At 41.8% G+C, this 229677-nt stretch overlaps 1 protein-coding gene across 4 annotated transcripts; it reads right to left on the reverse strand.

Annotated features, from left to right (window-relative positions):
- Positions 1-4458: 4458 nt before the first annotated feature.
- Positions 4459-213161, reverse strand: Drd1 (dopamine receptor D1). Of its 4 annotated transcripts, XM_074058659.1 has the most exons (4): positions 212139-212996; positions 210788-212021; positions 110492-110600; positions 4459-4752 (listed from the first exon to the last, which is right to left on the reverse strand). In XM_074058659.1, the coding sequence occupies exons 2-4, from the start codon at positions 211518-211520 to the stop codon at positions 4722-4724; spliced, it is 873 nt and encodes a 290-aa protein (XP_073914760.1). In that variant the 5' UTR covers positions 211521-212021; positions 212139-212996; the 3' UTR covers positions 4459-4721. The 4 variants fall into 4 exon arrangements, with proteins under 4 accessions (XP_073914760.1, XP_073914759.1, XP_073914758.1 ...); XM_074058660.1 differs by lacking the exons at positions 4459-4752; positions 110492-110600 and adding an exon at positions 210212-210405 and having other exon boundaries at positions 212139-212992; XM_074058658.1 differs by lacking the exons at positions 4459-4752; positions 110492-110600; positions 212139-212996 and adding an exon at positions 213036-213161 and having other exon boundaries at positions 208479-212021.
- Between the last annotated feature and the right edge of the window lie 16516 nt (positions 213162-229677).

Genomic DNA, 229677 nt, shown 5'->3' on the forward strand with positions numbered 1-229677 from the left:
TCAGCTCAGAAGAACTTTGCAAAGGAACACAGGGGCAGGAGTCACTTTGGTGAACTACAGAAGTACTGGGATGTTTCATGTCTGCTTGTCTGTATAGCACACAGCGAGTGGGAGTCCTCACTTGACATGTGTAAGGTGACCTAGCAAATAAATGCTGTAGCCCAGGACTGACAGCCTAATTGTTAGGGGAGATGAAGAGCCTCCTAGGAAATAAGTCAGACTGCACCCAGGAACCTGGGTGTGTGGACCCAAAGCATGTACCTGGACAGGTTTGGCACATGAGAAGGAAGACCAACAATTCCAACAATTTGCAGGAGAACCTTGAAGCCTCCAGGACAGAGCCTTTATTGGCAGGGGCAAGGAATGGTTTCAAGGACAATGAAGTGCTTACTATACCTTACATTTGTGAGGGTTAAACAGTGAGTGAATAAATCCATTCCCAGCCCACGCAACAGAGCCACTGTTAAGTGACAACCTCCATTAGTCCCTCCCTAGGATGGACCACTTAGACTTGACTAATTTGTCTCTTATCATGTAAAATAGCACTGACAAAGAATGACAGCCCTCTGTTGTTCCTAAGTGAGTCACTATAATCTGTATTCCTCTCTCTCAGAAGATGGGCCATGCTGAGCTTATGGTGTGATATGAAACATCCCCCACAGGTTCATGTGTTGAATGCTTGGTCCCCAACTGGTGGTCCTATTTTGGGAGATGTGGAAACTTTAGGAGGTGTGGCCTGGTTGGAGGAAGTAGTTCACTAGAGGCTTGCCTTTGAAGGTTGTTATACCTGATCCCTTTCTTTCTCTCTCTCTTTCTCTCTGTCTCTCTCTCTCTCCGTCTCTCTCTCTCTCTCTCTCTCTCTCTTTCTCTCTCTCTGTGTCTCTGTCTCTCTCTCTGTCTCTGTCTCTCTGTCTCTCTCTGTCTCTCTCTGTCTCTCTCTCTGTCTCTCTCTGTCTCTCTCTCTGTCTCTCTCTCTGTCTCTCTCTCTCTCTCTCTCTCTCTCTCTCTCTGCTTCCTGTCCGCTCTGAGGTGAGGTGATCAGCCTCTGACACATACTCCTGCCACCATGATGTTTGGCTTTACCACAGACCCAGAATCAACAGAGCCAAGAGCCAGGGACTGTGGACTGAACCCTCTGAAACCCTCCTCTCTTGGAGTTGTTTATGTCAAACATTTTGCCACAGCAACAAAAAGTCTGAGTAAAGCACAGAGGGAAGAAAAAAGTGTATGATTGGCAGATTCCCTTCTGCAAAGCTAAAGGGTTTTGCAAGACAGAGAAAAGAAACAGAATAGAAAAGGTATTGTCAATCCCTCAGTTTCTCAGAAAAGGTAAAGAAGTGAGGCTGGGATGTCATCGCTGACCTGTGCTTTTGTTTTAGGGGAGCAAACATGTCAGCAAAGACCCCTCTTTCCAAACTCAGCTCATCAGTTTCCCCAGGATTGGTCCTGTCTATGGAGGGAACACCCCTGTGTCCCTATGAAAGCTCTGCCACCTTATCTTCAGCGGGGAGCTGGAGGCAAGGTAAGCTGGTTAAGAAGGTCATTGAGTGTCTCAGCTCTGAACCTTCCATGGCCATTGCAGGGAATGAATCAGAGAAGGGGCTCCTTCTACAACACCTGCTGGGCCTTCATGGATCCCTGGCAATCACCACTGGGAAACGCTGTGCCTGGTGGCTGTAGTGGTCCACCGTGTAGAGCCTGGCAGGACAGTAGGTGCTGTCCTGCTGAAGCAGGAACATAGGGTCAACAGCACCAGGCTCAGTGTGAGTTTCTGCCAAGGGCCATGAAGCATCAGGAACCCTCTTGGGGCTGTGGCTCATTTCTGTGTAAGAAATTGTGAGCAGTTGGGGCAGCTGCCAGCAGAGTCTAATCCTATGATCACTTCTGCAACCATAGTTAACAGGGACCTGGCAACATGGAGGACAGCTTTGCCCAGCAGTTTGGAAACTGACATGATGCTTCAGGATAGAATTCAGCTCTGGGAGAAGAAACCTGCAAGCACTCACCAGCTTGGAGTTTTAGGACAGCTATGACGCCTCCAAGCTCCACACTTCTCCTCTCTATTGTGGGTGACCTTATATCTCCCGTGTAAAAGTGTTTGGAGCATCAACCATAATAGAGGTAACCCTATGTAAGCTGATAACCAGGCAACTTTTATTTTCCTCCTAACTAAATGTGACATAGGACTGGGTCCTGCTTTCTGCTTGCCCATTATTCCAAAGCAATAAATAGTGAACTGTGTGCATTTTCCTGAAGAGTCTGTAGAGGAAGGCAAGGACAGCTTCATATCACACACCACACAGTTGATGACCTCACATTTCTCTGTTCATTAGCTCTGACAACAGAGTCTTCTCCCAGACACCTTACCTTCCCCATGCTCAACCCATTTCTCCATCTCTCCTCCCAAGTTCCTTCTTTTTACATGAATCTCATCCAAGCTTGTCTCCACTCCACGATGAACTTTTTTAAAATTTTTAAGGGACACATAATTATTGTACCTCTTCATGGGGTACAGTATGATAATTTGAAACATATGTGCTCTGTGTTATGATGAGATCAGGGTAATTAGTATTTCTGCTCTCCTTAAACAATTATCATTTCTTTGTGTTGGGAACTTTCAATCCCTCCTCTTCTAGTTCTTTATAAAACATAGAATAAATTCTTGAAAGCTATAGTCATCCTACTGTGCTGTGGGAAACTACAACACCTTCCTCCCATCTAACTGCATTTTGGTTCCTGTTATCCAATCTCCCCCTTCCCTTCCTAGGCTCTAGTGACTACTCTTCTACTCCTCACTTTTATGAGACTGACTTTTTAACCTTCCACAGTGAACTCACTAAACCTCTTTTTGTCAAAGCTAGGCTAATGTTCTTCTTATAAGAGAATTTTAGGCTTGTTGCTAAATTTTCTCAAAATGCTACACAGATGCAAAGCCCCTGGTATATGGTAAGTACACAATAATGGGGTCTTCTTTCCCTTCTCCCCCTAAATTCTTTTCATATGTGGAGTCAGAAGGGTACAGTCATCAGATGTGATGTAGCAGTATAGAAAATGTTGCTATTAACTGCCTTCCTGCACAGAAGTCAGCTCCCAAAATCTGTGAAAATGCCCATCCAAAGACCCCAAAAGCAGCAGAGAAAACACCAGAATGGTTGCCAGTTCTAGCTCCGTCACACTCCCACTGGATGAGCTTGGGGAACTGTGTTTATCACCCAGGACATCAGTTTTCTCATCAGAAATTGGTCAGGATAAGGGCTAAGGGTCCTTAGCAATGGTGTGAGGCTTAAAAGTAATAATAGGTGAAAGAGAGGCCTCATTATTTCACGTGTTCCATCAAGAATTACAATGCTGCATTTCACAGTTGAATTCTTCTAGAGAGAGCTGAGCTTAATACCTGGTTCTGCCAAGTATGAACCTCAGAACTTTGGAAGAATGAGCTCACGTCTCTCAGCCTAGTCTCCTTATAACTACAATGGCAGTGGAGGAAAAGGTGGGGGATTTCTCCCTCTAAGAATATTACAAGGATTGAGATAGAAATTAAACATAAGCCCCGAGCATATGTCTTCTTCCTTTTAGGCACAATGGTTTGTTTTTAATACATTCGTCTAAGTAGCTGCTATATTTCCTCTTTATCAGACTAAAACTAAAAAGGCATTGCACACTGTAAACTTATTGTACAACCAAAGAATTTGCCCTGCATGATTCTCTCTCTCTCTCTCTCTCTCTCTCCATGTCTGTCTCTCTCAGTTAATTTAAAAATTTATTCTATTATTATAAAATAATGTAAACTCAAATCATCTGTTATTCTCCAATGCAACAGTTTAATTCTGCCAAGTGTAGCCACTGCCTTTCATGACTCCAGCTCTTTGCCCTGTAGGAGTATGCAAGACAGACAGGTCCCTACTGTCCTCAGCTGACATTCAAGCAGGGAGAAACAGCCAATGAGCAAACAAATCAAGCAAATGTCAAGTATTATCAGTGCTGTGATGAAAATAAAACCAAGCAATGGGACACAAAGACCCAGCCACACTAGATGAAGTAGGTAGGAAAGACTCATCTGCTGCCCCCAGAAAACATTTCATCCAAGATCCGGATGAAAAGAAAGCAATTCTACAGAGATCTGGGCACAGAGTATTTGAGGCAGAGGGTACAGCCAAGGCTGGAATCCTGAAAGGGAAAGAGCACATTATGATAGAGAAACAAGAAGAAAGTCCACATGTGTGGACTGTAATGAGCATGGGGACAATGATGCCAGGAGAAGTTGTTGACAAGAGAAAGGGTGAAACAGGAGTTTTTGTTCCAGGCCCAAACTCCAGTGTTCCATATGTCTAGTTGGGCCACTTGCCCCAGTACACCAAATAAAGAGGCCAGCAATGGTGAAGGTCAGAGAAAAGGGATTTAATTAATCTATGGAAGAGAAAATGCATGCATTTCAACCCATCTTCTTTACACAGACATTTGCTTTGGGTTTAAATAGAGGAGGGAGAATTGGGGAAAGGCGTGAGAGGCATGCATAATTATAAAACATTCCCAGTTGCAAATGTGTTTCAGTGGTCTTAGGTGGCAGTCACAAATGGTCAGATTGCTCATTGTCTCAGGATAAGTCATGCAGAGTCTTGTTATAATAAGAGAGTCTGTGCTTCTTGGCCTGTGGTCTGTCCAGTGGGGGCTCTGTTGTGCCTTTCCGTGGGAATCATTTCCATTGTAAAAATATTATCAGATCAGTCCTGTCCTTCCCAGATTCCAAGGTGGCTGCAGGGGAAAGAGATTCAAAACATAATACATGAGTATAAACATGGAGACCAAGATACCACACTTTCTTCTTGCTTTCAGCTAATTAATGGGCCCAAGTAGGGAGTCAGTGCCTTTTAGCAAAAGGAGCTTTTAAGTACCTGTTATGAGGGCTGGATAACAGCAGGCCTTCAGGGCTTTAGTGAGGGATGTGGGTTTTGTTAAGTTATAAAGGATGGTCACAGGAAGGGTCACCATTTTATAAGAACCAGCGTTAAGGAAAGACTACGAGCAGAAGCAGGGGGCCTAGTAGACAAGCAACTAGGATAAATTGAAGAGGAGAGGAACGGGCAGGTTGAGATGTGTCTCCGAGGAAGAGTTATCAGGGCTGGAGGGATTAGATGTGGGAATCCAGGGGACATGGGGAATCTGCAGTGACTCCTAGCTTTGACCTAATTAACTGACCAATGGGGAAGACTGGAAGAAGCCTGGGTTTAGAGGGGTGGAAAGAATGAGGAGAATTTGGAGGAATCAGAGGTCGATTTTGGCAATGTGACATCATCTGAAATGCCCATGAGACATCTAAGTGGAGATGAATGTCTAAGTACCACACCCAAGGACAAGAGGAGAGCAGATCTATGTGACTGAAAGTGGGTAACATGTGATTGGTTGAGCTCACCAAGAAAGAGAAGGTGCATGAAGAAGGGACCCACCACAGAGCTGTGTGACCTCCAACTTAGAGAGATTCAGAACAAAAGAAGGAGGAGCCAAAAAATAGAAAGCATCCACAGGGAGGTGACCACTGCATGAAGCAACATGAATGTCACCTATGATGTGGACAAGTGGAAGTACTGACTATATCACCTGCCTCTGGAGAAAAGTATTTGAGATCATAGGACAGTCATGGATGTCCAGTACTTTTCCTGCTGAACCACTGGAGAAACAAGTAATCTCAAGAGAAGCCCATAAGCCCTGTCACAGAGGCTGCCACTGATCACATGACTTTCTCTCCAACTTCCACCCACACAAACCTGGCCCTGTGGGACTTGCCAGAGTTTTCCCAGCCTGGTGGGCTCAAGCAGGCTGACTCAGACTGAAAAGATTACATCTTTCTGGCTTAAGTTCTATATTGTACAGAATTATAAGAGGCTTTCCTAATCATTGTTCATTTATTTTTAAGAGCAATGTATCATGGGTATTTCCCAGAAAATAAACAATCCAGGCATCTTATGTTCGTGTTTTATGATCTGTCATCCACATCAAACAGTTTTTCAAAGCTATTAGTAGTACTGGGAAGTTAATTCTAGGAAATTTTTAACTTTGAGAAGCATGTGAGCTAAACTTCTTGGAAGCATTGAATATATAAATGCTGATCTCAAAGTTAGATTTTTTTGTTGATAAAGAGTTCATTTGCTCTTTTCTTATGTGATTTTGAGAAACCCCAAGTGAAAGCTATTTGCATTAATTAAAATTATTAATATCACAAATTTGACCCTAAGTGCTTTCTCTTTGAGAATTAAAAAAAAAGATTCTCACAAAATTGTAGAAAGAGATATGGCTCTGTCACCATGGTAGCAAATAGACGGGAGCAGGTTTTAAACTCATACAATTGGTCTACCACAACTTGCCTTGGTGAAGCTACTTTTGGAAGCCAGCTAGCCATTGTCAGCCCCTCACTTCTGAAAGCCAGTCAAACAGGGACAAACCACTCCCAGAAAACAGAACCCTTGAGAAAAAACACAACCAATCAAACTCAAATACTGCACTTCTACAAGTGACATTGACCTCATCTGGTACCTAAAAGTCCATTGATCCCTGAACTCCTGCTTCCCAAAGGCCCTGGAGAAAATAATCAGACTGAGAGAAAATCATCTAAGATGGCTGACCCTTACTCTGAGAAGTAGATTCAACTTTTTCTTTTGAAGTTAGGTACTGCATGATGGCCTCATCATCTCGTGAATTCTCAGCATCTGTGTATGTTTAAGTGGTGGGAGGATCCACTAATACATGGATTCATCACACTTATTTCTGTATTTGATGCTAGGAACACAAAGGAAAACAGGATACAACCCAGAGGAAGCCCTAGAACAGCAAACGCTTGACTAGACCATGGCCTGATAACCACAATACCAGAAGAACATGGCAAGGGCTACAGCGGTCCACAGGAGGACTATTAAACTTGGTCTTGGAGAGGAAGGCCAAGGAAGAATAACAAAGACGATGTTTAGGTTGAAGTTTCTATAATAAATATGAGTTTTTCAGACAAAGACAAATGGGAGGGAGAACTCTAGGCTGAGAGGCAGTATGAATACAAACATGGGACCAAGAAAAAGCATGCCAGGTTCAAAGACATAGAGAAGTTCCACGAACAAGAGCTCTCTAGAGAGGGTGAGATGGGAAGGAGCAGCCAGGTCTACGAGGGCCCCCAGGCCACTTCTGGAAGCTGAGTTCAATTTCCTAAAGATTCGCCCTTCTCGTGATAACAAAGCATTAATAGTATCCTGGATTATGGTGAGGATTAAATGAAACAATGTATATAAATGTAAAACTTTGACACACATGATACATCAAGCAAGAATATGTATGATTTTTATTGGAATTTTACCAGATTTTGTCCTGAAGATTTTGAGGTGCAGGGGAATGAGTTCATTGAATTTGTGTTTTAGAAAGGGCTTCTTCAGGCATCCTGGGAAGGCTGCAAAATGCCTGAATCATTTCTTTTTGAAAAATTCAGGAATAATACAGGTTGAGCATCCCTATCCCCCAAATTGAGAGTCTGAAATGCTCCAAAATCCAAAATTCTTTGAATAATAATGTGATACCACAATTGGAAAATTCCATACCATAAAATCTTCTTTAATGTGCAAAATTTTTAAAAATATTATGTAAAATTATCTTCAGGCTATGTGTATATGAAACATAAATGAATGTTTTGTTTTGATTTAGTTCCCATCCTCAAAATATCTCATTATGTCCCTGCAAATATACCAATATCTGACAAAATCAGAAATCTGAAACACTCTGGTCCCAAGCATCTCTGATAAGGGACACTCAGTCTGTAGTAACAATAGCACAAGCTAAGTACATCTGTTAACATGTATTCACTCATTAATCACAGCAATCCTGAGACACGAAGATAAATACCTGTGGACAGGTATTTATTATCCCTGTTGAAGAGACCAAGAAAGGAAAATAGAGTAACCCAAGGAAGCAGAAGTTTCTGGGCTGTATAAAAATAACTGAAGCATTCACCCAGGTAGACACCAGGCAATAATCTGAAGGTGGAGTAGCTTGTGTTTTGGTAGGTGGGAGCCAGGGAAGCACTCGTGCTCTCATTTGTTTCTTGGATGACACGAGCTGAGCATCTCTGACTTGGCAGGCATGCCAGCAATGTTGGTCCTGCTCTTACAGCACTTCCAACAATAACAGCTAGTTTGTACGAAGCACCTGCTAGCTGCTGGGTTCTGTTCTACTCACTTCACTCCTAAGAACTGCTTCTTGTTGTATGGGGGAAGGAGAGAATGTAGAAATGAAGTTTCATTTAATTTTTATTTTATAATGTTTTTATTAGCATATATTAGTTGTACGGGGGGATTAGTTTGACATTTCCATCTATGTGTACAATGTACCCTGGTCTGGTTCATGCCCTCAATTATTCTCCTTCTTCCCCCTCCCCTTTTTTTTATTATATTATTGTTGTGCTGGGGTTCACTATGACATTTACAAAAGTGCTTACAATATACCTTAGTCCAGTTCACCCCTCCATCATTCTCCTTTATCCCTACTTTCCCCATTCCTGGAATAGTTTCAACAGGTCTCATTTTTCCATTTTCACACAAGTACATAATATTCCCACCATATTCACCCTCCTACACCTTTTCCTTCTCTCTCCCCCCCCCACTCGTATCAACCCCCCACTAAGAACTGCTTTAATACTCCCAAAACAAACCTATGGGGAAGGTAATGTTATTTGCCATTTTACGAAAAGGATCGGGGTAACCGGAAGCCCTGCCCATGCTCAAAGCGGTAGTAATGTGGAGACCTGTGGGATGAAGACGACTGGAGGGGTGATGAAAGCACTTCAGGCGCAAGGGAGGCCACTTGTAGACACTGTAAGTGGGAAAGACCCTGCACGTCTGGGAACCAGAGAAAAGATGCATGAGCAGAAGGGAACACTTTCCAGGAAAGACTCCACGTGGATTCCACGGTGCATCTCTCTGCAAGACAAAAAGAGCACATTGCTGCCCAGCACCTGTGCTGTGGCTTTCTGTCCAGGGCCCTGTGTCAAGCGCTTGCCAGGTTTCTGGAGGACCCCGACCGCATCCAGCCCAGGGCCAAACTGGACAGTGTGGTGTGAAGCAGAGCTACCACTCTGTGTCTGTTCTGCTGTGGCTGTGGCTCTGGTCAGGGGCTGCATTATCTGAGCACAGTTCACAGGAAATTCTGGAGCACAGGAATTAAGGTCACTGGCCAAAGCTGGGAGAAAGAAGAGAGGACCGGAGGCAGGAGTGAGCAGTTATATTTAAAGTGTGGCATGCACTTTGCACATATGATTGGCCCTTCAGCTGCTTTAAGCATCCCTGTGTGGAAAGAACTGTGAGCCCCTCATCACCATTGAGTGAAAGAGACTTAGCCAGGCTGTGACTCACCAAAATGACTAGGAAGTAAACATGGCTTCCTGCATGGAAGTGCTTCCTTACAAAAGCTGATGCTTAGAGCCCAGAGATGGTTCTGCCCCAAACACAGAGACCCACCCTGATCCATGACTGTCCACTCAAAGCACTGTAATGAAATGCAAGGGTGACACAGGAAATGGAAAAGGCAGAGCATGGTGGGAAAGGCAACCAAACTGAACTAGAGGGCAAAGGGTCTGGTTTCTATTCTCGCTCTGCCTTTTTTACCAGAAAAACGGCCTTGAAAATGTACCTCGGATCTTGTGTCCAGCAGAAGAAGAATTTAAGCAAGATGCAAAGATTCAGTATTGCCAACAAAAAGTAACAGTAAAATTTTATTAGGAAAGCCTCACTGTCAACAGACCAAAAGCAGGTTGTCGGGAGGTAAAGAGATATTTCCTGTTTCCCACGCAGGAAACGGGACAAAAGCTCAAAATGGTGGCTCTCTTCTCCTCGTTTTACACTAGAGAGCTGGGGGAACACCCGTGGTCAAAGGTGTAAGGAAATATAGGCCCCAAAGTGACCACGTGGAGAGGAGTGATCTGGCCAAGAGATTCTTTATTGCCGGGTGGGAGAGGGAGAGAGCAGAGAGCCAAGAGAGAGAGGGAGAGAGGGGCAGGGGCTTAAATACCCCTCAGTGGGACTCAGCATGATCTGATTGGTTAGGATCTTATGGCTCATGCTGATTGGAGGTTGGGGCAGAAGGAGAATTCAAGCTGGACTTGAGGCAGGACCGTGACCCAGGAAAACAGAAGCTTAAGGGTGCAGTAAGAACTGAAACCCATCGGCGCCATTATTGCCAACATTCCTCCCTTTTTTGTTTGTTAAGGAAGGGGGGCGTTGTGTTCACTCTGGCTTCTTCGAGCTGGCAAGGGGCAGCATAGGGGAAGGGAGGGTTAGTTGGCAAACAATGTTGGGGTGCTGAGCCTCATGATGGTGTACACCCAGGTTCCAAAAATGAAGATTTCCTCTTCCCTGAAGTTGATGAAGGTCCCTTACAGCCACAGGTCATAAAGAGTCTCAAGCCAATCCTCCGACCTCCGCATGGTGGGTATCAGCCAACTATCCTCGCGATTTGGAGAGGTTGGTATCCCTGGAGGTACAACTGGTTAAATTTTTGATTAGCAGGAGCAGACATGTAGTATGATACAAGGAAGGAAGCTTAAGAATAGGAGAGCAAGGACACAGGCATTAGGATGGGCATTGGCCAGGAGAACCACTGTGAAATGTTGTTCTCTAGACAATTTCAGGAGTCCTCCAATGCCCTTCTCCATTTTCTAATTGTTTCTTGAGAGGTGCCACCATTGGGGGATCCCATTGAGCTTGACAGCAGTGGGTGTTGTGAGAATGACCAGATGAGGGCTGGTCCATCTCTCCCAATGGAGAGAGTAGAAGATCCTTTTGGAGAACAAAATGCCCTGGTTTAACAGAAATTGTTACAGGGTGGGGCAGGATCTGTTCTGCATGCTCTCTGAGAAGTTCACTGAGAAGGCAGGTAGTCAGCCAGAGGAGCAGAGTCTGTTGGAGGCAAGTTTTTCTAAGAGAAAGGGGTGGCCACACATTATCTAAGACCCAAATAGGAATATTAGGAGGAGCATAAAAAGGTGTCTGTTCAGGGACTACATACCTAGGGATCTAAATTCTGCAAAATCCTATAACTGCCAGGAAAGCTGTAAGCTGTCTTATGGTATGGGGGTTGGGAAATGGAAGATTAGGTTGATGCATTTATGACTCAGGGAGTGAGTCTGTCCCTTTTAGGCCACACCTAGGTAGATGACCTGTGGGAGGCAGGGACTGTCAGGATTTAAATGTAATACTCTTGAATAAAAGAGAGCTTTAGCTCATTATTTTATATAAATTGACACTTTTAACCTTTTAAATGTTTGTACCATATTTAGATAAAGTATAACATAACACTGTTACAAGGTGGTCATTTAAGACACATAAGCAAATATGTAAATGAACCCTGATTTAGTAGTACTTAAAGCTTGACAAGATCAGCAGAAAACACAAATAATTTCTTTGATAAACTCCTTCTCTGTAGTGTTTTTTTGTAGATGTTACTCAGAGCAGAACAATATTAAGATAACCTTGTTATTTCATAGACAGAGGATTTGATTTAGTTTGACATGACCCTAAAAATCTTTTAGGCAACTCTTAGATTATATTCAACTTTAACTTTATCACACATCGAAGTTTTTTATTATACACTTTTAAACTTACTCAGACCTTCATACAACATACTAAACCCTTTGATGGTTTGTCCTCAGCTTTCCAATTTGAAACAATCTTTAGGACAAACCCTTCTTTACAAAATCCTTTCTCATCCAAAAAACCATTCCTTTTCTCTTTAACTTCCCAAAAAATACATTTATTACCTTTTCAGTTGTTTACTTTGTAACTTGTATTTTAAAATTAACTTTTATAAGAATTTTAAATTGATGATAGGCATGAGGCCTCATGTCCCTCAGGCTTGAGGGGATATTGTTTTGGGTGTGGAAACTGTGAGGGATTTTTGAGTTTTATTTGAATAGGGAGGGCTGTCCTGGCTCACCCTACACTCATCTCATCAGTCCACACTGTGGATTCTTCTTTGTTCCTGAAGGAGGGGGCAGCAGAGATAGCTGCCTGGGGGAGGAGAATTTGAGCTTTTAATTGAGACAGTAAATCCTGTCCCAGCAGGGACTCTGGAGTTTCAGGTACTATGGGGAAAGAGTGGCAGAAGAGGAGGTCTCCCCAAGAGCAGGCCAGAGGCCAGGTAAACTAGCGCTCTAGGGGCTGGCCAGATTTGCCCCGAATGATAACTTTTGTCATTGGACTGGAGACCAGGAGAAAAAGGTAAAATAGAGAAACAGGCTCCACTGTCTAGGAGGAAAATGACCTTTGGTTTTTCTGCCATTTTGGCTCCTCAACACTGATGCCAAGAAGTGAAGTGTGGACAGGAGGCTGGGACCCATCACCCATCAATCCATAGGAGGTGGCACCTCGCCTTCCATCTGGTGACGGGGGCACTTAGACCTCCAGTGGTTACCCTTGCAGAGGGCAGGGTCCCGGCTGGGGACGGGGCTGTCTCCTGGGCTGTCCCCCCTTAAGCATTCTCTGCAGAAGTGCCCCTCCTGTCCACCATGGTAGCAAGTTCAGTATACAGGCCCCAGTGGGGTGGGGTCCTCTCTGAGAGCAGCAATGAGGCCATGGTGTCTCTTATCTTTTTCTCTCCTGTTAGTAAGGTCCCGGACATACAGACATAGCCATAAATACAGACATGGCTAGCTGTATTACTTGGTTCATTGACTTTTCCCTTCAGCCACAGTCTGAGTTTTTATGAATATCTGGGGCTGACTGTTAGAAATTTATCTTTGAGGAGAACCTCTCTCACCTGTGACTCTGAGTCCATCGTGGCATGCTTTCTGATAGGTTGTTGCTGTAAAGTAAAGTTGTTATTTTACATTGACACCTGACACTCTGGAAAGCAAGTCTCTGAACTGTTCTGGGCCTCAGTTTCCTTGCTTAAAGAATGAGGGATCTGTTCCAGGTTAAACTACGTTTTTCCACTATGAGATGGCTGAAGTGACATTAATGCCACTTATCTTCTTCACTTTTTTTTTTTTTTTAGTAATGCTGGGGAATTGAACCCAGGGCTTTGCACATGCTGGGCAGACATTCTCCCATTGAGCTACTTCCTCAGCCCCAAATATTATTATTTTTACTTTGGCTGTACTGGACTTGAACTCAGGACTTTATGCTTGTAAAGTGGCACTCTACTGCTTGAGCCATATAATCATTTCCAACCTGAGTGGCCTGGACCCGAACTCATTCCTTTTCCAATGAGATAAGAGTCTGGTCTAGTAGAAGCAAAATATCCTTTCATGTCAGTTGAAAGGTTTGGATCATAGAGTTAAAGGCTTGAATGTATTTGGGCATCAGTACAGCTGTTTAGATGTTTTTAAATTTCCCTTAGATCTGATAACTGGAAGGGGACATACGATTTGTCTTCTTCCTACCATTGCCTGTTGGAGAGGGAAGCACTCATTAAGAGGTTCTGAGTACTGGGGTGGCTTAGAAGGTAGAAATTTGTATAGGGGACCTCAGTTTACTTTTTTACTTTTATAGAAAAGGTCTAATTGGAGTATGGTATTGTAATTTAAGGAACCCTGTGAAGGCCACTTCTCTTGGTCACCCAAGGCATACTGAGGCCAACCTCAGTACAAAGCTCCCAACATCTACCAGCCAGAAGACTGGAAGACGCAGGTCCCATCTAGAAAGAACAAAACGTTAAGATCCTGTCTTTTAGCTAACAGCAGGCAGCCTCTTCACCAAATGTAAGGAAATATAGGCCCCAAAGTGACCACATGGAGAGGAGTGATCTGGCCAAGAGATTCTTTACTGCCGGTGGGAGAGGGAGAGAGCAGAGAGCCAAGAGAGAGAGGGAGAGAGGGGCAGGGCCTTAAATACCCCTCAGTGGGACTCAGCATGATCTGATTGGTTAGCATCTTATGGTTCATGCTGATTGGAGGTTGGGGCAGAAGGAGGGTTCAAGCTAGACTTGAGGCAGGACCGTGACCCAGGAAAACAGAAGCTTAAGAACGGTGCCATTATTGCCAACAAAAGGTCATGGGTCTGGGTGGCTGAGATGGCATTAAAACAGGGAGGGGTCATTTTGGCCCCTGGGGTGATTTCCTGGACTTGGGTCATTGTCTTGTTAAGAGAGACATTGAGTAATCTACTCGGTCCTGCTCTAATTGATGGAGAACTTCTGTTTGAAAGTCCTAGCCTTGCTTTATCTAGCTCCTAGGTCTTGATGTTAGGCTTCAGGGGAGTAGCTAACTTCCAGGCATCCTGTGACAGCCCCTGACCACCAGATCTTAAACAGAGATTGGTGGAGTTGGGAAGGTGAATTACAATTTTTCCTTTCTTCCTCTTGTGGCCACTGTTATGCTACCCGCCACCTCTCACAAGGTTTTCAACCCAGGGCTTTTCTCTATGCCTCTGGGCCTTGACCTACCTGTCTGTGAAACTGGGGAGTGGTGTTGTGATTATGTTCCTGGGGTGCTGTGAGGATCCTGTGAAACAAAGCCTATTAATTCCTAAACTGTGTTTGCTGGCTTCATGGCCTTAGGAGGGTGATCAAATCCTTGGTGCCTCCTCATTCTCCTCTGTAAAATGGGCACAATAGTAGTTCCTTCTTTGTGGAGCTATTTAAGATTAAAGTAATAGAGAAATAATGTCGCCATTTTGTGAATCGGTGGCCAAAATGGCAGCCCCACCCTTAACAGAAATTCCCGAGCTCCAAGACAGCCTCACCCCTACCTGAGACTACTGCGCACGCGCTAACTTCCTCACGCTCCTTCTAGAAAAGCCACGCCCAGCCCAGGGTCTGTGCTGCGTCACCTTTCCCCGGCCAGCCTGGCAGTTCAGCCTGCCATTAAACCTTGCTCTTGGACGTGGTGAGCTTTCTTTGTGAGCGGCGTTTTTCCTAACATAAAGGACATGATGTCATAAAGTGTTTGAGCAGTGCTCCTCCCCCTCGTTATGGTTGCTCTAACTTCCATCATTATTATAAAGAGTGAGTCCAGGGTTAATGCATGATGGGTGCTTGAAAAATACTTACATGGTTCAGATTTGGCAAAGAAGAAAAGAGAGATTAGGGCAAGGGTGAGGAAAGTTGGAAATGAGAGAGAGAGAGGAAGGATGGGGTAGGGGCTTTGCTTCCTCCTCTCAACAAGGGTGCAAGCCTGAATGAAAATGAAGGACACACCTGCCCTTCCCCCACAACCCTGCCTCTTCCCCCACTTCCCCGCTCCACACACTCTCAGGGGTTTTATTCTCTGATCTTTCCCTTGTTCCAGTGAATTCTTCATTGACATCCCCAGCAGGGAGCCCGGCTCTGTGGAAGTGCCATGATTTTAGAAGGCAATGATTTTAACAAGGTAATGGAACAAAACTCTCTGGCAGCAATTTGCCAAGCTATGGTAAGTGTTTCTGAAGAAAAATGGCATCCTAGGAGCTGTGAGAGGCACTAACCCTCCATGCAGCCAGCCAGAAAAATAAAGAGACATCTTACATCGCTTAGCCCCTCTGTAATTGCGTCCCTGCCTATAACTCTCTTGTTCTGACTTCTCAGGCACATGGAAGAGGGACTAAAATATCCCGAATCTATAGGGAACTCAAAAAACTCAACCCCCAAATAATCAACATCCCAATGAAGAAACGGGCACATGAAGTAAACAGAGAATTTTCAAAGGAAGAGGTACAAATGCCAGTAAATATAGGAAAAATACTCAACTCCCCTGGCTATAAAAGAGATGCAAATAAAAAATACACTCAGATTTCATCTCACCCTGGTTAAAATGGCCAGAATCACGGATAATAACAACAACAAATGCTGGCAAGGATGCAGTGAAACAGGAACCCATACACTGCTGATGCGAATGCAAATTAGTACAACCATTATGGAAAGCAGTATGGAGATTCCTCAAAAAGCTAAAGATAGAACTGCCATATGAGCCAGTGATACCGCTCCTGGGCATCCACCCAAAGGAACTTAAGTCAGGATACAATAGAGACACTTGCACACTGGTGTTCATCACAGCACTCCGTAAACAACCCAGATGCCCTACAATTTATGAATGTGCTTTGAAATCATATAGACAGATTAGTATCAAGGATCTAACATGAAGTTCACTGTGTGAGTGTGGGTGAGTGGGTTCACCCCTCAACTGAGGCAGGCTAGAAGTAGAAAATTTTGGGGCTCATCTAGGTAGCCTGGAGATGGGCTAGACCACACTGACCTGGCTGGGAAGCACCCATGGCTCTCCCCACTCAGTTCATTATTGGGTGGGAAACTTCTGGGCCTGCCCTCCCATGGGGTAGTGTGAGTTTTAAAGCACCTGATAAAGAAAAGCACGGACTCTCTCTGCCAACGAACTCCACCTGGCCACCATGCCCTCTTCTTCTTCCCTTTTCTCACCTGGCAGACTAGGTGACTCCCCTTTTCCCAATAAAGCTACCCTACCTCACCCCATCCATGTGCTCTGCTTGGATTTTTCCATTTGGAGCACAAAAACCAGGATCTTCTGATCACAACCTCCATTCCCCTATCTGTAAAATGAGAATATGGATTCTTGTGAGGCTTAAGTAAGACAAAGGAAAGGAAGATGAATCAGTCCAACCTCACAACCTGGTACTTGTGAATCCAAATCCTGATCAGGGAGGAGGGGACAACTTTGGAACCCATCTGCTTAGAGCTCAGGAGTTCCTGTTTATGTGCAAAGCAGCGTGCATGACTGTGAGCTTTGATCCACAGGAAGATCTGACAGTCTTTACAATGCTCCAAAAGATTCACGACACTCCCTCTTCCCAAATGCTATAAGGATCCTTGTTGTCTTTGTGTGGTTTGGGATCTCTTGCTTGGTTGCACTGATAAGCATCCCACGGTCACATAAAATTTATAGGGAACCATTGGTATAAGCAGAGCCCCCTAAACCAACGGAGCAAACCAAAATGGAGCTACTTTCACTTGTCTGGTCCTAATTGGGCCTTGAGTTCCTCATGGCAACATTTATGGGTGCTTTGGAAGGCCTGCAATTCCCAATGAGCAGGTGAATGCATTTTCCTGCTGCTCTTCATGGTTCCTTACTTGTTTCTGATCAGTGTTCCACCCTCAGCCACCTTTGACTTAGTTCACTTTGACCTTGCTGATGACTCCATAAGGCAGAGTCTAGGGCACCCTCACCCCTGTTCATTTGCCAACATTCAGTGCTCTGGCAGCACACACATTTGGTCTGCCCAGTGAGGAGCATAGACCCTCTTCCACTGCCCCAAACCCTTCAGCCAGCCTCTCACCCTTCAGGCATCTTTAACTGGCATGCCCCAAATGCTTTCAATCTCTGATGGACATGAAGGGTTTCAAAGGCAGAATTGGGTTTTGACCTCCTCGTTTGCGAATGCTGCAGGGTGCTCTTGTACTTCACCTTAGCATACAATATCTCATTGTTGTGGTTCGAATGTGTCCTCCAAAGTTTGTATGCTGGAAACTTCAATCCCAAATTCATACATTGATGACATTTGCAGATGAGGCCTTTGAAAGGTAATTACAGTTAGATGAATACATGAGGTAGTGTCCCCATGATGGCATTTGTTTTTGTTTTTAATTTTTATATCTCTTTTGATTCATTTATTCTTATGTGCATGCAAAATGATGGCATTTGTGACTTTATAAGAGAGACCAGAGCACAGACACTCCTCCCATGCATATTTCTCTGTCCTTCTGCCTTTTGACATGGGATGACAAAAGAAAACCATGTTACATATCAGTGTCAAGCTTGTGGGCTTCCCAGCTTCCAGAACCATGAGCCAAATAAATATTTGTTCTTTATAAATTACACGGACTCAGGTATTCTGTTATAGTCACACACACCAAAAAAAAAAAAAAAAAAACCAGGCTAAGACACTTGTCTTGAGGCCTTGGCAGAATATAAGGTCAGACTATGTCTGTTTTTAAAAGAAAACTTAAACAAAAAACCACGAGAATTTACTACCAGAAGGGGTAGGGGAAGAGACAGGGAGGCATCAGAAATAGCTTCCTAGAGACAGTGATACTGGAGATGAAATCTGAAGGTTAAACAGGAATTTAGCAAGTGGACAGTGAGAGAGAGATAAGCCATTCACAGCAACAGAAAGTACATGTGTGCAGACCCAAAGGCATGAAGAAAGCCTGACATGTTTGGTCCACGTGGAATGCAAACACCAGATAGAGCAAAGATAGGACTTAGGCCAACCATACTCAATTCACATCCAGTCTCCATCCGCTCGCTTGGGTGACCATTGGTAAGTCAGTCAACTTGGGCTCCTCCACTGTACTGCATGCCTGAAGCTTTAGTAAGTCCAAAATCCCAGAGAACATTTTAGAGCCTCACTAGAGAAACCTGTGACTCAGTAAGTCTAGACTGAGACTCAGGATTCTGATGCAAGAGTCTCAGGAGCAACCTTTGCTGACCTCAAGAGCTCCTCATCTAGGACAAGCTAGTACTCCACAGGGTTGGAGCATGAACGAATCAATTTCAATACTGCTTGTCCTGGAAGAAGCCTCCAGTCTCTACTCATGTCACACCATGGAGGCAGTGCCTACCCAGAGCATCACAGAGACGAGGGGCTTAGACGCACCCTCCCAGCCTGGTGACGGTGCATTAGTCAGACCTGGTGACGGTGGTGAAGGCAGGAAGCCTCTCCAAGGCCAAATGCTGTGGTTATTTTCAACTTCTCTGTCTTGTCACTGGGGAGATGAGAGGAAGCTGGGGAAAGCTGGAACTTGTGATTGTTTGCCAAAAAAAACAACCTGGGATGAAAACTGTAGAGAAAGCAGGCGGAAGAACACAGGGTTCTGGAAACCCTGGGGTTTTGTCCTGGCAAGTCATTTCATTTCATTGAGTCTCAGTTTCATGACCTGTAAAATGGAACAAATATTCCTTGCCTGGGAGGAGTGTTGTGGGAACTTGGTAAAGGCCACTGTTTGGGAACACGAGGGGGGTAAATGCTATTCCTGAAGTGGAAATTCATGACAACCACTCAAATGAGAACACAGAGAGGCTATTTTTTTTTCTCCAAGCTTGTTCTAGCAATAAGTAAGCTGTCATCATTCCAGTTTGGCAGAGGCTCCAAATCAGACAGGGAAAGCTTTAGAAAGGAAAAAAATGGGACACTGTTTGATTGAAGGCTGTGGGCATGGGAAAGCTGGAACTGGCTAGCTAGAAGCAGGACATCTTGCTGATTGGTTGGATACTGTAGTAGGCCCTGTCTGATTCATCTGAGCTGGATGATGGAGTCTCCCTATTTTGAGCCCAATGCTGACTGTGGGTTGGCTTCCTAGACTGGTTGCCGTCAGGGTTATGGGTCAGAGTTTCAGCCTGGCCATTGTCCATCTACATGTTCAGACTCTCACTGTGCTCTTCCTCACCAGATAGTAATTGGAGTGCTGTTCCCGTGTTCTAGGTACTGAGGACACTGCTGTGAGCAGAACAGACCAGGCTCCTCACCTTCTGGAACTCCCCCAGACTGTACCCAGTATTCAGCGGAGGGCTTCCTCCTTCTGTGTCCATGAACCACTTGGTCCCTCATGGCTGTGGGTGCTGCTGTCGTGAAGTTTCTATGTACTCACATTTCACATTTCTCAAGATTCTAGGCATTCTTCCTGGAGCCCATAGGCCACTTTTAGCCCCATGGCCAAGCCTCAGCCAGAAGCCGGATTTCCTCACCCTCTCCAACCCAGACTGTGCAGCAGGAATTCCTACCATCCCATTGTTCTGGACCACTTGCTTCTAGTTGAACACTGGATTAGAGCCAGGAAAAACCTGTTTGGTTCCTATAGGCCCCAGAGGACCTGGGTGCTCCTGGCTGCAGGGTTAGTACCCTAGAGGGAAGGGACCATGAGCCAAAGCCTAAGCCCTGCTCTGTGGCTGTGCTCAGCTAAGCCCAAAGCAAGCTTTTCCTCTTCTTCTCTATCTTTCCTGCTCGCCTTCCTGTCTTATTTTTTTCCTGCAGCGTATTTTAATAATGGCAGTAGTCAAAATAACTACCCTTAATTGAGGGTTACCAGGTGCCAGGCATTTTAAAAAGCACATAACACACAATAAATCCTTTAATCTTCACAGCAACTCTGTGAGGTGGGCACTTTATCATTAACCTACTGTAAGAAAAGGAAGCGGTTATGAGGCGAGTTATATCCCCCTAAAAAAATTTGTTAGAACTCTAACCCATAGTGACCTTATTTTGAGTTAATCAAGTTAAAATGAGGTCCAGGGTGGGTCCTAACGCAATATGACTTCTGACCTTTGTAAAACGTGGGAAACTACAGACAGGGACATGCCTAGAAAAAAGAGGATGGGAGGATACCCTGGGAGAAGACAACCACCAAGGAGAGAGGCCTCACAGCACTCAGCAGGATGCAATCCTGAGATACCTTTATCTAAGACTTCTGGTTTCTAGAATGGCCTCCTGCTGCTTCAGCCACCAAGTTTGTGGTACTTGTTACAACAGTCACAAGAAACCAACCCAGAAATTGATGTTCCAAGAGTAACCAGCAATGGAGCCACAGAGCGCAAATGGACAACAGAGAGCAGACACCTTAAGTCAAAGTGGTGGCCATCCTTGTGCTCCTTGGTTTTCTGTCTCATTAGTGAATGTCCACCCAACTTATTTCTCCTCTATTTCTGTGCCTGTCCCTATCCCTGGGTCTCTGTTTCTGTCTTCATCTCAGAAAGATTCTATTCTTCTCCCCACCCCACTCCTGCTTTCCTCCATCTCCTTAAAGTCTGTGCCCAAGGCCTCTCAGAGAATCCCTTTCCCAAGTCCATTCCTGCAGGACCACAGGGCAACACCACCCTTTTGTCCAACACAGAAACCCATGAGTTATTGTGGGGGAGCAAACAGAAGGATGAGAATAAGTGTTAATTTGAGACATCTGCAAGCATGAAAAAGAAAATATCTACTTTCTACTAATGACAGAGTCACAGGTACACCATATGCATCATGGAAGGGATGCCAAATTTCAGACAGAAGGCAGGGACCATAAAGATGCACTTTTCCCACCCACCTTCCTAAATACCCTGAATTCTACTTGGAGACTAAAGACCCCTGCAAGCCTATCATAATAGGACCCGTGTTATAAGGTAATACTTTGGTTTTGTGTCTTTTTTGACTTATGAATACTTAGAATACAGTCAGTGCATCCTGATCGTGTTTGAAGCAACAAAATCAATATTGCTGGAAAGAAAAAAAGGAAGCTAACAGACAAGGAGTGAAAGGGAAGGAGGAAGGGAAGCTGGTAGAATGATCCTCCTTCACATCCACACACACTGAAGTAGGCCACAGCAACTTTTCCCAGCCCTGATAGACTGCTATGAACTGGGTCCTGTGCACTCTAGATTCGTGTCCATTTTCTGTCCCTTTAATATTGAGGTGTTAAGTAGCAAAGCAGGATAGAAAGAAAGAAACGAAGGAAAGAAGAAAGGAAGTAAGTGTAGCTTCTATAGTCTCTGATCAGATTTCCAAATTCATTGTGTCCCACATGGCAGCACCCAGGCAGGACACGTGGATAAAGTAAGGGAGGTAATGGAGTTTATTAAAGATAAGGAAAGGAGTTACCAAAGGCCATGGTGGGCCAGGTAGAAGCTGGAAGCAAAGATTGTGTCTTTCTTTTTCCACATGTTTTTAAAACCTATGTTAGCCTACAGGAAGGGATAAAACCTGGTGATTTCTGACCACCAATAATCAGTAAGTGGGGAGAGGCATGAGTGGCTAGAAGAGGGGTGGTTTGAGTTGTCCCTCAACTAGGGTATGAATAATCTGCACATATTTCCAACTGAAAAGAAGGCTCAGGGGAAGAGAAGAATGTTCAACCTGAAATACAATATTAAGTAAAGTATGTTCTGAGAGTCCCAAACTTTTCCTATCTTAGCGGGCCTCAGAAGGAAGGAAGGGAGGGAGGGAGAGTAGGAGGAAAGGAGGAGGGAGGACGAAGGGAGGGAGGGAGGGAGGAAGGAAATTTTGACTGCCTGTAAGCATAAAAAGAAAAGTGGAGATTTTGTCAGCATTTTTATTTTAATGAATTTGACTCAGGGATTACCCTGATAGACCCATCTATTCAATTTTGACAAGACTAGTGTCCTAGTCAACTTTCTGCTGCTGTAACAGAATGCATGAGATGTGTAATTTATTAAGAAAAGAGGTTTATTTTTCATGGTTCTGGAAGCTAGGAAGTCCAAAATAGGGCAGTTGTATATGCTGAGGGCCTCATGCTGCTTTAACTCATGATGTAAGGCAGAAGGGATCACATGGTGAGAGAAGCAGCAGAGGACAGGAGAGGAAGCCCAACTTGCTTTATTAACAACCAGTTCTCATGGTAACTAATCCATTCTCATTAAAACAAGAACTCACTCACTTCAAGGAAAGTATTATTCCATTCATGACAACCCCACCCCCACAACCCATCATCTCCCACTAGACCCCACCTCCCAACTCTACCTCATTGAAGATTCAGTTTACAGCATATAAACTTTGGTGGGAAGGGGGGCACACTCAAACCACACCAGATGGCAATACGAAGAAGCCATCAATAGAATACTTCTGTCCTCTTTCCTTTCCTGTTCAACTCAATGAGCATTCCCTGGGGACCCTTCTCACCCAGTGCCTGGCCAGATCCAGAGGTCAAGCAGCCCTATGTGTGGCTGGGTCCAGACCATCATTGTAAACGCTGCCCCTCCAGGTCTGGAGTGGTGAGACTGGGTTAAAACTAGCAAGAATTCAGTAAGGATGAGAAGAACCAGCTCAAGCCCCAGTCTTGCCCCAAATCCCATGCAGCTCCACGAGGACAGAGCCAAGTAAGGTCATCTCTTCCCTGTAGAATCTCTGGGAACTGTAAGACAGGAAGGAAAAAGAAGCAGGCCACTGCTGCCTAAATCCTTCCCCCATCTGAGCCCTCCTTATTAGCACTTTGGAGGACTGGCTGCTTAGTGCCCCACTCTGTGTCAAGGTCAACCTTCAACAGTCCCTTGCCTAATGACCTGTCCCATCCATGGCCTTGGGACTTCCAACCAGAAGTGCCACCTCCAGCTGTATCACAGGAGTCCCTTCACTCCCATCTCCCACTTCTCAGAGAGGAAAACTAGCATCACTACATTTTACTGCTGGTTTATAACAACTGCACCACCCAGTCCAGTGCCAACCCAGGCCCTGGCACACTTTGTGTTGGATGCTTTCTCCAGGCCTTGCTTTAGGACTGGCTGTGACTTTTCTTAATTAAACACTGACCCATATGCCTAGTAAAGCTCCTCTGCTATTACTCTCCAGATGGATGAGAATCATCCCAAATTAAACACAGAGGCCTTTCAAAATCAAAAGCTTTCATCTTTTCTCATTTCAAGCTTCTCTAAATAGCCAGAAATGGTACCAACAGGATCCAGGAAATGGACTCTCTGACTCAGGGGCTCAGACACTGCCTGGTATCAGAGGTGACAAATAACTCCTTCTTTAGCTGCATCAAGTAGAAGAGTGGCCAAGGGCAAAGACCCCAGGTCCAGACACTTATATGCCTGTGCTGTCATGTCCCCATAGGTGACTTTGGGAACACAGTAGTCCCACTTCAGTGAGGGATACCCTCTAAGATACCCCTAGTAGACTCTTGAAATCCTGATGAGCACCAAAAACCGTGCATGTTATATTGTTTGTTATACATGCATACCTAAGATATGTTTTATTTTTAAATTGTTCACAGTATGAGATTAATGGTAATTCTTAATAAAATAGAACAATTAGAGCAATACACAATAATAAGATTTGGGTGGATGTGATCTCTCTTATTACAGTACTGTACTTGCCCTTCATGTGAGATGGTGTGATCCTGTGTGATGAGATGAAGTGGAGTAAATGATGTAGACTAATTGTGGTGTACCATTGTGCTGCCCTGTAGGGGCTGCTTGAGCACAGGCACTGTGATGCCTCAACAGTCCATCTGATAACTCAGATGGCTACGGATAACTAACAGACGGGTAGCATATATAGCATGGATGTGCTAGACAGAGATGACTCAAGTCCCAGGGCATCTTAAGATTTCATTGCACTACTCAAAATAGCACACAATTTAAAACTTATGAATTCTTTCTGGAATTTTCTGATTAATATTTTCAGACTGCGGTCAGATACAAGTAACTGAATTATAGAAAGTAAAACCAAGAAGCCAGGCTCACATATGTAATCTCAGCTACTTGGAAAGCAGACATTGGGAGGATTGTGGTTCAAGGCCAGTCTAGACAAAAAGTTTGTGAGACTCTATCTCAGTCAATAAAAGCTTGGTGTTGTGGTGTGTGCCTGTCATTCCAGCTACGAGTGAAGAATAACTGTCCAGGCCAGCTCAGGCATAAATGTGAGACCTTATTCAAAAAATAACTAAAGCACAAAGATGGCTGGTAGAGTGGCTCAAGTGGTACAGCACCTGACTAGTAAGCACAAGGCCCTGAGTTCAAATCTCAGTACCACCAAAAAAAAAAAAAGTGACACCAAGAATAAGAGGAAGCTATTATATAACATAACCTCACTTAGCCTTATTACCCTCATCTGGAATGTGGATAACTACAGTGGATATTATCCAGCGTCAATACAATATCCAGGTTAATGAATTAAAGCATGTAAAACTCTTAGCACAAGTTATGAATATTTTACCACAATTTAAAATTTTTCAAAAAAAAAAATCTCTTAGCACGATGCTTGACCAGTGATAGGTGGTAAACCTGCCTTCCATTCACACAGTGTTATCAGGCGGTGATATCTTACAAAGATGTCCACTTTGTTCCTATGTTGGAGTTTTCTCCTCTTAACCTGGGAAATATGTTCTAAGACCCCAATTGAATTCCTGAAACTACAGAGAGTACCAAATCTTATATACATATTATTTTTCCTGTACATATACTTGTTACTGGAAAAAATGGCCTTGAAAATTGCCTCAGTTTTTGAGTCCGGCAGAAGAATTCAAGCAAGACACAAAGATTCATTGAAAGTGACAGGGAAGTTTATTAGGAAGGGAATACACTTTCAGCAGACAAGCAGGTGTCTCTAGAGTGAGAGCAACCGGGTGGGTAGAGAGAAAGAAAGAGACATTTCCTGTTCCTCATGCAGGAAATGGGAGCAAAAACACAAAATGGTGGAACTCATCTCCTCCTCTTATACTGGAGAGTTGGCAGAACACACGTGGTCAAAGGTCATGGATCTGGGTGGCTAAGATGGCTGTTAAAACAAGGAGGGGTCATTTTGGCCCCTTGGGTGACCTCCTAGATTTGGGTCATTTGACCCTGCTCTAATTGGTAGAGAATTTCTGTTTGAAATTCCTAACCTTTGCTTTATCTAGCTCTTAGGTCCTGATGTCTAGGGTGTGGATTATTCTTGGGTAAAGAGTGAATTAGGCTTCTGGGGAGTGGTTAACTTCAAAGCATCCTGTGATAGCCCCTGGGCTCTGGCCTTAAACAGAGATTAGTGGAGTTAGGAAGTTTAATTATAACAATTTTTTAATTTCTTCCTCTTGAGGCAGGCTAGGTAGGGAGAGTCTGGGACTGCTCCCTCTCTTGACTCAAGAGTTCCTCCTCCTAGCCTATAGGTAAGAGGAGCCAGGTGATGACATATTGTCTCCCCACCTCCAAGTTCAAGGTGATATAAAAATGACACCAAAAGACCCTGGCCCTTCTTCTCTTCCCTCACCTGGCAAAATGGGTGACTCTCTTTTCCTCAATAAAGCTATTCTACCTCAATAAAGCTATTCTACCTCACCTCCACTGCTTGGATTCTTCCACCCGGAACACAAGGACCAAGATCTTCTGGAAACACCATTTGCCAATAACACTTGTATGGCCACAGCTATTTTTATGGCCACTGCTTATGTCTGTTACCTATCATACTCCTAAGGCAAAGTTTAATTTCTAAATTAAGTGCAGTAAGAGATTAAAGAGATTAACAACAACAAAAAAAGTAGAACATTAATTGTAAGGAACTGCCAAACAAAGACCATGCCACATGTAGAAAAGAAAGATTTATTGAAAGCACAGGCTGCTGGGCCTGCCCCTCTTGGGTTCAGAGTGCAGCAGCTAGGCTGCAATGGGTAGGGGGCTTTATAGGAGGGGCCACACCATGAGGGAGGGTGTATGTTCCTCCCAGAGAACAGCCAGGCTCCTGGCCTCCATTTATCTGTGATCACCAGATGGAATGGGTCGACGTGCATAGCTAGTTGAGAAACGAGAAGTTTCTGCAATTTTGCAAGCAGGGAAACAAGCAGGAGAGTTTTGCAAGTGGTCATAAATCAGGGGGGTCTGGTTTCAGTATTAGCCTCAGGACACTCCAACGGCCCCAAGAATGCCAGGGACCTAACAATAATAAAGTAGAACAACTTGAAGGTTTGTTTGGAAGCCATTATTAAGTAAAATAAGAGCTACTTAAGCACAAGTATTTTGATACCACAAGTCAATCTGATAACTGAGACAGCTACTAAGTGACTAATGGGTGGGTAGTGTATAAAGCAGGGATACACTGGATGAACACATGATTCTTATCTGGCACAGGGTTGAACAGGATGGCATGAGATTTCATCACAGTACTTAGAATGCTGTGCAATTTAAAACTTATGAATTGATTGTTTCTGGAATAAGTGATTAAGAAAGAATCGTTTAAAATACAGTCATGTTTATTGTTCAGATGAGAGTATAAATTCTTCAAACACAAGGACTGTTGCCTAACATATATTCAACACAATTTAAGCTTAGTAAACAGAAGAAAAGCTTGATTAACCATAAGAATTATTTTCAAGTCTTATAATTTATCTTTAATATGTTATTCACAACTTTTTGGGCTAATGACAGAAAAAAGTTTCAGCAAAAAAAGAGAATATATTATTTCTTATCACTGAAAACTGGTAAGTCCAGGGATAGTACCGGTTGTAGGCATGGGGCCCATGAAGCCTTGGGCTGGCTGTTTGCTTATGTGATGGGAAAAGCAATCACTGGCAGACAGAGCAATCCTTCTGGAAATTCACTTCTGGAATTTTTACTTAATATTCTCAGATTATGGTTGGCCGCAGGTAACAAACCAGAGAGGAAAACTAGAGATAAAAACCAACCACTGTAGTACCTCTGCAGGAACCACCTGCTGGCCTCTGTTTTCCAGAATAGGAGCCCAGGAGGGGGATCAGAAAGAGAGGAGGGGGAGAGGACAGTGCCTGGGGGGCAGTTTGGAAGCTGAGGAAGGGCACATCTCAGGGAAGTCCTGGATGCTGGCACCATCCTGGGGAAGGGAGTAAGGAGGTGGACAGGACCTTCAAGAGCAATAATGGCAGCCTAGAGTGACCCTGACCCGAGTGACTGAGGTTTAATTTCCCACCTACCAGATGGGCAAAGGTTCCAAGACTAAATTTAGATTAAAGAAAATAAAGAAATGTTCCATTTTTTATTTATGACTTTGTGGAGTAGGAGGAGGAAGAGCAGAGCGGTAGTACCAGTGGTGGTACAGTAGACAGCAGGAAACTGTTACCTTCCATTTTCAGGAAAAGCTCCAAAGGAGACCTGAAAAGTGTGGCCCTGTGAAAGGAGAGGAGGAGAGAAGTGAAAGTCAATGTAACAAAAGGGGGGAAAGAGCATAAATTAAGAAATTGCATTTCTGGAACTTTGCTTGTGCCAGGGTCCTGACAACTGGAGTGCTGCTTGGATCAGGAATTGCTTGCAAGGAACAAACCACATAAAACAAAACAAAACACTACAAGCAGGGACAGGTAATCCCTCCTGTAATTCTAGCAACTCGGGAGGCAGAAATCAGGACTGCAGTTGGAAGCCAGCCAGGGCAAATAGTTCAAGAGACCCTATCTCTAAAAAAAAAAAAAGGGCTGTTGGAGTGGCTCAAGATGTAGGCTCTGAGTTCAAGCCCCCAGTACCACAAAAACAAAAAACAAAGAAACAGGATCTCTCACTTTGCCTTTCTCTTTCATCAGCAGGTTTCTCTGCCATCCTCCAATTTCTCTTTAGGCATCAATATAGGAGGTCCCAAATAGCTGCCTCTCCCTAGCAGCCTCAATCCCAAATTAACACAACCTCCAGTGGTCAGCACTTGATCCTGGCTGACACACACACAAGCTGCCAACGGCAAATTCCTAAGAAGAAAAATCTGATTGGCCAGTTTCAGCCAATGGAGTATGTCTCCTGGGTCAGCTGACCAACTGCGTCCAATCAGCTATGAGCAGGGACACATGGAGTCATGTAGTGTGAAACATGGCTATGAAGTGCCTGTTCGCACAAGGAGGGCTTTTAGCTGAACTGGGTAGACACCTGTCCCAGGAGTCTGTCTCCTGCCCCCCCCTTCACATGGTAAGTACCCATGTTTTTGTCACCCTGCCGCTTTGTGAGTCAGCTTTTCCAGCAGGGGAATCAGCTCCCCACTGTTCAGGGCCCTCCACCTCCCCCAGGCTACAGACCCCTGCTAACACCCCTACACAACCTCATAGCATCTTTTCATTTCCAAAACTATTTCTGGCCATTTAACTCTAGAGCCAGGGCACATAAATACTGACTAAATGCGCTGTCACTGAGTGACATTTTTAGAACGTATTGTAACCCTTGTTATTATTGCTCACATTATTGTTCAAAAGGAGATTGTCTGTGCCACCCAGGCTACTAGAGGTGAAATGAAGCTTTGAACCCAGGTTTTATAACTCCAGATCTCTTAACAAAACCATTAAGACCAGTGATATACTCTGGTGTAGACGTTGTCACACTTTCCTGTTTTCTAATCTCTCAGAGAATTGTTTAAGCAACACTTTCCTTTTATGGGTTTGTGGGAGAAATAATTAGTACTTATCTGTTGTCAGGCAATGGCAGGTTAGAAAATGTAGCAATCTGACTCATTTTTAGATCTTTTGTAGAACATGAAACTCTACTCTGCAATCATAGTAGAAAGACTTTTCTTCATCTGTTTATTTCATGGTTTATTGAGCCTTGAGTTTGAAATCTGAAGAGTCAAACACTTTCCATCCTGGTGAAGGTCAGCCTGAGTCTGGGCTTTTGATAGCCCAGAGTTTCTGTGCAAAACCATCTCTGACCATCTCTAAGTCAGTTTCAGTGTGGGTGTGGGTGAGGGAAAGAGAAGTTGGGTCGATCCCTGGCACCAGGTACAGATATTTAAGCCAACTCTGACCAAAGTGACACTGTGTCGCCTGGCTAACATGGTGGATTTAGGAGAAGGCAGGTGGCTAGGACAGACCAATGGGAGTCAATGAGATTTTGCTAGAACCTCTAGGAGAGAATTGTTCTCTGTCTGCTTTGGTGGCTGAGCTTACAGCCACCAGAAGTCACTTTGCCAACATCTAGAAAAGAGCCTGTCTAAATTTCAGTAAGATAAACAATAGGGTTTATTTATTTTATTTTGATAGTACTGGGGTTTGAACTCAGGACCTCAGGCATACTAGGCAGATACTGTACCACTTGAGCCATTCTGCCAGCAAGGTCATTACAATGGAAACCTTCAGCAGGGTGCTTTGTTGAGCATCAACCAGGTAGCACGTACATAGCTAAGGTGCTAAGGAAGGACACAGTGGGGAACAAAACAGAACCCCTGATCTCCTGGAATGTATGTGTGTGAATAACAAATAGTAAACTAGTATGTATAAGTGTAGATAAATGAAGGAAAAATAAAGCAGACCAAAGCAGAAAGCACACCAAAGAAATGGAAGTACCAATGACAATGAGGACCCCGAGACTAAAGGCAGTGCCACCCCTGAAGTTAGTCAATTATAAGAAGTAGTAATAAATCCTCTTTTTGCTGAAACTTGTTCTATCATTTGCAACAAAAACTCTGTGTAAGATACTAATGAGAGTAATCACAATAATTGAAACTATTAATAATATGTTAAGCCAAGCCTTTCCCTTCTCTTTGTTAAAGCCCCATTAACCACTCAAGATCCATGCCATTTGCCACCTTCTCCATGAAGCCTTGACTGTCCCCAGGCAAAAAGTTGTTTCTCCTCCCCCTGTTCCCAAGAAGTTCTGAAAGTCTCCTCTTCATACATTCTGTGCGGTAGATCCTGTGTGTGCCTCCATTTCATACACCAGACTGTGAACACCCTGAGGGCAGGGTCACTAATCAGACCCCTCCATATGTCTAATGACCAGTTGTTGGGATAAAGTAGCCACTCAGTAAATATTAAATCATGTTGGAAATGAAAAGGAGCAAATGAATTCTCCCATTTGGGTTTCTTACTTTTAACACATGTTTACGAAATTGTATTTGTCTTAATAACCACAAGAAGAAAAGCTGGAGATGAATGTCTTTTGCTTGCTGGGCACCAGTGGCTCACACCTATAATCCGAGCTACTTGGGAGGCTGAGATGGGGAGGATGGAGATTCAAGGCCAACCTAGGCAAATAGTTCTAAAGACCTCATCTCCAAAATAACCAGAGCAAAATGGACTGGAGGCATGGTTCAAGTGGTAGAACACCTGCACTGCAAGTATAAAGCCCTGAGTTCAAACCCCAGTCCTACCAAAAAAAAAAAAAAAAAGTCTTTCTCTGGATGTCTTGAATAGTTAGTGGCATTTAATTTTACAATTAATTCTTTGCATTCCAAAAGCATATTTCAAGAATCCAACAGTTTTAGGTTAAAATGGTTGAAATTAAATTGTACATCATTATTCCCTCTGTTACATTTTGCTAGATATTCAAGACATGGACAATAGAAATCTAGGCAGATTTGAAATTTTCATTGTTGCCTGCATCCATTCATTCATTCACTCATCCATCCATTCTTCCTAACAGCATCTACTCTGCGAAATGTTTTGTAAAACAAGCCGTCGAATTCCCACGTCTCTAAATTTCTCTGGTGATCAATTTTTGAAACAGTGTTCCAGAGAACAGGTGACATGTGGAAGCCTGTTTTGATAAAATCGTCACTATCACTGCTCCAGCAACATCTCTCTCTCTGCCCGGAGCCATTTCAAATGCTCAGTTCCTTATTTCGGGGTTTGGAGTTAATGGCTGTGCTGCCTGATGAAGCAATATTGAAAATTTAACAGTTTACAATCACTTCATGAACTTACTGCTCAAACAGACACATTTCTGTGATTGTTTCAGTTAATTGTTCAAATCCCCAGATATGTCTTAGTGCCCAGCCCAGTATCTCTGCCTGGGGTCTCTCTACCTCTCTCAAACTGCCTAAAAATCTCATAGACTCCTTCTTCTGCTCATTCTCCTCCTCCTTTCAAAAGCCAGATAGAACAGGGCACAAGTAAGCCAGAAACAGAGAACTGGACAGCCTGACCAATCCAGCTGTAGTTGGACCTAAATATAAAAGGTAAACTTCAAATTTGCAAAATTTTGAAGGATATCTGTGTACACCTATGTTCACAGCAGTATTTTTCACAGCAAGTAACCAAAAGGTGGAAGTACCCACGCATTCACTGATGGATCCGAATGGATGGAACAAACACGGTATATACATACAATGGGATGTGCTATTGTTAGGATGTGCAATATCCCCCAAATGGCTCCTGTGTTGAAGGCTTAGTCCCCTGTTCATGGCTCTATAGAGAGGTGAGTGGATCATAAGAACACTAACTTCATTGATGAGTTCATGACTGAATGTGCTATTAGGAAACAGAGCCTGACCAGAGGAAGCAGGTCACTGAAGACATGTCCCTAGCCCCTTTGTGTCCATCTCCCTATCTCAGGTCTGCTATGAAGTAAGTCACTTTGCTCCACCAAGTTCTCCCTGCCATGCTGGTCTGTCTCAGCATTCCCAGATCGAGAAGTCACAGAACCAAGTGACCATAGACTGAAACCATGAGCCAAAATAAATCCTTCCACCCTCATTGTCTCAGGTATTTTGTCAGTGGTGCAAACAGACTAACACAGATTATTATTCATCTTTAAAAAAAGAAGGATGCCGGGCACTGGCGGCTCACACCTGTAATCTTAGCTACTCAGGCGGCAGAGATGAGGAAGACTGAGGTTCAAAGCCAGCCCAGGCAAATAGTTCTGCGAGATCCTATCTCAAAAAAACACCCTTCACAAAAAAGGGCTGGTGGAGTGGCTCAAGTTGTAGGCCCTGAGTTCAAACCCCTGTTACCCAACCCCCAAAGAAGAAAGAAAGAAAGAAATTCTGACATATGCTTACAATATGGATTACCTTGAGGATATTATGCTAAGTGAAATAAGCTACTCACAAAAAAAAAAAGGAACACTATCTGATTCTATTTTGTGGTGGTTAATTTGGATTGTCAATTTGACTGGGTTAAGAAACACCTAGATTAGGGAAGCACACCTCTGAGTGAAATGACAGTGATGGAAGAGGGTATCCTTTTTAGCCCTCAGATTTGATCCTCCCACTTGTGCTTCCCAAGTAGTTGGAATTACATATGTGCACTATCTTGCCCAGCTTGTTTGCTCAGATGAGATTTTGCTAACTTTTTGCCTCGGCTGGCATCAAACCACAATCCTCCCAATCTCTGCCTGCCACATAGCTGGGATTGGAGGCGTGATTCACCACACCCAGTTAGACTGGTCCTTTTCTGGCCCTGGACACAAGTGACAGCCTAGGACTTCCCTGGGTTGAAAACATTGTCTAATATCCATGTCTTCCTCGGTTTGAGTTTGAACCCTTTGGTTCTGAGCCACATAGGATCTGTGGGTGTCTTAACTTTGTACTGAATCCTGTAGGAAATTTTGGTGTGTGGGGAGCTTAGTTTGTATGAACTGTTGCAATGCCTCTCACTTTTAATGAGTGCAAAAGAATCCTATGAAGTGGATTTTTATACCTATTTTATAAAGAAGTAAATTGAGTTGAAAAGCAGTTAAGTAACTTGCCCCAAGTCCCACTTCCTAGATAGTAGGGTTAGGGACTGAACTCAGGACTGCTTAGCTTCAAAGTCTAATGCGCTAACATCTATTGAGAGCTTACTGCATACCAGGCACCAAGATAACATTATCTTATCCCATGTCATCTATCAAGAGGGTGTTGACATGAAAGCTGTCATCAAATATCAAACGGCTATCACAGAGAATAAGGACCTAATCTTACCAAAATGACTACAGAGAACATAGGTCAGTAAGAACAAGTCACAGGGAGACGGATGTTGGCTCAGAATAAGAGTTCTGAACCATCTAAGCTGACCCAAACCAGAATGAGTCGGTCTGTAAAATAGTGAGCTCATCCCTGGAGATATACAAGGAGCATCTATCTGCTTAGAGAGACTGCACCATCTTTGTTTTGTGAACTGATGAGGTAGCAAGAAGAAAGTAAAAGGATGCTATGGTTTGACTGCTTTTGTCACTTCCAAAATTCATGTCAGAACTTAATTCTCAATGCAAAAGAATTGGGAAATTTTACCTTTGAGAGGTGATGAGGTGCCCGTGTAAAAGGATGGAGGAGTATCTCTTTTCACCCCTTCTGTGGGAGGACACGGTGTTCCTCCCCAGAGAATGCTGCAAAGAGCCACCCTCTTGGAGCAGAAAGCAGCCCCACCAGACAAGTGAACCTGCCAGCACCTTGATCTTTGACTTCCCAGCCTCTGGGACTATGACAAATAAACTTTTGTATTTTTAAAAGCAGCACGAATGGACTAAGACACAGGCTGAGCTCACTAGGACCAGGAGCAGTGCTTTGTCTGCAGGCTCTCGTAGAAAAATATGATGTGTCTATTCTAAATTATTTGAGCAGTAAGGAAACTAAGCTCAGGAAAATGAAATGATTAACTTGAGGTCACACAGCTAATGTGAAATTTCAAATCCATCTGACCGCAAATCCCACAAGGTAACTCCCACTGGGTGCAATTCATAAGCCTTCAGCACCAAGATTTCCTTTGAGACTCCTCTCATCCCCACAGACTTCTTCAAAAGATCCCATCTGCTCACCCCACTGCTTCTATGAAGCATAAGCTGTTAATCAAAGACTTAGTACCCTGTCAACCAGAGAGAAAGAGCTGATAGAAGTCCACACCAAAGCAAAGGCACACGGCCCTTCTGAAAACCTTTTCAGACACATGACTGATGTATGCTAATATTAAAAGCAGCTTATACACCCTCCCCTACTGACAACCTTCAGGATTCCTCCTGAATTAAGAACCCCCATATGGGATTAATTTATACAACTCTTATTGGTGTTATTGTTTAAGTAGAAGATTATTTGGGGCTGAACAATTTCCCGTTATTGTTCAGTGAGCTCTTTTCTCTCTGCCTCCCCTCTCCGTTTGGCAACCCAAATTTGAACTTCATTCAAGATCCAGTTAAAATCTCACCTCCTTTGGGTTTAGAATTCCCATCACACTTGCACTAAAGCAACAGTCTCTAGTAACATTCCTGGCCTTGCCTTCCTTGTCTCCCTACAAAATCTATCCTGTGGGCTCCTGGGAGAAAGTTTTAGCCTCAATCTTGATGCTGTGAATTAACCAGAATCCTCTCAATCACAAGTGATAGAAACCAAGTCAACCTGGCTTAAGTAGAAAAGGAAGTATCTTGACTTAAGTAACAGAAGAGCACATGTAACATTCATATCAGACATAGGTCAATCTGCAGAGCTCAATAATGGCACGAGACTTGCTCTCTCTCCCTCTCTTCACTACCAGCTCCTGATTGGATGGATAAGAGGCTTCCAATGCTAATTGGGAAAGAACTGGCCAACCAGGACAAGCCAGCCATCCTACTATCCACCTTGTGAGTGTCTTTCCTCTGTGCGAGTCCCATTGTTAGCCAAATCCTCTCTCTGTGGTCCGGTATCTGAAAGCTGATAGTGTCTTTAAAACCAGCAATTCCAATGACAAAAGAATTTCTCTTTTGCACTGGCTCTAACAAAACTTCAGAATTGTTTTATTGAGTTGGCCAGGATCATAAGGTAATCCTTGAACTAATTTCCAAGTACAACTGAAATGAAATGTGAGACACTGACAGGCCAGTGGCACATGCCCATGTTTAGTGCTAAGTCAACAAACTTGAGGATGAGGGAGTCATGGTTCCTCAGAGGAAAGTCAAACTGCTACTATCAGAAGAAAAGAGAGTGGATTGCAGGGAAGCAAGGGCAATGTCTACAAAATAAGCAGTCACAACAAATGAGAGGATCTTCATGTTACATGGACCTGGGTTCCAATCCCAAATCCATCATCATTTCCAGGATGGGAGATCCCACCAAATTATCCAAGAGTAATGAAAAACTCCCAGGAAACCCAGCATGGTAGTACCCACCTGTAATTAATCTAGCACTCAGGAGGCTGAGGCAGGTGGATCACAAGTTCCAGGCCAGCCTGGGCTACATAGTGAGACCCTGTATCAAACTAAAAGGCTCTTATGGCTATTGTGAGGATTAAAGGCATGCAGTATTGAAGGTAGCTGACAAAGAGCAGGTGTTTATTCAAAGCTCATCATATTTGCCTGGAGATAAACAGCTGTAACCAGGCAGCCCCAAGTGGCAGAACCCAAGGGCATCCCCCATGATGTGTAACTGAATAATAAATGGTTTTCCTGCCTTAAAGCAAGTATGACTCTGGAGTTATTTTGAAAGTACTAGCATTCCACTAGGGCTAAATGAATAATCTCATTTAAAGAAGAAAACAGGATATGAAGACATCAATTTTGCAGAAAAGTATTTTACTTCCTCTGTGATGCTTACTCAGACCAGTCCTCTATAGATCCTACATTGGTTGGTCTTTCACATGAGCTTTTCAATCTCACAATCTGACAAAGGTGTCTGGAGCCAGCCCCATGACAACTTCATAAAAATATTAGTAGAGGATAAAGATTAAACATCCAGTTTTTTACAACCCACTTTTTATTTGAGATATAAGTTCTTATTAAGGATCAAGGTATAAGAAATAGTGCATCCATCAAAACAGAACTTCTAGAGGGTCTTGAACATTATATGATTTGCTCTTCACTTTTCTTTGGGGAAATCAACGCCATGTTTAGCTGCAAGGACTTCAAAGTTGGTCCTTTGAAGTAGTTTGCTCTTTGGTGTCATCTAGTGTCCTCTCATTTGCTGTTCTTTCTTTTCATATACTCAGGGATTTCTCTTCCTCCAATCCTCTATGATGCATCTTGCCCACCCAGAGTTGCATGGGTGGACCACTGCTGTGTTCTCTAAACCACAGTGGGTGGCATTCATTGATTTTCTTGGCTCCCTCTGACAGTTCTTCCTACCACCCCACACCAATCACTGGCTGTTGTCGAAAAACCAATGTGACACTTGATTGGATCCATTTTGTAAATCTTAGCATTCTCAATTCTCAATTCTCTCTTAGCATTTTTCCTATAAAGGACACATTTGAACCAATAACAGGGAGACAACTGTGCTCAGCCACAAAAGGAGAATGTGGCATTTGTATTTATCTAATATTTGCTGGGTGCAGACCGCAGGACTTGGCAAGGGACATGGTGGTTACTTTCAAGGAACAGTCAGATGGGTGACTGAAGAAGCATGTGGTCATAAGAAAAAAGAGAGAAAAGTGACTTAAGAAAGGGACAGAAGAGGTTCAGAAAAAGGCAGGTGTCTTCTGCCTGGGTAGTGTTTCAACAGACAGTGGAAAATGTGAGAGAATATGAGCCAAAGACCAGAGGCAGGAAAGTGGGTGGGTAGCAGAGGTGAGAGAAGAATGTTGAGGCAGTCTAAAATTAGGGAAAGTTCAGGACTCATAGAAAAATACTACATTTCAAATTGACCATGCCCTGGCTCAGGAACTGCCCTCACCTGGCTGGGAACCACCTATGCCCTTCCCCACTCATTCCTGGTTCTTCCCTTCCAATAGGTCAGCTAAGTTTTAAAAGTACCTGGGAAGGAGAAGCTCACTCTCTTGGCCTGAAGATTCCACCAGGGCCCCACCATGCTCCCTTTTGTATTTCCCTTCCCTAACTTTTAATAAACTCCCTTTACGCCCACGTGTCCTGCTATGGATTCTTCCCGTTGGGACACAAAGAATTTGAAAGCCTTCTGATCACAGACTGCACCCGTGCTGTTAAAAGTGTGAGGGACAAAAAAAAAAATCAAGACAAAAGAAGAGGGTGGGCACCCACACGTGAGCTTTGTAAGAGTGTGATATATGAAGTGGGTGTAGAGGACGAGAGGGGACGATGGCTTTTGCTACCAGGTGGACCAGGCACGGTCACACTGTACAGACCAGGCTACATATAGATAAACTTAAGTGGGACACCAATTATTGTGAAGCTAAACAATACTGTGTCATCCCCCACACCTCACATGCAGTAGTCCCTTCTTACCTATTTCCCAAGACCTTCAGAAGTAGTCCCTTCTTACCTATGTTCCAAGACCTTCAGTGATGCTTAACACTACAGGTAGTACCAAACCAAACATATACCCTAAATACCCAGAGTGCTGAAAAGAGCCCTAGAATGGGATGAGGCATGCTTGTATCCAAATCTCAGGTCTACCACTGGCCAGCTATGTGACCTTGGGTACAGGTGAGACTTTCCTAATCTGTAACAATGATTCCTATCTCTCTCGGGTTATCCTGGACTATATAATAAATTATGTAAGAGGGTTCTTGGCACAAAGCAGCTGGCAGAGGAGTTCCTCCTCCCCCCATCATCTCTCCATCATTACCTAATGTCACATTATCCAACATAAGACTCATGGTCAAGTTATTTCTCCTTTCCCAGGGCCTACATAAATGCAGAGCTCAAAAGTCTTTACTGAATGACTATTTGACTCCTTATACCTACTGATGGAGGGGATGAAGTCAAGTACGATATATTTGATATATTGTAAGAATTTTTGTAAATGCTACAATGTACCCCCACCCAGCACAACAATAAGAAAAATTTTAAATATAAATAAATAAAAATAAAAGTTGGGTAAGCAGTGAATCCTGAGGGTCATAAATGCAATGTCCTGACATCAAAAACTCCAATAAATGAATTTGATCATTCAAATGGCCACATTAACTGACTTCAAAAATACAGTGTGTCTGCAAGGATTATCCTGACCAGCATGGTCTTAGTGGGTGAAATGCTAGACATTTTACCTGCATTCCTCTGCAACAGTTTCCAAAGTAAACATCATTCATATTTTATAGATTAGCTCAAGTGAAATCAACTGCCCAAGGAAGAAAGCAAGTGGTAGATCCAGGACTTGAACTTATGTTTGACTGCTTCTAAGACAATACGCCCTTTCCTTGCCATTTAGTACCTATTTCTGGGCCTGCAGTTATTAGTGTAGTGAAAAGACAACACCAAGCGGAACCCTTGGGAAAGGTGTATTTCCCTTCATGGTCAGAGAACCCAGAGTCATGAATGGGCGTGGCTCAGCAGTGCTACATTAAGTCACTCTTCCCTTTTCTGTCCTTTTGAAAAATGGCACTGTACCTATGTCCTTTCCATTTAAATTACAGCTGAGACTATGCAGAGATGTTAATTTTGCTTCACATCCATGCATTCATGAACTCTGGTTTGCCACTCAAGGAGGAACATGGCTACAGGCCAGATCTGAAGGCAAGCTGGTACCAGCAGTTCAAATCCCAGCTTTGCCACTTACAAGCTTTGTAACCTTAGGCATTTTGTTTTCTTTGGACCTCATAGGTCTCACCTTCCAAAATGGCAACCATAACACCTACTTCATTGCTACATGCCGAGCATGGGGTGGAGGCATAGAGAATGGCCAGCTGGGGCACTCACCTTGGCTCTGGAGGTAGTAGGGACCATGACAGGGGTTAGTGAACTGAAGAGTGATTTGAGAAAAGTATGTAGGGCTGCAGATGGGAAGTGTCTCAGGAAGTAAGAGTGGGGACTTTGAACACTAGAAGACCAACGATTAAAAGGTAATTTTCCTTCTTCCTGGCCTAAGTAAGGGATAGGAAGGCAGATTTGGACTTATGAGTGAAGTTGGAAGCCCCCAGTTCCTTCTCTGGTCTGTTCATGAGTCCCCTCTTATGAGCAGGAGATGCATTTCCCAGGCCTTTATTGGATGCCCGAGACCAGGGAGAGTACTGAGTCCTGCAGAATGATGTCTTGGCATCGTAACTAAGCACTCACCAAGGACCATGGCTGTACCTTTTGCAGTTTAAGGTGCAGAGCAAAACTCCAGCGCTTGGTGAGCTGAGCACACAATTTGTGCTCTTTCAAGTCAAGAACTTGCATCTTTTCATCTATGGGAAGAACTTAATGGCCTTCCCTTTGTGTAGCTGAATTGCCTGCACCACCACTCTTACATTTGGGGGTCACTATTAGTAAAATGAGTTACTTGAGCATAGCCACTGTGACACCAAGACAGTCAATCTGATAACCCCAACAGCTACTAGTGTCTAAAGGAATTGCTTACATGCCAGTAGGGTGGAGCAGACAGCATGAGATTTCAGCATGCTTTTTTGGACAGCATTCAATTTCAAAAGAACAAATTGTTTATTTCTGGAATTTATTATTTAATATTTCTGAGCTATGATGGGCCATTGCTAAGTAAAATTGTGGAAAATCAAACTATAAAGTCCCCTTGGACTTTCCCACCATAGATTCTGAGAGCAGGTTGATGAAAGTCAAACAGCAGTCCCATCACACCTTGTTATGCAGACTGGGGAAAAACTGTCTACCATGTCAAAGCTCAGTTTTATTCATCTGTAAAATGGGGGACAAAAACACCCGCCTTGGAATGTAGTTAAAAGGACAAGGCACATTATTCAAAAAAGCACCAAGCCATGGGCCTGGCAAGTAGCAGAAATCCCATCTACACCATGATTATTTCCAGCCAGGAGCATGCTAATAGCTAGTGTGAGAACCATATGGACAAGTCAAAGCAAATTAATTAAATTAAATTAATATATATTGAATCTCTTCCAGTTTTCCTCCCTTGGGTAATAGTAGTAACAAATGTGCATACTTTTATAGAATCTTGCATTTTCCAAAATATCTTTTTGGCTTATCTAAATAATAAATGACTTTCAAAATAACTACAGTGGGTTTAGTTGAGATTTTCAGAGCCAAGTTGTAAACAGCTTGGAATCTTTCAGTGGGTTGCAGAGGGGCTCCAGCAGGGGCTGTTCTCATTGTTCACAAAATAAAATCTCCATCAACCTTTAGCAGCTGAGCTCTTGTGAGAATCAGGCCTCTTGGGTCTTTATTATCAATGAAGAGGAGCCAGGTGACCTGATGGCCTGTCTACAGTTCTTGTCCCAACTGGAGGCTGATGGCTACAACTCAGTTCTAAGATGCTGATTAACTTAAAAGAAAATACTGTGCAAGAAGGACGGCATGCATTTGACTGCAAAGAAAATCTTTGTGAAAGTTCGTTTTTCATTTTTAAAAAATCATATTATTGTTGTACTGGGGGTACATTGTGACATTTACAAAAGTTCTTACAATGTATCATAGTTGAATTCACCCCTCCATCATTCTCCTTTATCCCCATCCCCTCAATTCCTGGAATAGTTTCAGCAGGTCCCATTTTTCCATTTTCATACATGTGTACATAATATATCTGCCATATTCACCCTCCTACATCCTTTCCTTATATCCTCCCCCCTTCCACTGGCATGTACCCCTAGACGGGACCTGTTTTACCTCCCTGTTCTCCACTTTTGAAAAAAGACATTTTTGTTTGTTTAAGATAGCTACACAGGGAGTTTCCTTGTGACATTTCCATGTATATATGTATTATAACCCAAATTGGTTCATGCTCTGTGTTTTTCCCCTTTCTACCTTAGTTTCCTTCTTATGGTGATTTCAATAAGTTTAAAAATTCTATATTCTTTTTTTTTTTTTTTTTTGCAGTACTAGGGCTTGAACTCAGGGCCTCACACTTGCTAGGCAGGTGCTCTACCACTTGAACCACTCCTCCAGCCCTCTATATTATATAGAAAGTACATTAACCATATTCACCATCTTAACTTTTGGAAGTTCTTTATCAATGCCAAGTCCATTGTCAAATTTTCTTTCTATATTATTGCCACAAAGACTGGACATCTCAGTGCCACCAAAGACAGATGTTAGTATCACATTATCCTCCTTCCATCCCCTTCCTGCAGCCTGTGAAATATGAAACATGACTGCACTCCAAAGAAAATCTATTTGCATTCCAATTTTCTAGATATGCTCTCTAGGCTGTGCAAATATTGTAAAGTTTTCTTCCTCAAATTTATCTGGTGACCGTGACCTTGTTTTTCTAGAAAAAATTTTAAGAAATTCTCCTTCATACTGGTAGTCTTCAGTTACTTCTACCAAGGAAAAACAAAGTTGAAGGATAAAAGTAAGTACAGGATGACTCAGGTAATAATATTAGGAAAAGATGGATCTAGATCAGCTACATTTTCTGTAGAAAATGGTCTACATTTTCCCAATTCCTTCAGAAATTTTTCAGTTCTCTTTTCTACTTGGAGATGTGTAAATGAAGCTTAAAATGAAACAGCCTAAAGAGGCCCAGGATCTCAAATGGGGTTGCTTCAAAGTCACCATTTAACAGTGCTATTCAGGAAGGAAAATAAAGATGAAGTTGCCATGGGAACCCCTGCAACACCTGACATAACACCTCTGACTCATACAGCTGTATCTTAAAGAAACAGACATAAGCTGACAGTTTTATTCAAAGCCCAGGGCCAACTTTTATTCAAAGCCTTCCCAAACACAGGGAGAGGACATTTACTGAAATGCTCCAATCTATTGATATGGGAGAAATTATGAGAAAAATGAAGACTTTCATGGCACAAACACATTTTTATTCTATCCTAATTTTGGTTCATTTGGGAAATCTATTTTCTCCTCCACAGATATTTCTGTTTCTGCCCACTAAATTCAGTGTTTGCAGCTTGCATGTACGAGAAATGGGTGATGAGTTTAAATACATGGAAGGTCAAGTTTGTTAGCACAAATTGCACAGAACTGATGCATGGAAAGGAACCCCCATTTCACTCAGAAATCCGGGTGTGACTCCTGGCTTTACTGTTATCCTGTTACTTGTTCCTCCTCTCTGACTTTCAGCATCCTCATCAATGACACTTCATGCTTACATGACTGTGAGAATTCCATTAGATCACTGGAAGAGAAAAGTCTGTTTGTAACTCATAGAAGGAGAGCTGCAATTTAGTGGTGTCCGGGATGCACTAGGCACTCATAAGCAACTTCATATTTTTAAGTGCAAGGCAAACACAAGCCATAGGTGAGATTGTTTAGAGCAGAAGGACATATCCTGCTCACTACGGAGTGAATTTCATGATGAAAGTAACTGAAAGCCCTTGGTGGATTTTGAGAACCAAGTTACATGATCAAATTTGGGTCTTAGAAAAGTCCTTTGGATTAATGAAGAGGCTATATAGAGACAGAGGATATAAGAGAGGAGCAGCAGGGAAGCCGTTACAATAAATAATCCAGGAGAGTGATGGCAGGGGTGGAGATGTCATTTTTAATGACACCTCTGTGAACCAGCTGGATGATGTGGTCTGGGTGATGGATGGTCCAGGGGATGAATAATCACAGTACTGTTGTGGGTTGAATTGAATCCTCCAAAAAGTGTGTTTTAAAGTCTTAACCCCAGAACCTGGGCATGTGACTTTATTTGTGAATAAGTTCTCTGCATATGTGATTAAATTAATATGAGGTCATACTAGATTGTGGTGCACCTGAATCCAGGGACTGGGGTCCTCATTAAAAGAGGGAAGCTAGGACACAGAGGACATGGGGAGGTATGTGGTGACAGAGGCAGAGGTTGGTAGGATGCATCTACAAGCCACCCTCCATTCGGCAATCACCAGAAACAAGAAAGAGACAAGGAAGGTCCGCCTAAAGACTTCACAGCAAGCCTGGCTCTGCTGCCACTTCAGTTTTGGACTGCTGGCTCCCAGAACTATGAAAGAATAAATTTCTGTTGTTTTATATCACCAAGTTTGTGTACTTTCTTCCGAGAAAATGAACAGGATTGCATAAAAAGAAAAAATGCGGTCAACATTTTCTAGTAGTCCTAATAATTTTATAGATCACTTATTTATTTTCATAAGAACCCTATGATTTGGGCTTTATTATTAAATGACCCATATAGGCAGTACTGGGGTGGACTATCCTGGTCCCCTCTTCATGGCAAAGTCACTCATTGCCTCACTACCTCCACTTGCGAGTGCTGGCTGCTGAGGGACTAGTCTTAGTAGAAAAGAATTGACTCAACCAATAGCTTGTCCTCTTCTCCCAAACATCCCATATCTATACTGGACATATGGATACAGAGATCCCTCAGTTCAGTTCATCTCTCTGCCTGGCTGCCCCAACTCCCACATATCCCACAGGACAATCTGAAGCCTCTGTTATAACTACATCACATCCCAAATTTCCCACTCAGCCGCAGCCCAGCCTCCCTCACTTCTGAGAGCAATGTACTCCTGCAGACAAAACTCCATCTCAGAATCGCCTCCAGGGACCTCAATCTAACATGGCCCACAAAATCATTTCCGCCCCGCAAGCAAAATGCTGCTTTGGAGCCATTGTCTCAGGCTTGCGTCTCTAGGAACTTGGAAGGCATTTTTGAGCAAAAATATATAACCATATAAAATATAATATATATTATATATAAATAATATAATATATGTAACCATATAAAAATAAAATATAACTGAACGAAGAAGCCACTGCACATACACAAAGGTAAATTCCAAAACAATTTTTAAAGAGTTTAATGTGAAAATAAGTCTGATTCCACCCTATTAAGGGCAAACTTAGAAAGTGCATGCTACAATCCAGTTAAGACAGAGGGCGAGAGCTAATTCCTACCAGTCATAATGCTTTATCATGTGAACCACCTCCATTTGCAAATGTCATTGTCGTCATCGATTGCAGACCCAAGGAAAGAAAATGACCCATGCCACTCTGAGGAGGTTAAAGGAGCTAGAATGTATAATAATAATCACCTTAGTGAGAATGAAGATAATAAAAAGTTTATTAAAGTTCCCAAGACAAGTAGAGTTTGAGAGGGGCTAGAGGCAGAAAGACATGAAGGAATGTATTAGCTCTATGCATCCAGACTGAGCCATCAAATCTCTTCACCAACAGGGATCTGATTTCTGGAACAAGAGAAAAAAAAAGATAAAGGATGAGTTGAAGTCAGAACTTAGTCTTTTAATATTAATAAGCCCAAATATCCTCATACATTCAAGCAAATTGGTTGTAATTTTTACATGCAAAGCTACAATGGTCAAAACTGTTTAGGACTTACTCTGTCAGGAACCATACTGAATGCTTTCCATGGATCACGCATTATGGATCACTTTCATACAAGAAGACTGTGGTTTGGTTTTTATTTTCGTTCCCATTTTGTAGAGGTGATGAAGGAAGCAGGCAGAGGTAGATTTCCCAAGGTCTCGCTTCACCCCAGCTCCCGCTGATAAGGAAGGGGTTGGGATTGGATCCTGGGGTAGTCTGAGTCCTGAGATCCTCCTCTTAACCCCCACATTCGACTCACTTAGAAATACATGGAGCCCACTTACTTGTGGAGGAAATGTCCAAAGACTCCCAACAGATGTCTGAGACCACAGACAGTACTGAACCTTGTATGTACTATGATTTTTCCTATTCACGCGTGCCTATGACAAAGTTTAATTTATAAATGAGGCATAATAAGAGTTGAACAGCAATAGCTAATAATAAACAGAACTACAGCAATAAAAGTTACATAAATATTGTCTCTCTCTCGCCCCCTACCCCCATATCTTGCTGTACTGTACTCACTTCTCTAAGTGCTGGTGTGAGATGATAGCATGCCACAGGATGAGCTGGGAAGATGACACTGGCTGACCACAAACAATTGAAACTACAAAAAGTAAAACCTCAGATCTCTCTTTAATTCTTTTTTCTCTACACTATTTGTACCTTTGTTTCAGTCCAGTTTCTGTGCACATCTCCTTGCAGATCTACCTTTCTCCTTCTCTCCTTCCTTCCAAGCCAGCTGGACCTTGAAAGATTCTGTATAGAACCATTCTTCCCCATTAAGTTAGGAACAATTAGTTGAGAGATTCAGAAAATGAACATTTCAGCTTCATTCCTGAAATACATTAGGCTGGAGGTCAAGGTTTAGACCTGAGCCAAGGAGGTTAACAAGAATCCTCTGACTGGCATTTATTCTCAGCACTGCAGGGTAAATGTGAGGCGGGGGAGTTTTTCCATTAAATCCCCTCCCCCAAAGCAGAGACCAGACAAAGATTGTGCCTTCTCTATTAACAGACAGAGCAGAAAGAGAGAGAAGAGCTCCACCAGGCAAAAAATAATAAGTGTTCTCCACCTCTTTGTAACCTCTGTTCTAACTATATCTCTCTAACTTCCAAACTTTGTCTGGTCCTCTTATCCCTTCAAGGTCAAATTCAAGCTCCCTATTGAGATATTGAAAGGCCCTTCCCCCAAGTGTTTCCAGTTCCTCTCTTTCTGTGTGTATGGGAGAATTGTGCTTCAAGACAGGCATGTCCATGTGGCTGGCTAAGTGACGTGTCACTTCCATGTGGAAGCCTACAAAAGCCAATTCATTTTGCTGTCCCTTTGCAACAGTGAATAAGGATAATCCAGATGATAAGGGGTCCATCACTCTGAGTTAGGACAACACAGAACAGAGACCCCAAATGATTCATGATGGATGTGCAGCACAAGTGAGAAACAGACAAGTATGTTTTAAGCTACCATGATATGAAAGCTATTTGTTACTGCAGGATGACCTAACTCATTCTGACCCCTGCACTAGTGGCCTCCCAATCCACTTTCCTCATAATGGTTTTCTAAATATGCAATGTGACGTCTCACTTCTGTGCTTTTAGTCACTCTGTTTGCCTTCATTCATATGTCCTCCATCACCCAACAAACCTGTAATAGCTCCTCCAACCCATGGCAAATACTGCCTTCCCCATGAAGGCTCCTTGGTCTCCTACTGGCAGAAGCAAATGTCTTCTCCTTTGGACTCAGCTAAGAACACATTTTCTGAATGACTGAGCGGAGGCCTATGGCCAGGTATGACTTGTCTGCTACCAGATATTATTATAAGAATCCTGAAGCTGTGTAAGGTCCATAGATCTACAGCCCTGGCTTTCGCATTCCCAGTGATGCCGCTTCTCGCTATACAGTAAGCACGATCTCTCTACACTGTAGGATGCCAGGCTTGGCTTTAGCCCAAGGGAGGGGCTTGGTATTTTCCTCGAGGCATAGTGCACGTGCCAAGCAAGAGCTCAGAGAGAAGCTGTGGAGACAGCACCAAGGGGAAAGAAATCACATGACCACATGCCACAGCATATGGTGGCAGTGGTTCCTTGCCAGTGATGGCAGCACTTACACTGGCCATGGGAATAGCTTGGAAAACAAATTACACTCCTACAGGGGAGAAGACAAAATGAGACGGGGGTGTTGTGCCAAGACTGTGGTGGAATGCTGAGGATGGGGGGCCACTCTGTCGAGCACCGGGGTCCTCAGTCCTGACTTCATATTGAAATTGTGTGAAGAGCTCTAAGAAATTCTGAAATCTAGGTAGCAGCCCAGACTAGTTAGAGAGAATCTCTGGGGGTGGGGCCCAGGCATTGGCATTTCTTCAAAAACCTGGGTGTGATTCACGTGCTGCCAGGACTTACACCCACCCTTCCTGAGCACAGCCTCTCTCTGTGACCCAGGCGGATGACGGGAAGTGTGAAAATTTGCTTGATTTAGGTTTCACAACACTTACATTCTATAAAATTGGGATTTTAAAAAGTCAGGAGAGATGAGTTTGTATTTACTGGGTGAGAGACCTTGGTGGTACATACCTTACACACATTGCTTCGTTTCATTGTTCTGTTGACCCCATGAACTGGCCAGCTCCTTTGAGAAATGAGAAAACTGAGTTTTAAAGACATAAATCATATGGAAACAATTGAGTGGCCCAAGACTCTGTTCAAGAGCCCCCTTCTCCACAACAGTGATTTTCAAACTCCAGGGTGTCGGTGGTGCTGCAAACATCTGGCTCAAATATTATTTTTAAGTATACATCTGCAAACTCCAAAGTCATAACCCAGAAGAGCACACACCCAAGGGTCTCACACATCACACTTTAGTACATTGGAGTCTTCCAAGGCACTGTCAGGGACTTTTGTTTTAACTCAAGTCAGTGCAGACCTCCAAGAAAGGATTCTTCCACCACCTCTGTTGAGCATCTGGAAATGGGTTCACGGAATAGTATGATTTTTTTAAGTGCATATAGCTGTATGGAGACAGAATAATGAAACCCATCACATATTGTTTTTAAAAGGGAAGGAGGTGCGGAGGAGAGGTAGGTAAATATAATAGGGTGACTTTGCTCAAAATACTCTGTATGCAAATGTGGAATTTTCACATGAAAACTTGCACTATTAATGAGTTCCAAATTAAAATAAATAAATAAGTCAGGCACAAGCATGTGTCCACTCACACAGAATTGTTCCAGTTAGTGTCTTAGGGGAAAATATGTGCCTGGCATTTAAGGTAGACATTGAGGAAACTTGCTCAGTGTAAGCTGTTCAAGACTCTGAGCCAGCTGTACACTCACCAGGTACAGTGCAGTGATGTCCTACAATCAGTAAATTTTAGGCTTCTTTAATGTCGCCGAGCTCTGATGGACAGGTCACACACAGCGTTACTGCTCCCTTCCAATCTATACAAAGTGTCCACATGACCCTGGTCCGATACCCAATGTGCAAGAATTTTGGAAATTCAGAAATTCACAGAGATAGACATCCCTTTAGTAATTACATCATGTTATAAAACACTAAATAATGGTGATTCTAAGTTAACCAAAGAATGTATGGATTTCACATCTTCCAAGTTGTACACTAGCAGTACAGAAATGCCAATTTATTGCCAAAGCTTCAATGTTGAAACACATTTTGTACTCTATTTTCAGGCCACTTTTCAAATTTGGTAAATGTTCTGAAATTATTCAATGATATGTTTTAAAAAAATTAAAGTCTTTGGCAGCTGGGACGATGGCAACTCAACTGGGAGTCAGCGGGAGCCTGCGGAGGCTGAGACTGTGTCCTCATGTGCAGTTAATAAGCTGCAGGACCCGTGTCCTTAAAGCAAGTTGGATGGCCTCAGGCAGTGGGTGGGTCAGTCAGAGGTCCATGTTGTTCATCTCGTCTTCCTCTCATGCAGAAACTGAGGCCATGATCAGATGTTTCGGGGACACTATCATTGGTGATGAGTTCCAGATGTTTCAGAGAAATTTCATGGTCAGATACAACCACAAGTTTGAAGACAGAGAAGGGATCTAACATACCTGATTTAAGGAATATAGCTCATTGGTACAGAAGTGTATTGAAGATCCGGTCCTGGAGTGATTCCCAATTCAACATGGTGGCCTTCACAGCGACATTACAGTATCATAAAGATAAAAGGGCTCATGACATGTTTCATACATCATTCACATTTACCAACTTTCTGGCTTTTAGAAATATTTCTAGGTGGCAGAGCAGAAAAACGAAGGCCAGAGAGTAGACGTCTTTTGCAAATCACCTTCTGTTTTAACTTCCCAGAGCAATCTTTAGCACTTGGTCCCTGCTGCAGACAATGGGACCATTCTGGATGTTGGCCCAGTGGATAGAGCACCAATTGGAAAGACTGAGTCTGTCCTACAACTCTTCCTTCATGTTAATTATTGAAAGACAGAGAGAAAGTGACATGGCTTTCTCAGGACTTCTGTTTCTCCTGAAACAATTCTTATATTGAGTATTTGGAGGGAGATACATCTCGCCTCTCAGCTGTATCTGAGTCAGACTTCTCTGGACAAGCTGATGTTGAGCAATGGGGGTCCCTCTTCCCAGGGTGGATTATGTCAAAAATGTAGACTAATCCATCATTATAAACTGTTTAGCCCTAAATGCCACAGCAGGCTTTGCACTGCTCCTTCTCTTGGGTCACAGCTTCTGTCCACCAGCCCAATGGCCCAGCTATTAAGGGGTGTTCTGTTTAACTAGCTGTCACTCAAACCAGCTGTCCCTGTCTTGAGACTTCTGCAACTCCTGTTATCATAGCTCATGTTGGCTGTGGGAATGAACTGAAAGAGGTGTCTTTTGCCTAAAAACTGTATGTGAAAATCAGTTCTTAGTGCCACAGATGCAGTCCACCATCACTGTCTTCTACTAGATTTAATAGAGTTTCTAGAAGCCCCTGCTAAACATTATTTTTGAAAACAGAATTTGTAGGTGAATATTCAGCCTAACCTAGGGGCTCTAACCTTGGGATTTTCTTAATTACTGCTTTACAGCCATCCCTTGGTATCCACAAGGGATTGGTTCTTGGACCCCTGAAGAATTTCCAAAACCATAGATACTCAAGTCCCTTATATAAAATGGTATAGTATATTTTTTGTGTGTGTGGTACTGGGGTTTGAACCCAGGGCCTCATGCTTGCTAGGCAGGAACTCTACCACATGAGCCACTCTGCCAGCTCTGTTTTGTGTTGCTATTTTCAAGATAAGGTCTTGAGAACTGTTTTCTCAGGCTGGCTTTGAACTTTGATCCTCCTGATCTCTGCCTCCTGAATAGCTAGGATTACAGGCATGAGCCACTGATGCCTGGCTAAAATGGTATAGTATTTGCGTAAAACCCCCATACCTCCTTCCGTATCCTTCACATCACCCCAAGACTACTTGCAATATCTAATCCAGTGACTATACCCCATTTCTCTCATGTGCACTCAGCAAATTCAAATTTTGCTGTTTGGAACATTTAAAAATTTTTTTATTCTTTTAAACACGTTTACCCCTCAGCTGAACCCAGGGATACAGAAGACCCACTGTATTATTATATATTGGGGATTTTTCAGTTATTACTGCTGTGAAGGCAAAAATGCTTTCTACATTGGCTTTCCTATTCTACCAGGCACCAATAAATGTGTGCTGTGTGCTGGAAGCAGGCTAAAAGGTATCCTTTCCTTACAGTGTACTAGGTGTGTTTTACAGGTTTATTTAGAATCCTTTCTGTATAAACTAGTGTTGGGTTGATTTTTTTGTTTTGTTTTGTTTTTTGAAACAGGAGGCTGTTGAGTTTGATGTAAAACAAAAGAGATGACTGCAATTTCTTCTCCCTGTCAAAATCTCTCCACCAAGATGGTGTCCCATTGGCCTGGTCCAGTGAGTGTAGAACATAACCTGCTTTAACACTCATCATCTTGCTTTGGTTACAGTGAGAAGATGGCCACCTATAAACTGGAAGGGAGGTCCTCATGAGACACTAAATCTGCCAGCATTTTGATCCTAGATTTCCAAGACTCCTCAACTATGAGAAATAAATTACTTTTTAAAAATAAACCCCTCAGTCTATACTGTTCTGCCTTACCAGTCTGAATGAACTAAGACATACCCTATGAAAAGAAAACAATTTGTCTAACAATTTGTTAGACAGTTAAAGAGAGTGTGTGTGTGTGTGTGTGTGTGTGTGTGTACTCATGGGTATGCATGTGTTTGTTTATGCACACATATGTATTGCACACACACATGTTGCAAATTCTGCTTAAATATAACCGAACCCATTCAATGGGGCATTGATGACATGGAGCAGGAGGATCTGGGGTAATGTCAGAACCTAGCTCTGACCTCTTTTCTTTACCTGACTCTGACTTCCTCTGATCCACTTACTCTACTCTGCACCACACCTCACATCCACCCATCCCAGACGGATCATTCCTTGTGTGGAGCTGATCTATCGATTGCTCAGGAATCTTGACGCATGCTTTAAAGCTCCTTACAGATTCTTCATCTGCCTTGAATCATAACACATTCCTTCCATAACAGTCATGTTGTTCTACTTATGTTTTCCCCCATATGTTTTTGCTCAGGTCTGTGGGAATGAGGGATCCTGGGTGCAGCTGTCCTCCATCCTGTCTTATTCTGATAATGCAATCACAAAGCCCATCCTACGAGCTCAAAGCTAATAGTTAAGACTCTTCCATGTAGCCTATGAGACTTTTAACCCATACTGACAGTGTAGTCCAGGAGAAATGCTTTCTACATCAGCTTTTGTGTTCAGCCAGGCACCAATAAATGCATACTGTGTGATGGAAGCAGACTACAAGACGTCTTTTGATCAGGCTCTACCTCTTATTTCAAATGCTGATCCTACTTCTTATTAACCACGTATCCTTAGACAAGTCACATCACAACTCTGTCCAATGTCCTTGCTTTACAGTGGAGACAAGAATCCCTACTTTGCATGGATGTTGTGGACAGTGGATAAGCTATAGAGGCAGTAAGCTGTCATACAGATATTCTGTACTTAAATACATATTGTGTTTTTAATCTAAGCTCTTTTTTTTCTCAAGCATTGCCAAACAAGTTAGGAATTTTCATGTCCTTTTGAAAGTTTTCACTTTCTACCTAAAAAAAATAAGCAAAAACATTTCATGATTACTTGCTAAAAGTTTTCTAATGTCTTTCTTGACAGATAGCATTTTCTAATGCCTGCTGTTTTTGATTCAATCGAGAAAGCATGTGGTATTTTTTCTACCTAAAAGTAAATATGAGGCAGTTTTCAGCCTCTTATCATCCATTCTTCCTCTTACAATCTTTAATAAACCCTTTAAAATAAGTTTGTTTTTCATCTTTTCTCCATGGTGCTGAATTCCAACTTAAACGCGTGTTTATGCATCTTCCTAGTTCTATGTCATTTCATAAGAGAGAAATTACAAAGGAAAGTAGCCCTTTTGGTTAGACGTCCACATCACCACTGACTAGTTGGATGACGTGGTCAATCCTCCTAACCCTTTGCTGCTACAAAATGAGTAAAACACTCTACATCTCAGGGTTGGTGTGAGGAGCCAGTGACATTCTGGAAGAGAAGTTGAAATTAGGAAATTGTTCTATATGTTCTACTCTGTTTCCCAATCTCCCCAGGAGGCCAGAGTCCTAGGCAGAGAGAAGCAGGGGTTTTCTCAGAAGCATCATGAAGCGAATACAGGGCTCGCACAGCCTATAGTTATTTTTCATTGACACACAGCAACTGTATTCTTATGGGGTACAGTGTGACAATTCAATACATGTAGACATGATAAGGATCAAATCAGGGTAATTAATATTTCCATCACCTTAAACATTTATCATTTCTTTGTTAGAAACCACCAAACTCTTCTATTTTAGGTCTTTCAGTTATTTTTTTTTTTGCACTGTTAAGGACCTAACCCAGGGTCTCTGACATGCTAAGCAAATGAATGCTGTACCACTGAGCTGTATCTCCAAACCCAATCATAGAACCAGAAAAAAATTTTAAAATTTACCAGGAAGCACAAAAAATCCTAAATAGCCAAAGTATTTTTGAGCAAAAAGAGCAACTCTGTAGGTATTATAATACTTGATTTCAAATTATACTACAGAACCATAATAACAAAAACAGTACATTGGTACCATTGGAACCAAAACAGACACACAGACCAATGGAACAGAATAGAGAACCAGAAATAAACCCACACAGCTACAGCCACCAAAATGTGCCAAAAACACACTTTGGAGATGAAAGTACCTCTTGAAGAAATGGTGCTAGGAGAACAGGACATCTAACTAGACCCGTATCTCTCACTCTGTACGAAAACCAACTCAAAGTGGATAAAGACATTAATGTTAGAAGTAACACATTGGAACTGCTAGAGAAAAAACATAGAAGAAACACTTCAAGATATAGTCATAGTAATGACTTCCTGAAGAGGACTCCAATAGCTAAAGGAACAATGGCAAGAACTGACTAATGGGATTGCATCAAATTAAAAAGCTTCTTACAGCAAAGAAACAATTACCAGAGTCAAAAGACAGCCTACAGAAAATCTTTGCCAGCTATTCATCAAAGAATTAATATCCAGAATATATAAAGAACCAAAAATATTAAACACCAAAAGAACAAATAACTCAATCAATAAATGGGCAAACAAACTGAACAGACATTTCTCAAAAGAAATATAAATGGCCAATAATTATATGAAAAAAATATTCACTATCTTTAGCCATTAGAGAAATGCAAATCAAAATTACGTTCATTGAGATTCCATCTTGCCCCAGACAAAATATCTATCACAAACCCAAAAACAAAACAAAATGTTTACAAGGATGTGAGAGAAAAGCAACCCTTATATACTAGACCAACAACTGTGGAAATCAGTATGTAGATTCCTGAAAAAGCTAAGCCACCACGTGATCCAACTGTACCAATTCCTGGGTATATTCCTGAAGCGATCGAAGTCAGCATGCAATAGGAACACCTGCACACCCATGTTTATCACACATGACTACTCACAATGGCCAAGTCGTGGAATTAGTGTATATTCCTACCAATGAATAAAGAAAATGTGGTATGCGTATACATAATGGAATACTATTCAGCCATAAAAATGAAATCATGTCACTTGCAGGAAAAATGGATGGAGCTGGAGAGCATGATACTAATGGAAATAAGACAGATCCAGAAGGACAACAATGGTGTGTTTTTCTCTCACATGTAGAATCTAGGAGGGAAAGGTGCCATGAAAGTAGAAGGAAAACTAGTGGACAAGGGGAAGGGAATAGAGAGAAAAAAGAGGGGAATACTAAAGAGGATGATGGGGGAATCAATGTGATCAAGATATATACATATATCAAAATATCACAGTGAAACCAATTATTCTGTATAATTTGTATGCACTAATAAAAACAGAATCAAACATATAATTGTTGTGACATGTAATAGCCCCCATGTTCTGTAGAACCCTAGAACTTATTCCTCCCCTCTAACTGCATGTTGGTACCTGTTCTCCAACACTTGCTAATCTCCCCTCCTCCCACCCGTCCTGTGCTCTAGGGATCACTATGCTACTCTATGACTTGCACAAAATGACGACTGCCTGTGTGCTGAATATTTTTAACTAGACTGACTATGAACAAAAGAAAGAAGCAGAAATGACCAAAGTCCGGAATGAAGAAAGAGCCATCATTACAAATCTACAAATTCTGAAAAGATTATAAGGAATCGTTGTATACAACTTTCTGCCAACAAGTTAGACAAGTTAGGTGGGATGGAAAACTCTCAGACAGGCATAAATTACCAAAATTAACTCAAGAAGGAATAGAAAATCTGAATAGCCATCCATCAAGTACAGAAACTGAATTAGTAGTTTAAAATCTTCCCAAATAGAAAATCCCAGGCCCAGATGGCTTCACTGGTGAATTCTATCAAACATCTAAAGAAGAAATTACTACACAAATGCTTTCTGAAAATACTCAAGAAGGACACCCCAAGTCATTTTATGAAGCTGGTGTTACCTAGATACCAAGGCAAGAGAAAGACATCACAATAAAGGAAAACTAGAGATTGATATTCTTCACAAACACAAATACAGAATGAAACATTATCATTAGCAAACCAAATCCAACAGGTTAAAAAGTGAGCTCTGGAAGTTGGTAAGTCCTTCCAGACAAAGACCTAGCAGGAGCCAGTACTGGGAGCTCATGCCTGTAACCCTATCTATTAGGGAGGCTGAGATCCAGAAGATCATGGCTAAAGCACAGTCCAGGCAAAAAATTCACGAGACCCCATGTCAAAGGAAAAAAACTGGGTGTGGAGGGATGTGCCCATCATCCCAGTGAGGGCAGGAAAGTGTAAACTAGGAGGATCATGGTCCAGGCTGGCCTGGGTATAAAAGCAACACCCTATGCCCAAAGAAACCAGAGCAGAAAGGTTAGGAGGCGTGGCTCAATTGGTAGAGCACCTGCCTAGCAAGCATGAAGCTGAGTTCAAACCCCAATGCTGCCAAAAACAACCAAAAAAACCCTAGTAGGACTTTCAGTGTAATCAATTGAGACTCTTTTAACAGATGTCATTAATGTCCACTGTACCCCATAGTGCTCCCTTTCCCCTGTATTCACTCTTGGCCTCTGACTTTGGTCCTGAAGCCACAACTGCAGTCCTCTGGCCAGCCCTACGCATGTGTGGGCCACAGCATCACAGAAAATGAGTCCCTTAGGGGCTCCCTCAAGAACAATGTAGAAGAATTGGCCAGGGATGAGAAGTGGTGGTAAGCATCCCTACTCTCTTGCCCTTTGATTGAGATGACCCTGAGGCACATTTTAGTCTCTCGGTGTCTCCAGTGGGATTGTGTCTCAGTGTGTATGGTGGTGAGCAATTCATCAACACACACCCATGACCACCCTTCCCTGTCCCACTTCCCCACTGGTGCCTCCTGGGACCACCTCCCCAAAATTAGGATACTCTAATACTTGTCCCTGGTTCTGCTTCCAAGACTTCCCTTTCTGCCAACTCGTTTCTGTCTGCTATGGCACAGGCTCAGAAGAGTGTAAGAGAAAGTCTCCCACAATTTTTAATGAAATCATTTGGCTTAAAGCCAGAAAGACAGATGGCATCTCCGATTATAACTGACTTTCCCAGGAAAAGCCTAAAAAAAGAAAAATTCATTTGGGTAGAGAAGGAGAAAATTCAGCACAGAAGGAATTGGGTCGCCCTTGGCATTGGCCTTTCAGATTTCAATAGGCAGAGCTGATGTGGTGATTATGGAAATCTGATCTGATTACCATCCTCGTTACAGTACCAGTGCTGACTTCACAGAGGAAACACCATGCTATTTAGGGGGCCTTCCCACATTGTCTTGGCAATGACCTGGATGTAACACCACTTTGCAAGGCAGTTTGCTCAATTATATACATGACCATCCTATAGACAGGGAAAGGCCCAAGATAAGAATTAGAATCCAAAAACAGTAAGGGCCCATGTGAATGAATGCTGGGAGGTATGTGAACCAAAGTCCTGTCAGGGGAGTGTTCATTCCTAGACCCCATCCCACCAGATTCACCCTTTCGCATTCCTTCTGCATTCCACTGCTCTGACAGAGTATACCAGAAAAATCCACCAGGGACTACTCTCAGTGAGACACACTCTCCCCTCAAGTACAGCAGAACCAACAGGAAATGGCAGTGGTAATTGGCCATCACCCCCTTTGACTATATAAGACTTCATCTTGGCATACTGGGAAGGAGAGACTCCATTGATGGCTATAAGAAATAAGCTGCTATGTTGTGAAAGGGAGTCACATGGGAAGAACCTGAATGAAACCTAGAGGAACCTGCATGGCTTTTAGGAGATGGGAGTAACCACCAGCCAACAGTCAACAAGGAAACAGACTTTCATCCTATGGCCATAGGACACTGATTGTGCCAACAAACTGAAGGAATTTGCAAGTGAATTTTCCCCCAATCAAGCTTCCAAACAAGAATACAGCCCAGCCAACACCTTGGCCTCAGCCTTATGAAACTGAGTGCAGGAGCCAGTTAAGTGGTGCTCAGACCTGCCAGTGGAAAATCTGGATGGTAGATGTAGGTTGCCCAAAGCCACCAAATTTCTGGTACTTTGCTACACAGCATGAACACTAACACAGAGAACTAGGGATACTTCTTGGTTCTCTAATACCTCTGTCTTTGGATCTAGTTCCTCCATATTCAACATCAGTCATGTTTCTTCACGCCCCACATAGAACATATAACTCAAGTTCCAGCGCTGCAGGATTTGGGTACCTGAACAGACAGACATCTGGTAAAAAGCAATCCAATCCATGGTCTAGAACAACCAAGCTGATTTGTAGCTGAGCTGCACCAAGGGAAGGAGGAGAGGCCAGCACTCTTGCACTCTTTTGAGGGACTGGCAAACATCACCAGTGCCCCCCAGTATGTGATCAGTGTTATACCACAGTTCCCAGACCCTTTTCTGGGAGAGCTCCTGGTTCTGACCAGTGGAATATCAATTTCCAGAAGTATTGCTGTCCTTTCTAGGATTAGAATTTATAATGAAGGTGATTTTTCTGTGTTTTATTCTCTTCTCTCACCCATCAAATGGAAAATTCTGAGGCCCTAGAAAATGGTGGAAATGTGATTGAAGGGGCTTAGGTCCCTGAAGGACTGCATGAAGCTGAATTCTAACTCTTCCCTACCAATCAATTTCAACCAGAAAAACAGCATCAGTAGGAGACATATTACTTCATTGTAATGAATTGGCTTACCTGATTAGGCAAGTCTGAAATCTGAATTGCAGGACAGAACTCAGCATAACAAGCTGAAGTTTCAGGTCACAGGTGGAATTTCTTCTCAGCTCTTCTCCTGAGGCCTTCAGGCTAACCCAGATTACCTAGGATAATGCCCCTTAGATAAAGTTAATTGGTCACGGACTTTAATTACATTTAAAAACTACCTGCAAACAATGCCTACATTCGTGTTCATCTAAATGGGAACTGTAGCCTAGCCAAGATAACACAAAACCCTGGTCACCACCTCAGTGATGGCACCTAGTAAACAACTGTTGTTAAACTACTGATGTTTGGAGTTACAAACACCAACAGTTATAGTTATTACAATAGTTAAGGCTCCACCCAAGCCATTGCCCTTCAAAGCCTCAGTTTTCACTTCTGAAGAATAAGACTAACAATATCTAATTCCACAGGGCTGTCTATATGGCTAATCAGTAAAGATTGGAGCCCCCAAAGACCTCTGTGGCCCTTTAAGGACCCAAGTGGATTTTCACATCGTCAGTCTTTCACTTCACAGTGAACTACTCAGCTCAACCCATTTCATCTCCCACCTGGTGTCCTCCTGATTCCAGGTACCTCTGCTCAGTTTACCCACCACTGTGCTCAGAATGAGATTTCCATGAACAAATTTGACCATGTTGTGTTTCTTGTCCTTTGTTTCTACCATTCTTATCTGCTTTTATGTAATTCCAAAACTCTGACATCACAAGACACTTCAAGACTTTACAATTGCACATTTAGCTTTGGTTTTTAAAATTTGTGTCTCCCAACTCTGGGTGCTTATGTCTTGAAGTCATTATACTCATACAAATCTAACAAACCAGGTGTTTCTTAATAGCATGTTACTCGATTTTGTTTCTAGGCCCTTGTAGAAAGTGATCTGGGTAATTTATTTTGATATTCCTAATAAAACTGCTGTGGGGAGGAGTTTCCAAGATGGCAGCTAGAGGGAGGAAGCAGAAAGTGTGTCTCCTAAAGAGAAATCTTGGAGAGATGCTGGAGACACACCTTGCAGGCAAGGCCACCGAGAAGAGGCAAAACTTTGACCCCTCCACACCTCCAGCCTGCATAGAGCATCTCTACTTCATGTTGACCGGAGAAGCCAGGAAGGCCCCCAGGCTGCCGCCAGATGCCAGTGCCCAGACGGCTTGGGAAGACATGGACCACAAGGTGAGCTGAGTGGTACATGGTACTTCCACAGACAATCCTGGCCAGATCAGCATAGCCCCCCGGACAGATCAACCCCCACCCAGGGAAAAAGGAGAAATTGGGTAATAAGCAATAAGAACAATAAAGACATGTAGCAAAGAGTGTGGAGTGCCCTGAGCACTGAAGTGGGGGAGGGGAATCCCTCCTAGAACTGTAAATAAATATGTTCTCCCTCATATGTGGACATTAGATCGAGGGCAAACACAACAAGGGGATTGAACTTTGATCACAAGATAAAAGCTTTAGCACACAAGGAAGATATGAGGATAGGTAAGACACCTAAAACATTAGCTAGCATTTGTTGCCCTTAACGCAGAGAAACTAAAGTAGATACCTTAAAAGCAACTGAGGCCAATAGGAGAAGGGGACCAGAAACTAGAGAAAAGGTTAGATCAAAAAGAATTAACCTAGAAGGTAACACACATGCATAGGAAATTAATGTGAGTCAACTCCCTGTACAGCTATCCTTATCTCAACCAGCAAAAACCCTTGTTCCTTCCTATTATTGCTTATACTCTCTCTTCAACACAATTAGAGATAAGGGCAAAATAGTTTCTCCTGGGTATTGAGAGGGTGGAGGGGAGAGGGAGAGGGCCGTGTGGGTGGTAAGGGAGGGGGTGGGGGTAGGGGGGAGAAATGACCCAAGTGTTGTATGCACATATGAATAATAAAAAAAATAAAATTAAAAAAAACTGCTCTGGGGTATGGGGGGAGGGGTTCTTACCTTTGCTGGGCTTAGGAATAAGCTCAAAAGACATAGACAGTGCACACACTGGTAGATTTATTAGAAAAAGAAAAGGTTGCCACTGGAGCAGTGCAGCAGTGCCCAGAAACTGGTGGCTCCCTGCTGAGGTGAAGGCTGGGGCTTTTACGGATGCTTTAACTCTGGGTTAGGGTGAGAGTTCTTTTCATTGGTCATGGATTTACATGCACAGACTCTCTTCAATGAACTGGTCTGTTTGACCCTTATGGGGGTCCGGGGAAACAACCTTGAGAGCACCCTATCTATCAGCAGATTTATGAGACTATGTGTCTCCTCCTCAGGGTGTAGGAATGCAGAGTTACGAACTCAGGGTGCAGGGCCCATAGTGCTCTCCATGGGGGATGGGATACTGAGTCACTCATCTGTCCCTTGTGTTCCCAGACGCAACAAAACTAAAATGTATTATCTATTTTAATTCTCACAATACCCCTTTGAGGTTGGACTATCATTCCCACCAGCTTACAGAAGAGGCTTTTACCACTAGAATGGCTTGTCCAAGGCTTTTCAGTTTGTAAGTATCAGATCTGGCATTCACATCCAAGCCAGTCTGACTCTAAAGCCTAAACTTTAATCACCACACTATGTAGCTTCTCAAGCTTTCATACATGCTGATCTCTGCTTGGAGCTTCCAATATCACCTCCCTAGTTCTTGTTTCTTTTACCTGGAAAACTTGTCCTCCTCTTTCAAAGCTCAGTTCAAATATCACAATGTACTAATGCTAGGTGTACCCATCCCTAAACACCTCTATTTCATCTCTCACAGTCAGTGGTGCTTTCCAATATAAGGGCAACTAGCACCCTCCTGAGTTTCCTCTCGTCATGGCTGAAACTGACTGAACATGTAGTCAATCAATCATCATAGCAATCTAGGGTAATTACAGCCCTGACATCTCCCTATGGGCCCTTGCAAAGTTGATCTACAGAATTTTCAACTAGCATATAGATGCTCTGAAAACAGCCAAGCTCTTGTAACATTTTGGCACCCAAATTCTCACTCTTATTCAAAAACAACAGGTTTTGTGAATGCAAAAAGTACTTTCGTATAAACCAAAGATAAACATTATAAGGCAAGGAGTGAAGGCCATTACTGTGCAACTGTGCTTTATTCAGAAGTGAGAGACTTTTAACAGTGCCTGGACCAAAGGGCAGAGAAAGTTAAGGAATGATAGCCCAATGGATAATTTTATCCCTCCATTATAGGTTTCTCAGTTCTGCTTTCCAAGTTTCAAAAGCATATTGTTTGTCAGGAGATTACAGGGAGGGAAACCAGGTAGGAAGCTAGAATCTCAGTTTTATGAGGGATGAAATGCCTTCTGATAAAGCAATGGGAATATTTAATTGTAGTTCTGTTCACCCGATATCCTCATTTGTCTCCCCATGCTCCCCATTTCCACAGTAAGACTACACGTCTCTCTCCTGGTGAACAAAGGGATGTCTGTTTATCTTACTTTTAACAATAAAATGTGGTTAGAAGAAATGTTTGTCACTTCAGGCAGGTATTTGAGTAGACAGACGTGTCTCTTTTCCCCTCTGTCACAGAACTGGCACTGTGCTGTCTAGTAGCTACTGCATCAGTCTGGGTATTGGACTGAACATGTAACTGACCCAGAATAGACATGAAGTAAAAGGCAGGCAATAAAACTTTCCTATTCAAGCCTACTGAGATTTTGAAGTCATCTGTTATACTGCAGTACATTCAGCCTATTCTAACCAAATACAGAAATCGATTCTAAAAATGTTTTCAGTACTGGAAAACAGAAAGATGGTGGTCACTATAATGCAGTGGGAAAATATTTAGTAAAACTCATCTGACATAATTGTCCTGATGAGTGTGTGACGCGGGGCTAAAAAAGACAGAAAACAGAATGTCAGCAATGGACTTTGGTTGCTATTTTTAGCATGGGACAAAAAAATACAAGAAAGAGATGAAGTCAGAAAGAGTTAGACAATTTTTAAATCAAGTCTAAAATATGACAAAGTGCAGAAACTCAAGATTTTGTATATTTTGAAGAGCTATTTCTTGTCAAACACAAAACAGAGAAAGATAAAGCTAAGAAGCAAAAATGGATAATTAAAACTTAGGACAGTGGGAAGGAATGACTCAAGGTTGCAATCATCACGTTTTTTAAGTCCTTTGAGTTTAGTTGGCATCTGTGTTTTCTGATCAAGTTGGCATGCGTGTACACCTTGTGTAATGGCCTCTCCAGTGAATGAGCAGAGACTGTAGAGATTGTGGGATACCACTTCTATGAATAAGAACTTTTGAAAAATGCACTAGAGGACTTTGAGTGTATCAAAAAGCAGATTTTTCTTGGTGGTCCAGGTAACCAGATTTGCCCTTCAAAAGAGGTTTGAGAGATTCAAAGAAAGAAATTCAGTTGACAGATTTGGAGAAGGACAGCTTCTAGGAGTTAAAAGTGGTCCTTTGATGGCAACCAGAAAGAAAATAGAGTCCTCAGTTCAAACTGTGGAGAACTGGATTCTTCCAACATCTATGTGACCGTGAAAGAGGACCTTGAGTCCCCAGAAAGGTGCACAGTCCAGCTGACACCTGATATCAGTCTTGTGAGACCCTAACCAGTGGATCCAGCCATACTATGCCTAGACAGAACCAAGAGATAATTAATGTTCATTGTTGTAAGTTAATAAGATTGAAGTCATTTGTGAAGCAGTAGAAAATATTTTCTATGGGGCCACATGGCTCAGAGGAAAGGATATGGGTCACTCAGGAAACTGAAAAACTGAAGATTAAATTCTGAGAGAAAGTCATGTCTCAGAAAGAATTGTGGGTGTAGCTACTACCATATGTTGTTGACTAAAGGATACCAGCTAAATTTTTGAGGTTTTTTTTTTTTTGGTTGCATCTAAGAAAGATCATGGAAAGGGTAGGATATCTCCTCAAAGGGTGAAGGAGAGCTGTAGATAAAAAACGTCCACCCTCAGGTAGGAGTCTCATATCTACCAAATATGATTAGAGAATTGCTATCCAGTGACCAACTGTTGTGTGCCTTATATTCTTTCCCTTTCCAAAGGGAACCATTATTAAGATCATCCTATCCACTTCTGATCCTACATTTTGAGTTGATAACAGAGAACTTGTGTTTTGGCCTCATTGGCGTAGTGAAATTTTGTGTTCCATTCCTATCTTCCTACCACAACTTCTCAGTATACAACTACTTCCAAATATATCACCTGAGTTTTTTGTTTTTGTTTTTGTTTTTTTGGTAGATATGACTAGGGTTTGAACTCAGAACCTTACACTTGCTGGACAGGTGCTTTACCATTTGAGCCATAACTCCAAGTCCTCAACTGAATTTCTTTGCATGAGGGTTTTCTCTGTCAACATGGAAGTCTGTGGGGAATTAATCTAGAAGCATCCCTCAACTAATGACTTATGGGAATTAATTGAGATCCTTTCTGTCTTGATGGGACAACCCTGGGCTGGGAGTCATTGCTGGTTCTGTCATTTCTCCTGTGGGATTTAGCTCTTGTTGCCTATAGCTTTTCCTGGCTACCTTCTGTTCCTGCCTCACTTCTCCAATCCTGAGCAGTACTGTTTCACTTCCCAGATAAATCTTTATAGGGAAACCCTACTACAATTACTCTCTGGATTCAGGTGTTCCTGGATGGCTGGTAGAGATCTTGCAGAAATTACCATACATCCTGTGGAGATGAAAAACCTTGATCTTAAAGCAGAGACTGGGGTGACCAGGGAGGGAAGGGGGGCTCTGGAGTTGTCTCCCACAGGGAGTGGAAGAAGTTGAGTATTTCTAATTGAGGTAAGGAAAAGAACTCAGTATCTTATGATTAGAAAAAAAATGGATTTTTTCTTCTTTGTTTCCCTTCCCTTTACTGAATTGAGGAGTAAGCCATGTGACTTCTTTGGCCCTTGACAGCAGGAAGGAAGTAATGATTCATTTCCTGGCAAAAGCTTTTAGAGTCAGTACATGACTTGCAACATTTTTTCCTTTTTGCTATGCATCTGACAGTGTTCCAGAAAGTAGCCTTTTTTTTTTTATTAGCTGAGTCTCAGAATGCAGACTTAAAAGGGAAACCTGGCTGACTCAGGATAGATAATAATAAACTTTCCTTATCATAAAACCTCCAGATTTTAGGATTGTTTGTTACTATGAAATAACCTAACTTGTCTTGACTGATACAGTGTTCCCAAACAAGGATTTGAGAAAAACAAAGCCACAATTATTTAATGAAAAAACAAGACTGAAACTATGTAACCATTCATATTTCTGAAAATGAGTCAGCAGAAAGTTGACTTTGGCTCCTGTGATCTGGAAAGAGAGACAATCACTGTGGCTATTTAGAGGATCAGTAATCATAAGCACAAGAGAGCAAAGCAAAATTATTTCAAAGCCATCACTCAAAAAATTCGGGAGGATTTTTATTCTCCTCACAGATGGAGTTGTAAATAGCCAGAATATATTATCACTGGCAATCAGGAAACCGTTGTCAGTAATTTCAAATGGAACTTTGGCAAATGAAGTGATGAAACAAGAAAACGCACCATGCAAAGCTCTCAGTCATCTCTTTATATTTTTTCTCATCATTTTTAGGGTTTCAGGATCAGAGAACCAGTATTAGATACTGGCGACCAGTATCTAATTGAAGCAGAAAATGACTTGTTTTAGCTCTTGCTTCTCAGAGAGGGTGGAGACATGGATTGAGGTGTTGTATAGCCAAAGATAGTGTTCTTCAATCACTGGGCATTATTAGCCAGTATAGACATCAATACATGGCTGCCACTGGTAGGGACAGATCCAGCAGTGTGCACTGCCAATACAATGGGGGATGACACGTGGATGAAGTTGGCACCATCACTACAACCCATCACCACAAAAGATTTGAAATGGTCTGCCTTTTTGGTATTCTAGCCTGTCATTTGAAGTCTAGGGTAGGTGGACCTGAAAGAAAAACCCAGTGCCATGTCCAGGGGAGTCTAGAAAAAGATCTGGCACCTTCATTTTTCATAGTGAAAGGTGGAATTCTGTTTGACTCAAAGATAGGGGAGTCTTCATACAAAGTAAGAGGCTTCAGATGTTGAGTGAATAAGATTAGCATGCACTCACTCTAACACCACACCTCCCACATGGACAGGCAATGGAGGGGAGACAATGAAAAGAACACAGACTTGGGTGAAATCCCTGTTCTTCCCTTTTAATTGTATAAGCCTGCGTGTCTTTGGGTCTCAGCTTGTCATTCATAAAACGAGTGATCCTGTCCCTATCATTGCTATTTACCTATGCACCCATCAACTATCCAACCATCTATCTATTTACCTACCTATGAATTTATTGATTGGTCTTTCTGTCTATCTATGTATAATAGACCCATCCTAAAGCCATACACGCTAGTGTTCATGGGCTAGGGATGTGTCACGGATAAATTTGAATTGGTCCACTATGATCCTGAAATGTTTAACTGACAATCCTTAAAACATTAAACAAATGCCCTGGAATTATACTTGTCTTGTAAGTTGAGATCAGGTACTGAATGATTCTTCTTCTTATATATAGAAATGGTGGTACCGATCTTCCCCCCATATGCCCTTCATCCAGCTTTCTGAAAACCATCCCCCCACTTTTTCTAGCTGCCAGTATGACTTTCCCATCAACTACATACAAGGAAGCACCCTGTACTTGAAGCATGAGTATTTGAGTTTGATTTGCCATGCTCCCACTTTTCAGATGTGTAACTGTGGCAGTGATGACTATTTTTTGTGTTAATTTCCCCATCTTTCAGAATGACTGTGAATCCCCCTTGGGCATAGACACAAGGAAGGGGCACCAGAAACAGTTGTCTTCCTAGTTTCACCTCCTGCCATGATTATCCTCTCCGAGTTTGTTTTAGCAACACTGAACTACCTATTCTCTCTCTCTCTCTCTCTCCATCCTCCTCTTTCCATCCTCTTTCTCCATCCTCCTCTTTCCCCTCACTCCTCTCTCACCCCTCCACCCCCCTTCCTTCTCTGTCCCCCTCTGCCATACCTTTACACATGTTGTTCCTGCCTTCTGGCTTGTCCTCTCACTTCTTTCCTCAACCTATTTCAAGTGGCACCTCCTCCAAAAAACCTTACAAGACACTCTGGGGTAGCTTGTTTGCTCTGGGGTCCTCCGAGCTCTCCAGCTCCTCATCTACCATTTATTTCACAATCTTGTAAGTCATCTTTCTACGTTGCCGTTACACAGAGTGTCTTCCCAGGTGGAGTCCTGTGGTGAGATCATGGAGGAAATGAATAAATCTGAGCTACATGGCAGAATCTTAATATTGAGTGAAAAGTTATGCTACAGAATACATATAGAACAGATAAAATTTATAGTAAAGTCTTCTAGAATGCAAGAATATTATGTATGTTTTAGAAACACACACATATGTCATTCATAGGAAAAACATGCATAAAAGGTAACTAGCAGTTTTATGGGGAAGAAAGATAGGGTGAACAATGGGGTGGAGGAGGGGAGGGAGACTTCTTTACCCCAGAGGCTTCATCTTTATTTGTAAAATCCTGTTTCTTAAAGCTGGATGTGTATATGTTCAATATTTTAAAATATAATTTTAAAGAAAAGAGCATGAGATTTCAAATAAAAAAAGATCTTGTCTAGATCACAAATAAGTTATCTTTTAAGTCTCAGTTTCCTCATCCATGAAATGAGAATAAAGAATTGTTTAAGCAGGATGCCAGTGGCTCAGGCATGTAATCCTAGCTACTCAGGAGGCAAAGATCAGGAAGATCACAGTTTGAAGCCAGCCCAGGAAAATAGTCTGCGAGACCCTATCTCAAAAAAACCTAACATAAAAAAAGACTGGTGGAGTGGTTCAAGTGGTAGAGCATCTGCCCAGCATTCTTGAGGCCCTGAGTTCAAGCCCCAATATTGCCCCCTAAAAATAACTGTTCTCAGTGGAGAGAGACTGATGGGTGCAAAGCCACACTTCAATAAGAATATATTCTGGTGTGCTCTTGCACAGTAGGGTGACTACACTTAAGAATTAGGCATTACATATTTTGAAATAGCTAGGAAAAAGATTATTAAAGTTTTTACCACAAAGAAATAATAAATCTTAAGGAGATGGATATACTAATTATCTGATTTGATCATTATACAATGTATACTTGCAACAAAATATTACAGCCCTTTATTATGTTCCAATTCAAAGTGAAAATCTTTTTAAAAAGAATTATTTCAAGGAGTTTGTAGAAATGAGTGGTTACATCTGTGAAGTGAATGCCCAGTGTGGGGTCTGGCATAGATGAAGAGCTCAAGAAATGTGTGTTGAACAAATTAACAAATCAGCCCGGGAAAACAGTTCATGAGACCCTAACTCAAAGAAAACAAAAAGGGCTGATGGAGTGGCTCAAGTGGTAGAGCACCTGCCTAGCAAGTGTGAGGCCCTGAGTTCAAATCCCAGTGCCCATCCCTGCCAAAAAAAGATGCTTTAAAGTGCTTCCAGTGCAGATTATTATTTCCACCTTGATGTCTGAAAAGTAAAAGCATCAGAACTGGGTGTTGGAAGCAGAACAGATGTCAAGAACTTGATAGGCTCTTTCTCCCTCTAGAAAGCATCTTGAATATTTGAATATCCACTCTGAAAATAAAACATGAACTTCAGAAGAAGGATAACAGAGTGAGGGAAGGGACTTCAAACAGGAGGTGCTGCCTCCCTGGAGTGGACTCTTGCTGCAATCACCTCATTTGGCTGGAAAACTTCAGAAACCTGCAGATCTGCAGGGAGTCAGTATCCACCTTTTCTACCAGTGAGAACTGAGAAAATCCACACTGCTCCCTCTTCCATCCCATGCTGGTTAGCTTGTCCATTTCAGCACCGAAGACAGCTCTCAATCCACCTCTCCTCTGTTACCAGGGGATCCTGAGCACTTTTACCCGTTTGGTCAGAAAAGCAAGGTGATGCTAACTTAAGTAGGTACTCACCTCTGCACTTCTCTGTTAGCTCAGTATTCTTAGTGAACCTGCTAGTAGCTAGAGGCCATTTCTCTACAGTTTGGAAAAACCATAATTCCAACCCTACTGAACAGATCATTAAAAAAACAAAATTCTCATGAAGGCTATGTTCTACTGGGAAAGGAAAATGTTAAAAGCAAACATCTAAGTATGTAGATACACACTTTTAAGTGAGAAACAAGAAAGAAAGAGCCTTTTCTTCAAAGAGGATTTTAACAGATGACAAATACTTGCACACCTAACTTTAATTTTCTTGTTCTGAGGTGTATGTGCACCTCCCCAAAAATCCTTTCTCCCCAGACTCCCATCTCTGAGCTCCCCAGTATCCTCTGAAGACCTTTTTGTGACATATTTTTATATTGAAATCAACACAGACAGATTAAACTAATGAGGGAGCAGGAGTTCATTTTGAGCATGTGAAATTTGAGACAACCGATAAAAGTCCAAGTGGAAGTGGTAAGTAATTAGCTGGCTGTGTAAACTAGGAGATGTTGGGGCTGGAAATTCACTCGGGTATCATTTATAAGTATTTTATATATGAAAGTTGTTCTTACTCTGGAGGGGCTTTTGTGTCCCACAGGACATCTGCCAAAGGAGACATTTTGGGTTCTCATGACTGGGAGAAAATGGGATAAAATTAGCATCTAGTAGGTATAATCCAAGAATATTGCTGTATACCCTATAATGCACAGAATAGCACCCAAAACACAGAATTACCCACCAAAAATGACAGTGGTGCTAAGGTTGAGAATCCCTGTTTTAGAGCCTGGACTTATCCTGTATTCCCAGGAGATAGTATTGATAGATTTAAAAAAAAAAAAAGACAACTGAGATCTGCTGAAGAGTCCCATAGAGACTACTTGCTTTTCTGCTCCTGTTGGAATGTCTGCTTCCTCACCTCCAGCAATCAAAAAGGCTCTCAAGCCTTTGGTGAACAAAGCTCTACCACTAATTGTAACTTCACCTCTAAGAGCTTCAGAGAATAGTAACCTCACTCCCTGGGCTTGTGGCAAGGGAGATGAGATGATTGTAAGGTGTTAGGACCCATCTTGATCCAGCAGAAATTTAACAGGTGATTACTTCTCACATCCATAGCTTCAATTTTGCTGTTCTGAGATCCCTGTGTACACACCCCCAAACATCCTTACTCTCTAGACATCCTTCTCCCCTAGACTCCATCTCTGAGCTCCTCATTGCTCTCTGAAGATTGTTTTCATGGCATATTTTACATCAGAAGCATCTGGCTCATTTTAGCCTGTCCACCTATGCTAGTCAGCAAGCTCAAAAAAGATTCTATGCACAATTAGTGAGAATCTGTGATTTGCATAGACACAAGGTCATGCCCTTGACATCCAGTAGCTCCTTTCACTCTCATACAGCTTAGGGTTACAACTTCAGTCAGCAGGGGTTGAGTTATACAGTGCGTGAACACAGCCCCAAACACTTCCCTCCTCACTAAGCCAAATCAAAATACCATTGCTACTCAAATAGCTTTAAAAATTACTTGATACCAACCCTGGAGACCAATCAAACGTGCAGGCTTCCACTCTTTGCCAGCTTTGAGATTCTGGAGTTTCACTGGGCCACAGCAGGTCAGCTCTGGGCTGCCCCTGCTTGGACCCTCCCACCTGCCCAGCCTCAGGCAGCGGTACTTGGAAAGTCAAGTGCCTCTGTGCTCACAGGACTTCATGCCTGGACTGCTTTCACTGAGACAGCTGCAGTCAAGTGCCAGCAAGCCTTAGTGATGTCGCTCAGAACAGAGTCCAGGCTATCACAGAAACCTCTTCCCAGGGTGGAGAGGGACAGAGAGACTGAGAGGGAGGGGGGCGGGGGAGGGGCACAGGGGAAGGGGGTGGGGGAGAGGATGGCTTTTCATGGCTGCTTAACAAGGAAGACAGGGATGGAGAATTTATCATTTCAGTCTTTAAAGAAAAATCTACAAGGAGTCATTGAAGAACTCTGAATTTTGGAAAAGACCTTTTGGGGCAAATAATTAATGACCTAAACTCCAGTCTTTCTAAGTCTCTGTTCCTTTTTAAACTTGTAGACATGAAAATCTCTCCCTTATAGGAATAGCTGTGGAGCATTAAGGGCTAGCGTATGTAAAAAGGATATCATATACTGTCCAGCACAAAAAGGAAGGGAGTTTAGCAAAGAATACCACTTTATGACCCACTCTTAATGCCTCTCCATTTTGTGTGCCACCTCCCTGCCCACCCAACTTAATATTTTTACTGTCAGTTGCCTTTATGGTTCTGATACATGTACGTTTTGTGAAGCTTCGGGATTTTGCTGACATCAAAAATGACCTGTCAGATCCTAGGACCTTCCATCTTTCCTGTATTAACCCGTGTGAGCAGCTGTCTACTTATTAAGCAAAAAAAATGGCTAGAAACTTGAAACATATCAAATCACAACATTTAGCAGGTTGTGACGGTGTACTCCTGTAAACACACTGAGCCTTCTGTCCAAACAACAACTGTTTACTTATTTATTTTTATACAAGTATCTCACTTAATCAAAAAGACTCCAATAAAATATTTTAAAGCAAAAAATACTATTGTATTTTAATTTCACCTTATTAAATATGAATTCATTGAAGAAAATTTTGATAATGCAGATAAATCAACGAAGAAGTCCACCACCAGCCCAGCATCTTAAAACAATCACCATTAGCACTTTTGAGGGGAACACGCAAACTTTTGTTCAACACAAGAGTATGTGCACACAGTCACAGAAATGAGATCACAGCATTGTCAGAGACCATCACCATAAGAGCAGAAAGTCCACAAATCCAGTACCTGGGCCCACACGTGTACATGAGCTTCTCTTTGTCCTCTGCCCCTAGGGACCTGACATTAATCAAAACCAGGTCTGCATCCTCTAGACAGACACAATGTCCTGAAGGTGAGTCTACCTGAACTGCGAGGTTCAGCCCATGTGAGCAGCACTTAGAACGACCCTGGAAAACTTACTGAGATGGAGACACCGAGTTCCTTGGAAAGCAGTGACTTCACAGAGCAAGTTCACTTTAGCTTGATGCCAGGCGGCGGGGCTTTGGGGTCCCCTGGGAATGGACTTTACACATCAGGAGCCATGAGCAGGAGTAACCAGGAAGGCTCACATTTCCTAAGCTTGCTATGTGGGATGTCCGTCCCTGAGTGTTCTAAGTGGTATTTGTTTATTACTCTTCACATCTTTATGAGGCTGGTAGAACTACTGTCCACGTTTTACAGATGGAAAAACTGAGGCACAGAGAGTAAAGGGAATCCCAAGATTTGTATCCTCCAAGATCTACCCATGGGACCATGAGCTGCTCATTTTACCTCTCTAGGCCTCTGCTTGAGTATCTCCCAAAGAGAATTACAATGTTACGCCATTCTCAGCACAGAGAGGAAGTGTCTAAATATATTAGACACTTACTTTCTTTTTCAAAAAACAACCTTGGCACAATTTTAACTCTGCTTCCCCTCTTCCAGCCTCCAGGACTAAAAATACTATTTAATCCATTTAATCAAGCCCATAATTACTTCTTCGCCTGGCCAGATGTGTGTACCCATCTCCTGGAGCCTCATTAGCTGGTCTCTGGTGCCTGGGCTGGGGCCGTGCCCAGAACTGTCAAGTGCAATGGGCCTTGGAGTGAAGCATTTCCTGTTTAATTTTCAGGGTCTGTTAAGTGCTGGGGAAACAAACAAAAAGTCACAGGATTCTAGAAAACCAGAGACTGAGAGCTCCTCCAAGTCAATCAGCTCATTTTACAAATGGGTGACACTGAGGCTCAGAGAGACCTATTGCTTTAGCATCAAAGTTTGTGGAATTTGTTTATGGATGAGTATTTTCCCCCCACCGACTCTGAGAAGTCCTGGACTACTAAACGAAGGAAATGAGTGCTAAGATAATGAAGCCATGGAGCATTGGAAAGTCCACAGGTTTAGGATAATCTCTTCTCTCCACCCCAAAGGGAGGGAACCCTAGAAATGTGACAGAAGCTTTTTCTTTCTTCTCCACTTTGCATCGCCATTGGATGGTGAGACCTTGAGGCTCAATGGAAACCAGGTCTCCATCCCACTTTTGAGGCCCCTCTAATCATTATTGGCACTTACTCACCAAATTAATGTTCTTGAGTATTCGACATTTGATCACGTAGGGACTGCAGATTGAAAATACAGAAGTTCCCCAGACAGGGTCAACCTGCTCTCAGTAACTGTCTCAAGATGTTCGTGCTATTATAACAGAATGACCTAGACTGGGTAATTTATCCAGAACAGAGATTTACTGGCTCTTGGTTCTGGAGGGTGGGAAGTCCCACAGCCTGGTGCATCTGGTGAGGGCATCCTCTCATGGCAGAAGGCAGAAGGGAAGAGAGGATGAGAACAAGAGATCCAACTGACAGCCTCAAGTCCTTTTATAGTTGGCATTAATCCATTGATGAGGGTGGACCCTCATGGCCTGAAAACCTCCTACAAGCCCTGCCTCCCAACATAGTTGCACAAGGATTAAGTTCCTAATGCGTGCTTTTGGAGGGACATATGCAAATCATGGCAGTTACCAGAGACTAGGAAGAACCTCCAGAAGGAATGCTGACAGTGTGGCTCAAGTGGTAGAGTGTTTGCCTAGCAAGCACAAGGTCCTGAGGCTCAATGGTACTCAGTGGTACCCCAGAACCACCAAGAAAAAGAGGTCTGCAGAATGAGGACAGGGCTACCCCTAAAATGAAACAGACTCTGCCTCTCTGTGTCATAAAAGAGAGTCACTGGGACATGAGGGGTAAGGCTTCTGGATGAAGGGATGAGGCAGTGGGGAGGGGCACAGAGACAATGTGACTCAGCCATAGGAAACACAGGGAAGCTAGAGAACTAGGAGCCCAGGCAGGGCCCTGAGAGCCCCATGGGGTCCATCAATGGATAAACCTCAGAAGCCTCTGGAATAGACAGGCCCAGCCCTGGAAAGGAGGGTCAGAACCCAGCAGTGAGCATTCCAGATTCCCGCCCCTGTGTAGACATCTGTGGCTCTGAAAAAATGAATCACCAACTGTCCTCTTACAAAAACGGTTCTGTTAGGTGAAAGGAATAAACCTCAGTTCTGAAACTCAGATGTCCAAGAAATTTAGCTAACTTTTTCTAATTCTCAGTTTCTTTTCTCTTCTCACACCTCTTCCACTGAGTGATAGACACTTGATCCCAGTAAGCTGGAACAGCTTCCTAACTCTAGGGCTGGGCTGAAGTTCTGGGAGGCTTATAAAATTCCCAAGAACAAAAGTAAAAGGCTCTTGGGTCCTTGCTGTCACCATCAGGGCCTGCCAGGGACTGGACATTGACCCTACTATCAGCAACACCAGGCTCTTGTTCTGGGGGCCCACCTTCTACTTGTCAAGTGCTCCTCCTAGCCAGAGGAAATTGTGCTAAAAAAAAAAGCTTTTCCTCCATTTTTCCAAAAGCTAGACTCCTTTTTTTTCCTCTCTCTTTTTTTTTAATTTCATTTTTTTTAATTGTTTTATTATTCATATGTGCATACAAGGCTTGGGTCATAAAGCTAGACTCCTATAACAATGACCGAGACAACCTAACATTGAAATGAAGCCCTGAAGTGATGTGTCTACCCCATACTGGCACCTTCGTCCCTCTGTCAGGACATACTGACATCAAACATCAAGTGCCCTCAAGAAGGACCCAGGAAAACTGAACTAGTTACCTTTAATGAGAAGAGTTTATAACAGCAAAAGGTATAAATAAAAGTCCTGTTCACTCAGGACTGATCCACATTAGTTACAAGCACTGTCTAATTTAACCCTGGTGGGGACTATTCCCATCTTACAGATAAGGAAAGCAAAGCTCAGAGAGTTGAGCTGACTGCCAAGGTCATTCAGGAAGGTGCAGCTGAGGTTCAAACAGAGTTATGACTCACTTCTAAGCCTGTGCTTACACAGCCTCCACAGCACACAAGATGAAAGCCCCCAAACCTATGACAATCATCTGCCGTATCCATACACAGAGTGATGCCAGGGATGTGGTATCAAGGCTGGGCAGGGGGCTGTGCAGCCACTAGCTTGACTGGCCTTGTCATCAGCTGAGCCTCTGTGCCTGCCAGCCATAGAAATATCACTGCAGCCACTCGACTCGCTCACTCACACACACCAACTCCAACTTGCCAGACAGTGTGGGCTGTGGGCGTAGGCAAGTGTGCTACAAACTCCAAGAAGTTCTAGTTTCTCTGCTCACAAGCCAGCAAGCACTGTCAACCCCAGGCATTTTGCTTTTCATTTTTCTTTTGCAAGCAACAGAAGTGCATTTCCTTAATGATTTGCTGTCACCTGCACAGGTCCTGGGATTGGAGTGGCCTAGGGAAAGCTGAGCTGCCAGGTCAGCCTGGCCCAGCTCACCCGCCTGAGTCCCCAGGGCTCACACTTGAGCTTGGCTCAGAATATTCCAAAGGCTTCTTGCCAGCAGTGTCCTGAGGCCACTTTGCTGCTGGGGCTGAGCACTGTCCCTTTCTCTGTCACAGAAGTAAGAAGGTGATCAGATTTGGCCGCCAGATAGACCTGCTTGAAATCCCAGCTCAGGTTTTTTTAAAGGATTTTATTTAGAAAATATAAATCTGAGTGTATTACCCAACCTGGAAATTTCATGTGTTGGTATTTTCCTCACAAATCAAATACACACAAAGAGATGTATATTCAGGTCTTATTGCAGCATTGCCTGTTACAACCAATGGTTGAAACAACCTAAATGCACACCAAGAAGAGAGACTGGAGACATTGAAATGAGGAACATTTGCACAAAGTTCTTCATAAAGCAGTTTAAAATAAATGAACTTTATCTAAACACATCAACACAGCTAATCCTCAAAGCGTATCCTTGGGCTGGGGGTGTAGCTCAGTGGTAGAGTGTGTGCTTAGCATGTGTGAGGACCTGGCTTTGACCCTTGGACCCATGTTAAAAAGTAATAATGATAACATTGACTTTTTTGTCATTTTTCAGGGGTTCAGGGTTACAGACGGCTAGGAAGAAAATCTTATGCCCTATAGCACAGTAGGGTATCTCTACTTGGCCAACAGTTCATTTCAAAATAGAGAGGATTTGGAATGTTACAAGCATGAAGAAATGACAAACGCTTGAAGTGAAGGAAGTGTCAGCTCTAGCATCAGTTTCTCAACTGCAAAGTGAGAATGACAGCAGTTATACCTGACAAAAATGGGGGTGGGGATTAAGTGAGATGATACATAGCTCATAAGAGGCCACACTAGTTAATTATATGCAATTAGTAGTCAGTCAATATTCATGCTAATAGTATTATTAATCAGCCATCATTAATTACTGGATCACTTACTCCTCTCTGAGCCTGTCTTCTTTGTCATAAAATATCTGCTCTTCCTTTCAAATCTGCCAACCAGCGGTCTACTATCAAGAGCTGCACTCGAAACACCAAACACAGCACAGGCGACAGGGAAGCAGGGGCCAGCACCCTGGATGGACAACATGAATGGAGGTGAAGGTACTGAAGGTGCTCTGAGGGGAGGAGGCTTGGTTAGCTATGTGAATGGGGTTATTTAACCCCTGTGCCTCCACCTCTCCATGTTGACGATGGAAGTTCCTATCACATGGGTTTCTTAGAATGAGACACGCAGAGGGGAAGCACAATAAACTTCACCTATGAATGCTGTGTCCTGGGCTCCATCCCAATCCATTCTCACTGCTTCCCACTACAATAGCTGCTGCCCATCCCACTCCCAGCCCTGTCTGCCATGTGCCAGCCCCTCCCCACCACCACTCGCCCAGGCACACTGGGGTCTTTCGTTGCCCTGCATTCTTGTCCTTGTGCATGGGTGTTAGAGGATGAATCCATGGCCATCTGTCTTCTTTGCTTTTTGCCCTTTTAGATACTATTACTGTGGTAATGAGCCTCTTTTTTGCTTACAGTTTCTCTTTTCTGCTAAGTCCTTTTCCAGGAGAATAAAACTCTTAGGCCACAAGCAGTAGCATCTTGTTTTTTGGCTTTCTGTAGATCCTGTAACTACTTTTCAAAAGGTGCTGTGTCCATTCACATCAGTAGTCTCAGGACACAGATATGCCAGTTTTACTGCATCTTGACCAGCACCAGGAGTTGCGATTTTCCCCATTATTTTACCTATTTAAACAGAGTGTAAAATAATATTGTCCTTGTTTTCTTCTGAACGGTTTTGACTACTGTGTGAACAATTCACCTCATGCTTATTTGCCCTGGGGATCAGTATTTCAGTATCTTTTTTCAGCAATTACTTCAAAGGGTTGCTTGAATCCAGACAGCCATGATTAAGTTAGAATTGAGAATGAAGTGAATTTCAGCTGTCTTTAGCTAGGCTGGTATGGGAGTGGATTCCTCAATTCTACATGGTGCTGTGTGTCTAGGAGGTAACTCCCTGCCTTAAATGCCTTCCCTATTCTCTTAGCTTTCTATAGTTTCTGAAACAAGAGGCTTTGTATCTATTGCATGGTTCCTTGCCCTGAATCCCTGTAGCATCCCTCTAGGATATCAAAGACATCTGTCACAGCAGGTTCGTGCCTCCAGTCAGCTCCAGGAGGCCAAACTCTACAGAAAAGTGTCTGCCACATACTCATGTAATTTAGGAATCCAGCCAGGACCTCTGCCACCACAATATGTCTCTACAAGTAGGACTGAGCATCAATAGGCTCTGCTGTTCACTGGCCGGGTGGCCTTGAACCCTCTCTTACTCTCAGTTTCCTCACCTCTGAAGTGCAAGTACAACAGTGTGCTCCCTATTCATGGCTATCAAGAGTAAAGATCCAGATGTGGCCAAGACAAAGACATATAAGGCAGAGACTTGGGAGATAAATGGTTATGGGTTGAGGTCCCAACCTGCCCATCTATTCACTGTCAGACAATGCACAGGTTTAAACATCTGGGTTTTTTGCATTAAATTTTTTATCAGCTTTGTTGAAGTACAATTGACAAATAAAACTTTCACATATTCAAACATGTGATGTTTTGATATACATATATAGTGAAATGATAACCACCATCAAGTTAATTAACACATCCATCTCCTCACATAGGGACATTTCTGGGTGTGGTGATGAGATCTATCCTCCTAGCAAATTCCAAGTATATAAGACATGATCATTAATTATAGCCACCAGACTATATTATGTCTCCAGAACTTACTCATCTGATAACTACAAGTTTGAACCCTTTGAGCATATTTCCTGATTTCTCCCATACTCCCCTAACCACTATTCTGTTCTGCTTCTATAAGTTATAGTATTTTAGATTCCACCTTTAAATGAGATCATGCAGCATTTGCCTGTAGGTGTCTGGCATATTTCACTTAACAATGTCCTCCAGTTCATCCATGTTGTTGCAAATGGCAGGATTTCCTTCTATTTCAAGAATGAATAATATTACACTGTTTTAGTCCACTTTCTGCAGCCATAACAAAATATGTGAAGCTGGGTATGTTATAAGTCATTCATTATTTCAGTCATAAGTCTTGGTGGCTTCTGTAGCTTTTGGGTCAAAACCATATGATGCTGGAATCCTGTCAGGAACCCCGGTTGCATCATGTCATGGAGGAGAAGTGGAAAGGACACTGGCTGAGTACTGACGGACCATGTTCATAACAGTCCACTCTTGAAAGAATCAACTCACTCTGCAAGCCCAGTATTCATCCCTTCTTGAGGGCAGAGACCCGATCACTTTTCACTAAGCACTGTCTCTTAAAGATCCCACCACCGCTCATCTCAGCATCACCACACTGGGACCAAGCTTCCAGCACAGGTACCTTTGGGAGACACTCAAACCATACTCAACACATTGTGAGTGCCTGCATGAGTACATGGCATGACTGCAATGGTTACTGAGCCCAAACAGGAATAGGCACTGACCAGGCAGAGGAAGTGGAGAGTTTCTGCCAACAACCAGTGGCAGGAAAGAAACAAAATTTGAGTCATGGGCATCAGCTACATGGATCACAAGGTGGATGGGCTGGCTGTGAGTGGCACAATGACACAATGGTCCACTTCTAACCACTGTGCAGCTCATGCTCTGCTTTAATGACCAATACTGGGGGGTGAAATAGATTTATGGCCACTGTCTAGATGCTTTCAGAAGGGATAGTATTATCTTCCCAGACATTTGTGGTTTATTTTACTAACTTGTTCTAAATACTTACTTTATATTTAGTGTCTCGTGCAACCCTGGAAGGCATAAATAACTGTATAACAGTCCCTATTTTATGAATGGGGAAACCAAGTCTCAGATACATAACAGGTGGTCAGCAGAGCATGGTTGTCTATGGACAAGGAGTCTGGAGCAATCAGCTGGGTTTGTATCCTGCCTTTGCTACTTACCAATGGGTGGCAGTGGACTGGTCACCTAAGCTTCTTGTGCCTCCATTTCCTTATCTGTAAAATGGGAATGGTAATCATACCTGATTGACAGACTTATAATGAAGGCTGAATGAATGCACGTGAATGGCTTTCAAGAGTGCTGAGTGCATGATAAATTCTAGGTAAGTGTAAGCTACCATAAGGAACAGTATCAGCAGCCCATAGAATAACCCACAGCTCTTTATTGTTCCCATTCTGCAGGTACAGACTGGAAAGGTAGCGTGTCTATCCAATGTCATACAGCTAGCAAGTGACAGGGCCACTCATTTCTTTTCCTCATGCCCCAGCATCTACATCAGTCTCTCAGAAATGGCTGCTTGGAAGAAACTATCCAGAGGAGCTAGAAGGGTTCTGGAGGCTGAATATGGAGTTAGGATCTCTCTCTGCCATGTACTAGCTCACCAACCCCAGGCACACTAACTTCTCCTGCCACAGTGTCCTTATTTATAAAAAAGGAATTACAATATGGCCTGCATTTGAGAGTTACAAAGGATTAAGAGTTAGCATGGGGATACTACTTAACACAGTGTCGGTGCAAAGAATACACCAAGTGTTCACTATTGCAGGTCCACGTTTCCTTATATGATCCCCGACACCAGATGTGTTGCAAGATGTTTGGATATTAAGAAAGTAATATATTGTACATAACATATATTAAGGAACTATACCCATTAGTTCTGGACCACACCTTGTAATTAAACACAGCAACAGGTCTAACAGTCAAGAACATGAATATCACACTACGTGGAATAAACAAATCACCTCACTGTAGTTCAGGTTCTGCTACTTAAGGCTCAGGAAACTTTAATGTAAAGAACCAGACAAGAAATATTTTCATCTTTGTGTCTGCACAGTTTCTGCCACATGATTGTGGTTGTTGAACCCTACCTTGCTTGTTACACAACCACTTTCCATTTCCAGAACCCTGAGATTCTGGAAATTCCAGGGAAAGGACTGGATAGAGACCATCACTCGAATCTCATACCTACCTCCTGTGTCTGTGATTCACAGAAACCCCAGAAAACAAATATATTTTCCACATTACCACTAATTTGTTGAGAAAGGCAAAATCTTTCCCAAAAACATGGCACCAAAAGAGAAGTTTTTCAAGATGGAGCAGGGAGAAATCTCACCACCTACTCACAAAAACCCTGGAAACTGGAAGCCAGTTTGCAAGAAAATACAAATATTCATCACTTATTCAAGGTAACTGTAAATAGCTTTTGACATCCACAGCAGCTTCTGGTAGCTCCAACTGGTTTCAGCTGCCATCCCAGTGGTTTGCATTTTATAGAAAATCAACTGGTAACCAGCGCTGCCCTGCCACCCTGAAAACACCATCTGTAATGCACATGTAATATATTCTGAGATGTGCACAGCGTGATTGTCAATATTTTATGTTCATGTATCTCTGAATCACCTCCCTTGATCAAAATCCAATTGTATTGCAGGGAAGATTGCAGGATGGACACCCACAAAACTCCAGGAAATGCACACCAAATGAACACTATGTCCATGTGGAAACCACAGTGTAAAACAGGAGAGGAGCTGCAGGACTGAATTCAGCCCTCAGAACAAAGAAGCTGCATTTAAAAAAAAATAAAATATAGCAGTGTATGTGTGTGTGCATGTGTGTGTACAAATGCCCTTTCTGGCATATGCTTTGCCTGCTAGAAGTGCATGGTGCCACCTGCAGAGTCTTACTCAACCAAGGGAAAAGTCTCGCTAGAGTCAGAGGGTCAGACAAACATGAACTTGAACTTAGCTCTACCTGTACACACTGTACAACCTTGGGCCTCAGTCTCTACATCTATACAATAAGAAAATACTCTGCTTCTCATAGAGTTGCTGTGAGCTTAAATGACCAGCTGCTTGCCAAAGTTCTTAACACAGATCCCTAGTTCATTTTATCTCATTTCATTTCAACAAACAGCTACTCAATGCCCTCTATGTGCCAGATGCTCAGTCAGACCTGGGGATTCCAGGATGAATAGTATAGAATCATTGACCCTGACGTTACGAAGCCTGCAGTATACTGAAGGAAAGAGCGTGAATCACGCAGACAAATGGAAACATCAGCTCAGATTCTGAGAAGCATAAAAAAGTTATAAATACACAGGGTAACATGGGAGAAGGCAAGTGTTGTGGAGAGAGAAGCTGATTTGGGCTAGCTGCTCAGGGCAGACTCTCTGGGCAGCTCAGCCCAGATCTGCAGGGTAACAGAAGTTAGACAGGGAGGAGGTCCCAACGAAGGACTTGGCTAAGGGAATGGTAAGTGTAAGTCTTGAGGCAAGAAGTGTCTGGACTATTCTAGAGCCTGAGCGAAGAATGTATGGCTGTGTTTCCTCTTTGGGAACAGCTCGTTTCCACTTCTTAGGCTGCAGTCAGTGCTCAAAGTATAGGATTTTTCTGTAGTCCTCATGTAGCACTGAGAAACACTGGCTGTAACCTGTGAATAATTTATTTTCAATTCCATTAAAATCAATAGCAACAACTTCATGGAGTCCCAGGACAGCTCAGAAAGTCGGCTCAGCTCTTAGGAATGCAGCAGAGCATGTGCTGTATGCTGAGGGCCCCTGGCCTTGGTCCTCTCACACTTCCTGCTCCCCTGCCCCACCCCAGCCAGACTCCAGCATCCAGTCCTCCACAGCAGCTGCTGTTTTCACACCTCCAAGCCTCTGTTCCACTGTTCTCCTTGTGAGGACTTCCTTTCTCCTCCTCCCCTATCTACATACCAGTTGACCTTCCACACCGAAGGCCAGGGTGACCTCTTCCGACTTTCTCTAATCTGTCCTCCCTCTTTACCTGGAAAACTAGTACGATTTAGTGTTTAACTTACATGGTATCACCTTAGAAATGGCTGCCTTTGACCATGCCAGCTGTTTTGAACTGAATGTTTGTGGACCCCCTCCCCCATTCATCTTTTGAAAACCTAACTCCCCATGTGAGGATACTTGAAGGTGAGGCATGATTAAGACATGAGGGTGGAGCCCTCATGATAAGATTAGTGCCCTTTCAGAAAAGACATAGCATCTCTCTCTGTCTCTCTCTTTCTCCTCTCTTCCTTCCTCCCTCTTTTCCTCCCTCTCTCTCTCCCACCAAAAGGAAGATCTAGCATGAAGACATGCATCAACTCTTACCAAAAATCCAACCATGCTGTCACCTTGACCTTGGACTTCCAGCCTCTAGAACTATGAGAAACAAATGCTATTGTTCAAGCCCACAAGTCTATGATATCCTGTTATAACCCCCCAAATGGAAGGATGCATTAATCATTAGGGTGCTCCCTTTTTCTCTGGAAAAGAGCTGCTTCATTTCCTCCACTGAATTTAACACAGCCAACAGTTATGAACTATGATAATGATAAAGGGTTCTGGATTTGTGTGCTTAATTCCTCCAAAGTCTGTCTCCCCCTCAAGATCATGAGCTCCGTGGGCACAGACACCAGGTTGCTCACATGAACCAGTCTATCCTTAGCATCCCACACAGGGCTCAAGAAGTAATTTTTATCCCCCGTAAGCTGCTTTATTTTTCACCACTGCAGTTGTCATCACATGAATTTCATTTGTTTTTGTGCTTGTTTCTTTCCCACCAAAATGCTATTTCCAAGTTCATTCCCCAGAAGATCAAACTGTCCACACACAGTAGGTGCTTGTTAAATAATTTTTGAATGAATGAATAACTGCCTTCTCTGGGTTGCCACTGAAACCAGTCTCACACAAGATGCTCACAAAGTCCTTTCTTTGCACCCCCATCTCATTGAGCTGAGATTTAGGGAGAATTTGAGGCAATTTGAACTGTAGCATGTGCCCTGTGGAGGGGGAAGATTTTGACCTTCATTCTGACCTTGTTCACTTGGGTCACACTCTTGGCAAGTGCACTTTGAAATGATAAGAGAGAAATGTGTTGTAAGGGACAGAGTATGAGCTAGGAGGAACCAAGTATGAGCAGATTCAGGAGCATACCCCAGCTCCATCACCTGCCAAGTATGTGATGAGTGACCACATCCTGGTAACTCAATTTTCTCATCTGTATAATGGGGGTAATGAATGTACCAACCTCACAAGGCTCCTGTGAAATCTAAACAAGCAAAGTGCTCTCCCCAGTGGTGACTTCCACTTCTATTGAGGAGGAGAGGAATAATCCCAGGTAGAGGAATTCCAAAGGCCATTCTTCCACATAAAACATGGGGTCTTGCTATTTTTGCCCTCAATGAGACAGAAGAAAGGAGCTGGACAGGGCCTATTCCCAGGGCTGCACTTTTGCAGGCTGACGAAGACTACTTAGCTGAGAAAGACATGGAGCTTCAGTGTCCATCAACACAAGGGTCAGAATGTGAGACACCTGAAAGCTGCAGCCTCAATGTCAGGATGGTCCAAGACTCCTTCTCTCACCATGAGAATTCCCCTGAGGATGCCATAGCAGGAATATGTGATTTTCACTGCCCAGCAATCACCCCACCATTTTCCGGTAAGAGAATTGTCTTTATTAGGGTTCTTCAGAGAAACAGAACAGAAGATAGAAAGATAGATAGATAGATATAGATGATAGATGAATAGACAGATATGATAGAAAGATAGATAGATATAGAGATAGATATAGGTAGGTAGATAGATAGACAGACAGATAATGGATGGATGGATGGATAGATAGATAAATGATGGATGGATGGACAGACAGGCAGATAAATAGGTAGATGGATAGATATAGATGATAGATGAATAGATAGTTATGATAGAAAAAATATGTATAGAGAGAGATAGGTAGATTATAGATAGATGATGGATGGATGGGTAGGTGAATGGATGGATGGATAGATAGATAAAGATAGAGATAGAGATGATAGACTGATGATGGATGGATGGATAGACAAACAGACAGATAGATAGATATAGATGATAGATGAATAGATAATATAGAAAGAAAGATAGATATAGAGATAGATAGATGATAGATAGATGATGGGTGGGCAGGTGGGTGGATGGATGGATGGATAGATAGACAGAGGTGGGGAAGAGAGAGAGAGAGAGAGGAGAGAGAAATACTTGATTATGGAGACAGAGAAGTCCCAAGGTCAGGCATCTGCAACCTGAAAGCCCAGGAGAGCTAGCAGTGTATGTCTTAGTCTGAGATCATATGAAGGTCTCTGTTGCTGGCAGATTGGGCATTTAGAAGGGCTGTGACCAGGCTGGCCTTGGTGAGCAGAAGTCCATGCTCCTGAGCCCATGCATAACCTCCATCCTCATCACAATGGCCACTTTGTTCATGAGCCCAACAGATAATGACAAGGGTGCCTGATTGGCACCACAGGATGGATCGACTGACATTAGAGCCCCCCTCTGCTGAGGACATGCTTTCTTGAGAACTCGTGTGGGACACAAGTTTCTTCACAGCTTTTCCCAAACTCCGTTGCCAATTTTCAAATCATTTTCCTTCGAGTTCCTGACCATCCAGCAAAAGCATTGACTACAATCGAGTTGACACGTAAAACCAACCACCACAAGTATCTTGACTCTCCTTTAAGAACCTCTTTCCTGACTCTCGAGGCCTGTGGTGTCCGTGGAGTGGTTGGCTGGGTGATGGGCACAGGCGCTGATTGGTTCAGTGAGACTCAACCCTAGGACTTAGAATAAAAGCTCTTTGCCCATTGGAACTGCTAACCATAACAATAAGGCAAGACAGGAGCAGCTGGTAGCCACCACGTGGAAGGAAGCCTGCCTGATGAAAGCCAACACAGAACAAAGCAGTCATGAGATGGACAAAGAGAGAGCTTGAAGCCTGATGAGTTTATCTGAGCTGGTATCACAGAAAGAGAAAAGCTGGGCAGACACACAAAGAAACACCAGGGGCCTGCGGACACGTAGAGGAAAGACTACAGGAAGACACATGGAGAAGGCAGCCACTGGCAAGCAAAGGAAAGAGGCCTTAGAAGAAACCAGCCAATACCTTGATCTAGGTCTTCCAGCCTCTTTGAGGCAATGGACCTGTGCTGTTTACGGCATTAAGCTGTGGTATTTTGCCATGGCCCCCTAGCAGGCTCATAAGCTGGATTTGTGCTTGTGTTTACCAAATTTCTAGCATGTGTAGGAGGGGAAAAGACTTGTGTCAGACAAGCTCATCTTGTGATCTTGAGCACGTTCTTATGTTTCTGAGTCTCGCCTTCCTTATCTCCAAAGTGGGAAGAACGTCGATCTTCTTTGACTTGGAGGATTAACAGGTCCAAGTGGTGATAAGTTCACTGGTAATGGATATAGAAGTGAGATTCTTGTCCCTCTCCCTCCCCTGTCTGTTGTCTACCAATGGGGCAAACCTCTGCCTCCACAGCTGTGCCTTTTTCACTCCACAGCACTGCCAGACACAGGATCATTGACAAATGAATCTAACCAGAAGAGGAGGAGCTACATTATGATATATACGCGAGTTCTGAGAATACAAATCATAACTGTGCCCCGGGATTCCCACAGATCATTCATCTTTATGACAAATGACAACCATCTCCTTTGGGCAAGAGAGAAAATTTCGTGTGATTCCAATGCTTCTGTGGGGATGATGTAAGCAGAATCAACCTTCCCTCCCCAGCAATGCTGGCACCTCTGATGGAAAACATCTCTAGGAAAATGACATTCAGTGCTGGATGCAATTTTGTCTCCAGTCCTGCTGATTGGCTGATTTATTGAGTTTGTAATAAATGGTCCACTTGGCTGGAGGCAGAGGTTAGACCTGGGACATTCCCCAAAAGATGTCCCAGGAAGAAACTGGCATCAAGTATCCTTTACCTCAAATCCTGAGCATCCTCCCAAATTCTTGCATCCTCTCACCACTAAGGCTTTCCCCACATGTCCAAAATGATTCTAACTGCTCAAATTTCTACCCAGGAAGATTTTTAAAATTTGGTTCTGCTATTCTGCTAGGATACAACACAGGAAGAGGTTTCCCACCTTTTAGTCTTCAACCCAAATTTCCTCTGCATATAACCCCTGAGCCCTGGGAGAACACAAGGATGAAAGTATGCAGATCTACCCTCCCAGACAGGCGCAGTGACAGGGATGCACAAAGGGCTATGGAGTCTTTTATGGTTTGAAGGTGTCCTCCAAAAATTCATGTGTTGGAAACTTAATTTTCACATTCATGTTAATGACTTTAGAAATGGGACCTCGGGGTGGCACCTAGGGTTAGATAAGATCATGAGTAGAGGCCTCAGGATGGCATTAGTGGCTTTTTAAGAAGAGGAAAAGAGATCTGAGCTAGGCTGCTTGTTCTGAGATGCCCTCCACATTTATGAGGCAACAGGAAGGCCCCCACCAGATGCCAGCTCCAAGCCCTTGGACTTTCTAATCTATAGAACTATAAGACAAATAAACTTCTATATTTATAAATTAGCTGGTCTGAAGTATTTTGTTATAGCAACAGAAAATGGACTAAGACAAAGGAAGACAAGTCCCTTAATCTACTCATGGGGTCAGAGAGTCTTCCCAGGGAAGAAGGTATTCACTGAACCTTGAAGATTCATTGGATGGAGAAGAGGAAGGCACTCTGGGCCGGGGCACAGTGTGGACCAAGTGAAAGGGTGCGGAGGCTCCCATTAGGTCAGAAGTCCAGGAGATCACACTGTGGAGACATGAGCAAGAGCAAGACGAGACAAGCCTGTAAACATAGAGCAAGGCAACACTGAGATGGACCCCGTCCATGTGAAGATGTTTGCATTTCATCAAAAGGCAATGGAGTAGATTATAAGAAACAGAGGTTGGCTAGAGTGATCTCTTTGAGACAAGGTTAGGAGGTGGCATGACCAAAGAGAGGCAGCTTGAAGCAGCAAGACTAGCAGATGACTGTCTTTATGTTGCCATGATGGTTAATTTTATGTATCAACTTGGCTGGGCCATCATGCCCAGATATTTGTACTAACACATAAATTTTTGGATGACATTTAAATCAGTGAACCCTGATAAAGCAAATTGCCCTCCATAATGTGTGTAGGCTCATCCAATCAGTTGTAGGCCTTAATAGAACAAAATATGACAGTCTCTGCACCAGAAGGAATTCTGCCAGCAGACAACCTTCACACTTGAACCCCAACCTCAGCTCTTCCCTAGGTCTCCAGTCTGCTGGACTTTTTCCGCTCCACAATTGCATGAGGCAGTTCCTAAAAATAAATAAATCTATCTCTCAGTACACACACACACACACACACACACTCTCTCTCTCTCTCTCTCTCTCTCTCACATACACACACACAATTGGCTCTGTTTCTCTGGAGAATCCTGCTTAATAAAGTCATTCTCTAAAAATATATTTCAGAAAACTCCTGTGACCCTGGAAAATGCATGAAATAAACTTCTATCTATTGCTACTTTCTCTTCCACTGCACTGAAGAGCCCCAATCTTTTGTTTCTACCTCCAGGACTTAGCACAGGCCCAGCTCACAGTAGGCACTTCATTTTTTTTTAAAGTGAATCAATGACTAAATGATTATGTTTTCCAAAGTATAGTGTGTATCCCTCTGTTGGTGAGATGTTTTAGGTGACTAGACATTTTTCTAATAGTTAAACCTATCAGAAGCTCTAATAATTGAAATCAATGCCTTCTCTTGGAGAAGCAAAGCCAGTGAGTGCAACCAGAATATAAAAGAACAGAGAGGTGTTTATTACTTGCAGGAAGTAAGGAGAACAGTGGGATTATTTACAATGCAGTGTCCTTCCCCAGCAAAGAAGGTGTGGGGCTTTTATTGGGGAGCCTATATATGTTCATATAGGAAAGCATATATAGGAATGGGCATATTTCTGAGCATGCTCAGTTTAAGGTTATGGAGCACATGTTCAAAAAAGAAAGATGGTGGACAAGAATGCTTTCAGGTGTGCTCAGTTCAGCAGTATAATGAACCAAATTTACTCTAGGTTGCCTAAAAGTATGAGTCAAAGTGACTTGGTGACCTTGGTTGATTCCTCCTAAGTTTCTCCAGAGTTTTAGCTGAAACAAAAAGAAAGAACAACTTCAAAAGTACATTAATAGTCTTTAAGGAGGTGGTAGCTTTCTCCTTTTGAAGTGTAGGAGTTTGTCCTAAAGGTGCTTGCCTGACTTAGTGGCTAACACACTCTTACCCGACATCACTAACTCTGCTTAATACACTTAATTGATAGCAACAGCCCTGGAACACACACTCTCTCATCTGCCCATGAACTTTTTCTGTCACCGGGGTCACTGTATATTTCCCAAGAGGTACTTAGGTTTCTTTCCAAACCAGGTATGCCAGTTGGATTTGCTTTTGTAAGTAAGTGATCCAATAGACTCCCATATAAACCAATGAAATATGAGTGGGAAAAGAAAGAAAAGCCTAAATCACATGAAGATCAAATTGAATGCTTTAGAGCGGTCTGATAAAGGTGAATAGATTTAAAAATCATGATAAAATCTGCTGTTGAGTTAGGTGGAAAGGAAGCCAGCTATTAAAAGATTAGGCAAAAGTAATAAAATCCTAAGAGTTTTATAGTCAGATTTCTTTTCAAGAGTCTAAATTGTCATCCCATTCTCAAGAATCAATAAACAGGAAATCACAAGCAGCTCATTATGAATGCACTTTAAACTAGAATCCTAGCTAATAGACCTGTTACGGATTGAAGTGTGTCTCCTAAAAACATGTTGAAGTCCTCACCCCAGAAACTCAGAATGTGAGCTTATTGGAAAAAGTCATGGCATATGCAATTACTTAAGCTGAAATAAGGGAATATTGAGCTAGTATGGGCTTCATTCAATATGACTAATGTCCTCCTAGGGAGAAATGTGGATATTGATATAAACACAGAGCAAGGCAGGAAGAGGCAGAGGTGAAAGTGATCCATTTACAGGTCATAGAATGAAAACGTTTTCAGAAAGCAGGAGAGGAGCACAGATCAGATCCTCCCACATGGCTCCTCCAAAGGAACCAAACTTACTGGCTCCTTGATCTTGGAATTTTGGCCTCCAGAACTGTTAGAAAATAAATTTTTATTGCTTAATCACTAGGTTTGTGGGTTTGTGGACTTTGTACAACCTTCCTACAAAATTAACAAAGTATCCATATTCATAAATACCTCAGTTACATTACATGTTTGAAGCTAAAGTAACTATTTACTATTCATTTTTATAATGCCTGAATTTTCTCTATTTATAGGACCCAGTAACATTGGGTAGAAGAGCTCCTGTTCTATTTAATTTAATACCAACTAGAAAAGTTTATAAACAGCACATCAAGTCCACCATTTTGCAGATATTACTGTGTAAGGCAAAGGTAGGTGAAACATAAAAGTTGTAGGAAGCCTGTTTAAAGAAAATGATTTGGTGTGAAAGCAATACACGTGGCTCATGGAAATGTCTACATTGAGATGTTCTGTAAAATCCCACCATTTGGGAAAACACTCATGAGACCTCATGTGGACATGTCACATTGTAGACACCAGAGTAGGCAATATTGTGACCTTTCTGAACTTCCATGCCCTTATCTGGGAAAAGGAAGAGAAGAGTTCCTTCATTTGCTGGAAGTTGAGAATTGAATAAGATGACTTATGTCAAAGCACCTTGACAGCTGTATAAGGATGCTACATACATGTGTGCCTGGCCCACAGAAAACCCCATCACCACCACTCCCAACTCCACTTCCAGGAAATGTGCCCAAATTAGGAAGTGGTATAGGCAGAGTATAAGCTCATCTCTGCCTCTCCAGAATATTACAGAATGTTTGCTCCTGGCATTTTATTTGTAAATCTAGCTCCCTGTTGCTTCCACATTAATCAATCCTGGCTGGTCAACAGGCCCAGGAAAGGCACACAAGTGGCAAGAGGGAAGATTGGCTCTTGTGGTATGCTTCTCCTGTGAGCTAATAAAACCAAGACCCACTGGTCTCCCATGAAACCTGGTGGGCTTAGAGCTCAAAGGATTTCTCCAGAAACTCCAAAGAACACAGTGTAATTCCTAGTGCTCTGGGGAAAAATAGTGAGCATGCGTTTTTAACATTACCTGGATAGAATGGATTGACTTCCCCTCAGCACCAGTGATACTGAGGAAGCACATGTGAGCCAAGCACGGGAGGAGGGAGAGGAGGCCTTCTCAGCAGAGGTCAAAAATGGCTCACAAGGAGCCCAAAATGGGTTTCCATCAGCCAGCTGGGAATGTTTGCTTTACCTGAACCAGTATTTTTTATTGGATGATTTTATTTAGAAACCTGTATTTCTGAATCCATTGAAAAACTAGACACTGCTTCTTACAGGGCAATACCTGACTTGAGCAGGAGGAAGCACCTCTCCCCGCCCCCTCACACCGATCAGATGATACCTCACCGTCTACACACTGTCCTCACTGCCACTGTGTCACCTGTTCAGCACTGCAGGACTTCAGCTTGCTTATTCTGGCTTACAAAATAAAACTCTACTCTAACTTACACACAAAAAAATATTAGCAAGACATTTTATGACTTGGCTTCGGACTGCTTTTAAACATGGAGTCCTCCAAAACCATGGACATGATGAAACCGTGCTGCATGTGCATGTGTGAGAAGGGCAATGCAATTCTTCAAACACTATGCTGCTCTGGTGCCCTTAAGTCTAGTTAAGACCATGTAGTTAGGTCTGGCCAGTGGGCTGAGGGTAGGAGTGAAGTGTGCCATTTTGTAGCAAATCCTAAAAGAACTGTTGAAAAACCCTCTGACTTTGTCACAGTCCTTCTCAGAAACTAAGTGGACCCAGTGGTGTAAGATGATGATGAAACCTCCATCAGTCAGGGCCCCCAAATGTCTGTATGGAGTACAGCCCTGCTATTCTGCATGGAGCATTTAACTTCATCAAATAATAGTTTTGACAATGGGATTTTGCAGCTGGTTGTTACCTCAGAAGATCCCACATTATCCTAATTTATATGGTATGTCAATGCGCATTTTGCTAGGAAACTGACCCCAGATTCCCAAAGAGGCCCACGACTAAGATAAAGTTCAGAATCACACTCTTCCGGAAGTAGACATTTACATTCTTGGTAAACAGTATCTTCCAGGGTTTTCCTAGTTTGAATTGCCCACTTAGTTATTCATTTATTCATATATTCATTGAAACACTTCCTAGGCACAAGCTCTATGACACACGTAGGAGAGACATGTCTCATGAACGATGTGTCTTTAGAGTGGCCTCCTCTATTCAAACTGAGTGCAGCAACGTACAAATCCACAGAAAAGTATGATGGATGCACGAGTGCACATGCTCGCTGTGCAGGCTGACATGGGGTACACAGGGTCCAGGAGGGCATCCAACTGAGGCAGTGAAGAAGGACTGAAAAGTAGCCTGTGTTCCACTGACCAAGCCATGCTACAGTGACCTGGGGCCTTTCCTGTTTTTACAAAGGTACTGTATGGGATAGCAGAGGCTCTAAATGTACTCAAGCTTGGAGGAAAGGAAGGAAGAAAGAAATATAGACCTGAGCCCTACTTGGGAAGAGGTTCTAGACGAGGAGGGAGAAGGGCAGATTCATAAATAATTCCTCTCGCTGTGCTAAATACAGTGGCAGCCACACGAGCTACAAAGAGCCATCCTGCATTGAGGCTGGAAGATCCAGGAAGGCCCAAAAAGGGATGGAGAATGATGGCTGACTAGTTCTGATGGATGGACCAGAGGGCAAGGCCATCCCAGGAAGAGAGAGCAGTAAGGACAACAAGCAGTCTGTAAAATAACACGGAGGGCATGGGAAACTGTAGACAGAAAGTACAGGAAGCCCTAAGAGCACCATGACACCAACTGCAATTTCAGGGGTCCCCAAGACCACCCTATGCACAATACTTTGCTAGAAGGACTCACAGAATTCATTGAAAGCTGCCATGCTCCTGTGGTTTATGATAGTGAAGGATACAGTTTATTTATTTATTTGTTTGTTGGTTTGTTTGTTTTGCGGAACTGGGGCTTGAACTCAGGGCTTACACCTTGAGCCACCCACCAGCCTCTTCTTTTTGCAATGGTTTTTTTCAAGATAGGGTCTTGCAAACTATTTGCCCGGGCTGGCTTTGAACCATGATCCTCCTGATCTCTGCCTCCTGAGTAGCTGCGATTACAGGCGTGGGGCACCAGCACCTGGCAGGATACAGTTTAAAATCAGCCAAGGAGAGAAGCACTGGGCAGGAGCTAGGAGATGTCCAAGGTTTGGCTTCCAGTTTTCCTCTCTTACTGGAGTCACATGGACAGCAACTTAGTCTTCCAGAAATGCTATGTGACAATACATATGGAGTATTGCCAGCCAGGAAGCTCAGTCATGCCTTGGTGTCCTGAGGGTGTGACCTAATTACCAGTGTAGCTGACCTTAACGTCCAGCCCTTCTAGAAGCAGCGCTGACAAAATAGAGTCAAAAGCCCCCCAAAATCACATAGACTATCTGGTACGGTCCAAATCCCCCAGATAAACAAAGACATTCATCCAATAAAACATTTCAGAGACTTAACAGTCACCTAGCAGGAGCTCAGAACAAATGCCTAAAGGCCAGATATCTCACTTTGGGCAAATTCCTTTTCTGAAAATTAAGTCATCTTACTTTGCTGGAATGGAGGGCAGAAGTGGGAAGAGAGGAGGCTAGAAAGACAAGTTGGGGCAAGATTGCAAGGGCCTGCAAAAAAATGGGTTTCAGTAGCTGGGGAAGGAAGGAAAAAAACTCTCCTCTGTGAAGAGTCATTTTCCATATATTATTTCCTTTGATCCTCAAACACACTGTAACCTCTCTAAGGCAGCTCAAGGACTGGTCAAGTTGAGGCTTGAGTACCATTCCATCTACTTCCATGCTTTATGTACTCAAACAGGGGTCTCCAATTAACATGATAGTTAACATGGTGCTACTCTGTGCAGGCTTTTGAGCTTGGTGTTAAATAAACAGTGGTAAATAAAATAAACATGACTTTGCTCCCAGAGGGCATACGGTCCATACGGTCCACTAAGCACACAACTTTCAAATAGAAGAACTTTATAACTGTGAATGGTACCATGAGGGAGAATAATAACACCTACTGCAGACAGAGGAGGTCAGAGAGGTCTTCTCCAAGGCAGGCCTGAGGGATGTGTAGGGCAGAGCAGACCAAGAGCTGGTGGAAGACATTCTGTGTTTCCTATTCTGCCCTAGGTTCTCAGCCCTGGAAGTGGAGTCATCCCCACTCTAAAATAATCCAACTTAATAGAATTAGAAAAACCATTATCATATGATCTCTAATGAAATGATTGCTCTGGGCAGTTTTCATCAAAAAAATGCTTTAACTATTAGTGCAATATGTAGAACAGTGAAACACTTCCAGAAGAGTCACTCTGAGGGCACTGATCAAATACTAAAGAGAAAAAAATATTTTTTCAATGAAGGGCTCTGACAAGCATCATTGTAACCATGTTAACAATCAATAAAAGAGACAAATGGTATGACGTGAGGATCACAGTGCAACCAATGGGATACTCCTGCTTAACCCAAACCCCATTATGAAGCCCTCATACTGGACCTCAAACTTAGGAGGAACACAAGGAATAACTCAGAATGAGGAAAGAGTGGCACAATCTCTTCAAAAATTCACTGTCATTTTTGGAAACTTGGGGTAGCATTATAAATAAAAGACTTTTACTTTACTCTAGAGTAAAGGCATGGATGCAGACTAGATTTGGTTCAAAGAAACACAGTTAAAAAGAATTTGGGGGAAACGACTGAGGGTAGATATTAGATGCTATCATACCATACTGGTGTGGTGGTTATATCAGAAATTGTCTTTACTTTTCAGAGATGCATAGGGAAACATTTGTGGGAACATGTCCTGATGTCAGCAACTGACTTTCAAGTGGTTCAAATGTATAAAGGAAATATGATAAAATGTTCATTTTTGACATAGTGTTGGGTAAACTGGTGATTATTGCAGTATTTAACTTTTCTGGATACTTGAAATTTTCCATAACATGAAGCTGAAGAGAGAGAAAATTCAAGTGCTCTGAGTCTCATCATGACTCATGTGCTGACTCCAGCCCTCCCTGAGCAGCCCGACCTCTGGCTAGGCTTCTGGGACTGGGGCTCCCATTCAGAATTCCCCATTGTCTCCATACCCCACTGATGACAATGGGAAGCCTACCGATGGGGAGCCTGCCCATAAGAAAAACATGTCTGTCCCTTCTTCCTTGCCCATGTTGGTCATCTTTCCATCACTATAACAAATACCTGAGATAAATCAGCTCTATAAAGAGAAGATGTTTCTTTGGGCTCATGGTTTTGAAAGCTCCATGATTGATTGGTTCCATTGCTTTGGGGCTGCGGTAAGGCAGCACATCATGCAGAAGTGTGTGGCAGAGCAAAGTCACTCACCTTACGGCCAAGAAGCAAAAGAAAGAGAAAGAGACCAGGATTCTACTGTGGTCCCTTTGAGGCTCATGTTCCCAATGACCCAAAGACCTCCCACTAAGCCCCACCTCTTAAAGGTACTCAGTAACAGTACTCAGAAACTGCTTTTGCTGAAAAGCACTGACTCTTTACTTGGGTTCTCAAGTTAACTAAAAACAGGAGAAAAGCTTGACATTGCTTTCCATTTTGTCTCTGTCTTTCTCTGAGCTATACTCTTTGCAGTCATCTTATAGTTGCCTTGGAATCCAGGAAGGACAAGATCGATGGATAAACATCCTGTAACAAAAGCACAAAGTGTTCCTCAAGCCTTTGACTTATTGTGACTTGTAAACACCCGACCATCCTGGGATACTGAGAAACACCTTTGACCAGGACCTCCTAATTAGACATACCTCTCATCCCTGTCTCCAATTCTTTCTCCACTTAAACCTAAAGTTCACGCACCCTGCAGATGGGCTGACATACTTTGCCTCTTTGTGCCCCATGACAAACCTCCTTTGTCTGCCCTTCACCGTTACTGGTCTCTTTATTGGGCAAGTGGCAAAGACCTGATGTGTGAAATCCCTGGAGTTTTGGCCTGGGTTCTAAAACTCTGGTTTCACTACCTTTCAATAGTGCCACTCTAGGGTACAAGCCTTTAACACATGGGCCTTTGGGGGACATGATAGATCCAAACTATATCTCCTTTCTGCTTTTCAGCCTTGAGACTCATGAGGTGTTTAAATAATCCACTAGAGAATTCATTTCTCCTTCCTCTTAGTCATTAGGTATAGACAAGATTGAAACTAAATTAAGCTTCAACGATACACTAGTAGGCAAATTACCAGTGAGCTCCAAAGATTCAATAAGCAGCTTAGGCTAAAAGGAAAAAGACAAAGTTTACTCTTCATCCAAAAGAGCTAAGGACAAACTCTTTCCTACTGGATATTAATGAAGAGGGATGTGGTGTGTCCCCAGGAGCTTCTCACCACTCTCATGGCACTCATGACTAGGAACAAAGGCTGCCTAAGAATAAACACTGTCCAAGGACTAGAGCTACGAGATGAAGTATTCTCGGGACCTCATCACATGAAAACATGTTCCCCTGGACTGTGACCCAACATATCTTCTAAGCCTGGTTACTTTGGATGTGCTTCTCCTTGCCACATAAACAGTCCAAAATCAAGATCGCAGGGAGTGACTTCAACTGGTGTTGTTACAGAGCACTGTGGCCACCACATGTGTGATGGAGATACTGCTCTGAGACAGTCCCCAAGGGACTCAGTCTCACAGTCCTCCTTTGCCCTCCCCATTCCTTCAGCTTCTCTGCAAGTGTGCACTTCTAAAGAGACTCCCCACCAAATATGCAAGCAGATTTGTTTTTCTCAAAGGTGCTACACTCTAACTTTGGAGATAGGTCAGAGACTTCAAAGGTGTCTCTCTTAATTTGTTTTGCTGTGACAGAATACCATAGACCAGGCAGTTTACAAAGAACAAAAATTTATTTCTCCCAGTTCTGAAGTCAGGGAAATTCAATATCAAGGTGACCATATCTTGATATTGATGAAGTCCTTCTTGCTGTATCATCCCACTGTAGAAGGAAGAAGGGCAAACTTGCTGTTATAATAACCCTCTCTTGTGATAACAAACTCACTCTCTCATCATAGCAACATTAACTATTCATGGGGGCAGAACCACCTGTGATCAAACCAGCTCTTAAAGACTCACCTCCCAACACTTGTGCTGGGAACAAATTTCCAGCACCTGGACTGTGAAGGACACATTCAACCTCAGCAGCGTTCATTAATTACTCAAGGCCACCAGCACAAGGAGCCCATTCCTCAGTGGTCTCTTTAAACCCCACCTTTTTTCCCCTCCAAATATCCATCTCATCTTTCCTTTTCCTCCTCTTTGTTATCACTGAGAGGCTGCTGGGAGGTCCTGGAAAGATCTCTTAACCCCAAACAAGTCATTCCATTTCTGAGCCTCAGTTAGCTCATCTGTAAAATGGTCATTACTCACCCACTCAGGTGGAAATGAGGATGAGGCTGGATTAAAATAAGAAAACAGCACTGAGCCAGTAGCCACAATATTTTCTTCTTTCTCTTCCCTCATGTGGGAACCTGCTTTAACCTGAGAACTTCCTAGACTTCAAAGTTTTATGGGAATCACCCTTTCTGGAATAGTCAAGGAAAACCTAAGTCCCCATCCTACTGGCCCACAGGAAAGCCAGCCTCCTCCCAAAACACTTCTGAGGATTCTTGGGGCCTGATCCACTTGTTCCCAGCCAAAGGTACACCTCCCCTTGCTCCCTCTGACTCAGCCATTGATCTCTCCTCTCCCACATGTGGAGAGCCCACCCCTCCCTTCAACATGTGGGAGACAAGACCTCCCAGTGCTGCTGGGTCATTGGTCTTTAATGAAGACTTGAAGATATTACATGAAAATCCTGACACAAAACTAGAGAATGTGTACTTTTAATTATTTTGCTAACACACAACTACAAAATGCTATGACTTAGAGTGAACCTTTCTCCCACTCTAATTTTTTATTCCAGAAGGAACCATGGTTTATAGCTCCTGTCTTTCCAGAGATAGCCTCACTTTACAAGTTTATATTTTTCTCCAAAAATGAAGATTTAAATTTCAATATTAGAAACCAAGACACTGAAGTCCAATAGTTTGAGCACCACAGCCAGCTCTCTCCATGGTCCAGTCCATGATACCTTCCCAGCATCTCCTACTCAGACCTGAGCCTCTCTCTCCCACTCTCCTCTTGACCTAGCCATGGGGCTGCCTACCCTCAGCCCCCACCTGCCTCCAGTTAAGTGCAAAGCTGATTCCTTATCACCAGAGCAGCCTGCTCTCTGCACACCCCAAAAGGCCGGGAAGGTGTCTTTCCAGATAAAGGAGAACTCTGCTTCAAATGGGTGGGAACCCCAGCCTGTGAGAGAAAAGCAATGCTTTTGTCCACTGCACAGCGATTTTCTATCCAAGAACCAAGTACATCCAGACCCTGACTTCCTCCTGGTGACTAGTCCAAGAACAGCACTGCCTCTCTTACTGTCCCAGCCCCCAGTCCTTGACCTCATCAGACAATCAAGTGACTTCCCTCACCCTCAGCATAGAAGAAGGTAAGGTAAAGGAGTAGAGGTGACTTTGGAGGCAGGGCATTTTGGTGCTCCAAGCTTGAAGCAGAACAAAGAAGGGATCCAACAAAGACCTTAACATAAGACCTGAAACTCTGAAACTACTGCAGGGAAACACTTCAACAGAGACAAGTTTCTGAATGGGATTCCAGCAGCTCAGGAATTAAAAGCAAGAACTGGCAAATGGGACTGCATCAAATTTAAAAGTGTCTGTGCAGCAAAGGAAACAATTTCCAGAATAAAAGAAACAGCCTACAGAATGGGAGAGAACTCTTTACCAGCTATTCATTGAACAAGGGATTGATATCCAGAATACACAAAAAGCTCAAAAAATTAAATAGCAAAAGAACAAGTAGTACTGGAGGTGTGGCTGAAGCAGTAGAGCATGTGCTTTGCAGGCACAAAGCCCTGAGTTCAAACCCCAGTCCTACTCCCCCCATCAAAATTCTCAGAAAAGCAAATAATCCAATTAATAAATGGAAAAATGAACTGAATAGACAGTTTTCAAAAGAAGAAATGAAAATGGCAAATACATGAAGAAATGTTCAACATCCTCAGCTGTGATGAGGGAAAGGAAAACTTACGTACTTGGTGGGAATGGGAATTAGTGCAGCAACTATGGAAATTAGTGTAGAGGGCCTTCAAAAAATTATAAATAGAGCTGGAGGCATGGCTCAAGTGTTATAGCACCTGCCTAGCAAGCAGTGAAGCCCCGAGTTCAAACCCCAGTAGAGCTAAAACAACAAAACAAAGACCCCTAAAAATAGAATTGTCATATGACCCTGCTATACCACTCTTGGGCATTTATCCTGCACACCCATACGTATAGCAGCACTATTCACGATAGCCAACTTATGGAATCAGCCTAGGTACCCATCGACAGATAGATGGAAAAAGAAAATGTCCATAAAGAATGAAATTATGTTTACAGGAAAAGGATGGCACTGGAGGTTATCATATTAAGCAAAATATGCTAGACTCAGAAAGATAAACACTGGATGTTTTCTCTCATGAGTGGAAGGTAGAGCTAAAGAAACAAATGGATGTGAACATAATGGCGGGCTCTGTTTAGGGGAGGGAAACAGCAGGGAGTAAGAAAAGAGAGGATGAGGATGGGAGAATATGACCAGAGTTCATTGTATGCATATATGAAAATGTCATAACAAAATCCATTTTTTAAAATTTCAGGGAAGATAAAAGGGGAAAGGGGTAAGAAAGAGCAATAGGAGGGGTGAATAAGATCAAAGTATATTATATGCCTGTATGGAAAAATCACAAACAAATCCACACATTGTATGATTAATATACGCTAATAAAAAAATGTGGGGGATAAAAAGCAGAAGTCCAAGAACAGGCAAGAGTCCTGTGCATTGGAGTCGGCAAGAGGCAGGGGCACTCCTAAAACGTGTACAGGTTGTCTCTGATCCTGACCAGGCTCCAGTTCACATCTCCACCTTCCTCACTTGTTGCTCACACACCTCTCTTTTCACTGCCACTTAGTGTAGTTCCCTCCACGGCAGGACACCATCACACACTCTCCCTGCCATTCTGCTAGGGCCCCAAGGCCTTTCCCATGCTGCTATGTTTTAGTTTCTGTCTGTTTTTAGTCTCTTTTCTGGTGCTATAACAAAATACCTAAGACCAGGTAATTTATGAAGAATAGAAGTTTGTCTCATAGTTCTGGAGATGGAGTCCAAGAGCATGGCTCCAGCATCTGCTCAGCATCTCGTGAGGACTTTGTGCTGTATCATGAGATGACAGATGGCATCGCATGGTGAGACAGAACAGCATGCTAGCTCAGATCTCTCTTCCTCTTTTAATAAAGCCACCAATGCCATCACAAAGGCCTCGCCCAATGATTTCATCTACTCCTAATTTCCTGAAGGCTCTGCCTCCAAATATCAAACCACCAACATATGAATTTATGGATTAAGTTTCTATAACCTTATCCAAATTTCTGAATATGAGGGGATTCTGGATAATATTAAGCACTTTCAGGACCTATATGAATCAAGGAACATCTGAAATAAAATGCAAATTTTGGCTGAAATGCAATTGCACCCGTTCATCTTTGAAGTATAAAATTTGCATAGGAGCTGGCCTGATATGGAAGGGAAGCAGATTTAGCATTACAAATATGGATTCCTGTTGGAATCTGAACCAGTCCCTGATGAGCTTGATGGTGTTGAAGGATACCTGCGCACTGTGACTGGAATACTGACTTGTCCTGATTCCAAAAGAACCACACCCTTCTTCTGGGACTTTGCGTTCTGCAATCCAGATGTTTTCTAAACAACTGTCTGCACCAGGCACTGTGCCGGGAATTTATATTACAAAGATGAATGAGGCCTGATTTCACTCTTAAGGATCTCCTGAACCAAGGAAGAGGAAGACATAGAGGCCATTAATAATAGAAATAAGAACAGAGGCTGTCATTCACTGAGAGCTACAGTCCCAGGACCACAAAAGTGCCTTCTGCCTGTGATTTCATCTGGTCTGCATAACCTTGCGAGGAGACTTCATTATTTCCCAATTCAAAGATAAGAAACTAATTCTGACAGAAGACAATAAAAGTCACATAGCCACCAAGTGGGAAATTTACAGTCCTAACCCAGGTCCATCTGATTTCAAAAGCCATGCTACTAGTCACTGCCCTGTCATAGTCACAAAACAGTGTGCCAAGAGCTACACAAGAGAGATTTGAAGGATACAGCAGGATCCAGAGGAGAGGATAAAGGAATTCCGTGGTACAGATGAAATGGAACAGTGGAGGAGGGAGCTGGTATGAGAAAGAGCTTCCCAGAGGTGATTACATTGAACCCAATTTGATAGAATTCGGTTGGATCTTCCTGGTGAACAAGGGGTAAGACTGGCACTCTTGGCACTAGAAACCTGAGTGGAAGCAGAGTGTGCAGCAAATTCACGTTAACAGGAGACGAATGGTACAATTTATGAATGTGAGCGTGTGCACATGAACCATGTAAGATATAAAGCTCAAAGAGGGCCAGATGGCTGATGAGGAAATCCCCCTCTTGCTAGCAAAGTGAGGGACTTCAGGCAATTCAGAGGGGAAGAAATGATTTTTAGGGGGAAATAATGGGCTGAGGAACAGACAAGCCTGGGACAGACTTCCTCTGAGCTCTGGGGAGTGAGAGGACAAACAAAGGTTGTCTTATTTTCCAGGTCAAGTCTCTACAGCTTCATGCAGAAAAGACAGAAAGTCCTGTGTGGCAACAACTCTTAGCCTCTTCTCTGGTGATTAATCTTCCCTGGTTAATGAGATTTTAGGGAGGAAGTACAGGACTATCCAGTTTATTTTGGAAGAATTTCTTTCAGTCAGATAAGAGAATTTCAGAAAGAGTCCCTCCCTGTGCTTGGGGTAAAGGAGGAAATGAGAGAAGATAGAGAAGCTTTGATTCCAAGGTCTGTAATTAAATTTCCTATAATTAAAAGTGCTCAACATTAGCAGGGCATGGTGGTATACACCTGTAATCCCAGTACCAGGGAAGAAGAAGCAGGAAGATCATAAGTTCAAGGCCAATCTAAGCTATATAGCTAGATCCTCTCTCATTTAAAAAAAAAATCCTGTTAAAGCATCATACTTTGGAGTATTTGTTTTCTGAGTTGCAAGAAGGGCAATAATTGTTGGGATCTGCTACACAAGTTCAGTTGAACAGAAATATCCTTTTCAAGTTCACATTGATCTCCTTCTTGTTTGGAATATGACCAGGTCAGAAAGTCCCAAAGATTCTCCTAGAGAAAGAATTTAAATGATGTGAAAGAAACCTTCTACAAAAGACCAGCCTTATTTTTTCTAAAAGCCTACACTTGAGGCTTGGAAGTTAGAGTGATAGAGACAGAAATAAAGATGTGGAAGCGAAGCCCAGCCTAGCCTACTGCAGACACGGAAGGTTGACCTTTCCAATAACTCTGGAGAGCTGTGATAACACACGCATCGCAATCCCGGCGATGTGGGAAAATAATCTCATCAGAAATCCTGAGTCTCAGCAGCATTTTCCTCGCTCACTTTTCAAAATCTGAGATTATAGCTCTGAGCACTCAGTATTGCCAGAACAGTCTGTCATATTTTTCCTTTCAGATGCTAGGGATTTTGCCTCTTGCTGACATGCCAAGGAAACACTGGCTTTTGAGACAGATCATTTTTTAAAAATCACATTTGTTCTTCTAGGACTAAAACATCCATCACATCAAAGGGCATAAGGAAAATCAGGAGAAAAAATTTATTGTTTATATCCTGCCCAACCAGAGAAAATCATTTACAAGTGCAAATTCCCTCTACACTGTGCCACATATAGCCATATTTCTTATAAAGTTGTCATTCTAGAACTCACAGTGTCATTGAAGGGGAAGTAATGACAGTAATGAACACCTTTCCCTATAATTTTTCACTCTATAGCGTTGCCTTAGGAAACATTTCAGGAGGACTTAAAGAAAGAAAAATTAACAAACTGTGAGCTTTGGAGTCAGAAAGACATCAACTTTCACTAGCTGTGTAAGGTGAGCGTGAATGCAGAATGAGCTGTCACTGGATGCTATGAGGAAGAGATGGAACCAGACCTGAAGGAGGTCCAGTACAGTGTCCAGTCTCAAATGTCAGCTGGTGTGACAGCAGCCATCATTACTACTGGATTAGTAACGATGTAACTTTAAAAATAACCGTCTTCGTACTAAAACACTTAAAAAATTCAGATATGCTTAAAAAAAATGTTTTAAGCCACACACACGATCTCACTGACCTAAACACTACCATGCATATTTTTATGCTGTGCCTTCTATCATTTTTTCCCATGCAAATATATCTAGGTGTATATAAGGAAAAGTTTCAAAAACACGACCATGCTGCACATAGTATTTTGCAGATCAGTTCTTTATTAAGACAAGGTGTTAACAGGAGCGCCACATCTAAGCTCTGAACAGGGCAAGCATGTGCACAAGACAACCAGGACCTAGAATTCCAGGTTTTCTTCTTGGCCGGGAGCCAGCCATCTGCCCGGAGTCTCTAAGAACATGCCCATGCTTGCAAGTTGGTAAATAGTAACTTAACCCTTCCCAGCAGAGTTCTGCTGTCAATTTCCTTTTTCTTCCTACTAAGCAACTGGTGAAATCTGATAGGCAGATAAGGCTAGGTTTGTTTCTGTTCTGGTCTGTTCAAGTTCAATGTGTATCTTTTCTGTTTCTTGAATTTAAGGGGTTGCATCAGTGGTCCACCTGCCTATCTCCCATCAATTGGAGACATGCGTTTCTCCTGCTGTGTCCCTAAGTACCCTTTCTCCTCTCCTGTTCCCATGCCCAGAATTCTTTTAAGGTTAACCACCTTCATCCCTTCCCAGGAAACTTTGCTTTCAAGACCCTCTAAAAAAAAATACCTTGTGCTATTTAGTGCTGGCCTTGATATGGCTTCCCTGCTTGCCTGGACTTAGATGCAGTTCAGCATTCAACTTGGAAAACTGCCCAGAGCCTGGCAGAGAGGGCTGCACTCTACTCTACCTCCTTCACAGGGAAGAGTAACTTCCTAACTGAGGTCACAGGAGAAATCAGATTCCCCCCATCCAAAGGAAAACGGGCTGCCTGGACAGCCTTAGCATTGGGTCACATCCAAAAGAAACACAAGCACAGCTACAAAAGCCTTGAGAAGTAAGGTGATCTGTATTCCAAGATCTCACCAGCAGAATGGGAAGGGGAAATTGTATGGCACAAACCCAGCAAGATTTCTTTTAAAAGAATTTTGCCCAACACCATCTCCAACATCCATCACTCCCAGCACCTGGTCTTCTCCCTCCGTTTTTTCTGGCCACTTCCTTCTGAAAGTCTCCAGCCTTCGCTGGTCCTCCACCTGCTCACCCACCCCCACATCAAGTGTTTTCTTTTCCATCACCTCACACTTTTCCTGACAAAGGCCTCTGTGCCTTCTATCATTAATATCCACAGAAACACGTGAAAAGATATGGAAATAAGCTACTATAAAAAGAAAAGTAGAACAAAAGAGCTTGGAAAAAAGCAGAAATTATAAAGTCAATAGAAGGGTTGGCAGATAACATTGAGGAAATCCCCCCAACATAAAATTAAAAAGCACTCAGAGAGAGAGAGAGAGAGAGAGAGAGATCCAGAAATCCAATGTTCAAATAATAGAAGCTCCATTAAGGAAAGAAAAAGAGAGAAAATATAGAATAGAGAAAATCTTCATGAAAATAATTCAAAACAATTCCCAGATGGACAGGAGAGTCCAGACTGAGAGAAAACCCACTCCACACCCAACCCAATGGACAAAAACAGACAAGTGCCAAGGCACATAATTGTGAATTTTCAGAACATCAGAGGGAAAAATATCTCTCATGCTTCCAGTGTGAAAATTGTCACTTCCAAGTGATCAGGTACAAGATTGCTGTGGTCTTTTCACCTACAAACCAGAAAACAATGGTGAAGGCTTTTAACAGGCTGGGGAAAAAAAAATTCCAGTGTGGAGTTCCTGAGACAGCCAAATTGCTAATAAGGTGGGAATAAAGATTAAAGATAGTTTCAGAAATGCAAGGTCCCAACCCTTCCAAGCACCCTTCCCAGGAAGCAATTTGTTTAAGAGTGTGCTATTTCAAAAGGAGGTGCCAAGCCACGGAATAGGAACACAAGGTGCAGGAGATGAGAAAAGTATGAAGAAAATCCTCAAAGCAGTGACTGGAGACATCAAAGGGCACCGTACACCCATCATGGGTCCCCCACCAGAGGGCAGGAGGCCAGAAGTTCTCACAGAGGTTGTGAGAACAATGTACCAAATAAAGCAATGAGTAGGGCTGGGTGCAGAGGCTCATATAAGACCCTATCTCAACTAACAAGCTGGGCTTGGTGGCACATTGCCTGCTAGGCGGGAGGCTCAGGTTGGGAGGGTCATAGTCCAAGGCTGGCTCTGGGCAAAACTGTGAGACCCTATCAGAAATATATCTAGGCAAAAAAAAGAGCTCAAGTGGTAGAGTTCCTGCCCAGCAAGCATGAACTCTTGAGTTCAAACCCCAGTACCACCCAAAATAACAGCAACAATAATAATGAATCATGACTAGTGGTGAAAGACAGAGAAAGGATGTTATTCCAGACAACTATCTTGAGAAGAGTGAAAGTAAGCATTTCAGCTCTTCTTGGGGAAACTGACACGAGATTTAAGTATAAATAGAGGAAGAATTAGGGCAGGAGGCCAAGAGGTTTGCATAATTAAGCAGTCAGTCAAAGGTGTGGTCTCAGTTCTGATTCTGCAAGGTGCTTGGAAGAAGTCTTTATTGCTTGAGGGAACAGTGTGGTTTCTATGAGATGATGGTTCTGCTCTGGGTGTGGCCTTACAATCATAGGTCATTGCCTTCACTTGGGGGTGATCTTTCTTGTGAGACTCCCTGTTACTTGGGGGGGTTACTTGGGCCCCTTATCATAAACATGTTTCCTGGAAGAGAGCAAGATCATAGCTAAGTGACATCACCAGCATCTCTCCTCACAGACACACCTTACTGAACAGCTTTTCTCACATCAAACTTCATCTAGAAGAGCCAAGGAATCCAGAGCTGGGGGCACATAGATTTGATTGCACCAGCATCTCACGATCATCCCACTGGTGGCACAGATGGAATGTGGAGTCCAAAGGCAGTCGGGAGGGAGCTTGGAGAGGGAGGTCACAGTGACAGAGATTTCCAGTCCAACCTGACTGGCTCTGCAGGGAGGAGCTCCCAACCTATTGGACCACACTAACTGCATTGCAGAAACTCCCATGAATAAAAGATAGAGTCTTAAGAATGAAAAACAGGTCACACAAAGGGGAGGGCACTAACAAGAGGAGGAGGCTAACAGAAGGAAGTAAATTAGGTGAATATGGGTGATGTACTTTCCACACAAGAAATGAATATAGATTTTTAACCTGTTGAAATCAACATAAGAAGAAGACTAAAGGAGAAAAATGGAGGGGATAAATCAATTCGGGTTATAATGCCCTAATGTAAATGGAAATGTCCTAATGAAACTCTCTGTATAAATATCTTTAACAAACAAAAATATCTTTATTTCAAAACTGGGGGACAGGAAGGTAAAACAGGGTCCTGACTGGGAGTTGGTACCAGAGGGAGGGGGCAGGTATAGGAGGGTGAATATGGTAGAACTATTATGGAAAAGTGACACCTGTTGAAACTGTTGTAAGAATAGGGGCAGGAGAGATAAAAGAGAATGATGGAGGGGGTGAATTTATAAGCACTTTTGTAAATGTCACAATGTATCCCCAGTACAATAATATAATAAAATAAAATATAGAGTCCTGAAGATCAGCACAGCCCTGCAACAAGCCACAGCAGTACCTTGGATATCACAGTGCAGTCTTAAGCAGCATGACCATGAAGAGAGTCAGCAGACCAGAGCACAGCACAGCAGTCTCTGGTTTGGGAACCAAACCACATCAGGCCAGAGAACAGCCTGTGAGATACAATGGCCAGGAAGATGCAGAGGACACCATAGTGCCTGGGAAGTTAGGAGCCTGGCATGGGAAGCCACCTAGGAACCTGAGATTAGAATTTCAAGTCCACTATTCTGTGCTGGGGTATCAGCTCAGGGTCCTTAGCAGCCACTCTCCACTGAGCTAAATCTCCAAATTAGACACCCCAAACTGACCTAACCAGTTCAGACATAAAACATAAGGAAAGAAGAGAAGACAAGAGGAGAGAAGAGAAGAGAGGAGGAGCAGGAAGGGGAGGGGAAGGGAAGGGAGGAGAGGAGAGGAGAGGAATGGAGAGGAGAGGAAAGGTAGAGGAATGGAGAGGAGAGTAAAAGGAACAGAACAAAATAGCTGTTCAGGAGAGCAACAAAGAAACTATTGACTGTTTTTGTCTTTGTAATTTTTTTGTTTGTTTCAGGTATTTTTGTTCTTTCTTGCTTTCTTTTTGTTCTTCCATTTCTCCCTTCCTTGCTTTTGCAATCACTACATTTCAGCCACAATACCCACATTTTAATATTCAATTTTTAACCATGTTTTCTCCTACTGTCCCTCCTTATCCTATCCCCTCTGCCATTTCTACTCTACTTCTGTCCACAATTAACATTCTTTTTCTTATTTTTCTTCTTTCTCTATTTCCCCAACCACAATCCTTCTTTGTTGTCTTTATTTTTAGCAAGTAGTTAGATTGTTAGATCTCTCTCTCTCTCTCTCTCTCTCTCCTTTCCTTCTTACTCTACCTTTAGCTGGATATTTTCTGTCAATTCCTTCCCCTTTCTCATTACCCTCCTCCATTAATCTCAGTCACCTCCCCTTCCATCCTTCTTGCAGCATACATCATTTACTAGTCATTAGTATTACCTTCTTTCCACTACTACCCTTATTAACTAATGTCTTTCTAGTTTGCAAAGTATTATCTTTGCTTCTTTATTCCGCTAAAGATACTAAAGTGATGGCAGTGATTGTTCTTAATTGGGGATTGCAGCATCCTTATAATAGGTTTCTATCAACTGTGATTGCTTCTGCAATCTTCTTATCCTTGAGTCAGGTAGGTGGCCAAAGCCAGTGTCTCAAACACTGTGGGTAAATATTTGACTACTGAGACACACCCCTCGTCCAGTGACAAGAATATAAACCAGAACCAAGCCACTACCTAGTCTTGCCTAAACACTGTGATTCCTTCAACTGAAAGGACACAGGAGATTAAAAACTCCAAACCAAAAACATGGCCTCAGATGTGAAAATCCCAACATAGAAACACAAGTAATGTGAAAAAAGGACACATGTCTCCTCCCAAAGTCAACAATTCCACGATAAAAGATGTTGAAGAAAAGACAGCCTTTTCAACAAGTGGTGCTGGTAAAACTGGATATTCACATGTAGGAGATTGAAACTAGACTGCTCTCTCACCCTGAACAAAAATCAATTCAAAATGATTCAAATATATTAATGTAAGATTTGAAAGTTTGAAACTACTATAGGAAAATATAAGCAAAACAATTGAAGATATAGGCAAAAACAAATATTTTCTGAATCAGACTCACAAGAATTAACAAATAGAATTGCTTCAAATTAAAAAGTTTCTGCACAACAAAGGAGTAATTACCAGAATGAAGAGACAACCCACAGCATGTAAGAAAATCTTTGCAAGCTTTTCATCAGAAAAAGGATTAATACTCAGAATATAAAAGAATTTCTAAAAACCAAGCATCTAAAGAACAAATAACTCAACTTATAAATGAGCAAATGAATTGGACAGTGCTCAAAAGAAGAAGTACAAATGTCTAATAAGCATATGAAGAAATGTTCAACATCCTTTATCAATAAAGGGAATGCAAATCAAAACAGCACTTAAACTATACCTCACCCCAATCAGGACTATCATCAACACAACAACAAATGCTGGCAAGGATGCAGGGGAAAATGCACCCTCATGCACTGTTTATGGGAATGTAAATTAGCTCAACCACCATGGAAATCAGTATGGAGGCTCGTCAAACAACTTAAAATAGATTATGTTATAATCACGTGATACCATTCTTGGGTGTATTTCCAAAGGAGTGTAAGTCAACACACAAGAGAGATACTTTAGGCTTTGAACATGCATGTTTATTGCAGCACTATTCATGATAGCCAAGCTGTGGAAACAGCCTACATACCCAACAACCAATGAATGAATAAATAAAATGTGCTATATATACACCACAGAGTATTATTCAGCCATAAAGAATAATGGAATTATGTAATTTTCAGGAAAACATATGGAACTGGAGATCATCATATTGAGCAAGATAAGCCAAGCACAAAAAGCGAAATATGGCATGTGTTTGCTCATAAATAGAATCTAGACATAAAATAGAACATGAACGTGAAAGGGGGACTGTCTGTGGGGGAACCAATGGGAGAAGCAAAAGGAGAGAGTACTGGAGGATGAACACTATTGAAGTACATATCTATATATATTATATAATGTATTTTATATATACATTAAAATGATGAACCCCACTAAATACTGTTTGAAAGAGGGAAGAAGAGGTTAAGGACGTATGATAGAGGGAGTGAATCTGATTAAAGCACATTTCACACATCAGTGGAAGTATAACAGTTGAACCTCCTCTGTACAATTAATTACACTAATAAAATTAATTAATTAATCAATTAATTAAAATATGTCTCCTGTGGATCCAGAATCCAAGATGACTTCAGAAGAGCATGGCTCAGCACAAAGCAGACAGATATAAAATGGAGGCAGAGATCCCAGGCTTTTCTCCTGCCTTTCATTCACATGTGGGCCCAAGCGATAAGTTAGTGTTTTATATCAAAAATGGTTTCTAAGTACCTGCTGTACCACAGATGATTTAGCACAAAAAGCATCTTGAGAGGAGGTTTAGTAAACTAGCAAAGAGTTTAGGCTTTAAGTGTGATAATTATATTGAAAACAAACTAAGAAAAAAATAACAATTACCTCTTTTTGTTGGAAGTTATTATATAGATACACCAGGAAAAATGTTTGCATGGTCAACCCATTACAATACGTACATCTTACATTTGATTTGAAAGAGAATTATAGAAATGTATTCAATACAAATGAATGGAGTAAATCAAGAAAAAAATGATAAGCAGAAAGAATAGATAAAATAGAAACAAGATATAAGATGGCAGAAATAGATTCAAAAATACACTCACACTATATAGAAAAATTGAATTTGTCATTTAAAACACAAAGATTGTCATATTGTATATGAAAACATCTAGCTATATTCTGTTTCATAAGTTATTGCAATGGCACCATAAGGTTGAAAATAACGGAATACAGTAACAAGATGTATTCGTTAATTAACAATGTAGAGATAGAAATGTTCTCTGTGAAGGGCCTGATGGCAAATGTTCTAGTCATTGCAAGCCCTAAGTCTCTGTCATAACTAGTCACCTTCATTGTGGTGTGAACAAGAAAGCCATTTACTATAAACTGTAGTAAACAAATGGATGTGGTTGTGTTCCAGTAACCCTATATTTAGAAACACAGTCATCAGGCTGGACATGGCTCACAGGTGCTGGTTCACCCCCACCCCAAAATCTGGATGGCCCCTAGTCATCTCCCTGGCTCACCTCCTTCCTCTTCCACCTCCTCTGACCCGCTCAACTCTTTACCCTACCTCTAGCCACTTCTGTTTTTCTGTTCTTCAACCATGTGGACAACATGGTTGTGTTCCACCTCAGAATCGTGCTTTTATGATGATCCTGTGGAGGACACTGTTGCATCAGATCTTCACCAGGCTCACTTCTCTGGCTCATGCAGACAATCTGCTCAGACGCCCTTTCTTCAAAGAAGCACTTTCTGAGACCCCTTGGTCAAGTGTCAGCCTCCCCTCGCACTTTACTCACTTTGACTTAAAATTTGTTAGTGTACTTAGCACACCTGATATGTCACAGGCTGAATTATTTTCTTGCTGCAGACCTGTCCTCCCTGCTTAGGATGTGAGCTCTGTGAGCCAGGCTCTATTTTGCTCACCGTTGCACCTCCAGCCTTAGAACACTGCCTGAGAGACATCACTGGGGCTCAGTGAATATTTGTGGAGTCAGCAAATGAATGTATGTGTGAATATATCTCCCCATACTGGCATCAGAAAACCCTCATCCGTGAGGGAACCGTATGTTCTAATTTACAAGAGTGAATCCTATTCTCTTTTAATTTATAAGAGTGAATCCTATTGTGTGGCCATTCTAATTTTTCTTCACGAGTGACAGGATGAAAATAGAAATAGAAAAAGAAAAAAAACTCACCTCCCACTTTAACAAGTAGCACAAAACCTTTCCCTAGAGATGGGAAATTTCTGACACATAGAGAAGCCTTAGTAATATATCACAGATAAAGTAGCTACTTTCATTTTTTAATTACTATTTTAGAAGATTGTTCTAGTTCTTCATAGAATCAGACATCAGAAACAAAAAGCTGCTAGAACCTTTTAATCTATCCCCACTTTCCCAAAGGAGATAGTAACCCCAAAGGGGAGAGGAGACTTGGGAAGTTCACAGAGCAGAAGGACGAAGGCTCTAACCAGCACCTCCATGAGTGAAGGCACATCCTGTGCACCTTAAAGTAGCACATTTTCAGAAATCATGCTTTTCAATCTCAAAAGCAGCATGTTTAAAAAAATGGATCCAGCTATTAAGTGTGGAGATTTAATAGCTAATGGATTATTCCTTGTCTCTCAGTTATAAATAATCAGAGAATGACATACTCCCCACACCTTTTGAAAAAAAAAAGCCCTAGTTGCATATGAAATTATTTTTATCTTTCAAACAAAAATGTTGGCTTTGGAGTATAATTAACTACTCTTTAGTATCTGGCATCAAAATTAGTTGTGTTTCCAATGTCGGTGTGTAATCATTGATGTGCTTATCAGGGGTGTCTTTCATCCATTTTCAAACCATTTTTCTCAGATTTGGAGTATTTGAAGTAGAAAGTTTCTTTATCCTGATGCTGCTACTTTTCTTCCCAGGCCTTGCTGAGTCTAGAGAAGGAAATCAAATGTACTAAGAACTAAAGAAGTGCTCTGTTGTTGGTATTTTATGTGCATGATGTTTAATCCCATCTCAGCCTTGTGACAATTTTATTTTTGTTTTACAAATTAAGAAACAGGTTAGAAGGGGTAAATTTAATTTTTTCAAGGTCAGGAAAGGAACACGAATATAGTCAGACAGATCTAAATTCAAATTTCAGCCCCAGACCTATCTAATTTCATGACTCTACAAATTACTCAGCTTCTCTGAGTTCTGGCATCAGAGTGGTCCACTGGAACTTCCTGTGATAACAGAACCATCCTATCCTGCTCTATCCAGCGTGGGAGCTAGGGACCACATGTGCTCTGGAAATCTTAAAATGTGGCTGGTGCAACTGAGGAACTGGCTTTTGCATTGTATTTCATTTTAGTATATGTAGCTAATGGCTACCACTTTGATCAGTGCAAGTTCAAGTAGAATTCTCTTAGACTCAGACAAGAGAAGTCCTTACCTCAAAAGCACCTTGTACTTTAGAGACCCTGTACAGCTGTCCTCTGGCCTTAGCCCTCCCCGTGGGGTTAGGAGTCCACATGCCAACCTGGCCTATGCAACTTCCCTAGGTCTACACCATGCTCTGGGTATCTGAAACTATGCCCAGAAATTTCTGACCAACAGCCAAGTCCACTTCCAGGGCTGAGTCTGTGGCCTACTTTCATACAGGGTGATCTGAATGTGTGGCACGCGTGCGTGCACACACACACACACACACACACACACACACTTAGTACAGGAAGTGGTCATTTGGGGGAATGTAAACAGAATGTAGACGTGTAGGCTGGTGTATCCACATGGAAGCTTACAAGGCCCTTTAGAAGGACCAGATGGGAGACAGATGTGGAGAATGAAGAAAGGAGAGCTCAGATCAGGTTCCAACTCTCTGCAACACACCAACTGCCAGGGTCCCCCAAGAGCCTCCCATTACAACCCCTTTGCCCAAGTTTTGGAGGTGAGTATACAATAACTGCTACCTACCATTTGCAACTGAAAAACATGGTTACACCATCTAATGCAACCCAGCTCCCAGAACAGAAGATTCTTGCTACCAAAATTACTGAGCCTCGTATCTCCTAGGTTTCAGAAATCCTTTGTTTTTTCCTGTTTACAAGCCTCCCTCCCCAGCCTCCCGACAATGTCCTCTGGAGGATGGGTACCCAGATCCAGAAAATGGCTCCCTGTTCCCCACGGTGCAATCATGATGAGGAGGTCATTCCAGCCTGAGTTTTCCATCTTTTCTTGCATCTTACCTTCTACCATGTTCTGTCCACTTGACCTTGTACATGCATCTGAGATCCGTCCTTTCAAGGGAAGATGTACGTTCAATCTTTGGCTCTGCCATACTGGTGACTGTTACTGCTGTATCAAAGAATAACAAGAGGATACTATTGTTGCTATATACCTGTAATCCAAGGTCCATGATGGCTTCTTTTTAGGACAGAGGATATCTTCTTAGATAGTACTATGGTTCTAGCTTGGAAATTTTGTAAATTCTAATTTCCACACATATTCCTAGTGAAAGTTTATTGAATTTTACTTTAATTAAAGACTCTTACCTAAGTTGCAATCTACTTTAGTAGATTTTTCCCTACAAAATTCAAGGGCACAGATGATTTCAAATACATGGAAATCAAGAAAGCCAAGCATGGTGGTATTTGTCTCTAATTCCAGCACTTGGGAGGCTGAGGAAGGCAAATTGCAAGTTTGAGTCCAGACAAGGACAAAATTGCCTGGTGTGTGTCTAAATAGGTATTCTGTTGACTAACTAATGCCCTCATCTTGGCAAGTATTTTGCCCTTATGTACTGATGAACTCCTCAAACCCCTGTTTGAATGCCCTGTATGAACTCTACCTTCATACATGAACACACATCTGCTGAGGTATAGCTTTTTTAGAAGACCACTCTTACAACACTCTCCATGCCTTATTGGAAGTTATTCATTCACTTGCACCAAACAGTGAGCTCTTGGCAGGCAAGAGGTGTGAGAGTAATGGAGGAAAGAACACAGTTCCACAGTCAGTTAAACAGTACTTAAAACATGAATTCCTCTGTCAGTCCTCTTATCAGCTCACAAGGACCAGAAGCGTGGGGAAGAAAAGGAGGAAAATAACCATCAGAAGGAATTGATGGCTCCCACCTTACATATTATATAGGCAGCATCCAAAGACAAAAGAAGGAAGGACTAGGAGGCACTGAAGTAGCCAGGAGGCCCAGGACTAGCTTGTGGCTCCTGTGGTCACATGTGAGCTAGTGACTAGGAACACAAGAAACAGAGCCCAGAGCCAAGTATGACAAGAGTGATGAGGATGAGGCCAAGTGCCAAGACTTTGTTTTTAAACACTGTGTGAACACCCACTCTGTCCTTAAACTTGGACTGAATGCGAAGAGTCAGAATGAGTCAGACATGGGCCTCAAGCTGATCTAGCATGTTAGACATACAAAGGCAGCAATTGTAGTGGAGCATATCCAGTTTTGTGAAGGCAGAAGGGACAAAGTATTGTGGGAACCCGGAAGTGGAACTTGTTGACTGTGTAAACACAAAGATCAGTGCTCCAAACCCATGGGAAGCTGCTGCATGGGCCCAGTCCCAGCACACCTAATCTCTTTCCCTCACAGGGCTCTGGGTGGCCTCTAAGAGGCTGTGTTCTAAGGAAGGGCTGAATTTAAAAACTTGACAGAGCATACCAGGAATTATCCATCCCAAGGGGATGAGCACAGGGGAGGACGATGGTGACATGAAGTTCATTGGATGGAGACAAGGAAAGCAAGTAAAAGCATGAAGCCTCTAGCAGAAGGAAATCTTGCAGTGAGTCAGAAACAGCACTGGCAGGAACAAGCGTCTTCCCCAGCAAGCCCAGTTCCAAATGAGCAGATCCCCTGTGTTTCTAAAAATGTGCCCAGTGTTTCTCAGTCTTGGAACTCTCAGGGATTGTTTTAAGTATTGATGCTTGGGGGCTTCCCCCAGAACATCTGAATTAATTGGCCTGGGCATCAGGATTTTAAGGAGTTCCCCAGGTGACCCTAATGCAGTCAAGACTGAAAATCACTGATCTAAAGAGAGATAATACCAAACTGTTCTCAGGAAGAAAATAAGGGAGGGAGGAAGGGAGTAGGAAAGGAGGGAGGGAAGGAAGTGCTTAGAGGCAGGGCTGGAAGTGATATAATCAAGTGGAGGTGTCCAGAGCTCCTTCCAACACTGCAGGGTGGGCACAGGCTGTATCCCTGTGAGAAGGCAAAAGATGCCCTCCTCACCTGGAACCTCAAAAAACAATTTTTACCAGCTATCTCTGTCCTGAGACAGGACGCATTCCAGAGCTCCAATTGGCACCTTTCCAGTTAGTAAAGACAGTAATGACATTAGAGTAAGGCAAAAGGCTCCTTATTTTATCTATCAGTAATGTTCAATGGTGGACCACATATATGATGGTGATCCCGTAAGATTATTATAGACCTGAAAAATTCCTATTGCCTAGTGACACTGTAGCCACTGAAACATCATAGTACATGCTACTCATGTGTTTGTGATGATTCTATTTTAAATAAACTTACACACAACTTGCTATTGTAAAGTGCACTAGCAGTCACATAAAAGCAGAGCACATACAATAAGTACAGTCCATAATACTTGATAACGAGCAACTGCTATTGGTTTATATATTTACTATGCTGCACTTTTAATCCTTATTTGAGAGTGCAGTCCTACTTATAAAAATAATTTACTGTAAACAGTACATGGTAATACATTGGCAACAGCCTCATAATCTCATGCTTACTGTGTTTCTTGATTGAATCAAGAGTTAACTGAGTGAAGAAGGGAAGATGGCAGATTAGCAACATCTAGCATTTTCCTGCATCTCCATGAATCTGAAATAAATCATCAAGTGTATGTCTGCAGGAGAGGTGGGTGAGGTACAGAGGAAAGTTAGAGCAATAGTAAACAATAGACAGAGACCAGGTGAAATACAGAAATATTGAGCTTTGGATTTATAAGAGAAACAACAGACTGTAACATAGAACACTAAGCAAAATGGGAGGAAGAAAGGAGCGTTCCTCCACCCCACACTCCTAGCTTGCTTTCTGGTGCCATGGAGAAGAGTCATCTTAGGAGGGGTCTCAAAGTCAAATCTCTCAACCAGGAAGAGCAGAACACCCAGCATTTTTATATCTCCAAACCCCGAAGTTCTCCCTACCACCCTGAGAATCAACATGGGCCCAGGAAACTGGTTACAACTTGAACTCAGATTCACAGACACAGATTTACTTGCATGGGAGGTGCAAGCCATGCTCAAGATAGAAGCTGTGGTTGTAAACATCATGGAGCTGCAGCCTAAACTCTCGTAAGAGGAGACAGACCTGCTGTGTGTGAATATGAGCAGGAGTGCTAGGACAGAGAAAGACATGGCAACAGCACACAGATCACTCAGAGCTACCCCCCTGCCCCAGCCAGCATGGACTGCTTTGGCCTGACTGCTTTGAAGCTCCCAGAAGGCTAGGGAGATTTAGTGAATGGAAAAGCAGCTGCTGCTTGAGAATTTCTCACACTAAAACCACACAGGTAAAAGGCCTCTGTGTAAAGAAGTATCCAATGGGACATGCTCACACGCAGCTGGTGTAAGCAGTTTGAGGGTGACTCCTGTACTCACTGCATTAGCCGTCATGCATACAAAAAAAAAAATTATACCAACAGAAATTCAACCCAGCAGAGAAAGCGGGATGAGTTTCAGCCTACAAACAGTCCTTTCTAGTGTAACTTGTTTGGGTTTCCGAGAGAAAAAAGGATGCCCCACACACAAAGTAAACTGCAAAAGTCAATCTTTTTCGCTCATCAACAAAGAAGAAATTTTGGCTGGCTTTGTTTTGTTTCCCTGTACTTACTTCATTGTGTTCTCCCTCGCTATTCTTTCTTAAACCGACATCCCATATACTTTTCCTCTCTTTCCTATCTTGCTTCTTCTCTTTACTATCCTTTCCCCATGCTCCTTTCTTTTAATTAAAATTAAGTATAATTAATATACTTAATTAAGATTAAGTATAATTTTAATATCTTTAGCATTTATATTTTTTAAATTTCTAATTAATCCTCTGAGTATCCTAGGTCCTTACTTTTCTAACCTTATTAGGAGTGTTGTTGAGGTTTCTAATTGTTTTTTTACTATATTTAAATATCTGGTTTATTTTTGAATTTTTTAAAGGGGCATCTGCTGGCTCTCCTCTGAGAGGTAGTGGGAAACACATCTCCAAGAGAAAGATGCCCACAAAGAAGACCCCTATTTAACAAACTGAAAGAAATATATAGGTCAGCTGATGCACAGATCAAAATGTAGAAACACAAGAAATATGAAAAGGCAAGGCAATATGACTCCTCCAAAAGCTCAGGACCTCCTTAAAAACTGAGCCTAAAGACCCTAAAATGACTGAAAGCTGGGTGCCAGTGGCTCACACTTGTAATCCTAGCTACTCAAGAGCAGAGATCAAGACGATCACAGTTCAAAGCCAGCCTGGGCAAATAGTTCTTAAGACCCTATCTCAAAAAAAAAATTACAAAAAAAAGGGCTGGTGGAGTGACTCAAAGTGTAGGCCCTGAGTTCAAGCCTCAGTACCAAAAATTTTTAAAAAAACCCTAAAATGGCTGAGATGTCAGAAATCTAGTTAAAAAAATGATCAATGACCTCAAAGAGGATTCCAATAACAAAAACAGATGAAGTGCAAAATCAGTTTAACACCTGGATGAGTAAGTAAGCAAGGAAGTTGAGATTCTGAAATAATGGAAATATTAAAAATTAAAAACTCAAATAAACAAAATTAAAAATGTATTGTAAAGCATCACCAATAGACAAGATGAGGCAGAAAAAAGGGGGGGGGGAGAAGACAGAAAAAATAAGAAAGGTTTGAGGAAATATTATATTTATAAGAAATAAAGAAAAAACAAACAAGCATGAACACAACTTTCAAGAACTCTGGAATATTACTAAAACACCAAACCTAAGAATCCAGGAAGTAGAAGAAGGAGCTGAGGTACAAATTAAAGGCATAGAAAACTAATTCAATAGTGTTATAGCAGAAAATTTCTCAACTCTAGGGAAAGGCATGGACACTTAAGTACAAGAGGTATTTACAGTCCCTAGTAGACATGATCAGAAAAAACCACTCCATGTCACATTAAAGTTAAAATGCCAAACTACAGAACAAAGAAAGAATATTGAAAGCTGCAAGAGAAAAGCACCAACTTACTTACAAAGGCAAACTTCTCAGAATTACATCAGACCTCTTAGCAAAACCCTAAAATCCAGGAAAGTATAGAATGATATATTTCAATCCCTGAGAGTAAATAACCATCTGAGATCACTATATGCAGCAAAATTATCCTTTAAAATTAATGAAGAAATAAAGACTTTGAAGATAATCACTGACTTACAGAGAATATTTAAAGGATTCTTATACACAGATTAGACAATCATAAATACAAGTGCTCAAGAAAGTATAAATTTCATGAGAGGAATAGATGAATAAATGATAATTAGGAAAGAATAAAAGTTCAATTCAGTGAACCAACGAACTCTTAAAATAAATAAGGGAGAAAGAAAGAAATAAACAGTACTCAATCAACCAGGAAAAAAAACCCAACAAACAAAATTACAGTAATCAACAAAGGCCTACAAGTAATAACCCTAAATATAAACAGTCTTAACTCTATAATTAAAAGACACAGACTGCCTGTTTTGATTAGAAAAACAAACTATTCATTGTAAGCAAGAAAAGAACCTCACTGGCAAAGATACACACTGAAAATGAAAGGATGAAAAATGATATTGCAAGCAAGTGAAATCCCAAAACAAGCAGGGGTAGCTATATTCATATCTGACAAAGTAGACTTCAAGCCAAAATTAGTCAGAAGAGCTAAATAAGTTCACTAAATATTAATAAGGAAACAATCTATCAAGAAAATATGATAATTATATATGTATGCATCAAACATTGGTGCATCCAATTTCATTAAACAAATACAACTGGACATAAAGGGACAGACAGGACCAGATATAATAGTAAGGGTGAGTTTAATACCCTACTCTCATCAATAGACAGATCATCCCAACAAATGAATCAAGAAAGAAACATCATAGTTAAGCATCAAAGATCAAATGTATTCAACAGACATCTACAGAATATTTCATCCAACAGCTGCAGAACACACATTCTTCTCAGCATCCCACAAAACTTTACCCAAAATAGATCACATTTTAGGCGATAAGTCTTAATGAATGCAAAAAATTAAAACGATTTCTTGTATCTTATGAGATCATAATGAAAAAAATTCAAAATAAGCAGCAAGAGAAACTACACAAACACATTGGGATGAAACAATAAACTTTTGAATTGTCTGTGGGTCACTGGGTAAATCAAGGAGTAAATTTAAAAATTCCTAGGATGAAGCAGAAATGAAATGAACATACAACTTACCAGAAACTTTGAGATACAGCAAAGGTGGGTCTAAGCTTATTGCTATGAGTGCCTACATTAAAAGAGTCTGAGATATCTCAAATAAATAACCTAATGATGTACTTTCAAGGTCTGAGAAAAAATAGGAATATGCCAAACCAAAAATTAGCACATGTAAAGAAATAATAAAAATTGGGGCAGAAATGCATGAAATGGAGACAAAAAAGAGCAACACAATGAATCACTGAAACAATGAAATTGTTCTTCAAAAAGATAAGCAGGGTTAATAAACACTTAGCCAGATTAGACAAAGAAAAAACAGAAAATGCAAATTAATAAAATCAGAGGTGAAAGGGAATATTAAAGCATAAATACTGGTGAAATCCAGAGAATCATTAGGAAATATTTTGAATACTTATATTCCAATAAGTAATGAATACCTTGAAGAAATGGATAAATTTCTAGATACAAATAGCCTACCAAATTTGAATTAAGAGAATATAAGCAACCTAAACATTGGAACAGTAACAGAGTCTCTGTACAAAGAAAAACCCAGAAAATGATGGCCTCACTGTTGAATTCTGCCATACTTTTCAAGAACAACTAACACTGATACTATTCAAACTATTCCATAAAATAAATAGGAAATGAATGCTACCAAACTCATTCTGTGAAGTCACTATTATCTTGATACTAAAGCTAGATAGGGATAAAATAGAAAAAGAAAACTATAACCCTGTGTCCCAATGAACATAGATGTAAGAATCTTCAACAAAATACTTACAAATTTAACTCAACAATACATTGAAAAGATCATATGCCATAGTAAAGTTGGTTTCATTCCAGGCAAGCAAGGATCATTCAACATATGCAAACCAGTAAATGTAACACAGCATATAAATAGAATCAGGCACAAAATCACATGATCATCTCAACCGATACAAAGTGTATGACAAAATTCAACATCTCTTCATGATAAAATCCCTGAACAAACTAGGAATAGAAGGGACATAACTCAACATAATAAAGGCTGTGAATGACAAACTTATAGACAACATTGTGCTAAGGGGGAAAACTGAAACCACTTCCTCTAAACTCAGGAATGAAATAAGGATGGCTACTCACTCCACTTTTACTCATTATAGTACTAGAATTCCTATCCAGAGCAATAAGGCAAGAGAAAGAAATAAAATGCATACAATAGGGAAGTGAGAAGTCAAGTTATCCTTATTTGAAGATGATACGATTCTATACCAGAAAACTCTTAGATCTGATAAACACTTTGGCAGTATAGCATAACACAAAAACAACATCTGAGAATCAGTAGTTTTTCTGTACACCAATAATGAACAAAATGAGAAAGAATTCAGGGAAACAATTCACAATAGCCTAAAGATAATAAAGTACCTAGGAATAGACCTAGCCAAGAAGGTGAGAGACCTCCACAAAGGAAAGTGTAAGATGCTGGAGAATGAAATTGAAATTGAAGAAGGAAAGACTTCATGTTCACAAACCAGCACAATCAGTTTTGTGAAAACGGCTAGCTTACTAAAAATGATCTATAAATTCAATGCAATCCCATCAGAAGTCCAATTAATTCTTCACAGAAATAGAAAGAAAAAATCCTAAAATTTATATGGAAGCACAAAAGACCACAAACAGCCAAAGTAATTCTGAGTGAAAAGACCAATGCTGAAGGTATCACAATACTGGTTTCACATTATACCTCAGAGCCTCAGTAACAAAATCAGCATGGTACTTGCACAAAAACAGACATAGGCCAATGGGACATAATAGAGGACCCAGAAATTAACTCACAAAGCTATAGCCATCTGATTCTTGACAAAGGAGCCAAAAACATGTGTTGGAGAAGATACTTTTTAACAAATGACACCAAGAAAACTAGATATTCACACGTAGAAAACTAAAATTCGATCCCTATTTCTTACCCAGTGCCAAAATCAATTCAATATGGATCAAAGACCTTAACGTATACCTGAAATTTCAATACTACTATAGGAAAACATAAGGGACACATTTCTAGATCTAGTCATATGTGATGACTTTCTGAATAGCACTCCAACAGCTCAGGAAATAATATCAAGAATTTATATTGGGATTGGATCAAATTTAAAAGCTTCTATACAATCAAAGGAAACAATTATCAGAGTGAAGAGACAGCCTACACCTGCACACCCATGTACATTCCAATACTATTCCCAGTAGCCAAGTGAAATAATCAACCCATATGCCCACCAATGAATGACTGATGATGAATGGATTAAGATGTGATGTGATATTTATACACATGGGAGAATTATTCAGCCCTAAAGAATGAGATTATGTCATTTGCAGGAAAATGGATGGAACTAGAGACCATCATGTTGAGTGATACAAGCCAGACTCAGATAAATATCACATTTTCTCTCATATGTAGAACCTAGTTTTTTTTTAAAGACATGAAAACAAAAGGAGGACTATTGGGTGGAGAGAGGACCAGCAAGAAGGGTGAAGTGGATAAGATAGGGTGATGGGGCAGTGAAGATGATAGCAGTGTGTTGTATACATGCATGAAAATGTCACAATGAAACTCATTACTTTGTATAATTAAAATGTGTTAATTTTTAAAAAGTGATTGACCTTGACCATCTAGATTTAAGTTAGTTCACACTGATGTTTGCACAACGGTTTACAAAAACTGCCTAATTTGATGTTTCTTAGAACACATCCCTGTTATTAAGCAATGTGTGGCTGTACTTGACCTCCCCTGGCATATATCTAGTTGGTTATGACACCAACTAGCAGTATCTGAACAGACAATGGAAAGTGCCCCAACACCACTGAATATCCTATATTCAACAGCTATAGGATATAGGGTATAGCAATACCCTATATGTTACTTTACTTTTTAATATTACCATACAGCACACTGGTCTTTTTCTTCTAGTATACAGGTCTAGGAATTTAACCTATGTATACATTTGTGTAAACCTCACCACAATTGGGGTAAAGAAAAGTTCCATCACCCCAGAAAAATTCCTGCCCACCATCCTTTAGAGTCATAACCTTAGTCCCCAGAAACCACTTCTCTGTTTTCCATTGTTACAGTTTGTCATTTTGAAATGTCACCTAAATGGACTCACAGTGTGTGACCTGCTGAAGGTAAATCCGTTCATGGAAGCGTGATGCCTTTGAGATAGATCAAGTGTCCTGTGTGCCCCCACGCCTTGGTTGGTGCCCCAACCAGTCAACTAGACTGGTTGACTAGTGTTTCATTGTGTGGAAGGGCCTCTTCTTCCCTGACCATTTGCCCGTTGGAAGACACTCATGCTGCTTCCAGCATCTGGCAACCATGATGACAGCAGCCATTAGCGTTCTCGTACAGGGTTTTGTGTGAGCGTAGGCGTTCATGTCTGTAATATAAACAACCAGGAAAGAGACTGTTGCTGAACATGGGCCTATTTTAATTTAGGGCTCACTTTCTAAAGAGTACAAGGTTTATCAGAGAAGAATGCTATCAGAGAAGAAACATCAGAGTATTTTGTATGTCATGGAATAATGCCCTTCTATCTTTTACGATCTATATGAGAGGTAATTCTTTAGGTTATAAGGGACAGAAGTATTTAACTTTAGCAAAGAGAAGAGTATTAACAGGAAATAGGTGCCATCCATGGAGCCTCAAGACAGGGATGTAGGAGCCTCAGAAAGAGCTAGAACAGGGCTGGGGAGGCTGCCAGGAATCTTCTTGAATCTCTTTCTCCAGTTTCTCACTAACTTCATTTTTCTTTCCTGGTAAATTCATTCTCTTTGCTCCTTGGTCCTTGGACTATTCAGAAAATTCCACCTAGAGTCAGATGCCAGTGTCTCTCACCTATAATCATAGCTACTTGGAAGGCTGAAATCAAGAGGATAACAATTTGAGGCCAGCCTGGGCAAACAGTTTGCAAGACCCCATCTTAACCAATAGCTGGCTGCTGTGGTGGGAGCCCATTATCCCAAGCTACTCAGGAGGCTGAGATCTGAAAGACTGCAGTTCCAGGCAAGCCTGAGTGAAAAAAGTTCATGAGACCCCATCTTAAAGGAAAAAAACTAGATGTGGTGGTACATGTCTGTAATCCCAGTGATTATGGGAACATGAAATAGGAGGATTGCAATCCAGGCCAGCCTGGGAAAAAAAGAAAGACTCTGTCTCCATAAAAATCAGAACAAAAACAGCTGGAGGTATGGCTTAAGTGGTAGAGCACCTACCTAGAAAGCTCAACGCCCTGAGTTCAAATCCCAGTATTGTCAGGAATAAAAAAGAAAAAGAAAATTCCACTTAGAGTTCCAAGCACAAATATAATTGGCCTAGATATTTAGGAAGACTGACTCCCCAGCAATGCAACTCCCATATTGGTAAACAGGACCTCTAGCCCTCTAGCTGGTGCATTCATGCTCAATCAGTATGGCCAGAATGACAAACCCACATGGAATGCACATGGCTGCTGGTGACCCCTCCCGTATAACTACGATGGCCCTATGGGTTGGACTGCTCTTCTGGAGGAGAAATTGTTGAGGAGGGATGCTCTTTATCACCTTCCCAGGTCAAAGGGGCTTCTACTGGCCTCCTCATAGATCCTCCATAGGAAAGAGAATCAACCAATCTTGACCACTACTACAGTTTGAATCTTAAAAGCCCCCTGCCCATAACCCATGTGTTAAAGGGCTAGCCACCAGCCTGTGGCACTGATGGGAGGTGATAGAATTTTTAGGAGGTGCAGCTTACCAGAAGGAAGTCAGGTCATTGGGATGTGCTCTTGAAGAGGGTATTAGTGATAGGTAGCAGGTAGATATAAGCAGTGGCCACAAGAGGAAAACAGGAAAAAAATCATTATAATTCAACTTCCCAACTCCACTTATTGCCGTCTTAAAATCAGTTAGCCAGAGCCCAGGGACTATCACAGGATTCTTTGAAGTTAACCACTACTCTAAAGCTTAATTCACTCTTTACCCAAGAGTAATCTACACCCTAGACATCAAGACCTAAAAGGTAGGTAAAGCAAAGTTCAGGAATTTCAAACAGAAATTCTCTACCAATCAGAGCAGGGTCTAGTAGATTACTCAAAGTCTCTCTTAACAAGACAATGACCCAAATCCAGAAACTCACCCCAGGGGCCAAAACGACCCCTCCCTGTTTTAACAGCCATGTCACCACCCAGACTCATGACCTTTGACCATATGTGTTCTCCCAGCAATCCAGTGTAAGCCAAGGAGATGAGGGGGCCACCATTTTGAGATTTTGCTTCCATTTGCTGTGTGCGGAACAGGAAATGTCTCTCTTTCTTTCTCCCCCTCCGTGCCTCCCACCTCCCTGTTGTTGTCACTCTAGAGACAACCTGCTTTCCGTCTGTTGAAAGTGTATTCTCATCCTAATAAACTTTACTGTTACTTTTACTGAACTTTTGCATCTTGCTTGAATTTCCCTGCCAGACATAAGAACTGAGGTAATTTGCAAGGCCATTTTTAGGACCCCAGCCCCTTCCTGTCTCTCTTTGGTTCTTGGCTGACCTTTAGGGAGCAGCTTTGCAGCACAAGGCACTCCCTACCACGAAGTACTGCTTCACAGCAGACCCAAAAGCAGCGAAGCTCGAGACCTCAGAAACCGTGAGCCAAAATAAGCCTTCTCCTCCTTTTAAGTTGTCTATCTTGGGTATTTGTCAGAACAGCCAGAGTATGAAGTGAAACTGGCCTCCTTTTGCTCCTGCTAACTAGATCTAAAAAATTTCCTCTTTGCTCCCTTGGGATCCATTCCTTAGGTAAAGTCATCCAGCCTCTTCTCTCTTCCTCCCACCCAGCCTCTACAGAGTGGGGTTAGGAGAAGTGAGCCTCCTATAGGGGCTGGATATGTCTCATTCTTGCCAGACTCCTAAGAGCATTCAGTCCCTTTACAGATTTGGTAGGGGAAGATGGTTTGAAGAAATTATCAGGAAACTGTTAAGATTCTTGCCCAGGTATTAACAAAATGGTGCAGTGATTCCAATTTTGCTCTTGAACTAAGTGTAAAGTGTCCTTAGATACTCTCTAAAGGGTAGAGGGCAATGGGCAGAACTGCATTTGAGGCACTCCTGGCTCCTTCATAATTAAATACCAGTAATATCTTACCATCATGTCCCAGAAAATGACTACCCCACAAACTACCCCATAAAACAACTAAGACTACATCACAACTGAACCAATAGTTCTTTAAGTATTAATTATTCAGAGATACATCGAAGAATTGATAACCAGATTCAGTAGAGCTCTGAATCCCAGTCTATTAACCATTCCTCAATCCTTTCATTAATTCTCCAGATATCACACAATCAGGTCAAAAGCCTTTATCCTGGCCTCCCAAGCAGCCATGTAAGACATAGATTTGCCTTCTAGGTAAAAATGAATCCTTTTTGAAAGGAGAACTATAGGCCAATCTCCTTAATGAACATTGATGCAAAAATCCTCAACAAAATAATGGCAAATCGAATTCAACAACACATCAAAAAGATTATTCACCACAACCAAGTAGGCTTCATCCCAGGGATGCAGGGGTGGTTCAACATACGAAAATCAATAAACGTAATAAACCACATTAACAGAAGCAAAGACAAAAACCACTTGATCATCTCAATAGATGCAGAAAAAGCCTTTGATAAGATCCAACACCATTTCATGATAAAAGCTCTAAGAAAATAAGGAATAGAAGGAAAGTACCTCAACATTATAAAAGCTATATATGACAAACCTACAGCCAGCATTATACTTAACAGAGAAAAACTAAAACCATTCTCTCTAAAATCAGGAACCAGACAAGGATGCCCACTATCTCCACTCCTATTCAACATAGTACTGGAATTCCTAGCCAGAGCAATTAGGCAAGAAGAAGGAATAAAAGGAATACAAATAGGTAAAGAAACTGTCAAAATATCCCTATTTGCAGACGACATGATCCTATACCTTAAAGACCCAAAAAACTCTACTCAGAAGCTTCTAGACATCATCAATAGCTATAGCAAGGTAGCAGGATATAAAATCAACATAGAAAAATCATTAGCACTTCTATACACTAATAATGAGCAAACTGAAGAAGAATGTATGAAAACAATTCCATTTACAATAGCCTCAAAAAAAATCAAATACCTAGGTGTAAACCTAACAAAAGATGTGAAAGACCTCTACAAGGAAAACTATACACTTCTGAAGAAAGAGATTGAGGAAGACTATAGAAAGTGGAGAGATATCCCATGCTCATGGATTGGTAGAATCAACATAGTAAAAATGTCGATACTCCCAAAAGTAATCTACATGTTTAATGCAATTCCCATCAAAATTCCAATGACATTCATTAAACAGATTGAAAAATCTACCGTTAAATTTATATGGAAACACAATGAAAGGAATATGAGGTTTCAGCGGGCCCCAACCCCCTTGTTGGAGAAACCAGTACCAAACACCCCGTGTAGATAAGATATAGAATGTGAGGAATGCGAGATGTGAGGTACGAGCAAGATGTGAGGTACGAGCAAGATGTGAGGTACGAGCAAGATGTGCGGTACGTGCAAGATGTGAGGTACGTGCAAGATGTGAAGTACGTGCAGGATGTGCTCTGCCTGCTTGTCTAATGTTGATAACGAAAATATGCACGCCACTGCAGTCTATATAAGATTTCCCCTTAAGAGGCTCAGGGTCTTGCTTTCCTAACCGGTCCTGCGTGTCCGTGTGGGAGCTCGACCCTGGCTAGCCAGCCCAATAAACTCTGCTTTGTTGATTGCATTCACGCCTGGGTCTCTGTCTCTCGGGGAAATTGGAATCCAGGTCCTAACATTTGGAGGCCCCAGCGAGATTCCATTTTCATTTTCTCGAGAGACAGAACTTGCCTGTGAGAAAGCAGGGGCAATCCCAAGTCCTAGGCATTGGGAGGGGATCCCAGACCCTCATTTGGAGGAACTTGAGTGTTCCATTTGGGCCACGGCGGGGATTCGGCCAATCCCCAGGAAGATTCATTCTGGGAATCTCGCAAGGAGGACCACAGGGTCCTATTGGGAGAGGTTTTCCTCTCATTTGGGCTCGAGCATTTTAGGAACCCTGGCGCCAGGTGAAGAACTAATTGAGCTAGTCGACCGACCACCCGTTAAGTGGACGCCTTTCGGCCTGATATCCCAGTTGGACGGTGAGGAGGTTGAATGGGGTGCGCACCAGTGTGAGAGAAGGACCAGTCCGAGCGAGTGCTGGAGAGTGTTATGTGTGTGTGGAATTATTGTTACCTTTACCCTTTTTGTTCTATCTCTCTTGGTGTTTGAGTCTCCTTCCACAATGGGACAGGGACAAACAACCCCAAAGTCTCTGATCCTTTCTCACTTTTCAGAAGTTAAAGAAAGGGCCTTAAGTGCGGGTCTGGTCATCAAGAAAGGTAAGTTCGACACCTTTTGTTCTGCAGAGTGGCCCACTTATGGAGTCGGGTGGCCCATTCAAGGTTCCCTCTCCCTAGACCTGATCACTAAGGTTAAAGCAGTCATTTTTCAGCCAGACAATCGAGGCCATCCAGACCAAGTTCCTTACATTTTGGTTTGGGAGGATCTGGTGAGGAGCCCTCCCCCTTGGTTAACAGTTTTTCTGACCCACCCCTCCAGTTCGGCCCCCGGGGCTAAAACCCCAGTCACGCCCACCTTGGTCATAAAGGAGGAGGAAAAACTTCCTCTTCCCACCTTGACCGGTCCTCAAATTAGGGCATCTCCTTTACCATCTCCGGTCTTACCAGAGAGTTCCCCCCTTTACCCATCCCTCGCAGGGGCAGAGGAAGATCGGCCGCCTCCATACGTGACTCCCCCTGGCCAAGCCAGTGCCCCGGAGGAGGAAATTTCCTCATCCTCCTCAACAGGACTGGCAGCTGGAGGAGGAATGGGTCGAAGACTTCGCCCCCGAGGGATCCGGGAAAGGGAGGGGGAAGACGGGCCCTCCTCATCAACACATGGGGAGGAAACTGTCCCTACACTTCCAGTCCGGATGGTAGGCCAAGGGGGACCGGGAGGGGGGCAACAGTTTCAGTACTGGCCCTTCTCCTCCAGTGATCTATATAACTGGAAGACGCAGAACCCGCCCTTTTCTGAAGACCCCAAGTGTCTCATAGATCTCTTGGAATCCATCATGCATACACACCGCCCCACTTGGGATGACTGTCATCAGCTGCTCAATACTCTTTTTACGATGGAGGAACGAGAGCGCATCCTCAACGAAGCGAGGAAGAACGTCTTGGGGGATAATGGGAGACCCACAACTCTCCAACCGGCCATAGACGAGGCTTTTCCCCTACGCCGCCCTGATTGGGATTTCGGGACCGCAGAAGGTAGGGAGCGTCTTCGGATCTACCGCCAGACTCTTATGGCCGGTCTCCGAGCGGCCGCTAGAAGGCCCACCAATTTTGCAAAAGTGAAAGCAGTCATTCAAGGGGAAAACGAAAGCCCAGCCGGTTTCTTAGAGCGCCTCTATGAGGCATACCGTCAGTACACCCCTATTGACCCTGAGGCGGACCTCCACTGGTCTGCTGTGGTACTCTCATTCATTAATCAGGCAGCCCCAGACATTAGGAGAAAACTCAATAAACAGGAAAACTTAGGGGAGATGACTATAAGGGAAATGCTACAGGTAGCAGAAAAGGTCTTTACCGCTAGGGAAACTCCAGAAGAAAGGGAGGAAAGACAGAGAAAGGAAGACAGGGAAGCCCAGGAGAAATTGAGAAAGGAGAACCGGGAGTTCCAGGCTAAGGAAAACCGAAAGCAACAGAGAGAAATGGCTCGTATTTTCCTAGCGGGTGTCCGGGACCAACCCAGGGGAGGGGGCCACGCCAGGACCCCGGATAAGGAACACTGCTTTTACTGTAAGGAAACGGGGCATTGGAAGAGAGAATGTCCTAAGTTAAAGGGAAGAAGAGGGTTTGGAAGGAGACCAGGGGAAAACAGGGAAAGGGAACGAGCAGTAGAGCAGGCCAGAGTCTTCCTAGCCAGAGAAGAGGACTGAAGGAGACGGGGCTTGGACCCCCTCCCCGAGTCCTGGGTAACAATACATGTGGAGGGGAAGCCGATGGGGTTCATGGTGGATACCGGTGCCCAATATTCGGTTTTAAACAAGGCACATGGACCTTTAAATAAGGCACGAACAAGTGTTGTTCAGGGGGCCACCGGTACGCATTTATGTACATGGACTACCAAAAGAAAGGTGAACTTAGGAAAACACCAGGTCACACACTCCTTCCTGGTTGTCCCTGAGAGCCCCGCTCCCCTGCTCAGACGGGACCTACTCACCAAAATAGGGGCCCATATCCATTTTGAACCGGACGGAATAATTGTGACTGATCGAGAAGGGAGCCCGATTCATGTCTTGTCCCTATCATTGGCTGACGAGCATCGTCTGTTCGAGAGTCAACAGGAACCAGGAGGGGACATGACTCATTGGGTAAAAAGATTTCCCACGGCCTGGGCGGAGACTGCGGGAACTGGCCTCGCCAAACACCTCCCGCCCGTAGTTATACAATTGAAGGCTTCTGCTCTCCCCATGATATTGAAACAATATCCTATGCCTGGGGAGGCCCGAAGAGGCATAGCCCCTCATATCCACAGGCTAATAAAGGAAGGAGTACTGCGGCCTTGTCAGTCTGCCTGGAATACTCCTCTGCTCCCCGTCCGAAAGCCGGGAAGCGGGGACTATAGGCCTGTGCAAGACCTACGAAAGGTAAACGAGCGGACGGAGGACATTCATCCCACCGTTCCGAATCCCTATACCTTGCTCAGCCACCTACCCCCCTCCCGAGTATGGTATACAACCCTTGATTTGAAAGATGCTTTCTTCAGCATTCCATTGTCAGAAATTAGTCAGCCGCTATTTGCTTTTGAATGGCAAGAAGATGGGGGGCAATCCGGACAGCTCACTTGGACCAGACTGCCGCAAGGATTTAAAAACTCTCCCACCCTGTTTAATGAGGCCCTGAGCCAGGACCTGGAATCTTTTTGTCGGAGTCACCCACAAGTCACTCTATTACAGTATGTTGATGACTTACTATTAGCGGCAGAAACCCGAGAGGAGTGCATCAAGGCTACTGAACACCTGCTAACGGAATTAGGTGAGCTGGGGTATCGGGCAAGTGCCAAGAAAACTCACATCTGTAAAAGGTCAGTGACATATTTGGGTTATCGGATTGCAGATGGAGCAAGATGGCTGACTGATGCCATGAAACAGACTATTCTAGCTATCCCATCCCCGACCTCCACTAGGGGAGTGAGAGAATTCCTGGGCTCCGCGGGGTTCTGTAGACTCTGGATTCCAGGATTTGCGGAAATAGCCAGACCCCTATATGAGGCCACCAAAGAAACTCCGGATTGGAGTTGGGGAGAGAGAGAACAACAGGCTTTTGTTCAGCTAAAAGACGCTCTTTTGCAGGCCCCTGCCTTAGCCTTGCCAGATCCTACAAGACCATTCACTCTGTTTGTAGATGAGAAAAAGGGGGTAGCCAAAGGAGTCTTGACCCAACAGCTAGGTCCCTGGAAGAGACCAGTGGCATACTTTTCCAAGAAATTAGACGCAGTAGCATCAGGATGGCCCCCCTGCCTCCGCATCATAGCGGCCATTGCCATTCTGGTGAGAGAAGCAGATAAACTAACCTTTGGACAGGCCCTCTGGGTAACAGCCCCTCACCCGGTGGAGGGAATCCTTAAACAACCCCCTGGGAAATGGATGACGAATGCCAGGCTCACTCACTACCAGGGGCTCTTGTTGGATTCCCCTCGGATCACATTCACAGATCCTGTAATCCTGAACCCTGCCACCTTGTTGCCTAACCCGGAACTGCGGACACCTGTCCATAACTGCAAGGAATTCCTCTCTGAAGTTACACAGGTATGGGCTGACCTAAAGAATACCCCCCTGTCCGACTGCAAATTAAACTGGTACACGGATGGAAGCAGTTTTTTCCAAGATGGAGCCCGAAGGGCAGGGGCAGCTGTAGTCGACCAAGAAGGAAATACGGTATGGAGTAGCGCCCTCCCACCCGGAACATCAGCCCAAAAAGCGGAATTAATTGCCTTGACAGAGGCCCTGGAGAGGGCAAAAGGAAAGCAAGTCAATATCTACACTGATAGCCGCTATGCTTTCGGTACCATCCATGTTCACGGGGCCATCTATCGCGAAAGAGGATTCCGCACAGCAGAAGGAAAACATCTAAAGAACCTAGCTGAAGTCCAGCGTCTACTAATGGCAGTGGAAAAACCGAAGGCAGTGGCAGTGATGTATGTCCCAGGCCACCAGTCTGCCAAGACGCCGGAAGCTGTCGGTAACAACAGAGCAGATCAAGAAGCAAAGAGAGTAGCAATGGAGAGTCCTCTCATGGAGACAGGGCAACCTTCCACAGTTGCGGCGATAGACGTGCCGGTCCCAGAGCTCCCTCCGCTACCCCCCCGACCAGAATACTCCACAGAGGATTTCACTTGGATGAGAGCCCACTCCCCCTTTAGAGAAGGGGAAGACGGATGGAAAAGCGACTTGGAAGGCAAGTTAATTCTGCCTGAAAAACTCGGACGATTCCTGTTGGCTAACTTACATAAGTCCACTCATTTGGGGCAGAGAAAATTACTAGACTTGTTGACATCTGCGCAGCTCCGATTTCCGAACCAGACCATAGTAGTCCGCAAAATTGTGGAAGATTGTGCCAGCTGCACAGTCATGAAACCGGGACGAAGGGAGGGGCACCATACAGGTACTCGGGAACGGGGGAGGGCTCCGGGAAGAAATTGGGAAGTAGATTTTACTGAGGTAAAACCGGGAAAGTTTGGGTACAAATATTTGCTGGTATTCATAGATACCTTTTCAGGCTGGGTGGAGGCATTTCCTACAAAAAAGGAGACGAGTCAAGTAGTGGCAAAGGCTTTGCTGGAGGAAATCATACCCAGATATGGGGTGCCCCAGGCAATTGGGTCAGATAACGGTCCGGCTTTTGTTAGTAAAGTCCTGCAGGGACTAGCCCAGGCTATGGGGGCCAATTGGAAGCTACATTGTGAATATAACCCCCAGAGTTCAGGGCAAGTAGAAAGGATGAATAGGACACTAAAGGAGACTTTAGCCAAATTGGCCCTGGAGACTGGCGGTGATTGGGTGACGCTCCTTCCCTTAGCCATTTTCCGAGTCCGGAACTCCCTCTATGTCCATGGGCTAACTCCCTTTGAGATCCTGTATGGGGCTCCACCCCCCATCATTCAGAGGACCTTAAGCCCAGAACTAGGTGATCTGGCCCCAAATTACCTGACCATGTTGCAAGCTTTAGCTAAAGTGCAACAACGGATTTGGCCTTTAATTCAAGCATACCACGCTGTTAAGAGGGACCCGGCTCCGGAACATGGCATAGTCCCGGGTGACATGGTATGGGTTAAAAGGCATCAGTCCAAAACCCTAGAGCCTAGATGGAAAGGACCTTATGTTGTACTGTTTACTACCCCTACCGCTCTTAAGGTTGACGGCATCGGACCTTGGATCCATTACTCCCAAGTGCGTCGAGCCAATCATCAGAAACACGAAGAGGCCAGAGAGTGGACTGTACGGCGGCACCCAGACAACCCACTGAAGCTGAAGCTCTTGCGGCCCCAAAAACATGCAGAGTCTTCAGGAACCAACACAATAAACTGGATGATCTCCCTGATCTTGCTCACTGCCCAGAGCGGGAGCCTTGCGGAAACCAACCCTCACCAGCCTTATAAACAAACCTGGATACTTACCGATGGGGAGACACACACCACCCTCAACGAGACCACTCACATCTCCCCATTGGGAACTTGGTGGCCAGAACTACAATTCTGCTTCAAAGACATCAATCCTGCCTACAAGGCCGCCGCCCCGGACATAGCTCGACGCTGGGGTTTTTATGCCTGCCCAGGGCACCAAAAGAACAAAGACTGTGGGGGGATACAATACTCCTTCTGTAAGTCATGGGCATGCGTCACATCTAACGATGGTGACTCGAAATGGGCAGTATCAAAGCCAGACCTGCTCACATTTGCATTTGTAAATGAGGCACCAAGGATAACACCCTGGAGAGGCAGCGGGGGGGGGGGGGTGGCGATTTTCATGGGGGGCACAGGTTTTGGGGGCCAAAGCCTTCCGAGTTCCAACCGGGGTTGCTGGCCCACAGATCTAGATAGAATCAAGGTCACTTTCACTGAAGCTGGCAAAATGGACACCCCTGGGTGGATACAAGGAAAGGTATGGGGACTTGTGTTTTATACAACTGGATATCCTGGTTCAACCATAGTAGTCAGATTAAAAGTTGAGCCCACAGGGCCGCCATCCACAGCGTTAGGCCCTAATAGGGTACTTAGGCCACCCTATGTAAAGCCACCTCCCCGACCTTCCACAACTCACCACCTTTCCTTTACCACAGCTCTGGTTAGTGTAACAACTCCAAGACCATTAGAAACCCGCCCTTCCAGGGGAAACCCAAAACCCAGTCTCAGGACCGGGTCTAAAGACCCCCTCTGGGACATGGTGGATGCTGCATTCCTGACGTTAAACCACACCAACCCTAGCATGACTACCTCCTGCTGGCTGTGCTACAATGTGAGGCCCCCATTCTATGAGGCAATAGGGCTAAATATCACTTATGATAACTCAACCAGTGACAACCCCACCCAATGTGCCTCTGGGGAAACCGTAAAAGAGGTCTAACCATACGACAGGTAAGTGGCCAAGGAACCTGCTTAGGGAAGGTGCCAAGGGATAGACAAGGTTTATGTACTGTTGTTACAAAAGGAAACAACAACTGGGGCAGCACTATTAAATGGATAGTTCCAAAGGGCGAGGGATGGTGGCTATGCTCACGGTCCGGGCTCACCCCTTGCCTATCAACTAAGGTGTTTAACAGCTCCAAAGAATTTTGTGTCATGGTGGCTGTGCTGCCCCGCATCCTCTATCATTCAGAGGAGAGTCTATATTCATACTGGAATACAAAAATGGTTGAAGGAAAAAGAAAAAAACGAGAGCCTATTTCTACTTTAACCATTGCTACCCTGCTTAGCTTAGGAGTGGCTGGGGCAGGGACCGGCATAGCCTCCCTGGCCACTCAACATAAAGGGATGTCTTCGCTGCGCGCAGCCATAGACGAAGATATAGAAAGAATAGAAACCTCCATTAGCCACCTGGAAATATCCCTCACTTCTCTGTCCGAGGTAGTACTTCAAAACCGACGAGGTCTGGATTTGCTGTTCCTCCAAAAGGGGGGACTATGTGTTTCTCTAGGAGAAGAATGTTGTTTTTACGCTGACCATACCGGAGTTGTTCGTGACTCCATGTCTAAACTTCGAAAGAGTCTGGAACAAAGAAAACGAGAAAGAGAGGCCGGGGAAAGCTGGTTCGAGTCTTGGTTTAACCAGTCCCCATGGTTGGCTACCCTTTTATCTGCATTAGCAGGGCCAATAATAATCATCCTATTGCTTGTTACCATAGGACCCTGGATTCTAAACCGACTTATGACTTTTGTCAAAAGTCGAATTAATACTATCCAACTTCTGGTCCTCCACCAACAATATCAGGCTCTTCATCCTCTTGAGAATGATTCCTCAATTTAGGCCGTAAGAAAGGGGGGAATGAAAGGAATACGAGGTTTCAGCGGGCCCCAACCCCCTTGTTGGAGAAACCAGTACCAAACACCCCGTGTAGATAAGATATAGAATGTGAGGAATGCAAGATGTGAGGTACGAGCAAGATGTGAGGTACGAGCAAGATGTGAGGTACGAGCAAGATGTGCGGTACGTGCAAGATGTGAGGTACGTGCAAGATGTGAAGTACGTGCAGGATGTGCTCTGCCTGCTTGTCTAATGTTGATAACGAAAATATGCACGCCACTGCAGTCTATATAAGATTTCCCCTTAAGAGGCTCAGGGTCTTGCTTTCCTAACCGGTCCTGCGTGTCCGTGTGGGAGCTCGACCCTGGCTAGCCAGCCCAATAAACTCTGCTTTGTTGATTGCATTCACGCCTGGGTCTCTGTCTCTCGAGGAAATTGGAATCCGGGTCCTAACAACAAGAGGCCATGAATAGTCAAGGCAATATTCAGTCAAAAGAACAATGCAGGAGGTATCACAATACCTGACTTCAAACTATATTACAAAGCAATAACAATAAAAACAGCATGGTACTGGCACAAAAGCAGACATGAAGACCAGTGGAACAGAGTAGAGGACCCAGATATGAAGCCACACAACTGTAACCAACTTGTCTTTGACGAAGGCGCTAAAAATATACAATGGAGAAATAGCAGCCTCTTCAGCAAAAACTGCTGGGAAAACTGGTTAGCAGTCTGCAAAAAACTGAAACTAGATCCATGTATATCACCCTATACCAATATTAACTCAAAATGGATCAAGGATCTTAATATCAGACCAAAAACTTTAAAGTTGATACAGGAAAGAGTAGGAAATACTCTGGAGTTAGTAGGTATAGGTAAGAACTTTCTCAACGAAACCCCAGCAGCACAGCAACTAAGAGATAGCATAGATAAATGGGACCTCATAAAACTAAAAAGCTTCTGCTCATCAAAAGAAATGGTCTCTAAACTGAAGAGAACACCCACAGAGTGGGAGAAAATATTTGCCGGCTACACATCAGACAAAGGACTGATAACCAGAATATATAGGGAACTTAAAAAACTAAATTCTCCCAAAACTAATGAACCGATAAAGATATGGGCAAGTGAACTAAACAGAACTTTCTCAAAAGAAGAAATTCAAATGGCCAAAAAACACATGAAAAAATGCTCACCATCTCTAGCAATAAAGGAAATGCAAATTAAAACCACACTAAGATTCCACCTCACCCCTGTTAGAATAGCCATCATCAGCAACACCACCAACAACAGGTGTTGGCGAGGATGCGGGGGAAAAAGGAACCCTCTTACACTGTTGGTGGGAATGTAAACTAGTACAACCACTCTGGAAAAAAATTTGGAGGCTACTTAAAAAGCTAAACATTGATCTACCATTTGATCCAGCAATACCACTCTTGGGGATATGCCCAAAAGACCGTGACACAGGTTACTCCAGAGGCACCTGCACACTCATGTTTATTGCAGCACTATTCACAATAGCCAAGTTATGGAAACAGCCAAGATGTCCCACCACTGACGAATGGATTAAGAAAATGTATCTATTCACAATGGAATTTTATGCAGCCATGAAGAAGAACAAAATGTTATCATTCACTGGTTATATGAGGATAGGTAAGACACCTAAAAAATTAGCTAGCATTTGTTGCCCTTAACGCAGAGAAACTAAAGCAGATACCTTAAAAGCAACTGAGGCCAATAGGAAAAGGGGACCAGGAACTAGAGAAAAGGTTAGATCAAAAAGAATTAACCTAGAAGGTAACACACACGCACAGGAAATTAATGCGAGTCAACTCCCTGTATAGCTATCCTTATCTCAACCAGCAAAAACCCTTGTTCCTTCCTATTATTGCTTATACTCTCTCTGCAACAAAATTAGAAATAAGGGCAAAATAGTCTCTGCCGGGTATTGAGGGGGTGGGGGGGAGAGCGAGGGGGTGGAGTGGGTGGTAAGGGGTGGGGCAGGGGGGAGAAATGACCCAAGCCTTGTATGCACATATGGATAATAAAACAATTTTAAAAAAAAGAAAGAAAGAAGAGGCAAGGGTCTGGTGGAACAAGCATGAGCTATGAAGATTGGAGAATCTGAATTTGCATCCCTGCTCTCTTGCATGTGGTTCCAGAAAATTCTCAAGCTCCCCAAGCCTCATCCCTGCCCCAACCCCTTGTGATTCACCCCAGGGTGGTTGTATGGAGTTAGTGAAATATTTTCTGTAAGTTCTGGCACGTGGCAAACTAACTCCATTGGTTCTACCTTCCCCTCTTTCCCAATAGGCCTCAGCGAAATCTCTTTTAAAGTCCTTTAGTATTTAATTCTGCATTTGGTATTTTTGACGTTGTTTGCTTAAAAGAATGCACAAAGCCTTCGCTGTTCATAATTTTTTAAGATAAAGAACAGTGAAAAGACATTTCATTTTTTACTCACATGTAATGAGTTTATAGTCTTCATATATATCCAACATTTCACTCCAACCTCTTCTCTTCTGAGCATCCAGGCCCTTGTTCATCCTTTTTTGATGGGCTTAATCATAATAGCTAATACTTGTGTACATGTGGTGGACTCCCCTACTAACCTGTTAGCTCATTGGGAAAAAGAGCCTATCCAATTCATCTTACATCTCTGATTCCTGGCCAAATGCATGGCACAAAGCAGAAAATCATGCAAGCTTGTTGGAGGAGTGAGAGAAGGACTGAACCATAGCCACAGCTCTGTCCTGAGCCAGAAAGATTTTGATTTGCATCTTTTTTGTGTTATAGGCTGACAATTGGCTGCTTGAATTTTAACTGCATTTCAAAGTTTCTTATCTCTAGGCTTCCATAAAGAAGAAAATCAGTTGCAAGAAATGAATTATATTCAGTTTGTCTGCAAGTTCTGTAGAACAAAAATATCATCTACACAGAAAATTCTGTTGACTCGATCAGACCAGATCTTTCTGTTCAGAGGGCACAAAGCATAGGAAATCTATTCTGCCAATTGCCAGTCTGGTCACTGAGATGGTCTGACCATCACGACTTCTTTCTGTGTGATTGTGCGCTGGGCACCACATGATCCTGATTTTAAAAGCAGGTTTTTTCCAAAACTGAACCCAGGAAAAGATGTTTGAAACCCATTTATCTGATAAGGGATTAATATGCAAAAAAAAGTATCTCCTACCACAAACAGCCAAAACCAACACAATTAAAAATAGGCAGATAGCTAGAGGTGGTGATACACATCTGTAATCCCAGCTACTTGGTGGGGCTGAAGCAAGAGGATCGCTTTAGACCAGGAGTTCAAAACCAGCCTTAGTAATACAGAGAGATCATGCCACAAAAAAAGAAAAGGAAAGGAAAGGAAGGGGAAGGATAATGGGGAATGAGAAAGGGGAAAGAAAAGAAAAGAAAAAAATCTGGTGAAAGAACCTGAGTAGACCTTGCTCCAAACATACATAGAAACATCTACAAAGTGTATAAAAATGTTGCTTAATGTAAGTATGCATCAGTGAAATGCAGAGCAAAGCACAATGAGATTTCATCTCCCACCTGTAGAAGTGGCTGTTGTTAAAAATAAATAAATGTTGGTGAGGTTGTGGAAAATAAGAACCCCTTGGGCACTGTTGATGGGAATGTAAAATGGTATAGCTGTTAGAGAAAACAATACAGGGATTTCTCAAAAAGTAAAAATAGACCTATTACATGATCAAAAATCTTACTTCTAAGTATGCTTCTGAAATACCTGAAATCACAATCGTAAAGAGATACCTACACCCCCATGCTCATTGTAACACTATGCACAATAACCAAGACATGAAAACAACCCAAATGAAGTCACAAAGGACCTGAAATATATGCATGCAATGGAGTCTTGTTCAGCCTTCAGAAGGAAGGAAATCCTGGCATTTGTAACACGATGGACCCGTACGGCATTGTGCTAAGTGAAACAAGCCAGGAGCAGAAAAACAAACAGTGCCTGCTCCATTTATGTGCATCCAAGCACAGTAGCCCCACTTAACCTCAGCCTAACCTTCTGCAGATTCAATCATCTATAGTCAACCATGGTCTAAAAATATTAAATGAGAAATTCCAAAAATAAATACTAAAATAACTTTTATTATAGTATATGGTTATAATTGTTCTATTTTATCATTGTTATTGTTCATCTCTTATTGTGCCTAATTTATAAATTAAACTTTATCATAGGTATATGTATACAAGGAAAAAAACTGAATCATAAGTTTTGGTGCTATCTGTGGCTTCAGGCTTGGGCTAACAGTCTTAGAATGGATCCTGCACAGGAAAATGGGAACCACTGTAGTGACTCTCAAAGAAGGAGAAAATGAAATAATTATTTCCAGGGGCTGGGGAAGGAGGAAATGAAGAATGAAGAATAACTGCTCAGTAGGTATAAAGTTTCAATTATACAAAACAAGTTCAAGACATTTGAGGTATTACATTTTACCTATAGTAAACAACAGGGTTTTGTGTACTTTAAAATATGTTAAGAAGAAAGATCTCAGGTTATGCATTCTTAATTTGATTTTTTTTTTTTTGGTGGCATTGGAGTTTGAATTCAGGGCCTAACACTTGCCGGGTAGGCACTCTTGCTGCTTGAGCCACTCCACCAGCAGGTTAGATGTTCTTACACACACACACACACACACAGAGAGAGAGAGAGAGAGAGAGAGAGAGAGAGAGAGAGAGAGAACACAAGGAAATTTGGGGAGATGATGCACATTGATTGTGGTGATGGTGTCACATGGTCTGTACAATGGCCAAATCCATTCAAAATGTTTTGCAAATCAATTATACTTTAATAAAAATTAAACTCTCCCAGTTTATACTTTTCTATCTCAATAAACTCTCCTGCTTTACTCAAAAAGAAAAGATCAAACCCAGGAAAATGAAAAATTCTGTAATCACTCAAGTTTCCACTGTGTATATAAGATTAAACAAGTTCATTGTATTCAAAGGCAAGGCTCCATATCCAACTGTAATGGAAGATAAAATAGTACATCTAATATTCATGTTGCAAAGATGTGGTTAAAAATGCAAATAAATGTAGTTTATTTTAATCCTTAATCAGGGGATGTCATTTAATTTCATCATTAAAGGCCAACACCCACTCAGGGCCCACTTTGAACAGCTCCTCAAACTTTGAGGTCCATCTCAAGGTAACATCTCTGCACATTCCACCCAAAAAAGCTGTGTCCTTCCCTCCTCTGTGGTCCTGCCTGTGTCCTAGCTTTGTCAGAGCAGCTCCTCATTGTGCAGGAACATTTTGCTCCCCCACTGTGGCTTAGAAAACAATAACAAAAAATGCCAGGCTTTGGAATTCAACCCAAGAGTCTCTGAAGAGACAAAAGCAGAGAAGAGCCTTCTCTGAAGTTCTCTGTCTACCTGGAGGCTGTACCTTCAGGAACAAGATAAAAGTGTCTATTCTCCTCACTCTTATTCAATGTAGTGCTTGAATTCCTAGCCAAAGCAATAAGGCAAGAGGAAGAAATAAATGGTATATAAATAAGAAAGGAAGAAGTGAAACTACCCTTATTTGCTGATAATACACTTAAAAGACACTAAAGACTACAAAAAAATCATAGATCTGATAAACACTTTCTAGCAAAGTAGCCAGATACAAAATCAACATTAAAAAAGAAGTAGCTTTTATATATACTAACAATAAACAGGTAGAGAAAAAACTGGGAAAACAATTCCATTCACAATACACTCATACAAATAAAATACCTAGGAATAAATTTAACTAAGGAGGTGAAAGAATTCTACAATGAAAAATATAAAACCTTGAAGATAGAAATTGAACTAATAGTGTGAAAATAGATACATAGTAAAAGCAGCCTACAGATACAATTCCCATCAAAACCCAAAGTCATTCTTCACAGAAACAGAAAAAATCGCTCCTAAAATTCATATGGAAGCATAAAAGGTCCTGAATAGCCAAAGCAATCCTGTACAGAAAGAGCAGTGCTGTAACTATCAAAGTACCTGACTTCACATTATACTAAGAGCCATAGTAACAAAAACTGCATGGTTCTGTACAAAAACAGACACACAGATGAATAGAATGGAATACTCAGAAATAAACCCATACAGCTATAACCATCTGAATTTTGACAAAGGAACCAAAAATATATTTGGAAAAGAGGTAGCCTCTTCAAAAAATGGTGCTGAGAAAAGACGGAAAAGACTGAAACTGGACTCCTACCTCTAACCCTGTATGAAAACCAATTCAAAATGGATCAAAGATCTTAATTTAACACCTGAAACTTTGAAATTACTATGGAAAGTCTTAGAAGAAAAGAGTTGAAGATACAGGCATAGGCTACTGTTTTCTGAGTGAGACTCAAATTGCCCAAGAAGTAAGAATAAGCATTGACAAATAGGATTGCATTGAATTAGAAAGATTCTGCACATCAAAGCATTGCCAGATTCAAGAGACAACCCACAAAATGGGAGAAAATCTTTGCAAGCTATTCATAGGATAAAGGATTAATATATAGAATACACAAAGAGCTCAAAAAATTAAACACCAAAAGAATAAATAATCCAATTCATAAATGGGCAAGTTAATTGAATAGGGAGTCCCCAGAAGAAATATAAATGGCTAATAAATACATGAAGAATTATCAACATCCTCATCCATTAAGGAAAAACAAATCTTATCTTACCCCTGGCTATCATTAAGAAAACAAACAACAACAAATACTGGCAAAGATGCAGAGGAAAAGGATCCCTCACACTCTGTTGGTGGGAATGTAAACTAGTTCAATCACTATGGAAATTGGCATAGAGGTTCATCAAACTAAAAGTTGACCTACCTTAGGACTCCACTCTTGGACATATATCCAAAGGAGTATGCTGATGTATATCAGCATACAGGAGAGACACCTGCACACCCATGATTATCACAGCACTATTCACAAGCCATGCACTCAGCCTAGGTGCCCAATGATTGATGAATGGACAAAGAAAATGTGGCATACATACACAGCGGAGTATTATTTAGGCATAAAGACAAATGAAATTGTGTTGTTTGCAAGAAAATAAATGGAACTGGGTGTCATCACATCAAGCAAAATAAGCCAAACTCAAAAAGCCAAGTACCACATATTGTCAGTCATATACAGAACTAAGTCTAAACTGATAATAATAATGGGACATGAGCATAAAGGGTGACTGGAGGCGGGGATCATGAGGAGGGAGGGGGAAACGAGACTACTGGGGGGTGGACGTGATCAAAGTACATTTCACATATATATGTACATATGCAGTATCTCTGTGTGTATACATATAATGATACATATATGAAGATTATATAATGAAGCCCACTAAATGCTATTTTTTAAGAGGGAGAGAAGGAAGAAGGTTAAGGGAATGTAACAAAGGGAGTAAATTTGACCAAAGTACATCTATGGAAACATCACAATGAAACCCCTTTGTATAATTAACATATGCTAATTTTTTAAAAGGGAAAAAAAGACATTCACTGTGTGTCCTTCCCCAGATAGCTCATCATACATAGAAGACTGACTCAAGGGAAGACTGGAGACAACCAGAGACCAGGTGAGCTTTGTCCCAGGTAACTATCTGTAAGAGGGACCCATTCATCTCCCCTAAAGGACATTTCCTTGTACTATAAAGTTACCTCCATCCTCCCCTGTGAGAAAGTTCAGAAGCTTCTAAATTTCACTGGGTTATTCAGTTCTCACTCTCTCATGACACCCCCGGCCATGTAATATATTCATTTGTCTTTTCTGTTAGTCTGTCAACTACCAATTTGTTTCTTAGACTCCAATATAGAATCACCAGAGGAAAGAGACAAGTTTTTTGATCCTATACTCCCACAGAAAAGAAATGGGATCTTAGTCTTCTGGGGCCCCCAATACTGGGCAAATCTCAGTAATAACGGTGGCAGCTTGCACTGACTGGATCTTGCAGGGCTCCCAATGCTTTGGCCCTGTATATTTTAAACACCATATCATTTCACCCTGAAAATAGAGCTGCAAGATTTTGTCTTTGTTTTTTTCTTTCAATATCTTATTATGAAAAATTTCAAACACACAGAAAAATTGAAAGAATTTTCTAGTAAACACCCAAATCCATCATCTAGATCCTACAACTAGCATTTAACGACACTTGCTTTATCACATCTCTCTCCATTTATCCATCTCTTACACATCTGTCATGCCATCTTATTTTCAATGCATTTTAAGTAAGAGCAAGCGTGGCTTTAATCTACTGTTTTTAGATTCACAGCACTCCAGAAAGGATCAACAGTTTGCAGAAAGCCACACAGCAAATAAGCAGCGGAGCCAGGATTTAATTCTCTATCTGTTGACTTCCTGCTCTACTTTACTGCATCTGAATGGGTGAGCAGGGTCATTTGTGAACAGCATAACTAAAACATGTTCACTTAAAGACTGCAGTGAAGCATGAAATGTCCACCTCTGGAATAAGGCTCCCTCTGGTAGTTAATTAAGTATCATTCACCAGGCTGTGAATTTATGTTCATACGTTACATTGTTTGTGGAGATTTATGCTATTGTTGGGGAAATAGACACTGAAACAAGTTGAAAATTTGGGGAAAAAAATTCAGGTAGTGACTATACCATAAAAAGGTCTGGTTCCTGAAGCTGACACTGGCTGGACGGGAAGGAGAGTGGAGCCGCAAGGAAGGTAAGAGTAATCTTGATGACACCCTGAGCGATGAGAAGGAACCCACCCTGGGGGAAGTGTGGCACTTTTGAAAAGAAGAAAAGAGCAAATTTTAGGTCTTTGAGAGCTTATTGTCCAGAAATCCACTAACTCGTGCAAAGGCTTAGAGATGTGTACCCCACAGGATTGTACATTTCTGATGGTTAAAGTCAGAAAGACATTTCTGAGGCCAAGTTCATGTGACATTTGTCTGGGCAAGAGTCAAGGATATAAAACTGCATATATAGCCATATTAAATGGTCAGACATTAACTGAACATGTTTTTCTTAAGATGATTTCATTCACCACTAGAATCAGGGACAGAAATGTATTTTGTGTTCCACCTTCAGACTCAACCCACACAAGTCAAAAGCAAAACAGTTGGATTATCCCCAAGTTCATGAGTACCCGTGATCGACACCATGGAACGGCTGCAGATGGAAATGCACCACTTCTGTTGTCTTTGACACAGGTGGCAGCCACCCTTACCAGTTGGCAGCTTGCTGTATGGGACAGACACCAGTCCACTCCCGGTGGTGTCAGCATGTCCTGGGCTGGGGCCCAGCCTTGCCCTGATGGCATCCGCACAGCTAAGGTCCACGTCCCACTTTCGGTTCCCCATTGCAGCATTTAGCAAACTTTCCAAATATCTCCGCCAGGATCTTTTGGGTTAGATCATGCTGAATACAGAATGTTTCATCTGCCCTTTTTTTTAAACCTACCGTGGTATTGTGAATATCGTCCACGTCATTAAATATTGTTTGACACTACAAGTCAGTGGCTATATAATACCCCATCATTTGGACCTACAGTAACCTAAATAAGACCTTAGAGTTTAACATTCAGGCCTCCTTTCAGAGACTATGATGTAACTAATTTTTGCAATGCTAATCTGCATATTCTTCTACTCTGCCAAACATCTCTAGTTTTCCAGACATAACGGTGTCTTTGGGCATGTGTATGAATTCTGTTTACCAACATTGAATCTGTCTTCAGTTCTCCTCCCCCCACCCCCCCCCGCCCCTCGCCAACTCTCTCCCTATACCTAAGACCCACACTAGAGGTTCCTTGAAATCTTTCTTTAGTATTCAAGGTCTGCAACCCCCTCACCATCCTCACCTCTCATCCCCCAAAACAAGGTCCTGGCCTGGACCCTGCCCAAGAAGTCTGTAGAGAAAGTCTCTATAAGCTACAGAAGGGGGACACAACTGTCACTCCAAGTAGGGAAAGAGAAATCAAAATTGCCAACAGCCTAGAACTACTCAGAGGTCATTTTCCTAAAAGCTCAAATCGGAGGAGTAAAATCAGTGCCTGGACTGAGGAACTGATGTTCCAGGAAGCAGCAGAGCCAGAACCTTAAATTAGAAAGGAAGTCAGTCCTCTGAACCTACAGACTCAGCCCTCACAGATCCAACCAACCAATGAAAAAGACTCAAGAAAAAAATCTGCATCTGAACTGAGCATGTACAGACTTTTTTTCATATCATCATACTCCAAACAATACAGTGTGACAGCTATTTACATCTCACATTGTGTTCGGTAGTGTGGTTATCTAGAGGTATTGAAAGCATGTAGGACGATTTGTGTAAGTTCTGTGCAAATACTCCAGTCTTTTCTATAAAGAGCCTGAGCATGTGTGGACTTTGGCACCCATGAGGCAGGAGGAGGACTGGAACCAATTCCCAACCAAGGGACAACTGTATACGGAGTATATTCTTTAGGAATGCTTCCTCGTCTTATTGTAAAATGTGAATAATTTTTTCATTGAATTATGGTATGTCCTTTTATTGTTTATTCATCTGTTGAATTCTAATCATTAAACTAATTTTACTTTTAAGTAACTGTGCATTACAGCAACAAAATGACATTTTATGGTGTGGCATGAAATAACTACAGAAATAACAGTATTTTAATTTTATAGCAAAATTGAGATAGCCAACTACATCGACCATCTTGATGGATAAAACTTCCCACAAAATTATATGGAGGATGAGATCCTGGGTAGAGGGTCATGTGACAAATTCTCTCACAGCTGTGGCTCTGAAAAATTACTGACCTTCCTTTTGCCAAATGGTAAGAGCTATGTCAGCCTTGTGAGTTCCTTCTTTATCAAGGTTACCAGGAAGCTCAAAACAAAATTTTACACACAAATGCTATTGCCTCTCTTTAATGGTGTGAATGTTTCTGTCCCCCTCTGCTCAGATGCACATGCCACAATGGGATGATGGTGCAATGGTGAGGTCTTTTGGAGGAGATTAGATCTTGAGGCTAGAGCCCTCATGAATGGAATGTGTGTCCTTATATACATGGGACTCCAGAGGGCTTTCTTGCCTTCTTTCCTCCCATTTGAGGGGACAAGAAGTCAGCCATTTACAACCAGGAAAAGGTCCTCACCAGAATCTGACCATGAACCTTGACCTCAGACTTTGAGCCTCCAGAACCATTCTGTTGTTTATCAGTCACCTAGTCTATGATATTTTGTTATAGCATCACAGACTGACAATGTAACCGGAGGTTTACTTTGGCCTTGTATATTTTCTGTTCCCTACCACTAAGGTCCTCTAGGTTACTGGATTTTATTTTGGTTTTCTTAAAATATTTGATTATCAAATAAAGATAGAATACATTTAAAGTGTACAATTTGATTTGTGTGTACATTATGTATGTATGTATGTATGTATGTATATCCCTCAATATTTTTCTTTGGTCAGTGAAGGGGTTATTACTTTTTGGAATTTCCCATATCACTTGCCTGTGAAAAGCCTAGATATCTTTATTAGCCTTACCAACCACCATCCTCTTCCTTACCCGCTCTGTGCACCCACCGTGCGAGCAGTAGTAAAAACCTCATGTCGTCAGACCACCTATTGGATGTTGAGTCACCTCTGCAATATTCCTCTTCTCTCCTGGCGACTGCAGAAGAGCAGTGGCTGCTTCCTTCTGTCCTCCCAAGCTCTCTGATCACATGGTTTACTGGAGTCTGCCCCTGCCCTTCTTCTCCTAAGACTTGACACCTGTACCATGTTATGCATTTGAGAATCAACATTCAACTCCTCTCCCGTCCAGCATATCCTTGGATCCATGCTCCTCCGTATTCATAATCCTGGAGCCTATGGTTTAGTTTATGACTCCACCCCACAAAATACCAAAAACCAAAAACCATAGCTTTATAAGAGGAGAAGGGAAAATAGCATCTGTGATTTTCTTCTTTGCCATTTGTCTTTTTCTTCTTTTAATCTTCTCCACAGGAAATAAGAAAAAGAAACAAAGGAAAACATCACAACTCTCATAAAGTGACCAAAAAATAAGCACAGATTCTTTTGTCCCAAAGTTTAGCTAACACTAACATAAAATGTAGCAGAAACAGGGAAAGCAAAAAAAAAAAAAAAGAAAGAAACCTGATTCTCCCACTTATAAATTGGGTGAACTTGATTCTCAGTGGTCTCCTTTCTTATACAATAAAATAGTGTACTGATATTTATCACAAGACTTTTTTTTTTTTTTTTATTGGAAAAGCTTTTTTTTTTTTTTTCATTTTTCTTTTATTATTCATATGTGCATACAAGGCTTGGTTCATTTCTCCCCCCTGCCCCCACCCCCTCCCTTACCACCCACTCCACCCCCTCCCGCTCCCCCCCTCAATACCCAGCAGAAACTATTTTGCCCTTATCTCTAATTTTGTTGTAGAGAGAGTATAAGCAATAATAGGAAGGAACAAGGGGTTTTGCTGGTTGAGATAAGGATAGCTATACAGGGCATTGACTCACATTGATTTCCTGTGTGTGGGTGTTACCTTCTAGGTTAATTCTTTTTGATCTAACCTTTTCTCTAGTTCCTGGTCCCCTTTTCCTATTGGCCTCAGTTGCTTTAAGGTATCTGCTTTAGTTTCTCTGCGTTAAGGGCAACAAATGCTAGCTAATTTTTTAGGTGTCTTACCTATCCTCACCCCTCCCTTGTGTGCTCTCGCTTTTATCATGTGCTCATAGACTTTTATACAGACTAAAGTGAACATTTATGAAGTATCCAGAGTCTAGGAGGCCAGTAATGGAAATGGTGTTAACACATACGCCTCATCCACAATTCCCATCTATACCGAGTTACAAAAGTGACTTGGCTATGTCAAGCAAGAAAGCACACTTCCCACACCCAGGAGACCATGCTGAGAACACAGCAAGGAAAAATGTATTGACACAGTGCCATTACTAGAACCAACAAACATTTTCTGGAAATTCCCTTGGTACCCATACGCCATCGCAAACCTACCAACCTTGAGTTTGTCAAAGCATGTGTTGAAGCAATTTATATTTTCAGCTCATAAAACCTTCTGAGATAACAAGTTCCACCTGTGAGTCATAGACCATAAATCACCTCTTCACTAACACAAGAGCATTCAGAGAGGGAATGAGCCCCAGGGGAAGGAGCTCAGACTGTGTTCAGAGATGGGTTGAATGTGCTGCTTCCTACCTGTGAGGACTTGAGCTAGTGACTTAATTGTTTCATCTTCTCCCTGTATGATGTTCAGTTTCTTCAAGTGGAGATAATGGTGTCTAAACCAGTTCTTCAGCCTCAGAGTCACTGGTGCATGTTTGCTCTGATTACATTGCCTCTTCATATACATTTACGTGGCTCACTTGCTCACTTCTTTCTCTTTTTAGTTGTGGTTGTACTGGGGGTACATTGTGACATTCACCAAAGTTCTTACACTATACCATGGTTGAGTTCACCCCTTCTATTATTCTCCTTTATCCCCTGTACTCCCATTCCTGGAATAGTTTTGACAAGTCTTACTGTTCCATTTTCATACATGAATACATAATATTTCCACTATATTCACCCTCCCACACAGTTTTTTATATCCCCCCACACACACACACTGGTGCCAACCCATAGACAGGACCTGTTTGATCTTCTTGTTCTCTGTTTTTTGAAAAAAAATCATTTTTGTTTGTTTAAGATAGCTCTACAGGAGGTTTCATTGTGACATTTCCATGTATATATTTATCATAACCCAAACTGACCCATCCCCGCTATTTATCCTCCTTCTCCATTTGCCCTTCTTCAAATATAAGCAATATTATGAAAAGCAGGTGACACTTATGGGAGGTCACTAATGGGAGATGGAGAGTAAAAGAGGGAAGTTAAGAAGGTGAATATGGTTGATGTACTTCCTATATAAGAATAAATATAGACTTTTTAAACCTGTTGAAATCACTTGTTCATTTCACTAAAGCCTTTGTTCAGACTCACCTACAAGAAATTTCCTACATCTGAACTATAAATATCTTTAAAAACTGAGCAAAATATTTAAAAACTTTTTAAGGCACTGGACAATAAGCAGAAAAAGACTATTATTCTCCTGAGAGGAATATAGGTGACCTCCATAAATTAACTGGTTTTCTGTCTCAAGTTTATTTCTAGAACTCAGTATGGGAGAAAGAAAACTAAGCAAAGACTGGACATTGAGCTATGTAGAACTGAGTAAGGTAGGAGCACCTTACCTTACTCAGGGATCTCTGGTGAAAAATATCAGGACAGAAGGGGCTAAGCAGAGGAAATGCTCCAAAATCTGTACAGGCTCCCTCTCCATCTTTGAGTAAATGCCAGTCTGTATGTGCACTTGGTAAAACTCTACAGGACTGTCCAAAATAGCTGCTGGGTGCTACAAACTGGACAACACCCATTGCTCCCACAGAGCTAGAGGACATTTAAGTACCCATGAGCCAGAGTGGCCACAACTCAGTAAAAACTGGAGGCATTCAGTAGATACCAAAGACCACACTCAGCAACCATGTGGACAATGCTGTGAGATCATATACAGAGCCATAATAAATCTTAATCAACTTTGAATAAATACATGGATATATTTCTTACCACAATGAAATTAAGTGACAAATAAATTACAAAAAGGTCCTGAAAATCTCTGAATATTTACACATTATAAAATATATCTAAACACCCATGGGTCAAAGAAGTAACAAAAAATTATAAAATATTTTAACTAGAATGACAAATTTTAAAACCTAACAAAAATGGGATGAAGTTAAAATCAGCACTTAGAGAGAAATGTTTAACTGCAAATACCTGATTATTGGGCTCAAGTGGTAGAATGCCTGCTTAGCAAGTGTGTTGCTAAGTTCAAACCCCAGTACCACCAAAAAAAAAAAAAGCCATAAAATATACACAAATACCTGATTATTTTTAAGACCAAAGCCTAAAATCAGTGGTCTAAAACTTTGCCTTAGAAAGCTAGAAAAAGAAGAGCAAATTAAACCCAAGTTAAGGAGCAAACAAAAAGTAGTAAAGATGAGTGTAAATCAGTGCAACAGAAAATGGCCAAGTGGTAGAAACTGAATGAAAACAATAACTAAAAAAGATATTTTGAAAAGGAAAGACCTACAGCTATGTAGATTAAGAAAAAAAAGAGGAACTAAGATATCCACCCCCAAAGAGGACACCACTATGATTCCTACAAACATTAAAAGTATAATAAATGAATATTATTAACTGTACATGGCTATGTAAGACCATAATCCCAGAACTCAGGAGACAAAGGCAAGAGGATCACAAGTCCAAGAGCACCCTGCGCTACATAGAAAGATCCTGCCCTTCCAAAAAACCATATTTTGTGCCAATAAATTTGACAACTCAGCTAAAATGGACGAATTTTCTTTTTAGTGGGACTGGGCTTTGAACTCAGGACCTCACGCTTGCCAGGAAGGCACTCTACCACTTGAGCCACTCCACCAGCCCTGAAATGAACAAATTTCTTAAAAAACTGACCCAAAAGGGAATGTGAATAGCCCTATGACAAATTGAATTAGCTGTAATTGAATTTGAAATTTTAAATCTTCCCACAAAATAAACTCTGAGCTAAATGACTTCACTAGCAAATCTATCAAGCATTTTAAGAAGAAATAGAATCAATCCCAGACAAACTTGAAAATGAGGAGGGGAAACAATTTTCTACCCATTTTATGAAGAAAGCATTATGCCAACAGAGATATCAAAGACATTACAAGGAAAGAAAATTATAGATGACTAACTCTCATGAATGTAGACATAAAAATCTTTACAATATATAAGCAAAGTAAGACACACAATGCTAAAAACAATTTTAAAAATAATGTTTTAAAAGCAAGGTTTGTACGGACACAGAATGGTTTGGTTTGATGTTAGAAAAATCAAGAAATGTAATTCATCATATTAACAGACAGAAATAAAAACCATATAATCACTTAATAGAAGTAGGAAAATTATTTGAGTATACAATCTTCATTTCTCAAAACATGTGAAATAAAAGGAACTATTTATAACCTTGCAAAGGGAATGTGTGAGGGTCAAGATTAACATCACACTTAATCATAAAAGATGAAATGCTTTCTTGTAAGGCTGAGATAAAGCAAGGCTATCCACTTTCATCATTTCTAGTGATGTCCTAGTCAATGCAAGAAGACCATAAAAAGAAAAAACAAAAAAAATATTGACTGGAGAGAATTACAACATACCTTTCCAATAACTGATGATGGAACTAGGTATCTGAATATCAATAATAACCTGGAGTGCACATCACACTATATAAAAATTACCCTGAAATGCATCAAAGATCTAAACTTGAATGCCATCACTACAAAGTTTCTAGAAGGCATAAGAGGAAATACTCTTGATTTGTAGGTAAGCAAAATTTTTTAGACTACATTACAAAAGCTACAAATAATCATATGGAAATTGAATTTCAACAAAATGTATTTTTTCCTCTTCAAAAAATCTTAGTAAGGTATAATCCAGTGAGCATCTGCTATTCAGGTTATATAAACAACTTATGTAACTCAATATCAAGGAGGCAAAGAGTGCAATTGAAAATGGGCAAAAGCTTGACTTCCCCAAGAAAGGATACATTAGCACCCAATAAGTATATGAAAATGCCCATCTGTCATTGTCACTTAGGCAACTTCAAACAACTTTGAGACACTACCTCAACCACAATAGAAGGGCAAAACCGGAGTGGTAACTGTATTGTGGTATAAGAACTCTCATAAATTGGCAACATTTAACAGTTTCTTATAAATTTAATTATAGACATAAATTGCTCATGCAGAGAGTGGAACGCTACTGAGCAATAAGACTAAACATTTGATACATACATACAAAGCCCAAAATCATGTTGAGCAAATAAGTTGGACCAAAAAAGAGAACCAAAGTGAACAAACTGAAAAAGAATATATGAAAACAATTCCACTTACAATAGCCTCAAAAAAAATCAAATACGTAGGTGTAAACCTAACAAAAGATGTGAAAGACCTCTACAAGGAAAACTATAAAGTTTTGAAGAAAGATTGAGGAAGACTATAGACTATAGAAAGTGGAGAGATCTCCCATGCTCATGGATTGGTAGAATCAACATAGTAAAAATGTCTATACTCCCAAAAGTAATCTACATGTTTAATGCAATTCCCATCAAAATCCCAATGACATTCATTAAAGAGATTGAAAAATCTACCGTGAAATTTATATGGAAACACAAGAGGCCACGAATAGCCAAGACAATACTCAGTCAAAAGAACAATGCTGAAGGTATCATGATACCTGACTTCAAACTATATTTCAAAGCAATAACAGTAAAAACAACATGGTACTGGCACAAAAACAGACATGAAGACCAGTGGAACAGAATAGAGGATCCAGATATGAAGCCACACAACTATAACCAACTTGTCTTTGACAAAGGTGCTAAAAATATACGATGGAGAAAAAACAGCTTCTTCAACAAAAACTGCTTGGAAAACTGGTTAGCAGTCTACAAAAAAATGAAACTAGATCCATGTATATCACCCTATACCAATATTAACTCAAAATGGATCAAGGATCTTAATATCAGACCAAAAACTCTAAAGTTGGTACAGAAAAGAGTAGGAAATACTCTGGAGTTAGTAGGTAGAGGTAAGAACTTTCTCAATGGAACCCCAGCAGCACAGCAACTGAGAGATAGTATAGATAAATGGGACCTCATAAAACTAAAAAGCTTCTGCTCATCAAAAGAAATGGTCTCTAAACTGAAGAGAACACCCACAGAGTGGGAGAAAATATTTGCCGGCTACACATCAGACAAAGGACTGATAACCAGAATATATAGGGAACTTAAAAAACTAAATTCTCCCAAAACTAATGAACCGATAAAGATATGGGCAAGTGAACTAAACAGAACTTTCTCAAAAGAAGAAATTCAAATGGCCAAAAAACACATGAAAAAATGCTCACCATCTCTAGCAATAAAGGAAATGCAAATTAAAACCACACTAAGATTCCACCTCACCCCTGTTAGAATAGCCATCATCAGCAACACCACCAACAACAGGTGTTGGCGAGGATGCGGGGGAAAAAGGAACCCTCTTACACTGTTGGTGGGAATGTAAACTAGTACAACCACTCTGGAAAAAAATTTGGAGGCTTCTTAAAAATCTAAACATTGATCTACCATTTGATCCAGCAATACCACTCTTGGGGATATACCCAAAAGACTGTGACACAGGTTACTCCAGAGGCACCTGCACATCCATGTTTATTGTGACACTATTCACAATAGCCAAGTTATGGAAACAGCCAAGATGCCCCACCACTGATGAATGGATTAAGAAAATGTGGTATCTATTCACAATGGAATTTTATGCAGCCATGAAGAAGAACGAAATGTTATCATTCGCTGGTAAATGGATGGAATTGGAGAACATCATTCTGAGTGAGGTTAACCTGGCCCAAAAGACCAAAAATCATATGTTCTCCCTCATATGCGGACGTTAGATCAAGGGCAAACACAACAAGGGGATTGGACTTTGAGCACATGATAAAAGCGAGAGCACACAAGGGAGGGGTGAGGATAGGTAAGACACCTAAAAAACTAGCTAGCATTTGTTGCCCTTAACGCAGAGAAACTAAAGCAAATACCTTAAAAGCAACTGAGGCCAATAGGAAAAGGGGACCAGGAACTAGAGAAAAGGTGAGATCAAAAAGAATTAACCTATAAGGTAACACACACGCACAGGAAATTAATGTGAGTCAACTCCCTGTATAGCTATCCTTATCTCAACCAGCAAAAACCCTTGTTCCTTCCTATTATGGCTTATACTCTCTCTACAACAAAATTAGAAATAAGGGCAAAATAGTTTCTGCTGGGTATTGAGGGGGTGGGGGGAGAGCGAGGGGGCGGAATGTGTGGTAAGGAAGGGGGTGGGGGCAGGGGGGAGAAATGACCCAAGCCTTGTATGCACATATGAATAATTAAAAAAAAAAGAATTAACCTGGAAGGTAACACACATGCACAGGAAATTAATGTGAGTCAACTCCCTGTATAGCTATCCTTATCTCAACTAGCAAAAACCCTTGTTCCTTCCTATTATTGCTTATACTCTTCCTTCAACAAAATTAGAGATAAGGGCAAAATAATTTCTGCTGGGTATTGAGGGGGTGGGGGGGAGAGGGAGGAGAGGAGTGGGTGGTAAGGGACTGGGTGGGTGGGGGCAGGGGGGAGAAATGACCCAAGCATTGTATGCACATATGAATAATAAAAAAATAAAAATTAAAAAAAAAAGAGTACCAAAGGTGTGATTTTATATATATGGAATTCTAGGAAAGTAAGTCCAATCTATGTGACAGAAAGCAGGTCAGTTGTTGTCTGGGAACCGGTGTCAGGGCTGCAGATTGATTGATCAGGACGCATGAAACATTTTGGACATTCCGTGGAAATGTTCTGTCTGTTGTAGCAGTGTGTATTAGCTCAGGTGGCTGTAACCAGTGCAGTAGACTGGGTGACTTAAACAGCAGACATTTATTTCTCTACTCCAGAGTCTGGGAAGTCCACGATCAAGGTGATGAAGATTTGGTTCCTCACCAGGTGCCCTTCCTGGCTTTTAGGCAACCGTGTTCTTGCTGTTCCTTGAGAGAAGGAGGACCCTGGTCTCTTTTCCGCTTCCATGTGGATACTAATCCCATGACCTCATGACCTCATGACCTCAACTATTTATGTCCAAACGCCCCTCCAAATGCCATCAAGTTGTAGATTAGTTCTTTAGGTTTTAAATTTGCGGAGTACCCAAACATTCAGTCCATGTAACGTGCTGGTTACATCAGTACGTGTATTTGCTGAAACTCATTGAATAGTTGAGATGAGTGTTTTTAATTTTATGTGGATTGTATTTCAATAAAGTTTGTTTTGAAAGCAAATAAATTCATGGCAAAAATAAATATTGGAGGAATATGATGTATAAAAATGCTCGCTTATAACAGAAGTGTTTCCTGACCACCCCAAATAAAGTAGCATCCAAACTTCACCCTCTTCTTGCCTCTCACTCTACCATGTATGGACAAAACATCTTTATCCCCAGCCAACCCCTACTGTACAGCCAGTGACATCAAGACTCGGTGATAGCAGGAAAGAGACACCTTCAAACTTGGTCTCCTGAGCAGTAAGCAATGCCTCAAAAACATCCCACTGTATCTTTTATCAGCATTTCTATCTCCACTGTCATGGACAAAGGCTGACATTTGTCTTCCTTAGGGACAATGGTGCCAAAGGAGGTAAAACTTGTTTCAACCGCATGACTAAATAAGAAACACGATGTAGAACTAGTTCAATGGGGGACAAGATGGGATTATTATTTCCTGTTTAGAAACTGGACAGAAATAAACAGAAATGGACAGAAAATTGGACAGAAATAAACCACCAGGCAACCAACAGTGGGATTTGTAGCTAGTTAGAAAGGTTAAATGGTTGAATCAAAAATGATTGATTTTTGCTCTTGCTGAAGGTTAGTAGAACCCCCAAATATAACCTTTTGTCCCCTAAATTATGTCTCCAGTGGGAGCTGCTTTCAAAATGGTACTCAACTTGTCAGTGGTGTGGACCACAGCGGAATCTTCTCCCCATAAGTGGGCTGTCTTATGACTTCTGAGTAATACAAATTAGCCCTTAGGGCTCTTCAAAACTCAGTACTGCTTACATCACAGTTCCATAATATGGGCATCCAGTCCTTCCTCATCATGTCCTAATAAAAACTCCTTCACCTGGGGCTGGGGGCATGGTTCAAGTGGTAGAGCACCTGCCTAGCAAGCTTGAAGCCCTGAGTTCAAACTCCTGTACCACCAAAAAAGAAAAGATATAATTCAAGAATTCTTTCACTTGATTTATCAATAATTCCCCAGCTCAGGACTCGGATGGCAGGAAGTCACAAGTAAAGAACACATGCATTGGCATTTTCATTTCCCCACCTTTCACTTTCTCTGAAATTTTGCCAAGCATTGTCTCTGATTGCTCCGAGGTTAAACAAAAGCAAGGAGAGCTGAATGGAGTAGGGAATTTTGTAGCTGACTATGACTGGTAATGCCATGACCCTCATCTTTTCTCTGAACCTGGAAGATGATTAAATCTGGCAATTTAGCCCATGGCTTGTACTTGGACTTCACAAGGACCACATCACCCCTGCCCCATCTGCCAGCTCCCATCCAATACACAGGAAGCGCTCATGCTTTTTCTGATTAAAGAAACCTTGACAGTGTATTTTCTTTCAATTTTTAAAAATTTTTCAGGAAAAAAAATTCCCAAATCCTTACTCTAACTTCTTTTATAATCTTGACATGGGTAAAAAATAAATTATAGTATCTAACAATTTTAGTTCACCTAGTTTGAAATTTCTGGGTAGGAGTCCCAATTATCATCATGCTTCAAGTGAAATTGAGACTAGGATCCCATTTAAATGCCATAATTTATACCCATAGAGAAATTAGGAGAAAATTAAGCTGAATATTTAGTCAACTACCTGGGTGGTGGATAAAGACGCTAGTTTTCTAACTCAGCAGATCACTTTTTGTTTTGCATGAGCAACTTCAATAGAGCAAACAGCATTTCCAAACTTCCATTGCTCAAACTTATGCTTAACTAGAACTTAAAACTCAGATTGGCTTTTAATCAGATGATCATGTTAACCACCCCTAATCCAGAAATCCAAAAGCCCAAAATGCTTTTAAAAATCAGAGAGGATTTAACATGTAAAGGGTTAATGCACTTCTTATACTTTCGACTTTCTAGTTTTAAAATGAACTGATTGAACAAAACTTGGGAAAACATAGAAAAGTATTTACTGATATAATTTCCCCACAAAGAGAAAAGAGAATGACATGTTGCATTTGCTAAAGTTAAATCAGATTCTAGGTTCTCTCTGGCAAGGAAGAGTATGAAGGTAGTAAGGGGGAAAATGGAGGAGATGAATCAGTTCAGGATATAGTGCACATATACATGGAAATGTCTTAATGAAACTCTGTATAGATGCCTTAAGCAAACAAAAATGTCTTTTTTCAAAAATGAAGTACAGGAAGGTAAAACAGGTCCTGTCTGTGGTTTGGTACCAGTGGGAAGAGGAGGATATAAGGAAAGGGTGTAGGAGGGTGAATATGGTGGAAAAATTATGTACACATGTGTAAAAATGAAAAAATGAGACATGTTGAAACTAGTCTAAAAATGGGAGAGAGGGGGATAAAGGAGAGTGATGGAGGGGGTGAATTCAACCAAGATATATTGTAAGCACTTTTGTAAATGCCACAACGCACCCCCAGTACAACAATGTGATTATAATAGTAATTTATAATAATCCAGAAGAAGTCATGTTTAGGAGCTTTGCTGAGTTGCACAATTTCTGGGACTACAGTCTCAGAGAAGTTGTGGCAGAACCAATTCTTAATTCATGGGGTTCCTTGTCCTCTCGCTCTCTCTGCTATAGAGATACCCATTTTGCACTACATTCTGGGCACAGCTACTTTCCTTCCTGCGTAACCACAGCTCGGCCAATGGCAACCTTCACACAGATGCAGCCAAAGGAAAGCATTTCAGGGTCCTGTTGTCTCAGCTACTCATTCTTCCATTGGCCTTCTAGATCTTATGACTTCTCAGGACACTCTGAAGGAGGTTGTCTTAGCCCATTTTCTGTTGCTTACCTGAAAACCACAGACTGGAGGCTGAGAACCCCAAGAGCCTGGTGCTGGCAACTGCTTCACATCGGGCCAGGCCCTCCTTGGAGAAACATAGCAGTGAAGGGCATCACACAGTGAGACCAAGGAAGCTAGCCAAAGAGAACTTGCTTTTGCAACAAAGCCACTCCTGTGTTAACCCATTCATCCATAAGTGAATTACTACACTGAACAAGGTAGGGCCCTTGTGACCCAATCACCTTTCAACATTCCCACCTGGTCCCACCTTTAATCGCCCACAATATGGATTAAATTTCAGCATGAGTTTTGGTGGTGAATCAAGACATCTGCCACCCTCCTCAGCATCTGAGAAGGCACTTTCATGGGCTGAAAGTGTGGCTCAAGTGGTAGAGCACCTGCTTAGCAAGCACAAAATCCTGAGTTCAAACTTCAGTATCATCACAAAAAGGGGGGAAAAAAGACCCTTTCACAACTGGGCCTCTCTCCACCCATACCCACTAAGTCACAAACCTTCCTGGACAGTATAACATGCTCTCTTCCACAGGCCAAGATTTCATGAACCTGTTAACTTGCCTCAGGACAGAGAAAGAAACCCAGGGCTCAAAGTCAAAGTCTCACTGCAAAATAGAAAGAAAACTCATTTCTCCTCTCCATGACCAGATTCTGTCATGCTAGTTACTTCCACTAGCATGTCAGTCTGCTTCATTGAGTTTTGAAAAAATGGCCTTTTACCTGAATAAATAAGAAAATTCAAATTAACACAAAGTCACATTCCTTGGAGACTAATGAATTAAAATATCTGTTAGACACAAAAGTAAAACAAATTAGTAGAACAAATTTTTTTTACCAGTTATGCCCCTAAATTGCCTTTAGCTAAATAGGTAAAAATGCAGCAGCTAACTTACAAAATGAAACTAAGTACAATTAATAAATAAACAATTTTGTTCTCAAAGTCAAAAATTCAAAAGCAAAAGATACATGGTTCTAACTTTTACCTATTAAGTTAGGAACAAACAAAAAGTACTTCTGGGAAAGTGAAGTTTCTTCCTTAGTTCTAAGTAGAACTAAGAATGCTAGAGAATACATATATCACACGGTCAGAAGGTTCTGAAAGAGGGAAAGAGAAGACAGGTGGACTTAAAAAAAAAAAAAACTTGGAACCCAAGAAAGAACACTGCAGCGAGCTTCCTTTTTGCCGCACAAATCCCAGACTCCCTATATGTTGACCATCCCTACTCCAGAAATCCAAAGTCCAAAAAGCTGCAAAATCTGAAACTTTTTGAGGACCCACATAATGCCACAAGTAGAAAACTCCACATCAGGTGTGTCACTGTGACAAATACCTGAGAGGAACAGTTTAAAGGAGGAAGGATTTATGCTGGCTTATAGTCTCATAGGTTTCAGTCCATGTTTGGCTGGACCCAATAATGAAGGCCTTTGTTCAAGAATGTGTGACTGAGCAAAGTTGTTTACCTCGTGGTGGCCAGAAAGTACAGAGAGAGAGATAGGAAGGGACCAGGACAAGACACAGAGTCCAAGAACATGCTTCCAGTGACCTACTTCTCCAGGTAGGCCCACTAACTAAAATTTCCAGTACACACCAAAATAGTACCACAAGTCTTCAACAGAAGAGCCTGTGGGGAACATTTCGTATTCAGACCACAAAGTCATGAAATTTCATTTCATGCACAAATTTTTTAATATTGCATAAGTATATAAGCTGTGTATGAAACAAATGAATTTTGTATTTAGACTTGGGACCCATCCTCCCAAGATTTCTCATTACGTATATGCAAATATTCCAAAATCCAAAAAAAATCTAAAATCTCAAACACTTCTGGTCCTGAGAATTCTGGATGAAGGATACTGTAATGGTCAGCTTTCTGTTATTATGACAGAATACTGAGAAAATCAGCTTACAAAGAGGAAAGGTTTGTGTTGGCTCCTGATATTGGAGGTCTCAGTGAATGCTCGTGGAGCCCCAGTGCTTTTGGGTCTGTGGTAAGGCAGCACGTCATGGAGGGGAGTGTGTAGCAGAGCAAAGCCTATTCATCTCATGGCTGGGATGTGGAAAAGGGAGGATGAGGAGGGGACCAGTTACCACTAACCCTTCCAGGGGCACACCTCCAATAACCTCAGACCTCTCAGCAGGCCCCACCTCTTAAAGGTTTTTCACCACCTCCTAATATCACCAAACTGGGGACTAAGCCTTTAACACAGGGACTTTGGAGAACATTCAAGTTCCAAACTAGAGCAGATATGCAACCTTTACTAGGGAAAGTAGCAATCTGGAAATACCAGTGGCCACAAACAAAACAAAACAAGAAACATCTACATTTTCTAGGCAAAGGACAGTGAAAGAAACAGCCTTGAAAGACAAAGATCTTTTAGACATTAGCTGCTATACTCTAGCCAAACACCACGGAGGGAAAAAAACAAGAGAGAAATCTTAAGTCCTATCTCCATTCCGCCAACAAAGACCAAAAAGGCAGAGTTTGTTCTCACTGGATGTGCAACGCATCTCAACTACCCACCCAATATGCAAGTCACTAACGAGGGCCTCTGCTGTTTTCACCTCTCCCTGAGCCCCATGGTGTCACCAGGCAGTAGTGAAATACTCTCCTTTCTCCTCACTGGAGCCAAATGAAGAATCAGAGCTTTCACCACTGCTCAATGGTAAAAAAAGGCCATGTCCCCCATGCACAAAGGTGGCAGTGGAGTTCACATGGGAAACAGAAATAAGATGTTCTTCCTCCTTCTAACAAGGATGGTATTTGTGATGTCCTCGTGAAGAGCCTGAACTCCATCTCCACCCTGCACCAACAAGGGATTCCTTTCCCCTTACTCTCAATGTTGACTGGCTGAACAGAAAATCTGATTTCCTCCCATCTTATTGGGAGATGATGGAAATTTTAAGAGGTAGAAGAGGTGAATGACTGGGAGCGTGCCTTTGAAAGCTATATGCTGTGGTTTGGATATGAACTATCTCCTAAAAAGGCTCATGTGACAAGGCCTGGTCCCCATTTGGTATTGCTATTTAGAGGTGATTGGCTCATGAGGATGCTGACTTCATCTTTAGGCTAGTAGGAAATAGGAAGTCCTGAGTAGAGAAAGTAGTTCACTGGAGGTGTCTTTGAAGGGTATGTCCTACCCTGGCCCTGTCCTGTCTGTCTTTACTTCCTGGATGCCATGAGGTGAGCAGTCTGCTCTGCCACATGCTCCCCACCTTGATGTTATGTCTCACAAGGGCCCAGGAACAACAGAATCAAATGACCATGGACTGAAACCTCTGAAACCATGAGCCAAAATGAGTCTTTCCTTCTTTAACTTGATTTTCTCAGGCATTTTGTCACAGAAGTAGAAAGCTGACTAATTCAAGACTATAACAAAATGCCTGACACTGATATCATCTGAGGAGAGTAGAGAGTGACACTGAAAAGTATTAGATGAAATAACGGGTGAAAAAAATCCCAGTTTGAAAAAAACAAAACATAAACTTAGAGAGTCATGAAAGTATACAAAGACAAAGTAATTCATTTCAAACTCCTAACAGTGAAGCTTCTGAAAACTAAAGACAAAAAACCTTGAAAGCAGTAAGGATGTAACTGTAAGGAGAAAACAATTATAATTAATAGTACATGTCTCATCAGAAACTCTGCAAGTCAGAATTTTCACATGTGGAAAGAAAACAACTGTCAAACCTGAGTTCTGTATCCAGTGAAAATATCCTTTAGGAAAGAAGGGAAATCAACACATTCTCAGATGAAGAAAAACTCAGAAATTAAGGCACATCATGCATTTATGCATGAGTTGAAGACTCAATCTGGTAAAACAACAATTCTCCTTAAGCTAACATATAGGTTTAGTGTGATTCCTATCAAGATTTTATAGATAATGGTAAGAGTGTTCTAAAATACATATGCAAAGGCAAACAACTAGATTAGTAAAACAATTCTATAAAAGGATAAAGAGGAAAGGATCATTCTAGTTATTTCCAAATCTATTTTCTGATTATGTAGCTATAGGTATCAAGACTACAATATTGATGGAGTGATTAGATAGATAGATAGATAGATAGATAGACAGTAGGTAGGTAGGTAGATAGATACATAGATGGATGAATGGATGGGTAGATAGAGGGATAGACAGAAAGATAGATAGATAGATAGATAGATAGGTAGATAGATAGATATGAATGCGCAGATAGGTAGATAGAAGATAGATAGATAGATAGATAGATAGATAGATAGATAGATCAGAACAGAGAGTCCAGAAATAGTCCCACAGATGTTCAGACAAATGATCTTGACAACAATGAAAAGTTATTCAGTGAAAGGAGGTTAGTCTTTTCCAAAAATGGTGTTGGACCAGTTGGATCTCCATAGACTAAGTAAACAAACAGCCCTCAATCTAAGTCTCATACTTATACAAAAATCAACCCAAAATTGGTCATTTGGCCATAGATTTAAATATTAAACTGGAGACAACTTTTAGAATTTGGGGCTTAGTAGAGAGTTTTTAGATAATGATGCCAAAAACATGATCTGTAAGAGACAAAAATCATTGGCCATCATCAAAATTAAAAGCTTTTACTTTGTGAAAAAAATCCTGTAAAACAGTGAAAAGACAACCTACAAACTGGAAGAAAATATTTTCAAACCACTTACAAAGGACTCATATGAAGAACACCCAAAGAACTTTCAGACTTTGATATTAAAAGAAATCAATCGGGCTGGAGGAGTGCCTTGTAAGTGAGAAGCCCTGAGCTCAAACCCCAGTACTACCAAAAACAAATCAATCCAATTAGAAAATGGACAGAAGACATGAAGAGACACTATATCAAGAGTTGGGGACATGGCTCAAGTGGTAGAGTACCTGCCTAGCAAGCACAAAGCCCTGAGTTCAAACCCCAATTTGCCAATAAATTAGATAGATAAATAAATTGATAAATAAAGTAAAGAGATACTACACAAATCTATATAGGACATAAGACTAAATATACCCAACCTAGTAGTGACAAGTCCATGGTCTTGGTATTGTACAATGGCTTCTTGGTGCCCACGGGGGAATTGGTTCCAGAACCCTTAAAGATACCAAATGTATAGTGGCTTATATAAAATGCTTTAGTGTTTGCATAGAGCCTATATAATCCTCCCACATACTTTAAATCACCTTTAGATTGATTATAGTACCTAACAATGTAATGCTATATAAATCATTGTTATATGGTATTGTTTAGGGATAATGACAAGAAAAAGTCTGTACAAGTTCAGTACAAATGCATATTCATGTATTTTTGATCTGTGACTGGTTGAATCTGCAGAAGTGTTGGTGAACTGAGCTGTTATAAGATATGAAGAGTGTTCATTTAAACTGACACAGGAGAATTTCTCTTAAACAAGTCTACATAGGCTATTTACCATTCCCCTATAAAGAAGGTGGGTTGATGCCCACTGGGTCATTACCACTCACTGCTGTGTGGTACTTGCTAGTACGCTGTGTTCCCATACTCCCACGAGTAGAGTTGTCTGCTTACCAGGAGTGAGTTATATTTGTTTCCAAGCCCATTAAGTCTCCTTGAACTGTTTTCTAATTATGTAATTAAAATAAACATTATAAAAACCAATTAAATAGGAGTGGGATAAATAAGAGAGTTACTATTTCAATGAAAAATAAATTGAAGGTTTTGGAAAGGTTCAAAAAAAAAAAGCAAATCACTCATGCAAAATTATGGATGTTGAATTAGGTGTGGGCGAGCCAACAGTGAAAGATTCAGAGGGAGTGGGAATCGTAGAACTCCAGAAAGATGCTGCATTCAGCTGGTTTCACAAGGATCTCTTAAGATCTGTAAAAAATGATCATCCCTTTTACAGAATTCTAAATTTGGGCAGTACATCATTAGGGAATTCACATGTGTTAAAACACAAAACTCCAAACAGAAGACACTTACACTAAGGTCTTGGCCTGACATCAAAAGATTAGCAACACGCAGATTTTGATAAAGAGAACAAAATGCTTAGCGCATGTTTGTTTAGTGTTTGACTCCTCATTTTAAATGCTTAACTGCCACTCACAACTACAGCCACCCATTGATAATCACGGGGGACAGGTTCCAGGATCCCAGTAGCTACCAAAATCCACAGATGCTCAAGTCCTGAATAATAAAACAATATGGTATTTGTATGTAACCTACACAAATGCTCTAGAGTACTTCTGATACCTATTACAGTGTAAATAGTATGCAGTTATTTAGGAAATAACACATTGGAAAATGTTCATGTTCGTGTTCAGTTCCGGTGCAAATTTTTTTCTAATATTTGAAAGTAGGGGTGCAGAACTTGCAGGTACAGGGCCCATTGTGCTTCAAATAAAGTTCCTCTTATATGTCCATAAACAAATTGAAAATACACATCAAGGACTACCCCAAAAGTTCTATTTACCTTCTGGCTCAACCATTTCACTGAGGGAAATTTTGTCTAAGAAAATTGTTTCCAAATGGTGAAAGCTAAACATGCAAAGATGGAGTATTTATGCTGCAGAAACTTGACTTACTGGTCACCTATACCAATGTCCTTATTTTCTCTGAGGGGTTTATACTTCCGTCCTACTGTGAATCTAGGCATTCAGACTTCACTTCTCCTAGATTGGGTACATGAGTCCTCTTTTAGGACATTTTAAGTGTAGTGAAACTACACGAGGACAAGAAACCACAGCTGACATCTGTCACTAAAGGCAGAGATGCACCAGACAACCAGGGGACTCTTGACACTCAAACCCCTAGAATTGTCCCCCACCCTGGTCTTTTTATTGACCTAATTCTTCAACCCTCTGTGAACCCCAGGAGCCCATCTGTATCCTTAAAGAAAATCCTTTGCTACCTAAGCTATCCAAGGTTAGTTTCCATTACTCACCAACAAAGAACCTTTTTCTAACTCAATTTGTATAAGTAGGAAAAAAATAGAAACCACCTAAATGTCAAAGACTTGGAAAACAGCCAAGTAAATTATAGTTTATCCACTCAAAGAAAGATGCTGTCATTAACAATTACAGTTATTAGGATATATAATAAAATAGAAAATGTCTATAATATCTGTAAAAATAAGTCAGTGCACATAATGTATTCACAGCATGATTACAACTATGTAAAATAAGCACAGAAGAGCTTCAAAATGATAGCTTTTCTTGGGATTCTGTGGCTTTTATTCATTTTCATATTTTTAAAATTTTTCATAATTAAGCAGCACTGTATTTAAAATGGAAAAGTAATTTTTATTTTTGCAGCGTTGTTTTAATAGGCAAAAGAAACCAGGTGTGAATATGTTGGCCCTGTTTGCTTTCTCTGTCTGTCCTCCTGGTGGCTCACTTCCTTTCTGTCTGTTGTCACATAACATAGAACTGCAGCTCAAATCTTTGCGTGCTTCAGGTGTGCAGGTACAGTGCCTGAAACTTCCATCATGTCTGATCCTTTCAACAATCCCAGGAGGTCAATAACATGTGTCAAAGAGACCTAGAGAAGGTCAGAGTTTAAGTAACAGCCAAGGCTTCATAGTAAGAGACAGACAGGCCTCAAGTGGCATAATACATTGTGCGACACATGCTCTAAAGCTCAATTTTACTTATGTATGTAAAAAGATATTAAACTGACTTTTCATCCAGGCACCACAATACAACAAGAAGACATTCCTAACCACAGGACTCTTTCAGATGTCTGAAGGAATTCTCAAGAACTGTTTCTAAGACTCCCCTGGGAAAATATTAAAAGGTGGAAAAAATGCAGGAAGGAAAAGCTTGTGAGAAAGGCTTATTTTGGAGAAAGCTGTCCTGGAAGTCTCACCCTTTCTCCCATGTGTAAGGGATCTTCTTCCTCAGGGTTCCCTCTGTGTCCCAGGGCACAGCACATAGTGTGGGTTTGATTCATACTGGGGAAACAGAAGCCCTGTGGCTGGGAGCTGTGTTTGCAGGCTGCTGGTCTCCCAGGGCCAAGTACAACTGAGTGCTTCCTAGAAACCAAAGGAGGCTGAATAGGACGAAGAGTTTAAGCTGGTTTGTCTTAGTTCCTTCAAATGGGGCAGCGGAGAGAACCAATGGACCTAGCAGCAAAGAGCAGGAAAACACAAAAATGAAGTACCATGGATTGAGGTTATTTTTGCCAATAATGTTTTTCTCAAGCAATGTTTTTCAACACTTAATTCTGTGAGGGCTCCATATTAAATATTTTATGTTATCTTCTCCGATATTTTTGGAAAATGTATTAGTCAGTGTTCTCCAGAGAGAAACAGAACCAGCAGGGTAAGAAAGAGAGAGACAGAGAGACAGAGAGAGAGAAATTGGTTTTAAGCATTCAGGACTCAGGTAGAGGCTGATGTTTCAGTGTTTAGGCTGAATTTCACAGGACAGCAGTCTGAAAACCCTTTCATTCTGGAGGAAAATTATTTCTGCTCCCAGAAAAAACTTTTTTTTTCCTCTTAAGACCTTCAACCAATTGGATGAGGCCCACCCACATCATGGAACCTCATGGGCTTTACTGAAAGTCTACTCATTTAAATGTTAACCACACCCAAAATCTGCCTTCATGTCACCATCGAGACAATTGTTCCACAAAACAATGGGCACCAAAACCTGGCCAAGATGACACATAAAGGATTTCACTCATATTTGGGGATATATAACAGCATGGGTCAAAACCTATAACTCTCCTAGTTCTGCTGGACTATGGAAAGTTAAAGAGTACAGCATTATTGTCCCACATGAATTAGATTTTTTCTTTTCTTTTATTCGACCAAGTTGGCTAGAAAGCAGAAACTGGAGCAAGGATTTAGATGCTTACGACTTATAGGAGAATTAATCCCAGGACACACTGATGATAAAGGAAAAGGGAAGTGGGGTGCAGTATATCTGATGGTTACCTACAGGTTACCATTTCCTAGGGAACCAAGAGGCTTGCCCCCCCACCTCCAATACACAGAGAAACCATGCTACACAGAAACACATGGGAAGGAGAAGAGAGGAATTTATCTGTCTGCTCACCTCCTCCAGTTCCCCAGAGGTCAGGGAAATAAACCCCAACACACACTTCTAATTGACCATCTGGACCCTTATAGCTGCTCGGGAAGCCATGTCCCAAGATCCCACATCCTGTGGCATAAGGTCATATCCAAGTTCAAGAAGAGGTGACCCAACACAAGTGAGGTGACAGCCAAGAGAGAAAGAAGACTGTTGAAAATGCTACATCTCCATCCACACATCACCTTTAGGGAATGAATAAAAGTAGGAGAAAGAGGGGTTAGGTGATTAGAGCTGAGTTCCAATCCTATGTGTGACAAGTGCCAATTTCAGTGAAATTTTAATTCTCAGGGTTATGGAAAAGAGCACTGAAGTTTGATGAGTTGGAATTTTTTTTTTCATTTTTCTTTTATTATTCATATGTGCATACAAGGCTTGGTTCATTTCTCCCCCCTGCCCCCGCCCCCTCCCTTACCACCCACTCTGCCGCCTCCCGCTCTCCCCACTCAATACCCAGCAGAAACTATTTTGCCCTTATCTCTAATTTTGTTGTAGAGAGAGTATAAGCAATAATAGGAAGGAACAAGGGGTTTTGCTGGTTGAGATAAGGATAGCTACATAGGGCATTGACTCACATTGATTTCCTGTGCGTGGGTGTTACCTTCTAGGTTAATTCTTTTTGATCTCACCTTTTCTCTAGTACCTGTTCCCCTTTTCCTATTGGCCTCAGTTGCTTTAAGGTATCTGCTTTAGTTTCTCTGCGTTAAGGGCAACAAATGCTAGCTAGTTTTTTAGGTGTCTTACCTATCTTCACCCCTCCCTTGTGTGCTCTCGCTTTTATCATGTGCTCATAGTCCAATCCCCTTGTTGTGTTTGCCCTTGATCTAATGTCCACATATGAGGGAGAACATACGATTTTTGGTTTTTTGAGCCAGGCTAACCTCACTCAGAATGATGTTCTCCAATTCCATCCATTTACCAGCGAATGATAACATTTCGTTCTTTTTAGTGGCTGCATAAAATTCCATTGTGTATAGATACCACATTTTCTTAATCCATTCGTCAGTGCTGGGGCATCTTGGCTGTTTCCATAACTTGGCTATTGTGAATAGTGCCGCAATAAACATGGATGTGCAGGTGCCTCTGGAGTAACAGTCTTTTGGGTATATCCCCAAGAGTGGTATTGCTGGATCAAATGGTAGATCAATGTCTAGCTTTTTAAGTAGCCTCCAAATTTTTTTCCAGAGTGGTTGTACTAGTATACATTCCCACCAACAGTGTAAGAGGGTTCCTTTTTCCCCGCATCCTCACCAACACCTGTTGTTGGTGGTGTTGCTGATGATGGCTATTCTAACAGGGGTGAGGTGGAATCTTAGTGTGGTTTTAATTTGCATTTCCTTTATTGCTAGAGATGGTGAGCATTTTTTCATGTGTTTTCTGGCCATTTGAATTTCTTCTTTTGAGAAAGTTCTGTTTAGTTCACATGCCCATTTCTTTATTGGTTCATTAGTTTTGGGAGAATTTAGTTTTTTAAGTTCCCTGTATATTCTGGTTATCAGTCCTTTGTCTGATGTATAATTGGCAAATATTTTCTCCCACTCTGTGGGTGTTCTCTTCAGTTTAGAGACCATTTCTTTTGATGAACAGAAGCTTTTTAGTTTTATGAGGTCCCATTTATCTATGCTATCTCTTGGTTGCTGTGCTGCTGGGGTTTCATTGAGAAAGTTCTTACCTATACCTACTAACTCCAGAGTATTTCCTACTCTTTCTTGTATCAACTTAAGAGTTTGGGGTCTGATATTAAGATCCTTGATCCATTTTGAGTTAATATTGGTATAGGGTGATATACATGGATCTAGTTTCAGTTTTTTGCAGACTGCTAACCAGTTTTCCCAGCAGTTTTTGCTGAAGAGGCTGCTATTTCTCCATCGTATATTTTTAGTTCCTTTGTCAAAGATAAGTTGCTCATAGTTGTGTGGCTTCATATCTGGATCCTCTATTCTGTTCCACTGGTCTTCATGTCTGTTTTTGTGCCAGTACCATGCTGTTTTTATTGTTATTGCTTTGTAATATAGTTTGAAGTCAGGTATTGTGATACCTCCTGCATTGTTCTTTTGACTGAGTATTGCCTTGGCTATTCGTGGCCTCTTGTGTTTCCATATAAATTTAACAGTAGATTTTTCAATCTCTTTAATGAATGTCATTGGAATTTTGATGGGAATTGCATTAAACATGTAGATTACTTTTGGGAGTATCGACATTTTTACTATGTTGATTCTACCAATCCATGAGCATGGGAGATCTCTCCACTTTCTATAGTCTTCCTCAATCTCTTTCTTCAGAAGTGTATAGTTTTCCTTGTAGAGGTCTTTCACATCTTTTGTTAGGTTTACACCTAGGTATTTGATTTTTTTTGAGGCTATTGTAAATGGAATTGTTTTCATACATTCTTCTTCAGTTTGCTCATTGTTAGTGTATAGAAATGCTAATGATTTTTCTATGTTGATTTTATATCCTGCTACCTTGCTATAGCTATTGATGATGTCTAGAAGCTTCTGAGTAGAGTTTTTTGGGTCTTTAAGGTATAGGATCATGTCGTCTGCAAATAGGGATATTTTGACAGTTTCTTTACCTATTTGTATTCCTTTTATTCCTTCTTCTTGCCTAATTGCTCTGGCTAGGAATTCCAGTACTATGTTGAATAGGAGTGGAGATAGTGGGCATCCTTGTCTGCTTCCTGATTTTAGAGGGAATGGTTTCAGTTTTTCTCCATTAAGTATAATGCTGGCTGTAGGTTTGTCATATATAGCTTTTATAATGTTGAGGTACTTTCCTTCTATTCCTAGTTTTCTTAGAGCTTTTATCATGAAATGATGTTGGATCTTATCAAAGGCTTTTTCTGCATCTATTGAGATGATCAAGTGGTTTTTGTCTTTGCTTCTGTTAATGTGGTTTATTACGTTTATTGATTTTCGTATGTTGAACCACCCCTGCATCCCTGGGATGAAGCCTACCTGGTCGTGGTGAATAATCTTTTTGATGTGTTGCTGAATTCAGTTTGCCATTATTTTGTTGAGGATTTTTGCATCAATGTTCATTAAGGAGATTGGCCTATAGTTCTCCTTTTTGGAGGTGTCTTTGCCTGGTTTTGGGATAAGTGTAATACTGGCTTCATAAAATGTGTTTGGCAGTTTTCCTTCCTTTTCTATTTCATGGAACAGTTTAAGGAGGGTTGGTATCAGTTCTTCTTTAAAGGTCTGATAGAATTCAGCAGAGAATCCATCTGGTCCTGGACTTTTCTTTTTGGGGAGACTCTAGATTTCTGCTTCAATTTCATTTTGTGTTATAGATCTATTCAGGTGATTAATTTCCTCTTGGTTCAGTTTTGGATGATCATATGTATCTAGAAATCTGTCCATTTCTTTTAGATTTTCAAATTTATTTGAATATAGGTTCTCAAAGTAGTCTCTGATGATTTCCTGGACTTCCATGGTGTTTGTTGTTATCTCCTCTTTTGCATTCCTAATTCTACTAATTTGGGTTTTTTCTCTCCTCATTTTAGTCAGGTTTGCCAGGGGTCTATCGATCTTGTTTATTTTTTCAAAGAATCAACCTTTTGTTTCATTAATTCTTTGTATGGTTTTTTTGGTTTCTATTTCATTGATTTCAGCTCTTATTTTTATTATTTCTCGCCTTCTATTTGTTTTGGGATTTGCTTGTTCTTGTTTTTCTAGGAGTTTGAGATGTATCATTAGGTTATTGATTTGGGATCTTTCAATCTTTTTAATATATGCACTCATGGCTATAAACTTTCCTCTCAAGACTGCCTTAGCTGTGTCCCATAGGTTCCGGTAGGTTGTGTTTTCATTTTCATTGACTTCCAGGAACTTTTTAATTTCCTCTTTTATTGCATCGATGATCCATTCTTCATTAAGTAATGAGTTATTTAGTTTCCAGCTGTTTGCATGTTTTTTGTCTTTACTTTTGTTGTTGAGTTCTACTTTTACTGCATTGTGGTCAGATAGTATGCACGGTATTATTTCTATTTTCTTATATTTGCTGAGGCTTGCTTTGTGCCCTAGGATAGGATCTATTTTGGAGAAGGTTCCATGGGCTGCTGAGAAGAATGTATATTGTGTAGAGGTTGGATGAAATGTTCTGTAGACATCTACTAGGTCCACTTGATCTATTGCATATTTTAGATCTTGGATTTCTTTATTGAGTTTTTGTTTGGATGACCTATCTATTGATGATAATGGAGTGTTAAAGTCTCCCACAACCACTGTGTTGGCGTTTATATATGCTTTTAGGTCTTTCAGGGTATGTTTGATGAAATTGGGTGCGTTGACATTGGGTGCATACAGATTGATGATTATTATTTCCTTTTGGTCTATTTCCCCTTTTATTAGTATGGAATGTCCTTCTTTATCTCATTTGATCAATGTAGGTTTGAAGTCTACTTTGTCAGAGATAAGTATTGCTACTCCTGCTTGTTTTCGGGGGCCATTGGCTTGGTAAATCTTCTTCCAGCCTTTCATCCTAAGCATATGCTTATTTCTGTCGGTGAGATGAGTCTCCTGTAAGCAACAAATTGTTGGATCTTCTTTTTTAATCCATTTTGTCAAATGGTGTCTTTTGATGGGTGAATTAAGTCCATTAACATTAAGCGTTAGTACTGATAGGTATGTGGTGATTCCTGCCATTTAGTTATCCTAGTTGTTTGAAGGTTTGATTGTGTGTACCTAACTTGATGTTACTCTCTACTGTCTTGCTTTTTCTTATCCTGTGGTTTGGTGCTGCCTGCCTTTTCATGGTTAAGTTGGGTGTCACTTTCTGTGTGCAGGATCCCTTGCAGAATCTTTTGTAATGGTGGCTTTGTGGTCACATATTGTTTTAGTTTCTGCTTATCATGGAAGACTTTTATTGCTCCATCTATTTTGAATGATAGCTTTGCTGGGTAGAGTATCCTGGGGTTGAAGTTATTTTCATTCAGTGCCCGGAAGATCTCACTCCACGCTCTTCTTGCTTTTAATGTTTCTGTTGAGAAGTCTGCTGTGATTTTGATGGGTTTACCTTTGTATGTTACTTGTTTTTTCTCTCTTACAGCCTTCAATATTCTTTCCTTAGTTTCTGAACTTGTTGTTTTAATGATGATATGTCGTGGAGTAGTTCTATTTTGATCTGGTCTGTTTGGTGTCCTGGAGGCCTCTTGCATTTGTATGGGAATATCTTTCTCTAGATTTGGGAAATTTTCCGTTATTATTTTGTTGAATATATTACGCATTCCCTTGGCTTGCACCTCTTCTCCTTCTTCGATGCCCATGATTCTCAAGTTTGGTCTTTTGATGGACTCAGTGAGTTCTTGCATTTTCTTTTCACAGGTCTTGAGTTGTTTAATTAATAGTTCTTCGGTTTTTCCTTTAATTACCATTTCATCTTCAAGTTCTGAGATTCTGTCTTCTGTTTGTTCTATTCTGCTGGATTGGCCTTCCGTTTTGTTTTGCAGTTCTGTTTCATTCTTTTTTCTGAGGTTTTCCATATCCTGGATGGTTTCCTCTTTAATGTTGTCTATTTTTGTCCTGAGTTCATTTATCCATTTATTCATCGTGTTCTCTCTTTCACTTTGGTGTTTATACAGTGCTTCTATGGTTTCCTTTATTTCTTCTTTTGCTTTTTCAAATTCTCTATTTTTATTGTCTTGGAATTTCTTGAGTGTCTCCTGTACATTTTGGTTGACCCTATCCAGTATCATCTCTATAAAATTCTCATTGAGTACTTGTAGTATGTCTTCTTTTAAATTATTCTTGTGGGCTTCATTAGGTCCTTTGGCATAGTTTATCTTCATTTTGTTGGAGTCCGGATCTGAGTTTCTGTTCTCTTCATTCCCCTCTGGTTCCTGTACTAATTTTTTGCTGTGGGGAAACTGGTTTCCCTGTTTTTTCTGTCTTCCCATCATTGTCCTTGGTGTTGTTACTGTCCCTGTACTGTGTGTAATTAAGTATTTTCTAGCTTGTAATAATAACAATGGTAATATTGAGAATGGAAGAGTGAGCTGAGATGGAAAGCAAGAAGTTAAAGAAAAGGGGAAAACAAATATACAGACAAGAGGGAGAAAGCAGAACAAGGTATCAGACAAGAGAGTTTCAAAGGTATAAACAGGGAGTGTTAGTGTACTAATCGACAGTAAGCTGAACAGACAATAGAGAGACAAAGAGAGGATTGAAAATCAAAGATAAAAAAAATAAAAAATAAGTAAATGAAAGTAATATCTATATATAAAAATGAATTAAAATAAAATGGAAAATAGAAAATTAAAAAAAAAACAAAAAACTTCCAAGTTTATATGCAATGCAGTTTCAGTCTTAATAATTTGGATGTCCGTCTCAATCTCCAGTCCTGGAGTTGGTGCCTCAGATGTTGTTCTGTAGTTGTCTCATCAAAGGGGATGTATAAAGTAGAACAAAACTGCACACACACACACACACACACACACACTCACTCACACACAAGAAAAAAAAAAAAAAGCCCCACCAAGTGTCCCCAGTTCAAATGCAATACAGTTTCAGTAAGTTTTTCGGCTTGCAGGTGTAATTCGGTTGTTCTCTCATCAAAGGTAGGGAGAAAAAGAAAAAAAGCGTCTGGAGGCAGTTCTGAGAGTGGTATCTGCAACTGTGGCTTGCCTGCCTGCTGCTCTCAGCCTGTAGCTGGCGGCATTATTTATGCAGATCTCTGGGGTGAGCTAGCGCTCACCTGGTCCCACAGGCTTTGTTTGCTCAGAGTTCTCCTGTGCGGGAGCCTCTGCTACAGGCTTTCCCCTTTCCAAGCACTGGGAAAGGTGACACTGCCCCGCGTTGTCAGGCCTGCGTGTTTATTTACAGTTCATGTGGGAGCCCCTCTCCTCTGAAGTTTTCCTCCCACTGCCACTTTCAGCAGCTTTCCTGCTCCTGCTTACTGGGCGGTGCTGCTGCTCCTGCCGGCCGCCATGTTTGTTTACAGTTCACGTGGGAAGTGGGTCTTTCCTCCTCCACTCTCACAAGCTTCCCCGCTCCTGGTTGCTGGGCGCGCGCCCCGCTCCCCCCAGAGGCTCTCCGGCCCGCCTGGCTTGTTTATTTACAGTCCCGGGAAGGATTCCCTTCCCCCAATCTTCAGCGCTCAGGGTGCCCCACCCTCTTTCCAGCGTGTCTTAACTGTTCTTACTGCTTATTACTCAGTTTCTCTTTTTTTTTTTCCTGGGTGGAGGTCAGTCTGTCCAGGGGGCTATGCTGCTCTGGCCCAGGCTTGTCTGTGGGGCTACCGCGGTACCGCGAAGCTCACCTGGTCCGCGTCTTCCCAAGCCGTATGGGCGCCGGCCACTGGTGGCCCCGGGGGCCCTCCTCGTTTCTCTGTTTAACGTGAAGTGGAGATTCTCTGCACCGTCTGGAGGTGTGGAGGGGTCAAAGTTATGCCTTTTCTCGGTGATTATGCCTGCAAAGTGCGTCTCCAGCGTCTTTCCAAGATTTCACTATAGGAGGGTCACTTTCTGCTTCCTACCTCTAGCAGCCATCTTGGAATTCTCCTCCGATGAGTTGGAATTTAAATACAGCTTTCCCCCTTTACCAGCTGTGTCCCTGAGTCTCTCTGTGACTGTAAATCCAGGACAATAATTCACGAGGTGATGAGAATTGAATTAAATATATAGCTGGCCCACTGTATCTGCAGATTCTGCATGGACTCAGCAAGCCCTGGGTCCAAGAAAGGTTTAGAAACCTTTGTAGATGCAGAGCTCATGCCTGTAATCCTAACTACTCAGAAGGTGGAAACAGGAAGATCACAGCCCAAGACCAACCCAGGCAAAAAATGTGAGACTCTATCTGAAAAATAACTGAAAGCAAAATGGGTGGGAGGCATGGTTCAAGTGGTAGAGCACTTGGCTAGGCAAACACTCTGAGTTCAAACCCCAGTACCACTGAAAAAGATAAAAAGTCTTTTTTTTAATGTCATCTGTACTCAATATGTACAGACATTTTTCTTGTCATTATTACCTATACAGTACAAGATAACGACTATTTACAGAGCATTCCTATTGTATTAGGTATTATAAGTAATCTAGTCATGATTTAAAGAATACAGGAGGATGTGTACAGTCTGTACGTAAACACTGTCATTTTACATATGGAATTAGAGCATCAGAGACTGGTAACCAAGCGGGAATTCTGGAATCAGTCCCTTGTGGATACCAAGGAATGACTGCAATAATGTCTACAAATTGGCACACATTCAGGTTTAATAAGCATAAAATTTCTATCATTTCCTTCTTATTGCATCCAATATGCTTAACATGCTGAAAGGTAAGATTTGGGGGGAGGGGTAGCTTTAAGACCTGAATAACGATAATCTCTTTAAGATCTCATGGATATGCACAGTTCAGATATTAAAAAGAGAAAGTTAGAATGGCTATCAAGGAGCTATTAGCTGCTGTATATGAATTTTAAATGAAGTTTAACTTTAGAATCATTTTCTAGTATAGCTTTCACTATCATCACTCAACAAACATTTATGAAACATCTCTGTGTGGTCCGCAGAGTCTCAGGCTGTATTTTTATACCATTGGGGGTGGACATGTTCAAACTCTGAAAAGCATCATTAGATGGAGTGTCATTTTGATAATAGCCAATGGTGAAAATTTATCTGTTGGTCTCTCTGCACTTCAAACAACAAACTGGGGAGGGATATTCTGGGCAGGGAGCGGGGAGGGTGGTGGGAACTGCTACTGTAAGGGAAGCAATGACAGAGCTGACTCCATTTTGGTTGAGAGAGGTACTTTAGAAACAGATATGTAAAGGGGGCATGAGAAACAATAGGTTCCTCACAAAAATTACAAGCCTCTAACCAAAACAGCAAAATGCAGCTGCAAGATGTGGACCCCAAGGCCAGGCAAGACAAGCTGACCAGACCTTCTTGGAATGCTCGGTTCGATAAGGAGAGGGATGGGCAGGTAGCTGAGTGCAAGGAGAAGCTGACTCAGCACCAAGCAATCACAAATTCAGTTTCAAGACAGAGTAGTTGGATCTGAGCCAGGTAGTGCTCTATATCATCTCCTGGATGTCAGCCTTTCTTTGGCTTAGATTTCACTAAGTCCCACCCGTCAGGGTGCTTTGTTATCCTCTCAGTAAACTTTGTGTTTGCTTTACTCTTTACTCCTGGTCTACAGCATGAACTTGCTTTAACTCCTAACTGCTTGTCTGGTGCCTTCAATCATCAACTGCACCAGGAAGTGAACCCAGAGAACAATCCAGCCCGGTATCACTATGACTAAGGTAGGGGCTCCAGAGTCATGGATGGGGTTACTCTGGCTTCAGCCATGCTGTGTACATTGGTGCATGCTTTTCCCAGTTGGATTTCTCCTCGTTAAAAACCACTACCCTCTCCACATAACTCTCCATTCCCTTCCTCCACCATCCCTCAGGCTAGTGTAGGCACTTGCCCTACTCCTTCCCAGCACCCAACACACCATAAAGTAACTGCTGGTTTTCTGGTCTGTGTTTCCCCCATGGAATGCAGGGCCAATCCTTGTGGTAAGAACCAAGCTCACTTTTCTAACAATCCCAGGACCTAACACAGTGTTGTCACACAGTGGGCGTCGTGCAGTAGAAGATAGGAAGGAGCAAATGAAGGGAAGAACAAGAGGGAGGAAGACCAGGGAGTGTAGTAGCTTCAGAAACAGCTGGATCGAGGGCCTCTCTCCATTTCTCAGGTCTGCCTCTTTCTAGATTGGCTTTATTCAGATACAGAGGTACATCATTAGTACTTCTAGAATCCAGTGAACAGAAGAGACTTTCCAACAGCTGCAAAAACAGTCTCACTACTGAGTCTCATTGATCTGTCCTGAGTCATGAGCTCACCTATAGGCCAATCCCTGTAGATGGAGTGGCCACACAGCCAGGGCCCATGGCTCAGCAATAGTTTCAGTGCCATCAGAGTTACTGAACGCCATGGATAAGAGTGGGAAATGTGCTCTCTTAAAGGGACACGATGTGCTGTCACCAGAGAACGGTAGAGTAGCATATATTCGAAACAAAGTGGTAACAGAGCCAAGACTGAATTGACAGTTTTCTTTTCAGATGTTTTGCTTTGTTTTTTTTTGACATAGGGTCTCACTATGTAGCTCAGGCTGGCATTAAACTCATGATCCTCCTGCCTCTGCCTCCTGAGTGAGAATACAGTCATGCACCACCAGGCCTGGCAAACTGACAGTTTCTGTGAGGCAGAATTTTCTAAGTGGTTGAAGTAGCGGGGCGAAGGGAGCAGGGTTAGTTCCAGCCAAGCATGGGCAGTAGTCATGGGATGAGAAGGAAAGGAGAGAGGCAAAAGATAACCAACAGGGAGCCTGAGAGAAGCAGGGCAATGACCAGGCTGTGACCAGTAGGGAAAGAGGACAGGGAGGGAGGGAGGCAGGCAAGATAGATGGACAGATGGCAGGAAGACAGACATTTGGAGTGCAAACCACCTTAAAAATCTATTCCTTTCCCTCAAATTTCATTAAAATCCTAGAACGACATTTCTCAGTGCAAGGAAACTTCTGTGTTCTCTTTGTTCATTCCCAATGAGAAAAGCTCTTTAGAATTTACTTCTAACAAATAAGTCAATTATTATTACTATTATCATTATTCTCCTAATTCAGTAAGAAGAACTGGGGTTTGCAGGCCAATGGACCTTGTCAGGTCTCTACTCTGCTTCCTGGCTGCTGTGTGAGCCTGAGCAAGTCACTTCCCTCTCTGAGCCTCGGGCTCCCAAACTGTACAATGGGGATTCATCAGAACTACCTTGCAGAATATTTGCAACACATATCAGCCACTAGCCAAGTGTCTGGAATGCCCGGCTGCTGACAGCTGCTGGAACTGTTACTTACAGTACTGTAAGGTTTTAGGGTTTTAAAAACTCCCAGCAATGAGTTCTTCAGAGCAAGATCATAACTAAATACAGCAGGACGGGCCCCAGGTGTGTCTGTAGTAGGCAGGGTTTGTTACGAAGCCAATGCCTCCCTGTTCTGAGGATCAACATTAAAACAGAGACTCCTTTTCTCTGCCATTAGACTCTGCTCAGATTCCCAAAGGGCAGCAATACTTAGAGAAATTCATTTTTTAATCATCTGAGCTGTGTAAGAAAAGGTTCTGTCTTATCAAAATACGGCAAAGCAGAAATGAGGGCAGGAGCAGAAGGCAAGGGAATTCTGCTGGGTCTGAACTTGACTGTGGTTGGTGCTTGTTAAAGAGCCCACATCTTGCTGCCTTTCTCACTGTGGGGCCTGGCTTCCACCAAAGAGTCTGTATCACATCCATTTTTCCATCTAGCTACCCATCTCCAACGTGTACCTATTAGTAGTCACCAGGCCCTGGATTGGGCTCCAAGGACACAGACTCAAATAAGACCCATCCCTTGCTTTAAAGGTGCTCACAACTGTTTGAGTCAAGGGCCAGACTACAGCTATCTTAGGTTTGGCAAGCTGATGCACGGATGACACGCGCAGGAATTTCAGATGCTCAGGGTTCTTGAGCCTGCTCTGAGAATGAAAGCACAGACAGACTCTAACAGCAGAGGGCGGAAAGATTTTATTTGTAGAGAATTTAATTGGAGAAAAGAGAAGAGAAAGACTGCATATTGGAGAATGCAGGGGGACCCGGAAACCGGTGATCCCATGGGTCAGGGCGGGGAGTGGGGTTTTATAGACTATTTGCATTGCCTGATGGCAGGAGATGCCTTTCAGGCAATTTCCTAGGCATTTCCTAGGGAGGAGAAGTGTCTCCTTGACCACTTACCGCCTTTTGGGACCTCCTGCAGTCGGTCCTTCAGTCCTTCAGCCCTGCAGTCGGTCCTTCAGTCCTTCAGCCACATGATCTCAGTTGCAACTGCTCCTCCCTGCACTGAAGGGAAAGCATCCAGGGACCATAGAGAAGCAACTGGATGAAGGCAGGCCATGTGGCAACAACCCTTGATAAAGGACTAGAGTGTGTTGACCCCTGACCTAGAGGCAGAAGCGTCCACCAGCAAATACAAGTGCCTTCATTGTCCCAAGGTCAGACAAGGGTGCAAGAGCCAAGAGTGAATGTGAATGGCTGTACTTTGGGCCTGAGACTGGGAGAGGTGACCTCTTGGGGGCATATTTTGGGGGCCTGTGAGATGTATTGGAGAAAAGAGCAAACCAGAATGCCGCCTAGATTTCCGTCTGGAACAGGAGGAAAAATGTTTCTACGAAAACCTGTTGCTCAAGGCAGAAAACAAAAATGAGCACAGAAATTGCTTGGAGCTGAATGACAATAAAAATGCTACGTGGGTTGGGTGCTGGTGGCTCACACCTGAATCCTTGCTACTTAGGAGGCAGAGATCAGGAGGATCATGGTTCGAAGCCAGGTGGGGCAAATAGTTTGAGAGACCATATCTCAAAAATATCCATCACAAAAAAGATCTGATGGAGTGGCTCAAGGTAAAGGCCCTGAGTTCAAACCCCAGCACTGCAAAAAAAAAAGAGAGGGAGAGAAAAAGCTACATGGTTGGATACAGCTAAATCTGTGTTTAGACAGAAATATAAAACTTTAAATGCACTTACTTAAACACAAGAAAGCTTGAAAAATTGATGGTCTGAGATTCCATCACAAGGAGATAGAAAAAGAGGAACAACTGAACCCAAAGGAAGTAAAAGAAAGTGAATGTTAAGAAGTAGAGATTAAATGAAAGTGTAAATGAAGTCTTACATAGGAAATATCTTCCATGTAACCAACTAGCCATAAATGGTAGACTTATTTTTCACTTTAGTTGTAAAGTTGCTAGTGTGTGGCCAAACTGAGAGAAATATGTTTCCTAACATTAGTGAAAATAAATTAATTAATTCTATTTTATTAATAAAGTTGAATTGTGTTAAATGCCTTTCCAGCAACCATAAAGATAACCAAGTAATTTTTCTGTTTAAATCATTAGTGTGGTCATTCATACAATTTCCTAGTATTAAATCATCTGTGAATTATTGATACAGACATACTTGCTCCTCTAATATTATTTATTATGTTTTCTTTCATTTGTTTGGGTTTCAAAACTCTTTCTCTTTTAATGTGTTGCTGCTGTCTGGTTCTTATGACATTATTTAGAATTTTCTATTGATCCTCATAAGTGACATTGGGCTATAGTTTTCTTTTTATTTCAGTCTTAATCAGGTTTTTATCAAAGTTATTCTCACTATGTAAAACAATTGGGATTTTATTTCTTTTCATTTTCTATATGTTAGTTTAAATAAAATTGGAATTACCAGTTATTTATTATTTAATGTTTTGCTTTTTGAAGAAGTATAGATTTGTAGATTTTGTAAAAAAAAAAAAAAAGTAAAAAAACTACCGTGTACCAGATACCCTCGACGAATATATTTTTTCTGAACTGCTTAAGAGTATTTTGCAGATGTAATCCTGTAGCCCCAAATACTTCACTGTTCATTTTGTAAATACAAGGACATACATCTACAAAACCACAATTATCAAAATCAGGAAATTAATATTGATACAGTGCGGCCATTTAACACACAGACCTTATGAAAAATTTAGCAGTTAACAAATTCAGTTAACTTGCAGGATACAAAATCAACATGCAAAAATCAGTAACATTTCAATACATCAATAAAAGAAATCAGGAAATCAATCCTGTTCACAATAACTATAAAACAATAAAATACCTTGAAGTAAATGTAGCCAAAGAAGTGGCTGTGCATTAAACATATTGAAGAAATATATAAAAATATAATACACTGTAAAACCTATAGGAAGACAATATTGTGTGCACTTGTAAGCCCTATGATGTGAACAATCACCATAGGGTGCCTGATATGCAAATCAGCTAACCCCCCAGCTGGTGCTGATATGCAAATCAGCTAACCCCCTGCTGGTGCTGATATGCAAATCAGCTAACCCCCAGCTGGTGCTGATATGCAAATCAGCTAACCCCCTGCTGGTGCTGATATGCAAATCAGCTAACCCCCAGCTGGTGCTGATATGCAAATCAGCTAACCCCCAGCTGGTGCTGATAAGCCGGCCTGCTATGGACACTTAAACCGCACTTGCCAGGAGACCAACGCCACTTCCTCCCGAGCGGCAACACGCATCACGCTGGTCAAGAGCAGCCCCAAGACGAAGTGGACCGGACACTCTGCACGGCCTGTCGGATTCTCTGGGCATCCTGGCGGCTTATGGAGACCGAGAACTAGTCAGGACCGGTTCGGAGCCAGCCGCCAGCGGACTAAGATTCACATTGCAAGGTGAGCACAGCTTGGGGAAGGCTGAGGCTCTATGGGGCATAGCTTGTAACCCCTTGCAATGAAGTGTATGTATCAGCAACTTAGTTCCTGCCTAAATTAATTCATTTAGCGCCTGGCTGAGTGTCAACTCTGCACCGTTGCCTGCTCCAGACATCTTTACAATGAAAATTACAAAACACTGCTGAAAGCAATTGAAGAGAACACTAAAAAATGAAATGACATCCATGTTCATAGATCAGAGGAATAAATAGGTTACAATGTTCATACTTTTCAAAATAATAAATTAAATTTAATCCCCATCAAAATACCAATGGCATTCTTTACAGAAATAGGGCTGGTGGAGTGGCTCAAGCAGTAAGATTGCCTGCCTGGCAAGCAGGAGGCCCTGAGCTTATACTCCAGTACCACCAAAAAAAAGGGAGAGAGAGCAAGATGGAAAGAAAAAAGACAATCCTTCAACTTGTATGATCAACACAATCTTCAGCAAAAAGAACAAAGCTGGAGACATTCACAATATCTGACTTCAAAACATACGACAAAGCTATGATAACCAAAGCAGCATGGTATTAACATAAAAACAACAATGTATACCAGTGGGACAGAATAGAGAAGCCAGAAGTAATCTACACATCTATAATCAACTAATCTTCAATGAAGTTGTCAGCAACATACATTGGAGAAAGGACAGTCTCTTCTGTAAAAGGTACCAGGAAAGCTGGGCATTCATATGCAGAAGAAAGAAAGTAGACCCTTACATTTCACAATATACAAAAACCAACTCAAAGTGGATCAAATATCTAAGTCTAAGACCTGAAACCATGAGTCTGTTATAAGAAAATGTAGGAGAAACACTTCAAGTTGTCAGTACAGACAATGACATTTGGGAAAGACACCAAAAGCACCAGCAACGAAAGCAAAGATGGACGACTGGGACTGCAACAAACTAAGAAGCAAATAAAACATTCAACCATGCAAAGAGTCAAACTGAAGAATAAGAGGGAGTCTTATCAAACCATTCATCTAAGAAGGGATTCATCTTTGGAACATACAAGGAACTCCAGAAAACAACAAACAAAATCTAATTTAAAAATGAGCAAATGATCTGAACAGACATTTCTCTAAAGAAAATATACAAATGGCCAACAAGGATATAAAAATAACCAGCACCATTAATCATTAGCAAATGCAAATGAGAGCTACATGTAGACATTGTCTGACCTCAGATAGAATGGTGATAATTCAAAACACAGAAAATAACACACCAGAGAGGACATTGATAAAAGAGCTCTTATACACTATCGATGGGAATAAAAATTGCTACAGCCTTTACAGAAGATACTACAGAGGGTCTTCAAAATACTAAAATTGGAACTACTAAATGAGCAAGTAATCCTACTAATGTGATGTATTCAAAGGAATAAAATTGGTGTATCAAAGAGATCCTGGCACTCCATGTTTATTGCAGCACTATTCACAATACCCAAATTATAAAATTTGGTGTCTGCCGAAAGATGATGGCTAAGAAAAACGTACATGGACTATTTAATGCCCAGTCATAAAAAATGAATGAAATCTTGTTTAGGGCACTGTGAATGAAATGGAGGACATTATAGTAAGTGACATAAGTCAAGCATAGAAAGACAAATGCTACATGTTCTCATTCATAGGTAAGAAGCTGAAAAAGTTGAAGAATAGTGTCACTAGGGGTGAAGGAGGGTAGGGACAACAGAGAGAGGTCAGAGAACAGGTGCAAAATACAGTTAGGCAGAAAGAATAAGTCCAGTGTCCTATTGCATAATATACTGATACAGTTTAAACAGTTTATTATTTGTTTTATAAAGTACTAGATGGGGTGCATTTGAAGTTTTGCAACACAAAGAAATGACACAGGTTTAAGGAGATGGAACTGTTAATTACACTGATTTGATCATTTTATATTGCAGATGTGCGCCAAATTATCACAACTATACAAATACGTATAACTTTTATGTGTCCATTTAAAATGACTTTTAAAATTATTTATCAAATTTTTCAATAATCTCTCTCAGAGAAACATTTCTTTTCTTATTTAGGGTCCAATCCATGGGTTTAGCTGTCGTGTTCCTCCTGTCTATATTCTGGAACAACTCCTCAGTCTTTGTCCTTCCTAGCCTCAATATTTTTGAAGCGTGCAGGCTACTTACTGTGCATGCTATTCCTTGGCTCAAGTTTATCCAATGCTCCTTTTAACTGCATTCAGATTATGCACTTCTGTTAGCACTATCACAGAGGTGATCTCGTGCATTATATCAAAGACATGTGTATGTTTCTGCTGTTACTAGTGACTTTAACTTTGTTAATCCACTCACCTGTTAAAGGACATTTGAGCTGTTTGCTCTTTGGGGTGATCATTCACAGAGCTACTAGAAGCATCTGTGTACAGCGGAGAGAACTGCTCCAGTGTACAAGATTCTGCCAAACTGTTCCCTGCGGGTATACCATTTTCTACTCCCAACAGAAATGAATGAGGATTTCAGAAACCCCATTCCTTGAAAGTATTTCATATTGTCAGGGGTTTATGTTTTTTTTTTAATTTTGCTATTCCAGTGGCTACGTAGGTGTCTCTCATTATGGCTTTAATTTATATTTTCTGAATGCTTAATGATGTTAAGTATCTTTCTATGTACTTGTTAGTCTTCTTATTTATGAAGTTCTTTATACAGAAATGTCAGCTTTCAGGAATTTTTGTCCATATTTTTATTGGGTTGTTTTCTTCTGTTAAGTGTCCTGAGCTCTTTATAGATTTGGGATACAAGTTGTTTATCAAATATGTGACTTGCAAATGTTTTCTCCCACTTATAAAAACTTTCATTTTGATTAAATACAATTTATCATTTTGTTCATAGGTTATGCTTTGGGTGTCACATCTAAGAATTCTTTGCTTTAAAAAGTCTTAAAATGCAATTTTATTTTTCTTTTTTTCAAAATTTTTTCTGGCTGTTCTAAATCTTTTATCTTTCCATATAAATTTTAGAATAATACTGTCCAAGTCTACAAAAAAAGTCCTGCTGGGATTCTGATTGGAACAGCATTAAACCCACAGGTCAGTATGGAAGAACTGGCATGGCTAACTATATTATTTTGTCAGCATTTATAGCTTCTAGCACTTAGATCCTCCACATGTACCTAAAATACTTATTCCTAAATATTTTGGGGGGGAATCAAAACTGCTATCTTTTTAAATTTTGCTTTACTATTGCTTGTTGCTAGTCTGTAAAAACAAGATTGCTTTTCACCTGCTGGCTGTGTATCCACAGCCTTGCTCAATTCACTTCCTTAATTCTAAAAGGATTTTGTGAGTTCCTGAGATTTTTCCACATAGACATTCATGTCTTCTATGAATGGGGCAGTCTTATTCCTTCCTCTCCAAACTGTCCCTCTTTTATTTCTTTGTCTTGCCTTATACTATTGTTAAATATGGGGAGAATGGATATGCTTGCCTTGTTAAATGTTAAAGGAAAAACATTCAGTTTTTAACCTTTAAATACTGTGCAACCTGCAGGCATTTCATAAACGTCTTTATTGGAATAAGAGAGTTTCCTTTTATTCCTAGCTGACTGTTTTTGTTAATCACAAATGGATATTGAATTTTGCCAATGCTTTCTCTGCATCTGTTGAAATGATCATGTGGCTTTTCTTCTTTATTCTGTTGAAGTAGCAGTTCACATTGATTCAATAATTGAACCAGCTTTTCATCACAGAGATAACCCCTGCTTAGTCACAGTGTCTTATCCATTTTGTGCATTGCTGAGATTGATTTATTTACATTTTCTTGAGATTTTTTAATCTTTGCTCATGACGGATATTGATCCATCATGACTTCTTTTCCTGTTGTCTTTGTCTGCTTTTGGAATCTTATAAGTAGCCCTCATGAAGTGAATTAGGAACTGTTCTCTCTTCTCTTTACTGGAAGGAGTTGAATAGAATTGGGGTTATTTCTTTTCTGCATGTTTTGTAGGACTCACCAGTGAGATACTGGCCCTGAAAATTTCTTTCCTGGTAGTGTTTTAACTACTTTTAAAATTTCAATTTTTAAAATAGGTTCAGGGAAATTCAAGTTATCTACTTCTTTCTTGGGTGACTTTGGTAATTTATGGCTTTAGAGAAATTGGTTTATTTTCCCTAAATTGCCAAATTTATGTACATAGAGTAGTTATTATTATCCTTATTATTTTTCCTTATCTTTTTCCTTATTATCTTTTTAAAATTTGTGAAGTCCATAGAAAAATCCCCCTTTGTAATATTATTTTTGTGACCTTTGTTTTCTTTTGATATTTTTTATTCCTTTCATAACTTTTTCAGGCTGCAATTGCATAATTTTAATTTATCCCTCCTCATTTACATATATAATATTTTAAGCCATGGATGTTACTTCTGAAACTATTTATATGTTCTGGTACACAGAGTTTTCTTTACTATTTTCTTCATATAATCTCATTTTCGTTGTTGTTTTTCTTTGCTCTGACTTAAGAGAGGTTTTTTTGTTTTAATTTGTTTCAAGTTTTTGCTTCCAAGATATGTTTTGCTTCTGACTGTGTTTAATTCTTACTCTTACTTCAATAAGCTTGGGCAATGTTGCCTGTAATACATATACTTTTAGAAACTTATTGAAATGTTCTTTGTAGACTAATATGTGGTCAGATTTTATACCAGTTCCTTAGACACAAATAAAGAAACTCTGTTTACTATATACTAAGTATGCTAACCTAATTAATCATACCATCTAGATTTACTTGACCTGTCATTGACTTTAATTAAAGTCTTTACTATTACTGCATTCTGCTGTGAGTCTGATTTATTTCTCCAGGCCATTCCTGTAGCTTCCTTCCCTTTAGTCAACGCTGATACTTTGCTCCAGTTCATCAGTACACTTGCAATCATTGCCCATCTTACATTCTTCATCTTATGGAATCCCTCGGTATTATGTTTTATAAGCATTATAATATGAGTTTTCATTTGCAACCCAATGCGTATCTTTTTATTAACAGTGAATGCATCAGTTTCCCACTTGCTGCTATAACAAATGATCATAAATTTAATGGCTTAACACAGCACAAATTTATCTTATAATTCTGGAGGTTAGAAGTCTGAAATGGGTCTCAATGAGCTAAACTCAAGATGCTGACATAAGTGAGTTTCTTCCTGATGTTCCAGAGGAGCAATGCCCCCATCCTAACACCAAAGATACATCCTTATGCCATATCCTGAATGCTGAAAATGTGGAATATAAAATCCCAGAAGTTTAAAGTTCCTGAAGTCTAAAATCCTAAAAGTCACACACCCGAATGTTGCAGTCCTGGAAACCTAAATCCCCAAAACTGAAATTCCTACATGTGTGTGAAGTGGGGTTATGAGATGGGTGGACAGCTGTGTTCTGGGGAAGGAAGTAGTTATACTTCCTTTAAAGAGGTGCCATTTGAGCTTCGGTGTAGCTTAGTGGTAGAACATGTGTTTTGCATGTGCCAGGCTCTGGATTCAATCCCCCATACCCAAAACAACAGCAATGACAAGAAGACAGTGTCATCAGTCCACATTGGCATTCCTCCTAGCTGATGAAATTCTCGAAATCGCGTGCAGAGAGACAGAACACACAGTGGCATTGCTGTTTCATCACCAGCATCATTTCTGCTAGATCTGTGGTCTGTGTCTGAGCACAGGCAGAATGAGTTTCCACATGCCCAAAACAACACAGAAGTATGGCACAGATGATGGGGAAAGGTAACAGGGCATGTGTGTGTCAGTGTATATCAGATCACAGAATTTCAAAAAGTGCAGCACCATGTAGGAAATGAAAGCAAATGTATTCTCTGAGGACAGCCATGCCCTAAAAGAAAAATAAAGCAGCTATTCATTCTGATGTAAGACTTCAAGATGTAGTTAAGGACAGTCAGCTCTTACAGACTATCTTCCTGCAGTCGTTACTCTTGCTCTAATACACCTTCATATGTTGAATGCTATTTTCAATTTTTTTTATTAGGACATATTCATTGTGCAGGAGAGATTCATTGTGACAATTCCAAATAGGCTTATATCGTACATAGGTTAGATCATTCCCACTCTCTCCCTGTCAACCCCGCCCCACCCCACTCAAGCCATTGCAAGAGGTTTCTTTGTTCTATTTCCTGCAAGTACATGAAGTCCATCAACTATAAGGAATACTCTTTTTTTTGTTTGTTAGCTTTTGTCCCCAGTATTCTCCTGTGGTTATTATTGATTGATTGATTGATTGATTGATTGATTTAATGGAAGATAGGGTGGGAATGCATTATTTTGGTACCACAGTGACTTTGGTCTTATTACCTTCAACAGTATGGCCGATATTTTGATCTAAGTTCTGACACATGATTCTATATTCTTTGCCTTAGAATCAATTTTCTTTATTTTATTTCCCACAAATAGTTCTTTGGATGTTTACAAAGGTTTGTGTATTATTCTAGTGATTAGCTTTTAAACAATAATTTCAAATAATACTCAGTCCTTTCTTTGTTGACTGATTTATTACTCCTGTCAAGTTTTAGGTAATATTATGCTTCTTAGTGTTTATTTATGCATGATATATTGGGTTATTGTCTTAAATTCCTCACTCTTGGGAAATATATTCTCCCCTCCCCATTGGTGATGGGTTTAGACATGTGACTCAACTTGGCCAATGGAATTACAGCAGATACAATGAGAGCAGAAGGCTGGAGTATGCCTTATGGTTGGGTTGGCTCGTATGCTCTTGTGTTGTGCTGTGAGAGCTCCCTCTGGGTAACTGCTACCCTTCTGCTTCAGTCCAGAATTAACACATGTGAATATCTGAACTCAGCCCACAACTTAGAGCCAAATCCAGATGGCCTGCAGCCTCAAGCGGGGCTACCCACAATTCCACTGTGGATCAACCCAAAAAGATGACAGATGAGTGAGTGCTCTGAGGTTGGGTGTTATATAGCAAAAGCCAGCTAGCATTATTGGATTTCTGGTACTTAATCATTTTAAATATCTTAAAATACCCTCAGCTGTTACATAAAATGAACATTTATTCTTTTTCTTCTCTTTTCTTTCTCCTCTCCCAGTTTTGTCATCTATGTTTTTAATATATATATGTGCATATATACACATATGTAAATATATTTGTATATATGCATGCATATATGTGTGTGTGTATACATATGTACATAGATATTTACAGTTTATTTTGCTAATTGATTATCCACATTAATATTGGTCTTATACTATCAAATATGTGTCCTGTTTACTGTCAATTCTAATACATAGTTTCTTGAAAAATGTCTTAGATGGCTGAAGTTTTTCCTGGAGGAGGGCCCATGGGAACATATTCTCTGAGTTCTTGTCTTTCTGAAATTGCTCTTCTGAAATCTCTCTACTTAAGAACTTTTGACTGGGTGTAAAAATCTTTCTCCTTAAATATTAAGGCTGTTCTATTGCCCTTTGAAATTGCATGTTTGCGTGGATAAATCTGAAACCAACTGGGGGCCAAGGGAAAGAAAGTCACACATAACAGGCAATATCAGGAACCCTTGTGTTTGGTGGCACACTGTCTTTACTGGGATGTGCCTCAGCATTGACCATTCAGGGTGTTTCTTTTGTACACAACATGTAAATTTTTTTTGCAATGTATAATATGTAGACTCCAGTATTATTTTAGGAACATTTTTTTATTTATTCTTTCAATCTTCTGTGACTTTTTATGTATTTGTTTATTCTTTGGGGGCATCCAATTATGCACATATTTTCAGTGCTGGGGATCCAATCCATGCTAGGCAAATGTTGTACCATTGAGCCACACTCCTAGTCTAAGGTGTGTATTTGCCCTCTTTTGTCTTCTAAATCTGTCACAACCTAAAGTGACAGTGTCACTTTAACACTGTCCTCTCTCCTATTTACAACTCATTTGTTCAGTTTTCTCACTTGTATTTTCTATGCATTTCATGGTGTGTTTTGTAATGCTTATTGACATTTGTGCTTTTTCAAATTTTTCTCATTATTTTATGATGTATTTTTTGCTTCTCCTTTTTTTTCCCTGAGTTTTGCCAGATCACATCACATTTTATATTCTCCTTTTTGTCTTGCAATTTCATCTGTGAATTATTTCATAATGTTTACTGAGTCATTATCTATTTAATTCCTGATAGAATGTTCGCTTACAATTTTAACCTGTTTCAAGTCCATTTCAATACTGAGAGTTCTTTATTCATAAACTTTTGCTGCTTTTCATCTTTTTTTAAAAATATATAGTCTATGCAAAAACAGTTTTTTGCTAGTTTGTTCTTATTGTTTATTATCAAATGCATTAGGATTTTCTAGGCCAAATATTTGACAAAGGTTGCTGTAGGTAGAGAGAGGCCAGGATAGAATTATAATCAATTCAACTCAGAGGGCACCTTCTCACTTGCTACAAAGTCTCCGTCTTATAAAATAGGTTATCTAGCATGCTTCTACATGTAACCTGGTGTACTAGGTTGAATTTCTATTCTCATTTCTTCATCTCCTGCCATATATCACTTTCGCCATTGTGGAACGGATGGCACACTTCCTCACGACTTTGGACTTGATCATGCAACTTGCTTTGGCTAATGGGCTATTCGTGGCTGTACCATGACCAGAGGCATGAAGGGTGCTTATATAGTTCACTCTGCCCTATTGACTCTTGCTTTTCATCATAAGAAAAGCATGACTCAGGTAGCCATTGGCTTACGATTGATATACACAGGGAACACTCTAGCACCCAACCCCTCAGACTAGAGTCAAATTTAACTTAGATCATCCTAGACATCAACCCCAGCCACCCTGGAGGCCCACAAGCAAGAAATAAATATGCATTGAGACTTAAGATGTTTGTATGGAGCAAGAGCTGACAGATACCTCCAGCATCCTCACTTCTCTAAACCTAATCAAATTTGGAGAGACTTCTTCCAGCTCTCAAATTACCTTGTTTTTTTCCTCTCTTTTCCAATCTTTTTACCTTCAGGAAGTTGGAATTTCCAGGCAGTTCTTTATTGAGCTTTCTCCTCTTCTTTTGGCTTCCTGTCACACGGCACCTGCGTGCTCTTGGCAGTCCTCCCAAACTATTCCTCAGTCTGTCTCTGAGCCTCACCAAAAAAGTAGCCGGGTTTTTGTTTTCTGCTCTCCTTATTGCTTTGGATGGTTTCCAGGAAAGGGTGAATATCAATTTTGCACATCCGTTTTCAAATGGAAGATTGCCCTGCTTCTAGAATAGGAAGGTAGCAGAGGGTATCAAAACAACATGGGTTTTGGAATCAGAGCTGGATCCAATCCTGGTTCTGACACTAATTTGCATGTGATTTTGGAAATTTCACACTGACCTCTTTAAGCTTCAATTTGTTTCCTCGATCTATAAAGAGGATCTCGTAACACTTGTTTCATGGCATTCCAGAAAAGAGCATCTTAAGAGAGTTTAGGCTAAAATACGGATAACCTGTAACAGTGAGATAATAGGCACACCAAAAATGAAAGCGTCATTATTATACTTCTTTTACGGTGCTGTTGGTGATGGTTAAGCAACAAGAGCTAGAGGACAGCAGGTGAGGAGGCAGTAACAGTGCACAGACAAGTCTCCTCCTCTGTGAAATCTGCACATGACCACTGAGAGATGCTGAAAACACTGTCCCTCTCCTCAGTGTGTGGGTTGTCTTACCCATCACTTCACATCACATGCTTTGGTTTTGGAGGTGTGGGCGGGTGGTTCAAGACTGGCCTGTTAACACAACCTCACTCACTGAGCACTATGCACTGGTTGATTGAAGAGCATGTGATTCACTAAGAGAATGACATTGTGTGAGATGATCACTGAGAAACCAAGACATCAGTCTTCTGAGACAATTTAAGAATATCCTTAGTGCCTGCCCAGCAAACATGAGGCCCTGAGTTCAAATCCCCATGCAGCTGAAAAAATAAAATAAAATAACCTTGTTCCTCTTTCTAGACATGGTCATCCAGTCCCATATTTTGGCAATCTTCTTACAGCTACAATAAGAAAGGAAAATGACCTTAAGATGGCAGAGAGGAAACACAGAGAGAAAAAGACCCCAGATTGGTGATGATTATCACTGAGCATCTGAATCAAACCAAGACTGAAACCCACTCAACTGCCTTGCTATCTAGTTACATAAACCGATTAACCTTTTGTTTAAATGGGCTAAGCCCAACTGAGTTGAATTTTCTGTTACTGAATGGATCCTACCACGTTACCAGACACCAAAGCTTCTGTGTTAATTCATTCTCTGTTATGATTTTATAAAGAAAAGAAGTCCCTTTAATTCAAATTTCTAGAGATTTAAGGCATGACATCAGCTCTGGTAAGGGGCTCATGGTGAATGGCATCACAGTGGTAGAAATACATGTGGGAGCCAGAGATCACATCATAAGACAGGAAGCCAAAGAACCTGGGGAGTAGTAGCAACCCTGTCCTAGTTCCTGGGAGAACTACATTAATCCCTTCTGAGGGCATGCCCCCAAGGGCCTAAGGACCTCCCACTGGGCCCTGCCTCTTAAAGTCCCACCCCCTTAACACTGCTGCTATCCTGACAACCAAGGCTCCAACACACAAACTGTTGTGAGAAAGCACAGCCACACCACAGGAGCATCCCAACAATCCTGCCACCATCATTACCACACCTGCTTAAGTGAGCATGATCCTCTAATCCATCTCCCTGAAATAAAAAAAAAAGATTTCTCAACATACCTTTGTGTGTCTGTTATCCCATAGATCATGCTATTTCATGTGTTCAACAAACTTCTATTACTAACAAAAGGAAACATCAGATAAGTTCTCGTTACATAACAAGCCTTCCAAGCCCTTTGCTGCATTCCTGCATCTGGTCCTCACAACACCCCTTCATTCAGAGGGAAGTAGGACCTAGCCACTGAACCACTCACTTATCAATCAATCGATCAATAAAATGGTGAAGCCAAGAGTCACTCACAGATTTTCCTGACTCCAAAACCCAACATTTAAACATCAGCCTGAACTGCCTCTAAAAAGCATTTATTGAGTATTCCAGGATTTGATAGAGCCACTTGCAGCACTATTTGCAGTAACCAATTTTTGGAAACAGCCCAGAGGCCCCACAGCTGATAAATGGATTAAGAAAATGTGGTACTTATACACAATGGAGTTTTGTTCAACCATAAAGAAGAATGAAATTATATTGTTTGCAGATAAATGGATGGAACTGGAGAATTTCACGTTAAGTATTGTAAGCCAGGCTCAAAAAGTGATAGGTCTCATGTTTTCCCTCATCTGTGGAAACTAGACCTGTAAGTTAAATTTATATTTGGATAAAGATATGATCATATATACACATGTATGTATAGTGAGAGAGAGAACAAAATTGTGTTAGTGAGTCTGTCTGAGGGGGCTATAGGAAGTAGGAGAGGGAAAGAAAATGTTAGAGAATGAAAAATACTGAAACAACCATCTCTATATGAATATAGTATAATGTACATACTGTAAACTGTCAAATATTAGGGGAGCACGGTCATAGAGAGTACACAAGAAGGGTTTAACTTGATTAAAGCATGGTATGTTACAGGCTGACGTACCAAGGCAAAACCCTCTTGGACCATCAATATACATTTTAAAAAATGAAGGACAGGAGGGTAAAACAGGACTTTTCTGGGAGTGGGTATCAGTGGAGGGGGTAGGCATAAGGAAAGGGTGAATGAGGATGAATATGGTGGATGTATCTTGCATTCATGTATGAAAATAGGATAATAAAACCTGCTGAAATTGTTCTAAGAAGTGGGGAGGGAGAAGAGGGAGAACGATGGAGGGGGTAAATCTAACCAAAATATATTTTTACTGCATATGTAAATATCACAGTGTATCTCCCTGTATGACTATTATATGCTAATTTTTTAAAATTATTGAGCATCATGCGTATGCCAGGTGCCAGAGGTACAGACAGCAGTCAGCAGTGAGCTGCACAAGGACTAACGGACTGAGCAAATAGGTCTGCAGATGCTCAGCACCTCAGGGCTCCAGGAACATGGCTTACAGAGGTCAGCTGAGATCAGCTCAGAAAGTCTCTTAGCAGAGGGTGATGGAGAGCCAGTCAAAGGCTTTTAGTAGAGGAGTGGCAGGATGGGCTTTGTAAACTGTGAGACTAGCATCTAGACCTGTGCCTTGCCCCAGGTAAGACATGCATGGCCAGGAGAAACATGTCAATATCTTCTCCTGAAGAAGGAACACAGAGTGCTTGTCCCCTGCAAGCCATGCTCAGCCCAGTGGAGCTGCAGAGGTCAATAGCATATTCCCACATTATCAACCTGCTCCATTACGTGGGAACCAGGTCCCTCTGACCAAGGAGCACCGCTCATTCTAGGAGACCTACTGAACCTCCAGCAAGTGCTTACAATAATTGGGCAGCTTCTTGCTCCATAACAAGGCCAGGAGTAAAATAAAGAATGTTGACTTTATTCAGAAGTGTCTTAAAAAGTAATCCTTGAGGGGCTTTGCCTGACTGGCCAAGACTGAACTCACCAGCTGTGTCTCCAGTATCCTGTCAGCTTTGGCCACAGGGGATGGGCCACCATTGTCATCTCAAAGTAACAAATGAATGAAGAGGAAAGAAGAGCCCAACACATGCCAGGGGCTCTGCTAAGCTCTTCATACATTTGAGAGACTGACTAGCTGAAGGGTTATGTGTACACACTCTGGAAACAGCCTGTCTGGATTTGAAGTCCGGATCTGCTGGGAGCCTTGGTCAAGTCTCTTAAATGCTCTGTGCCTGAGTTTCTCTTCTGTAAAATGAAAGCTTTCACGCCACCTACCTCATTGGATTGTTGCAAGGTGATGTAGGTAGAAAGCTTCACATATTCTCTGGCATGGAGTAAGAGCTGTCACTCTTTAGGAACTAACTACAATTATTGTCTTTGTAAATCCTCACTGAGATTGGCAAAGAAGCTGAGAATGGCAAAGTCACTATGGCTGGGAAAGTGGCTGAAGGGTTGAATTTAACCCAAGTCTGACTGAGGGCAAGCTGTGATCTCTCTACTACATTTTCACCTCCAACTTATGCACCTGGTGAGCATATTCAAAATTCACAGTCCATATGAATAAGATCCACAAGGAGAAACTCAAAAGTACCATCACCATACAACAATATAAATGGGCTTCTGACAACCAGACACACACAATAGTCTGGTCACTGAGTCTCAGAAATTCAAAAAACACTGCATTCAATCCATCACCCCATCTGTCTGTCCACTAGTCACTCATTTGCTCATTCATCAGCAAAAATTTATTATACATATTATATTCTTTGCCTTTTCTAGTGAGCTACCAAATCCTTAAAATGATGCCAGGTTGAATAGCTGACTGAGTTCTGGGCTAGGTGCAAGAGGGTTATGAAAGGACTATGGGACCAGTCTTATCACAAATGTACATCCTTTATCTTTCCCCCAAAAGGAAAAGGTTTAATTATGAGACATTTCTCAGCTTCAAAGTAAAGGATTTGGTATTTATTTAGCTGATATATCCAATGTCACTAGCTGATTATATGTATTTTTCTTCGTATTCAAATGAAACAATTCCAACCTCCCATCCTACCTGCTATGTTCTAAATGCCATGTGTCCCCAGAATTCATGTATTAAAATCTAATCACCAATGTAATGGTTTTAGAGGGTGGAGTCTTTGGGAGGTCAGTAGGTCATAAGAGCTCGTAAGATTAGTGCTCTTAAAAAAAAGACAAAAAAAAAACAAAACACAAGGCCCCAGAAAGCTGTCTTTCCTCTTTTGCCATATGAGCATACAGTAAAAAATTGTTATCTATGAACCAGGAAATAGGTCTTCAACCAGAGGCCAAATCTTCTGGTACCTTGATCATGGACTTCCCAGCCTCCAGAATGTGAGAAATAAATTTCTGCTGTTTATAAGCAATTTAGTCTGTGATATTTTGGTATAGCAGCCCAAATGACCCAAAACACCACCCATAAGGAGAATTTCTTCCTTCACAGGGTGATCCCAAGTTTCTGTAGCATGCTGATTCAGTCTAAGGAGTGAAGTGTGGTAGCCACCATCAAAAGGTCAACACAATTGTTGGTGTAGTCACCTTGATCTGTCTAGCTTTATGACTGATGGGGCCACATTACTGTCCTTTTGAAGGTCCATAGCATCAAGTCTATGTCTACCTGAGAAATGCATCTCCATTGCTGGTCGTGTAGTATTTTCTCCATATGCAAAATGAAGAGGGAAAGAGTAGAAAAAACACTCTTCCTAAGTATTTTTCCTCAGCTGTGGTGGCTGCACCAAACCTCTAGTCCATAGTGACTCTCACTGTGGATTCAGTTCTCTCAATACACACCCTCCATGTGCACACTTCCTTGTATCACCCTTGTCCAGGGTGTCTGTGTTACAGCTATCATTCCACATAATATCCCTGCCACCCCTCCTCCAGTTCTTAGAAAGCTTATACAAAGGGGGGGGGTCATAGCATTGGATTCACTTGTACCTCCCAAGCCAAGAGGCTCATCTCACCATCAGAACCTCAACTGGGCCTTCACACATGGCTTTATCTGGCCTAGTGGAAGTCCCTCCCGTCCCCAGTCCAAGGGCCCTCTTACTTCATGCCCCTTGATGACTGATAGTCACAATGCCCAATCTCTTGCTCCATGTCTTCCTAAGGATTAATGATGGAAAATTTCCTTAAATCCAAGATGCACTATCCTGTATTTCATCCATAATATTTTCTGGAATCCTTTTCTTCTTTCCTGGAAGCATCAATATGCTGTGGACTAAGGCCAGGAAGGAGAATCCATGGGTTTGGGGAATATCACATAGGTTTATTCTGGTCATTAAATTAAGAAACAGAAGCAAAAGTGCCCAGTACCATGCCAGACACATAAAAACACCAATAAGCATCAACTTTCCTCCCCCTTTTTTCAAAATACTTAATTATCTTTGAAACTAAAATTTCTTTTCTAATTACCCTTGAATTCAAATGTCACAATCTTTAGCCGATACCCCATTACTAATCCATTCTTGCCTGGTTCCTCCTACATTTCTTTTGTTCACATTAAAGGTGACTTCTCTTCTCACCTGTGTGAGTCTTGCTGCCTCCTACACTGATTAATTCAGCTAGACTGAAAAAGAGGACTTACTCTTCCTCCATAAAACTCCAATTAATCAATCATCCCAGAACCTGAGCAATTTGGTGTGCTGGTTAATGGAAAAAGCACCAATGTTGCTGTCAGTCCTTAGAAGACACATTTAATAGCAGAAAGACCTAGACAGATAATTTTACTTATTTTAAGCCTCAGCTTGTCCACCCATAGTACCCTAACTCATCAGGTTGGTGAGAAGACTGAAATAGACTAAGAGAATCAGGGCTAAACCTGATTAGAGGTGCACGGGAACATGAAGTAGTTTGGCTGGACAGACAGATCTAGTTCTGAGTCTGTTTATATCACTTAACCTATCTTTATGTGTAAAATAGACAGAATACATCAACAAATATCAACAGAGTACACATTCTTCTCAAGTGGAAATTTCATCACAGAACACACCTTAACAATTAAGCAGAAACATGAAAAATGTTCTTATATCATGATGGAACTAAACTAGAAACCAGTAACAGAAAGATAAATTTTCCTGGATGTTTTTAAATTAAATAATACATTTCTAAATATCACACGGGTCAATGATTAAGTCTCAGTGAAGGTTAAAAACTATTTTAAGCTAATTGAAAATGTGACTATTAAATATGTAGCATAGAGCAAAAACAGTTCTTCAAGGGAAATTTATGACATTAAAAGCATGTGAGTGAAAAAGAATGACCTAAAATCAATCACCTAAAATTCTGCCTTAGGAAACTAGAAAAGCAAGAATAATTTAAGTGCAAAAGAAACAAAAGTAAATCAAGCACCTGCTTTACAAGTGTAAAACTCACTTGAATTCAAATCCCAGTCTCACCAAAAAAAGGAAAAAAATCAATAATTAAACAATTAGATCAGAAATAAATGGAATTGAAAAAAGCAATAGAGAAAAATTTAAAAAGTCAAAAGCTGGTCCTGTGAAACAATCAATAGAACTGATAAGAAAAAAAAAAGGAGAGAAAACACAAATTATACTATCATTAGTGAAGAGCTCATTACAACTGATTCCATGGAAATTAAAAGCACAATGTATACCACAAACAACTCTGTTCCCCAAATTTTGGCAATCTAGATAAAATGCAAGATGGTTCCTTAGAAGACACAAACTTCCAAGTTCACACAAAAAAAAGACAACCTGGATAACCCTATATGCATTTTTTAATCAATGATTAAGGAATTAGAGTTGTAGCTTAGAGATAGAGTGCTTGCCTAGTATGTATGAGACACTGACTTCAATCCTTAGTACCACAAAAAAAGCCCACAATAATTACTAAACAACCTTCCAAAAAAAAAAAAAGCACCAGGTCCAAAGTTTCACAAATGAATTCTATCAAACATTTAAGAGAAAATAGAGGCAGAGGGAACAATCCATAACTCATTCTATGAACGCAATAATATCTTAATTCCAAAAGCAGATAAAGATTTCACAGGAAAGGAAAGCCATAAACGAATATCTCTTATAAACAGAGGCACAAAAAATGTCAACAAAATATTAGTGAATCAAATCCAACAATGTACAGAAAAACCTTTTTATGATGACTACATGGGACTTATTCCAGCTGTGCAGCCACAGCTGTTTCAATATCCGAAAATCTGTCAGTGCAATGCCCCACATCAACAGGCATTTCATAGCACCTGTCAGTCATTCATGGTCATAAAAACTCTTAGCAAACTAGAAAGAGAGAACATCAACACAGTCATCCAGCTAGCATCTTGTTAATGGTGAGAGAAGAAACAAGGGAAAAATATTCTTTTCCTTGCATCTTCTTGCATCTTTCTTGTTCAACATTCTACTGGAACTCCCAGCTAATTTGATAAGACCAGAAGAGCAAATACAAGGCCTACAGATTGGAAAGAAAGAAATAAAACTACCTTTTGCACAGATGATACGACTGTCTTTCTAGCAAATCTCAAAACATTACCAAAACAATAACCTCCAACATCCTGGGATGAAAGTGAATACAGCAAGATGTCAGGATATGAGATCAATATATGAAAGTCAAAGTCAATTGTTCCTAAACACCAACAATTGGAATTTGAATTTTTAATCATTCACAATAGCACCAGAAAATGAAATACCTGTAAATCTAACAAAATATGTATAGAACCTGTATGCAGAAAACTACAAAGCAATGACAAAAGAAACCAAAGATAGTCTGTGTTCCAGTGTTTAAAGAGTTAATATTTCTCAGTTTTATTAGTTTATTAATTGTATATAAATGTCTCCACACATGCATACAATGTAAGACTTGGATCAAGTCCACTCCCTCTATGACCCTCATGCCTCTCTCTCTTCCTCACCCCATCTTTTCTGACTTTCCAGTAAGACTCAATATTTTTTAAGATGCCATTTCTTCCCAACTTGGTTATAGGTTCAAAACCTACTATAAGAATAAAGTGACATGACAATATATTAGTGAAATAGGCATAAATCAATGGACAGAACAAAGAGCATAGAAATAGACCCAATGAGTGCAATCACTGCTCTGTGACAAAGGAGCAAGAGACGTTTGCTTCATTTGTCTTTTTGACAGATGGTGCTGGAACAACTTGATGCACAAATGTGAAAGAATAAATCTAGACCTGACCCTGATACCTTACACAAAACTTAACTCAGAGTGGATCCCATATTCCTACATGTGAAATGGGGAGCTATAAAAACATCTAGAAGGAAATATAGGATGAAATCCATATGGCATTGGTTTCAGTGATGAGTTTTTAGGGTAACATCAAAAGCACAATCCATGAAGGAAAATACTGACATGTTGGACTTTCTTATAATTTTTTAATTCAGCTCTATGAAAGACACTTAAAAAATGAAAACACAAAACATAGACTTAGAGAAAAATGTTTGCAAACAAGTATTTAATAAATAGTTTGTGCCCAAAGTACATGGGGAACTTATAATTTTATTAAAAATAGCCCAGTTGTTTTATTTATTAGCATATAATAGTTGTACAGGGAGCTAATAATGATACATATGTGTTTACAATGTATCATAGTGAGATTCACTCCCTCCATCATTCTCTCGCATTCCCTTCACCCTTCTTAGAACAATTTCAAGAGGTTTCATTGTTCTATTTACATATATGGATACAAACCACTTCCATCATTTTTGCCCTCTGTCAGCCTCTCCATTTACCCTTCATCCTCCCACTGGTCCCCATACCCCGCTTTCCCTTCCCGTTATAAGTAAAAGATCAGGACAGGTACTTCACCAAAGAAGATATGCAGATGACAAATAAGCACATGGGAAATAGTCAACATCATTTGCCACTAGAGAATTCAAATTAAAACAAAACAGATACCACTATATTCCTATTCGAATGACCAGAAGAGAAAGAAGTAAGTGACAGTGAATTGTGGGTGAGAATGTGGAGAAACAGGAACTTTCACTCTTTACAGGTGGGAACACAAAATGGCACAGCCACTTTGGAAGCCAGTTTGGTGGGTTTTTATAAAACTGAACAATCTTGCCATATGATCCAGTATTTACACTCATGTATTACCCAACTGAGTTTTTTAAATCTGCACAAAATATTTATACCAGTTTTTTTCATAATCACCAAAAAAAAAAAAAACCAGAAGCAGCCAAGATGTCCTCCAACAGATGAATGGACAGATTACAGTACATCTACACAATGGAGTTCTGTTAAGAACAGAAAGGAATGAGAAGGCTGCACAAAGACATAGATGAATCTTAAATGCATATGAAGTGAAAGAAGCTAGTCTAAAATGGGCACAATCCCAGCACGTGGGAGACTGAGACAGGAGGATCCTGAGTTTGAGGTTAACCTAAGCTACGTAATGAGACCCTGTCTCAAAAAGTGAAGGAGAAGGAGGAGGAGAAGCTAGTCTAAAAATGTTACCTACTGTACAAACCCATTTCATGAGGCTCTGAAAGAGACAAAATTGTCTTGAGAGTAAATAGATCCATGGTTGTCAGAGGCTTGTCAGGGAAAAGGATGGATAGGCAAAGCCCAGGGTGTATTTTTAGGGCTGTGACCTATTCTGCATGATTCGGTAATGCTAGATATTTGACATTATGCTTCTCAAATCCTACTGAACTTTACAGCATGAACAGTGTACCTTATGGGGTGGAATTTTTTTTAAATATCATTTGGGAAGTCAGGGAATCCCAGGATGGAATGCTGAGTTAGTTTCACTGTATTACAAACATATGAAACAACTTCATAGAAGAGGGTAGAGGAAAAAAGTTTGACTGACCAACATGGTAAATGGTGGAGTCTGTAAGATCAAAGACAAAAGAAACGTTCATACACACAGTAGGTAAACAACTGATAGAGTTCATTCCCACTGGGTATGGCATTAAAATTCGAATTAAAATCCAGATTTCCAAAAGCCATGCTGATATAAATAACTGAACAAACAAACATAGGAAAATGGACACATCTCCCATGAAGAATTCAAGACCATTCACATAGACAACTCCAATTCTCAAGTCTGAGCTGCATGAGTGATGGCCTTCCAGAGAGTACATTAGGGAAGGGGGAGTGTGAATTTACACTGGAGAAGCCTGATGGGCATCAACTCATCAGGTGATGCAGTAATACGACTTGTTGATGGTATACACTCTTGATACAACTGATAAAAAATGGCCCTTGACCTTTTCCTCCCTAAGCCTCATGACCTTACATCTAATTGTGAGAAAATCAGACAAATTCCAGTTGGGGACAGTCTACAAAATACCCGACCAGTGCTCTTCAAAACTATCAGGTCACTGAAGATAAGAGGGGTCTGAGAAACTATCACAGGCAAGATGAGTCTAAGGAGCATGATGACTCACAGCAGTGTGGTATCCCAGATGCAGTCCTGGAATAGAAAAAGGACCTTAGGGGAAAATAAAAGAAGTCTGAGTAAGCAATGGATTTTAGTCAGCAATATTTCAGTAGATGTTCATTAATTGGGGCCCTACTTATATAAAGTGTTAAGATAGGAGAGACTAGGCGCGGGGTGTATGAGAATCCTCTGCTATCTTTGCAAGATTTTTGCAAATCCAAACTATTCTGAAATAAAACTTTTACTTTAAAAAAGTGAGGTACCATTTCTTATTTCTTGACATACCACAAGCTCCCTCCTCCACCAGTTCTCCACCTCCACTTTGGTCCCTCCATCTCCTTCTCCTTTGCTGAATTCAGAATCTCTGTTAGTTACACATCTGTAGTTTAATAACCATGGTGAAAGTCAAGACAAGCCAAGGTGACTGCTCACTGCTCTTTACTGTGAGCCGAGGTCATGTGATATGCAAGCTTCTGAAGCCCTCTGTCATCCATGGGAACTGCTTCTCTGAGAAGAGGTCTCCAAAGAATTTCTCCCACATGAACTGTGCTTCAAATAATTTCACAACCTCAATATAATGACCTCTGTCTACAGCTGGCTCCTAGCCATTATATTATTAGCCTGTTTTCTTTTGCTATGACAAAATATCTGAGGTTGAGTACTTTATAAAGAAAAGAAATCTATTTAGCTCACAGCTTGGGAGGTTGAAAGTCAAGATTGGGCAGCCCCATCTGTTCAGCCTCTGCTGAGGACATGTTGGCAGATGGCCTCACAGTTGGCAGGGGTGTGGGCAGAAAAGATCCTGGGAAAAACAGGAAGCCAGACAGATTCAGGGGTCAGGCTCACTCTGCTCTTTCTATGACAACCCACTCTGTTCGGAACTAACTGAGGTCCCATGAGAACTCCATTAATCCCTTCTGAGGACAGCATCCTCAATAACAATCTAACCACCTCCTGTTATCCTGCTAGCCCTGACTCTTTTTTTTTAATTGTTGTACTGGGGTACAATGTGACATTTACAAAAGTTCTTAGAATATATCATAGTTGAATTCACCCCCTCCATTATTCTTCCCTCCTCCCATTACAAGAATGGTTTCAACAGGTCTCATTTTTCCATTTTCATACATGAATACATATTTCCACCATATTTATTCTCCTTACATCCTTTCCTTGCATCTTCCCCTCTTCCGCTGATACCAACCCCCCAGACAGAACCTGTCTTGCCTTCCTGAACTCTGTTTTTGTAAAAAAAAAAAAAAAAAGATATTTTTGTTTGCTTAAGATAGCTGTACAGCTCTACAGGAAGTTTCCTTGTGAGATGTGTGTGTGTGTGTGTGTGTGTGTGTGTGTGTGTGTGTGTGTGTGTGTGTGTGTGTTGTGTTGTGTTAGAACCTGAATTGGCTCATCCCCTCTATTTTTTCTCCTTTCTACCTTAGTCCCCTTTTTGTGGTGATTTCTACAGGTTTAAAAATTCTATATTCATTTTTGTAAAGAAAGTACATGGACCATCTTCACCTTCTTAACGTCCTTCCTTTACCCTCCCTCTCTCATATGTGACCACCCCTTAGCATGACCTGTTTTTCATAGCATTGCTTGTGTTTGTATTAGGTCTATATCCCACATATGAGAGAAAGGATGTGTGGGCCCCACCTCTGAAAGGCTCCACCACCTCACATAGCACCACAGCCCAAGAGCACATGGTTCACCTCATAGCTGTTCTTCCTGGGTATTTTCCGGCTTCCATGACCCCTCTACGTTTGACTCATTGTTTTAATTTTTCTTACAGGTTATAGGATCTAACTCTTCAAACTTAAATTTCTTCCTCCTCTTAGGACAAAATACCAACTAAGGAAGCTTTTCTTTTCCTTCAATGCTACTCTAAATGATTTTATCCTCAAACCTTGGTTTCACTACTTGAAGCCTTCATTGTTTTTCTCTAGAAATATCTAAAATGAGCCTGTGGGAGCATTTCTCATAAAAATATCAGCAAACATGTAGTGTCTATGTCAATGAGGAGAAAAATAGAATTTGAGAACCTCCCAAAAGACTAAACCTAAGAACAAGTGCTGGAATGTTTTCTACTTTCAAAAGCATCAGAAGACATTTATGTCACCATGGCACCCTGAGTTATAGAACAGGCCCTGATATATTTGAGCAATAATGGCCCAGCTAGGAAGTAAGAGAGACCCCAAGACAGACAGCACAGGTGACTCTAGCTATGTGGCACAGCACAGGGCATCTGGGTTCTCAAAATAGGAGAGAATTCTTGCTGTAGCTTGTTCAAGGCCAAGGTCTTAGAAGTCCCCAGGGCCCTGAGTTTTACAAAGTACCCCAAATGTTTGATTCCCAATGGGGAAGGTGTGTGCACTCCAAAATAAGAAAAAGAAACTACAAAGTTGAAATGAAGAACTCTTTCACAGGCAATACTTTAAAATTCTTCTTTTATGCAATGAAATATATTTATTTTGGGTGGAGAACAGGGAGGATTTTTAATATGTTGCATCTGAAGTGCAATGGAGTATACAAAAGAAGAGTAGGTAGGGTCGACCGGGGTCTCGAAGCATAGCATTCCCCAAGAAATGTCACTGTGTGTCAGATCCCAGGACCTCAAGACCAACTCTCACTGGCAACCCCCAACCTGTGGCCACCAAGAACCCTACATGAATGTTTTTCATCATTTCCCAAAAACTAAGCCAAGAAAATGCTTTAACCTATCAAAAGGCCACCCAGCCTATTTTCTACGTGAGATGCTTTTGATTGACGGATTTATTGCAAATATGAGTTCTGTGGAAACCCAATTTAAAAAAGTACCGTTTGTGTGAAGAAAGTAACACCCTCATGTGGTGGCAGGGGTTATGGCCTGGGGGAAATGGGAGGGGCTTTAGACCAGGTAGGCCCCCTGTGCCTGCTCTGCATCGGCCAGGTGAGCCTATACAAGCCAGCTGGGCTCCCAGAAACTGGCTTTCTGCAGAGACATCTCCAAGGTGCACAGTGTTTATGTGCAGCCCATGCTTAAGGCATGGGGCTCACCTACCTAAGTCATTTGGAATTCTTCTGTGTGGCAGATTTGTCTATTCTAGTTTATTTATTAGTGTCAGTTATTTATTCAGATGGCTGAGCATTTTTAAAGTGCTCCTCTTCTGTGTATTTACATAAAAACATGCGTGTCTTACACTTTTTAAATAAAAGAACTGTATTGGTTATATTGTTTTGCCACTTGCTTTTTCATTTCATAGTATGTCATGAAAATCCTTCCCTAACATTTGAAGCCACCTTTCTTTTAAATGACCACATACAGTGGACATTGTTGGGAACCAGAAAACAATTACCCCAAAGACAGGTGCTTTGGCCTGCTGGGGGTGAGGGGTCTTAGAACCTACTGGAAGTCCAGGTCCCTAGGGCCTTTCCTTACTTCTTGCCCTAACCCACCGCCAAGCATAGGGACCATCTTTCTACAAATTTCCCCCATCTGCCTAGTATGGACCTGTCAAAGAAGAAAGTTACCTCTGATTCCTTCCCTGAGCTCCCATTAACTAAACTCCTATCACAGAAAGAAAGTCTACAGTTTGTCCACACACCTGGACAGACTTTCGTCACACACCGCTGTCCTGTTTTGGACCCATACAGAATTCTGTACAATTCATTGTTCTGTGGTACAAACATACTTTGTCCTGTTCCATTGTATGTTCCTCAACCCCATTGAGTTCCCCTAAATCACTTACTAACCCCCCAAAATTGTCTACATTCCTCACTTTTCCCCTCCCCTACAGAAAAAGGGGACTATAAGTTTCTGACTTATGCTGAGCTAGAGGGTAATTGCACCATGAGATTGCCACTGTGAACATTAATAAATGCCGTCACTCCTGTTCAATCCGCCTTTCTCAGCTTATTTCTGCCCTCAGAGGATAAAGGAGAAATCTCCTTAGATTCCTACAATGTCCTACATTTTTCTTATTTATTCCCCAATCACTGGACACTTATGTTATTTCTCACTCACTTTGCAAGGAAAGCTGCAGGAGCATCTTTTACACAGACATCTCTAAGCACATAGGCAAAGAGGTATTGTGGAACAGATCTGGAAACAAAATTACCAAGGCAAACGTGTGTGTGTGTGTGTGTGTGTGTGTTTTAAATTTTGGTGCTCCTGTCAAACTCCCCTTCCACTTAGCCGTATCAACTTACATTGCTGTAAACAGGGCAAGAAAATGTCTGTTTCCTGCCCCTCCCCTTCCCCAACAGAGCTTCTGTTATTGGATGGAACTTCACTCAAATGCAGCATTCTAAACTGCACGGTCCCATAAGCAAGCAAATAAGCTTTTATTTCAATATTGATGCCAGTAGATGCTTTCTTAAAAGGGCACAACAATTTGCTTTTGCCTTGAAACTATCAGGTGCAGGCTTTTAAACAAGCCAGGCCATCACCTTATTGTCCCTGGTCCCCCCTAAGAGTAGATCTCTGTAATCCTCTTATGCCGGCCAGAACATGCTGTTTTACAGCCACCCCACCACCAAGCTATTTTGGAGAATTATCATGGAGCACCCTGGTCCCCCCCAGTTTAACTGCAAACAGCAGTGAGCATTTAAAAAGCATCTTAGACTTGGGTCTGACCATTATCTTAATTACAGTCAACATGTTTATAATGCTAAATACATCTGACCTAAAAACTCAGTCTCTACAAAGCACGCATGTGGCTAGATTATCTGGGGACACATTTGTGACATTTGGTTGACATTTGTTCTCTCTCCCATGTAAAAGGGTGGATGGCTATGCAGGCACATCGATGTGAGAGCCAGCCTGAGTTTGCCATTTAAATACTGTTTCAATTATTTTCCTGTGATTGTGTCAAAGATGGAGAAACCTGACTTAACAGGGAAATCCAGCCCTTATAACCTCAGCAGAGTCAGCCCGCAGTGAAAATCAAGCTATGTGTCTGAGCACCTACTTAAACCTTTTATAAAGTTACTGATTCACATATTCATCAAAAAAAAAATTCACATGGTACCTACTGTGTGCCAGGTTGTGCTAGTCACTAAGAATGCTGCGCTGAAAAGGACACTGTGCCCTCCAAGGGCTCCCATGCACACAGGAGAAATAGAAACCAGACACAGAGACACACAGACAACCGCTGGTCCTGCAGGAGCTCCCAGACTGTGGAGGGAGGGCCAGGGAAAGGGCTCAGAGAGGCCGCCCCTTTGGAGAGTCTAACAGATGAGGGTGACAAGGAGGAAGGGTCTTCTCACTGGAAGAAAAGCAAATACACCAGAGTGTATTTGAGATCGATAAGTAAGCGAGTATGGCTGGAGTATGGATGTGAAGAAGGGAGTGGCTTCTATTCACACCCAGTGATTTTCACGAAACTGGCTGATTTTTCAGATACACTAAAGGGCTTCTGCACAGAGGCCACTATAAAGCAATTAATTTGAGCCAAACTGTCTACACCATGCCCTATACCCAGAGTCCTGACCCAACACCCTTGCTCCAGCCCCATGTGTGAAGACACGGTGGTTCCACCTATAAAGTTCCATCCATCCTGCAAATCACCTTCAAATGCCAGTTGTTTCACATGCTGGGTTCCCATGCGCCTCCACAAGAGCTTCTTTTCCATCCTGCCCTCTCCTCTCATCCCCACTCTTCACTCCCCCTCCCAAAGCACTGCTGACCACTGGCAGCATAGGTAAACTAAGTCAGGGTGCCCCGATCAAACTGGTCTGCAAACACAGGAGTATTTCAGCCCTTGAATCAGCCATCTCTCTGTTATTATTGAACTCCACAAGGTCATGTGTTTTTATTAAAATGTCTTAATAATTTGCTTGTCTAAAGCCTTGAACTCTACTCAAAGAGATCTACCTTCGGTTGTCATTGATCACCTGATTGTAGGCTTACGAACGTTTGCAGCCAAGTAATACAACAGGGCCTTGAGGATTTGATATGCCACTCTTTCTCGATTTTGTATATGACCAAAAATATCAAGAGTAAAAGGTGTTTTTAATCCATCAAGATTTGAAGTACTTTAGATTCTCCATAAGAAGTTATTTGTTTAGCTAGGACTATTTTCTGGTAAACAGAACAGGTTCAGAGTTTAAAAAATAAGAATAGGCTTTGAAATAGGACAGCCCTAGATTCAAACCTTGCTCCACTGTTTACAAGCTGTGTGACCTTGGACTCATTACATGTCCTCTCTGAATTTTAGATATCTTGATCTGTAAGGTTGGCCTAATGGCAATGGTGCTTACTCTGTAGAACAGATGTGAGCACAGAGCGAGACAGTGAATGACTCACAATGCTGGACTCGCGGTTGTTGAGGTTCACTGAGATAAGAGCTATTGGCATTACCTGGAAGAAAATATTTTCTTTCTTCCTGCATCACTCTTTCAAACCAGTTTTTGATATTGGTTTATTTACATATCCGTCTTCCTTCTCCCTGGTATAGAGCTCCTTCAAGACCGGGGTAGTATCCAATTCATTTCTGCACCCCCAACCTCAGACCTAACATGGTCTGAATCATAGAAAATACTCCCAGACACTTATTAACTGCAAACCACATCAAATTATATGTGTGCATATAACCCCATATGTACAGTATGCATACATGTGCACGTGTGCATGCATATAGACGAATGACACATTTTTCCTGTAATATATATGTGTGATTATCCCTATACAGCCATGTCAGACTTCAAGGACCTTGGCGATCAGGTCGAGATTGTACCCAAAGACGTTAATTAGAGAGAACCTAGAAGTCCTAGGTGAATATGTCTAGCAACCCACAATAAACAACATTGGAACTGGAGCCCCATCGTTCTCTGTTTCGACTTGCTCATTCCTTTATTCATTCAACAAAAATTGAACAAGCAACTCTTCTAAGCACATGTCCTGGAATATATACAGAGAAGGAAGGTGGACTTAAACAGCTTTTATCCTCAATATGCTCGTAATCTGGGAAGAGCAATAAAGAAATAAGGAGATTACTTCACAATAGTGGAATAAACCTTTGGAAAGAAAGAAGGCAGTAGAGGCAAAAAGAAGATGCCAAGGAAATTATTCTTATTGGAATTTCTCTTGTTCCATGCAGGGGATCAAATCCAGGGCTTTGTGCACGCAAAGCTACATCCTCGGCCCATGCCTAATGCAGCATAAAGAATAAGTAGGAATGAGCAAACAACCACAACAGGAAGGGTGTGCCAGGCAGAGAGAACAGCATATTCAAAGGCATAAAAACAAGAAAGGGCTCCACTATTTGCACAAAGTTCAGAATTCCTGCAGGACAGTTCTAGTAGGGTAATGATAAGATATGAAACTCCACAGGCCACCAGGAGTCAGATCATAGAGGGCCTTGAACAAGTTTGATATTTTTTTCTTGAAGGTAGTTGGGAGCCATTGAAGAATGTTAAGCAAGAGCATCACACAATCTTATTTTCATTGCATAAATATCCCCCTGTTCTTTCCAACAGCAAAAAGAATGGAACTTGGCAAATCTCTCCTGAGAAACTTATCAGACTTTGCCTGTAAGGGATCTCCTATTACATAATCTCAAACCAGAATATATCTTAGAAATGATCTCATTTACCCCTTTGTCTATTTTCACAGGATATAAAGTAGTATATCCATTTGTTTAAATGAAATGCACCACCCTGAGCTGAGTTCAGTCTTCCTGGGTCCCACGGTCACCTGCCACTTCACTGGCACCTCTGCTCCCATAGGCATTGAGTACTCTTACTTCTGTAGACACAGCTCTGAGCAGATCCTGTGTGATGCATCTGAAAACATTTACCAGTTGCGAGAGCTGATAGTCTATTCTCTATGCATAAAAAGTAATCTAACTGATTTTCTTGTAGTGATTAGAAAGTTAAACTCTTTTAAATCGGAGATTATTCTTAAACTGCTAATACTGTTTAAATTACAACTCCCAAATCTTGAATGATGTAACAGGCTGAAGTCCGAAGGCTGCTTTTTTTTTTTTTTTAATTCTGTGTATCTCATAGGTGTTATTTAACATGGCAGAAAGCTGTACAGACTGGCTTGGTACCAAAGCTCACCACACTCTCAGCCTTCTAGAAAACAGACACATTAATTTGTCTACCCAAATCAAAGAGGTACAACCAATCTTTAGTCACAAAACCTCATGATGCACCAGATTAGTTCCTTCAAATGACCACAATGACCAGACCACACAGACAAGCAGTTCCCACATAGAACAGCCCAGAGCAAGCAGACCATCAATTTATTATTCTTGAAAAAAAAATCTTTAAGATAAGGCTATCTAATAGGCTGAAACACTGTGGACAGTCACTCAGGATTACAGAGAGGAATTTAGGACAATTTTCTGAACCATGCAGACACTTGTTTCTAGAATACCAAATAACCACAGCCAAAAGACAAGGGAGTCTAAGAATCTCAATCCACATGCACCCTAAAAGTCATTTTCATTCCATCAAGCAAATATTGGAGACATCAAATACATAGCAGGTCCATCACTAATGCGACAGATATTAAAGAATCAATTCTTTCAGTCACAGGATCTAGCAGGAAGCCACTGAGCCCAGCGTCTCAGTGCTCAGGGCACCTAAAGCCACTGGCTGCATTTTGACTCTCACAGGACTGCAGGTTCCTTTCCACTTCACAATGGGCTAATGGGCTCAGAGAGGGAAAAACCTGGGTTTCTGCTCCCAGTGATTGAAAGTAGAGGCTGGGAGGTGACTTTGTCTTAATCAAAGCCTCTGCTTTCTGCCTTCCAGGCCCGCAACTGTGGACTGGCTCCCTACAGAGGGCCTGGGGGATGGGAGGTAGAAACGGACTAAAATACTCCTGATGAAAAAGCCTGGGGAGAAATCACAGTGGGCTCCCCAGGGGCAGTGAGAATTCAGAAAGTCACTGAAGCTGAACTACTTGTTCACCTGCATTTTGGGGTGACTCCATCAATAAAGAAGTTAATGCAGAGGTTTTGCTCCTACCATTTAATGGACTAGCACAACTGAGACTCAGAGAGGATGACTTGCTTAGGTCTCCAGAGATAGACAGTGGTGACTTTCCTGAATAAATCCCCAGTCTACTCATTAAACAAGTGCTTTTCCCCCTTCCTGCTGTGACAGTCATTCCTAAGAGCTGTGTGCATGTTTGATTCGAAGGCAGCCTTAAGTGGAGGGGGGAAAAACACCTCTTTTAAATTGCTTCTACCTTGGTAAAGTGTTTCATATATATTTAGCATTATGACATTTCATCACTATAGTCAAAACTGAAATGAAAGTCGTATTGTAGTTTTGCTTTATAGTTAGAAATTAAACCACCTAAAAGATTCTTTCAGTAAAATTAATATTCATGAGATATCTTTTATTGATTCAAAATGCCAGGGACCCAAAGAACAGTCTCATTCAAGGTTTGTTGAATTTTACAACTATTTAATATCATTTTTAAACATGTCATCTACTTTTCATTCTTAAAGGAAGGTTCTTGTGTCATATATCATTGACTGGACAATGACAACCCTTCCTGAACACCATTGTCTATGTGGCTGTACTTCTGATTTAAGAACAAAATTAAATTTTCAAGAATAAAGATATCCAGAAAGTTCTTTAGCAGAAAGAAAAAAGCACCATGTGTTCTGAGCATTCATTCTAGATATGTTCGTTATATGCCAAAGCCCGGGAAAGACAAGGATGAAATTCAGAGAAACCATCTGCTGTGTGAGGTTCCGACTCACAGACTTAAGCCTTCATTGCTACATCACCTGCTGGAGCCCTTCTCCTTCCTCAGGATGAAAACTTTTTAAAAACTGGCTTAGCATGATAACTAAGTCCCATTGGCAATACCTAAGGTTGTGTCCTGTAAGACAATTATATAAGCTCACATCACAACCCCTGCATTCTCCCCAGAAAAGGGAAAAAAAACCCTGTTATATTTTACTTTTAAAATGAACAGTGCACCAACGGTGGTTGCTATCGGTCAGGAACTCTCAACAACCCCAGAGCAAAAATTTTTATTCTATTTAAAAAAGGCTCTTTGAAAGAAAAAAAACAAAATTTTAGAAAGCTTTCAAGTCTAAAAAATGAAAAGTAGAGTAATTCCTCAACTTGTCAAAAAAAAAAAAAAAAAAGAAGACAAAGGAAAATTGAGACCAGCCCAGAAAGCATTTTCGGGCTAAATGCTCACAGTCAACATGTGGCATTCAGAAGAGAAATTTCCATTAAAAAAAAAAAAAAGAAAGAAAAGAAATTAAGTAACATACCTGAAAATGCCCCTGTGTTGTTCTTCCTTGTAAACCTGAAATATCCTAGTCTTTAAAATACATTTAACAAACTCAACACAGCTCTCTCAGGGTTAATTTGAGTTCACAAAATAATTTTATTGTATGTAAGAAAGCATACAGGCAGGAAAATTAAGAAAACATTCACAATACATAAATAACACAGACCTGATGCAGGAGATCTCTTTCAGCAGATTTTTGTTCTTTTTTACCGATTTCATCTACATATTAAGTCAATTGCTCGTTGAGAAGAACACCTTGCTAACGTTTCCATAAAAACACTGTAGAAATGTCCGTGAGTTACTGTCCCCACATGAGAGAGGCTGATGGTACTTTTTACAGTCTCGATTCCAAAGCACAGAGAAAAGAGCAGAGATGAACAGAGATGCTGATAGCTTTGGGGTGCTTAACACACCAAAGAGAGTGGGGTCTCCTGCCCTTCCCCAAAGAGAGTGTCTTATGGAGGATAATGAAGCACTACTCAGTTAGTATACCATTAACATTTAAAGACCTTTTTTTTAAAAAAGAAATTCAGCTGTAAATTCAGATTAAAGCACTACAAAAATAGCCCCATTGAGTGAATTCGGTTAGATGTAGAAAGATGGAGGTGCAGGGTTTGAGCCTCGACCATCCATCAGTGGGGCTGTTGTGACCCATACCCAGGACAGCCATTTGTTTGGTTCAGAAAGCTACTTGAGGCATGAAATGAGAAAAGACAGAGAAAGCCAGTTATTTTACATAAATACAAAGTGCCATATGCTTTTCCTTGTCACCTAAGATCATGAATGTGAAATTGTATATTTACAGAAGTTGCAAATTCTCCTGGGAAAAGCCTTTGTCATTTAAACTTTTCCAACACAACAGCAACTATGCTTTTTTTTTAAATTGTTTTTTCAAAATCTTTTTAGGAAAAAAAAAAGAGAGAGAGAGAGCATTCACAGCATTTGTCAGTTCTCACCTTGGATTTATTTGTGCCAGTAGTATATTTTAAGGAATCAGCACAACTTCATTTCCCATCAGTCTTTGTTGTTTCCAGAAGTTACTCATGAGCACTTAGAATCTCAGAGAATCTGTGCATTTGTTACATTGGCTCATTAAAGTGCTAGCTCAATGGACAATTCAATTTCAGATAACTTATTAATTTAACCTATTAAATATGATAAATATAGATTTACTATGATAAATTTAAAATATTTATATAATACAATAAATAAATAAGACCAATATCAACAAAAGATCTCTCAATTCTGAAAAAAAAGAATCCCACTCCTACCATAAGGCTCAGTTCTTTTTAAGAAATAATATACAAAGACATGCGCTACCTTTACACTCTGAACACTTTCCTTGCAACAGTTTTAGCACCTTTTTTGTATACAGCAAACTCAACCCTTCTCATTTCTTTCCCACAAAGTTTGAATCTTTAAGTGAAGCTGTTCGTTGTTGATTCTTTGCCCTATTTTTTTTAAGTCCCAAGATAGTAAGTTTCAAAAACAATTTGGGAGCCAAACACCTGTCTCTTGTGGCTTTCCATGTGGCCCTGCTTGATTGACTATGAATAACACAGAAAATATACTGGAATATATCTGAAAATATACTCAGTTGTCTGAAATTAGCAGAGGATTTCCTAACATCTCAGCCTCACCAGACCTTAGTTTTTTAGCAACCAGCCCAGAGAACACTCCTCTAGGTTTTGGGATGAACACGTGTGGCTAGATTCACCCAGCAGTTCAAGTTGGATGCTGTCCATTGTGTGTGATAGGCTGAATCTTCTCCAGAGAGACATCAGTGTCATAGTCCAATATGACAGATAGGGCTGGGGACAGCTTCTCCAATGGTTTAGCTAGTCCACCTGCTTCCTCCTTTTTCAGGTCCTCGGAGGAGCCCACGGAATGTGGGATCAAATAAACCAGATTGCCCTCCTTAGAGATGGAGCCTCGTTGCTCGTGGTGGCTGGAAAACACCACAGCTCCATTGTTATTGATGCTAACTGTCTCTATGGCATTATTTGTCGTAGGGCAAAGTCTGTAACATCCTAAGAGGGTTGAAAATGCCTTCTGAAAGTCAGCATTAAAGGCATAAATGATGGGGTTCAAGGAAGAATTAGCCCACCCAAACCACACAAACACGTCAAAGGTGATAGAGTCGATGCAGAAGGGTTGGGTCTCCCCAGAGCCACAGAAGGGCACCATGCAGTTTGAGATGAAGAAAGGTAGCCAGCAGCACACAAACACCCCCATGATTACGGACAGGGTCTTAAGAACTTTAGTCTCTCTTTTGAAGGACATCTTAAAGGAACTGTCTGATTGAGAACATTCTACAGGGTTTCCATTACCTGTGGTGGTCTGGCAGTTCTTAGCATGGACTGCTGCCCTCTCCAACGCGGAGATGCGCCGTATCTGTTTCTGGGCAATCCTGTAGATACTGGTGTAAGTGACAATCATGATGGCCACTGGGATGTAAAAGCTTATTAGGGAGGACGAAATGGCATACGTCCTGCTCAATCTGGTGTCACAGTTGTCCGAAGTGTCTTCCAGGAAAGTGGCATTCCCCTCAGAGGGGCTTATGGGTTTTGCTTTGTGCCAGCTGAGTTGCACTGGGATGAAGGAGATGAGGACAGACAGTGTCCATGCCACACTAATCAGAACAAAAGCTGCCTTGGGTGTCATCTTCCTTTCATACTGGAAAGGACTAGAGATCGCCCAATACCTGTCCACACTGATCACACAGAGGTTGAGGATGGATGCAGTGGAGCACATGATGTCAAAGGCCACCCAAATGTTACAGAAGGACCCAAAGGGCCAAAAGCCAGCAATCTCAGCCACAGCTTTCCACGGCATGACCAAGACAGCCACCAAGAGATCTGACACAGCTAAGGAAATGACAAAGAAGTTGGTCACCTTGGACCGCAGGTGTCGGAACCTGATGACAGCAGCGCAGACCAGCGTGTTCCCCAGGAGAGTGGACAGGATGAGCAGTGACAGGAAACAGGCTGTAAGAATTCGGAAGGAGAAGTCCCTCTCCACCCCCAGCCCAGCCCCATCCATGGTGGATGTGTTCAGAGTCATCTTCCAAAAAGAAAGCACATCGGGCTTTGGACACCCCTGAAGTTCCTCAGTAGGGATGAAAGGTCAGCCAGACTTCGTGGAATCCCCACTCACCAGGTGGCCTCTTGCACAGTCCCAGCTGCTCCCCTGGTTGGAGAGCCTTCCAGGCATTCCACCAAGGTATGAGGAGGATTACGATTGTCTGGCAGAAGCTTCCCTTGGTCACCCAAGGTAGTCTGCTGCAAAATCCCTCTTGCTTTCTCCAACTGACTTTCTTGCTTTAGGTCACTGTCTAGGGCACCACCCGGCCCCTAGGTTCCCCAAGGGAAACATTGACTTTTTTTTAGCATATTCTACATTAACCTAGAGACTCTCAGGCCTCTGCCTGTCAGTCAATTGCAATCACATTTCATGGTTGTTGCCTCTCCGATGGTGACAGAGAATTCTCCCCTTCTGAGACGCAGCTGAAAATACATGTCGCACCCCTCCAAGCCACCCGGCTCCAAGCAGCTCTCCAAACGCCTAAAAAGCAAACGAAAAAACACAGGGTCGTTCATCAAGACTTGGGCAGATCACATTTTTAGTTCATGTCAAACTCAATCCAATCATTTGCTGGGCCAGCCGGTCAAGGCCACCTACCTCGCCTTGGGTTGTCTCTCTCAAAACCCCTGGCTGGGGCTCAGGAAACTGGCTGCGCAAGGAGCCCCTGGGCTCTCGCTGTGGCTAGGAAGCGCGCTTGAGTCTGACCCGTGGCGCGCAGCCGGAGTTCTGCTCTTGATGCGTAAAAATCGCTGGGGAGGGTTTGGAGACGGGATCCCGGGCCAGGCACCCAAAGAAACGGCGCCGCCCGGCTGCCTCAAATGGCTAGAGATTGTTCAAAGCCGGCAGGACCTAGGAAAAAGGGCTCCAGGGCTCTCGGGGCTTCCTTGGGAGAAGGCACCCCCAGGACTAGTCACTTGGGAAGCTTTTACTTCCTTTCTTCTGGAACCGAACGCCTGGGTGCCCCCTCGAGCGGCCTTGAACCCCTTAGAACAGGATTGTGAGCCTCCCTACAACACCCCTCGCTGCCTCTCAGGAGCCTGTGGAAACACCAGGCAGAGGGATCGAAGCTGGCACCGGCGGGCGCACGGGCCGGCTGGGTTCCCGCAGGGCACAGCCCACCCCGCCCCCGTGTCCCCTCCCCTGCCCTGGGGCGGGCTGCACTTGACAGGTAGACTTGCGGGTGACAGCCACACGTGGTTCGCCAGGATGGAGCTGCGGGCAAAGGGGATGGGTGACGCCCAAGTGAGCGCTTGCCCTCTATGGTTACCTCGCCAGCCCCTGGACCCCTGTCCCAGCCGCAGGGCCCTTAAAACAAATCCAGATGTCAAAACCTCACAAACTCCCGACACCCAGCGCCTCTTGGAGCGGACCCCAAGTTCGACTCAAAGCACTACGCCAGAAAAGACCCGCCCGCTCCCCCTACACAGTAAGCCCTGGAACTACTGGCCGTGTCCCCCAACTAGGTAAGAGTGGCCCACGAGCGCCCGTACTCACCATTCACAGGGACCGCGCAGCGCTCCTGGACAGTGCCGCTGCGCCCAGAGGGCGCTCCCTTGGCGCTCGGCGCGGGTGGCGGGAGCGTCCCGCGCTGCGGTCAACACCCGACTGCAGCCAGTGCCCTGCGCCCAGCTAGCGCCCCAACCCGAATGACACGCGCTCCACGGGCCCGGGGCGCCCTCTGCCGGCGCCTACTGCATCCCGAGCCCGGGCAGTGGCCTCCCAGGTACCGACCTGATTTGCAACCTCTCCAGCATCCACAGAGGACCTGAGCCCGGTCTGTTCACCACTGCTGTCAGAACCAGAGAAAAGGGACGGTGCTCTGCTTGAAGTACCCGTACAAGTTGACAAGGGTAAAAATATCTTAGGCTGGCACTTCATGCATTGAACCAGTATTTCTCCTGTGTGCCCACCGTGTGCCAAGAGCCAGGGAAACAGGGTAAGCAAGATACACGCCTTACTCTCAACGTGCACAGAGACTTGGCATCTACTGGACAGCCTCTGGGACCCGGGCACAGACCTGTAGCATTCACTCCCTTACAATGATCCTTCCACCTGGGCCTGCTCATCTCCATGTCGCCTGTGTGGGCTTAGAAAGCCGGGAGACCTGCTCACAGTCACACAGCTAAGGAGAGAGCTGAGTAGGCCGCCTTCCTGCCATTTGTGTGTTCTTTCAACTTCAGCATGTCTAGAATGGGAGCCCACAAACTGAATAATTCCCTGCAGGGCTAAAAAAAAAAAAGGAAAGAGCAAGATGGAGACCAGAGCGACTGTCAGAGGATTCCCCAGTCCAGGTCTTGCCTCCTGGGTCAGCCTGTGTGGGAAGTGTGCACAAAAGCTGACCACAGAGCCGTTTTGCGCCTGCGCAAATGTGGAACGTCTCACTACCCGGATTCTTGAGTTTATTGATGACAAGATTTTTACAAGAACAAAAGGAGATGCTGATTGCACATGGTTTGGACCAACTCAGCCCTTCATGGGCAGGAATCCCCGAAGATCATCTCCACGAAAACCAGGCACTGCATTAGGTACTAGAATTTTCCCTGCAAAAATCTGAGCCTAAATAAACAATTGTATCTAACTAGACAGTAAGGACCATGTGATCAGCACAGAGGCTTCTCTGCGTGCGCAGTTCTTTCCTCCCACCAGCAGCTTCACTGTGACACGCAAGGTCCTATGACCCATGATCAAACACAGTCTTTGCCACACATATGCAAGAACCACGTTCCTGTAAGAGCCTTAAGCCATGTGCAATGAACACTTCCAAATCATTTCCTCATAGCAGTTATTCTCTGAAACTTTACCTTTCTTTCTTTCCTTTTTACTAAGAAACACAAACTAAAGATTGTTTCTAGCTCAAGACAGCCACGGGCTCCTGAAAGAGTGTGACCTTTCACCTTCTACCCACCTCATCCTGAAATCCTTCTAAGGCAACAAACAAGGTAGGGGAAATTCAGCACTTTGGAAAGCACAGGAAATCTTGGATCCTTTTCTGCAAAGGGCAGGTGAGACTGGACTGTTAAGAGGGGGAGTCTCCCTTGGTTATTCTCAAGGGTGTGTGTGTGTGTGTGTGTGTGTGTGTGTGTGTGTGTGTGTGTGTTGCTAGGGATCATACTAAAGGTCTCATATATGCTAGGCAAGCATTCTGCCACTCGCATCTCCAGCCTGTAAATATTCCTTGTGGGAAGGAAAAAGTAGTTCTCTTCCAGCACTGGGAGAAGACATCCCAACAAAACATACTAAAACTCCTCTGGGGTCAAAGCAGGGATGGAGGTGAGGATGAGGCCAATTTGAAATTTGAGAAATTGAGACACAATTGAGAAAATTGTGTCTACTGACTACCCTTGAGAAGTTTCCCCAAGCCAATAACCCAGGCAATGCCTACTGCTCTTTCAATTAAAACAAGACTGACAACCATAATCGAACACATGAGTCCCAGTTCAATGGCCAGAAAATATTTGATACAAAATGTACAGATTGGCCAAAACCTTGGTGGAAGGGAATGCTGTTCATAACATTCTTTGTATATTCATTTGTCTCAAGCTGGGCAGCTTGAAAAACCCTCTAAACTGTTCAACCTTGGTCTTTTTCTCTCCACTAACTCACCTGATAAGTCAGATCCAATCAATGAACGCCACTTTTAATGATTGAGAAATTTCTCCACCATAAGAAAATTTCTACCATTTTTGATGTCAGAATACCACCACATTTCCTCCTTACTGATAGCCTACAGAAAAGGTCCAGAAAGTCAGCAAGCAAATATATCCTTCTAAACAAGTAGAGCGAGAAGGAGCAGTGGGCACATGACAGGGGGTGATTTTGTTTCTTATCAGTCGGAAAACAAGAACATTGAACTATTTCTCTAGGATTCTACAATTCAGACAGGCACCTGAGATCATTTTCTGCCAGGCTTAGGTCACTGGCCTTGGAATGCAGTTGGTGAGGGAACAGGAAAGAGTAAAATGGAGCTTAACTCTCTTCACTTTGCTGGAAGTGTGTATTGCAGAGGAACTCACAGCTTGGCTAGAGGTTTGGGTTTTTTTTTTTTTTTTCTTTTTTCCTGGTTTTTATCCCCTGAAATCAAGGTGAAACAAAACCTTCCATTTTGTTCCATAAAAATCTTTCCTGCAAACACCAAAAACATGAATATTAAACACAGGCAGGTATTCACATTAGACCGTGCTGGGAATGTAGGCCCCAGCACAAAAGCACCTTTGTTTCCTGAACTGATGTCTTTTGAGTTCTACTGTGATTGGTGCTCTGGAAAGGCTGGGAGATTAAAATGATGCTTTTCAATAAATTTGTATTTGGGTTTGAACAAGTCAATGAGTACACAGGAGGCACACTATCAGAGAGGGCCTTAATCTCATGAAAGCATAAATAAAACACTGGGACATCAAGTTTGTCAAATGATACAGGTGGAGGCTTTAGAATTATTAAAAATGAATTTTATATCCAAAATGATTGCATATGGCAGGAGTGAGGCGTTTAACTGACCTTGAGTATGCTTGCTTTAGACAATAAATGAAACTTCTCTGAAATCCCCACTACTATCATAGTTTCCTCCCCTCCAGCTGTTATGTAATTCAAAGCTAACACTTGAAAATAAAGGAGTATAACAAGCACAATGTGTCTACATTGTGCTTTCTCTTCTTTATTCCTTTCTTTTCTTCTTTTTCTGCATTTTATAGGCTTAATTGAGGTTGTTTGGTTTTGGTTTGGGGTTTTTGTTTTTCCAGCACTGAGGATTGAACTCAGAGCCTTGCGCTTCCTAGGCGAGTCCTCTACCTCTTGAGACACACTCCCAGTCCTTATTTTAGTTGTTTGTTTTATTTTGTGGGGTGGGTGATCAAATGCAGGGTCTGTTCCGTGGTTGGCAGGCACACCACTAAGCCACACCTCCAGTCCTTGAGTAGTTTTTATAATTCCATTATATGTTCTTTATGGGCTTATTTCCTGTAATTCTTTATTTTCATGATTGCTTCAGAGTTCACATCCTATGTACCCTCTGTATAGCTTGTATAGATATTGATCTATACATTTTCTATATGCCTTTCTCACAGCGTTCGTTCAGGTGATACACTATACCATGAATAGTTAAGAGCATTGCAATAGTATTCTTCCACGTCTCCTTAAACAGTTAATTATGTTTTTAAAAAATGTAAATATGAAGTGGGTGTTACACATTTACAATGCACCCAACTTGATTTACCATTGGTACCCAACTTGATGGGCTACCACTGACATGTCTTGTGGTGCAGGTGTGCTGCTGGTAGATTCTTTTAGCTTTGCCATCTCTGAAAAGTCTTTCTCCTTCATTTTTTTAATGTTTTTGTTAGGTATAGGCTGAAAAACTTTTCCTTTCAATAGATTTAGGTGTTAATCTACTGTCTTCTTATTTATATTGTTTCCAGTGAAAAATCTACTCTCATTATTATCATTTTCCCTGTGTATTTAACGACACCAGCACCACCACCACTGCTGCCACCACCATTCCACCCCACCCTGGTTGCTTTTAAGATTTATTTTTAAATCACTGATTTAGAGCAATTTGGTCAAGATGTACCTTGATGTATTTTTCTTCAGTCCTTTAGTGCGCTTGGTATTTGCTGATTTTTTTTTTGGTGGAGGGGAGAGGGAGAATCTGTAGACTTCCAGTTTTTGCTAAATTTGGAAATTTTCAGATAATATTGTCATCAAGTCTTTTTCTTTTTCCCCATTCTTTCTCCATTGAGTTCTTCAGTTGCAAGTGCCTGACAGTGGCCCACAACTCACAAATGCATATTCTCTTTCTTGATTCTCTTCTCTCTGTATTTCATTTTGGACATAGTGTCTGTGGCTATTCCTTTGAGTTAAGTAATACTGTTTTTCTGCATTGTCTAAGGTATTGTGAATCCTATTCAGTGTATTTTTGTGGTTTCCTTCTCCTCTTTTAAGGACAGACTACAGGAGGTCCCAAAAGGTGATAAGTGGTCAAGGAGACACCTCTCCTTCCTAGGAAACTTCTGTCTACACCTGAGAGACATCTCTGCCTTCAAGCAATACTCAAAAAGGCTATAAAACCCAATCCCCAACCAGAACCAGGGGACCACCAGTTTCCAGGTCCCCCTGCATGCCCCACCATGCAGTCTTTCTCTTCTCTTCTCTACAAATAAAATCTTTCCAACCTCTGCTGCTGGAGTCCACCTGTGCTTTCATTCTCAGAGCGAGCTCAAAAACTGAGCACCTGAAATTCCTTCACGTGTCATCTGTGCATCATATGTGGCATGAACGGACCAGTCTTCATCTGAGGTCGGTATAAGTTGTGTCAAACTGGCAAAGGCTGCCTAGGAACGTGACTGTGACTGTCTGGCACTCCAGTGGAGTCTGTTCTCAGGAGAGTCCCCCACCACGGCCTAGCTACGGTGGACCTCTCTCTTTCTCTCTCTCTCTCTCTCTGTCTCTCTCTCTCTCTCTTGTTAAGGAGGCTTTCTTCTTTGGGAAACTGAGGAAAAGCCCTGAGCCCATTACAGCTGGAAGGCAGGCAACCTGAGAGAAGTCAGAGGCTGGTGGGGGGCTGATACTGGACTGCCAATGCTACGTGGGCAGAGCCAGACTTCAGTGCACCAAGGCTTTTTTTCCTCTCCTTAAACCCTCTCTCTCTTTCAAGATCTGACCCACTTAGGAGGAGGTCCGAAAACAGCCAGTGAAAAGGAAAGTTTCTCTTCAAGCTGTAAGGGTGCTCTGGCCGGGGCACCCCCTAGTGTCACCCAAAGACTGGAGATGCAACTTCCTGACCTGCCCTGAGGCTCCAAAGGTGGCTAAGTCTCAGATCCCTCCATCCATGTCTGAAGCAAACAGACAATCAGATCTCTCATGCTTCCTTCACGGTTTCCATGGCCCAAGAGTGGAGGTCACCCTTTGCTTCCAGGGCTCCAGTACTGCCCTCAGGCAGGATCAACCTGGACAGCAGTGTGACAAATAATCCCTCATGTGTTGAGCCTGGAAACTCTCTTTTCCCCCAATCCTCAGCCTCTCCTTCCCCTTTCCCAAGTAATTCAGGATGAGTCTCCCCTTCCCCCCTTTGCTCTAAACAGCAGTGGGCTTCCTTCTTCAGCAAGTTTGGGAAGAATCCCTGCAGCCACCAGAAAGTGCTAGTTTTTAACTTGGGCTTAACTGCCTTTGTCAAGCATCAGCTCAACTGGTTAAAAAGTTTCCACAGCCTGCCCTCAGGAAAATAAATAAATAAATAAATAAACAGTTAAAGAGACCTTGTGGGCTCCATTTTTGTCCTTTACCCCAGGAAAAAAAATCTTCAGACACACCTTCTTTTCATAGAAAATATATGCCTCACAGGATATATACACCTCCTCAGGAGTCCCCATCCACACCTCTGCAGGGGTCCTCCCTCTGGCCATGTAAGCCCTCTTGGTTACTTTGATAGAGTTATTTTTAAATTACAAGCCTTCTGCTGGTAGAGGAGAACCAGGTACCAGGGTCACAAGGCAAAGAGGCAAGTCAAAATAAATAAATAAGAAGTTGGTCAGGGGCTTTCCAGCAGGGTGGCTGCAACCAGAAAACCTAAATGTCTTCCATGACCTTAGCCACAGGTGGCACCAGCAGGACAGCAAGGGAGAGAGGATGCCCCCTCCCACGTAGAGTTCCTTCTCATCTGGAGATGCCCAGGTAAGAGGAGAAAAACCTCTGTTAAGGTGACCAATTTTCCCTTGTTTCCCTTTATAGATGGGGAATCAAGCCTCAAGGATCCAAGAAGGATCCCCCCGCCCTTGCCTGCTTGATCCAGACCTTGATCCAGAAAGTCTTCAGCAAAAGTAACTCAAGTTTTACTGCACCCAGGCTTGAAGAAAGGTGGCCAGAAGGAGAGAGCATTAATTATAATACCATTCTTCAATTAGACAGGTTCTGTAAAAAAGAGGGAAAGTGGATCGAAATTCCATAGGTTCAACTGTTCTTTTTCCTAAGAGACCACCCAGAATGGCTGAACAAATGCAGGCTAGATACCCAGACCATGACAACCCTTTGCAAAAAAACCCCACACTCCCATGAGGAACCAAAGAACCCATCTGATGTTCCATCAGCTCCCCCTCTTCCCCCTTACCCAGCTACCTCACACACTAGACATCATCTCTCAGACTCTAACCCCTCCAGTTAATTCCTGGAGGAGATAGGGTTCATGTTCTTTTTAGAGTGAGTGAACTTAAAGAAATAAAAAAGAACTTAAGAAATTACACAGAAAACGCAGATCAGTACATCCAGGCATTTAGAGAAGTCAGCCAAAACTTTGAACTGAGCTGGAAAGATGTAATGCTATTGCTATCTCAGACCCTCACTTGTCTTAAGAAACAACAGGTACTAGATCAGGCAGTCAAAGCCGGGAGCAATTATCACTTGGATAAATGTGGCCCTACAGGCCTGTCTCAAACTGGGCCCTCATAGGAGGAAGAGGGGGAGAGAGAAGAAAGACAAAGACACTGGACACCTAAAAGGGAACCTCGATTCCCAATTCCAACAGGAGATCAGGCAGTACCTAGGTATGACCCTAAGTGGGACTCTAAATATGACAAGGATGAATGGAGTCATAACCATTTCATCCACTGCATTCTTGAGGGTCTAAGGAGAGCCAAGGTAAAACTTCTTAATTACTCCCAAGTCACAGCTGTACAGCAACCCCAGTATCTTTCCTACAGAGACTTAAGGATGCTTTACAAAAGCATACCAACATTGTACCAGAGTCACAGGAGGAGGAAATCATCCTAAAAGATAAATTTCTAACACAGTCAGCACCAGATAGCCATAAAAACTTCAAGAACTGGTGACTGAAGGGAGCAGAGATCTAGACCAATTGGTCCATATAGCCATATCAGTATACTATAATAGGGACTTAGAAAAAGAAAAGAAGGACCTGGAGAGGGAAAAGAGAAAGGATGAACAGTAGGATGCTCTGATCACAGTGCTCAGATAGACTTCCCCGAGGCAAAGTCCAAACCTGAGGACATGCTTCACTGTGGACAGGCAGGCCATTTTAGGAGGGAGTGCCCCCGGAGAAAGCTAACTCCAGGACCCTGCTCCATTTGTCAGGGAAAATATTGGAAGGCACACTGTCCCTGGTTCCCAGGGGAACTGAAGCCAGAGCCTCCCATCCAATGATGGGTCCTGGAGCCTCCCATACAGGCTCCTGTGACCACCATTAAAGCAGGAGAGCCCCCGGTTATACTCACTATCAAAAAGCACAAGGTCAGCCTCCTTATCGATACTGGAGCCAGCATCTCAGCTATTCCTTTCTCTCCCAGACCCAGGTCCTCCAAGAAAATTACTGTTTGAGGCATATCAGGCCAGCCTCTAGAGTATTATTTCACCAGCCTTTAACCTGCTCCTGGGGAGATTTCCACTTATGTCACTCCTTTTTAATTGTCCCAGAAAACCCTACTCCTCTGCTAGGGCAAGACCTTCTATCTAAATTGGAAGTTCAGCAACTTTTACCCCCAGGAGAATACTTTTGCTTGCCCCTAATAGAGGAACAGGTAGACCCCATGGTGTGGACAGATGGACATACCGTGGGATGGGCATAAACAGCTGTCCCAGAACTAATTCATCTCAAGGATCCCTCCTCATTTCCCCATCAAAAACAATATCCTTTAAAGCCAGAAGTTAAGGAGGTGATAATTCCCATAATCAAATACTTAAAGAGACAGGGACTGCTAATAAAATGCTCCAGCCCATACAATACTTCTATTCTCGGTGTCAGGAAGGGACCTAACAAATGGAGGCTAGTCCAAGATCTCCAAATGATCAATGCAGCAGTAGTGCCTCTCCACCCTATAGTTCCAAATCCCTATACACTTTTAGCCCAAATACCTCTGGATACCGCTTACTACTCTATCCTGGACTTAAAGGATACCTTCTTTTGCATTCCCTTACATCCTAAAAGTCAACCTATCTTTGTCTTTGAAGACCCCACAAGAAAGTCTGGACAGGTCACCTGGACTGTCCTCTTCCAGGGATTCAGAGACAGCCTCCACCTCTTTGGGTTGGCTCTAACCCAAGACTTGGCAGAGTGGCAATATTCACAAGCTACTCTGCTACAATATGTAGATGACCTCCTGCTCTGTGGACCAAGTGAGACTGTCATTTCACCAGCCACTGAATCTTTATTAAACTTCCTAGTAGATAGAGGCTATAAAATCTCTAAAGAAAAAGCCCAATTGTGTCAGTCTAGGGTTGCATATTTAGGTCTTGTCCTGGAGAAAGAAATGAGGGCTCTAGGAGAAGATAGAATCCATCCAATCCTGATGTTTCCTCTACCTAAAACTCTAAAACATTTGAGGGCCTTTTTGGGGGTCACAGGATACTGTAAAATTTAGATCCTGGGATATGCAGACCTAGCCAGGCCCTTATATCAAATCCTTAAGGAAGCACAGAAGGATACCCAGCCCTATATTGAATGGGATGACAAGTCAGAAAATGCATTCCACCAGTTAAAAAGCTCTTATGACACCTTCCACCCTGGCTCTCCCAGTACAAGACAAGTTTCAATTATATGTCTATGAAAAGGGAGGACTGGCCTTGGGTATGGTGACTCAGCACTGGGGCATCACTCCCCAGCCAGTAGGCTACTTAAGCAAAGAGTTAGATCAGGTAGCCAAGGAATGGCCAGGATGCCTTAGAGTAATGGCCGCAGTAAGCCTTCTAGTGCCTGAAGCTCAAAAACTTATCTTAAACCGCTCCCTAATGGTTTATACCCCACACAACCTAGGGGGAATTTTTTAAACTCAAAAGGAGAACTTTGGCTATCTTGCAGCTGTCTACTTAAATACCAGGCCCAGCTTCTAGAAGGGGCAGAGATAACTTTACGAACCTGTCAGACTCTAAATCTTGCATCCTTTCTACCAGAGGCAGAGGGAAATCCTGAGCACTTGTGTGAGGAGGTACTTATGGAACATTATGCTGCCCAACCTGACTTAACTGATCGACCCTTAAAAAACCCAGATCTAGAATTATAACCTGATGGCAGTGCCTTTGTCAAAAATTATGTCAGACATGCAGGGTTTGCAGTTGTAACAGAATTTGGCACTCTCAAATCAGGTCCCCTTCCCCTTAATATGAGTGCTCAATTGGCAGAATTAGTAGGCCTAACAGAAGCCCTAAAACTGTCACAAGAACAGAGAGTCAACATCTATACAGATTCTAAGTATGCCTTCCTGATCCTGCATGCTCATGCAGCCATCTGGAAGGAAAGGGGAATGCTAATGAACAGGAACAGCTTCCCATAGGGATAAAAGGGAGGTTACTCTAATAGTTTTAGGGATAACAGCATTAGTTACAACCTTAGCTCAATCAGCTATGGGGTGTTTGCCATTCATGTAACTGCAAAAAACCTAACCAAAGTAGTAGAGGACACCTCAGACCAGGTAGGCTTTGCCATTAAGGACATGCAAAGGTCTTTGTCGTCCCTTGCCTGTATGGTCATGGACACCACCTGGCCCTAGATTTTCTTTTGGCTAAATAAGGAGGGATATGTGCCATGGCCAATACTTCCTGTTGCACATATATAAACACTTCAGGCATTGTAGAGAAACGTGCAGATGACATTCTCCAACAGGGTAAGCAGCTCCAGGAACAATCTCTCAAAACTTGGGTTTCTACACAGGTATGGAACCAAATAAAATCCTTACTCCTCTCCAGGACTTGGTTCCTACCCCTTCTGGAGCCTATAGTTGCCATTATTCTCTTGCTTGTGTTTTGGTCTTGCATTTTAAACTTACTTGTCAAGTTGGTTTCTTCTCATCTAAGAATCCATCAAACTACAAATGCCCCTGATAGAGATAAAAACAACCTACTATCGCGACACAACCTACTATCGCGGTCCCCTCTAACTCCTTTCTCATGGTCAGCCCTGATGCTGCAGGCCCCTTCATCACCTCCTGTCAACAGGAAGCAGTTACTGAACAGACTTCGTTGTCCCTATCCCTAACGGCAATTAGGACGACCATTGAGAGGGGGAATTGAAGGACGGACTGTAGGAAGTCCCAAAAGGTGATAAGTGGTCAAGGAGACACCTTTCCTTCCCAGGAAACTTCTGTCTGCACCTGAGAGACATCTCTGCCCTCAGGCAATACTCAAAAAGGCTATAAAACCCAATCCCCAACCCAACCCAGAGGACCACTGGTTTCCAGGTCTCCCTGCATGCCCCACCATGCAGTCTTTCTCTTCTCTTCTCTACAAATAAAATCTTTCCCACCTCTGCTGTTGGAGTCACCTGTGCTTTCATTCTCAGAGCAGGCTCAAGAACCCTGAGCACCTGAAATTCCTGTGCGTGTCATCTGTACATCATTAGGTCTTCCACATCCCCGCTGAACGTTCTGAACTATATAAAATGCTGTTAAACACTTATTTTCATGTTCGTTACTAATTTTAACCTCCGTGTCAGCTCCATTGATTTCTCTCTTCCTTGAGGGTCATGTTTCTCTCATTCTTTTCATTCCTTCTACTTTTTAATTGGATGACACACACAGAATTTTATCTTGTTAGGAGAGATGTCTTTACACTCATACAGAAATTCTTGAGCTTTGCCCTAGAATACATGGCAGTTACTCAGGAATAGTTTGATCCTTTCTGGTCTTGCTTTTAAGATTTATGAAGCAGACCAGGGCAGTGTTTAGTCTGAGCTGACTACTTTATGTGACTGTGGCAAAATGCTTCTTTCATCTATTCTACCCAATGCACCATGAATTACAAGGTTGTTGGGTTCAGCTGGTGGCAGTAGGCCCTGCTCCTGAACCTGGTGGGTGTCAGGTTCCATTCCTTTGCTCCCATGCATTGCTAAGTTCTCTGAAGAATATTCAAAGGGGACTCTGAAAATTTCTTTTCTCTCTCTTCTCTCTCTCCCCTTTCCCTTTTCCTTTCTCTCTCCTTCCTCCCCTTCTCTCTCTCTCTCTCTCTCTCTCTCTCTCTCTCTCTCTCTCTCTCTCTCCAATACTGCTCTGCAACTTTTAGCTTTCTTGGTCTTCCTGGACTCCTGCCTTATCAACTTGGGGAACTATCAGTCTCCCCCTGTGTTCTGTCTCGAGGCAGAAAGCTGAAGCAATTTCCTTCTGTGATCACTGTCCTTTGTTATGTAGTGTCCAGAGATTAGGAAATGTCTCACCTTTTAGGTTTTAGTCTCAACTTCATAGATTTTTAAATCTAAAAAGGCAAGGGATTCTCAACAGGCAAGGGAGATTGTTGTTGGAAATGTGGAGTGGTTCACCAATTTTGGTTTTCTCCTGGGAGTTTTCTTTTTGTACAAGCAAAGCATGGTTCTAGACTGCCATTCACCAATGTAATGAAGGCTAGAGTGTTCTCCTCTTCATCTAAACTTCTCAGTCATAGGAGATATATGGGGTCAGTTTGGTCTAGTCTGACCAATAAAGACAATTTTTTAAAAATTTTTTAAAAATTGTCTTTATTTGTATATGACATGATTTGATATGTAGAAAATCCTAAGGAATTCATGACGAAGTTAATGTAACTAATAAATGATTTTGCAAGCCTTCTAACTGTAAAGTCCATGTCACAAAATCAGTTACATTTCTATATGCTCAGAGCAAGGAGTTAAAAGATAGAAATTTTAAATAAAATTTACTGTGTCATAAAGAGCATAAAATTTCATGAATGAATTTAACAAATATATGAAAGACATTATTGTGACAACTACAAAAGATTGCTGAGAGGACTTACAGGACTAAATAAGTGCAAGAGATGTAATGCTCATGTAAGACTCAATTTCAATTTATTTTTAATTGCCTTTTATAATGTGCATAACCAATTGTCTCGTAGGGGATGAAATGGTTACAAATGCCATCATGCATTCCTCAAATATTTTACATTTTGAGTGTGATCATTGGACAGCAATTATTCTAGGTACTAAGATAATAGCAGTGAATAAAACAAGCATCCTTATCCTTACAGATTTTATATTTTGGTGGTCGATGTCTTTTGTATGACACAATACAGAACTGCCAAGAGATTCACTTGTGTTCAAAAAAATAAATGCACTTACTCATACAATCATAACCTAAGCCAAGATAAATGGCAGGCTAATTCACGGAAATTTGTTTACACCATGTATAGAACCTGTTTCTGTCACCTTAGGGAGTTGTTTTAAACCATTTGTAGAAAACATGAAGCCCAAAGGGAGTCTTTGCAGAGAAAATGCTAAAATAGGCTCTTGAGGCTAGAAATCAATGTTCTGTGGAGAAACAAAAGCTGCTAAGTTGTCTGTTAGATCCAGGAGACATCATACGACCAGAGGATCCCAGAGGGTTTCCTTCAATTCACAAAATGATTGTGAACCAAGTCCTCTTCCCTAACCCTGCCTCTACCTGCTACTTTTCCTCCCCACATTATGATGGCTTTTCACTGTTGCCTCCAACTTCCAGAGCCCCAGTCTGTGAGATTGGAGCTTGGGGCTGCAATGGGGGGATATGTGGGGGGAGATGGTAGATAGTGAGTCAGACAGACCTGGGTACAAATTTTGGCATCTTTAATATCTATCTGTGAGGGTTCTTTGCCTGACCTCCTTTACCACCCCTGAAAATACAAGTGCTGCCGCTCACCACACAAGGCTGTTGCAAAGATTAAGTGAGCTCCTGCCTGTGGAAAGTCAAGGAGATAGCCCCTTATAAGGAACTGTTATCTTGCATTACACTGTGTCTTAGCAAAGGCTGTCTGTTGACCCATTGGTTGGGTTTTGCCAGCTCAGCATCCATTTCACTTTCTCTGGAGAAAACATCTCAGATTGCTTGGGAGGAATTGGCTGTTCTTTACTGAACACATTCTGGTTGTCTGATAAGTAGCTCGCCCCACCCTAGCTAAGGGGTAAATACTTGACCTGAGGCAGGTTGACCAGATGTTTCTTCCATGAGATTTGGATTTTAAGTAAGACAGAGAGAATGAAAATATTTGATTCAATGAAATGTCATTCAGCCTGTCACCATCAGACCAACCAGACCACTTCTGCTGTGACACTCTGCTGATCACTCTTGCTCCCAAAAGTCCCACGTGCTTTTCTCCCTGGTTCTACAGACTCCCCTCCATTCATTGGGGCCTTTCCAGGGAATTTCCTTTTGCTTAGGTTAGCCATAGTGAATTTTTGCCACTTACAACCAGAGAACTGTATCTCATCAGAAGAAGAAGGAGAAGGAAGAGGAAGAAGCATATTTCATGTTTTACTTTGATTCAAATCAAATAGAGTTACTGTTTTTATTTATCTGACCAGCAAAGGGAAAAAAATAAATACAAGAAGTCTGGAGGAATATTGTTCCTAACAAATTAGTCCACCTAAAATGGTTAAAGTGATAAATTTTATACACTTTTATCACAGTAAACAGAAAACGAGCCACTAGACAACAGCTTCCAGAGCGGTTATCTATCAGTCTGTGCTGTGAAGACCCCAAAGCTTCCCTGATACTCCCTGTAAGGCCTGGTGGGCGAGCTCCCCTTTAGAACCCATGGGCTCCTTATTTTCTGTGCAGTCAAGTCTTCTGTGGCCTCATTCAGCCAGAGGAGACTTCTTTTTGCCAAAGAACATTTGCCAATGCTGGCCTTCTACCAAATATGGTTATACCTAAAACAGAATGAAATTTTGTCATTTGCAGGTAAGTGGATGGAACCAGAGATCATCATCTTAAGTGAAGTTAACCAGGTTCAGAAAGCCAAAGGCCACATGTTTTCTCTCAAATATAAATATTATACATACAAATACAAATATAAACATTATTCATAAATATGCACATTAAATATATAACATATATATGTTTTCAAAAGTGAGACTGTTAGAGGAGACTAAGGGAGGAGGAAAAGAAGAAAAGAATGATAGAGAGCAGTGAAAAATAGTGAAAGAAATCACATCTGTGTAGGACAAGACACAACAAAATACACTGAAAACTGTTGAACAATACAAGGTAGGGGAAAGGGTAAGGATGAGTAATAGAGGGGGTCACAATGATTAAAGAACAATTTATTCACAGGCAAAATACCAAGGCAAACCCCTACTTAACAATGAACAGACACTGAAACAATGAAGGACAAGAACGTAAAACAGGTAGTGTTGAGGGGAGGGGAAGGTGAAAAGGGAGAGGATGGATAAAGGAGGATGAATATGGTTGAGGTACTTTCTATACAAGAATGAGCATGGAATGTTGAAAACTGTCAAAGTCATTTTAAGAAAGGGGTGGGGGAAAAGAGAGAATAATGGAGCGGACTAAATCAAACTAGGGTACAATATGTGTGTATAAAGAAATGTCACAACGAAACCCCCGGTATAACTATCACATACTGATAAAAACATTTTTAAAAAATCCATGGCTGTAGCTATCTGTGAAACAGATAGTAACTGCTGTTTGTGGAGCATTCTCTGTTGTTACCTGTGCCTGACACTTGACCCTAGGGTTTCCCATCTGTCTGGGCCCTTCACTCTGAAGATTTCTTTGATAATACACTCATATTTAGTTTTAGTTTCTCTGTAATATTCTTTCTCTCCTTCACTCCCCTGGGTGAAAGCTCCATAGTACATGAGCCAGTTAAAGCCACCAACCTGCACAGGATCGGGTTTTGGACATGACACAATAGTCTGCTCTCATCCTATCCGAGCAGGGAGTTTGTACAGACAGAATCTCCATTTTATGTGAGGGAAACTGGAGACTCAGAGAGGGGAAGGGATTTCTCCAAAGTTACAAAATGGAATGAATAACCTGGTGGAGCCAGAGTCTTATCCAGGCCTGTCTGACTCCAGAGATCATAACCTCTGTATGGTGGAGAAAGGACCGCTGTATCAGTCCATCTTCTGTTGCTAAAACAAAATATCTGAGACTGCAGTGTTTATAAAGAAAAGAAGTTTATTTTGTTCACAGTTCTGGAGATACAACAGCAAGGTGTTAGCATCTACTTGGCTCTAGTGAAAGCCTTCTGGCCACATCTGGAGGAAAGAGAACGATCAAGCGGGGGTGGCTCGAGTGGTAGAATGCCTGCTTTGCAAGTGGGAAGCCCTGAGTTCAAACCCCAGTACCATTCCTTCCCACCCAAAAAAAAAGAGGGGAAGAGAATGATCACATGGTGAGATAGGAGGTGAGAGAGACGCAGGAACCAGGTTTATTCTTTTCTCTTTTTTAGGTACTTGGGTTTGAACTCAGGGCCTACACCTTGAGCCACTCTGCCAACCCTGTTTTGTGATGGGTTTTTTTGAGATAGGGTCTCACAAACTATTTGCCTGGGCTGCCTTTGAGCCACGATCCTCCTGATCTCTGCCTTCTGAGTAGCTAGAATTATAGGCGTGAGGCACCGGCACCAGGCTTATTCTTTTTTTTTTAATATAACAACCAATTTTTCAGATTCCATAAGAACTACGTGAATCTCTTCTAAGGGTGATGCTCCCAATGACTTAATGGCCGCCCACCAGACCCCACCTTTCGAAGGTTCCACCATCTCAACACAACCACACAAAGGACCAAGCTTCTAGCATAGCATGTACACCTTTGGGAAACAAATCATATCCAAGTCACAGCAATGACCAATGTCCTATGCATCACAGTAATTATCACATCAAACAAGAAAGCCAAAGACAACTCTTCAAATCACGTGCTTTAAGAGGAGGACTCATGATCATTATAGGAAATTAAATTTTTAACTAGTTTAAAATGTGAAAAACAAATTCATAAATTGGAAAAAAAACCTGTCATTATATCAGCAGATGTCATTTTAAAAAGCCATGTTTAACACATTAATGAGAGTTTCTGATATTCAGCTACAGAGCAAAAGGTTACAAAATTAAATTAATTTACAAATTACACATTTAATTAATTGGGTTAAATTACTGCAAAACACAGTCAATCCCTAATGGATGGGGTTTTGGAATCAAAGCCAGTATAAAAATGTTGTTTGGTATTTACAGCAACATAATAAATGTCATGTTATTGCTTTTATGTGCCAAAATGAAACACAAAAAAAATAGTAAGGAAAGTAACATCTTTCAGCGCCCTCTATGGGCCAACTCTGATGCAAGTTTTATCATCCTTTTTCAAGTAGGAAGAAACCAGAGCACAGAAGTTATCTGTCACCTTGCCTACATACTACTAGGAGAGAAGGCTGGGACTCACATCTAGTG

The sequence above is a fragment of the Castor canadensis genome, chromosome 16 (assembly GCF_047511655.1).
Source record: "Castor canadensis chromosome 16, mCasCan1.hap1v2, whole genome shotgun sequence".
Classification (NCBI taxonomy): Eukaryota; Metazoa; Chordata; class Mammalia; order Rodentia; family Castoridae; genus Castor; species Castor canadensis.

Bases quoted from the DNA above. Each gene is read 5' to 3' on its own strand.
- Drd1 (XM_074058658.1), bottom strand. From the start codon at position 211,520: ATGACTCTGAACACATCCACCATGGATGGGGCTGGGCTGGGGGTGGAG.